The sequence below is a fragment of the Schistocerca piceifrons genome, chromosome X, assembly GCF_021461385.2.
Source record: "Schistocerca piceifrons isolate TAMUIC-IGC-003096 chromosome X, iqSchPice1.1, whole genome shotgun sequence".
NCBI lineage: Eukaryota > Metazoa > Arthropoda > Insecta > Orthoptera > Acrididae > Schistocerca > Schistocerca piceifrons.
Genome location: NC_060149.1, coordinates 503,999,344 through 504,287,701, shown reverse-complemented (window position 1 = coordinate 504,287,701; position 288,358 = coordinate 503,999,344). Strand labels below are relative to the sequence as shown.

The 288,358-nt window shown below is 39.7% G+C and overlaps 1 protein-coding gene across 4 annotated transcripts; it reads right to left on the bottom strand.

The window, feature by feature from the left end:
• Positions 1–82,996: 82,996 nt before the first annotated feature.
• LOC124721140 (transcriptional adapter 1-like) lies at positions 82,997–263,321 on the bottom strand. 4 transcript variants are annotated; one of them, XM_047245957.1, is made up of 8 exons: positions 263,085–263,321; positions 230,617–230,824; positions 200,585–200,621; positions 199,267–199,467; positions 189,651–189,851; positions 132,569–132,720; positions 122,132–122,294; positions 82,997–84,037 (listed from the first exon to the last, which is right to left on the bottom strand). In XM_047245957.1, the coding sequence occupies exons 3-8, from the start codon at positions 200,588–200,590 to the stop codon at positions 83,861–83,863; spliced, it is 900 nt and encodes a 299-aa protein (XP_047101913.1). In that variant the 5' UTR covers positions 200,591–200,621; positions 230,617–230,824; positions 263,085–263,321; the 3' UTR covers positions 82,997–83,860. The 4 variants fall into 4 exon arrangements, with proteins under 4 accessions (XP_047101913.1, XP_047101914.1, XP_047101912.1 ...); XM_047245958.1 differs by having other exon boundaries at positions 230,617–230,716; XM_047245956.1 differs by lacking the exon at positions 230,617–230,824.
• Positions 263,322–288,358: the final 25,037 nt, after the last annotated feature.

Genomic DNA, 288,358 nt, shown 5'->3' with positions numbered 1-288,358 from the left:
AGGCTTCTTATATATATTCCAAAATCGAAGATGGTAACACTTTCTGTGGCAGATGGTTGATACTTGACACAGAACTTAACAATTCAACTGCTGCAATATCGGAGTGAGACCTACTAATTCATAAAAATTCAACTGTTGTCGCTATGTTAGAGAAAGCTAGGTGCTCAAGAATTTTCAGCTCTTTTTGGACTTAGCAGTTCATTATTAGAAGAGACAAAATGTGTGTGAAATGTGGTCGTTCAAAAATTAAAGTGTGTACAGGTGAACCATGGATTATATCTGTGGAAGGAGACAGGTAGCACTCATGTGAGTCTCACACTAATGGACGTGATGATACTGCAGCATACACAGATAGATTAGTATAATGTGTAGCTGTACATGCACAGAATGTCCATACAAACCTACAGCATAGTATGATGCAGTACTTGGTACACTGCCCATATTATGCAATGTGCTGTTCTCTGAATATAGTACAATACCATGCAGATGCGCTATGGTCAGTCATCTTGTATGCAGTAGTGGGGCAAGTCGTTATAGTTTTTTTGTGGTAATGTGTTACACTGGAGAAGGGAGGATTTGTCACAGTTTTGGAGGGCACTTTGTTGCAACTTTTACTGAAACATTGGATGAATGGGGTGAAGCGTTAAGTAGTGTCCAGTGTGCAGGTACAAATTACTCATATTTCCACTTCATATGGAATATTCGAAGTCCAAACTTCATATGAAAAATTTATCAGTAGCCTTCACAAAATAAAACTCCTCACAACCTTGAATAACTCTAAGTTATATGATAATTGGAACTATTTCACTACAGTCAAACATATTTCAATGTCCTATAACTTAGTAGCCTTGTAGAATTCTCCAAGACTACACACATGTTCGTTTCACATCACCTCTTCTGCAAACTTCTGTCATGATCTGCAGAAGAACCTGTTGCGGTAGGGCCCTTATTGGATGAATGAAACAAGCATTCATAGGAAAATGATTCAGAAATCATGAGGAAGTGTGCAAGCTTCCTAATAGAAATCCCATTATACTGCCAATGTTTCATGTTTCACATATTGCTCACATATTCACATTCCTCAACTGTCAACATTAACAAATAGGCTGGATATGTTAGATGTCTTGTGTATAACGTAAAAACGCTTACAATTTATGTGAAGGATCACCTAAACATCATTTAAAATACAATGATAGCCTGGATATTACATCGCTTTCTGCTTATAGGAAGGATGATTGGAGCTTAACGTTTCACGTAAATCAGTGTTAATTAACCCTACAATGAATATACAGTGCTTTGGAGGCCCTTGGAAGCCTTACTTTTTGAATTTTCTTGTAATTTTGATATCAAACTCTTTTCCAGTTAACCGTTGGCATCCTCCTTCTCAAGTCAGAGACCAATTGTTTTTCACGTTTTTGTGCATAATTCAAAATATTTGCAGAAACACCATTAATGCATATACAGGACCTCAGAAGCCCCCTTACCCCCTTATTCATGTTCTTTATTCCAGATTGACTTTTGTATTTGTTAACTACAGATATTGTTGGATTAATAACTGCTCCTAGAGGCAATTGTGGTATCTCGCACCAACACGAGTAGTAGCAGCAATAGTAACAGAATTTACGTTTATTTATTAGGGATATCTGTATACCTTGGAGCTTTTACCAATCACGTGACTTATTGTTGCACACTATTGTTGTTCTGTGCTGTCATTGTCACCATCATAGTTAGGTTACTTTATTTGTTGCCCCAATGATGGTATTGTTATCATTATGACTTTTTTAGTTTTGCATCAGAAGTTATTCGAGTGACATGTATTTTGTTATGGTTTCACCAAGGAAAACAAGAAAGTCACAAGTGGCTGAACACTTCCTGTTCCCTTAAATAACGCAACTATCTGACGAACGGTCCGGACACTTGGATGATGCCGTCCAGGATACCGAGAAGCATACGTAGCACACGCCCATTGGGCATTTTGATCACAATAACCATACATCAAGACGATATCGACCTTTTCCACAATTGGTACACGGTCCATTTTTAACTAGGGTAATGTATCACGAAGTAAATACTGTCTGCACTGGCGAAATGTTACGTGATACCATTTACTTATACGTTTGTGACTATTACTGCGCCATCTATCACAAAGCGAAAAAAGTGGTCCAACTAAAACATTAATATTTCTTTATGTACTACACGAATATGTAATAAGAAGGGGGGTTCCTATTTTAAAAAACGGAGTTGATATCCGTTTGACCTATGGCAGCGCCATCTAGCGGGCCAACCATAGTGCCATCTGGTTTCACCCTTCAAGCTAGACAAGTTTCGTTCTGTGTAGTTTTTTCGTTTGATGCTTATTTCATGAGATGTTTGGCCCAGTCACGATCAATGAACCACCCTGTATAAGGATAATTGATCATTTTATATCACATGATTTGGCTATCAAATGTACAATTCGGCTTTAGAAGTCGTTTAACAACTGAAAACGCCATATTCTCTTTTCTCTGTGAGGTACTGGATGGGTTAAACAAAAGGATCTGACCGCTAGGCATAGTTTGTGATTTAGCTGAGACATTTACTTGTGTTGATCACAAAATATTGCTTCAAAAGTTGGACCATACAGAATAGGGGGAGTAGCTCACAATTGGTTCACCTCTTACTTTAGCAACAGACAGCATAGGGTCATTATTCACAGTGTTGAGAATGGCTGTGATTTGCAGTCTGAGTTGGGTGCAGTCAAGTTTGTGCCCCAGGGATCAATGTTGGGGCTACTCCTCTTCCTTATTTATATAAATAATATGCCCATTAGTATTACGGGTAACTCTAAACTATTTCTATTTGCTGATGGCACTAGTTTGGTAGTAAAGGATGTTGTGTACAACATTGTCAGATAGTGCAGTTCATGACCTAAGTTCATAGCTTGTAGAAAATATCTAATGCTAAATCACAGTAAGACTACGTTTTTGCACTTTCTTACACATAATTCTACAAAAGCTGACATTATAATTTCACAGACTAGGCATGTTATTAGTGAAACTGAACAGTACAAATTTCTAGGTGTTCAGATAGATAATTAATTGTTATGGAAAGCCCATGTTCAGGATCTTGTTCAGAGACTTCATGCTGCCATTTTTACTATTTGAACAGTATCTGAAGTGAGTGATCGTTCAACACAAAAATTAGTCTGCTTTGCTTATTGTCATTCACTTATGTCATATAATATTATATTTTGTGGTAACTCTTCATTTTCACAAAGGATATTTTTGTCTCAGAAATGGGTGGTTTGGGCAATAAGCAGGGTAAGTTCACAAACTTCTTGTCGACACCTGTTCACACATCTAGGTACTTTGACACTGGTCTCTCAATATAAATTTATTCCTTAGTGTAATTTCTTGTTAACAATATTAGCTTATTCCCAAGAATAAGCAGCTTTCACTCAGTTAATACTCGGCAGAAATCAAACCTGCATTTGGATCGCACTTACTTAACTCTTGTGCAGAAAGGTGTGCAGTACACTGCTGCATCCATTTTCAATAATGTACCACTAGAATTCAAAACTCTTAGCTGTAATCCAAGCACTTTCAAATCAAAACTGAAGTGTTTCCTCGTGGGCTGTAGCTAAATCAGTTCATGAAAAACAAAAAAAAGATGTAGAGTTAGGAGAATAAAAAAGAAATAATTTAGCATTAGAAAAAAAATCATGTCTACAAAACATCTAAAAAAATTAAGAAATTTATATCATTATCAAATTCTGATGTAGACAAACTTGTTGGACAAATGAAAATTAAACATTTTTGTGACTTTTATGATTGCATATTATGTAATAAACAGGACGTTTTTATCTGGAATAGTTAATTTAGATACTTCAAATCATACTGGTACTCACTGGATATTTTATTATGAATCGAATAACAAAAAAATGTTTTTGATTCATTTGGTGGGAATATTACAAAACAACTAGTTAAAGATTTAGCTAAAAAAGAATTGTATTATGATATTGAAAGAACACAAGATTATGGTGAATTAATGTACGGTCTTCTATGTATATTTATGTTAAAACTATTGTCAGATGGTAGTAAATTTTACCATATTTTAAAAATGTTAAATAGACCTTTTTGGGAACAAAATAAATGTGCAAAGTAGTGCAAAACTAAAATTAAGAGAACTAAAAAAACAAAAATCATGTTAAAAAGGACTAGATCCAAAAATTAAAAATATCGCTTAAGAAACTTTGTAGTGAATTGAATAATATTTTTCAAGTAAATAAAAGTAACATACATTTTAATAATAGAAGATTAGTAGATGTAACTGATCAAACTGATAAAGAAGATAAAGTTGACAAAAGATAATTGGAAAATGAATTCAATAATCATATCACAAAAGCTGAGTGCACAAGCACTTTAACACAATATAATAACTATTTCACTGAAATGCACCTTCATGAAAAAATTTAATCAGGTTTATAATGATAATTATGTCACTATTATAAATGTTATGCAGAAAATAAACAGAGAATGAGGATCTTATGCAAACGATTTTATTGATGTATGAGGGGAAAAAATATATCATAAATCACTGAATTTTCATTTGTGATAGGAAATGAGGAATAAATGTATACTTTCGAGTATGATTTTAAAATGAAAAAACTCGTTATCACTGGTAACAATATCCAGAAAGATTTAACAGTTAATGACTTTGCTATTACATTAAGTTTTATCGATAAGCTAGATGAAATAAATAATGAAAATATTTAGCTTATGGTACAAGAAACAAATTTTTAACTGTAAGTTTAAAAGATACATTTAAAACTGTTCCAATACATGTACAGGGGATAGGCAAAATAATGTGAACAATGCCAGTAATGGGATAGTTGTGCTTGACAGTCAACAATGGAGGAAATGCATGTCTCACGTGCATGTTCAGTACAGACTATGCATCAATGCAGGTTGTTTACGAGTGGTGGACCCTTCGTATTTGCATTTAGTGGCCAAGGTCGATGTACAATGAAAGACCTAACAGAGATTCAAAGAGGGCAGGTTGTGGGGGACCAATTAGCTGCAGCATCAATAACCAAGACAGCCAACTTATAGAATGTTTCAAGAGCAACTCTTTCAACAGTCATGACAGCCTTCACAAAATATGGAAAGACACCATGTTTCAAATGTTGTTCCCCAACAGTGATGCCATATTTCAGGATGACAATGCACCCATTCACACAGCCAGGACAGTGCAATCATGGTATGAGGAGCGTGCAACGGAACTGCAGCGTCTTCCCTGGCCAGCACACTCCCCCAGCTTGAAGATTATCGAACCCTTATTGGCAGTATTGGAGTGCAGACTCCAGAACAGATTTCCACCTCCCTCATCACGAAAGGAATTAGAAGAGGTGCCGGCCGAAGTGGCCGCGCGGTTCTGGCGCTGCAGTCTGGAACCGTAAGACCGCTACGGTAGCAGGTTCGAATCCTGCCTCGGGCATGGATGTGTGTGAAGTCCTTAGGTTAGTTAGGTTTAACTAGTTCTAAGTTCTAGGGGAGTAATGACGTCAGCAGTTGAGTCCCATAGTGCTCAGAGCCATTTGAACCATTTTTAGATGAGGTTCTGAGGCAAGAGTGGCATAACATTCCACTGGAGACTGTACAATCATTAATGCCAGTATTCTAAGGAGAACAGCAACTTTATTATGGTCAAATGGGGGTCCAACCACTTATTAATAAACCATTCCAAAGTAAGTACAGGTTTTCACATAATTTTGTTTATCTCTGTGCAAATAAGTTTATTTGGTATAATTTAATCTATATAAATGAACGATTGTGCTCCAGACACAGCTTTTCACTGTGTATATATTAGGTGTTTTAGAGAAAAGAAATTTCGTGAAATACATTATCCTCAAGGAATAATAACGAAAAATGGATGAAAGGGAGTAGAAGGAATTTGTGTTGTTTGTAAAATTTAAAAAATGTAGATTCGTTTAAAAAATTTATAAACATTTATAAATAAATTATTAATGAATTACATAAACCAATGAGAAATGTTTTTAAAAGATGAAATGTTGTTTCTTTTGATACAGATTATTTATGGCAAGCAAATTTAGTAGAACTGGATGTAGGAAATTCAAAAGGAATTTCAAAAATAAATAAAAGATATAAATAACTCCACCATAGCCGGTCCCAAGCCCGGTTGAGAAAGGAGGAGGGGGAGGAGTAACACCTCATTAAAAAAACCTTGGTTCCCCTGGCCCAGGTGATAGTACCTCGTGAGGGCCCCTTGCCAGGGATACAGTGAAGATCTCAACGGCAGCAATGGCAGAAAAGATGGACTTCAGTACGGCGGAGCTGGTGGAAGAGGCAGCCTCTTCTCCAAGGCCAAAATGGACAGAGGGCACAACGGTTCCACATGTTAGCGGTGGCACCCTGACAGCGTCTGTTCCCCATGTTATTGGTGGCTAACAACCTGACAACCTGGTCTTACTTTGACAATTCAGGGATGACCTTGGATTCCATACTCTTTACAATTTACAGCAAATAATGGCTCTGAGCACTATGCGACTTAACTTCTGAGGTCATCAGTTGCGTAGAACGTAGAACTAATTAAACTTAACTAAACTGAGGACATCACACACATCCATGCCCGAGGCAGGATTCGAACCTGTGACGTAGCGGTCGCCCGGTTCCGGACTGAAGCGCCTAGAACCGTTCGGCCACACCGGCCAGTACAATTTACAGCTTCAAGTCGCAATATGGAAAGTTCACACAATGTATGCTCTAACCCAGGTGGTAACTCTGATGAGGAATCCACCATTACATCATGTAATGCAATGGGACCTAGGATTCTGGGGAGTCCCAACATTTGTGGTGAAGAAAAGATGAAATATGTAGAAAAGCCTTCCAAGTTTCAGTTCAAGAAGAAGTACTACTATGGAACCTTAAATGCAAATTCTCTTCTGAAAACTGGGAAACAAAAGAAATTAGAATTATTTCTGCAGAAGAACGATATACATATTGCAGCAGTTCAGGAAACACGATTCTTAGATGAGGATGTAGTTGATACACAACATTATAGAATTTATAAAGGGGAACCAGCAGTGAGAATAACGGAAAACATTCCGATGTTTGGAGCAGCATTTTATGTAAACAAAAAAATCGTAGATAGTGTAACAGAATTTAGATCGAATTCAGAAAGGATATCCATGTTAGCAATGAAGTGAAAGAATAAAAGTTAGATCCTCATAAACTGTCATGCACCTATAAATGGTGACAACAGAAGAAATCTGGAGAAAGTAAATAAATTCTGGGATCTTTTAGAATCTGAAATTTCTATCATACCTAAAAAGAACATTAAAATACTTCTTGGTGACTTCAATGCGCAAATTGGGAGGGAAAGGAAATTTAGAACTGTTGTATGTGAATATCCAGCACACTCAAGAACAAACAGAAATGGTGAAAGACCGAACAACATGTGTAAAATGTTCCAGTTAAAACTCACGTCCACACATTTCCGCAAACTGCCAAGAAAAGCCAAAACCTGGAGACATCCAAATCCAAACATACGCGAATTTCAACTGGATCACATAGCCATATCTAAAAGGTACATCACGGAAATTATGAATGTTAAAATAGTCAGAAATGGGGAATTCGATTCAGATCATTATCTCTCTAAGATTAAAAAAAAATTCTACCATCTAAACCAAAAAAGGCGACCAAGAAAGTGATCAGATACAACACCACTACAGCTAATATTACAAAAGAAAATATAGAAAAATTTAGAGAAGAAACTGAGACAAGTAAAGAATTTGATTGGCGTGAACTCCAGATGAAAATAACTCAAGCAGCAGAGAAAACTCTTGGATTAGCCAAGAATAAAAAGAAGACATGGTGGAATGAGGAGTGTGAAGAAGCACTAATACAAAGAGCTCAAAAATGGAGAAAATGGATATGTTCGAAAAAAGAGGAAGACCTTGAACAATTCAGACAAGAAAGAAAAGAAACATCAAAAATAATCTGGAAAATCAAAAGGAACTTTGAAAATTGTCAGCTTATTGAAATAGAAGAAAATTTCACCAAAAGTGATTCTAGAAATTTTTAGCAAATATTTAAACACATACATAAAGGATATCAGGCACCAAGTATTTGTTTCAAGATGAAAATGGCAAAATAGGACTAAATAATAAAGAAAATTGCTAAATTTTAGCAAATTTTTTTGAAAAGTTGTAAAACTATCCAGTTCCAACAGATAAATTAGAATTTCCAGTGACACTTCAAAATCTAGAGGAAGATTTCCCGCCAACAGAGCTAGAAATTCATGAAGCCCTCAAAACACTCAAAAACAATAAAGCATGTGGTGAAGACTCCATTACAGCAGAATTATTGAAGTGGTCAGTACCAAAAATCATAAAGGATCTACAGCTGCTTTTTGAGAACATTTGGAAAACTGATAAGATTCCAGTTGAATGGAAAACAGCATTAATCCACCTGCTACATAAAAAGGGAGGCAAACAAAATGTCAGTAATTACGGAGGAGTGTCACTTCAGCCAGTGGCATGGAAAATATTATCAAAAATCCTCCTCAACAGAGTGGTAGATACTTTAGACAAATAACTAGGAGAATATCAGGGTGGTTTTCGAAAGGGAAGTTCCTGTGCAGAACAAGTTTTTAACTTAAAGTCAATAATTCGCCATAGAATGTAAACCAGCAAACCAATACTAGTGTCATCTATGGATTTCAAGAAAGCATTTGATTGTATGGACAGAGAATCGATAGATAAGGTCATTAGAGAATTTGGTGTTAAATCAAAACTAGCAAACATAATTCGTGAAACACTAACAGGTACAGTATCTAAAGTCAAATTTATGGGAGAAGTATCTCAGTCATTTGAAATAAAAACTGGTGTTAGACAAGGTGATGGTTTATCACCTTTACTGTTTAACTGTGTTCTAGAAAAAATTGTAAGGATCTGGAATTCGGAGCTAAAAAATCACAAAATTGAACCAGTAACTCTGGGAAGGAAAACAAATGGAATTAAGGTGAACTGCTTGGCTTTTGCAGATGATTTCGCAATACTTTCAGAAAACCTGACAGAAGCAGTTACTCAAATAAACATTCTGGAAAAATTAGCAAACAGAACTGGTCTCAAAATTTCAGCTGAAAAAACAAAATTCATGACAAATATAAAAATTGTACCAAAATACATAGAAACACAAATAGGTAAAATAGAGTGAGTAAATAAATTTGAATATCTTGGAGAAACTATACAACAGAATGGACTAGAAAAACCTGCAATAGATGTAAGAATTGACAAATTGGAAAGAGCATATGGTTTGACCAAAAATATTTACAACAAGAAATGTATATCTAGAAAAACAAAACAAAAACACTAATCTACAGTGGTAAGACCAGAATGTTTATATGGATCTGAATGCCTAACAATGAACTATAATATGGACAAACTAGAGGTACTGGAAAGAAGGATTATTAGAAAAATAGTGGGTGCAATGAAAATGGTAGGAAAATCAGAAGTAATGAGGAGATCTACAAGAATATAGAGAAAATATCTGAAGTAATGGCCAAACGAAGATTAACATTTTTTGGACATCTCTACCAAATGGATGGAAATAAACTAACAAAACAAATACTCCTATATTTCTGGAAGAAGAAATTGACAATAGCATGGACTGCAGAAGAAAGGAAAAGTCTTGAAAGAAACAACATCAAAGAATCAGAAATAGCAGAAAGAAACTGTTTGAAAAACAAAATACTAAATTTGAAAGGCTTTCAAAACAGAAGAAATAAAAAATCGGGAACAACATGGACAGAAGGAAGGAAGAGACTTCAAGGGGAGAAAATGAGGGAAGACTGGAAAAATAGTAAACAACAACAAAGGAAGAAGAGGAACTGAAGTTGTTAATATGATCCTAGTTGGTCAATACGATTGTAAAAAAAAAAAAGATATAAATATCTACTAACTGCAATCTATGTTTTTCCAAAATTTGCTTGGGGTATTCCAGTTAAAAATGAAACGAGTAAAAAAGATTCAGAAAATTTCGAAAACATCTTAGAGCAAAGATATCCCAAAAAATTACCAAAAAATGGACTGTAATATTCAGATAATCAACTAATGTAGCCTCAGTTCTTATACAGTATTCTTCAGTTCTATCAGCAACTCAGTTTCTTAAACTCATTACTGGTTTTTCAAAATTTATAACCTATAGTAAAATCCAACATTTCAATTAATTTATTAATTGTTATTTGTTTGTCTTAATATTATATACAATCATCTTCTGAAGCTAAGGAATCATTGTATCTTCTTTCAGTATAATGTAGAATGTAATTTTTAAACACTTAATGACATTTTTTGAAAATTTTAAAATCTACAGAGGTTATACTCTGAACTTCTGCAAATCTATATTAAATAAAATGTAAAATATAATCCCTAAGCAACACTTCTTTCCTTTCAAACAATATAAACCTAATATTTTTAAACCACATTCCTAAGTTTAACTGATAACTGTTTTGGTTGATAACACCAAATTTATTTAACATTCCTTTTGATTTATGTGTATTATATATTTTATATATATATGTTATATATATTGTATATTTATGTGAATTATATATTATTGCATATACTACACATATTAGGAAATATTTTAGTTACAAAATTTTTCTTTATGTTATTTTGTTTGCCACTTCTAAATAAATCTTGCATTAATTGTAATAATTCACACAAATTTTTTCTTGTTTTAAAACGTAAACGAAAAAACTTTAACATTGAACTACTGTCTAATCTTTTATCTTATAATATATTTTTCCATCAACTGAAAGTGATGACACCATCTTCAGACTACATCAAAACTAAAAAGTGCAAAATGAGTTAAATTGATAAATCAATAAATAATTATAATTTACAAAAATACAGAAATGTTGGCTATAGGACAATGTTTTAATGGGTATCATCAAAAAACTGTATAATACTACATGAAATCTGAGTGTACATTGAAAATATATTTCTGTTTGTTAATTCAAGGGACATTTCAAAATGTTTGTAATCATGATCATTCACAGATGTTATTATCAATGGGAAATGGTAATGAACAACAAACTGGCTGTAAAAATAGATTAAATGTCAAGAAATCACAGTTTTTTGTTTTCATTCAAATCCATTTTCTAAAGACAAACATACAAACACATGTATTAATGATATTTGTGAATATAATTTGTAATATTATGTAATATTATATGTAATATTATTAGAATTAATATCAAATACATCAGAGTTACTGAAATAAAGTATTAACTGTCAAGAAATTAAAAAATTTTATTGTTTTTTCTTCATCATGTAGAGACAAACACTCAAGTAAATGTAAAAACTGTGTTCTAGAATATGTTTGAAAATATGAAATCTGAGCACAGCTCTAAACAGCTTGAATTAATTAAATATATTTTTAATAGTTCCTAATAATGTCTTAAGTCTAACTTTTTATTTTTGTAATGAAATATTTTCTCATATAAATAATAATGAAGACAGGTGATAAAAAATTGGATTGAAACCAATTAAAAATAATTTAAAATTACTGACTCTACCTTTATCTTTGTCTAGAACTCAATTTAATCTACCAGTATCTTATATTTAATTAATTTATAATAATTTTTTATTCTTTTCAAATTGTGTTGCTTATATTTTATTGATTTTTAATAATTTTTTAATTCTGTCATTTATTCTAATACACATTTTTCGCTTTGAAATTGTGATAAAAACAAGACACACCTCAGCTGCTCAGTTCATGATTATTGTAAAGGAAATAATGTAACTGGATGTAGTAGTCTGAAAAAGATGACTTAATTACTTTCACAATTAAACATTATAATATTGTCACAGAAGAAGCTAAGTAGCATAGTCCCCATGGAGTAATGGTTATGGTATTAGACTGTCATGAGTTCAAATCTCACATGAACTGTAAGATTTTAATTTCTGCATTCGGTTCGAGTACATTCTAGAAGTATCCACAAATGTCAAGACTCATTGTACTGGAATGTTCTGTAACTGTATATATACTGTATGTGTTCTGGATGGAGGCATTTCACTCCATGCTCTTGTATGTGCAAGTGCTGAATAAACCTTCATTAAATAAAGTTTGGGTTCGTCATTCATCTAATTACTCCTTCTACTTGACATTATTCTGGTGGAGACGCTGGGTATTGGAAATTGTGATAGCGCACATTATCGACGACATAGTGGCTCCCATCAGGCCACGACAGAGCCGCCGTTTACGTGGCGAGGAACCCGAATTCGAGCTATATTCAACAGATCGCAATCTATCGGAGACAGAAGATGAAGGGGACGTTACGATGACAACAAGTGTGTGCCACCACATGAGACATCCTTCCGGGTTCTCTGGTGACAATGGCCAAGATCCCAACAAGTGGCTGAAGGTACATGAGCATAAAGCCAAATTTAACAAATGGGATGACACCGTGTGTTTGGCTAACGTATTTTTCTACTTGGAGGGCACTGCCAAGCAATGGTATGAGAACAACGAGGAGAAGTTCACAAATTGGGAAGTATTCCAGACGGAACTGCACAAGTATTTCGACGACACATAACGACAGAAGTGCAAGGCTGAAGATAAATTAAAGTGCAGAGCACAGCGTCCAGGAGAAAGTACAGCATCCTACATTCGAGACGTCTTGGAGCTGTGTAAAATAGTGAATCCTAGAATGAAGGAGGAAAATAAGGTTGCACATCCCACGAAGGGTGTTGCTGAGGACATGTATCAAGCTCTATTCCTGAAGGAGGTATCGACAGCAGACGACTTCATGAAATGGTGGCACTGTATAGTGACAATGCATCAAAAGAGAATTACACCCAAGAAGTTTTAGCGACTTCCAAACGTCGTATCGATGCCTGTGATCGAGGAAGGAACTGATTTCACAAGTGTTCTTCGTCAGACAGTGAGAGAGGAAGTTCAGAAGGCACTTAGATTGGACGGAAAGCAAAAAACCGAGATGCTTCAAGAGGTCATAATGGAGGATGTGGAACAGACATTGAATCCAATCTCTCGTCTTTCATTTCCCTTTAAAACGGTTAAAAAGTCGAGACCAAGGCGAAGATACGTCCTTACAATGGCGCGTGAGGAACCTGTTTGGACACCAAAGAAGACTGACGTCTGGATGACCCAGTATAATCAACCAGTACGTTTACACTGCGGACGACTGGGACATGTGGTGCGCTATTGTCAAGAAATGCGGCAGATATTTGATGACACCCCGCCAGAAAACAGCAGACCGATTTTAGCCGACGCCATCTCCGGGACGATGAAGATGACCAAGAAGATGTGGGTATAGGAAGACGTAGGTCACCATCGCCGCTTACTAGCCGCTGGAGAGGACGCTCCCCAACAAGCCGATCAAGGTCTTCATCGCCATTTGGAAGCTCCAGCCGGTCACCTAGCCGCCGTAACGTGGAAAATTAAAGGGGGCAACCTTCCTTGGAGGTGAGGCCAACGAAGAGAAAAATCTTCCGCCGTCGATCGCTACAAAAATGATAGGAAACTACGTCAATATCCTCATGGATGGCCGACCTGCCCAAGCTCTTGTGGACTCTGGAGGATCATATTCAGTCATTTCGGAGAAGAACCGTGGCCAGTTGCAGAAAACCGTATTCGTCGACAGCAAAACATCTGTGCTGAAGGTGGCTAATGGGAAATATGTATAACCTACAGGAAGATGTGTCATTCATGTGGGTATAAGTGGCCATACACAGCCCTTAGAATTCACCGTCTTACAAGAGTGTAGTCACGACGTCATTCTCGGATGGGACTTTTCGAAAGCTTCTCAGGCAATTACAGATTGTGGTCGCTCGAAGATTATGCTAGACGAGATAAGATACTGTGGACAGGGAGATGCGCATCCGTGTGTGTGGAGACTATGTGCGCTGGATGAAGTGATCATTCTTGCAGTGAACACTAGAAAGGTAACTGTCATGTGTCATGCCATGCATCAACCCATGGATCTTGTTGTGGAATGTAAGGGAAGAATACCAGTGAAGAATAAGTTGGTGAGCCCAGTCTCTGTCGTCTTGGTTAAGAACGGATTCGGTGAATTGTGGATAGTTAACTGTCGCCGAGAACCGCAGATCCTTCCAAGACGCATGTGCATAGTAAACGCTGAGCCGAACAGCTGAGCGTCATAGAAACTTCCCATATGCCGAATCTGTGGGTGAAATTGGCGCTACCACTACGAGACAGGATCTTCTACCTCGATTATCACCAGGTCTCACTAAGGAACAACAGAAAAAGCAACTTGCCACTCTTGAAGAGTTCTCTGAATGCTTCAGTCGATAGGTGAAGAGCAAATTAGACAAATTGACGGTGAAGCACCAGATTAGCACTGGAGACCATAAAACAAAAAGCCAGAGAGCATACCGTGTGTCAGCAATGGAACGTCGAATAATTCGCGACAAGGTAGAGAAAATGATGAAGAATGACATCATTCAGCCTTTGCAGAGCGCATGGTCGTCACCAGTGGTTCTCGTCAGGGAGAAGGATGGCAGTTGGCGCTTTTGTGTTAATTACAGGAAACTTAATAGGGTAGCCGAAAAGGACGTTTATCCTCTTCTACGAATTGATGATACACTAGATTGTCCGAAGGAGGCTAAGTTTTTCTCAACCATGGACATGTACTCGGGATACTGGCAAATCGAAGTAGATGGGGCTCATCGTGAGAAAACAGCATTCATCACCCCTGAGGGCCTATATGAGTTTCAAGTAATGCTGTTTGGTTTGTGTAATGTATCTGCAACTTTTGAATGAATGATGATAATCTTCTAAGACACCTGAAGTGGACGATGTCTCTTTGTTATTTAGATGACATTATAGAGTTCTCAGAGACATTTGATGAACAAGTAAAAAGACTGAGGGCCTTTCTTAAGTGTCTCCAACAAGACGGACTGAAACTTAATCCAAGAAAGTGTCTCTTTGGAGCAAAAGAAATCAAAATACTTGGACACCTTGTGTCAAACGAAGGTGTGCAGCCAGACCCAGAAAAGGTGAGATCTATAACGGAATTTCCTATTCCTAAAAGTATTAGAGATGAGAGAAGCTTCCTCGGGTTATGTTCTTATTATCTTCGTTTTATCAAAGACTTCTGTATGAAAGCCAGGCCACTCCAAGAGTTTTTAAAAGCCAATGCTAACTTTATCTGGGGTGGTGCCCAACAAGATTCTTTCGATGTGCTGCAAAAAGCTGTGATGACTGACCCTGTACTTGGTCTGTATGATGAGAGAGCACCTACAGAACTACACACAGATGCCAGTGGGTATGGGATCAGTGCTGTTCTCGTGCAAATTTCTGATGGAAAAGAGAGGGCTATAGCCTACGCTTCTAGGACATTTACAAAATCCAAGATAAATTACTCAGCTACAGAAAGCTAATGTCTTGTTGTGGTCTGACCCATGTGCAGATTTCGACAGTATCTCTATGGAAGGCCTTCACAGTTGTTACAGACCATCATTCACTTTGTTGGTTGAGAATTCATCAGGACGACTCGCCAGGTAGGCACTACGTCTTCAAGAGTATGACATTACCATAGTGTACAAAAGTGAAAGAAAACACCAAGATGCCGACTGTCTCTCAAGAAACCCTGTGCAAGACCATCAAGACTTTGATGAAGATAGCGACTGTCTCGCTGCACTCCAGGATCTCTGTACTGAGCAGAAGAAGGACGCCAAGATATCTCAAATTATACTGGCTTAAATCGGTCAGAGTATGTGAAAGGACTATTTAAGGTAGTTAATGGATTACTTTGCAAGAAAAAGTTTGATCCGTTTGGAAAGAGGTGGCTACCAGTGATTCCTAAACATGCTTAGATGTTCTATGAAATTCCCTGACACGCCTGAGGCCGGACATGGAGGATTTATTAAGACATACGATAGGTTCAGCAAGAGATTTTAAGAGATTTTTCTGGCCAGGTTTATTTAGGAGTGTCCATCACCATGTGTCACACTGTCGCGAATGCCAGAGGAGAAAGATGGTTCCTCAGAAACTACCTGGCCGACTCATACCAATTCCACCAGCCGAAACGCCTTTCCAGTGTGTTGGGATCGACGTCCTCGGATGATTTCCAACGTCTACGAGATTTTCTAACTCTGATTTTCTCACAGTTTCATCCAGTAGATGGCTATGCCGAGCATATCCCCATCAGCTGTCACATGTCCCATATCTCATGGGGTTATCCCCTGATGCCACAGTGGAAGTAGAGCACTTTTGTTTAGTATAGTATCCAAGATGGACATTTGTAAAAATCGTACAGGCACTAAGTATAATATTCAAGATAGAAACCCCAGATAGCAAACCTTAGAACAGCCCTCTGATTTCACAATCCAAAATATTGAACCAAAATGATGGACCTTAACACAGTGCCCTGATGTCATAGAACACTTTTCACTTTTGATAAGGTTAGAACTCAAGATGGCTTGCCAGATGGAAGATGGTGAGCCTGAAGATAGTGGTGCAGCCTACATATTTGTCAAATTCCTGATAATGTCGAAATCCAAGATGACAAATCTGGGAAAACAGGTGCAGTTTACATTGCTGCCATTCCAAAATAGTTGTTTCAATTTCCATGGTGCAACAATCACCAATCCCACCACCACTCATCTACGTCATCAGGCAACTGGCCATCAGCTGGAAATGGCATTCATACTCTGTACCTGTAGTGAAAGGTTGATCTTCATGAAGTAACCTCAGATTTCTGCCAGCTCAAGACAGAAAAAACTGACTCTCAAAGTAAGTCGATTGTAAGTATTAACTCATTACTCTTCCTCACTGTCTTTTATTTGTCATTGTGTGCACATGTATATATTTTCATGGTTTTCATTTCTTTATCCCTCAGTACAAGAGCTCCTTAAGAAAGATCATACCAGGCCTGATTCATTTGAGTAGCATAAAAAACAAAATCAGCTGTAGAGAAAGTCTATCCAGTTACAAAGGTACAGTTCAGTGATGTAGGGTGGGACTAGCTTTGTGGCAAGCTGAAGTATATCGAGGTTTACATGTCAGCCAACTATAGTCCATTCCCTCAAGACATCAGTCTCTTTGACAGCAACAATGCATCCTTCAACAACTTGTTTCTGGGTGACACATTGAATTTACGATCTCAAAATCCCACACAGTGTGTTTATTTAAAACACACAAGTGTCATGAACCTGCATGGCTATACACTGCAATACATGTCACTATGCACAGACTAAATCTATGGTGAACACATTTTAAACTGCTGTTTGATGATGTTGTTGAGTATATGTTGGAACAATGAGGTTCATGAGGAGGAAGAGCTAGATAAGTGTTTACATGTGTGAATGTATGTTATACCTAAGTCTGCTAGTATTACTAGTACAAACAGAAATTGCATACACAGATAGTTTACATATGGCATATGAAGGTTGTGTGTGTGTGTGATGATGAAGTCCCATACTCTGTGACAGAGCGTAGGGGATGATGCGGGAAAGCTGCACCGCCATACTAGGCAAGGTCCTAGTGGAGGTGGGTTGCCATTGCCTTCCTCCGACCATAATGGGGAAGAATGATGATGAAGACGACACAACAACACCCAGTCATCTCGAGGCAGGTGAAAATCCCTGACCCTGCTGGGAATCAAACCCGGGAATCTGTGCTCGGGAAGTGAGAACGCTACCAGAAAGCAAACTGTTGAAGTCATCGGTCCCTAAGCCTACTCACTACTTAATCTAACTTAAACTAAATTACGCTATGGACGACACAAACACCCACGCCCGAGGGAGGACTCGAACCTCCGACGGGGGGCGCCGCACAGACCGTGCGGCTACCCCGCACAGCCTATTATGACTGCATATTTTGCTTTGTCTAATAATGAAGTACAGTTTTCAGAAAAAATGTGAGTCAGTTCAAAAAAAATTGCACAGGATTTTTCATATTGTGTTGTACATACTGGACCATGAGAACAGGCTGCATGTGATTGTAGTCATTCCCATAGATGTGTCGAATGCCTGTGGAAAATTTTATCACCCTTACTGGATGAATGCCATAGAGGTCATATGTGGACGAAATTACATGAAAAAATGAAAATGAGGTAGTTCAGGAAAGATTATCTGTCTATACTGAGTCACATGTTACCCTTCAAGGTGTTTTTATGTGATTCTTGTAGCCTGTGAAGAATAGAACTACATCTGTATCCATCACTTGAACCAATGACGCTATGTAGTTTAACACATGATTTGTGAGACATGACCACCTGCATGGGTTACCTCATTGTAAATATAGAAAGTAAGTATCGACACTAGCGTCATTCTCCGACTGGTCGTCAGCTGTTAAGGTGTATGCAGAAAAACTTAATGAATCTAGATTCATTTATACCAGTAACAAAGCTCAAATCATTTGAATCCACTGTGATGGAGGCTAAAAGACTGGGAATAAATGCACTATTGCCAGGCTGAATATTCCCTGTGGTTTTCCAGCATTTGCTTTTGGTTTCTTTGAAGGGTAAAGATTTTGTAAATATTATCTGTCAGAGCAATGACATATTAATTATAGCAAAGGATGCAGCTAATCTTATACTTACTCCAAATCTGCAGGAAGTTGTAACGGTTGTTAGTTCTAAAGCATCAAGTATATCATCATCTGAACACCATGTAACTATGAGGATTATCTGCAATGTTAACCTGCATAAAACTGACATTCTCCACAAGATGAGAGTACTATTCTTTCCATGCTTTAAATGTACATGTCCCTTTCCCTCATGTGTTCTATGTTGAAATCCAAGCTACAGTAAGAGCGTGTCATCGTAATAAATTCAGTATCAATTAATAGTTTTAGCATATAAAATGCTCAAACGCATTATTTTCATTCCCCATTTTCTCTCTTCTGTTAATGAACTGCTAAGTCCAACAGCAACAAAAAATGTGTTAACTGCTATGCCTCTCTAACATATCAGTAACAACTGAAAATATTATGAACTATTAAGTCTCACTCCCTTACTCTCTCTCTCTCTCTCTCTCTCTCTCTCTCTCTCTCTCTCTCTGCCTCTGACATTGCAGTAGTTGAACTGTTGACTTTTATCTCATGTAAAAATGTGGCTAGTCTCATCCACGTAGGAACAGCTGAACTGTAATGTCTCTCTCATATTGCGAATGTATAAATTACTAAGACTCTCTCTCCAACAGCTGAACTATTAAGTCTTATGGGAAATATGCATCATGGAATAAGATACATTGCACTTTGTAAGTATATTATTTTTATTATATATATTTTGTACAATTTTTGTACATTATTTATGTAGATTACTGTATTTTTTAACTGTGAAAAATAAATCACTCTCATTAAAACATTGTCATTCATTTTTTTCTCCACCAACCATAGACATCACTGCAATATTTTCCGAATAACTGTTTTATATGTTTTAAATTCAGCAAGTGTGCACCAATTGGCCAGCACATTATGACCACCAACCTATTATCGATCTAAACCCATCCAAGCGATAGCAGTATCACCCGGCGAGGAATGACTGTTAGTCAGACACACATGCAGTGCATTTAATATCAGCGAGTGTGCTGCCTGTGTGTAGAACGGGAAAGACGCGTGGCCTATCTGAGTTTGGCATAGGACAGATAGTGATGGCCCAGAGGCTTGGCATGAGCGCTTTGGAAGCTGCGCAACTTGTCAGGTGCTTGATTAGTACTTCGATGAGTGTCTTCAACATGTGACGAAACAAAGGTGAAACCACTTCCAACCATCGTGAGGTTGGGTGGCCACCCTTCATTACAGATTTCTTATGTCATAGGCTGGCTGGGCAAACTGGTAAAACAGGACAGACAGCGAACTGTGGCGGAACTAACAATGGACTTTAATGTTGGTAGAGTACAAGTGTGTCTGAAGACACAGTCCACTGCAAATTCCTAATGATGGGCCTTCACAGCCGACGATCTATGCACGAGCCAATGTTAATACCATGACATCAGCAACTATGACTTAAATGAGGACGTGACGATCGGCACTGGACGTTGGCGCAGTGGCAGAGCGTTGCATGGTCTGATCAGTCCCAATACCTTCTTTATAATACCGATGGGAGGGCGCAAATCTGTGTTCTTGCAGGGGAACAGCTCCTTGACACCTGTCCAGTGGGACGGAGACAAGCTAGTGGTGGCTCCATTATGCTCTGGGGAACATTCACGTGGGCATCCATGGATCCATTGGAAATCATGCCAGGCACCATGATGGCCAAGGAGTATCGTACACTGGTTTCAGGCCACGTACACCCCTTCATGACGATCATGTTTCCCGACAGCAGTGGCACTTTTCGTCAATATAATGTGCCGTGTCACAAGGCCAAGCGTGTAATGGAGTGGTTCAAGGAACACAGTGGCGAGTTCCAATTTATGTGCTGGACCCACAACTCGCCAGATCTGAACCCAGTCAAACACATCTGGGATGTGACTGAACATGGTGTGAGAGCTCATCGTCCCCATCCCAGGAATTTACGGAAATTAGGTGACTTTTGTGCGAGTATTCGTCAGTAACGGTTTAGAAATCCCTTGAAAACATGTAAGCTCACCAAAAATTAACCTTGCTAGTAAATAGAGCCCCTACTTCACTAGCCCTTCGCAGTTACAGGCATAGACTTCATAGGTCCATTATTCACCGAGAATGTGCACAATGTCAGCAAATGCTACATTGCCTCGTTAGCTTGCACTTCTAACTGAACTATCCACCTCAAATATAACTACTGACGGATTTCTTTAGTACCAAAACCCGAGCAGCACATCCGGACGTCTTAAGAGGTCTCAACGACTGCTTAATAATGCCGCAATCTCACATAGGTGCGTGGCCCTCTCCAACATGGAGGCACAGCATTCACGACCGGTGTAGTGGTGACCAGCTGCTTAGCACCCAGCTCTTTTAGAGAGGGACTCGTTTGGGCTACTACACCAGACTCCTCCCACACTCTGATAGCGGCACAATTTATCTCCTCAAATTGCTCTGCAATTCTAAGAACTGCTGTTAAATCACTAGGATTTACAATGCCCCCTCTTCCTGAGATTTCCGCACAAGAAAACGCCTAAGGCTCTGTTTCCTGCTTCCTGCAGTGACATCTTACTGCCTCACATACGTCTGACCATTAACTTTGCGAACCCTGACCGAAAATAATTCCATTGATTCATAACGTTCCAGAGACAAGTTACTGAGCTACTCGCGAAAAAACCTCGGTGCTATTCTGTTTTTGGTAGCCTTGCGTAGTCGAGCGACCAGCTGCTGAAACGACTGTGCTTTACTGAGAGTCTCATGACACAACACACGTCTTGGCTTCCCCCATTAAATACAAGTTAGCCACACGAAAGCTTATTCCGTTTGCCCATCGGCTCGTTGAAGCAATAACTGTAACATCATTCATGAATATTGACACATTTTTCGTAGATTTACCCTAAAACGGGTTGAAAACAGATGAAAAGAAGAAGAAGCCATCCAGCTGTGCCTTATTTTCCCCTAGCTCAGAATGTGATTGAACCTGAATGGCTTCTGAAGCCTCAAATCTATGTAGGAGTTCCCCGTGCTCATGCTTCTGACGAGATGTTTCTTTTTTTTTCAACATACTAACGAGCTCTGTTAGAGTAGCGATAGACTCTACAGTAGTAGCAGCATGTGCTTCTACCATTATGCGTACTTCACCCCTTACAGCAGTCAATACCAGATACACAAATAACTAACTAATGCACTCAATACTCTGAAAACCTTACAAATTTCTCTTTCAGGCGTATCATCGCCTATTTACACTCTGAACTATAGTGAATGAAATGACCAACCCGCCTACAAGTAAAACATGTGGTTGTCACAGCCTTAGTGCATGGCAATTCATGCCCTGCAAGACTGCAAAATTGACACCTTACTGGTACTAGATTATCAGTTTTACCATTACCCTCAAACAATGATAAATCTACAGGTTCACGTGGCTTTGCATGGACAAACTTATACATGATATATCCAGCAGTCACAAATTAAATCTAATAACTGAGAACAGATACTGACCCAAACATAAATAAAGCGACACTCATTGCATCCTATTGTGCTGAGCCAACACTGCTGAAGTGGATATATGCCATGTAACTACCAAAATACTCATTCCTACTACTCAACACCAAATCACCGCATCTGGGTGTCTAGTGTTACACATCAATCACTTCTCTCACCAAACTGTAGCGTTTGCTCGTTGTACGAACACTTCTCGACACGACACGTTGAGATGGGAACTATAACGACCACTTACTGACACCTACAGTAATAACCTGGCCTATTCCAGCCTGCTATGCATCTGGATGGCGGAGACGAATGGTGTACAGTTAAACAGTGGTAGTATTGAAAAGTGTTTATTCAAGCAGCCTTATGCAGCACTTTAGCCGGTGTCAGAGTCGCACTGTGTGCGTGCAAACACAGCTGATTGCAGAATGCATTGATGCCTGGACTACGCCTACACCGGTGACGTCCGTTGTCCTGGGTTGCGGAAAACTGTAGCTGCAGAGCGATGTAGGTCGCGAGGGCGCGCCTCCCCCAGCCCGATCGTATACTGGTTGCAATTCTTCAGCCGAAGACAACGGTGCCTGGTTGGGCACCAGCTCTCTGCATCAGCGAAGTTTCCCCAAGTCTCACAACTACCGCACCACGCCTCATGCCGGAACTTTAGTGAGTTACACAGCAGACAGGTAGCTAGCCGATCTTCATCACCATAGTTTCCCTGAAATCAAAAGCCCGTCGTTCTCTCTAGTTCAAGACGAAGACAGAATGGCGGCATGACTGAACACTGAGAGTCCCTAAGCTCGATTATTTGAAGACAGAATGGCGGCATGACTGAACACTGTGAGTCCCTAAGCCCGATTATTTATACCCTTAACGCTACGTTTCTGACTTAGTCCTACTGGTGGCTGGGAGGGGGGGAGCTAGTAGATTCACTATATGGTTGTCCTGGCAACTTTTCCTAGCTCGCTCTGCAGTGAGCACACATTGCTAGGCCAAGTTACATTTGCAACGTGTGAACTCCCGATAACACGCAAGTGCTCTGAGTCACAAACTGTTACTTCATTGCTGTCACACTACGACGCGGCGTTCACGGTTCTACGTGCCTCGGTAGTGACTGGTGTTTCAAACCCTGTCTGTCTGGGGTGTTTTGACGTAATGTCAACAATACTGCCCAGTGACTAACTTTGATTAGCACATCAGCCGGACTGGCGTCTACTGTCTGGCTGCTGCTGGGAAAACTTTAAAAAATTCACATTTGGAGATCCAAACTTCCTCCTTTCTTTCAAAATATTCACTCAAAACTTCCAAGGTTAGTCTTCCCTTAAAATTGCTCTCATCCAACAGAACCCTGTACCATGCTGACAACAACAATCAATTTTAATCATGATGGGCTTTTCTCTTATCCACTACTACATGAGCTTACTTTTAAAGTGTAACTTCCAGAACCTTATTACAATACAATCCTTAATCTAATGTTTATACTATTTAAATACAGTGATTTTACTTCCATCAACTGTTCTCTCGGTCCATGCAGGCTAACGAGTCGATTGGCAACTGATGTGTTGGTTGATCTGTACACTGTACACGTATGTGTTTATAACAGAAAAAAATATGAAAATGCCCAGTAGAAACACGCCACAATTGGTAGCTGAAATTCCTATTGGTATAAACTTGTGCTGACGATTTTCATCAAAATTTTGAACATGTTGTAACATCTGCTCCATTGAAATTTTCCCTGCTGCGACTGGATAAATTTGTCTAAACAATGCTCATGTTCATGGTCGAGGGTCCCCATTAATAGGGACGTAGGAGAAAATGGACATGTTTACGTAATCTAACACAGTTTTTGGTGTTTGAAAGATAATAGAACCAAATTTTGCACGTGAGGTAATTATGTTATGGGCTACATTCTGGAAGTTTTTCAATTTTTTTCTCAAAAAACTTGAGCATGGTATTGCTGGAAATTTTCGCAGCACATACTATCACACAAAGAACATTTTTACAAAAAGTACTTTACTTACATCTTTCGTATTGTGGTACGTAATTCTTAGTAATCAGATAAGCAAACGTGTGGAACAGTTCTTTAATATCAAATTTAGAGCTCTTACAATTTATTTTAAAAATTATGTGTAGGAAGCAATGTAATTTCAGTTTCACAGAAAAGTAAACAATTTTGACACAAACACACTTAGAAAAAATTTGTACCACAGGAAGTTGTGTTATACTACGAACAAAGTCTGCAGAAAATTTCACTTTTCTATCTCCAGTGGCTCAGGGGAAAATGTTCCTTATACACCGAAAAATTAAAGTTCCAGGAAAAGCACATAAAAGATTTTATAAGGATTTACATCACAAACTATTACCTTAATGTTGACCATAACCATACATTTGGTCTTCTTGCTCTTCGTATGCCTGTTTCCTTTTTATCTGATGTTTCTGGCATGCCCTTTTGGTTATATCCTTCACAGACAGTTAAGAACGTGCAACACACGCCGTATCTAACTTCTTCAATAGCTTCTCGGCGAAGCAACCTGCAACAAATCCCAGTCCAGTAAGGGTCCTTATTATTCCAATGCTGACATCATTAAACACCAGACATGCATCATATGTAGCTATTTTGACAACAGTAGATGAGCTAAATGTTGCTTTTGGACATCTCTTCCAAATGAGACTGTTGAAGCTCTCATTAGGGCTTTGAGTTTCACCATGGATACCAACTAACCCAGGAGGAACTTTCGGGAAAGAGGATGGTGGGTATAAAACGACAGCACATGAAACGCTGGAACTACTCCTCAAGACTCATTTTCCTCAATGTACTCTGACAGACAACATAGACCAGGACGAGATCCCTGTGAGATATCGGTTTTCAGGTATTCGAAGGGAGAACTGGGAATCCGCCAGAGAATGTATTGACCATAATAAAATCCCTTGGGTGGTGGGAACATTCCAACCATTCAAGTCACCTAGCCCAGATGGAATTTTTCCAGCGCAGGAGTGAACTTAATAATATTCATATGCACGTTATTTAGGGTTAGCCTCGCAGCAGGAATCATTCCTAATATCTGGAGGGCAGAGAAGGTTGTCTTCATTCCAAAGCCAGGGAGAATTGATCATACCAAGGCCAAATATATGAGACCAATCAGTCTGTCCTCCTTTCTTAGAAAAACTGGTCAACGTGCATGTTAGGGAGATGAGGTTAACTAGGGTCCCTCTATACATAAATCAACATGCATACCAACCAGGAAAATCGTGTGAAACTGCACTCCACCAACTTGTTGAAAAGGTGGAGAAAGCACTACACTTTCAGGAAATAGCCCTCTGCATCTCCTTGGAAATCGAAGAGGCTTTTAGCAACACGACCTTCGAATCCATAGTTAAAGCAGCAGAGGTGCATGGCTTGGAGACTACCATTTGCAGGTGGATTAGAGCCATGCTTAGTGGTAGAACGGCAGAAGCCACCATGATGCAAGGAAAAATGGTAATCAACACCACCAGAGATTGTCGACAAGGAGGGGTTCTATCCCCTCTACTGTGGCACCTTGTGGTGAATAAATGCATTGTAGAATTAATCTCTAGACAGTACTTTTGCCAGGGATACGCAGACGATCTTGTCATAGTAATAATTGGGCAAATTTTCAAGCACAGTCATAGCTATGGCACAAGGAGCTTTGAACATTGTGCAAAATTCGTGCAGGAAACAGGATTTAAGGGTCAGTTCTAAAATGACTGTTATTGTACCATTTACGAGGAAGCAGAACCAACACATATATTGGAATCTCAAACTTCTCAATGAAACTCTACCAGTGAAGGGGATAGTGAAACATCTAGGGGTAAGCCTGGATGAGAAACTATCGTGGATCCCTCATGTAAGGAGCACCTGTTCCAAGGCAAAAGGTACTCTAATGAGTACCAGGAGAGCTTGTGGTAAAAACTGGGGCTTAAGCCCCAAGAGTATGTACTGGATATTCTAACAACCCTACCACAACAACGGTCAGAATTTAATAAAGATTGTGGTGTTGCTCACGCTGCTAAATATTGTATTTTCGGGCAACAACAGTCATATTATGTGGCAGGTGTCATTAGAGCACAGTTAATAAAGTCATTTCATGTAATAATCAAAAAACTAGGCACTCATCTTTTTGTGTTTCCCACGCTGGTCTCGTCGTAAAATCATGGCTCAATCGTTGAAAATCTATGTGATTATGATTCCAAGCTCGGATGCAAAGAGGCCTAGGTTTTATCCTGCTATATTCAAAAGTTTTGTAGATGCGCTTCACAAACCATTCTTGGAGATTACACTTTTGCTGGACAATGGTGATGTAAAAGAATAATCAGCACTCCGAAATTAAGTTACACTTCCTTTTAATTGCAATATCACGTGACACACAAAACATCACTTCACAATACAAAACATACTTGAAAACATCTTCCTCACATTCACTGTTAAAGTTCACATTTTATAAGCTGACGACAATATTCGTCTTTCCAACATGACGTCCACGACTTGACTTTCTCAAGGTCCGACTCTCTAACAAGTTAACAACTAGCTAATAATCGCTTACGCGCCTAAAAATCAGAGTTACAAGTACTTCAAAGATCATAGTGACAAAAGAAAGAATACACATAAGAATAATACCATTGCAATATAAACATATCGATGTATCACAAATGAAATCAAATCTGAATGTTGTCTCAGAAATATGTCAACTACTTTGCAGAAACACAGTAGAATATAGCTGGTATCGAGAGGTTCAGGTGAGGTGCCGTAATGGTTGCGTAATTCAAGTACCATTACAATATACACCATAGTAGTAAGACCTATGATCACATATGAGGCTACAGTGTGGTGGGAGAAGGTAGAACAATAGGTAGCTGCTAAAGAACTCGCTAAGGTGCAGAGATTGGCCTGCTTAGCCATTACAGGCGGTATTAGCAGCACACCCACTGCTGGGATGGAAACCAGGCTGGACATGCCCCCATTACACTTGTGGATAAAAATGGAGGCAGCAGCTTGAGCACACAGGTTAAAGACTGGCAAAAACTGGAACTCACTTGGGTATCCAGGATCTCACACTAAAATACTGAGTGAGGTGGACATAGGTATGGTTGGGGAAATGTCGGCCGACTGTATAATAACTCCCAGCTGCTTCAACAAGTCTTTCAATGTAGTAATTGGAAGTAGAGAGCTTTGAGAGAACAATTTTCGACACTGTACTGGGGACATAATCTGGTCCACTGATGGTTCGAAAACAAACCAAGGTGTCAGGGCCGGGGTACATGGGGTGCAACAAAGGCTTGAGAGTGCAGTCTCTCTAGGGAAGATGGCCACAGTGTTTCAAGCAGAAATATCTGCTGTCAGGGTATGTGTGGAAGAGAATTAGCGAAATTGCTACCGAGGTCGTAGCATTTTCATTTATTCAGACAGACAAGCAGCCCTGAAAGCACTGGCAGCCTCTGCCTCTCAATGATCGTGGCAGAATGCCACAAAGTCCTTGTGGAGCTAGGGGAAAGCAATAGGGGAAACCCATTGTGGGTCACTAGTCACTCAGGGATTAATGGTAATGAGAAAGCCCATAGGTTGGCCTGGATAGGGGCGATGGCACCATTTATAGGACTGGAACCTGTCCCGACAGTCACCAAGGCGATGATCAAAATAAAACTACGAGACTGGACAAGGAGACAGCATGTAGAATATTGGGCTAAGGTCCAAGAGCAAAAACATGGCAAGGTATTGCTGTTGCAAGTTCCATGCGGCTTTTCGCGGATGATGCTGTAGTATACAGAGAAGTTGCAGCATTAGAAAATTGTAGCGAAATGCAGGAATATCTGCAGCGAATAGGCAATTGGTGCAGGGAGTGGCAACCGACCCTTAACATAGACAAATGTAATGTAATGCGAATACATAGAAAGAAGGATCCTTTATTGTATGATTATATGATAGCGGAACAAACACTGGTAGCAGTTACATCTGTAAAATATCTAGGAGTATGCATGCGGAACGATTTGAAGTGGAACGATCATATAAAATTAATTGTTGGTAAGGCGGGTGCCAGGTTGAGATTCATTGGGAGAGTGCTTAGAAAATGTAGTCCATCAACAAAGGAGGTGGCTTACAAAACACTCGTTCGACCTATACTTGAGTATTGCTCATCAGTGTGGGATCCGTACCAGATCGAGTTGACGAAGGAGATAGAGAAGATCCAAAGAAGAGCGGCGCGTTTCGTCACAGGGTTATTTGGTAACCGTGATGGCGTTACAGAGATGTTTAGCAAACTCAAGTGGCAGACTCTGCAAGAGAGGCGCTCTGCATCGCGGTTAGCTTGCTCGCCAGGTTTCGAGAGGGTGCGTTTCTGGATGAGGTATAAAATATATTGCTTCCCCCTACTTATACCTCCCGAGGAGATCACGAATGTAAAATTAGAGACATTCGAGCGCGCACGGAGGCTTTCAGACAGTCGTTCTTCCCGCGAACCATACGCGACTGGAACAGAAAAGGGAGGTAATGACAGTGGCACGTAAAGAGCCCTCCGCCACACACCGTTGGGTGGCTTGCGGAGTATAAATGTAGATGTAGATATAGATGTAGAAGCCATGTTCTAAGAAAAGTCTCTCAATCGTGAGCTTGAACAGAAGACAAATGAAACTCATGGTTGGACTGTTGACAGGCCATGGGAATTTCAAAAGACACCTACATACAGCGGGGATAATAGAAGAACACCCAAATGTAGGCTGTGTGGTGTGGTTTAGGAAACCGCATCACATTTGATCTTCGAATGTGAGGCATTGGAGATGACGCAGAATGTTCGGATCAACCAGACCTGAAGAAATTGTGTCTAGCAAAGCACTGGTAAAAGATCTCCTTGCACTGCCCGAGGGCATTGATTGGTTTTACAAGAGAGACAGGGAACAAAACCGCTCAATAAACTCTGTTTTGGTGTGAGCAGCAAAGGCTTGACCTGCGTTTTTTTTTTTTTTTTTTTTTTTTTTTTTTTTTTTTTTTTTTTTTTTTTTTTTTTTTTTTTGCTTCCCTGATCAAATCAAAATCAGACTTTAATGCTGCGCAGAGTACATGTGTCTCTGATCACACAGTGCACTGAACACTTATAATGACGGGCTTCCACAGCCGATGACTCCTACATGTACCAATGTTAACACCATGACATCGTCAGCTACGACTGAAATCGGAACGTGACCATTGGTACTGGACACTGGCGCAGTGGCAGAGCGTTGCATGGTCTGATGTATCCTGGTATCTTCTTTATCATGCTGATGGGAGGGCGCGAATCCGCTGTCTTTCAGGGGAACATCTCCTTGACACTTGTCTAGTGGGACGGAGACAAGCTGGCGGCAGCTCCATTACGCTATGGGGAACATTTACATGGACATCTATGGATCCAGTGGAGCTAGTGCAAGGCACCATGATGGCCAAGGAGTATCGTACCACTTACATCACTTCATGACGATCATGTTTCCCAATGGCGGCAGCACTTTTCAGCAAGATAATGTACTAGGTCACAAGGCCAGGAGTGTGTTGGAGTGGTTCAAGGAACACAGTGGCGAGTTCCAATTGATGTGTGGTCCCACAAATCGCCAGATCTGAGCCCAGTCAAACACATCTGGGATGTGACTGAACATGGCGTCAGAGCTCATCGCCTCCCTCCCTTGAATTTACAGGAGTTACGAGCCTTGTGTGTGTGCAGACGTGGTGCCAGCTCCCTCCAGTGACCTACCAGGACCTCACTGCTTCCATGCCATGAAGTGTCGCCACTGTTATCCGTGCCAAAGGTGGATACACCGACTGTTAGGTAGGTAGTCATAATGTTCTGGCTGATCAGTGTAATTAACAAATTAGAAATACATGGCTGTTGAAGATGAGTTTTACGTTAATTACTGTTCTACAGTCTTCAAAATGCGATATAAAATCTATTGTTGTTTTGGAACGTCCCCTTTGAACGATTATACATGGCTGTGCCTAAACTGACACACAATATTTTTTTCTTTTAGCGCAACGCAATCTGACTTTCAATAATCCTTACAAAAGAATGGCCCTGACTAACATTAACCTATAACTTTCACAAATCACTTACCTCACAAAAATCTTCGTTACTCGAACTACTGCAATACAGCGAGCGCCACTACTGCCAGTTAAATAAAAGATTCAAACTACGGAAGGCACTAACTACTGATAGGCATAGATAGCAAATGAAAGATTTTAATAGAGAACAAACAATGTATTTACCTTAATAGTCATAATATATATAGCAGTTCATGACATCCAGTCTTACAAATTTCAAAACTCCGCCATCTCTCTCCCCACATCCACCACTGCTGGCGGCTCACCTCCAACTGCGCAACGCTACGCTCTGTTAACATCCAGCTGCCCAACACTACAATGGCAGATATTCCAACAACAATGCAAACCAGCCACAGACTGCACATAGCACTTACAAAGCGCTACGTGGCGTTACCAATATAAAAACTTAAACAGCCTACTTACAGTTTATGATGCTGTTGCTAGTAAATGCCAACACATGGTAGCACTCGTAAATGTTCAGTGTTTGATTATTGTATCACTCTTGTTGTAAGACACAACACTTCCTCAAAATCAATATTTTCCCGTTAAGAACTGTTTCATGATGCTTATCAGATGTCACAATGTTCTTTTCACATCTTAAGTGTCTGCAAAAAATATGTCAGTAATACAAAGAATGAATTGTTTACATCAACTGTCATATGTCATGCTCCAAAGACACATACACACACAGAACACACACACACACACACACACACACACACACACACACACTTCATCAAATGCAATGTTTACATCAAGTGCCACATTGTTGTTTCCCAAATATACAAACAAAAACATATCCGTCAGAATTGCTGCCTAAAATGAAAATGTGAACCCTTAGATTAAGTGACCCAGAGCTGTTTTCATGCCTAAATAGTTACAAATAACTTGCTAAACAAAGAACTGAAATTTCATGTTAGACTTAAATAAGACAGTATAGCAAATCTCACATGACCATGCCTAAAACTGCAGAAAACACATGTGGGCTAAAATTCTACGCTAGGCAGACAAGTACACAAGCGAATAGGCAGTCTGAATTAATGCCACATACTGGAAGAATGTAATTAATTCAATTTTTTAGGCCTACACTTGGAGTAAGGCACAACGGGGACTCAAAGTAAATATTTTCACGTCTAAATTTTTCTATGATGCTTGTCAAGTGTTACAATGTTATCTCCATGCCTAAAATACGTGGTGTTCGCATTTCAATCTGATGATATGTTTTTAATGGTTCATATAACAAGCTGTCATCACTTGACTTTTTGCAAGTTTTTCAGCCATGTTTCACCTCTGTAAGCATTATTTTAATGGGAAGAAAATAATGCATAATGTTCTATTCCAGAAAATATAGTCAATGATACTGACAGGCAGTTATTGCTATAATTACAAACGATTCAGGCCTACAACAGCTTTCATACAATAACAATTTTCGAGAAAAGCTGCAATATTTATAAGTCAGAACCAGTGGCAGCACGTGAGCAAACATTCTGGGTGTTCACAAATTTTTAGATTCAGATAAAACTGAGCGTGTGAAATTAACAGCATCTGCTTTATAACAGTTATTCTTATCGGCAATTTTATGCAACTACACTGCCAGTAATAATAATAATAAGATTCATAACTTATCTGACAAAAGAAAGAATTGTTTTTGTGGAATTTTGTTGTTATGTACATAATTAAGCGTAGGTTGGAGCAATAACGAAATAATGTGTAAGCTTTCGCAACTTTCCATTTCGCATTTTTGTGTAAGTGGGAGTTTTCGTGCTTTTCAATTGTTTCGGACAAATGTAGAAGATCCCTGACAGACGTATTAGTTCACAAATTTACTTCCGGGCTGAAAATCAGATATTCTTACGCTGCATCCACACATCATCTTGTGCTAACTGTACATAGTTAAATGTTTGCTTGTAGAAACGCTTATTTCATTTCGTGACTCTCAATTAAAGGATCTATTCTCGGGGTCCTAGTTCCTTTGCCGCCGCTAACTTTCCCTGGTAATTTACTTTTATGTTCCTAGAATGAGATTTTCACTCTGCAGCGAAGTTTGTGTTCATTTGAAATTTCCTGGCAGATTAAAGCTGCGTGCCGGACTGAGACTCGAACTCAGGACCTTTGCCTTTCGTGAACAAGTGCTCTGCCCGACAGAGTTACCCAAGCACGACTCAGAACCCTTCCTCACAGCTTCACTTTTCTGCTATCATTTGAAATAGATTCGACATGGTTCATATTTACACTGCACACAAAAGCCGATTCTCGCACATTAAACAACCAACTCCAAACACAAAGTGTCGTTTGTGGAAATGATTAAACTCAAGTAGTAATGTCTACCAACATGGTCACTGGACTAGAATACAAATGAGGTGCTGAGGGCCATCAGAGCCTAAAGCGCACCGCCGTCGATCCCACATGTCAGTCAGTGCCAGAGAAACCAGCGATACAGTTCTTAGTGAATTTTCATATGAACAATGTGGGCCTACAGCACAGTAAATTCTGACTCGCTGTAAGATCAACAGATTTGACAAGCATGAATAAATGCTACAGTCCCACAATCGAGAGTGATGTGCTTTAGGTCCTTATGATTCTCACAAGGGAAACTCCCCATCGCTCCCCCCTCAGACTTAATGATAGGATGTCCCATTAGATTCCCCGTCGAAAACTGAACACAGATCAGGCACGAGAACAGGAAGAAGATGTACTTCACTGTGAAAAAGAAAAGGAAAACAGGAATAGTGAACGGTTCAAGCTGAGCAAGTGCAATATTGAGCGAACATTAACAGCAGTGGCTTGTGGTTAGGCAGTCATGGTGTTGAACAGTGAAGCGGATGAGCCATACTAAAAACTCACTCGTGCCATTAATTTTTGTTTTGTTTTGTTTTTCACAACATTATGAACTTTCCGCTCAGTCACTGAAATGTTTGTTCTCCTTCTGTAGTTTTCCATACATTTGTTATAGAATAAGAGTCTTGTGGTAAGAATACGTTACCGTCGCAAGTAACGTGATAAATAGTGGCAGCAGGCGAGATACAACATAGACGCCTCACATAAATGAAAACAACAAATAAACGGGTTTAAATTATGTTACAACAAAGAAATTCAAGGGTCAAAACTTCCAAAATGGAACGGAACTTCAAAAATGTTAAAAACACGTGTTTTGACAGAGCACAGAAACTATGTGCTTGTGAAACTGCTGCGTTCATTTGTTGCAGCTGATGTGACAAACTATTATGTTTTCATCATTTCCTTGGAATTCATCGCATTCACATTTACATGAACACCTAAATCGGGTAAGGAAGCATATCTCACTCACTTACCAGGCGTACAAATTAGGTGTGATGGTAAGAGATTCCTATCATATGACACCCGTACAGTCACCAATGCTGTGTATGACAGACCAGACGTGTTTTACAGTGGAGGATTCGACTGACTTGTCGCCTTATTATCAAAGGTTTGTGGTTCCATTCGAAAGACTCTTCCTTTCAGCTGCTAGATTAGAGATTAGATTAGATTAATACTAGTTCCATGGATCATGAATACGATATTTCGTAATGATGTGGAACGAGTCGAATTTTCTAATACATGACATAATTAGGTTAATTTAACAACATACTTAAGTTAATATAACAACTTTATTTTTTTGTGTTTTTTTATTTTTTTTATTTTTTAATATTTTTTTTCTTAATTTATATCTAAAAATTCCTCTATGGAGTAGAAGGAGTTGTCATTCAGAAATTATTTTAATTTCTTCTTAAATACTTGTTGGTTATCTGTCAGACTTTTTATACTATTTGGTAAGTGACCAAAGACTTTAGTGCCAGTATAATTCACCCCTTTCTGTGCCAAAGTTAGATTTAATCTTGAATAGTGAAGATCGTCCTTTCTCCTAGTATTGTAGTTATGCACACTGCTATTACTTTTGAATTGGGTTTGGTTGTTAATAACAAATTTCATAAGAGAGTATATATACTGAGAAGCTACTGTGAATATCCCTAGATCCTTAAATAAATGTCTGCAGGATGATCTTGGGTGGACTCCAGCTATTATTCTGATTACACGCTTCTGTGCAATAAATACTTTATTCCTCAGTGATGAATTACCCCAAAATATGATACCATATGAAAGCAATGAGTGAAAATAGGCGTAGTAAGCTAATTTACTAAGATGTTTATCACCAAAATTTGCAATGACCCTTATTGCATAAGTAGCTGAACTCAAACGTTTCAGCAGATCATCAATGTGTTTCTTCCAATTTAATCTCTCATCAATGGACACACCTAAAAATTTGGAATATTCTACCTTAGCTATATGCTTCTGATTAAGGTCTATATTTATTAATGGTGTCATACCATTCACTGTACAGAACTGTATGTACTGTGTCTTATCAAAATTCAGTGAGAGTCCGTTTACAAGGAACCACTTAGTAATTTTCTGAAAGAAAGTATTGACAATTTCATCAGTTAATTCTTGTTTCTCAGGTGTGATTAATATACTTGTATCATCAGCAAAGAGAACTAACTTTGCCTTTTCATGAATATAGAATGGCAAGTCATTAATATATAATAAGAACAACAAAGGACCCAAGACTGACCCTTGTGGAACCCCATTCTTGATAGTTCCCCAGTTTGAGGAATGTGCTGATCTTTGCATGTTACGAGAACTACTTATTTCAACTTTCTGCACTCTTCCAGTTAGGTACGAATTAAACGATTTGTGCACTGTCCCACTCATGCCACAATACTTGAGCTTGTCTAGCAGAATTTCATGATTTACACAATCAAAAGCCTTTGAGAGATCACAAAAAATCCCAATGGGAGGTGTTCGGTTATTCAGATCATTCAAAATTTGACTGGTGAAAGCATATATGGCATTTTCTGTTGAAAAACCTTTCTCGAAACCAAACTGACATTTTGTTAGTACTTCATTTTTACAGATATGTGAAGCTACTCTTGAATACATTACTTTCTCAAAAATTTTGGATAAAGCTGTTAGAAGGGAGATTGGACGGTAATTGTTGACATCAGGTCTATCCCCCTTTTTATGCAAAGGTATAACAATAGCATATTTCAGTCTATCAGGGAAAATGCCCTGTTCCAGAGAGCTATTACACAGGTGGCTGAGAATCTTACTTATCTGTTGAGAACAAGCTTTTAGTATTTTGCTGGAAATGCCATCAATTCCATGTGAGTTTTGGCTTTTAAGCAAGTTTATTATTTTCCTAATTTCAGAGGGAGAAGTGGGTGAGATTTCAATTGTATCAAATTGCATAGGTATGGCCTTTTCCATTAACAGCCTAGCATCTTCTAATGAACACCTGGATCCTACTACACTCCTGGAAATTGAAATAAGAACACCGTGAATTCATTGTCCCAGGAAGGGGAAACTTTATTGACACATTCCTGGGGTCAGATACATCACATGATCACACTGACAGAGCCACAGGCACATAGACACAGGCAACAGAGCATGCACAATGTCGGCACTAGTACAGTGTATATCCACCTTTCGCAGCAATGCAGGCTGCTATTCTCCCATGGAGACGATCGTAGAGATGCTGGATGTAGTCCTGTGGAACGGCTTGCCATGCCATTTTCACCTGGCGCCTCAGTTGGACCAGCGTTCGTGCTAGACGTGCAGACTGCGTGAGACGACACTTCATCCAGTCCCAAACATGCTCAATTGGGGGACAGATCCGGAGATCTTGCTGGCCAGGGTAGTTGACTTACACCTTCTAGAGCACGTTGGGTGGCACGGGATACATGCGGACATGCATTGTCCTGTTGGAACAGCAAGTTCCCTTGCCGGTCTAGGAATGGTAGAACGATGGGTTCGATGACGCTTTGGATGTACCGTGCACTATTCAGTGTCCCCTCGACGATCACCAGTGGTGTACGGCCAGTGTAGGAGATCGCTCCCCACACCATGATGCCGGGTGTTGGCCCTGTGTGCCTCGGTTCTTATGCAGTCCTGATTGTGGCGCTCACCTGCACGGCGACAAACACGCATACGACCATCATTGGCACCAAGGCAGAAGCGACTCTCATCGCTGAAGACGACACGTCTCCATTCGTCCCTCCATTCACACCTGTCGCGACACCACTGGAGGCGGGCTGCACGATGTTGGGGCGTGAGCGGAAGACGGCCTAACGGTGTGCGGGACCGTAGCCCAGCTTCATGGAGACGGTTGCGAATGGTCCTCGCCGATACCCCAGGAGCAATAGTATCCCTAATTTGCTGGGAAGTGGCGATGCGGTCCCCTACAGCACTGCGTAGGATCCTACGGTCTTGGCGTGCATCCGTGCGTCGCTGCGGTCCAGTCCCAGGTCGACGGGCACGTGCACCTTCCGCCGACCACTGGCGACAACATCGATGTACTGTGGAGACCTCACGCCCCACATGTTGAGCAATTCGGCGGTACGTCCACCCGGCCTCCCGCACGCCCACTATACGCCCTCGCTCAAAGTCCGTCAACTGCACATACGGTTCACGTCCACACTGTCGCGGCATGCTACCAGTGTTAAAGACTGCGATGGAGCTCCGTATGCCACGGCAAACTGGCTGACACTGACGGCGGCGGTGCACAAATGCTGCGCAGCTAGCGCCATTCGACGGCCAACACCGCGGTTCCTGGTGTGTCCGCTGTGCCGTGCGTGTGATCATTGCTTGTACAACCCTCTCGCAGTGTCTGGAGCAAGTATGGTGGGTCTGACACACCGGTGTCAATGTGTTCTTTTTTCCATTTCCAGGAGTGTATATCCACAACATTTAGAAAATGATTATTAAAAATATTTTCAACTTCTGACTTTTTGTTCGTAAAGTTTTCATTCAATTTGATGGTAATACCGTCTTCCTCTGCTCTTGGTTGACCTGTTTCTCTTTTAATAATATTCCAAATTGTTTTAATTTTATTATCAGAGTTGCTGATTTCAGACATGATACACATACTCCTGGATTTTTTAATAACTTTTCTTAATATAACACAGTAGTTTTTATAATTTTTGATAGTTTCTGGGTCACTACTCTTTCTTGCTGTCAGATACATTTCCCTTTTCCGGTTACAAGATATTTTTATACCCTTAGTAAGCCATGGTTTGTTACAAGGTTTCTTACGAGTATATTTAACTATTTTCTTGGGGAAGCAGTTTTCAAATGCATTTACAAAAATGTCATGAAGTAAATTATATTTTAATTTGGCATCAGGTTCACGGTACACCTCATCCCAGTCTAACTGCTGTAGGCTTTCCCTGAAATTTGCAATTGTTAAATCGTTGACTGAACGTACTACTTTGGAGGACTGTTTAGTATTGCTGAATGGAGCTATGTCATATATTGTAACTAGCTGTGCACCATGATCAGAAAGACCATTCTCAACAGGCTGAGCATTTATCTGGTTAAACTTATCTTGGTCTATAAAGAAGTTATCTATCAGTGAGCTGCTATCCTTTACCACCCGAGTAGGAAAATCAATAACGGGTGTCAAATTGAAAGAACCGAGTAATACTTCAAGGTCATTTTTCCTATTACCCTCTTTCAGAGAATCTACATTGAAGTCCCCACAAATAATAATTTGCTTCCCCCTGTCTGACAGATAGCACAACAAGGAGTCCAAATTTTTCAGAAATAGATGAAAATTTCCTGATGGGGACCTATATACAGTTACAATTATAAATGTGCCTTTATTTAATTTAAGCTCACAGGCACATGCTTCTATATGTTTCTCTACACAAAACTTTTTTGTTTCTATACTTTTTGCACAATGATAACTTTTGACATATATGGCAACTCCTCATTTCTCCATATTTTCTCTCATTACATGTGCAGAGAGCTTATAACCACTTACATTTACCTTATCCATATCAGTAACAATGTGATGCTCAGACAGGCATAGTATATCTATTTCATTCTCAGCTTCTAAATCTTCTAAACAAACCAGAAGCTCATCTACTTTATTCTTTAAACTCCCAATATTTTAATGAAATATACTTACATTATTTTTAATTATACTTTTATGAGAACCTTTCCTTATTCTAACATTTGCAGGATTCTCCTGTCTGAGTTTCTCATTGTGCTTAGGCCTAGTTCCTATACCAGTGGTCACATGGTGTTCAGAGAGGCAGATTATGTCAACTGGGTTGAGTGACTTTAATTCATCAATGGAATTACCTAGGACTGAGATACAACTTGGTGGAGATAAAATTTCTGGTGATTGGTGAAAATTTATAATTGATAGCTGTGATTGGTGATCCAATGTGCTAGAATTGTGCTGTTTAATTTCTTTCCTAAACTGAAGATTTGTTTCAATCCTGACCTCTCGTAGAACTTGACATCTTTCTGTCTTACCCATCCTAAAAAAGGTGCTGCTCCAACACCTGTAACCACTGGTACTTTACCATTCATGGCAGTGCCTCCCCCCCTTAAATTTCCTGCTATTACCCCAGCCAGTTTCCCCTTCCCTTTCCTGTTGAGATGTAGGCCGTGCCTGGTATAGTCCCACCTACTGAGATAATCAACAGGAACCACACCAACATGAACCCCCGCACCCGATCCAAGCAGCCGTTCCAACTCCAAATTAACTCTCCCAACAGACGAGTTCAAATGAGGCCGGTCATGGCGTCTCAGGACAGATATAAATTCAACATTGGTGTGTCTCGATGCTGACGCAATCTTTACCAGGTCACACTCTATTCTGTACCCAGGATCTCTGTCGATGCTGTTCCCTGGCCCTCCCACAATAACCACGGTGTCTTCCCTGGTAAATCCTTTACAGAGTGAACCTAAATCCTCTGTCACCTGATCCAGACTAGCACTTGGTTTGAAAAAAATTGTGACCTGGTATTCTGGTCCTAATTCCTCCTGCAGAAGTTGGCCTACACCTCTGGCATGAGAACTGCCTAACAACAAAACTTTCTTCCTTTTCGATGACTTTCCTACATTCTTTTTCAATTTCCTATTGAAAGTTTGTTGTGTCCTGTCTACACCTACCTCTGCTTGAAGCTTATCAGTTTCTAACTGAAGCAACAGGTCAAACTTATTTTTGACATTCACCACAAAACTGTCAGACTTAGTTCTAGGCCTATTCCTTCTGCTACCTGTTGCCACTTCCCACCTCTCTTTGCCCTTCTCCCTCCTTAACCTGTCCAGATCTTCCCTAGCCTGATCTAGCTCAGCCTGAAGGGCAGCAATTTTCCCCTCCTGTTCCACTATCTTCCTATCTCTGCTGCAAATCCTACATAACCACTGATGAGCCTGATCCACTTTCCCAACACCCACGCCACTGCAGTCCCCCCAGTGTAAAAAACTACTGCATCCATCACACCAAACCCCGGAACTAACAATTCTACGGCAAGTCAGGCACTTCTCACTCATGGCAAAAATAATACTTTAGCTAGAATAAATCAATTAAATTACCGAAAATCAAAAAAGACGTTACAAGAATTAAGCCTATTCACAAATGTATATAAGCAAGTTTCTGATTTAAAATTCCGCTGTTTTTCTGAGATCTGTATTAAAACAACGAAGGTATACGCTATTTATTATATATTTCACTCGATGGAATGAAAAAAAGGACAATTAAACGAGATACTTTAACTTTGATTCTCCAAAAACGTTACGAGAATTAGGCCTATAAACAAATGTATGTAGGCAAGTTTCTGATATAAAGTTAGGCTGTTTTTCTGAAATCTGTATTAAAACAATGAAGTTATACGCTATTTACGGTAGTTAACTTATTTGTTACCGAGAAACTAGTTAAATTACCGTGAAACAAGAAACAAACACGTTTACAAAATTTAAGCTTAAGCGCGACTTCGCGAAGTTACGATCTTTTCGTGTTTTCTGAAAAAATACGCAAAGAAAAGTCAAACCTTTAACGGCAAGACTATACGATACACTAATGCACGTATTTAATTTGTTGTCGGCGTTAAACTAAATTATATTCCTGTCTAAATCACTTAACTTTCTGGAAATGGTTTCCGGCGTCACTTACTCGGCGGCCACCTTGGAACAGAGTAGTTGTGCCGAATCAACTGTCATTACAGGTCCATTCGTTACACCTCGCTGTTACAAACGGACGTTACACTACGACACAGACACAATACAGCGAACAGCGAAAAATAAAAGAATTTCGCTGACTACTTAACCATGATGGATCACTCACTGTTCTTCTTTTGCTTTTTTTTCACACTTCAGTACACCTTCTTCCTGTTTTCGTGCTTGATCTGTGTTCAGATTCTGACGGACTGTCCACTGGGCCCTCTTACCACAAAATCTGATAGGGGTGCGATGGGGAGTTTTCCTTGTCACTGCCTCAAATGGATTTCTGTATGATAAATTCATAACTTAATGTACTATAACTCATTCAGAAACCCACAAAATAGGTTTACTGTCAGAACAAATTTAGGCCTAACATATGTTGACGTCCAATACAATTTTATTACAGTATATGGTGAGTGAATTAGCATATCTGACAATGAGGAGTGTGCTGTCATACAGGATTTATGCCGAGCGAATTGGGATAAAAGTCTACTGCATTGTGCTACCATCTGGTGGCCCTTATGTAAACTTCTGAGTAGCTAGGGCAAGATGTGCACATCGTAAACCGTGCATGTTGTTGATCAAATCCGAGTCCATTTGGCCCATAGGGCAATTACGTTACGTGAGTTGCGCATGCGCAAAAGTTCCTTAAAACGTGCTCGTGACGCTGATGCCAAGTTTTGCGTACTCTAAAGAGCATAAGTGCGGTAGATTTAAGTGCTGCATCTTTCAAGCTGCAGCATCTTTGTTATGTTAAACAGCATTCAAAGAAAAATAACCAATAAATCCGTGAGGTATCGAAAGTTAGGATATTCATGTGCTCTTGTACTCTTACACAGCAGCCGCCATTGGTCAGAACTATGATGCCAAGGCTCTCTAAAACGTTTACAGACTCTATTTTGCAGAATCAGGTACTAAATAATACAAAAATCTACTCAAAATATCTTATGCAAAACAAACAATATAACCAAAAGACAGAAGAACTGACTAAACACCATTTTAGGAAGGAAGGAAAATTGTTATTGCTATGCAGCATTTAAATTGCATATTTTCGTAACACACAAGGAGAACTACATAATGAGAAATGTCTACATTCTATACTACATGGTGAAAGACAACAGTGGAACAAGATGGAGGTGAAATATCTCCAAAGATAATGATGGATTAAGACAGAGATTAAACCATGGAGGTAAGAATAAGGGGAGATGGCGCTACGTATCCCAGCCGTACTACGTTTTGAAGCCACGGGGGCGTGGCTCGCTGCCATGACACTCTGACCAAAACATTGCCAGTGTGCTATAGCGCTGCGTGTATTACAGTCGCTAATTGCACCATATACGCATGTAACGTCATCAGATTGGTTGTTTCAAAGTTTTTGTTTAAAATAAAATCTCGTAAAGGCGAAATTCCGCGTTTCTTCTGATTAAAAATAGTTTTTAATGTAATATTACGAATAGCTAGCCTTCAATGTAAACGATACAATTTTGTTAATTCAGTAATAAACGTGTATCACAAAGTAAATAATAGAGACTGAAAACTAAGTTAGCTATACCCTCCCTCCAAAGCCCCATAAATACATCTTGTTTGTAATACGTACTGGGACATTTCAGTTACGTTACACTACTGGAAAACACTGTTCATTACCACCAATATTCACTGAAATACGGTACACAGAATGGCAAATCTACACAGTGTCCTGTTTAGGCCTATACTTTACGTCAGTTAATGTAGTGTTAGCTTTTAATTTGGTACATGATGAAGACAAAGTGAGTTACTCAACACTTCGATTATCGACGATACGTACGTATTATACTGAAACGTGAACTTGAAAACTACGAATTTAATTCTTTGAATTAACATACCTTTTGCAAATGTTTTGGGTGTGTAGGGAAAACTGATGGTACAGCATTTTCTCGGAGCCTTACTGTTGAAAGGGAAGTTCGGTCCTCTTCTCGGAAATGCGGAGAACATATAGTGCTCCATTTAGACGCACGCCAATTCTTCCTCCTCACGGCATTATCCCACACAGCTTTCCGACTTTCATTTTTAGGAAATCTAAAATCATACAGGAGAAAAAGACGCTATAGTACAAGTACCGATGTAGCACACGTTCATTCACAATGAAGTTGTAAAATCACACTTAACGAGACAACTTACACATGAAATGTTATTCCCTTCGATTTCGCATCACAATCAGAATGATTCGTACATCCGAACATCACACAAGTCACCATAATAGCGCAAAATCCTTCCAAAAGCGAGCGACAAGCCTATGCACACAAGCTTACAGCAGCAATGTTTTGGTCGGATTGAGATGGCTACCCTCGGCTTCACATAGCTTCACAACTGTGACGTCACGGCGTCTCCCTCTATTCTTACCTCCATGGATTAAACGTATTTTTCTCGAAAATACAATCTTGGCCACCAAAATAAAATTAGTCATCATAATAAGTAACGATCTGGAGTATAAAAAAACATACACATCCAATCTCTTTACTGTAATACACAAGTATAATTACAGGGCTCTGATTGCGGATGCAAATTCGACCTTTGCGCCAAAATAAAATTTATTATTTTTCAAAATACGCAAGATTTTGATTGCGAAACACACATGATATTACTGTCATAACTACTTCGTTATATAAATTAAAAAAATACTCCTGACTTGTATATTGGCATTACTGATGAGCCTTAAAGATTAAGCAGCACTTGTTGACCACCAAAGTTCGATTGTCACACCACACGTTACAAGCACAATGAGCTGTTCAATTAAATATATCTACATGCAAACTGTGTGTAACAATTACTACAATAAACATGACTTGCTTATTGAGGCTACATAAATACTCTGACGCGCCAAAGAAACTGGTATACGCATGCGTATTCAAATACGGAGATATGTAAACAGACAGAATAGGCGCTGCCTATGTAAGACAAATGTCTGGCGTAGTTGTTAGATCGTTTACTTCTGTTTCAATGGCAGGTTATCAAGTGTTAAGTGAGTTTGAGCGTGGTGTTATAGTTGGCCCGCCAGCAATGGGAAACAGCATTTCCAAAGTAGCGATGCAATGGAGATTTTCCCATACGATCATTTCGTGAATGTACCGTGAATATCAGGACACCAGTAAAACATCAAATCTCTGATATCACTGCGGCCACAAAAAGATCCTGCAAGAACGGGACCTACGACGAGTGAAGAGAGTCGTTCAACGTGACAGAAGTGCAACCATTCCACAAATTGCTCCAGATTTCAATGCTGGGCTATCATCAAATGTCAGCGTGCTAACCATTCAACGTACCATCATCGATATGGGCTTTTGGTGCCTAAGTTCCACTCGTATACCCTTGATGACTGTATAACACAAAGCTTTACGCCTCGCCTTGGCCCATCAACACTGACTTTCGACTGTTGACGACTGGAATCTTGTTGCCTGGTTAGACGAGTGTCGTCTCAAATTTTATCGAGCAGATGTATGTGTACGGGTCTGGAGACAATCTCATGAATCCATGGATCCTGCACATCAGCAGGGAACTGTTCAAGCTCGTGGAGGCTCTGTAATAGTGTGGGACGTGTGCAGTTGGAGTGATATGGGACCCCTGATACGTCTAGATACGACGGTGACAGGTGAAATGTACATAAGCATCCTGTCTGATCACCTGCATTCATTCATATCCATTGTGCATTCCGACGGGATTTGGTAATTCCAGCAGGACAATGCGACACCCCACACGTCCAGAATTGCAACAGAGTGACTCCAGGAACACTCTTCTGAGTTTAAACACTTCCACTGGCCACGAAACTCCCCAGACATGAACATTATTGAGCAAATGTGGGATGTCTTGCAACGTGCTCTTCAGGAGAGATCCCCACCCCTCGTTTTCTTACGGATTTATGGACAGTCCTGTACGACTGCTGGTGTCATTTCCCTGCAGCACTACTTCAGACGTTAGTCGAGTCCATGCCACGTCGTGTTGTGGCACTTCTTTGGCTGTTCAGAGTAAATTACAGGTTAATAGATGAACATCTTGTACCATGCGTTAATAGCATATATTAAATTAATCAAAATACATTAAAAAAATTTCAATACGATTGTAAAACATACTTGAGTGCTATGATACTACTGATGTAATTAACACCACAAGGTGCTCCTGTTAAGAAGAATTACTGATGTAAATAATGTTTTTCCGTGTTTAATTCGTCAAAAACTCGTCTATAAAACCAATATGAGAGCCACCAAACATTATAGTGACCCCATACTAAGATAATAACATCGTCTAGTACTTCAAAACGTTATCATCTTATGTTGTCATGGCGTTGACGAAATGGTATTCTGAACAGTAGTAATACACATTCATACAGTTAAGAAACAGGGGTTCCTATTCTTTCAAAGTCATGCAAATCTTATAGCGACTCCATGCTAGGGTTTTAACTTTATCTTCCACTACAAAACGTTTATCATCTTCTATTTGATAATGCTAACATGTACTTTCACATGGCGGAGACTACATGACACTTCGATGATATAGCACACTGAACAATAGTGATAAACATTCATATTGGTAAGACACCATGGTTGCTATGATTCCAAAGTCATCCAAACATTATAGCGACCCCAGGTACAAAATGTGCAGTGAATGTCAGCAACAGAAGTCTCAGCCACTGGGTTTGCCCTCCTTCTTGCAGAAGATCTATAACTTCTTGGCCTATGTTACACCAATTTCCAGCGTAACTGATTTACAAAGTGACCATTTTAGACACTGTTGAACTGCGTAATGATAATCAGTTGACACGGCAACTTTCATGCCCCACATATGCATTTTTTTTTACTCAGTGAAATGTAACATGCATGGAGATTGTATTGATGTGCATGTGCAGCCATCAGAAAGCCTAATCATGATGGTGGCGAAGCTAGCTGACAGTTGTTCCAGGCTAATATATGTAACAGCTAGTTACAATATATGACATAGCTCCATTCAGCAATACTAAACAGTCCTCCAAAGTAGTACGTTCAGTCAACGATTTAACAATTGCAAATTTCAGGGAAAGCCTACAGCAGTTAGACTGGGATGAGGTGTACCGTGAACCTGATGCCAACTTAAAATATAATTTATTTCATGACATTTTTGTAAATGCATTTGAAAACTGCTTCCCCAAGAAAATAGTTAAATATACTCGTAAGAAACCTTGTAACAAACCATGGCTTACTAAGGGTATAAAAATATCTTGTAACTGGAAAAGGGAAATGTATCTGACAGCAAGAAAGAGTAGTGACCCAGAAACTATTAAAAATTATAAAAACTACTGTGTTATATTAAGAAAAGTTATTAAAAAATCCAGGAGTATGTGTATCATGTCTGAAACCAGCAACTCTGATAATAAAATTAAAACAATTTGGAATATTATTAAAAGAGAAACAGGTCAACCAAGAGCAGAGGAAGACAGTATTACCATCAAATTGAATGAAAACTTTATGAACAAAAAGTGAGAAGTTGAAAATATTTTTAATAATCATTTTCTAAATGTTGTGGATATAGTAGGATCCAGGTGTTCATTAGAAGATGCTAGGCTGTTAATGGAAGAGGCCATACCTATGAAATTTGATACAATTGAAATCTCACCCACTTCTCCCTCTGAAATTAGGAAAATAATAAACTTGCTTAAAAGCAAAAACTCACATGGAATTGATGGCATTTCCAGCAAAATACTAAAAGCTTGTTCTCAACAGATAAGTAAGATTCTCAGCCACCTGTGTAATAGCTCTCTGGAACAGGGCATTTTCCCTGATAGACTGAAATATGCTATTGTTATACCTTTGCATAAAAAGGGGGATAGGTCTGATGTCAACAATTACCGTCCAATCTCCCTTCTAACAGCTTTATCCAAAATTTTTGAGAAAGTAATGTATTCAAGAGTAGCTTCACATATCTATAAAAATGAAGTACTAACAAAATGTCAGTTTGGTTTCGAGAAAGGTTTTTCAACAGAAAATGCCATATATGCTTTCATCAGTCAAATTTTGAATGATTTGAATAACCGAACACCACCCATTGGGATTTTTTGTGATCTCTCAAAGGCTTTTGATTGTGTAAATCATGAAATTCTGCTAGACAAGCTCAAGTATTGTGGCATGAGTGGGACAGTGCACAAATCGTTTAATTCGTACCTAACTGGAAGAGTGCAGAAAGTTGAAATAAGTAGTTCTCGTAACATGCAAAGATCAGCACATTCCTCAAACTGGGGAACTATCAAGAATGGGGTTCCACAAGGGTCAGTCTTGGGTCCTTTGTTGTTCTTATTATATATTAATGACTTGCCATTCTATATTCATGAAGAGGCAAAGTTAGTTCTCTTTGCTGATGATACAAGTATAGTAATCACACCTGAGAAACAAGAATTAACTGATGAAATTGTCAATACTGTCTTTCAGAAAATTACTAAGTGGTTCCTTGTAAACAGACTCTCACTGAATTTTGATAAGACACAGTACATACAGTTCTGTACAGTGAATGGTATGACACCATTAATAAATATAGACCTTAATCAGAAGCATATAGCTAAGGTAGAATATTCCAAATTTTTAGGTGTGTCCATTGATGAGAGATTAAATTGGAAGAAACACATTGATGATCTGCTGAAACGTTTGAGTTCAGCTACTTATGCAATAAGGGTCATTGCAAATTCTGGTGATAAACATCTTAGTAAAGTAGCTTACTACGCCTATTTTCACTCATTGCTTTCATATGGTATCATATTTTGGGGGAATTCATCACTGAGGAATAAAGTATTTATTGCACAAAAGCGTGTAATCAGAATAATAGCTGGAGTCCACCCAAGATCATCCTGCAGACATTTATTTAAGGATCTAGGGATATTCACAGTAGCTTCTCAGTATATATACTCTCTTATGAAATTTGTTATTAACAACCAAACCCAATTCAAAAGTAATAGCAGTGTGCATAACTACAATACTAGGAGAAAGGACGATCTTCACTATTCAAGATTAAATCTAACTTTGGCACAGAAAGGGGTGAATTATATTGGCACTAAAGTCTTTGGTCACTTCCCAAATAGTATCAAAAGACTGACAGATAACCAACAAGTATTTAAGAAGAAATTAAAATAATTTCTGAATGACAACTCCTTCTACTCCATAGAGGAATTTTTGGATATAAATTAAGAAAAAAAAGAAAAAAAATATTTAAAAAATAAAAAAAATAAAAATAAAAAATAAATAAAAACAAAAAACACAAAAAAATAAAGTTGTTATATTAACTAAAGTATGTTGTTAAATTAACCTAATTATGTCATGTATTAGAAAATTCGACTCGTTCCACATCATTACGAATTATCGTATTCATGATCCATGGAACTAGTGTTAATCTAATCTAATCTAATCTAACAGGTTGCCCCTATGTTACAGCTGCATAGTGGATTCTGCTGCGTATAATGAGGGTTAGTTGACATGGTGATGGGTTTTATTGTGATCATGGTGACTACCATTACTATGAATGCATGGTGTCAGTGCGATAACCTAACAGCGAGTGTTAGCTACTGGATCTAAAATCGTATTCTAATACCAGATACTGAGAATGTATCTGCCATAAACTGACTGCAAGTTATTAACAGTTCTAAGTAGTTATGACAAATCATATCATCATGTTACAGAAAGTGCCACAACTTGACAGTATATGTGCCATAACTTGAGAGTGGGTGTCAGCTACTGGAGCTTAAAACTAATTGTAACACCAGCAGCTGACAGTGTGTATGTGCAGTTGGTATCAAGGAACAAAGGGTGTCAGCTACTGGAGTGTCAGTTACACAATGAAACTTTAACAACTTGCTCTGAAACTATAACAACTTGGTCTGAAACTATAACAACTTGCCCCTAAACTGTAACAACTTGCCCATAAAACTGCAATTAGTTTCACTGTCGCCCCACAGTTCGTCAGATTCCACCTCAGAATCTAAACACTGTGGTTTCCACCAACTCTGAGGCATCAACTATACTAAAACATGGACTGTGTCCAGTATCGTCCCAGGCAACAACAAAGCAGTAGACTGAAATTTTTTATTGTTCTTCAGGTGACTCTGGGCATCCCACAGTGTCTGGTATGTTCATGTACTAAAGGCAGTTGTGGGTAGGAGTACAACCAAAGTTGTCACTCCCCCTGTCTGGAGCAAGTCATATGAGGAAGTAGGTATTGAAGGAATATTAATTGCCTGCCAGATGTTAAATTTATCTATGCCTTGCAGAAAATACACACTGAAATAATTTCTTGTGTCTTATAAGTTTGAACATAAATTCTTTGTCTGTAACCTTGTTTTGGCAACGGCCTTGCCATAGTGGATACACTGGTTCCCGTGAGATCACCGAAGTTAAGCGCTGTCAGGCGGGGTCGGCACTTGGATGGGTGACCATCCAGGCCGCCATGCGCTGTTGTCTTTTTCGGGGTGCACTCAGCCTCGTGATGCCATTTGAGGAGTTACTCGACCGAATAGTAGCGGCTTCGGTCAAGAATACCACCATAACGGCCGGGAGAGCGGTGTGCTGACCCCACACCCCTCCTATCCGCATCCTCCATTGAGGATGACACGGCGGTCGGATGGTCCCGGTAGGCCACTCGTGGCCTGACGGCAGAGTAACCTTGTTTTATTTATGCCATACTACACTCCTGGAAATGGAAAAAAGAACACATTGACACCGGTGTGTCAGACCCACCATACTTGCTCCGGACACTGCGAGAGGGCTGTACAAGCAATGATCACACGCACGGCACAGCGGACACACCACGAACCGCGGTGTTGGCCGTCGAATGGCGCTAGCTGCGCAGCATTTGTGCACCGCAGCCGTCAGTGTCAGCCAGTTTGCCGTGGCATACGGAGATCCATCGCAGTCTTTAACACTGGTAGCATGCCGCGACAGCGTGGACGTGAACCGTATGTGCAGTTGACGGACTTTGAGCGAGGGCGTATAGTGGGCATGCGGGAGGCCGGGTGGACGTACCTCCGAATTGCTCAACACGTGGGGCGTGAGGTCTCCACAGTACATCGATGTTGTCGCCAGTGGTCGGCGGAAGGTGCACGTGCCCGTCGACCTGGGACCGGACCGCAGCGACACACGGATGCACGCCAAGACCGTAGGATCCTACGCAGTGCCGTAGGGGACCGCACCGCCACTTCCCAGCAAATTAGGGACACTGTTGCTCCTGGGGTATCGGCGAGGACCATTCGCAACCGTCTCCATGAAGCTGGGCTACGGTCCCGCACACCGTTAGGCCGTCTTCCGCCCACGCCCCAACATCGTGCAGCCCGCCTCCAGTGGTGTCGCGACAGGTGTGAATGGAGGGACGAATGGAGACGTGTCGTCTTCAGCGATGAGAGTCGCTTCTGCCTTGGTGCCAATGATGGTCGTATGCGTGTTTGGCGCCGTGCAGGTGAGCGCCACAATCAGGACTGCATACGACCGAGGCACACAGGGCCAACACCTGGCATCATGGTGTGGGGAGCGATCTCCTACACTGGCCGTACACCACTGGTGATCGTCGAGGGGACACTGAATAGTGCACGGTACATCCAAACCGTCATCGAACCCATCGTTCTACCATTCCTAGACCGGCAAGGGAACTTGCTGTTCCAACAGGACAATGCACGTCCGCATGTATCCCGTGCCACCCAACGTGCTCTAGAAGGTGTAAGTCAACTACCCTGGCCAGCAAGATATCCGGATCTGTCCCCCATTGAGCATGTTTGGGACTGGATGAAGCGTCGTCTCACGCGGTCTGCACGTCCAGCACGAACGCTGGTCCAACTGAGGCGCCAGGTGGAAATGGCATGGCAAGCCGTTCCACAGGACTACATCCAGCATCTCTACGATCGTCTCCATGGGAGAATAGCAGCCTGCATTGCTGCGAAAGGTGGATATACACTGTACTAGTGCCGACATTGTGCATGCTCTGTTGCCTGTGTCTATGTGCCTGTGGTTCTGTCAGTGTGATCATGTGATGTATCTGACCCCAGGAATGTGTCAATAAAGTTTCCCCTTCCTGGGACAATGAATTCACGGTGTTCTTATTTCAATTTCCTGGAGTGTATTTCTTCTATACATCGGTAATGTTTTCTCACATTTGACAGACAGCATTTCGATTTTTTTCAAATTATGTGAACCACTGTGTTTCTTTTTGATCTACCTAAATATCCGAGTGTGTCAAAACACCAATTCTGGGATATCAAGAGGCGACTTTCCTCAGATCTAATCTGCCCCACAGGGCTGGTGAGCTGAGCAGCCTGGATGTGGTTTTTAGATGGTTTCCCACTTCCAACTAGGTAAACACCAGTCTCGTACACACATCCCACCTCATACCTCTTTCGGCCCTGACCTGCAATTTTGTGACTCACACCAACTCACGTCAGTCTTGGTGGTCTATCCCTGTTGTTACTAATGCATTTCCGGTTCCCATTGCTGGTGACACACTGCTCTACACAGGAAATTCAGTAGGTAGCTGAGTGTTGTCGCAACAACAAGGTAAAATATTTCGTCATTCTTCTTTATATTGTTTAAATGAACGACAATATTAACGTTTTCTTATAAAAAGAAGCGTATAACCACAACTGTACTCCATTATTTGAACTTTTTTTCAAACTACGCTTTCTGTTATGGGATAATAACAACAATCACTACCATGTGGGTTAGTATTTTGTTTAGATTTTTTGATTCACCTGCACGTTCATGTGGATATTATTTCTGTATTAATAAATGTTAATTAATGTTGATTTTCATGTTAAAAGTATTTAGTCCGAGTTGGATATTACTACTCTCACTTCGCAGATTTCAACTGGTATACGTATTTTGTCCGAAAGTGAAATACTTACTATCTTGAACGAAACACCAGACATAAGTGATTTGTCTGAAAATGAAAACGCTAATGTTGATTGCTCGTCACAACTGCCGATGAGTAACATAAAAGAAACATCTTTAAAGGAAAGCAATGATGAAGAAAGTATTCTTCGAGCATGTTCACAACAATGTATGACAGCAAATGAGTCCCATTAAGTGAATCCTCATCCTTCTAATTCGAGGATGACACAGTAGACGTGGATATGGAAAGAGATAGATTTTGTTGAGAAGAGTTTTCTTTCTGCAGATACTTCCAATACATAGGTGAAGACATTAGTTTATTCAACATATTTTTTTAATATTTTAGTGTACATCACGTACTTGAAATATATATTTCTTTCAGGATCCAATGATATTGAAAAGACTTTTGCAGTAATGGTCTCAGGTTTTCTCGCAAAACTTCTTTATTTCTGCGTCAGAACTCATAAATACATATTCAATAGAAAAAAGGGGTAAAATATTACTTACAAACCATGTTGAGCTTCAGCATTGCTTTGGTTTAAATTTAATAATGGGTGTGATCGGATACCTTAGAATTTTAATGTATTGCCAAAAAAAATTTAATTTCCTGGTAATAACCAGCATTAAGCCTGATGACAGTTTTCTTTCCTTGAGAAATAATTTTCATCTCATAGATAGTAACATAGTAAATTACGAAGTAGAAAGAAATAAACCCTGGAAAGTTCAACCAACTATTGACACTTTTGGGAACGTTTGTACCAGTTTTCGTAGAAATTAGAGCTCCTATTCCACTGATACCTTTTCCAGGAGAGTGTCACTTTAAAATAATTTATAAAGAACAAGCCAAGGCCTGTAAGTTTGAAAAATTTTGTGGTTTCATCGACTTCTGGTCTTGCATGGACTCTGAAATACACCAAGATGCTTTAACAAATCTGAATGATACATATCTAGGACTTGGACCTTTCATAGTTCTTCAGCTGTCAAAGACTATTCCTCCTGGATGCTGCTTGTATTTTGACATTCTTCAATTCCCCTGTGGTAGAAATTAGAAATTAGCTGATGTGGTATATCTTGACACATGAACAATTATGACAAACAGGGTAAGGGGAGTAAACTTCTGTGATACATCAAAATTAAAAAGAGGAGACTCAGTAAAGATCGTTCATAGTGATGACAAGATAGTTTTAGTACAATGGAAAGATTGCAGTTGGGTAGTGATGGCATCTACATGTTCTAGAAGTCACCCAGAACACAAGGTTGAGCGTTGTTCCAAAATGGAAAAAAGATGAGCGACCATGTCCCTTTGTTGTACACAGATAAAACAGTCAATGTATGAAGTGGACATCTGTGATCAACAAATGGAGTTGTTGGAACTCTGACAAACACTTGATTTAGGATAAAGAAATGGACTTTGAAGATCATTTTCCATTTCCTCATCTTAGATACAGTGAATAGCTACATGGAATACAGAATAACTGCAAAACGAAATAAAATTCCCCAGAAAAATGTTAAAGACTTTTTGAAATTTCGATTGGAAATTATTGAAGCTTTACTGGCAACCCCTATGAAGAGAAGACCTGTGGTGGAGGAACTCGGGGCTGAGGCAAATAAAAGATCCAAATATTGCAGTCTTCCTGTGCCTGTTCCTTGCGATTATAAAATATTAGAAGATTATGATCATTTCAGAGTCATTGATGATATAACTTCTCAATGAATGTGCACAGTAACTTCATGTAATAGCAGAATCGAAACCAGTTGCGAAAAATACGATATATGTTTTTTGAAGCACAAAAATGATTTCAAGCAGTTTCACACATTGAAGTAAAGTGCTCTTAATCTGTTAGATTATTGTAGTGGTTTTCTCAATGATTGTTTGCCAGTGGCTTTAATCAGTTATTTGAATTTATATTCCAGTGTACACTTGACTGAATAGAAATGTTTCCAGGAGTTTCACATAAAGAAGTAATATTATCGTAGTGTGCAATATTTGTGAGAATTCCTCCCATAAGAGATGCAAAATGGATCAGAGACTACAGCCACGCCGGCCGCGGTGGTCTCGTGGTTCTAGGCGCGCAGTCCGGAACCGTGCGACTGCTACGGTCGCAGGTTCGAATCCTGCCTCGGGCATGGATGTGTGTGATGTCCTTAGGTTAGTTAGGTTTAAGTAGTTCTAAGTTCTAGGGGACTGATGACCACAGCAATTGAGTCCCATAGTGCTCAGAGCCATTTGAACCATTTGACTACAGCCACGGCCGCCTGTATTAGGCGGCCGTGCTACAGCCACAGTCTAACATAGACTGTGCTACAGCTCTCGAGTTAATAACAACGTTGTTCTTTGGTGAAGTATATTCTCTTTGTTGTTTGTTCTACTGTGTACGGGCTTCCATGTTCTTATACGCATGTAATTACAGTGTCCTTGTGCTATTAATAAATCAAGTGTATCAATGAGTGGTGAATCTCAGCGTTATTCACCACATTTCCCGCACAGAGTTCCGGCAATGGTGAGCCAAGAAAGTGCAGCGAATTTTGGCTCCACCTTCAAAGTGTCCCCTACGACACAGCGCCATTACCAACATGGCAGGATCCACGAGAATGTCAGTCTTTTGAACAACTCTTTCAAAAGAGGGACTTCCGTAGTGAACCCCTACACATTTTTACGTCTCCTGATCAGCATACGACGGACGTGAAACATGACAGCATCATTCCAAATCTTAATGTGGCCAACACTGCTAATGGTGGACACGGATCCGAACAATATTCACGCCAACAGGACATACTAGGCGATCTGACATTCAACGAACAGATACTGAAAGGGAAAAAAAAAAAAAAAAATCACAACACCAAGAAGGAGTTGGGCGACATAAACGAAAGCTGGTAGGTGTGTTTCTACATTTGAAAGATGATGTCTATTTAAGTTTCGAGCTAGACATATGAGTGGCGCTAGTAGCGGTACTATGACATGCAAATCAGGTTTGCTTTAATACACGCTGTAACTGTCTTGAGCGTCAGTTTTCTTCGAAATTGAACGTGGTGAGTTGATGTCAGTCAAGAATGCCTTTAATATGTCAAAGACGCCATTTTCAACATATCACTATGTTTGAACGAGGTCGTGTAATAGGGATACGAGAGGCTGGATGTACCTTCTGCAATACTGCAAAAAGAACTGGCAGGAATGTAGCCACTGTACATGACTGTTGGTGGCAGTGGACACGAGAACGTATGGTCGCTAGACGATCGATCTCTGGATGGCCATGTGGCATTACTGACAGGAAAGACAATTGTGTCCAGCCTATGGTTCTGGCGCTTCATACTGCATCTGCAGCAGCAATTTGAGCAGCAGTTGCAACCACAGTAACAAAACAGTTACAGATTGGTTGCTTCAGTGACAGCTCCGACACAGATGCCTTGTAACGTCGGCATTTACGATTGCAGTGGTGTCAGGTGAGAGCTCATGGGAAGCCACAATGGGGGTCTCTTGTGTTTTCTGATGAAAGCTGGTCCTACCTCAGTGCCAGTGATGGCTGTGTGTTGGTTAGAAGGAGGCCAGTTGAGGGCCTGCAACCAACCTGTTTGCCAGCATCAATGGACCTCCACCTGGAGTTATGGCGTAGGGTGTGATTTCGCATGACAATAGGAGCACTCTCGTCTCTGTCCCACGCACTCTGTCTGCAAATTTGTAGGTCAATCTGGCGATTCGACCTGTTGTGCTGCCTTCCATGAACAGAATTTCAGGGGGTGTTTTCCAACAGGATAACGCTTGCCCATATACCGCTGTTGCAACCCAACATGCTCTACAGAGTGTCGACATCTTGCCTTTTCCTGCTCAATCACCAGATCTGCCTTCAATCGAGCACATATGGGATATTATCAGCCAATAACTCCAGCGTCATTCACAACCAGCATTAACCATCCCTGCATTGACCGACCAAGTGCAACAGACATGAAACTCCATCTCACAAACTGTCATCCAGCACCTGAACAACAGAATGCATGCATGTTTGCACGCTTGCATTCAACAATCTGAGGGTTAACCGGTTATTAATGTACCAGCGTTTCACATTTGCATTGGCTTATCTTGCATTGTTAATCACTTAAATATGTTACCTGGACAAATGCATTCCCGAAATTTCATTACTCTATATTAATTATTTCTTGCCTTTGTGACTTTTCCCGTCAGTGTAGTACTACTTATTATCATAATTCCGTTCACATGACAAGTACGGGGCAGTGCAATGACCAGTCATGTATGTTCCACAGTTTCTGCACTGGTTACACGCCAGTCGAATCCGTTCACTGCACAATATGTGATCCAGCTGGCTAGGCTTCATGAGCCGTGTTCTGAGTTTTGCTCCCATGCTGCGAACGAGCCACAAGCTTGGACTGAATATGCCATCAAATCACAGTCAGGACTTCATTGGAGTTCTGTTACGACCTGAAGCAATACCTAAATTACTGGTATTTCAACCGGAATACGCAGCAACATTGTTTCAAATTACTTAATTTATTTTACAAAGTCACCTCATCGTGGGGGTGACACTTAAATTTGTGTCTTTGTTAAGTAATATTGCTAACTAAGAAATGTCTTCAAGGAAGACATACCTAAATTTGTGACTTTACTAAGTAATATTGCAAACTATGCTCATGTGATAAGTGACATCATACATGCACCAGCGACCACAGGAAAATTCGACACTGCAAGGACAGCACCCCTACAGTGCCTTGTCTTCACATGAACAACGTCTCCTCGGGTATTTACAAAATATGTGTTGATAGTGTAACATCTTCACAACTATGACAGCATCTACATGAAGCTGTTCCTCCAACCATTACGCCAAACAGCATTCTTTGGCCCATCTGGCTGATCAGATTACCGCCACTAATGCAGAGCACTTTGATTTTGAAGGAACATGATGTGACAGAGATAAAATTATATTTGGATGCATAATCATGACACAATAATGTACCACATTCAAATTTCACCGCCATACGTGGGCCACACTGGACATACAGGGACACGGGCACTAATCTCTCATGAATACTACCAACAGTGCCCCACTGGAGTGTGCCGACCTGCAGTCAGCGGGGGAAATCATGCCCATAGTACACAACACCACACATGCCGGAGAGACAGCATGACCCTAGTCATGCTAGTTTCACTGAGAAAACAAGCAGCTCCTCACAAGAATGCAATTACCGAACCTCCACGAGCAGTCCACAGTAGGTGCTCTGGGTCGCAACAATCAAGGCAGTTGCCCAAAGAACAGGACAAGTGGCCAAACCAGTTTAACTGCAGAAGTGGATACTAGGCTGTAAGTATTAGACTATGCCTCTGAGCGACTCTTGCTGACATCAGTCCACACTAAGCACAACAGTCATTTAAAGCAATGGGTAAGGTGTTCAACAGACAAACTATGCACTTCCAATGACATCCCCCATGAGGCAATTCAGGACATTTGAACATGCTGTAGACCTTGGGGTACATGTGAAAAGTATTTGGCACTTTGTCTTAGCTGACATGAGTGACCCAATGCTGGGGGTGGACTCCCTACGAAAGTTTCACCTCTTGCCCAACCTAGCAGCAGGGTTACTTCATCAGATTAATAGTGGGGGTCAGAGCCTGGGAACATCAGCAATCCACTGACATGTAAAACTGATACAACTCTTTGGGATAGACAATGAGCCCTGGAACACAACCTTCAGGCTATTACTAAGAAATATGAAAAGACTAAAAGGAGAAAGTATTTCACTGCTCAAGGAAACTCTGACTTGAAAAGCAAATTTACATTTGTTAGGGACAGATCTGGACCACAATCACAGGATGTACATGCTACCACCATGGATGACTTCCACACCCCACCCCCCCCCCCTCACACACAGTGCATGTTAATTAAGCTGCAAATGGTAAATCACAACATGGTACACCAGATAAATACCACACCAGGACCACTAGTCCATTTCAAAGTGCGGTGCTTGGCACATGACAGATTATGTGCTGCCAAAAATGTCACAGATGAACTGCTATGAGCTGAGATTGTTAGACTACCAGTGAGTTTGTGGGTTTCACCCATGCATTTGGTACAAAAGAGAGACAGATCATATAGACTTTGTGGTGACTATCATTCACTGATCACATGTATGATACCCAATTGATACCCTAATCCAAATATACAGGACTTAACATATGCCTTGGTTGGCACTTCTACCTTCATTGCCATAGACCACACAAAAGTGTACCTCCAGATCCCCAGGGCGAGTGAAGATATACCAACAACTACACTGTTCTCATTGTATGAGTTTCTATTCATGCCACATGGGTTAAAAAATGCCACCCAAATGCTGCAACATTGTTTTGGCAAAATACTGTTACAGTTCAATTTCTGTTTCTCATATCTAGATGACATTTTAGTTTTTGTAACCATCACCACAAGAACATGAGAAACATCTCAGCAATGTTTTTGAAATACTCGAACAGCATGGTGTAGTAATAAATGACAACAAATGCCAGCTCAGAAAAAAAAGTTATATTTCTTGGTCACTCTATCAATCATTTTGGAATTCATCCTACAGCAGAATGGATCTAATTATTACGATCGCTTACTCACCCAAACAACTATTACAAATTAAGGAGATTTCTCAGAACTACTACTAATTTTTATAGAATATATTTGCCTCAAGCTGCAGTGATACAGTTTCCATTTACAGCTACACTCATGGGAAATAACAAACATGGCAAGCATTCTCTGACATGGATGACAGAAATGCAACAGGAATTCGACAACATCAAACTGTGCCTGCAAGTGAGCATCATCCAGGCTCACACTGTTGACAACGCCCCCTCGTCCATCGCAGCTGATGCCAGCAAAATGGCAATGGGGGCAGTTCTCCAGCAATATGAAATCAGACAACAGCAGCCACTATGATTTTTTTCACAGAAAATGATCGGCATTCAAGTGAGGCTGTGCAGCACTTCAAGTGGATGTAGAAAGCTGGTCATTTACAATTTAAACTGATCATCAACCACTCACAGGAGCTATACAAAACTGAGTAAAGACTACCCCTCCAGATATTTCAGCCACCTCGATTATGTCAACCAATTCACCACTGATATCTAAGACATCAAGGCTGCAGGAAAGTAAGTGGCAGAGTACCTGTCACACATCAACACATTGTCTATGAACATGGACTATGATGACCTCACATCAGTACAAGAACATGATTAACAAATCTGCCAGCTACCGCAGGATGAACTGACTGGCCCAAAATTTGAATGTCATATTTTTTATGGTTCTGACAAACAAATCTGATGTGACTTCCCACAGGGGAGAGCCTTCCCACTAGTTCCATCTCCAGTGGGGAAACACATCTTCAGCAGCCTCTAGTATGTGCCACACCTTGGAATTCGATCTTCTACCAAGCTTGTCACTGAGTGCTTTGTCTCGTCGAATGGGAATGGCAGTGCTGCCACGCCAACCCTACACTTGGGAAATGTGACATTCCTGCAGGGAGACTGAAACATGTACACTTAGACCTAGTCAGCCTGTTCCAGGAGTCTGGTGGCAACAGGTATGTACTTTCTGCAATTGACCATGTTATGTGATGGGTAAAAGCACTGCCCCTACCATGTATTACAGCAGAGACGAGGGCTATTGTACAACTATAGATCTCATGCCTCGGATGTCTGACCACCAGCACCACAGACCAGAGCCACCAGTTTGAGTCAGCCCTGTGCTAAGAACTGTGGAAACTTTGCAGGGTGAAACGTTACGATGCCACCATCTACCACCCACAGACTAATGGACTGGTGGAGCAGTGTCACTGCACCTTAATGGCAGAACCAGTGTATCATGGGGGTGGTTGGCTGCAATCCATACCCTGGCTACTACAGAGCATACATTTGGCTTTTAAGGAGGACCTGCAGACATTGTTGGCCAAGATTTTGTACAAAGAGCCACTGAGCCCCCCCCCCCCCCCCCCCCCCCAATGTTGAGTTCTTTGAACCCACAGAACTGCCAAAGCCCAATCTGCTGCCAGACCTAGTCACAAAGTGAAACAGCACATTATGCAGATTAGGATGCTACTACCACAACCCCGCAGATCTCCCAATATTTTCATACACAAAGCCATTGCAAACTACAAGTTCATAATGTTGTGTGATGACTCAATACAGGTGGCCATCCAGCTACCTTACTCCAGTACCCACAAGGTCCTGTGTAGAGGAGACAACACCTTCATTGTACTCCTCCACGACATACCTACAACAGTCTTGATGCATAGACTCAAACCTGCTTGTATTCCACATGACACGGTGATGTCCAAGACACACACACTGCACAGTCAACTGCTGATGCACAGTGACAAATCAACACACACCACACTGGAGTGACTGCCACCTGAGTCCACTTCGCCTCCACTCTTCCCCCCCCCCCCCCCCCCCCCCCAATACAGCTTCACCCACTAACTGCCACCTTGCCTCAGTGACTACATCCTCAACTAGGTTCAGATGCTATGCATCCTCCCTGATGCTCTGCCCTACGTGGAGTGCGGGCTGTGTGGGAACTCCTCCCAGCACAGATGCAAAATATGTCAAAGACTACAGTTCTTGAGCTAATAATACATTTGTTCTTGGGCAAAGTGTGTTCTCTTTGTCTTTTGTTCCATTATGTAACTATTTCCATGTACCTATACACACATAGTCACAATTTTGTGCTATTAATTAAGCAAATGTGACTGGAATATCTGAGCATTACTCAGCACTCTTCCCACGCAGAGTTCCTACACATTAATACTAATGATTTGTTCACCTACAACTTAAATTATTTATTTCAGTTTATATTCCAGTATAAATGTGTAATAAAGTATATGATTATGTTTGGATGAGATAAATATGCAGTCCATCCCTGAACCACAGTCCTATGTAATTCTGAAGCATACTGTGAAACTTTCATAAACAAAACCTAAGCTGCACGATCATGTGGATCCTTTTTTTGTAAATTCAGTGGAAAAGGTATTTTTCCTGACCTAACTGTAGACTATAAATCAAACTAAAATTAGAATTTCGTGAAATTGAAATGAAAAAACTTGCAAGGCTGAAAGGTATATACATGCTAAGCAAACATTTAGAAAACACTCTTACACTGGAGAATAGATTTACTCTAGACACAGACAGATTCCATCCTGGGAGGGTGTGGTGACGTCAGGAAGTCTATCCTGCCACAAATGACCACAAACATTGCCTCAGTCCATATAACTTTGCTGATTCCCCAGAAGAAACAGGAAAAGGGAAAGGAAGAGGAAGAGGAAGAGGAAGAGGAAGAGGAGGAGGAGGAGGAGGAGAACAAGACTGTGTTTCTTTTTAAAGATTACACATGACAAATAGACCATTGGAGGTATGTCAGTTTGAGTAAGATATTAAACATCATTTAGAAGGCTGATGAATGATGTGGGATTAATTTGTGCAAATACATGTAGGATGAGAAATACCCTGTCTGATCAAAAGTATACAGACATCTATTAGTGGACATTAATTTGGGGTGTGTCCACCCTTCTCCTTTATGATGGCTTGAAATCTACTGAGGACACTTTCAGTGAGGTGTCTGAATGTTGGTGGAGAAATGGCAGCCCATTCTTCATCAAGAGCTGAAACCAAAGAAGGTAGTTATGCTGGCTGCTGTGGTCTGGAGCAAAGTTGACATTCAAACTCATCCCATAGGTGTCCACTGAGTTCGAGTTTGACTGGGCAGGTCAGTCCATTTCAAGAATTTTTTGTCTGAAAACTATTGCCTCACAGATGCTGCTTTATGACAGGGTGCATTGCCATGCTGATACAGTTATCATCTCTGAACCGTGGCTCTACTGCACACAGTACTCAATGCTGTAAAATGCATTCATACCATTACAAATTTAGAATTTTCAAAAGTGCAATAGGGGAACCATGCCATAACCATGGAAAACACCCCCCTACTCTAACACTACCTCCGTGCTTCACTGTTGGCACCACACATGATGGCAGGTAATGTTCTCGACACTTTCACCACACTCAAACCTTCCATTGGATTCCCAATGGGTATTATGTGATTCATTACTCCAAATAACTCATTTTAAGTCATCCACTGTCCAGTACTATCACTCTTTAGCATTGACTACAGAAATTTGAGGCTTATGAGAAGCTGCTCGAACATTGTACCTCATTCTTTTTAACTCCCTACACAGAGTCATGGTACTAGCAGTCTCCAACTCACAAGTGATTCCTTCAGCTGGTTTCATGAATTTTTTTGTGGTTACAATTTACAATGCTTGAAGATCCCTGTCAGTCAGTGCATGAGGTCCATGTGATCATGATTTAGCTGTGATCGTTCATCCACATTTTCACTTAATAATCACATCACCAAGCCAATTTGGATCACTTTAGAAAGGTTGAAATGTGTTTGATAGATTTATTACTCAGGTGAGATCTAATGACAAGTCTGTGTTTGAAGCCACTGAGCTCCCGTTCTGCTGTTATTGCTTCTCTACTAAACACACAATACCTGTTGCCTCCTATTAAATTGGTGGGTATGTCTCTCATGACATCTATTGGTCGATTCCATAATGCGTATTGGTGTCTGGATACACTTGATCAGACAGTGCATAATTTATCTGTGACAGAGTAGCAGTGACATATGACTTCAGACAATATATGTCTGTATATTAGATAGTATGTGTGTCATGATGTGGAACTGTAAACAAAATTTCAATAGTTTGTGTATTATTTCTATCTCATGCTCAAATTAAGTGCGAAAATATTGCTTAACCATCATATATGGCTTGCTGGCAACAAAGTACATAATAAACAATGAATTGAAAGGTCAAGGATTCAATCCTACTGCATTCTTATATGGTTATCTGTCACTGATCATTTCCTCCATCTCTGGCAATGCTTGTATTTATAAAAAATGACAACTGGCACCATTTTTCAAAGTACATATTCCTGTAATACCATCAGACAAATCACTGAATCAATAGATATAACTACATGCATGACCAATGAGGTCGCTAACTGCAGTGTGGAAGGATACATCTACCACCTCCAGGTCACATAGAAAAACAACATTGGCAGATTTAAGGGCTGTTAAGGGCTGTCAATGGCCACCATGATCTCACTTGTCACAATCAACTGACGTTTACAAGAACACTGCACCTACTGATGATGACCCTGTACTATGTAGTTCTCCCGGACTATTATTCTGACTTTGTTGTTATCTACTGTTGTCGTTTGGCTAACCATAGACTTCCCTGCCTGCCTGCCTAATCTTCACTGCAGTTGAGTTTCCAGTTAGCAAACCACTGGCTTAACCCTTTAACTGCACTGGACATGTTAACATTCATGCCTTTGTACCTGCCCCTGTGTGCTCTGAATGTATTTATGGGTGCCACCAGTTCTTCTACCACGCAGAAGGACTGGTGGCACCCGTAAACACTTTCAGGGCACACGGGGACAGGTAAAAAGGCGCTCACGTTAACACATCCAGAGCAGTTAAAGGGTTAAGGATGTACCGGGAGCATGATTTATATTCGAGTGTCAAAATTACTGTGTTCTCATACACTAGCATGTGAATTATTCAACAAACTTTTAGAGTACCATTTTGACAAAAGCTGTACCAAGATAATCCCTACACCCCTGGTAGAACTGCCCATGCTGCATTCCAACTCCCCACCTACCTCAGTATAACTACCTTCTACAATTTCTTCTAAGCAGATTTAGCAAATTGTAGAATTTTGCTAGTAAGTTCAATGAAAATGAAGCATTCTTTCTAAATATTATGTAAATCAACTATAGAGATGAAAAATATTGTGTACACAAATTAAATATGTCAGTGTAGTAAATAAATTACAAATTGTATAACTTTCCTAAAAAAACTGAAAGTAAAACAAGAGCCCTACACTGATGAGTGAAAACATTAGGACCACTGCCCACTGTGAGGTTGAATGCCTTCTAGTTGTGTTGCACACATGACACAGTAAGGAAAGAATGTAAGTGGAAGAGAGACAAATGGGTAGCCATTACAGCAAAGATACAGCCCAAAAATGCAGAAATCCATTGATATAAATGGTTCTGACAAAGAGCACATTGTTATGCAGCTGCGGCTTAAAATCAGAATCTCTGAAACGGCAAATCTCACAAGAGATTGGGTCAGTTTTTGTGCCCCCTTTGTGACTGCACCCTTGGTGCGGACTCTATCTAGCCATGGCCACAGTATGGCCATGGTGATAGCCAGCAGGTATCCACTTCCAGAAGTTTTTTGTTTGTGTGTTTCCAGACGAGTATGGATCGATTACTTTCTGTGATTTATTTGTGCATAATATGTATTTAGTAAAATCTGTGTTGCTGAAGAAGCAGACTTCCAACATTAGTGATGAGGATTTTGTGGAATTGCAAGTGATCTTTATTGGAAAGGAACTTGTCAGGCTGTTTTGCTGAGTGTTTCAATTGTGATAAATAAGCAGTTTTTTGAGGTCTGGAAACAACGACTAGAGCAGCAGCACAAGCTCACGTAGAAGCTGGCAGATCCAAGATGTCTACAATCGTTTCTGGCAGTCCCAGCTTTCTTGCGATTCTATGAAGCTCAAGAGGGCTGGAAAGTGTATCAAAAGCTTTCAGCACTTCATTTCCAGGCAAGTGACAGTAAGTGCCCAGAGTGACAGCAGGGCTTTCTGTCATCTGCTAATTCACAGCTATATTATTTTGTGCAAAAGTTGGCCCTTTTGTTGGAACCATCACTGTTGCCCAGCACCACTATTCACTGCCCCTTTAACACGATAAGTCAGCAGCAGTTGTGCATCATGGATGGCAGATCTATAAGGTCTGAGTGGAAAATGCAAGTTTATTGTTCTTGTGTACTGTCCAGGCCCTGAAAGCCCAAGAGATGTCGATCAGCTACTACTGTGTCATTCTCTGCCATCCCACATCATGTGGATATGGTATGGCAGGCCATGTGGTCAACACTTCTCTCTTCTCATCGTTTTGCCTAATTACCAGACCTTGGAGCCACTACTGCTCATTCAGGTAGCTCGTGAATTGGCATTATGAGGGCTGATTACACCCTGTACCAACTTCCCACTAATGAAAAATACTTGGTAGTACCAGGAATTGAACATAGGTCCTCCACATGCTAGCCATCTATGCTGATCATTCAGCTATGGAGACTAACTGGACTGCTATACGCAGAGGAATCAATAATACCTGACATGGTTATTAAATTACCACCAGAAAGTGAAACACATGCTCAAGTGTTACAGCAGTCGGATCGTTCTCTAGATGTCACTTAGCGTATTGTTTGGGCTTTTGAGATTTCTCAGGCTTCCATTTCCAGGTCTGAGACACACCAGAACTGTCACCTTTATGAGCAAATGTGTCACAATCTAGTGTGTCTGATGGTGAAAATGTAAAAATGTCGTGCTGTCCAGATGCATTGGAGCAGCTCCCAATCAACTGTACAGCAATCAAGCCTAGTGCCATATGTTTTTCCTCCTGGCCATGGCAAAATTTTCGCAGACTGTTCTGATTGTTTTTCCATACATGACAGACATAGTTGCCTACATTATAATGCTGTTTGTGAACAATGTTTTCACCAGCATCATATAGCAAATGTTTGTTAGAGACAACCATGCTGTCAGCAGTCGACTGCACCGATGCCAGGAGACATCATGGAGTCTAAGACAGCACAACGTCATCTTATGCTATCAACAGCGGTGTATAGTTTTCTCGTTTTACTCCTTTTTGATACAGTGGCCTGAGTCTCAATTATTAGTCAGCTTGCAAATCTTTGATTGCATCACCACCCTTAAAATCAGCAGCAGCTAAGCTATCACCTGATGCTCATCAAGAAATTCTGATAGCAAGTCATCTAATTCCTGAATTAACATATAAGCAAGTAACCACAACCCTTCATTTCTTTGCAGTAGCAGAACGCTCAACGGAAAAGAATTCTGTGAGTTCTACATCAGTCCCACTGGGGTACTTCCAGAATGAAGTATCTGGGCCAGCGGCATGTAGTGGCCATGGGTCGATGTGGATATTGCATATGTGGCCAATCAGCACTGCCCTATGGCTACCCAACTGTGGGATCGGGTGCATGTGGGTATTGTAGGTCCATTTCATGAGGGCCATGTGGTTGATTTGAATAAATGTGTGCTTTCATTTCCCATACAAAATCAAAATGCATTTTCTATTGAAGGATCCCAAGAGCTGTTATTATTGATAATGGGCTGCAGTTTGCATGCACTCATTTTCAACAGGTTTGCACTTGGAATGGAATCAATCATATTACTGCACCTCCATTTCAAGCTGCCTCTAATGGCATGACTGAATGTTTCATGTGAGCATTTAAAATGCATATGGAAAAAAACCACTGACATCCACACCTATCGATAATACATGCTTTTTGTTTTATCCTCGTACTGGAAAACACTGATCTATGATCCAATCCAGCTGAACTCTTGTGTGGATGGTTGCATGACCCCTTAATAGATCTGTTGCAGCTTACACCAGTACAAGAAGAAGAAGCAGTCACATATTTTAACTTTTAATGTGGGTGTTGCTGTTGGGTGCGCAGGTCATACATTTGGCTGGATACATGCCTCCATCACCACCCAGCAAGGTCACCAGCTGGTCCCAGTAGCAACACTTCGATACATCCTCCACTGGTGCGCGAACCAGCTCTACTTGCATCATGCAAGGCAAACTTTGTCTCAGGATTGGCCACACTGGTGGTGGTAGCCCATCTCACCTACCCCAAGAACCACCAGAATACACGGGTCCAGTTCCAGATGACATCCCAAGTGATGAGCACCTGGAATTCTCAGTTCTCCAGCCATCATCAATCACTCTTATGGATCTGGGCAATAAGTAGCGCCCCCCCCCCCCCCCCCCCCACCCTTCCAAGCCTGTGCTGGGTCTGATGTGTCTCCCACAGCATTCTCCTAAACCAGCAGCAAGCCACAAGTCTGCACAGTCACCTACCCCTCTGGCACCAAATGCAAGAGCAGCTCTTCTACCACCATCAGCATCCAAACCTGCATCGTCCAGGACAGTTTCGGCCCTATCGGCCAATTCAAGAACTCAAAGAGGGAAGATCCTGTAATCTCACCACATGCATCAATGGTTCAATCAGTATGATTATGGATAAGTCCAGTGATGTCACTAGATGTGACCCGGAATAATACATCTGCCAATGCCAGCTCACATAGCAAAACACAGGCAGTGGACTTAAGGGCTGCTGTGGATTGGCATGGTCTCACTTGTTGCAGCCAGCTGTTTATAGCAAGATCTCCAGTGTACCTATTGTCTCTGCACTATGTGACTTTCTCCTGGACTATGATTTGAACTTTGTTGTTACTTGCAATTGATGTTTCCTGCCGAAAGTATTACTATCCTTTTCATATACAACTGACAGTTGTGTTTCCAGTGAACAAATCATTGGTATATGTGCACACCAATGGTGTGTTTCATATTAGAATGCTTTCCTCCTGCACTAACATGTGAGTTATTGAAACTTCGAGAATACTGTGTTGACCACGAGGTATCCACTTCCTGAAGTTTTTAATTTTCTGTGATACATTTATAAATAATTTTTGCTTAATAAAATCTGTGTTGTTGAAGAAGCATATTTACAACCCATTTGAAACTGAGTGTCTCACCTACACCCTTATCCTTCTCCCAATAACTGGCTGAGGAAGTATTCCATCTCAAACAGGGCCATTCACATTAAAATACTGCAGTGTTCAGACCATCCTTCAGTTCAATAACAACCTTACCTATTAAAGTAAGGTCTGTGATGATATAGTTCGTCAAAAATAAAGTGTCATGGTACAGTTACTTGGCACAGACACCTGACTTCAATTCTATGGAATGTATATTGTAATGCTGACTTTACTTGAACTGCTAATGATCCATGTCATAAAGTAATATAGTCTCAGTTCTTCAGGAAGAATGGGTGGTCAGTCCCTAAGGATGTCCAACACCGTGGTGGGAAGTCTCTCCAGCAGAGCAAGTCGTATAAAACAGGTAAAGTGTGTACCTATCACACATTTATTTGAACTCTCAAAAAAGACATCACAGTGATTTTTTTTGACTGGACTGTCATGTGGGTAGTGAGAACCTTTTCATCAGTGCAGGTATGGAAGATTGCACAAAGTATTTGAATTTTTAGTGTTTGTTATCATCTGGATTATGTGATTGTAAAAATAAGTAACAGATGACAATTTTCAGTCTGGCTCTTACAGAGAACATGTATTTTATAGTCAGGTATATTTCAGATTTCATTAAGCATTTATAAGGACAGTCAGCATTTATTATAACACAGGGCTATGAAGTCATTTGCTTGGTCTTAGGTGCTGCTCACCATCATCATAGTACAAAAGCAACCTGTCAAATGTTTTGTAACAAATATGCATTCTGCTTGCCTTTCCTTCATCCTCCCCTCTACATACACCTAGAATGTATAATTTCAAGGTGCACCCATTTGCTAGGGTTGAAACATCACAATCCCATATCAACAGGTGAAGAAGATGAAAAGCCTTCTGATAAATTGCTATTTCTAGTGAAATTAGGTCCATTAAATGTGCTTGATTTGTGACAGTATGCACCAATGCCCCATACTGGTACCTCTGACAGAAAAAAAACTTTTTTTGAGACATCGTACGACTTAAATTATTTTTTACCAGCACAAATGTTGTATTCACACTTTTAAAATTTACAGGAAAGTGTTCAAATAACGTTTTAAAAAGTTTAAAAAATTATTCATGTGAAAGTTAACATTTTATTTCCTGTGATATGCTTATGACATAAGTTATTTCACACATCTTTCACAACCAGTCACCAAATACCTGTGCACTTTCTTCACATTTGCATCCATGATTGAAGTTAAGTAATGTCTTTCATGTGGATCAGATTCAAGAGACGTCTAGCAATGTTTGATACCTAGTTCTCAATTATTGACACTGAAGGAGCAGAGCCCTGATAAACCTTCAAATTTCATTAAACCTCCACTGGTGATAGCAGTTCAAAACAAAGAATTTTGTAATGGAACAGCAGTCCATTTAAATGATACACAAACATGTATACTGAGGAAGTTTATACAAACAAAGCTATTCCACCAATCAAGCTGGCAGCTAACTAACAGTCTGGCAAAACAAGAACCAAAAGAACAGAAAAAAAATTTCATTGATACCAACATCTTATTACTGTGAGTCTGAGGACTTTTCACCTTGACTCAGATATCACACATGTACATATATTGCCACATATTGGTGCTTCTGCCATTTTTCAAATTATGACTATGTATCCATTTTAAGATCAGCCACACACCTGTGTAAAATGAATTTTCATAGTGTCATAATGGAACAAATGAAACTGGGTCTTCAAAATCCTTCCTGATGTTTCTGCTGTTTTCACATGTGCACATCAACACATACTACCTGTTGTTGTAACTGAATGGACACAATTGCACAAAATCTATTTAAAAAGACTGGTGTTGTTGATGTTCTCCACTGCCGTGATCGGAGCAATGAACTAGTATCAGTCTGATAACTCAGGAGCACAATTTATATGGTACCATATGCAGCACAACAAATTATCAGAAGTGAAGTTATGGGTTGGTAGAAATCCAGGAAGAGAGTTTGCTCAACATATCCCTGACAATCACTTCACATCATGAAACTATTGAAGCAACTGCCAGACAACAGCAGTAGTTGTCTGACTGGCTTTGGACCTAATAAACTGACATGATGATTACCTGCACACTGGTGACAGGTTTTTGGTGTGAAGATACGTTAGTTTCTGGAATTGAAGAACTGTAACATGAAAACAATTTCATCAAAAATACTGCCTAATACTAATGTATGAAGTAAGAAAGGGTAACCAGGTGGAAATCAATATTTCTTGGTTTTTCCCTTGTATTGGGCTACAAGCAACAGTTATTACACTATACACTATCATGTATTAAGACAATAATTAACGTCTATGACAGAGCTCCCAGTGCTGCTTGATAATGGACCCCTTTCACACTTTGATGAACCCCATTAAAGTAATCCAACAGCCATCTTTCTTCCCCAAGCAAACAGATGTATCTCTGCTTTAAACAAATGAGCAGTATCATACTTACATCTACATCCATACTCTACGAAGCATTGAGAAGAGCACATCACATGGTACTTCCCATAGTAACACATTTTAGGTTTTTCCTGTTCCCTTTTGCATGGCCATTACTTCAATTTTGTCTATGTGCTCTGTATGATAGCAGCACACAAGAGGCTGTAGTATATTTCTCACTTACAATTGATTTTTTGATACTTGCAGGCTTTTGCACAATAGTTGGCATCTTTCATTTCACGTTTATCATTTCACTTATAAGCTCATCTGAAATGATACTCAGAACCAAAGTCAATACACCATTTTAAATGCATCTGTGCACATACTTTTCCATACCCCACAGAGAGAATTTTACATTTTCCACAGACCAGTTTTAAATATCAACTTAACTCACTACTTCAAAGAAGATAATATTCAGTCATGAATTGCTACTTACAAGAAATCAAAAGGAACATCAGCATCTCTTTTAAATCAAAAATATGTTATTCAGTCTAACAGGATTCTCATATTGGACGCGGGGCATTCATAATTGTTACAATCAATCTGATTAATTAAAGGGTGGACAAAATAAAAGTAGTCCGGAAAATATTTTTCACACTAATGTGGAACTGACCCTTGCTAATGAGCAGGAAAATGCTGGAAACCATGCACCAATAAGCTGCCGTCATGTTATAAGTTCCCCACTACATGTTTCTGTATGAAATTTAGCCCAGATTTTACCTCCCACTGTATAAAAAATCTATGTATTATCAAAACTATGAACCCACAAGCTGTTACCCAGCTTAAACTCGTATGTTAACCTTTGACTTAACAGAATATAATTTGAATTAAAATGGAACTAGTCTGAACACAACTTGTCTTTATATTAAATTCGCAACTGAAGTAAAACAATTATTGGGCCCTAATCAAAACTTCCACTTACCTTGTACCCTGACAACATTTTTGCAGATTTCTCGCAAGCACAACAGCAAACAGCAGCTAAGCTAGATTTTAGATAAAATTTCCAAACAATATTCAAACTGTTGCATACCACATGGTGCAATGCTATAATGCATAATGATTAAGCTTCTTTATATAGTGGAATGGGAAGATTAACTTTTCCAATGAAATACTACTCCAAGACAACGATTCTAGAATGAAGTATGTATTAAAATGACAAGAGTAAAACTTCATGTGATCTTCACACATAACTTTGCTCTGAACAATACTATGCTTAACAACATGAACAATGATATAAAAAGGGTACAGTGTTAACAGAGAATTTCTATAACAACCAAACAGGTTAATCAGTTGATATGTTAATGCATGACTCAGGGAAGTAGGGTGGTCTTTCTCTAAGCTCTGAGCACGTTTGAAGAAAGTTAACAAGCTTACAATAATCATTCCAACAAACTAACTGTACAGTGCTGTAGTCTTAGCTCAAATTTTCTCTCTCTCTCTCTTTTTTTTTTTTAATTATTCAAAATTTATACTATTTTCATCTTTCAATATATACATCATATTTATCCTTGCTGTCTGTTACAAGAAATCTTTCTTCATCTAATGGATACGATCACAAGGCCACACAGCATGACTCAGTACGTCCATCACCTACAACATTTCAACTAACAATGTATCAGACTGTGCAGAGACAAAGACTGTGCCACAATAGGACCAAAGATTATTTTACAGTAACATGACTTGCTCTCTCTATGACGTGCACATTGATAACTTACAAAAACCAGAATGACATGCCTGCTTTACAATGCCGCATCTCCCGCGTGCCCTATCCTGAGAACTTAGCTATGCCATTACGTTTGAGTGAGTGAGAGGAATAGGCGCCTTCAGTGATCAGTTGAATGCAACACAAAATGGTGTTCACAATAAAACAGCATACATTCATTGTAGAGTGTTACAGGAAGCACAACTCATAGAAAACGTGCAGAACTGTTTGTACAATAGTTTAATACTGGAGTTGTTACGCAAAAACTCCATCAAAGTCTGCAATGCAAAACTTAGTAGTCAAATAGTGTAAAACGGTCTCTGTAGCAAACAAAAACCATGATGTTCATTAACAAGGACCAAGCCGGCATCAGTCTTGTTTTAAATATTTTCTGGGACAGTTTTACTTTGGCCAACCTACTGATGTTCTCGTTGCATAAAAAATATTTACTGTCACAACTTTTTTCAGCCCAAAAGCCATTTCAAGTGGTCAGTAATTATGCACAACAGGAGCTATATTGTGATACATAACCGACTGCTTGATAATGGGCACTGCACCAAAACTGTTTCTGAAAAATAAAACTTCTTTTATGCAACCTGCTATATAATCAGATCAATAATTTGCAGGTGTGTTTTTCCAGCAGATGAGATTATACCCCCATCCATTGGTGCCTGTGCTTTTCTAGTGAGTCAATGCATATATTGGCAAGCCACTGCAGCAACACATCAGTAAGCACCTGAAGATGACAAGATGACGAGCACCTATGTCACTGAAATATTGTTCAGCATTCACAGCATTATCTTACTTGAAGCACTGAAGTAAATCAATAATACCCTATGGAGACAAAAGTCATGGGATAGCAATATGCATGTATGGTTCAAATGGCTCTGAGCACTATGAGACTTAACTGCTCTGGTCATCAGTCCCCTAGAACTTAGAACTACTTAAACCTAACTAACCTAAGGACATCACACACATCCATGCCCGAGGCAGGATTCGAACCTGCGACTGTAGCGGTCGCGCGGTTCCAGATTGTAGTGCCTAGAACCGCTCGACCACTCCGGCTGGCAATATGCATGTATACAGATGGCAGTAGTATCACACACACAAGGTATAAAAGGGCACTGCATTGAAGGAGCTGCCATTTGTACTCAGGTGATTCATGTGAAAAGGTTTTTGATGTGGTTATGGCCTCATGATAGGAATTAACATACTTTGAATGTGGAATGACAGTTGGAGCTAGATGCATGGGACATTCCGTTTTGAAAATCATTTGGGAGTTCAATATTCTGAGATACACAGTGTCAAGAGTATGCCAAGAATACAAAATTTCAGGCATTATCTCTCACCATGAACAATGCAGTGGCTGATGGCCACCACAACCCAACTGAGAGCAGCAGCATTTGCGTTGTCAATACTAACAGAAAAGCAATACTGTGTGAAATAACCATAGAAATCAATGTGGAATGTACAACAAACTTATCCATTAGGACAGCGCAAGGAAATTTGGCAGTAATGGGCTATGTCAGCATATGACCAATGCAAGAGGTTTTGCTAACAGCACAATATTACCTGCAGTGCCTTTCCTGGGCTTGTGACAATATCAGTTAGACCCTAGACAACTGGAAAAATATGGCCTGGTCACATAATGTTCCCAAACAATGATGGAATTTTTGCACATGACAAAGCGCAATGTCGCTGGGCCACAGTTATTAAAAATTGGTTTGAAGAACATTCAGTACAATTTGAGCAAATGATTTGGCCACCCAGGTCACCTGACGTGAATCCCATCAACCATTTATGGGACATAATAGAGAGGTTAGTTCATGCACAAAACCCTACACCAGCAACCCTTTCACAATTATGGAGGGCTATAGAGAAAGCATGGCTCAATATTCCTGCAAGTAACTTCCAACAACTTGCTGAGTCCATGCCATGTCGACACGGTTCACAGGGGGAAATGGCAGGTCGTATTCTCAGTAGTGGTATTTGAATACTCAACATTAGTTCTCTAGAACAACAAAAATATGGAATTCAGTTATTCTTGACTCTCAAAATACTCACCACTAATATGCACTCTCATCTACCTTATGAAGAAGAAAGATTGGGTTTAATGTCTCGTTGACATTGTGGTCATTAGAGATGGAGCACAAGCTCAGATTGAGTCAAGGGTGGGGAAGGAAATCAGCCATGCCCTTTCAAAGGAACCATCCCGGCATTTGCCTTAAGCGATTTAGGGAAGTCACGGAGAACCTAAAACTGGACGGCCAGACATGGCTTTGAACCATCATTTCCCAAATGCAAGTTACGAGAAACTGATGATGGAATATAATTAACCACAGAGGCCAATTTAATAAGAAAATCACTGTTGCAAAACAGACTGCCATCATTAAGTGTTTTTGTTGTCTTTTCATCATAACTGGGCCAATTTTTTTCAGCTCAGTTTGAATAAACTTGGAGAAGAAAGAGGGTGGGTTTTTTCATTTACTGATCAAATACTCCAAGCTCACAACTATTTTCAGGCATGCTATACAAAACCTCAAACATCTCAGCTGTGCAATCAATAAAGGTAATGAATACAGTGACGAAAATGCAGACATACTATATAGTGCAAGTATGGACAACCTTTGATGTCCCATAGGCCTGATTAACATACCTTGTTCAAGCTCACAGGACACCTCACCATGTGACATGATAGCAGTGTTCCTAGTCAAAACTATAGTGTCCACGATGCTAATGTTTATGGGATAATGGGCCAATATGAATGGCATCAAAAAATGGTTCGAATGGTTGTAAGCACTATGGTACTTAATATATGAGGCCATCAATCCCCTAGACTTAGAACTGCTTAAACCTAACTAACCTAAGGACACCACACATATCCATGCCTGAGACAGGATTTGAACCTGCAACCGTAGCAGCAGTGCGGTTCTGGAGTGAAGCGTCTAGAGCTGCTCGGCCACAGCGGCCGGCTGAATGGCATCCCCTTCCTGACATGTCATGCCGACAAATTACTGGTATACTTCAAAACTGGATTTTTGGCGGTATGTTCATTTTATGTCCATTCCATCTCCATATATTATCTTAAAAACTTCCACTGCAAAATTCTGCAATACAGTTAATAAAGACACAGAGTTCACATTATGCACATAGAAGTAAATATATGAATACTGTACGCTAGGCACCTTGAAACACTGTCATGGTAAAATAAACACCTGCAACTGCTTGCAGCTAATTCATTAAGTTATCTTCAGTGTCAACAGTAGCAGTGTTTTAATATGTCCACAATGGACAAGTATTATTTATAGTATCCATATGAGAAAGAACAGAAAAACAAAGTACGATAATGAGATAGGCAATCCCAGTCAATAAGCAATTAGGAGGAACTTTGTGATTTTTGGCTCCAGATAGGTAGGCTAATTCAATTGTTTGAAATTTAGTGTGTGAATATTCACAAACACTATAAGCAAACATTTTATAAAATTTGTCTAAAAATATTACTGATCGCATAGGGATGGGTTGCTTCCGTACGCTGTAAATAATGTGTGTGTTGTCAGAGTTGATCCAAGGTGAAAATACGAGTACAGGGGCATAGCTTTGGGCTAAGAATGGAAACATGTTTCTCTTTGTTATTCAAATCTAGCAGTGGCAAAATGGCTTAGAACATGCACAGAATAAGCAAAACTTTCACTGGCCAGCACCATAAGCTGCAAACCTGAAACAAACTGGGCATTGGTCGAAAATCCAAAAATGTGTCCTGGGCAGCGAATAGTGCAAATACCTAACTCTCTCTTCCACAGATTTCTTTCAGGGGCCAGACTGAAACCAACTGCAGGCCGGATCTAGCCCACAGGTCACCCATTTACAAACCATGATACAGTGTCTTGTACAACACTCTCCTGTCCACACCTACAGCAGGCTTTGAGAGATAAGTACTAATTTTATAGCTTGTTTAAGGTAATAAGTTTGAATTAATTCCTTCTTATTTTCTTTTCACACACACAGACTCAGGGGTTAAACAATGGTAAGTCCACGATGGAATAACAACCATACGAAAAGGGTAGATTGCTTTTCACCATATAGAAGAGATGTTGAGTTGCAGACAGGCATTATGAAAAGACTGTTAAAAATTTAAGATTTAAGCCTACATGTTTAGTAGTCTTTTCACTGTTCCTGTCTGCAACTCAACACCTGCTCTATGTGGTGAGTCACAATCTATCCTTTTCATGTTGTTTTTATAGATTAATATGTAACATTATGTTGAAGAACTGAATGATTCAGAAATTATTAAGTGAAATGACAAATTCCCTATTATAAAATGTGCAACAAATAATAACACCACAGCAATTGTAGTTCTGAGTGTGCAGATTACAGTAATTTTTCAATTATGGCACTTCTTTGTGAGTGCACAGATAAGTGTCAGATGACTAGTACAATATCAATGGTTTTACCTATGCTGTTTTTTCCAGTATCAATGGTTTTACGTATGTCCCCGCCCCCTTCCCACCACTGGAAGTTAATGTGACATTCAGCTCCAGAAATGTATGTCTCTGAAGGGAAAAAATTAGAAATTATAAAAAGGATAGATTGCTACTTACCATGAAGATGACATGTTGAGCTGCAGGCAAGCACAACAAAAAGACATTACACAGCCGAGACAAAAAGTCTCTTACACACTGAGCTTTCAGCCAAAGCCTTATTCCCTGCAGTCTGCACAGAGTCGCCAGAGATAGCAGTCATGTAAGCATGAGGTGTGTGTGTGTGTGTGTGTGTGTGTGTGTGTGTGTGTGTGTGTGTGTGTGTGTGCATTTTACTTTGTTTTCTGAAGAAGACTTTGGCTAAAAGCTCATTACGTAATAATCTTTTCATTGTGCCCTTCTGCAACTTGGCGTGTCTTTTTTACGTTGCGTAGCAATCTATCCTTTTCACAATTGCTGACATTTCAACCTGGACTTTCTGTTGCTTGTGGAAATAATAATAATAATAATAATAATAATAAATCAGGCTTCGCAATGATTCAGATTCGACGTTAAAGTGTAGCTCTCCCCATAAATGATTGGGCAACTGCTTTCTTGATGGGGAAAGGATAAGACGCTATACATTGGATAAATGAATAAGGACCACTGATTAAGAACAAAACAAAAGGCACTGAAGGTAAGTTCCAACTAATTTTTCCCTTACATCCTCTTTTCCCCATCCTGTACATTTTATATAACTTTTTCCTTTTTACTATCTGGTTACTGGATGTGATAAAGGAACCTAAGATTTGAAAAGCACTAGATTTATGTTTGTCCTGCCCCAACAGCCGATGATTTAATAAGTGAAATACAGGGTGACAATTATTGAACTACACAAAATAAAATCATCATAACTTCTGAACAGTTTGTGCTAGGACATTCAAAGTTCACCGCTGGCCACGGGGCATGATGGGAATTAGAATGCGCATGTGCATACACATGTTCACTTTCATTTGGATAGGTTCGTCAAAAAGCAAAATTGGCACATTTGAGGGACTGAGAATGCTCATTTCGTGATCGATAAGTCTCTTCACCCTCAACGGGCAACTGTGTGATGTGCAGTGACCAGTCACGGAATAATCGGTGCGATATTCGTTGATGGTACGGCGACTACCAAAACAGTACGTGAAGGCTTTGGAAGATGATTTCATCCCCATTATCCAAAGTGATCCTGAATTTGACAAGATGTGGTTCATGGAAGACGGAGCCCAACCTCATCAAAGCAGGAGAGTGTTTGATGTTCTGGAGGAGCACTCTGGGGACTGCATTCTGTCTCCAGGGTACCCAGAGGCCACTGGCACAGGCCTTGATTGGCCACCATAGTTTATGACTCTGAACACATGCGACGCCTTTTTGTGGAGCTATATTTGAAGACAAGATGTACAGCAATAACTCCAAAACCATTGCTGAGCTGAAAAGAGCAATTCATGAGGTCATCAACAGTATAATGTTAGGATACTTCACTGGATCATGCAGAATTTCTCTATTCGCCTGCACCACATCATTGCCAATGTATGTAATTTACGTTTGTTTTAATTTTTTTAAATACATAGTTCAATAATTGTTACCCTATATGTGTGTGTGTGTGTGTGCCTGCATATGGTTTGTCAGGTAAGTAATGATGTCACCTTCATATGACTTTTGGGTTTTGTAACTAATTCTATCTAACTGCAAAGGGAACTGCAATGTCAAAAAGGAGAGAGATCATCCACATGAGTATGAAAAGAAATTCATTAAAATGTCAGTTACATGATAAATCATACAAATTCAATGGCTGTCAATTCAACTAAATACCTAGGGATTATAATTACAAACAATTTAACCGGACTGATCACACAGATAATGTTACATGGAAAGCAAACAAAGGACTATGTTTTATTGGCACAACACTTAGAATATGCAACAGGTCCACTGAGGAGACTGTCAACATTATGCTTGTCTGTTCTCTGTTAAGAGTATTCCTGTGTGGTTCAGGATTGATGGTGGACATCGAAAAAGTCCAAAGAGCAGCTTATTTTGTATTATCGTGAAGTAGGGGAGAGAGTGTCATGGATATGACGAGAGAGTTGACTTTCTCCTCTGAATGTGAAAATATTTTATTGTTGCCAACCTACATAGGGAGAAATGAACATCACAATAAAAACAAGAGAAATCAGAGCTTGTACAAAAAGATTTAAGTGTTCATTTTTCCTGCTCGCTCTTAGAGTTTGGAACGATAGAAAAATAATGTGAAGGAGGTTCAAAGAACCCTCTGAAAGGCACTTAAGTGTGAGCTGTAAAGTAATCATGTAGATACAGATCTAGGAATAATTTAATAACTGTTCTTCTGTTATCAATACAGCAATAGAGGAAAACAAGGTCCATTAAATTCCTGAGACCTGAATGTGTGTACATTTGGAATTCACCAACAGAAATTAATTTTAACAACTTTTGCTGTCAGCATTTCCTATATATGAAGGTAATGTTCTAATATCAGTGTTCAAGTGGATAAAATTATCTGCGTAATGGTTTTTTTTACACAATGAAAATTTTGTACTCATATTTGGTGCAGAGATCATGTAAAAAGCACTGACACTACACACTCTAGTATATTGGATAGTTCATAATCCTGTGTGCTTTCCTACACAAAATTAGTGTGTAATTCAATTTAATGACTATTTTCAGCCCGAATCATTAAATTGCTGTTCATACAATAACTTTCTTTGGGTGTGTGTGTGGGGGGGGGGGGGGGGGTGTTCCAAAGAACTGAATTAAATGAAGAGAAGAAAATAGTAACCAGCACATTACCAATTCTGAAGAAGAAGAAATTGGTTATCACTTACCTTGAAAGGACCAATGGACTGCTTTGTTTTCAAACATAATGTATAAACATTTAGAGGTTTTCAGAGGAAACTGAATAATACAAATGTTACACAACCTTTTAATTCATGTCTCTTCTGTATATTTTGAATAACTAACTCTACAATGTTTTAAGTTTAACAAATGCACACAAATATACTTAAGTCCACTGACTGTCTTATTAATAATTTCTTCCAATAAGGACTTACAGAATATAAAAATTTCTTTATTTCAAAGGTTTGACTTCATTTAAGAAATTTTGCTGAAGTTACTCCATTTCCTTATGTCATTTTTGAAGCACCCAGTATCGGAAAAAAAGTACAAGACCTCAAGAGATCTGAGTCATACATTCGGCATTCTGTGAATATTTCAGCAAATTCTTCTTAGTCAGAAATCAGAAAAGAGAGACATTTTTTCCATCCAAGTATACAAGGCAACATTACATTTTAATACATGATAATTTCTATGAGCACATACCATACAATAAAGAGTTACTAATAGCATCTGAAGGCTACTTGCAGAGTGGGAGCAAGAAAGAAATCAACCCCTTCCTGGTCTACACTTGTATAAACATTCTCAAATCACAAAAACAAAGCAGTAAAATTAAATACTCCCAATTAAAAGTGTATGATATTAACAACAGATATGGTTAAAAATTTATACAAAACCAAAAGTTATTAATTTTATTCTCTTCCTGCAGTGCTTAACTGCCTCTACAATTCAACAAAATGTGGTAAGCCTTCTGACCACACCCTAGAAAATATGGAATCAACCAAATTACAAAGTGCAATACTTCAGAGAATCATGAGGACATTTTAATAATAAGGACACAAAGTGCTGTGATTTATGGTAAGATGGAACATAAAGACAATGCCATTTACATTGTTTACATTTAAAGTGGATGAAAGAATATGCATCAAGTGTACAAACAGGATCACAACCATATAAGCAAATGAAATTTATGAACCATTAAATAAGGGGCAGCTTATTTCAATAATGTTTCATTACATTTAAAGACAAAATCAAACAAGAGTATCTATTATGAATAGAATGTGCACATCTTACGTTTTATGGAACTATGTCTACATTTTAGGCAACAAACAAAAGTTTTAAAAGAATAATTCCTGTGTATTTGACAAAATAGTACTTAATATAAACATAACCATAACATAGTTTTATGGAACTATGTCTACATTTTAGGCAATAAACAAAAGTTTTAAAAGAATAATTCCTGTGTATCTGACAAAATAGTACTTAATATAAACATAACCAACTGTCATTACAGAATCAATAAAAACATGTAATGGCAGTCATAAAAAGCATAACATAGGGCTTAAAGCTGCATACACAGTTCAACACATGTTCTACAAAAAATGCATTACAATTCCACAGCTAACATGATCCAGCAGTATTTAAAGTGGGCACCTTTCTTCAGAAAATACGAACAGATAAACAATGTAAATAAGTTGCTCTAGTTTTCCACTGACGATATTATCACAGTCATTACAATCTTTGTTACAATGACTGAATAAAATTCAACACTATGTCATTGATCATTTGTATTATATGGACATCAGACCATGATTGAAGACATGTTCCTGCATGTAACATTCATGTACTAATGCTGCAGACTTCATCAGACAGTCAACAATTTTTTTTTTTTTTCAAGCAAGCCCACTCTGAGAACACTAACATGGTCTAACATAGCTGTATACACTGTTATATCCTAGCCAGTAATGCCACCCGAGCCCGCTGCCAAGAGGTTGGCAGCATCAAAGTTCGGACGCCGTCCGCATAAGCAGCGCCAGCGAGACAGGAAATCGCCGCAAGTCTGCGCGCGCCACCGCTGGCTTCTGGCTTCTTAAGCGCTGGAGTCGCGAGCGCTAGGACAGTTCTGTATTCGCCGCTCAGTTGTATACTCGCCACCGAATTGTGTACTTGCTAGTCAGTTGTGTGTTCATCGCAGCAGAGTTGTTGTTTGTCGTCAGCCGACGCTGACCTAGCCGCTCCGACTCGAACTAGACAGATTTCTGTAGACACGGAGTTCACTACTGTATTTCTGTATCTTCGTAATAAAGATAAGTACCGACTTTTATTTAATCAGAGTGTTTGGGTTTTCATCTTTCTGTTCCCTGTTCCAGCGGACCGGTCGGCCCGCTATTAAAAGTGTGGCGGTGACTTCGTAAGCCGTTTCTACAGCAAATTGTTTGTCGCTACGAACACCGCCACAAAATACACAATTCTACAGATTTTCTACAAAAGTGGATCAAAATTCCACAGTTAAATTGTCAGAGCAGTATTCAAGGTGGGCATCTCTCTTTAGTAAATTAAGAACAGATAAATGATGTACAAAGTGGCACTTGTTTTCCACTGAAGATAATATTGCAGCCATTACAGTTTTCCTAGCTTTTGATGAAGTCTCCAGTATATGCAGATACAACATCAGGCACAGAAACATATCTTAAGAGCCTGGCCTAATGCTCATTAAAAATCCACCAAGGATGTAAATACTGTCTGTGAAAGCCTGCACTGCATGATTCAACACTATCTCATGGAATGAAATATTATTTCTGATGGATACACCAGAGAGAATTAAAACATTGGTGATTAGCTTATTTCACTTTCTATATAGTAATGTGGTGATTAGCTTATTTTACTCTCTATATAGCAATGTGGTGGTAAAAACAATAACAAATAATAAAACGAGTACCGAAGTTGTGTATTACATGACAGATGGTACAATAATGGAATGGTAACAAAGAGTTAGAGATTCAGCCACCACTCAGCTTCAAAAGAAAGTGATGAGCAGCAGGCAGGTACATAAAACAGAAATGATTAATGGTGACTCATTACATATGATTTCCTTGCAGCAGAGCTCTTTTGAGGCTTGCAAGATGGCTAAGAACCATGAAATAAAACTGAAAATACAGATACTATGGACAGAGAAAATTTATGTGCCAAGCAACAGCAGATGGAAAAATGCAGAAGGGCTTGAAATGGTTCAAATGGCTCTGAGCACTATGGGACTTAACTTCTAAGGTCATCAGTCCCCTAGAACTTAGAACTACTTAAACCTAACTAACCTAAGGACATCACACACATCCATGCCCGAGGCAGGATTCGAACCTGCGACCGTAGCGGTCTCGCGGTTCCAGACTGTAGCGCCTTTAACCGCTTGGCCACCCCGGCCGGCAGAAGGGCTTGAAATTGCTATGTTCCCCTCTTACACTTCTCTAGTAAGTCTATACCCATATAGTGTTTTCGCCAACTTCTCCTACGTTGTAAACCTTAAAAGACTCTTTTCCTCCAAACTTTATTCAGGGGTTCCTGGTTTACCTGGGTTTCCATCTTGCTGCCACTTGATGATGACCTTGCTGTTTGGTTCCCTCTCGTGAATAAATCAAGCAACCAAAAATACTCTGGGCCCTATCATTTCTGTGCAATAAAACTGCTCTCATTCACCTTCTTATATGAAGTGAGGGAAAAAAATACTCAATATCTATATTTGTAGGGAAAAAACCAGTAATATCTTACATTTGCATACTGAGTTTCATGATTAATAATAACAATTATTAATTTCAATTATATAGCATAATTTTGTATATTTAATCTATAATTAGTTTAACAGTCTATAATTGTTTTCACATGACCTACCCCATTCATATCACTTCAGATATTACAAAGAACAATGGTCATGTACTCATATACACATTCACGTAGCTACATAACAAATTTATTGCTTTGTTTTAATTCTTAAGTATTTCACTACTGAAATAGTAAACATTGCAACTACCACCACCTTAACCAACATAAAGCAGCTGCGACACCATAGTCGTCTCCTTGGTTCCCATTTCCAACCTGTGGCATAGTGCACTTCATTGAATGCCATCATCTTATCGTATTACAGTCTCTTACAACATACAGTCCTTTCTAAATTATGCTTACTTAATAAATTTCCTTATTGTTCTCTCATAACATTTTTTTGCATTTGTACTTCATTTTTTATTTGTGCCATTTCCACAATTCTGAGCATAATCTGAAACCTTACATGGAATGCTATCAAGATATACCTCACAATGATACATTTTATTCATTTAAATATACTGATACTGCATTACATAATAAACTGTATATTCATGGTGTAATTATTTATGCAACACACTGATCTGTGAACATTGTTTTTACTAAGATCCGGGTATTTGGAAGATTTATCACCTACTCTATACATGCTGCACAAATCATACTACAAGTTTAATGGCAAACTACAGTGACTTGGTGCAGAAACTTATCTGCCTGCAGCATCATCAATCAGACTAAAACTTATCTGTCTGTGAAATAGGAGCCCTCTATAGTGTTCTAAGTGCTGCTCTGGAGATTTTAATCTACATTCTACTGTATATACAACCAGAGTTCTGAGTTTATAGCTCTTCAATAGAACTGAAAAATTTATTATTGTTCTTACACCTAATGCATGCTTAGTATTCCTTCAAATAAGGTTTTTCTTAAGTGTTTATTATATGAGTTAATCTCTCTAGCCAGGAAACTGAGTTAATCACTGGTGCTCTCTGAGCTTCTGCACTTGTGGTAATAAGACCACATTCTCACCAGTTGCAGTTTCTCATGTTAAACTGCATTCTTCTGCCATCTGTAGACAATGGGCATCACTACTTCATTAGTTAAGTGTAGGTATGTTTGTGCTGATGCACCATTAAGACCTTCATCGGGAAGTGAGGAAGTAGGAAGAAATCAGGAATCACAAACTTTCTTCGTGAAAAGAAAGAAATATATATATATATATATATATATATATATGCAAAGTGGTAATGAAAATATTGAGAAGGCCATTAATGTTGAAGTGTACAGTGCATTTATTGTTTATCAGAGCACTGAAAAGGCAAAGGAAGATGCAAAGAAAAATTTGAGGCTATGTCTCATAATAGAACTACTGGAAAGTAATGGGCACATACTGCAGATAGTGGGCTTTATTTTGAAGATTACTTCAAAGACTATCAAACAAAGTTTATTTCAAGTAATCATGTGTGTCTTGAATGTAGTAAGGGTCTACTGTTAAGAATTCCTGGATATTTCATCACTGTTCAACACACGATTCCTACACTGAAGAAATAATTTAAATAAAATGCTGCACTCCTGTGCCACCTGATCATGTAGACTATCACCAATAGGCTAGGTGCAAGCATGGGAACTACCAACTTAGAGGGTATACCAGGTACAAAAATGATCTCTGCAGTTCACGTTTCTGTGTCTTTCTTTTCACCAACTTCAAGAGTAAATGTCTTAATTACAATCCTATAAACATCCCTCTCCAGTTCCCATTTTTTGAAAAATTAACTGGAACAGGCTGTCACATGTTTGTCACTTCTTCCTTCTCTTCCTTCACTCTTCACACCAAATCATATTCCCTTCTTTCAAAATCTTCATTCGCTTATCTCCACGATTTCAATATGTGAAAATAGCTATTATTTCACAACAGGAGCAGTCAGATAATTGTAATTTACAAAACTGAATATTCACACTTTACTTATAGCAATATGCTGCAAATGTTCTTAAATATGATTGGTTTTCTTGAATTTTTACAAGCAATGTAACATTCCGTTATTATGTTTTCTGCAGAAATGTGGATATGAACACCTGTGAAATTGATTTAATTTGTACTATTGAACCTTTTCACTCACATTTCATTGTTTGATTTAAATGTGGAATTATGGTGATCAGTTGAAAGAAACATTGAGTTATCAAGAACACGCTTAGCCCTCATCTCCTCATGAGTCCGGTGAATTAGGCGATCAAAAATTCTCTCCTCCAGAAGAGACATTACACTTGCAGATGGAATCACATTTCGATGCACCTGTAAAGTAAAACTAATCTATCAAATTGAAACAAAAACAACTACGGTAATCGAAACATCTATAAACGTATAGTACTTGTTTATGTCTACAACACACAACCTAATACAGAGAGAATATACAAATGCAATTAGAAAGACTAAAGTAAACTGTTATTGTACCCTGCACATTGCTGTATGGTTGATACAAAATTACTAATTTTAATATATAGTTCATAGAATCTGAAAACTTGTGATGCACACTGAGACTACACTCTGGTCTTTTAGTGGTGACATTTGGTACAGCTTTTACAAATTTTAAGTATTCCGTTAATAAGTAAACCACTTCTACAGTTTCAATGATATCAAAAATGTTATAACTCAGTGGTAAGAGTTTCATGTTTGGATAAAAATTCAGAAAACTATTTTTCTTTTCCTAATGCCACTTTACTTGTTTTGTCGAAAACAGCACAAATCACCAAGCAAAATAATCCTATCTGAATATTATAATATTGCATTGTGGCTACAGCACTGTGGCTGAACATCAAATAGTCACATATATGGAAAAGATAAATGTAGGTGTATATAAAATTTCAGCACATGTAAGTAGAGACACTATGGAGACAGGAGGACTTGTCATATATGTTAAAATTTGTCACAGTGTGGGAAATTTAGAAACTAAAAAATTTTGTGTTTAGGAACATACAGAAGCATACGCGTGTGAGCTTAAAACTAAGTAATGGTACTTTTATAACTGTAGCTTTGTATAGGTCCCCATTGGGAAATTTGCAGCTATTTTTGAAACTTGGATTCTTTGTTGTGCTATCTGTCAGACAGAGGGAAGCAAATTATTGTTTTTGACAATTTCAATGTAAATTTGATGAAAGAGACTGATAGAAAGCTTGACCTTGAAGTATTATTTGATTCTTTCAATTTGATGTCAGTTATTGATTTTTCTATTCAGATACTACAGGAAAGCAGCACACTAACAGATAATGTTTTTATGGACCAAGGCAAATTTAATCAAATAAATACTTTTCCTGTTAAGTACGCTATCTAATCATTATGCACAGCTAGTTACAGTATATGACATATCTCCATACAGTAATGCTAAACAGTCCTCCAAAATAGTGCATTCAATTACCAATTTAACAACTGCAAATTTTAGGGAAAGCTTGCAGCAATTTTACTGGGATGAGGCGTACAGGGAACCTGATGCTAACCAAAAATTTAACCTATTTCATGATACCTTTGTGGGTATATTTGAAAACTGTTTCTCTAACAAAACAGTGAAACATAATTGTAAGACACCATCTAAAAAGCCATGGCTTACTAAAGGGATAAAAGTATCTTGTAAACAGAAAAGGAAAATGTATCTTATAGTTAGGACGAGTAATGGTCCAGAAACAGCAAAACACTATAAAAACTACTGCACCATATTATAAAAAGTTATTAAAAACTCCAGAAGTACATGCATTTGAGATTAGCATCGCTGATAATAAAACTAAAACAATTTGGAATATTGTTAGAAGGGGAAACAGGGCAACTGAGAGCACAGGAAGACTGTATTTCTATCAAACTCAATGAAAAGTTTGTTAACAAACTGTCAGAAGCAGAAAACATTTTTAATAATCATTTTTTAAGTGTTGCAGAGAAAATAGGACCCAGCTAAAGTGTCACAGAGAAAGTAGGATCCAGATATTCATTATAAAATGCAATGCAGCATATGGAAGAGGCAGTACAAATGGAGTCTGACTCAACTAACCTCTCCTACTGTAATTACAAAAATAATAAATTCACTCAAAAGTAAAAGCTAGCACGGAATTGATGGCATTTCCAACAGAGTACTAAAAGGTTGTTCCCAACAGATAAGCATGTTTCTCAGCCACATATGTAGTAGCTCACTGAAACATGTAATTTTTTCCAGATAGACTGAAATATGCTATTGTTCAACCACTGCATAATAGGTCTGATGCCCAATATTACTTCTGACAGCTTTATCCAAAATTCTTGCAAAAGTAATGTGTTCAAGAGAAGCATCACATATTTGTCAAAATAAAGTACTAACAAAATATCAATTTGGGTTTCAGAAAGGCTTATCAACAGAAAATGATAAGTATGCTTTCACTGATCAAATGTTAAATGCTCTGAATAACCAAACATCCCCCCAATCAGATATTTTGTGATCTCTCAAAGCCTTTTGACTGAGTGAATCGTGAAATTATTCTAGATAAGCTGAAGTATTGTGGTATGAGTGGGACATTACACAAATGGTTTAATTCATTTAACTGGGAGAATGCAGAAGGCTGAATTTAATAGTACATATAGTCTGCAAAAATCAGCAAAGTCCTCTAACTGGGGATGTATCTAGAATGGTGTCCCACAGGGTTCAGTCTTGGGTCCCTTATTGTTCTTAATATATATTGCCTGCCACTCTATGTTCATGAAGTTGCAAAGCTAGTTCTTTTTGCTGATGATACAACTATAAGGCAAATCTACATTTCTAGCATTTGTAGACTTAGAGAAAGCTTTTGACAATGTTGACTGAAATACTCTTTTTCAAATTCTAAAGGTGGCAGGGGTAAAATACAGGAAGCGAAAGGCTATTTACAGTTTGTACAGAAACCAGATGGCAGTTATAAGAGTCGAGGGACATGAAAGGGAAGCAGTGGTTGGGAAGGGAGTAAGACAGGGTTGTAGCCTCTCCCCGATGTTATTCAATCTGTATATTGAGCAAACAGTAAAGGAAACAAAAGAAAAATTTGGAGCAGGTATTAAAATCAATGGAGAAGAAATAAAAACCTTGATGTTCACCGATGGCATTGTAATTCTGTCAGAGACAGCAAAGGACTTGGAAGAGCAGTTGAATGGAATGGACAGTGTCTTCAAAGGAGGACATAAGATGAACATCAACAAAAGCAAAACAAGGATAATGGAATGTAGTCGAATTAAGTTAGGTGATGCTGAGGGAATTAGATTAGGAAATGAGACACTTAAAGTAGTAAAGGAGTTTTGCTATTTGGGGAGCAAAATAACTGATGACGGTCGAAGTAGAGAGAATATAAAATGTAGACTGGCAATGGCAAGGAAAGCGTTTCTGAAGGAGAGAAATCTGTTAACATCGAGTATAGATTTAAATGTCAGGAAGTCATTTCTGAAAGTATTTGTATGGAGTGTAGCCATGTATGGAAGTGAAACATGGATGATAAATAGTTTGGACAAGAAGAGAAAGAAGCTTTTGAAAGGTGGTGCTACAGAAGAATGTTGAAGATTAGATGGGTAGATCACATAACTAATGAGGAAGTATTGAATAGGATTGGGGAGAAGAGAAGTTTGTGGCACAACTTGACCAGAAGAAGGGATCGGTTGGTAGGACATGTTCTGAGGCGTCAAGGGGTGACCAATTAAGTATTGGAGGGCAGCGTGGAGGGTAAAAATCGTAGAGGGAGACCAAGAGATGAATACACTAAGCAGATTCAGAAGAATGTAGGTTGCAGTAGGTACTGGGAGATGAAGAAGCTTGCACAGGATAGAGTAGCATGGAGAGCTGCATCAAACCAATCTCAGGACTGAAGACCACCACCACAACAACAACAACAACAACAACAACACAACTATAATAATCACACCCAAAACACAAAAATCATCTGAGGAAATGGTAAATAATGTCTTTCAGGAAATTAAATTTTTAAGTGGTTCTCTGCAAATGGACTCTCACCAAATTTTGAGAAAACACAGTACATACAATTCTGTACAGTAAATGACACAACACCATTGATAAATATAGACTTTGAACAGAAGTCTGTCACTAAAGCAGAATATTTAAAATTTCTGGGTGTGCACACTGATGAGAAATTGAATTGAAAGCAACATATTGATAATCTGCTGAAATGATTAGGATCAGCTACTTATGCTATAGGGTTACTGCAAATTTTGGTGATAAACATAACAGTAAACTAGCCTACTATGCCTATTTTCATTCACTGTTTTCATATTACATCATATTTTGGGGAAATCCATCATTACGAAAAAAAGTATTCATTGCACAAAAATGTGTAATCAGAATAATAGCTTGAGCCCACCCAAGATCATCTTGCAGATATTTATTTAAGGAGCTCAGGATATTCAAAGTACCCATGCAATACATATATTCACTTACAAAATTTGTTATTAATAAGCCACCCAGTTCAAAAACAATAGTGAAGTGCATAGCTATAACTCTAGAAGAGAGGATGATCTTCACTATTCTGGGTTAAATCTGACTTTAGCACAGAAAGCGGGGAATTAGGCTGCCACAAAAATCTTTGGTCATCTGCCAAATAGCATTAAAAGCCTGACAGATTGCCAACCAATACTTTTACAAAAATTAAAAGAATTTCTGAATGTTGACTCCTACTCAACAGATATAAAGTAGTAACTCTAAAGAAATTTTGTAAAGAAAACTTACATTAAACTAACATGCTCCACATCATTATAAAATGTATTCATGATCTATGGAACAAGTATTAATGTAATGTAGCATGCATTGCATCAAGTGAAACCTGTATGCTGATTATGCATAAAAAAATTAGCATCACATTCTCAGGGTTGGCACACTTTGTTAGTTGTTTTGTGTTCTCTTTCGGCCCCTGCAGGGTAAATGCTTGTACAATGTGAATGCTGGGAAATTGTCCCATCTGCCACAATGAATTAAAACCTTCTAGAAAACTTTCCTCTGATACTGTTTAAAAGTGTTGCAGCAATCTGTATTATATTCAGTCATGACTGGGTATAATATTGTGTGCCTCAGACAGTGCTGAATCCAACTCCCATACAGAGAAGCGAGCAGTTATACAACTCAGACTTGTTGGACCTGAAGTCAAACCTATCACTTTCCATGGTCACATTGTCATAGTGAATGCTAGATCCTGGCTGTTAGTGGCAGTAACATAACAAAATGATCTGTCATAGTCTGGGCAATATTTCCATGTGGCTTTTGGAGATACTCCTGCTTCAGTTTCGCTTCTATATGTGACCGATTACAGTTAGTGGACGGCACACTTTTTTTAGTTGTTTGTTTGTCCATGACAATGTGACCATGGAGAGTGATGGGTTTGACTTCAGGTCCAACAAGTCTGAGTAGTATAACTGCTCGCTTCTCTGTGTGGGAGTTGGAGTCAGCACTGTCTGAGGCACACAATATTATACCCAGTCATGACTGAATATAATACAGATTGCTGCAACACTTGTAAACAGTATCAGAGGAAAGTTTTCTAGAAGGTTTTAATTCATTGTGGCAGATGGGAAAAACTCTCTATAATTTGATCCCTGGGGCAGACAGAGGATGAGCCGCATAACACATTATACACACTGAAGTGTCCCAGTGGGAGAAATAGCAAGGGGTATGTCTATAAGATCTTTAAGACTCCCATAAACAAGTTGTTCTTGTGGTGGACATATAGACAGCATACAGTGATCCTTTGACTGATATGAATTTAAACTGCTACTGCTTGCACGTCAGTAACCTGAGATACGGCATCCCATACTCTTGTATAAGAGGAGCAGTTGACAGAATCCAGGAATACTTGTTGTGAGATATTTTTCCTGCCTTTGATTATTCATCAAGCATTGTTCCTCACTACTCGATAGATTGCAAGGGTTTCTGATGTTTGTTGATACTTATAGTATAGCTGCAGTCTCAACCAAATGACTGGGCACCACTCATCACTCCAACAAGGTACAGGCTGCCTTTCTAGATGACATAAGCACTTCAGGGTGAACAACCTGTGGCAAGGTGGATAACATTTGTGATGTGGTCCACCCATTTCTGACACTTTATCAGTGTTCAAAAACAGCTGCAGATTGTCCAGTGTTCAGTTTTCTCTGCAGTTTATCCATCTTGGCAGCTTGTTTTCAAGGACTGCTCCATCTGGCAGATGGATCCCAGGTGGAAAGTGGTCACTGGTCATCAGTAAGTTCCCACCAAAGAGAATATGTGAGGGTTGGAAAACAAAAAGAGAGGTGACTGAGGAAGACCCAATAACAGTGCTGAGATGTGCAGGATTGCCCACATTGATGATACACAGCTAACTGAGACATCACAGGACTCTCTATAATTTGATCCCTGGGGCAGACAGAGGATGAGCCGCATAACACATTATACACACTGAAGTGTCCCAGTAGGAGAAATAGCAAGGGGTATGTATATAAGATCTTTAAGACTCCCATAAACAAGTTGTTCTTGTGGTGGACATATAGACAGCATACAGTGATCCTTTGACTGATATGAATTTAAACTGCTACTGCTTGCACGTCAGTAACCTGAGATACAGCAGAGGAATGGTATGTGCTGTTTACAAACACAGCTATCTTTTCTTTGGCCCCTTCCCCATTCAGGCCAACCTTTTGGTGGAGGGTCCAGCCCCTTAGCACAAGGTTGTAAGATAGTTTGATGCATACACAAACACAGGAAAAAAGATAAAACAGGGATCTTCCCTGTACTAGAAATTTTAGTTCCTCCACATGTTTCAAATCTATTCATGTTCCACTGTAGTATGGAAGTCACCTTGGCAGTGAGGTTTTCGTCTGTCTTTCCTGCTGTCATTCCTCCATGGTGGGGAGTCTGCAGCAGAGGGGGGTGGGTGGGGAGAAGAGTTACTTTAGGGCTTGCCAGTTCGCTCAGACAGACATTGACATCCATACCATCAATAATATGGTCATTATCTGATCCGTCAGACAGGACCAAGGTCGCATGTTCTGACAGTTTTGGACCTGATCTTTTTTGTTTCCAGCTCAGATTTTGGGGACAGTGTTAAGACTGTTTTAACAGAAACAATATTATGAAAAGGAAAGTTGCTACTCACCATATAGTGGAGATGCTGAGTCACAGATAGGCACAACAAAAAGACTGTAACAAATAAGTTTCCGGCCAACACGGCCTTTGTCAAAAATAGACGACAGAGACAAACACACACGACTGGGTGTGGCTTCAGCTGCCAGAGACCACAGTTGTGTGTGTGAGTTGCATCTGCATGAGAGAGAGTGTGTGTGTGTGTGTGTGTGTGTGTGTCTGCCATCTATTGTTGACAAAGACCTTGTTGGCCGAAAGCTTATTTGTTACCGGCATTTTGTTGTGTCTATCTGCCACTCAGCATCTCTGCTACATGCTGAGTAGCAACTTTCCTTCTCATAATATTGTTACATTCCATCCTGGATTTTCTGTTGGTTGTTTTAATAAAAATATTTTTATGGGCTTTTGCTTGTCATGAGGGTGTGTCATTCTTCCTGTCACTATGGTCTGGTTCCACCATTTTTTCAGTTGTAGGAAAACTTGTTCGTTTAACAAGTGGTGCAGGTTGCTACATTTACAGTTCCAGGCTGTTGTGCTCTGTTCAGCCCTCAATTTCTGTGTGCTGAAACTTGTCTCCGGTACAGGTTACTTCAGTGCTGTAGCAAATGGTTTCATAAAAGTAGGTGGTTGTGTGTTCTTAAATACCCTTTTCACCTCAGGATATAAAATGCATAGGGTAACCTTTATTTCCTAGATTTTCTTCTCCAAATCTGATAGTCTTGTTGGCGCAGTGCTTCATGGGCAGATGAACCATGTCATCCACATGCAGCCTGACCCTTGCTAACCACAGTGGTGTGACTGAAGTGTTGACACTCCAAGCAGTGCATAGGGGTGGGTATGTAGAGCCTAGCTTTAAGATCAATAAAGCACAATGTACTCACAGGCAGTTTTGGTAACTGAACATGAGAATAAAAGATGGTAGCTTCTTGAGCTCAACATTTACTGTTTTCATAAAATTCCTGACCTGACACCTTCACGTTCCCATTCCTGTTGCAGTTCTTTGGCATTAATTTCTATGATATGCTGACAGGTTATGACTCACAGCAATTTAACACAGTATTCAACTTAGTTTGATGGCATACTCTCCATATGGTTTGGGATTTAATACATTGCTTTTGTCACCTTAACCAGGAGTGTACCATTACACAGCCTCTTGATAGATTTAAGTTGCCCCGAAAGTCACTATATAATTTCATTTATGTAGCAATGCATCAAATTTTCCCACATTTACTTACAATAAAAACATTATCTATCACAGGGTGTGACATGTTACTATTAGCACTTCCTATGATATTGACAGATATCTCAGGTAGCCTTGCGACACAAGGTCCAATGTACCACCCGAACCACTGAAGGTGTTTGAATTGTACACAGGCTTCATGGACGTTCCATGAGCAGCTGGGCAACAAGGGTCCCACTTCAAAAAAAAAAAAAAAAAAAAACACCTATATGATCCTCCTGTTCCCATGACACAACCCAAAGTTCCACTGTCCACCACAGCGCATGGTGTCACTGAAGCATACGCAGAGCTTATGGTTACAGGGGATTGGAGGCACTCTCCAGTCCATAGCTAAGGAAACACAGGTTTGCTATACCCATACCCAGCCAATGATGGCTGAGTCCCCTGAGGTGCTCTGCTTTTAGAAAGATCCAGAGGCCCATGTGGCTTTGCTTGAGTATACCATAGACATGGAAAGAATTACATCTACATCCAAACAGATACTACGCAAGCCACCCTACGGTGCATGGAGGAGGGTAAACTATACCACTATTTGCCATTTCTCCTCCTGTTCCACTCGCAAATAGAGTGAGGGAAAAACAGCTATCTGTACGCCTCCGCCTCCGTATGAGCCTTAATTTCTCGTATCTTATCTTCATGGTCCTTAGGTGTGATGTTTGTTGGTGGCAGTTGAATCTATCAGCAGTCAGCTTCAGATGTCGTTCTCTAAATTACCTCCTTTCTGTTTATGGAATTCCAATTGGATTTAAAGAGGAGATTTTTGTTCCCCAGAAATTTCATAATGTGTGAGCATAGAACATGTTTCACAGTTCCAAGAGATTGACATCATTTATATAGGCCTATAAGTTTGTGCCTCTGACTGATGACCCTTCTTGAAATTGGGAAAGAGCTGTGCTTTTTTCCAAGCACTAGGTACCATTTGTTTCAGCAACTTATGATAAAACTACAGCTCAATGGGAAGCAGGTTCTCTCCTATTATCATAATAAAACCTCTCATCTGGTCCAGCTGTCTTCTCACTGTTGTTAAGTTTTAGCCTGCTACCTATTGTGTTGCACAGGATAGAGTAGCATGGAGAGCTGCATCAAACCAGTCTGAAGACCACCACAACAACAACAACATCTATTCCATGCTTACGTATTTCAATATGTGCCATTTTGGTAACCATAGGATGATTGAAAGTAGGAGGAACCACATCATGATGATCTGAGGTGCAACAATTTCGGAAGAACAAATTGGGTATTTTTGCCTTCTCTCTGTCATCATCTATTTTGGTGCCAGTATGGTCACTGAGCAACTGAACGCATGATTTTGACCTGATTACAGACTTTGCATAAACCCAAAACTTCTTAGGACTTTTAGACAGATCACTGAAAGCTTCTCACACTGTTTTCCACGTACAATCATTTTGCCTTTATTCAGCTTTCTTTCCTCTACTATACTTTGATATTACTTAGATCCGTGATGAAGCTCTCTATCTGCTTTTGAAGCAACTTTCTCACATGACTATTAAACCATGGGTCTTTTCTGTCCCACCCAGCCCTGTCTGGCACATGCTTATTTGAGGCAAGTAGTGAAATACTTTTGAGTTTTATCCATTTGCACTCCACATTTTTCTCCTCAGACCTGAGTATTTGATGTTGGCTACTTAGATATTCTGCACTTTGTCTCCTACCACTCTTGCTATCCAAAGATATTTTCCTACCTTTTTTTAAAAAATATTCCTTGTAACACTCATAGTCACTGATACTATTACAGCCTCCTAGAAATTAACCAATTTGAAAAGTCTGTGCCTGCTAAATACTATGTTTAATGTGTCAGGTCCTTAATTATCTGCACAAAGTAATTGTTGGACAATCTCACACCACTCCCTTCCCCAGGCACTAGTTTTAATTACATGACTCTCCCATTCTACAGCTTGCAAGTTGATATCCCCTATATTACCAGGTGGTTATAATTAAACTGACGGTGTTCTGAGTGCTGCAATGTGGGCTGTACACATCACTGAACAATGAATCATTGTAGGTGTGTTCATTAATCAATGCACCTGTGGAGTATGCCGAAAAAAATAACAGTTCCACTTTCTGCCAGCAGGTGATGATATGGAACTGTAAGCAGTCAGAATGTGAAGTGGGTGCAAGAAAAGTGGAGGAACAATCAAGCACAGTAACGGTGGTTCTGGCATGTTTATTAGGACATGATCATAAGTTACAACATGTGTTCAATATGGTCTTCTGAACCAGCAACACATTGCATCTGTTACATGGACAGTCAACAGTTGCTAGCACCATATCTGGTGCAATCGGAGAGATGTGTCATGGTATGGTAGCCTTCAGACCAGGAAGAGTCCAATAGACACAGTCTTTCAGATATTCCCACAACCATAAGTCACATGGATTTGGGTTAGAGGATTTGGAAATACACATATCTTGAAATTGCCTAGAAATAATGTGGTCATTACAGAAGGTTCCTCAAAGCAAATCTTTTATCTAGGAAGTGACATGTGGTGGTCACTTCATCTTGTCTGCAAATGGTGGTGTAGACACTGCCTGTGTTTTTAAAAAGCTGGAATCACATACTGCACAAGGAGGTCCTTATAACATGCAGATGTCACAGTACACCTAAAAGGCTCGAGAGGTGTCATCTCCTCAAAGAAAAGCGGACCGAGAATGGAGGAGCTTGTGAAACCACACTACAGTCACACAAGCTGACTGTATTGAATGTTCCAGCACAGCATGTAGTGGAGTAGAGCCCCTTAGGTGACAGTTCTGTGTGTTCACTGCATCGTGTAGAGTAAAATGTGCCTCATCCATCCAAAGAATATTCCCTGGTCACGTCTCATCCATTTCCATGCATGTCAAAAAACAAAGGGCATTGTTGCCTATCTTAGGGCTTTAGTTGGGCCACATTCTGAATCTTGTAGGGATACCAGAATAAAATGGGCTGTTCACTAGGGGAGAGACAATTCCCACAACACAGCCTGAAGACTGGCTGCAGAGTCTCAAGCATGTACTGTACGGTCGGCTATAGCTGCAGCCACTTAATCAACAACTGCCATGGGAATGGGCTGCCTCCCTCTCCCTGCTGCAATACCTAATCACTTCTTTCTTCAAATTTCTTTATTATATTCTTTAGCCCATTTATTGACACGGGGCCTCTTCGCAGCTGTTTCTGTCGGTGATGCTCCTACAGTGCTGCTACTGCTATCGTTCTAATAAAACAACTTTAACTGCAGTGCATGATCTTTCTTCTCAATACACATAGTGTTTTATATGGAATATTTCAACCTTCTTGACCCTTTACACTAACAGTCAGTTCACAAAAGAAATCAACATGCATTGGAAAGTGATAAACAGCATATTGACATCAAAACATGAAACATTCCACATTCTGATTGCTTATAGTGCCATATTTTCATCTGGTGGCAGAAAGTGGAGCTATTATTTTTTTCAGCATGCTTTGTGAGCGCACTGATCGATGAACATACCTACTATATTTCAGTATCCTGCAATGTATATAGCCCGCACTGCAGCACTCAGAACACTGTCAGTTTAACCCTCGAGTGGGTGTGCCATTTTTAGTAACACAAGTGGGTACATGGCATACTTTGTGCACATGTCAGGAATAGCTGTCCTTATGTCACCACCATAAACATGTATGAGCAATATCACAGTTTAATCTTAGTTTAATTACACATTACTTTGTTGTCATGAACAAGTGTTACCCCAGAGTAATGACCCACTCGGGGCATTAAAGAGCGCAACTGAATCAGATCCCAGCTAACTGCTTATTTGGTTGCTACTTATCTCTTAGACAATTGCCTCAATGTGGGATTATGCTGACAGCTCATAGTATGGGTCATTTTCTTGCACGAATCATAAATTTTTTCTCACCTAGCTCACTGTTTATTTTATATTACTACCACTCTCTGACAACACATTTTATCACAGTGTTAACTGAAGCAATATTGAAGGTATAGATATGGGCTTGCAACTGAAAAACAAACATGGAATGGTACGATATATTGTCATTTGTGGTTGGTGCACTTTATACATAGGTGCACCTGCTTGACAGTTAATTATAACCACTTGGTACACTTGCATGATCCTGAAACTTACTCACGATATTCTCCAAGTTGTCTCTGAAGTGCTCCTGATGTAGGTAGTCTGTAAAAGCATCTGATAACCATGTTTGGTCACTTTTGACGCTTAACTTCAGCCTAACTACTTCATATTCAGGATCTGTAATAACTTCACTAGTTACAATAAGAATTATTTACAGCAGTAAATAAGCCACCACCACTGGCACCTAGCCTGCCCTCGTGATGCATATTTCATTCTGAGTTTAGGATTTTGCTGCTGTTCACTTTCAGTTTTAGCCAGTTTCCTGTGCCTAATATTAGGTGAATGCGATGGCGACTATTGCTGAAACAAATGGCTTTTGGTTCTATCAGTTTTTGCAATGCCAGTTTAATTGGACTACTACAACTGCTAAAAATAACCGCTTTCTGAGAGAATGATTTTCATTTTTTAATTCCTATTATTTCCTGTATTAAATGTAGAAATACAATATTAAATGTAGAAATACAATATTAAATGTAGAAATACAACAAACATTGAAAAATTTTGACTCCCTTAGTTTTAAGATACACAGAATCACAACATTAAATTAACAGGCAAATAAAATAAAACTTAGTACACTGCTTATCTTGAAAGGTGATAAGTGGTTGACTACAAAAAAAAAAAAAAAAAAAAAAAAAAAAAAAAAAAAAAAAAAAAAAAAAACCACCAGTATTCTCCTATTGATTCTAATGTTTTGAAACTCTGCCCCAAAATCATGTTGTAATTGGGGATCATACTACTACTTGGACATTACCAATAGTCAGTGCTAAACAGTGATAATAGAAGTTGAAGAACTGTATTTTTCAAGTTAATTTGTCTGTCCTCAAGGGTTACAAGGAGATAATGGCATGTTATGCAGACACAGGCAGCTGATCACCTGCTTTTTATTTATACTGTAAACTATGAATGAACTGTTAAATATTAAGTTTTATTGTTACATTATGTCACAAATTTGTGGTGGTTCCTCCCATTTTTAATCTTTTAAACCAAATGAAGCACAGTATTTCATTGATACTTCACTTTGTTAAAACTTCCAGTCCAGGGATGGTGCTATTACGTAATACAACTGATGTCCAAAGACAACAGTGAGAAACTATCATATAGACCAGGTGCGGCCAATCTTGTACACATGTACCATCCAACAGGCCACACCATATGGTAATAGGTATGTTATTGTCTCAGCAATGCTATGCCAATTCTTATAGCATGTGTTTGTTGCTCGTCTCTGTTGGCATTAAAATAGCACTGATCACTTTTCCCATTTTCTATAACACTGCAATAATTCAAAGCAATGCAGGGTTTACAAATAAAAATTATTCATTCTTAAAATAAGGTTTATTTGAAAACAAAAAATTTAGCACTGCTGCAATAGCTAACTTACATTTCAGTTTTTTACCCACTTATTAGTAAAAAATAAAAACATCTGTTACAAGCAAGAGCAGGCAAATACTGAAAAATACTGGTTACTCACAACTAAAATACTGGTATTGGTTTTATCTGGCCAGTTCTACATCTACATCTACATTGATACTCCGCAAGCCACCCAGCGGTGTGTGGCGGAGGGCACTTTACGTGCCACTGTCATTACCTCCCTTTCCTGTTCCAGTCGCGTATGGTTCGCGGGAAGAACGACTGTCTGAAAGCCTCCGTGCGCGCTCTAATCTCTCTAATTTTACATTCGTGATCTCCTCGGGAGGTATAAGTAGGGGGAAGCAATATATTCGACACCTCATCCAGAAACGCACCCTCTCGAAACCTGGCGAGCAAGCTACACCGCGATGCAGAGCGCCTCTCTTGCAGAGTCTGCCACTTGAGTTTATTAAACATCTCCGTAACGCTATCACGGTTACCAAATAACCCTGTGACGAAACGCGCCGCTCTTCTTTGGATCTTCTCTATCTCCTCCGTCAGACCGATCTGGTACGGATCCCACACTGATGAGCAATACTCAAGTATAGGTCGAACGAGTGTTTTGTAAGCCGCCTCCTTTGTTGATGGACTACATTTTCTAAGCACTCTCCCAATGAATCTCAACCTGGTACCCGCCTTACCAACAATTAATTTTATATGATCATTCCACTTCAAATCGTTCCGCACGCATACTCCGAGATATTTTACAGAAGTAACTGCTACCAGTGTTTGTTCCGCTATCATATAATCATACAATAAAGGATCCTTCTTTCTATGTATTCGCAATACATTACATTTGTCTATGTTAAGGGTCAGTTGCCACTCCCTGCACCAAGTGCCTATCCGCTGCAGATCTTCCTGCATTTCGCTACAATTTTCTAATGCTGCAACTTCTCTGTATACTACAGCATCATCCGTGAAAAGCCGCATGGAACTTCCGACACTATCTACTAAGTCATTTATATATATTGTGAAAAGCAATGGTCCCATAACACTCCCCTGTGGCACGCCAGAGGTTACTTTAATGTCTGTAGACATCTCTCCATTGATAACAACATGCTGTGTTCTGTTTGCTAAAAACTCTTCAATCCAGCCACACAGCTGGTCTGATATTCCGTAGGCTCTTACTTTGTTTATCAGGCGACAGTGCGGAACTGTATCGAACGCCTTCCGGAAGTCAAGAAAAATAGCATCTACCTGGGAGCCTGTATCTAATATTTTCTGGGTCTCATGAACAAATAAGGCGAGTTGGGTCTCACACGATCGCTGTTTCCGGAATCCATGTTGATTCCTACATAGTAGATTCTGGGTTTCCAGAAATGACATGATACGCGAGCAAAAAACATGTTCTAAAATTCTACAAGAGATCGACGTAAGAGATATAGGTCTATAGTTTTGCGCATCTGCTCGACGACCCTTCTTGAAGACTGGGACTATCTGTGGTCTTTTCCAATCATTTGGAACCCTCCGTTCCTATCCATTCTATATGGGCATTATGACCTTCAATAAGTGAGATTAGCTCTATGACCCTATCATCGATGCTCCTGCAGTTTACTAACAACACATTACAATATTCTCTTTCTAATCATCAAGGCTGAAAGCTTTTGTTTAAGATTAATGTGGCTGATTTGTCTTCTATTTTGACAGTCATTTCATCAGTGCCCCTAAGGAGGCATTACTCAAACCTAATGCCACACATGCTGATTTACCAGAGTAGCTGCGTCTTTTGTGTAGTGAAGTCCAGACCTTTTAAGGGGGACCCCGCAATTTTCCATCAGATAGTAGAGGTTGAGAAATTCACATCGGAGATCATTGCAGAAGTGCCCGAGCCTCTGGTTTAAACCTTCCACTCAGCTCCAAACCAGAGGACTGTGATATCATGCTTCCACTCTACAAGAGATGCTAACTGCCTTCAACAATCCAGCCAACTGTGTAAAGAAAACAAGAATGGCCTCAGAATACAGGCAACAAGCATCATTCATGCTGACATAAGTCACTATTGCAGGCAGTTGCATCCAGTGTGTGAAACAGCTGCTGGTAGAGTCTCCTCCATGTCTTGGACGAGACCTCTTTGCAAGCATACTGAGTGCACAATGACCTTTTTGCTCATTCTGCTGTTTCCCTAAAAGGCCCTATCATTGGATCTCACAATGAGCAACAAACTCAAGCTCTGTTGTTGTCTGGACTTGGCAGGAAAATCAGTTTCCAGCCCAACAGACAAGACATCACGTGCTGGTTCAGAATTGTTACCAACACTAGGCAGCTCCTCATATCTGTTGCCAAGGTGTGACGAGGTTTCACCTTCCACCCAGAGATAAAAAAAACCTTCACTGTATGCCATCATCCTCAAGTGAGGAGAAACTGTTCAGATAAGGTATACTGGAAGACAGAGTGACATTGAGGTTGTGAGGAGATTCCAGATGCACCAGAGGTGTTGGAGCTTTTTCCAGTGATCCCTCAACATTGCCACAGCTTACGGCGGCAGCCTAATGCCTGTTGACTGGCCAATGCCGTTTCTAACTATTTCTGAACAGTGAACAATTCACCTTAGTTCCCACACAACAAGCACAGCCCCCACCCATCTTCTACTATGAAAAAGCTATGTAAAATCAGGAAAAAATTGCTAACCAACCAGTCAGGGACTAACTGTGTAAGAACAAGCAGACCACAACAACTGAGTAATTTCTGTGAATAAAGTGACAGCAGCACTACAGTGATGGGAAACTACACTAAAAACTTAACTCACTCTATACTAATGGTCAAAAATTATGCAAACTCTTACAACAAAATAAAAAGGACTCCTAAAAACAAATAAATTTTTACTTTTCACTTCTACTAAGAAGCACACAAGAATACTACTCAACATGATCTGTGTACAAACTGTGAGCTGCTGCTGATGAACTCTGTACCACTCTATGACTGGAGATCTACTGCCTTCAATGCCTCAAATGCTAAATGCCTCACTAAGTAACTCTGCCAAGGCTATGACTTTCCCAACTCAACCCTCAAAACGAGATCATCTCTCTGTGAAATCCTTCTCACACCATCTAATGTCACCTTCTATCACTCTTCTAACCTCTGTAATATTCTTGTGAAACCATTACTACATTCCCAGGAAATGATTCTTATTGTTATTGTAAATAAAGTTCCAGAAATTTCCAAAATAACCTTAAAAATCATTAACGTGTTTTGAAAATTCTTCAAGACCGTATCATCTCTATCACAAGGTTCCTACCCCTGCAATCATTCCCATTGTACAACATGCCCTATGTATCCATCACTTGCAAATTCTACATTAAAACTGGAATATATGAAATCAGCTGTGTTGAATAAACTGTTCTTGGGTTTCCAACCGAGTCAATTGCATAAAACTACACGAGCTTCCGGCCAAGCACTCCTTGGCCTCTGTCAAGTGATATGACTGCCAGTGGGCTGTTGGTGCGCCCTTATATACAGTAGCTGCCAGCAGTGACGTTACTGGTGCCTGTGGCATTGCCATATTTGGGCATGTTTTGAGTCGGCGTTCGATGTACCCTCTTCAACCGCGCGATTGCTGGATTCCACGTAGCGCTGAGCTGCAAGCCACCGTCTCCATACAGGGTGTTTGCGGTAATTTTTATTTCAATAGCTTCCTTTATTAAACTGTCCCAGAAGACATTAGTGCGAGCCACGACTGAGGTATCGTCAAATTTTATGTGGTGACCGTTTTCTAACGCATGCTCAGCTAACACAGATTTCTCTGGATAGCTTAGGCGATAATACCTATCATGTTCTTTCCTGCGTTGTTCCACAGTGCACACTGTTTGTCCGATGTACTTCTGGCCACACTCACAAGGCATTTCGTAGACTCCAGGTGTTCTGAGACCTACTGCATCTTTAACTGGTCCCAGTAATTGACAGATTTTCATTGGAGGCCTGAAGATTGATTTGATCTTGTGTCTTTTCAACAGATGGCTTATCTTGCCTGACATAGAGCCACAGAATGGCAGCAAAGCAAGTTTCTTTTCCTGCTCTTCGTCGGTGGTCTTATTCTGATATTTCCCAGAAGGAGCAGGAGCGTAAGGTCTGTGCCCTTCAGGTGCAGTTACAATGTGCAAAGGAGGAACTAGATAGGTTGAGGAGGGTGAAGGGTGGTGGGGAATGGGAACTGGCAGTTGGCAAGAAGGTAGCTAGGAAGAGGAGGTATTCAGACAGTTTTACTTTGCATACATGCAATAGATATGACCAACTGTCAGAGTTGAGTGGAGAGGAGCCTCGTGTAGCCGTAGATGTAGGTAACTTGCAGCAGTCCTCAGAAATTAGGAGGCCTAGGTTAGTTGCAAAGTCTAGCAGAAAGAAGGTTCTGCTGCTAGGCAGTTCCCACGGTAGAGGTGTGGGCCAGCAGTTGCAGGAAGTGTTGGGGAGTGAGTACCAGGTCACCAGCATTGTGAAGCCTAGTGCAGGGTTGGCTCAGGTGACTGAAAACATAGGGGAGTTATGTAAGAATTTTATGAAAGAGGATCAGGTAGTGATAGTAGGTGGAGCTGGGAATAGTCTTGATAGGGACAGTTGAATTTAGTGAAACTAAACTTCTAATTGCTGTTGTTTATAGTTCCCCTAACTCCGACTTCAGAGCATTTTTGCTTAAGCTAGAGAGGGTTCTTGATTCACTTTGTAGGAAGTACCAGAAAGTAGTTATATGTGGTGACTTCAATATTAATTTTGCACATGGTTGTGCAAGAAAAAGGATGTTGGTAGATCTCCTAAATTCATACGATCTGATGCAAACTGTGTTTTTTTCCAACTAGGGTGCAGGGGAACAGTAGCACAGTCATAGACAATATTTTTATTCATTCTTCATTACTAGACGGGCATTCTGTTAGTAAAAGGGTGAATGGTCTTTCAGACCATGATGCACAAATTTTAACACTAAAAGGTTTTTGTACTCAAACCAATGTCATATTTAATTACAAACTACGTAGGAAAGTTAATCCAACAGCAATAGAGAGTTTTTCAAAACTTGTCAAGGAACAAGAGTGGCAAGATGTTTATAGTGCCAATAATATAGATGATAAATACAATGCTTTCCATAACACATTTCTCATGCTCTTTCAGAGTTGCTTTCCATTAGAACATTCTAAACGGGGCACTAGCAGTAATGGACAGCCTGGTTGGCTGACTAGTGGGATAAGGATATCATGTAGAACAATGCGGGAATTATATCAAAATGTTAGAAGTAGTCACAATCAAGCTACAGTAGCCCATTACAAACAGTATTGTAAGGTGCTTAAAAATGTTATTAGCAAGGCAAAAAGTATGTGGTATGCAAATAGAATAGCTAATTCACAGGATAAAATTAAAGCCATATGGTCAGTTGTGAAGGAAGTGTCTGGTCAGCAGCATGAGGTTCATGATATAAAGTCAGTTAGCAGTAATAATATTTCTGTTACTGATAAATCAGATATATGTACAGTATTTAACAACCATTATCTGAGCATTGCTGGTGAATTAAATAAAAATTTAGTTTCTACAGGAAATCATATAAATTTCTTAGCAAATGCCTTTCCGAGATTGACGTCTGAAATACTCCTCTGTGATACAGACAAGAGGGAGATTGAGTCAATAATTAAATCACTGAAGACTAAGGACTCTCATGGTTATGATGGAGTGTCTAGTAGAATATTAAAGTACTGTGCTGCACATGTTAGCCCTGTATTTAGCCATATTTGTAATTTTTCCTTAAGGAATGGTCAGTTTCCTGAGCGATTAAAGTGCTCAGTAGTAAAGCCGCTTTATAAAAAGGGACAATGTAGATAATTTTAGACCTATTTCTATGCCATCAGAGTTTGCAAAAGTTATCGAAAAGGCTGTGTATGTAAGGTTAATTGATAATTTTATATCACACGATTTGCTATCAAATGTACAGTTCGGCTTTAGAAGTCGTTTGACAACTGAAAATGCTGTATTCTCTTTTCTCTGTGAGGTACTGGATGGGCTAAACAAAAAGTTTCGAATGCTAGGTATATTTTTTGATTTAACAAAGGCATTTGACTGTGTTGATCTCACAATATTGCTCCAGAAGTTGGACCATTACGGAATAAGGGGAGTAGCTCACAATTCGTTCACCTCTTACTTTAGCAACAGGCAGCAAAAGGTCATTATTCACAATGTTGATTACGGCCGTGATGTGGGATCTGAGTGGGGTACTGTCAAGTGGGGGATGCCCCAGGGGTCAGTGTTGGGGCCGCTCCTGTTCCTTATTTATATAAATGATATGCCCTCTAGTATTATGGGTAACTCTAAAATATTTCTGTTTGCTGATGACACTAGCTTGGTAGTAAAGGATGTTGTGTGCAACATTGACTCGGTTTCAAGTAGTGCAGTACATGACCTCAGTTCATGGCTTGTAGAAAATAAACTAATGATAAATCACAGTAAGATTCAGTTTTTACAGTTTCTAACACACAATTCAACAAAACCTGACGTTTTAATCTCACAGAACGGCCATATGATTAGTGAAACTGAACAGTTCAAATTCCTAGGTGTTCAGATAGATAGTAAGCTGTCATGGAAAGCCAACGTTCAGGATCTTGTCCAAAGACTTAATACTGTCATTTTCACTATTCGAACGGTATCGAAAGTGAGTGATACTTCGACACGTAAATTAGTCTACTTTGCTTATTTTCATTCACTTATGTCGTATGGTATTATGTTTTGGGGTAACTCTTCCCATTCTAGAAGGATATTTTTGGCTCAGAAACAGACGGTTCAGGCAATAAGTGGTGTGAGTTCACGAACCTCTTGTCGACCTCTGTTCACGAGTCTGGGTATTTTGACATTGGCCTCTCAATATGTATATTCCTTATTGTCGTTTCTTGTTACCAATATTAGTTTATTTCCAACAATAAGCAGCTTTCACTTGGTTAATACTCGGCAGAAATCAAACCTCCATTTGGATCGGACTTCCTTAACTCTTGTGCAAAAAGGTGTGCAGTATACTGCTGCATCCATTTTCAATAAGCTGCCACTCGAATTAAAAAATCGTAGCAGTAATCCATGCGCTTTCAAATCAAAACTGAAGAGTTTCCTCATGGGTCACTCCTTCTATTCTGTCGAGGAGTTCCTTGAAAAATTAAGCTGATTCTCATTGTATTGCTGATAGCGTTTGCTTAAACTTATGGACTGATTTTCTTTCAGGTTCATGAACATTTATTTTTATCTGTTATTACTTTTATGTTGTAAGTTCATGTACTGACACGTTCCATGACCTTGGAGATTTGCTCCTCAATTTGGTCCTATGGAACTTGACATGTAAATAAATAAATAAATCACTTCTTTCACTTATGGGCGCTGTAGCCGTTAGTCCTGAAAACCTTGCGTAGGTGGTTCAGTTCATGGGGCAGGTTATCGTCGTCTGATATTACTTTTGCAAGATGTCCCAATGTTTGTAATACTGTGTGCTTCTGTGCTGGATGATGATGGCTGGTGGCGTGCGGGTACAGGTCTGCGTGGGTGGGTTTTCTGTAGATGCTGTGGCCAAGGCACCCATTTCGTTTACGGTGGACAAGGCCATCGAGGAAGTGCAATGCATTAGCTTTTTCCACCTCCATGGTGAACTGGATATTACTGTTGATGCCATTGAGGTGTTCCAAAAACTTGTCTAGTTTCTCGCGTCCATGTGGCCAAATGATGAACATGTCTGTCAACGTATCAAAAGAAACACTTCGGCTTCAATGGTGCAGCATCTATGGTAATATCCTCAAAATTCTCCATGAAGAAGTTTGCAACAGCTGGAGCCAACGGGCTACCCATTGCTACGCGGTCTGTCTGATCGTAATACTGGCCGTTGTACACAAAATAGGAGGACGTAAGAGTGTGCCTAAATAGCTTGACCACATCACTTACAAAGTAATGGGAAATTAGGTTCAAAGTGTCATCGATACGCACATTCGTAAACAGAGCCACTACATCAAAACTGACCATAATATCATCCTCACTAAGGCGTAGATGGTTGATTCTGCTGATAAATTCTGCTGGGTTTTTTATATGATGTTCGGAGTGTCCCACTTGTGGAGCGAGGAGCTTGGCCAGGTACTTCGTCAGCTTGTATGTTGGAGAACCTATTGTGGACACAATAACGGGCAATGGCGCCCCATCCTTGTGTATCTTTGGTAAACCATAAGCAGTAGGTGGTCTAGGCGCCTGTGGGAGAAGATTCTTAACCACACTGTCTTCCACTAAAGATCGCTTAAGAAGTTCTGATGTTTTTCTTACTATTCTTGATGTCAGGTCGTGTGGGGGCTTCCAATAAGTATCTTCATTCAGTAGCGCACAGATCTTCATATCATAGTCCTCAGACTCCATAATTATGCCAAATTCCAACCATAGCTCAAATAGAATTCTCTGACCTACTTTATTAGAATTTTTAAATGGATGGATTTCTTTACTCTACCATCTCAGGAATTTTTGTGTGTTTCATTGTACAAAATAATGTTCAGATTCCAGGTTCCTGGGTGTCACTCAATTCATTAAAACCGTACTAGTTTTTGGATATTCCAGTGCTGGAATGCACAAGGAGGATGAAGGGTTTGGGGGGGGGGGGGGGGGATATTTTACAGAACACTGTGGTCAGAGCTGAAAACATATGTGCATATAAAGGCAGTATGACTGGCACTGGGAAGGAACTCAGTTATAAATGGTAATGTACTGGTCTGAATATGACTCAAACTCTATTATTTAATCTGCAGGTTGGTTTAAACATCAGAGTGCTTTATTAGGCATGGCTCTACTAGGGATAGTTATGCCCTTGCCTTCCACTGACCTACTGAACTGACTCTCTCAGTTATAAGGGAGCATACTGTTTAAAAGGGATTATGAATCCTGGTGTAACTTTGCATTTGCACATATTCAAATTATTGCCTCAGGTGAAAGAAGCAACAAGTGACAGAAAAAAATCCTAACACCAACTGAAAATTGAGCACTGGTACTTTGTGCTAGGAGCCTGGCAATTACTAAGCCATCAGACCTATTGTTCAGAGTTCATGTTAAATTACAGGTCCATCTATAACTGGCTGGGTAAGCCTGTTCAATGGTCAGAGGTAAGCAAGGACACAGCACATTGAACAGGACCATGTTCAGTGAAGCACTGTTGTGTTCAACCAAAGTTTTGGTTGAGGATTTTCACTGTATCTGCATACAATTCATTCATGAATCTGCACCTCTTACTTTGGCTAAGAACTCCACTTTTTTTAAAAAAAATTACTTCTACACTGCTGGAAAACAGATTTTAAAAAATGAAGGGTTTATAGCAATATACAGTATCATACAAACATCCTTAATATGACACTGAAATTTCCTGAATGAGGTACAAATAAGGAAGGAGTAAAAGTACTCACTAACTGTATAACTAAAATGTTGTGTCATTGACAACTACTTAAACAAGATTAAAGTTATTACTAAGCTTTCAGACAATGTCCTTTCTTTGAGCTGAGAGACAAACAAAGAACCCCCCCCCCCCCCCCCCCCCACACACACGGTTACACTGATACTGCATCCCAACCGTAATGAGGGGTTACTTACATGCCTGTTGACTTCTCAATGCCTCATCTACGCAATGAGATGTTACATTTACTACTCCCATTATCCTCCCTACTTACTAACAGGTTCATTTCATGGAGATAATATCACAGAGTCACAACACAACTACATGGAAAAACATGTTTCAGTTATGAAAAGCTGTATGTGAAATCAAGGGAGAACTTTACCGCATTCTAATTTTAAAAGATGGAACAGAAAGTAATTAGATATTATTATCAGGCCTCAATCATACTTTAATCACTTCCACCCCACAGGCATTACACATGCACCTTCCTAGAGCTCTCCAAACAAATTGGAACACCACACATTTGACACACACATCTTGTTTCCCTCTTCACCCAAGGAGAGCAAAAGGCATGTTTCTTAATTTTTCAAACGATTCTTTCTGTGTTTGAGGCTCATCTTGTGGTCTATTGCTAGTCTCTTCATGAAGATTAATTTCATCATTACTTCTATCTTTGGATAAGTTTGATGTAACACATGGAATTCACACTACCTGTGACGTAAACTAAAATGTACCAGATGCTATCTTCTTTTTCTGTTGAACACATTTCAGTTATGAAAAGTTATATGTGAAATCACGGGAAAACTTTACCACATTCTAATTTCAAAAGATGGAGTAGGAAGCAATTAGATATTACTATCAGGCCTCAATCATACGTTAATCACTTTCAGCCTACTTTATGAATTAGTTGCATATCTTTGGTTGAAACAGTACACACCACCTTTTGTCTTGTTATACAATATGGTGATCTCTGGTTTTCCTGAGCCAGGATCACAGTTTACTGGATGGTGCAGAGAAGAGACTAGTATTGCTGCTTTGAACTTTTCTGGCACAAAGGAAACCAGTGTCATGTATTCAGTAAAATCATAAACAGTTGTCTTCATCTCTCAATATTTTTTTCAGACTAATGATGTATGTGAGAACTTTTTTTGAAAGTTCATTGATTAGTTCTACTGATGAGTACAAGCTGTCAGCTGTAGCATTTCCCTGTGTGTTATCAGTGTTTCATCAACAGAAGAACAGCCTTTGTGGGAACAATGCGACCTTTCTCATGGTCTGAAAGAGTGCAATCATTGGTGCCTTTTGTGGAATAACTGTATGCATTATACACATAATTTGTATGTGCATCAAACAAGCACCGAATTTTCAAGCCATATTCTGTTGGCTTGTCTGGCATATACGAGGGTTGGAACTTAAAAAGTGGCAACAATTTATTCACAACCGATAAAAAAGAGTTACATGTTTGCACCTGTTACTGTCCTTCAAAATGTCACCAGCGTTGTGTAGACCCCATTGCCAGCGATGCGGAAGGCATTGTATACCGTTAGCAGAGCCTGTTCTGTTGATGGTGTGAATGGAGCGGTCTACTGCCTGTCGAATCTCTGGAAAAGTTCTGAAGTGAATGCCACGAAGTGGTTCCTTCATCTTTGGAATCAAATCACAGTCACAAGAGTGTAAGTCCAGGGAGCATGGTGGATGGTACAGTACTTCCCAGTCCCATCGACCAAAGTGAGCACCCACAGCTTACACTGGATGCGCCTGCGCATTGTCGATAAAATGATGGGTGGGTTGCGCAGAAAGTGTCGCCGCTTCTTTCGCAAAGCCTTGGTGACAATGTTGTACTGTACGACCTCGGGCACATTCAATCTTGATCCAACTCCGTTATTCCTGTTTCGAAAACATAGTGACACCGTTACGTTAGACTGCTCGCTCACAAGTGACTGTGTTTCCCTCGATTGAGCGCACACTGATGACATGGGACAGGTGAGTCCATTTGCTCACAGGTAAGGTAGGTATGTCAACAATATGTGCTACCAGCAGCAATAGTAGATTCCATTGCATAGTGCCTCCACAGCAGTGTTGCCACTATTTAAGTTCCAACCTTCATACATTCTAAACTCACACCTTCCATGGAAATGTAGACGCATTTCATCGATACACACTGTTGCACCTATTTTCAATGAAATACAGAAAAAAATTTGAATTGCAGCTGCTTGTCTCCTTTCTTTCCTATTGATCATCTGGATTGTCAATCTGTAATGCAGATAATAAAAACAAAAATCTTTCTTTACTAACAGTGCATCTGAAAACGTCTCTGCTGCTCCATCAGTTGCAAACAAACTATAAGCCAATCCATTCCCTGATTTGAAAATGGCTGAGTACATGAATAGTTCAATTAATGTCATCAGTTCAATAATATCAACATCTTGTAGATACGATAAGCAATTATCAGTTTATTGTGCTCTAAGCTTACATATTTCCAGATCTATTGCTGGAATGTTTATCTAGAGTATCTTGGGTACAGAGCAGATCCCGTATCTCCAAAACAGCAGGGTTTTCTTGGAGACTTTTCGTCATCTGTCAAGTAGCTGCAAGACAGAAGCTGCAGTTTTCTCTGTCAAAAACATCTGTTCTTATCACAGAAGAAACCTCCTCTATTGTTAGGTAGTTAGTTGCATGTTCCATAGATCATTTGAACAGTTCTTTTATCAAAATGATGTGAATGAAGTCAGCTTACAGGTTATGTGTTAACATTATCATCATCAGCCAATTTAATCATTAAATGATGTGGCCTCTTGAAGTCATGGATTCAGGTAGGCTTTCAGCAGCCCTCTTCAACTGGAACAGTCTTGGGCAGTTCTCTGCCAGGTGCTACCAGCGATCTTCTTGATATCTTTGTCCCATCGGTTAGGTGGTCTTCTTCTAGGCATCCGATGCTCTCTTGGACTCCACTCCAGTACTAGCTTCGTCCATCTGCCATCTTTTCTTCTCATGATGTGGCCAGCTCTTAAAGGAGCCTACTGTCTCTCAGATGTCCTTAACCTTCGTCACAGACCAGATGTCATCTGCCGTTTTCCTATCCTTTCTTGTATAGCCCAGCATTGATCTTCCCCTTGCTCTCTGTGCTGTCGTAAGTTTCCCTTTTGTAAATGAGTTCAGTGTCCATGTCTCACAACTATACATCAGCACAGGAAGAATGCATTGATCAAATACTGATTTCTTCATATATACTGGCATTTTTGATCTGAATACTGTTCCTCCTAAATGCTTGCCAGCCAAGCTTGATGCGCCGATAGATTTCTGGCCTTACATCTCCTTTCACATTTATAATCTGGCCAAGGTAGATATATTCACTGGCCTCTTCTAATGGACTGTCCTTGAATTTCAGATCTTCAGCTGGGACCCATTTGTTGGACATTACTTTTGTTTTGGAAAGGTTCATGTTCAAGCCAACAAACTGACATTTCGATGCAAGATCTGTAACTAAGTTTTAGAATTCTGCGAATTCATTGACCAGTAAGGCAAAATCATCAGCAAATCTCAAGTTGGTAAGCCTTCTTCTATTAATTCTAATTCCCTTACCTTCCCAGCTCAGCTTTGACATAGCCATTTCCAGTACAGCCTAGAACAGTTTTGGGGAGATGGGGTTGCCTTGCTTGACACCCCTCTTGATGTGGAACTCTTGAGTTGATTCGCCAATATTAACATAAGTTGAAGAAGTTTTGTAGATATTGCTGAGCACTTCAATGTACGCTGCTCCCACTCCTCGCTTACTCAAAGCTTGGAGGAAAGCTATATGGCTAACAGTGTCAAAAACCTTTTCAAAATCAACAAAGGCAATGCAGAGAGGCAGTTGGTATTCATTTGCTCTGCTTATCACTTCAATAACAATCAGAGTGTGGTCAATAGTGCTAAAATTGCTTCGGAATCCTGCTTATTCTATAGGTTGGGCAGAGTCTAGGGTGGAACTAATTCGATTTAACAGGATCTTTGTGAAAATTTTGTGCAAAATTGAGAGCAAGCTGATAGGACGATAGTTTTTGATATTGTGAATACTTCCTTTCTTGTGTATCAATATAATCTTTGCCTTGTTCCATGATAGTGGAACTGAAGCACAGTGCAGGTAGGAAGTAAATACTTTCGCCAAGTGATTTAGACTGTTCCCTTCTTCATGCCATCTAGAGCACACTTGACTTCCAATAGCAGTATATCTGGAACCCTAGATAAATCATTTAATTTAGATACACTCAAATTTTCCCTTGGTTTGCTATATAAATTGCTATAAAAGTCTCTGATGAACTTCAAAACCTCCTCCTTTTCTGTGATTCGACTGTCATTTCCATCAAGTGCGATAATCTGCTTTTTAATGAACAAATTATTTTTTACTCCCACTCATACTACTGCATTTAAAAACTAAAAAGTAGGGTTCGGCCACAGAATACAGGGATTTGTACAGAAGAAATGATTTTAGGAATGCTTTAAAACCCACTTTGGTATCTGTCAAACGTTTTATGTTATTGGGCAAATGATCAAAAATTTTTACTGCTGCATATTAAAACTTTTTTCTGAACAATTGACAGCTTAATAATGGGTAATAAAGGTCATTTTTTCAATTAATGTTTTACGTGTGGACATCACTATCATTCTCAAAATGTGATGGATTATTTGTGATGGATTTCATTAGCAAATATGTTTATTATGATGGCTAAGTTAAAATACCTAACTCCCTGAAAAAGTACCTTCATGACAATCATGGGTGAACATGACATATTACTCTTACTGCTTCCTTTTGAGCAATCAATACTTTCTTTCTGGTGATGAGTTACCCCAGAAAATTATCAAATAAGACATCAGTGGTCACATCTTCAACACTTTCTGTTTCTTACTCCAAATTAGTGTCACGATCGCTAAATATCTCAAAATCAGGTTCTTATCGCTGTCGCAAATTCTTCATCTGAGAATTCCCTGTCATTTTTGAACAGCCACATCTGCCTTGTGTAAAATATGTTGTGTAGAAGGCTCAGCTTTCCCCACCATGGAAAAATGGTAAAACTGAACCAAAATGAAACATGCAAAGACTATGGTATACCTGTGACCTGTGAGACCTCTCCAGGGAGCGCAGGGGGAGGGGGGGGGGGGGGGACTATAGGAAGGTACACAGAAGAGTTCGCTTTGCTTTGTATGGGTATATGAAATATTACAAGATTAAAAAAAAAAAAAAAAAAATCAAGTGTTCTGAGAGACAGTTCATCTTCAGACTTTTTCATTCTTTCTAAACATTTTGACCCCATAAGAAGTTACCCATTTGATTATTATCAGCAAACATGCTGCAAATTAGTTACATATGCAGTAATCCAATCTTTTAATTGGCGTATTTGAGATAGCTCTTTGAAATTCAAAAGAAAGTTGGACTGGGGCTTAACACAAACTGGGATTGAAGGAGGATAGTGAAGGAAATAGGTCATTCCTTTTCAAAGGAACCATCCCAGCATTCACATGAAGCAATTTAGGGAAATCACAGAAAACCTAAATCTGAATAGCTGGATGGAGGTTAAAAACATTGTCCTCCCAAATACTAGTCCAGTGTCGTACAACTGTGCCAAGTCGCTGAATTTCTGGTATTGAATATGAAACTGTTTGGCTCACTATTTGTTTCACATGTTCTTTCCCTTTTTAGCTCTGGCTGATTGCTTCAACAAATTTGACTAACATTAAGTTACTTGCCACTAATGTAACAGTCAAAGAGCACCATGTGATTTCATTATCTTTTCATGCTGCTAGTAGAAAACTAGGAGACAAATACTGTCCAGAGTTACACTCGTGTTTTGTTTTCTACCACTGCAGTTTCTAGTCCCATGAGTTATTTATTTACACAGTATACTTCATGTGTAGTCTGTTAAGATTTATTGCATGCTGACATGCACTCATTCTTACTTTGGTAACACTGGTTGCAGTTTCCAGGATGTACACTGGACTATTATCTTTCTTGAATAAGATCAGTGAATGGGGTAGAGCCATTCCTGTTCTGATAACCGTCCTGCTGTCGTTAGATACCGTATTTACTCGAATCTAAGCCACACTTTTTTTCCGGTTTTTGTAATCCAAAAAACCACTTGCGGCTTAGAATCGAGTGCAAAGTAAGCGGAAGTTCTGAAAAATGTTGGTAGGTGCTGCCACAACTAAATTCTGCCGTCGAATATATGTAGTGCTACACAGGCATGCTTTGCAGTCACAAAGATAAATACTGGCGCCAAAACCTCTGCGTCAGTAAAAAAAAAAAAAGTGGAAGACGAGCTTTTTTCTCTGCCCCGAGTTTCGACCACTGTATTTTCATACATTATCCAACGAAGTAAATACAAATTCTGTATTGTTCATCTTCGAATGTAGCAGCATTTTGATGTACTACGAAAATGCGACTGGGAAGACTCTTTGGGATGTTTGTCAATATGGCCAACTCTACGTTCTGAATTTTTTCCTACCTGTGAGAAGACGTGGTTGTTAATAGGAACTTTTATGAATTGTGAATTACATGCAGTATTCTCTTCACCATACGAATAATACGAATATAAACATTTTGCCATGTATTCTTTCATGTTTGCTGCTATCTCATTTAAATCCTGTCTGCCTAATAAACTACGAAACTAGAGTGAGACAACAGTAAACGTGAAACAATATACATATCATGTCATGTTTATATTCGTATTATCCTTATGCCTAATAGCGATACAGTCAGAAATGAAGCACGGCAATTGACTAGATTTTTAAATCTAATATGACTAATTTCTGTGCAGAACGTAATGTACTAAAGAGGCATCTGCAAAGATTTTCAAACGGAGAAAAATTTTTGCCATACTCACGTTCAGAACATCTTCTATCATACGCAGTCTATTATTTGGTTCTTGTTGATCATTACCAAAGAAAGCAGCAGTGTAAGTAACAACAAATAGCAGTCTCTTGCCATTGTTTCGCTAATGAGACGATTCCTCTTGCGTGGTAGCATGCACAAAAGCAAGCCATGCCGCGAGCGGCGACAAGCCGTAAACACTCATTATCAGAATGCGACAAACAATGCATGACACAGTACAGTAATGCATTTTCAGCTTAGAGTGACATAAACACCTAAAACAAAGAGAACGGCACTTATCAGATCAAAGAAAAAAAGGAATCAATTCAAACCAGATGAGGCACGTGAAAAAGGAAAGGTACCTGTATAAATACGGACGGAGCGCCTGACACATAGCAATGGCTACCTGGTAAAGCTTAACTGCTAAGCTTACGACTCGAACCAAACCACTATAGCTGTATCGTCATTCATTCGACCTAAATTGTGTCTCTTATTAGAATGGACAAACTTTGTTTTGATTTCGAGGTGCGGCCTAAAACTTTTCTCTCTCCTTGAATTTCGAGTCTCAAATTTCAGGTGCGGCTTAGATTTGAGTGCAGCTTAGATTCGAGTAAATACAGTAACCTGGCGATGTATGAATCACCTGCATGTGACATTTGTTTGCTAATTTTAACAACTGGCAATAGTCCCTATTGATGATGACTGGGAAAATTTCTAAGGGACAGTCAAATAAGATGAGACACCTGGAAAACAAGTAAGTAAATTGTTTATTATTTCAAAATTATTCACATTAACTGTTGACACATTTATCCCACTGTGAGATAAGATGGTAAATGCCTTCACTGAAAAATATTTTCAGTAGCCAATGGAACCATAATAGACCCAGGAGTGCACCTCTTCACCTGAAGCAAATCGACAGCCACAAATGTCTTTCTTGAGAAAGCCAAAAATATGAAAATTGCACAGGGACAGATTAGGGCTGTACGAAGCTGTGTAAGAGCTTCCCAGCAAAACTTCAGCAGCAATGTTGAAACAGCCTTGGCAGCAAAATAATTACCCACATGTTGCCAAGTTTGTTTCGATTGTGCTGCAGAAGTTTTGCTGGGAAGCCTTTCACATCCTCCATATAGTCCCTATCTCTCCCCATGCAATTTCCATATTTTTAGAGAGAGATTCATCACCATCAATTTACATGCCTTGGTACAATCATTGGTCTGTAGACAACCCCAAAATGCACTGATCCTCTTGACTCACAGAGGAATAAATGCATTAACAGTTATGGTGATTACTTTTGAAATAATAAATAGTTTACTTACTTTTTTCATCTGTCTCATTTGAATATGACTCTCCCTTATGTGAATGTGTAATGAAAATTATAATACTTAGCATGCACAAACTTGTTCTGTCAGCATATATATTTCAGCTCATACAGATAACCTGTGACACTAATTACTGTTTTATTTTTATTAATACGGAAAAAATTCCAGTTATGAGTATGCAACCACTTTGCACTTCAAATACTTTGGTCTAGATCACTTATGAAAGTTTACTTCCACATGACACGTTTCAACTACTCCCATCACGGGAGAAGTAATGTGCACAGAATACCAACTGAGATAAGATGTAGTTTCCCAGCCACTAGAACATAAAACTATTAAAAACAATGCTGTGTCAATGAATGTCTAATGGATTATAACAAAGACCTATCTAACTGCACAACTTTGTAGCTTCTACAAGGTAAACAACGAAATCTGTGAGAGGATGCTCATGAGAGCATTTTTGGAATGCGCATAAGTGTATCATGATCCAGCAACACTGCAGTAGCAATGAATAATTTCTTTAAGAACTTGCATCTGACGTTGTCCAACTGCATAAGAAAAGGCACTATTGTTGATGGATTTTCACTAATGTGCTACTAATCTGAACAATAAAGGGAAGAGTAATAAACACAGTACAGGAGACTGAACTGAGGCTGATGCTGAGTTACGAGTGTTCATGATGGCATAAATACCAAGAGCTGCTCCCCAGGTTATGCATCTGCATAGCAGCAACCATTAGTTGCAAACCTGGCTTTGGAATAATTGTCTAGCAGTGGCAAGGGATTATGGCATAAGTAATGCTTCCTAAATACAGAAACTTGAGACCTTTACACAATATGCCACATTCTGCCAATGCATGAGGCTACTCAGTTGTGGAGAGACGGTGTGTGTGAGAAGAAATGTTACTGGAAGTATTTCAGGTATTTCATTTGAAAAACTTTGTCTAGAATGCCTACTGTAAGTAGTATCTAACCAGTCAATGAACAAAGCACTTTGCAACTCCTGTAAACCCACAAAATAAGATTTTGTAACATGTATAAAATAACACGACTGACAAATTCTAGCTTGTGATTGAAGGAAGTTCCTATCCAACAGCCATCCCTTAACTACATTCTGATTGATAGAATGTGGCAACATCGGCTTAGTGTGTAGAATCAGAAAACAATGCTTTATCATGCTCGCACTTAGTTATTCTGACTGCACCAACTGTACATACCACACTATTATAAATACAGGCATACAGATAATTCAATAACTGGAGCTAGCCATACAATTGTACAAAAAACGTTGTATATCTCAAATAGGAACATTAACTGGATCCACATACGATGCCTGACATAACACAGACTATGAAATTGCATCACGAGAGAGTGGTTTTAGCAGAATTAGGAATTCTGAAGCATCTGGTAACTCTTGAAAATCTGCTGTGCAAACAATGAGTTGGTATTTTCAAAGTTAAATGAAACAGTTACGTTAGGTCCAAATATACTCCTCTTGCAAACAGGAGTCTCCATCCCATTCTTCATATTACCCACTGATGTCTGCCAATGTTTATGTGGTGACAGCAAATGATGAAAATATTTTAAAAAAGAATGAAAATTTTGCTAGCTTTTGGATGAATCATTTAACAAGCTAGGGCACACAAACATATGCCTGTCAAGGAAAGAATCTTCTAGTATTTGGTTAATGGTCTCCATTACTCTTAAATTATTTACATTCTGCCAGAACTTTCCTTATCCTGTTTATACTTGCTAGTGGCTCTCTTCTGTCCTAAACCTTGTGTCATCTGACCTTTGTTACCATCTCATAACTTATATCTGCTGTATGTCTCTTGAATTGTCCGTCCATATCTCTCCCTATGTTTTCCTTCTCATTTTTGCTACATACATGCATTGCAAGCCCCTACCTGTGTGTTCACGTGGGACATTTGTTCCACCCATAGCACCGATCATGGACACTTTGACTATAGTGCACACCATCCTATGAACAACCCAATAGCTGGATCACAGTTTAACATTATCAAAGCAACAAATTACTCTCACACACTGCTCTTATCATAATCTTAGGTCTATTCTTTTTTTTTTTTGCCCCATGCACAATGTTAGCTAATGTATTATCGAATACCCTCACATCACAGAACTATCCTCCAGCCCTCAGCACAATTTCTTCTTGCCTTATCATACTCCAAACCTGTGCCTTGTTATACGTCGTTCCCTTCATAACAATCCAAAATATTAATTTGTCCATGTTTGTGTCTCCGTGTCCGTGTCCGTGTCCGTGTGTGTGTGTGTGTGTGTGTGTGTGTGTGTGTGTGTGTGTGTGTGTGTGTGTGTGTGTGTGTGTTGTGTGTTGTGTGTTTTCCCCCTGGCCATCCCAAATGAAATCTTGCTCCATCTACCTGCATCAGTTCAGATAGTATCACTATTCTTAGGTAAAACCCAGGCCCGCATCACATTCATTAAATGCTGCATAGGCCATGGTACCCCCCCCCCCCCCACTCCGTCTCCCAATGGTCTAACAATAAAAATTACTACTCTGAATCCCACCCATCCTTTCAAAATGATCTTCAAATTTTCAGATTCTGCCAGTCCCTAACCCTCACACACTACAGAAATAAATCTCCATAGTGCTGGAATTCCAGAGCCAACTCTGCTCCTTTCACAAGATACTGTTACTGTGCAATTCCAACTACCTGCACCACATCTCCTTAATTGAAACCCCGACCCTTCAACACCTGGAATAGCACTCCAGACATCACCTCCAAAACTTACCAAATTTATCAACATCCTATTTTTGCTTCAGAGCACCACTAGCCATTAACACCTCTCCTATCCCCAGCACCTCCCCCCCCCCCCCCTTCACCTCCCTGCCAATCAACACCTCATAGCACACAGACCATGACTTGCTGGCATTTTCCATTTGTTGCATCCTCCAACACTCCCTCCCAACATTCTATAAACACAGAACCTAAACAAAAGCAAAACACAGTTGCCAGCTTATCCACCAAAAACCTCAATCCTAAAAAAGCTTCAGTCATATACAATGGCCTCATCTTCAGCCCACACTCAAGTTCAGTCACAATGGACTTGGCTAAGATCTAGTCTCCTCCTCCTGATCCTTACAATGGAAACACTTCTTTGCTACGAATCCCTCGAGCCAAAGTCAACCTTATCCTAACAATGAACCTTGCCTCTCCCCGTTCATACCAGCATCCAACCATGACTTTCCCACTCCCCCACCCCCTCACTTAACCAGCCCCTGGTCACCATTCAGAAATAGTTTAAATCCAACTTGACCTCATCATCCTTCCCCAGGTCTCTTCCCACAAACATAAAACTCTCAACAGAAGAAAGAACAGCCACCACTCAATACCTCTAGACAGACCATGATTTAATTATCCTCCCTGCAGACAAAAGCTCCACCATTGTTGTGATGAATTACAGTGACTACCTGTCAGAAGGCTTCTGCTTATAGTGATCCCATCCCAGAAGTCAAACAAACATAACTTTCAATCCCATTCCATGATCTTTCACCGGAATTCATCTCCCTTCTCACCCCAATGGCACCCCCCTCCCCCAACACACACACACACACACACACACACACACACACACACACACCTTCTACAGTCTTCCTAAAATCCATAAACCCAACAACTCTCTCAACCACCACTACCCCCCCTCCCCCCTATTACCAGCTAGATCCCAAATCATCACTGTTAGTGCCAACTACCTATACAATAACACCCCTTATACACATGGCCTTGTTGCTATCAAACACTAACTCTCTCAACATTCTTCCAACTCCAAATTAACAACCTCGTTCCTCATTCATCTAGCCAATTACACCCTCAACACAACTACTTCTCCTTTGAGGGGAAGATACATACACAAATCCGCTGCAAGGCTATGGGCATCCACATGGCACCCTCCTATGCCAATATGTTTACAAGTCATGTACAGGAAATCTTCCTAACCTCCCAAAACCCAAACCAATTGTCTGGCTCAGGTTCACTGATGATATCTTCATGATTTGGACACAGGGTCATGACAATATATACTCATTTCTCCACAGCCTCAATATATTTTCTCCCATCTGCTCACCTCCACCCCTCTGATGGTTCCATCCAAACCTCTGTCCATTTCAAGTCCACTAACTACCACCAGGACCTGCATTCTGACAACTGTCGCCCCTGGCCACTCATGGATGGTGTATCTGCAGTGACGAAAACTCCCTTGCTCAGTATGCTAAAGGTCTCACAAGGGCCTTAAAAGACAGGCACAGCCCCCCCCCCCCCCTCCAAACCTAGTGAATAAGAAGATTTTCCGTGCCATATCCTCACTCACCCCTCATCCTCCCACTACCCCCAAGAACCATCTGCAAAGGAATGCCCCCATCATCATCCAAATCAACCCACACTGAAGTAACCGGAACATGTCCTTCGCCAGAGCTCTGACTATCTATCATCAAGTCCAGAAATAAGGGACATCCTACTCACGATCCTTTGAACTCCCCCTCAAATGGTATTCTGCTGCCCATCCAACCTATGCAACATCCTGGTCCACCCCTGCGCCACTCCCACTCCCAACCCCCACCCACCCAGCACAAACTACTCTAGTCCCATTACCGGCTTATGCCATTCCATACCATCAGAGGCAGGGCCACCAGTGAAGGCAGCCATGTTGTATACCAGGTTTTTTGCAATTTCTGCACAGCATTTTATGTGGGCTGCATCATAGCCTTTGCTATTCAGATCCCAGGTTTTTTAACTACACAGCTGAGAGTTATCCTTGCAATAGTTTCTTTGCTCCCGTAATCCTCCTGGCCTCAATCTCCACTAACCCACTGCACTCACAACTTGACCCCATTCTCTCTCTCTCTCTCTCTCTCTCTCTCTCTCTGTGTGTGTGTGTGTGTGTGTGTGTGTGTGTGTGTGTGTGTGTGTGTGTGTGTCACATTATAAAGGGAACTGATTATACACTAACAGCCCTGGAAATGAGCATTTGCAACATCCTATCAGTAAGAGTATTGCCCATGCAAGGTGAGGTTCCAAGTTTGAGTCCCATTCCAACACATAGTTTCAATCTGCAACAAAGTTTCAAAACAGGTCACACCACCCACTGCTGCTGAGTGAAAGAGTCCAATTTGAAAGAATAAGATACGTCGTTCAATATACAGAAGCTTGTGAACATTTTAGCATGAAGGGACAACATGTTCATCTGTACATTACTAAACAAATAACAGAATATCATTGCCAGCATACAAGTTTATCTGAACAGACTGAGCAAGTTGGTACAGTGGTTAATACACTCAACTCATAGTCAGGAGGTGTGGGGTCCAAATTACCATCCAGTCATCCATATTTAGTTTTTATGTGATTTCTCAAAATGTATTCATGTAAATGCCCAGATGGTTCCATTGAAACATACTCATCTAATTACCTTCCCTATCCTTATCAGTTAAAAGTTGGTAATCTGCCTCAATAACCTCTGATCAACTGGGTGACGAATTCTAAATCATCCTTTTTTTCTTATGTGAATGGCCTCTAAAATACCCTGCAACATGGACAGGATATTTGCAATAGGGTAGCATATAAGTTGGCAGTTTCTTATGATCTAAATTTTTGTAACTCAAAGTCTTTTCACCACATTACACTACACTATCTGATCAAAAGCACCCAGACACCTATTAATGGACATTAATATTGGGTGTGTCCACCCTTCACCTTTATGATGTCTTGAACTCTGCTTGGGACACTTTCAGTGAGGTATCTGAATGTCTGTATAGCAATGACAGCTCATTTCTTATCAAGAACTGAAACCAGAGAAAATGATGTTGGGATGCTCGGGTCTGGAGTTAAATCGACATTCATATTCATCCCAAAAGTGTTTCACAGGGTTCAGATCAGGACTCTGGGCAGGCCAGTCCACTTCAAGAATGTAGCCTCACAGGTGCAGCATTATGAACGGAAGTATTGTCACACTGACACAGTCAATCATTGTCTCTGAACCATTCCTCAACTTTGCTTAGTACACAATGCTGTAAAATGTGTTCATATCCTTCCGTATTTAGTGTTTTTTTATTTGCGATAATGGGATCACTCCACAACCACGAGAAACACTCCATACCGTAACATCACCTCCTCTATACTTCACTGCTGGCACTACATACGATGGCAGATAATGTTCTCCAGATATTCATCAAATCATAACCCCTCCATCAGATTGTTACAGTTTGTAGCATGATTCACATTCCAAATCACTCACCTCCTGTCATCTATGTCCAGTAATGCCACTCTCTATACTACCTCAAACTTTGTTTAGCACTGATACAGAAATGTATGGCTGATCAGCTGCTGCTTGACCATTGCACCCCATTCTTTTTGGCTCCTTACGCTGAATGTGCTAGTTGCACTGATGGCAGTACTTTGGACTCATGAGTAATTCCCTCTGCTGTTTTTATGTAAGTTATTACAACTATCCTCCACAATGCTTGATGGTCCCTGTCAATCAGCATAAGAGATATGGCTGGTCTACGTTTAGCTGTGGTTGTTCCTCCACATTTACACTTCACAGTCACACACCAACAATCAAATTGGGCAGCTTTAGAAGCTTGAAATGTAGATTTGTTAATCAGCTGACATCAATGAATAGTCCATGTTCAAAGTCACTGAGCTCTCCTGACCCAACCATTCTGCTGTTACTCTTTCTCTACTAACAATAAAATACTCCCCACATCCTTTTATACTGGCGTATCTGCCTCTCATGACATCTAATGGCCAATTCTACATTACACACATGTATCCAGATACTTCATATCACATAGTGTACATCATTCTCAGGAAGTCAAGTCACAAGTCACACTGAACTTGTTTTTGACAGCACTCTTTAGCACATTTGTTACTTGGCAGCAGCTTCTTCCTCCCTAAATGCAAATGAATGCTAATGCACAGCTTTCAATATAGTAGAATTATAAAGATGAAAACTTTTTACTAACCTGCACTGTTTCAAGTAGGTCATATAAGCTTATTGGCCTGTTGGGTGGAGGCTGCCGAGATGAACATGCGAGTTCAAATATATAACGTTGCTCCATTTCTTCGTATGTTGGTCCAAGAAATCTAAGTCGGCTGCATGATGCTCCCTTTTCATCAGGCTTTCCCCTAAAATATGATATTTTAGTCTTTCAAATGTGTCCAAATCACATAAATAAGGCACCTCTAACTGTGCAAAACACTAACTCCGTCTGATTCAACACTTCCAGTAAAATACAAAATATGAACAGTAAGAATGAGAATTACTTTACACCTGGAGAAAAAAAAAGTACTTGAAGCACAGGCATATAATTACGTTGTGTTGATTACTGGTTTTATAACTATGTAAAATTTCATTCTGAGCAAACTAGTTCTGCTGATTTAAAACCAATAACAGCAATAACATGCAGAAATGGGCACAGAGACAGACAGATTAAAAGTTGGCATAAATCCAAATGTTACAAAAATCTGCAGACTATAATTAAATTTACATTGAAAGTGAGATATGTCAACTCCTTGGGAAAAAAAACTATGACTTCCATTATGACTATCTTTCTGCAGGTCCTGTTGCTACTGATATTATAACTGCTCAATTTAGTAATCTATTTTTCTACATTAGTACTGGACCAGCACAAGTGAGAGGAGTATGATACACTTACACAAAATTCCAGGTTGCTGGTGTAGAAAGAAGCAGAGGTCACACAAACAACACAAGCTGACAGATACCACAACATGTGAGTGGAAGAATCATTTGTTCACTATGGACACTCAACAGTACTCCCCGCAATAAATGAAATTGTAACTAGTGACCTCCCAATTTATTCTTTAGCACAAAATATGTATGTAATGCAGTCCCATGAAAATATTAGTATGAAACAATTAGGACATGCTCATAAGTCTCCCATATGGTGCATAAAGGACATATGGCAAGAATAAATTATTGGAAAATGGAGACCTCTAAATACATATATAAATTAAGCATAACCCCCATTAATGTTCCTGGAATTAATGTTTTCCCACTGTTTATGGCATGTTCTATCAGTTCCTTCAAATTCTCTATGTTCAGAATGTTAATTCCCACCAAATTTTGTGTTATAATTGTAAGTATCTGCTTTTTATACCTAATGAAACAATGTTAATATACAGAAACAAAAACATATAACTGGGACATAATGATGCTGAAAAGGATTTGGCTTTTATGTGGTACCTAGAAACATTTCACAATGAACTCTGTTAAGCTCTGGCCTCTCACCTTCTGAATCAGTAGTAGAAGTCTTTAAAAGATAGAACAATTTCTGTCACTAGTGCTTTGTTTTCAACACTGTGAATCTAATAACAACTATACTGTCTGCAGTGTTGCTCATAGTTGCGTTATCGAACTAAGTTTTGGGTTGGGATAAAACATCAGAATTAGTCCAAACAGAAAAAAAGCTGGCAACAATAAACATGAGCTATGGTAGCACCTCTTGCAGATACAATATGAACTATTATATAAACTATCTTTGAACGATCACAGATGTGGTATCTCTTGCACACAGGGCAGAGAGGAGGAGGGAGGGGTGGAGACAACACTTTGTACTACCACTATGTATGACATGGGAATTGTTGGCATATTATTTCATTAAAAAAATGCATCAACTGTGATTTGCAGCAAGGGCCCCCGACCACCGGCTTTGGCTGTACTGAGCTACAGTGGTCTTGGACGAAGCAAGCCCGTGATGTTACAGCACAGGCTGAGCAGGACTGCATGCAAACACCATACACTACAGGCTGGTGGTAGTACTGACTGCCATTGTGAGCTAAGGTCTATGAACAGCAAGTAGGGCGGTGCTTAGAGTGACACGTGTGTATGCTAATTTATGTTATCACTAAATTTTCCATTTTATTTTCTTCTTTTTTTCGATGGAAAACATGGTTTGCAAAGGAAGAAGAGCAAATCAATAAAAAATGAAGTAAAAGCCCGAAATGAACCTTAAAAGTTCAATTTGGGCAGTATTTAAGCCTGTAAAGGATAGCAATAAGGACAATGTTAGTTCTGTTTGCTGTTCACTGTGGAGAGAAATTTACACTCATGGAAAAGGGTAAAGTGGCACTTTGCACATTTCTTGCTGCCCATATGTGCCTAATAAGCAAGTGTCTTGTGCTGACAAGAAACAACTTCCTAAACCCGCCCAGGGGATGATTATTGGTAAATGTGTGGCTATGTGCTGTATGGAACTGTAGGGGATGGATGTTTTTTGGATCTTGAGACACAAGTTAACACTGGAGTGACTTACAGAAAAGTATCCCCACATGGTACATGGCACAAAGTGTTAAAAAAATGGCTCTGAACACTATGGGACTTAACATCTATGGTCATAAGTCCCCTAGAACTTAGAACTACTTAAACCTAAGGACATCACACAACACCCAGCCATCACGAGGCAGAGAAAATCTCTGACCCCGCCGGGAATCAAACCCGGTAACCCGGGCGTGGGAAGCGAGAACGCTACTGCACGACCACGAGATGCGGGCAAAGTGTTAAAAGCTCGACGTTATCTGCACTGCGTGATTATTCATGATTGAACTGTTCCTGTGCTATGTAAAATACAATTCTACAAAATGCTTTTAATAAGGACAAGACAGGCATCAACTGTCCACAATTTATAACATTTCAACTTGTAATTTACACAAAGAAAGGCCTCCCTGCTCTTACAATAACAGTGGAAAAGTCCAGCGATACTCACTGGAATACAGGGTCGACTGTTAGAATCAGAAGACAGTCAATATTCTGACTTGTGTCATTAAAGCTCTCTGAAGAAGAAGGAAGATTAGGGTTTAACATTCCACCAACAATGACGTAATTCGAGATGGAGCACAAGTTTGGATTTTTTTGATTTGACCTCTGAGAAGGGAGAAATAGGCCGAACTGAAGAAATTAATAGCATACTGATGAATGAACTAATTTCTCTTCTCATGGTATGTATGCTATCACATTATCGTAATTCTTATATGTTAACATTTACTTTATAGCAAACCTTTTGAAACGTGAGGCCTTCCATGGATGCAAGGAATCAGAAATCACCTACACTGTTGCCATGGAATATGACATTATTGCAGCATTTGACTTAGGCACCTCAAGACAGAGAAGCCTCTAAATAGGACTTCTATGTAAATGCCTTAGTGGAAAATTTAATTGTTCAGAGGTACAATGATCCAGCAACTATTCTCTGGCCACCATATCAACATCTAAAAATGACATCTGAAGAGAAGAGGTGAGAAGTCATGAGGTGAGAAGTCATGGCACAGTTAAAAAGGTGAGAAGTCATGGCACAGTTAAGACGTACAATATATTTATTGCTATGTTTATTGACCCCAGTGGCCATTTCCAAATGGAACTGTCAACTGTCAATCAAAACCAAGATTGGCCACAGAAGAAAGTACAGACCTCATAGGGTCTGATTTGGTGTTTCCTCACCTAAAGAACAATCAAATATATGGGAATACTTTATCAGATCATTTAACATAATCTGTGGGTGACTTTGGGGAAGTCCTGAAATTCAATGAAACAGTTCAAATTCCTTCAACAATAGAATAATGTTGTATTTTTGATAGTATTTTTCACTTTAGGGCTCACATTGTGGTTGTATTAAAAAGCTTTTCTATTTTTCCAGTTAGATAAAAATCATTAGAGTGAGTCACGTAGATGCCACCAACAAGCAATTCTTTCACAAAATTACACAAAAAGTACACTACCATGGAAAGTGAAGAAGTTTGCTTTGTGGGCAGATGTAAATGACAGTCTTACGCTAACAGGTGACTTAGAGACACACATAATTCCAAACTACAAAATGGAAGAAAATATGGTTTCTTGCTGCAGAATGACTGCACAAAATTTTTCAGTTCTTCAGAAGAGTGCCAGAAAATACTGTGTATGAAATCACCCAGCTTGTCTTATGAAAGAAATTTTATTTCTGCCAGTTTCATTCTCAACACCAAGACAACCACTTTTACATCAGGACAATGTTGATGCACTTCTTTTTATTCACAGTAATTGTAACAGAGACAAGTGAGTGAAAAAATATCCTGAAACCCTTTTTGCACACAAAGTTTCATTTTACATTGTTTGTAGCTGTAAATTTTTTTTGTTTATTGCACATTTTGTTGTGTACATTTGACTTACCTACACTTCCATTACGTACAAATTATTACTGAGCAGCACGGATGATACTGGCAGTTTTATTTCAATGTCAGACAATCCTGTTTAGTATTTATAAAATGACTTGTTTTATTCACAAGTGCCTTGATCACTTGTGATAATGAATTTTGAGTGTAATGACTTATCATTAGAACTAAAAGTCCAATATCTTGTTATGTCAGTAACAAGTAAAGTCTTCATCACACACTCACTGTGGTCACTTAATATTTATGTAACAAATTCAGTCAAGATATTCAGTCAAGATATTCAGGAATAAAAAAGTATGTCAAATGAACCTATGGCTGGCTGTGGCCACAGCTTCTACAATCAGAGCTGTAACTGGTGGCATGTCTGGCAGCGAATTGGCTGCATTTCAGTCATCACATGTTGGGGGTTATGGTGACAGCTGTGGAATTGTGAGCCGAAATGAAAGGAGAAACCATAATGGGTACATCCTTATGTTGCAATCCCCTCTACAAAGGGAATGGTTGTTGCTTTTTTTTGTGAAACAAACGGTGCTGAACTATCATCATTCTTGAACAAGATGTTTAGCTGAGTGTCTGTGGCAGATGGTGGCATGTAAGTGGAGGATATTTCACAAGCCCCTGAATGTAGACAATATCACTGTAGAGACTGTTATGGCATGTTGTATTCTACAAAACTATGTATGAACCAGAGATGGTGTACCACTTACTGATACCCTATACCAGTATCTTTCAATTCATGAGAGGGTATTCCACAATGAATATAGTCATAGACCCAGTTCACACTACAGAAACGTATTTACCAGTTACTTTGTAGATAAAGGTGCTCTGCCACGTCAGTTGGATAACATTTTCTGAATTAAATGTAGATGTTGTGTTAATAAAATATAAAAAAAGGTGTGTTTTGTTCCTGTGGATTTGTACATCCACTTCCACCAAACATCAGTCATTTTCTATCACGTTTTCTTTTGCTGGTTCTTGTCTACTACATGTCCTTTGGATGACAAACTCCCTGGAGCAAACATCTTCCTAAATTTTATAATATTTTTTGTGTATCAAAGTCCATGATGACAGAAAGATCCTTCTACAGCAACACATCAACAAAAAATCAAATGTAAAAAATCCACACCACTGGAATCGCATTGATGGCTGGCCACACACTGGCAGTATAGCATACACACTGTTCCTTGCAACTGCATACAACTTTGGTCGCAGTGGGGTCAATGGCTGATCGCTGTTTGCATGACAAAATACTGGCCAGACAAGACAGATGGCTAAAGTTGGCTGTGTGCGCAATGCACATCCACCTTGAATGTAAATTTGGCCACATCCAACCAGCTGCAAGTCTGACCACAGCTGTACTAATGCACCACCTTCCTGAGTGCAGTATGCATATTTGCCAGTGTGTACAATGCAGCCCATCCACTGCTGTTGGGTGGGGCCAAAGCATTTAATAGTCAAAGTGGTATTGGCCGAGGCAGAGCCAGCACAGAGCTATTTAATATGGAATAAGGTGTGTCAGACCAGCAAAGCCAATGGGTTTGGACTGCTGCATGGTGGGCCACTCTGCAATCTGATTTGCAGGGAGATGTTATCATGTGGTGTACGGCATGCTGCTGTTTTTGGAATATGTAGCAATTTCTGAAGTGGTGGTCAGGTTCGGAACTAATAGCAAAGCACAAACATTTAATACTATCATAACTGTCAGACATTTTTGGTACTTCATTCGGCATGTCCCGATTTCCAAGGTGTTTGTTAGCATGGGACCTTACAGCATAATTAACATTTAACTGCACATTCCATTCTATATTATGAAGTACAGAATTATATTTTACTATGTTGTCTTGTATCTACATACATTTAACCTCATGATGAAATTTGTAGAATGTAATTCTGGGTGTGTCATATTACATAAACAGTCAAAATGATCTGTTGCCAACTACTATCCCATGTTTTGCATATTTTTCTTAAAATGTCATATTTAGCATACAATGTAGCAAATTTTATAAACTAATTATAGATATACTTCTTGTCTACAGTTTGATGCCATATGTATATATGTAACATATGTCCCGGTCTTGTAATTGCTTTTGGACCAATGCTAAAATTTTTATGTAGGCACCAAAATTTTTGAGTTTATTTATGAAACAGAAAGCCAGATAGAAAGAATTCACCATGTGAAATTGTTACGAACAAGAATTCTGGATTTTTTTTTCTTCATAAAATAGTATGAGCTACTAATGTGATTGTAAAATGTAAAAACTTTTGTATGTACTTCAAAAGTAACTTCCCACCATCTACATTTCCCACAATTGACACCATTTTTTAAAAGTCAGTTGAAAAGTGTAAAAGAGGAGTTTTACTGTACCATATTTGCATGGGACACTGATAGTGGGCACTAAAGTTAATGTTTCAAAGCATTATGTTGAGGAGAGAGTAGGACTCACCTAATGTCTAAGAAATTGCTGAGCCAAAAACAGCTGCACTGGACTTTCTGAAAGACTAATCTGTTTTTATGACAATAACACTGGGTTAGAAAACATTGCAGACATACCAAGGCACTGCTGAGAGGCACAATTTGTGCTGTTCCTGTTAACTGAAATTCAATGGCGTCATATTGTAGGCCTTCCAAATAATTGTTTAATACATTCTATATGATGTGTCAGCTGTATGTTGGGAATGGTGTCAACAGTACAAGGAAAGAGCACGTGTTTCTCACACTGGTTGCAGATGGCAGAAGCAGACAGAGTCATGCCTGGACTGTTTACCAAATACGAGCAGCCACTGCTGATCACACGGAAACCACTGCAGAAATTAGGACTAATTTGCAAAATTAGTGTCAACTAGGACCATCTGAAACCATTTTCTGGAAGCTGGGCTATAAACATAGGTGCCACTTGTCATGTTTCCTCTCACATCTCAAATGGTGCAGAAAAATATGCAACAGGAATGATAAATCGCCAAAAATTTGTTATAGGTAATGTGTGCATGGACAGGCAGGAAAACAGAGTAACACACCAACTGTGGAGAAAAGCTTCAAAGTTTCCATTTTGGAGGCACAGATCTACTGACAGGAATACAACATTTCAATTTTGTGACTCATTATATGCACTGTCCATAGCAATATCTGACAAAAGCAAACAGGGATGGAGAATTGGCATTAAGACTGGTGAGGCCTTTAAAACTAAATTGGTTTTGCGGTATTATGCAGCTTCAGCATATTGTTACTGTTAAAAACCAATTTGTCACAATTTCAGAAGAACGTAGATGAGATGTGTGGAAATAACTAAGAACAGTTATGTGTTTTTTCACCAACATAGCCACCTATGCTTCCTTATGCTATTGGCAAAGTGAACTGTGATAAGTAAAGTCACCAGAAGATATCCTTATAAATTAAAATTGGGAGCAATCTGGGAGTCATCTAACTGTGAAACCTGCCTCTTTCTTTTCCTTCTGTTATGAACAAGAGTTTTGGACATAAGGGTGGAGAGAGGAATGGGAAAGTGGGCACTTGATTCAACCTAAAAGTTTAGACGGGAGTTTAGAAAACACAAAACATTTTGAATTTTGTGTCATTTTCATCTAAAACCGGCCAGGTTCCCATTTCAGATAAGAGGTCCCTATAATAAGGACTCAAAATGTAACATGCAGTGATATGTACAGCACAAGCCCAGAAAACTGACGATTCTTCTTATTAGTGTGTAAAACGACATGCAAGCAGTGCCCTGTGTGGAGCAGCTGGAGACCATAAAGGTACAAGAAGGCTAGACACTTTGTTTTACTGATTGCAGCCAAGAGTCCCTCTTTTCCAGCCACTTCCCCTCCTGCTCACACAAGTTTCCAATTCATTAAAGATATGACAGCCAAAAATGGAGCGCCACTGTGTTCCCTGCAGATTTCTTTTGACTGCTACATTTACTTGTTTGTTACCCTGGATTACAACACATACCACTATACCACTGCAATTGTGTGTAAAAAAAAAAGAGTACTGGATGTTTGACATCTTCTCTCTTCTACAAAAATCTTTTGCAATAGTTGCTTGGTACTAACGGGATAGGACCATATGATAAATCTTTTCCCTCAGTGGCACATCACATCATCTGTTCCAGTGTCTCCAGAATTGTACACAGCTCAGCTTATTTTTGTGATAAGTCATCAACTATAGACGTTCCACTAGGTGCAGACAAGTACTGGAGCCTCTTTTCACTGTTAGTCTTTCCTGAGACTTTTCCTTATATAGGAGAAGCTGTGTTGGAGAAGATGGGAGTACACTGACACCTCCATTCAGGTTCTGGGGTTCTGCAGTCAGTAGAGTAGTATTTCTCGTCATTTTAAGTATTTCAAGGGTATCACCTTTCTACACCTGACCTTTTAGGCTTAAACTTGTAACCACAGCTGTTTGTCACAGTATGTTAAATTACTCTGTGTTCAGAAATCAGATTTTGAAAGTAGTAAAGAATATTGGAATATGCCAAGGTATCCACTCTCCTCTGTGAATTATTAACAGTTCCCTGAAAATGGGATCACAATATCAGTCAATTTACTTCCACAATATCTATCAATTTACTTCAAAGTCCTTATGTCTGTCTGTTCTGGTCTGATGGAGCAACTTTTCTTCCCTGTCTGTTTTCTAATCTATTTGTCTGTCAGCACTGCTCCAATAGTTCCCATTTCAGTAATTAGTAAGTTGACTCCTCTTCTGCACCACAGAGCACCGAGCATAATAGCTTACTCTATATAGATTATTCTTTTCTCTGATGCAAATTCCATTATAGTTACTAAATACTGGTAACCCCTCCAATTGTATACTAATATTTTCTTCTTCCATTTCTGAATAGCATTTGAAACTGAAAGAGATGACTTCTGTAATTACCAAGCAATCAGAATATTATTTGCCATATATATTTATGAATAAAACATCTGCCTTTAGATTGAGTGATTGATATCCATGATATCTAAAATTGAATTTCTGCACATACAGCAACTGAAGGTCACTAGGAAAGTTTTGAGAAACCTTTTGTCACACTTCACTATTTCACTTTCTAGAAGCACAGCTGACCACAGTTTTTTGCACAAATAGCCTTTAAAGTTTCATCTAACCTGGTTTATTATTGTCACTGAAAGAGCTGTGACTGTTCCTGCCTCTATGGAACTGATGACATCCAAATGAAGGTGGGAAGTGAACACTTCTCTGTGGTGCATTTTTACAATTTCAACTCAGGTGAAGCATATTTGACAGCCAACACTTAGAATGCACTTTTAGAAAATTTTCCACTACATACACACACACACACACACACACACACACACACACACACACACACACACACTCGTCTTCATTGAAGGAGTGGATATATGATGACAGTAATGATGGAAAAAAACATCACCACTGTAGGGAAAATGATTAAAATGAACTACAGAGAGATATTTAAGGACATCTAAGTAACACCAAAAACTGGCTCACTAGCTATGACTGAAATCCAGCGCGATTTTCTTCAAATCAAGAAATTGTCATTCCAGTAGGTATCTCGCTCTTTGATACATAAGCAGGAGGACATGTATGTCAAACTGTGAAGAAATGTAGGGCAGATTCCATGAAAGTAACTCTACAACTATTCCTGACATTGTCACTAAAGGTGAAATGTGATTTTATCGGTCTGAACAAGATACTTGTGTCCGTCAAAGGTGAGGACGAAAGGCTGCCAATGTGAATAGATACACAGTGGTTTACCACCAAAAATTTTTCTAGTAGTTTGGGGAAAAGCAGCCACGCACAAGACTGCAAGGGATGATACTGCATTGTGAGAATGTAACACACTCAGTGTTATCATATAGCTCCACTGAAGTCAAACTTGTAGTTCATCTACCTTAGAGTTGTGGCCTAGCCCCATAAGATAATTTCAATTTCAGACAGTGATAATAAGCACCTGCATGAAAGTTGATTCACCAGTCCTGAAGAAGCTAATAAGCCTCACAAAAGTTTTTAGCTCACAACACTGAAAGAAGATGAGTGGAAAATTGTTTCCAAAATTAGTTTACAAGAATGCAAAAGTTGTTTGTGGTGAGTACTTCAGAGAAAATAAACTAATCAAAATTGTGCGGTGTCCTTTCTATTCACCTACTGGCATTGCAAAAGTTTCATAGTGACCCTCTTCCTGGAAGATTTAACTATTCTAAGCATTTGCATTCTTGTTATTATTATTAATGTATTTACCATAAAACACTACAATCAATGTATTTACCTTAAAACACTACACCTAAGAGGTTTATCCAGCTTCCTCCTGAGCCATTTGTTAATATATGGTTTATTAACACCATATGGAGAACGACTGTCAAGAACATGAAAGGATTTTCTGCGACAAATCGTTGCAAATATAATGTTGCGCAGCAATGCCTGAAATTTAGATGAAATGGATCAGTTTGCGAACTTATCTAATTTATGTATGACAAAAGGTAGGTGTAAAAGAAAGAAGCATGCATGTTACAAACACATTCACATGCATACATATATTGACAAAATCATCACCTATTCTAAATATACATACTGAACAAAATTTCTGCGAACTTTTTCTAAAGGGATACTACTTTTTCAGTTAGTATCAGAGAACCAACATTTTATCATCTTATTGTTATCTATCTTATAATCAAATTAATATGTCAATACCAAATTAGTATATTAATATCTAGTGCACTGTAATTCATTAATAAGCACTCACATACAGAGATTTAACAGGTATTCAAAGAGAAAAAAATTGTTCCAAAACATTTAATTACAGTGTCTGTGAGAAACTTACTTATTTAAAGGTTTTACTGACCATGAAAAGATAGCACGAAAAGATTGGTTTACATTTCATGGTATACACTGTATAAAACTGAAAGTGAATGCCAAATGATGAATTATTTTTGCTAGTATTCCAAACAGAAATTGGTGATACCTGGAGAGCACCTAAAGTAACAAATGTCTCCCCATATCTGGGCCTCATACAAACAATGAAGCTAGCTAATAGTTTGTGTATCAGTATAATATGTTCTATTGTGCCCAAAAAATTTCACCACAGAGTGAGTTTCTGACATTGACAACATGTAAATATCTCATGTAACAAATTTGTTGATCGCTAATAATGGTGTGGGCTTTAAAGGTGATAATATGCCACCATATATGCCTGTTTACTGCTCACTCAAGATCAGAGGAACTGGGAATGAACTTGGACACCTCATCTAATTAACTCAGTGTCCAGAATTAACCAATGCTTAATCACAGAGTCAACAATAAAATTAGCATCCCCAGTATCATTTTTCGAAGATCTTCTTGATACATTTAAAGATGAGAGTGACAATACACAACTGTGATGAGTTTCAATTTATATATTATAATTCTGGTATGAATCTAACTCTAAAAATGGCAAAGGGTGATTTATCACTTTATTAATAATGACTTCATGTCATCATTTGCTTCCCTTATTCTGAATACACCATGCTAATAACTAAATATATTTGCAAATGTCATATTTTCCTTTCACAGACAGTGAATTTAACCACAGGTGACATAGCTGAGTTTTGGCACACCGATTTTAGTTTGTCACTACATTTTATATAAATAAATTACAACCAAGATTCATGACAATGCCTAAATATTGTGAACTGCAAATGAAATTCAGATTCCCAAAAAATGCCTTACGCATCTTGGTAAATTTGTCATCATAGGAATGAAACAAAGAAGTTTGTTGCATGTATTATGTTCGCATATCCTGAATAATGATCTACTGAACAACTGGATGCACAATACTGAAGGTGTACACCGAAATTGTAATGTTGCAGAAAGCTCCTTGTGTTTTACATAGAACTATATCAATGGACAAAATATATTTTGGAGCTGCTTTTTTGGATGCAAACGAGTTAAATCATTTAATAGAAACTCTGTAAAAGCAAGTTAATATAATAATTTAAGTGGATCGAGCATGCAGACTACTACAGACATTTGCACGAAGTTCTTTTACACTGTGACTTCACAATTTGGTAGTTATTTGCTGACAACGTGTTTTATTTCCCAACAATTGTGGAAGTTCACTACTCTTAATTTTTCTATGGAGTTTTTATACATCACTCACTTTTTGTTTATATACCAAGAAATCTAGCACATCTTGCTTCAGAAATGAAGATGGTTACTAATGCATGGACCATTAACATTTATCTATTCTAAGGTGTTTCCAAGTAGTTAGACTTAAATTAATCCAAGAAAACTTGCTTTTAATAATAAACCTACATATGTACTAAATACAGTCATTTTCGTTTAACAAAGGAGTTCATTTCAAACCAAATAAGCAGTGATCCATTATTAATTTACCTAGTCAAAAAGGAAAAACAATGTTCTTTTGGCCTTAGTCATACGTATTATAGCTTCTGTATCAAAACACAGGAACTGACTCAAGCTATTGTTACATTTATCTTGGGGAGCGTAATAGTGGATCTTTCAATATTTTGCAGAATATATATACTATGTGCACTACAAAATTTGTACTTAGATCATAAGTCAAAACTGTAGTTAAATAGCTGTACAATGAACGCAATCTGGCAACTATCCTTATAAGTATGCGGAAGCAGTAAAAAGTAATAGCATATGTCTCCATAACTAACAGTAAAAGTGAAAGAAAGTATTTTGCAACAGAGAGAACATGAGAAAATTTTTCTTTTTTCTTTTTGGACTGACAAAAAAATACTCTCTCCACCTCTTTGAAAGGCTATTTATTAACTGTTATCACAGGTCACAACTTACTTTATTGGATGATTGGTTCCTCAGGATTTGTATCAACAATATACAAATCCTTACATTTTCAAATGTATGAAATAACTATGATTTACAGTAAAAAATTACCTGCACTCTTGTTTTTCCAATTAGTTGACCCAAATGTTGGTAAACAACAAATATACACTCTTGCAACAAAATCTACTCTTTTGCATTTATCTCCGTTCAGTGGCTTATAAGATTTCAAACTCCTTACAAGGAGAACATTTTTGATAGCTTGTAAAGGAATTTACATTCTATATCCCACTCTCTAATTTCTGTAGAAAATGAAAGATGACATTAAGCACCTATCAGTGGTCCACAGAATGTGAAATGTGGATGAGATCTGAGTTGGATGTATGGTGTTTGTGACATTTCTCTTACTTTGGACAACATTTTATTTGCAAACTAGCTGAGTACCCAGTGTTGCCCGGCTATGTATTTATTCCACTGTTCTATTACACCATCTCCTCCTTCCCCCTCTCCATCTCCTCCTCCACATCCTCTCTGTCCATCTCCTCCTCCACCCTCTTTAGACCATCTGGCTCCTCCTCGCTCCGTCCATCTCCTTCTTCCTCTCTCCTCCTCTCTCCCTGTTCATCTCCTCCCCTTTCCTTTGTATGTCCATGCCCTCCTCTCCCTTCCCTTTGTTCATCTCCTCCTCTTTCCTTTCTCTGACAATTTCCTCCTCCCCCATCTGTTTATCTCTTCCTCCTTCCCCCCTTCTCTGGCTCTGTCCATCTCCTCCTCTCCTCTCTCATTGTCCATTTCCACTCCCTCCCCCCCCCCTCTCTCTCCACCCATTTCCTCCTTCCCTATCTCTGTCCAGCTCCTCCTCCTCCTATCTGTGCCTATCTCCCCCTTCCCCCTCACTGACAGTCCACCTCCTCCCCCCACTCCTTTCTCTTTCCACATTATCACACTCACCCCAATATAAGTCTGCTGGTTCTTACCTCTAGAGTATTTCTTTCCAGATTGTATCTAATACATGGACCAAATTTGATTAAAATTTGATTTAAATCATTCCAGGGGTATAGGATGAGCTTTCTCCCGTGGCTTTACCCGCACACACACATATCACATACATTTCACATATAAGTTACATATTTCATATGTACATATTTCATCAGTACGTCCAGCAAATTTTGCACTATGGTTTCATCTTCATGCAGCTCAAGGTTTATGACATGCTACACAATGATATAATTTAGCAGGTATATCCTGTGTTATTGCACAATGATATGATTTAGCAGGTACATCCTGTGTCATATGTGGCTACTGTCTGTGATATGTGTTGTGAATTAAGTTAGTAGTAAAAAAGTAATACATTAAAATGTCATGCATGATGTGGCAGTTTTTCATGCATTTCAGTGTTTCTGATTTCATCTCTCCTGAACTATCTGTCACACAATGATGTCTTTTTCTAGATAAATTCAGCGGCATATGTTCATAGTAAGATACATTCAGCGGCATATGTTCAAAGTAATGAATTTAAACATCCTGCGTGTTGCAGCACTTTTTCATGCCTCTCAGTATTTAATGTCACATCTTCTGAATTATGTATCATACAATGATACATTTTTGTACATACATTCAGCAACAGATGTGCATACTGTATGCAAAAAGTGTTGCAAATAGAGTTAATAGCAATGAAGAAATAAATTTAAATGTCTTGCATGATGCACCAGGTTTTCACACATCTAAGTGCTTATGACATCATATCTACTGAACTAAGTGTCGTACAATAATGTAATTTTTCTGGTAGAATCAGTGGTGTATGTGAATATTGTCTGCAAAATGTGTCAAGAATACAGTTAGCAGTAAAAGGGTAATAAATTAAAATGTCATGCTCATGCGGCAGTTTTACTGCATGAACTTTGAAAACGTGATATGCGATAAACTTTTCTTCCAGTCATCATTTTCCGGGGTTGTCAGTGAGAAAGAGTGTCATAAATGTTTGAAATTGTACTGTCATTCTCAAATGTTGGATGACTAAAGTATTGGCATTCGCATGCCGTGGGCTTCACTGCTTTTTCACCCCACCTCTACCCCCTAGATAGGTGGGTGGTTCCTACCCCCACAGTGATTCTTCCAAGACAGTAAGAGACAGGTGTACCAAGTTCGGTTGAAAAAGGTCCACTGGTTTAGGAGGATATGTTGAACATACATCCATATACATAACTTACATGGATTTAAACACTGTTCTGGAATGTGATTCTTGAGTTTCTCCCGGTGTATTTGATAATCAAAATATCCATGGGTATGCTGCCGGTCTATAGTGTCCAACGGGCACAATATTTCGGCGATCATACATGTCGCCATCATCAGGTGAACTGACGGACTGAGCTCCTGTGAACGTGCCGGCACGGAGATCCGTACGCTATGGCTGCTCAGAGGGAACTGGGTTCGGTCGCGGCGGCGGCCGATTCAAATACCCTCCGCCCGCGGCGCGCTCCCTCTGCTGTCCGCACCACACGCCACTGTCGTGCGGTGGAACAGATTGCGACGGCGTCTGAGATGACGTCGGTGTGATGGCTCTGTCCGCCGTGGTCATCACAACTATACATTTGCTCGATTTACTCTTGATTAACCTGATCGCTGGTTCCCAAGCCTTGCTAAGATTATAGCCGCAGTCACGGTTTATGAGGTCGTCATTGGTGGGAATTTCGATGGCCTCTCTAACAACGCTGTCCCAGTATCTCGACGTCTGTACCAGAATCCTCATGCAGTCATACTCCATGGCGTGATTTTCCGACAAACAATGTTCAGCGACCGCCGACTTGCTCGGATACATCAGTCGAGTGTGCCTCTGGTGTTCACGGCATCGATCCTCGACGGTACGCATCGTCTGACCAATATACGACTTGCCACATTGACACGGAATCTGGTACACGCCGGCCTTCCTCAAACCGAGGTCATCTTTGGCGCTCCCCACCAGTGCACGAGTTTTATTTGGAGGACAAAACACAGTTCCGACCCGGTGTTTCTTCAGAATGCGGGCGATTTTCCCCGAGAGTGCACCTGTGTATGGAATAAATGCAGTGCCTACCTCCTCCCTCGTGACTTCATCCATCCCAACAGGTTGTGTGCAGACAGAGAGTCTACCCCAGGAATTGGAACATCTGAGAACTGTATTTCAAGAAAAAATGGGTACTCAGAGTGGCAGATTCAATGTGCTCTCCGCCCAACCACTGCAGCACAAGAGTAAATCAAGCAAACGTATAGTTGTGACGACCACGGCGGACAGAGCCATCATACCGACGTCATCTCAGACGCCGTCGCAATCTGTTCCACCGCGCGACCGTGGCGCGGGGCGCGGACGGCGGAGGGAGCGCGTCGTTGTGCCCGTTGGACACTATAGACCGGCAGCATACCCGTGGATATTTTGATTAACTGTTTTGGAATGCTACAATTAACAGGAATAATTCACTTTCAGCAATGTCAAGTATTATAATGATGAGTAAGAACTGTTCCCACATTTGGAACAAAGATAACGGGACTAAAACATTTGGGACATGCCATACCAAGTGGTCCAGTAAAAAAGTAATCGATTGCTTGACCATCTCAGAAAAAATTGATATTCGCTGTGTGAATTCCCTAATGTTTAGTGGGCTTAAAAACATTTTAAAAAAATTTTTTATTGTTTATCAGTTAGAAACAGGGGTTATTTTTGTTTCAGTCCGCAAGCATTCTTTTACATTTACCAGCAACTGCAGTGTTTTAAACCGTTCAGTAACACACATTTCAAATAAGAAGCACTTGGTTCAGCATACACTGGACAATAAATGCTCATCTAGCTGAACAAATTCCTTAATATGTTTTTAATGCTCAATGTCATTGGTTGCAAATTCAAAAAAACTCATTCTCCAAAGAAGGAGTAACTTTTCAGCCGTAATATTTTATGTGCTGTTAGACAACACAGTATAGTTACATTTTGAAGAGTATCAATGGTGAGAACCTTAGAGTTAAAAAGATAATACACTGTCTTTATCTTTGGAATGGAATATCTCTGTTACGAGACCAGACAAAAATCTGAAAATTACACACTTGATAGAGCTTTATGATATCAACTTCAGTATAAATTTCAACTTTGAGATTCAGTGGGAAGTTACAGAAAAAATTATGAGTCAAAAATACATTTCTTCATATCTGCAATATCTAGACTAATGGATTAAAGTAGTATAACAATTATATAATTTAACACACAAAAAAACACATGAAATTGAAATAACGGCTGATTATTTGTTGTAACAATCTTCTGCAAGAAGTTTCAGCAGGGTAGCAGACAGCATCTGCAAATCTCTACAGGCTCACAGACATGCCGGTACAGTTGTCTTCCTCCTTCCATCAACATCTGTTCACTCACACTCAATTAACAATGAGCTCTTGAAGTGTACAGTTTAAAAATGGAGTCTCAGTGTTCTTATTAAAGAAGTTTGCCACAAAAATGTGTATGGAGTGTTTTCTAAAGACATTATTTTAATTGAAGATTACAGCAAGGAAGAAAAGGTGTTGTTTTACTTACGAGTTGGCTCAGAGGTTAGCTCAATTGCAAGTACCATGAAATTAAATACTTAAAGAAATTCCATCATCTTTTTGGCCAGTCTTGCTCACACTCTTTTAAGAAACATAAGAAGCATATAACAAAAGGTCTGAGAAATAATGCCTGATCATTATTCTACAAATAAAAGCCCTTTTATCAATATAATACCATGAAAGTCATTGTGTCCAACATGTTATTTTAAGATATTTGTCATTGATGAAGAAAGGGGTAGCAATAGTTCAGATAAAGAATTTTGTGACTCATCATAAAGTAAAAAAAGTGGGTTTAAAAACTTCTTTTGTAAATAAAACTGCCTTTCCTGATGCCTCTTAATTTATTTATCCCATACGCATCTTGCCTTTTCTTGTTCTAAGACATCATCAGTGGGATCTATAACAATACAGTTTTGTTAGTTTTAGATAAATATTGCAACTCTATAGTGTTTGCTCCTCTTTGGCATGTTTACCTACTTGTTGCCAACCTAACAACGTATATGTTCAAGACTAATTTCTATTCATGATGTTTAAACCATGTGTGCGTATGAGAGAGAGAGAGAGAGAGAGAGAGAGAGAGAGAGAGAGCTCTGAAGACCTTCTTTTTTTTTGGGGGGGGGGGGTGGTTTGAATTGTATGGTGTTGTATTAGTTGTTAGCGAGTCGTTGAATGCTTAGGTTACAGCTGATTTGACTTTCCGTATCAGTATTTGGTGGAAGGGTTCGTGGATAAGCAAGTGTAAAGATGCTGCATGGTATTATTATTATATTGGGTAGTATTATAATATAACTCATCTTTGGGAATGTTATTCTGTTATTTTATCTATTAGTGTAAATAATGAATTGCTTGGCATGTGTACTTGATCATTAAACAAGGTTTTCGTTTCTGCTTTAGTTTTCTGTAGATGGTAATTTTCTTGCAGGGTTAGGAGGTGTTTTTTACTGTTGATTCTAATTATTTTCATGTCATCTTCTCTAGTGGTTGGTTTGTGGTCATGTTCTCTTAGGTATTCTGCAAATGTGGAGTGGTTTGTCCCATATTTCCAAGCTCTCATGTGTTCTTTGCACTGACATCAAATGTAATACCTGTTTGTTCTATGTATCTGCCTTCACAAGTGTTACATTGTAGTTGGTATATACCTGCTTTCTGGTATGTGTTTCTGTATTCTGTCAGTTTTGGGGTGTATTTTTGTATAGAATTGTCTGTTGTGTATGCTATGTTTATTCCCTGTCTTTTGAAAATGTTGGTGATTTTATGGGTTCATTTGTGTTTGTGTGTCACTGTGTGCCACCTTGTGTTTTCTTTCATCATTTACTGATTATCCTGTGTAGTTGTTATGGGACTGCGTGTTTTTGTTTGGTTCTGTCATGCTGTTGTCTGTGGTCTGGTGCTTTCTGCTTTTATTTTACTTTTAATTTTGTTCTTTAGCTTTGTAACTGTGTTATTATTGTAACCATTATTTTGTGCTATCTGCATTATTGTGCCCAGTTCTTTTTGGTAGCTTTCTTTGGTGAGTGACACTGTAGAGTCTATGGAGCATGAGTTGAAGTGCTGCTTGCTTTTGTGAGTGTGGGTGGTTCGAGGATTGGGGAATGATAATGTCCGTTGCCATGAGTTTAGGGTAAATTTCAAACATGTGCTTATTGTTTTGTTTTTTGATTGTTATATCCAGAAAGTTAATTTGGTCGTTCTGTTCTCTTTCAACTGTGAATTTTATATTTTTATGTATCTTGTTGATGTCTCCCATCTGGTCAACAAGGTCGAAAAGCACACAAAAACTGCTGTACAAAGAATGGAAACAGTTCATAGAAGAAAGACCAACCAACTCAAAAAACTCCAGTCACAACACAATACTGTTACACACACAAATTCTACCCAAGATTAGTGAACCTTACTGACACACAGTTAAACAGTAAAGAAAGACAGCTGTTGGAGAAAGGATTAAAATACCATGTAAATTCAGAAATAGATGAAGATTAATTAGAAAATCTAATTATAGAAGCAGAATGTGTTTTGACAAGGGAAGATAGGAATTAAAATGGCAGTGTCAACATTGGAATAACTAGAGAACTAGTAAAAAAGAAATCCAGAATATAATAACCAGTATAGAAACACAACAACACAAAAACAACAAAAACACAGAATCGCCAACACTCGACAACTTTGGAGAAAACTTCAAAATGAAAATGTTATCATTTCAAAACAGACAAGGAGAATGCAGTAGTACTGATAGACAAAGAACAATATATGGAAAAAACACAAGAATTCATTACACAAAATAACATTACAAAATTAAAGTCAGACCCAACAAACAGATTCCAGACAAAAGTAAAAAACACTGAAAAATATTGACATCATACTGGATAAAACAGAGAAAACAAAGTTGACACAGATCAATCCCACTACACCTGTCCTCCGAAGCCAACCAAACATCCACAAACTGAATCTTCCTGTAAGGCCAATACCAGATTTCAGAAAATACGCCATTTACAAGCTTGCAGAATACATGTTAAAATTAGTCTGATAATTTCAAAGTACAAGAAGACAGAACCATTAAACCCCTACACTGCTAATACAACAAATAAAAGGTATAAAAATCCCAGACATAGCAACACTCCTCTCATTTGATATAGAAAGCATGTATTCCAACATACCAGTACTAGAAACAATAGAAATCTTAGATAAGAACCTGACAACTTATAATCAACTTCCCGATAAACTGATTACGGAAATATGCACATTAATAAAGCTCATAACAGAACAAAAGTACTTCCAATTCAATAACGAATTTTATTTACAAGAAGATGGATTACCAATGGGGTCCCCAGTTTCAGGAGCCTTAGCAAATATTTTTGTAAACCAATTTGAACAGATCATTTTCACAAAAATAGTAGCTTAATAGATGAACCACAAACAAAAATTGAAAAACTACATACTGACATCAACAAGATATATAACAATATAAAATTCACAATTAAAAGAGAACAGAACGACCAAATTAACTTTCTGGATATAACAATCAAAAAACAAAACAATAAGCATATGTTTGAAATTTACCCTAAACTCATGGCAACGGACATTATCAGTCCCCAATCCTCGAACCACCCATACTCACAAAAGCAAGCAGCACTTCGACACATGCTCCATAGACTCAACACAGTGCCACTCACCAAAGAAAGCTACCAAAAAGAACTGGGCATAATAATGCAGATAGCACAAAACAATGGTTACAATAATAACACAGTCACAAAGCTAAAGAACAAAATTAAAAGTAAAGTAAAAGCAGAAAGCACCAGACCACAGACAACAGCATGACAGAACCAAACACATACACGCAGCCCCATAACAACTACACATGATAATCAGTAAACGATGAAAGAAAACACAAGGTGGCACACAATGACATACAAACACAAATGAACCCATAAAATCACCAACATTTTCAAAAGACAGGGAATAAACATAGCATACACAACAGACAATTCTATACAAAAATACACCCCAAAACTGACAGAATACAGAGACACATACCAGAAAGCACGTATATATAAACTACAGTGTAACACTTGTGAAGGCAGATACATAGAACAAACAGATAGAACATTTGATGTCAGATACAAAAAACACAAGAGAGCTTGGAAATATGGGACAAACCACTCCACATTTGCAGAACACCTAAGAGAACATGACCACAAACCAACCACTAGAGAAGATGACATGAAAATTATTAGAATTAACAATAAAAAACACCTACTAACCATGCAAAAAAATTACCATCTACAGAAAACTAAAGCAGAAAGGAAAACCCTGTTGAATGATCAAGTACACATGCCATGCAATTCATTATTTACACTAACAGATAAAATAATAGAATAACAGTCCCAAATATGAGTAATATAATAATACTATCCAATATAATAGTAATACCACTCAACACCCAACTATCCATGAACCCCTCCAAAAAGTCAAATAAGCTAAGCTTTCAACCACTTGCTAACAGCTAGTACGACACCATACAATTCAAAAACAAACTTGTTAAAGTGGGTTTAGCTTGTAAAATCCTAAGCGTATCACCTGCTAGTAAAATTAAGAAAACTAAGTGGAAAAAAAGACCTTTAGCATTGAACGCAAAAACTGAGAAAGTGGCAACTACTGTCCAAAAGAATTGGGAAGTTTCAATTCAAAAGAGCATTGCACTAAACCTGATCAAAGTTCTAAAAATTCTCTGAACAAATATGACGATTTGATAGGAAAGATAAAAAATAAATGTTGTATTTCAAACGAAGAGAATAAAGTTAAGATTATCATTTTACTACCAAATTCTTAGAGTCGAGCAAAAGTTAGTGATGAATTTAATGTGTCAGACGTTTAGTTAAATTAAAAAGGCATCAGTAGGAGAGCAGGGAATTTTACCTGCATTACAAAAGAACAATACATCTAATTTCATAGTTGAAAATACAATCGAAAAGGTTATAAGGTTTTATGAAGATGACAATAATAGCTGTTCAATGCCTGGCAAAAAAATTGTGTTTCTTTGAAAGAAAACGGTACTAAGGTTCAGAGACAAAAAGATTAATATTGTGTAATTTAAATGAACTATTTACTGACTCCAAAAAGAGAACTATTTACTGAATCCAAAAAAGATAATCCTAGCATTAAAATTGGAAGGTCGAAATTTTGGGAGTTGAGACCGAATTGGTGTATTGTTGCAGATACATCTGGCACCCATAATGTTTGCATTTGATTGTATCACCAGAACGTAAAGTTGATTATATATGGAGGCCAATCTTTGAGTTGACTATAAAGACCTTTTGGAAGTTCTGATTTGCAATACTGACAGTTAGAATGGGAAAACATCAACACTGTCTAGGCAAACAGGCTTTACTTGACATATTTGAAGAATTGGAAGAAGATGATATGATGCCTGACAAAATAGAATACAAACAATGGGTGACACAAGACAGAATGGAAATGGTGACAATTACAAAACCACAAGAAGTGTTTTTGAAGTGTTGGCAGCTATCTCTGAAAACCTAAAAATGCATCATTTTATTGCCAAGCTCAGGGTAAATTTCTGAAAGACAAAACGCAAACCTTGATAGTTGATGAAAGTTTAACTCTCGCCAATTTTTCAGAAACCATTCCTTTGTTGTTCAAGATGAAATACAAGAGCTCCACTGGGTATACAAACAGGCCACAGTTTATCCATTTGCGTTCTATTATAAAGATCAAGATAAACTAAAGGGTCACAATTTTTGTGTCATAAGTGACTACCTTGAACACAACGCTGCAGAAGTGCATGCTTCTCAACTGCACTTAAGAAACTACATAAAACAGCATAACCCTTTGATAAACAAACTGATCTACTTCTATTAACACCTCCTTTCACAAAGAAGATCATGGACTTGATCCAGAATGGCACTTTTTTGCATCATGCCATGGGAAGAATGCGTGTGATGGTGTCGGGGGTACAACAAAGTGAGCTTTCATAACAGCTAGTCTGCAACGGACCGGCAAGAACAGACCTAGACACCTCAAGAAATGTTTAAATTCTGTTAAGAACAGGTAAAAGGGATTACCCATGTTTTTGTAAAATATGAGGAAACACAAGAACTCTATGCCAGTGTCTCGAAGGAGAAAGACAACAGTTGTCAGAAGATTAAAGGGACCCAATCTTTTCATTGTTTTATACTTCAGTCACATAACTTACTCACTGTAAGTTCACATCGACATCTCCTGGTAGTAAACTTAATCAATGTAGAAAACTTGTACCACTGACAGTTCAAAATAAGGACACAGTGGCTTGTGTTTATGGCAAACAGTGGCCAATTCCTCAAAAGCAAGATGTTCACGTTACATTTTACCACCCAACAGGACCAAGGACCCCATTTAAAAGAAGTTGAAAATGATCCAGACTGGATGCCTGTTAAAAATATACTGAAGAAGCTGCCTACCATGGAATTTACAAATCAAACTGGGTGAACTTTTCACCTAATGCCCAAACTGAGTGAAGAAATTTGTCTGTTGTTCAACGATGAGTTCAAATTATGTAACTGACACACTTTGTCCATTAGTTCAGATATCGCAGATATTAAGACATGTATTTTTGACTCTTCTTCTTCTTCGTTTCACCCAACTTTGGGGTACGTTGAATCAATCACTTCTGTGTGTTCTGTGCCTTTCTTTTCGCCCAGTACTGCTTCATTCTTTCTGATCTTGCTTTTCTTTCCTCATCAGAGATGACAATCGTTCTTTTTTTTCTATTTTGGAGCTGGAATCCCTCTTTTCTGTCTTTGCTTATCATTTTTGCGGTCCTGTCTGTGAGCATTTTTTCTGTGATGTGTAGTTCTCTTAAGTCTTTCTCTGTTTGGATAAACCAATTTGGTTTGGATTTTTTATTCCTGAAGTAGTCAAACATTCTTTTTGTAAGTCTATTTGGGTTCATTCTGAGAATGTGCCCATAAAACTCAATTCTTCTTTTCCTCATTGTATCCGAAAGTTTTTCTGTGGTTTTGTAGAGTGTTTCATTTTTGGTATGAATTAGTTTGTCCTTATGAAATTTGGGGCCTAAAATTTTTCTCAATATTTTTCTTTCTTTGATCTCTAGCCTTTCAATTGGGCCATGGTTAGTGATAGATAATGTCTCAGCTGCATATAGTGCTTCTGGTTTAATGACAGTGTTGTAATGTTTTATTTTTGAATTCCATGAGAGGGACTTTTTATTATAAGTATTTTTAGTAAGCTGAAAGGCTAGTTCAACTTTGTTTCTTCTTAATTCTATTGCTTTTTTCTCAAGGGCGTTCCAGCTAATCCATTCACCAAGATATTTGAATTCTTTAACAATTTCGATCTTTTGGTCTCTTACTTTAAGATATTTCATTGGCTTTTTTATATTTGTGATTATTTTGGTTTTTTCAAAAGAAATTTTAAGGCCTATTTTCTCTGCTTGTTTCTGTAATTCGAGGATCTGTTCTTTGGCTTCTTCCCATGTTTCAGCTAGTAGGGCCATATCATCTGCAAATGCTAGGCAATTAACCTTGATGCCTTTGTTTTTTGTTCCTAGTCGGATTCCACTATTGATTTTCTTGTTCCATTCTCTTACTATTTTTTCTAGGGCACAGTTAAATAACAATGGAGAGAGTCCATCACCTTGTCGTACTCCAGTTTTTATCTCAAATAGGTCTGAGAGTTCTCCCATAAATTTAATTTTGGAGTATGTGTTGGTGATGGTTTCTCTAATTAGGTTTGTAGTTTTATTGTCTAGGTTCAATTCTTTTAATATGGAGATTAGAGATTCCCTGTCTATGGAGTCGTACGCCTTTTGAAAGTCAATGAATGTGATGACATACGCTTTTGCTCTCGATTTTTGGTAGGCCATAAGATTTTTGAGGTTTAGAATTTGTTCTGGGCAGGATCTTCCCTTTCTGAAGCCTGCCTGGTATTCTTCAAGTTGACAATCTAGCTGGGGTTCTGCTCTGTTCAAAAGGACTTTAGACAGTATTTTGTATGTTACATCAAGGTGCGAAATCCCTCTGTAATTGTTGGGGTCTGTTCTGGATCCCCTCTTATGAATTGGGTGAATGAGGGCCATCTTCCATTCATCCGGAATTCTTTCTGTTTTCCATATTTCTTCAAATATGTTTTGGAGAGATTCTATGGCATTTCTATTGACATTTTTCCACAGTTCAGCTGTAATTTGGTTCTCTCCCGAAGCCTTATAGTTTTTGAGATTCAAAATGATTGATTGTAGTTCCTCGACGGTGGGTGGTTCTGAGTTAGGACTTGTTGAAGTTGAGTTGCTGAAATCCATTTTTTCAATTGGTTCTTTACAGTTGAGAAGGTTTCTGAAATATTCCCTCAAAATTTTGCAATTATCCCTGTTGTTGTGTGCAATATTACCATTTTTATCTTGTAATTGGAGTGTCGGTGGGCTGTACTTGGTAATTTTTTGTTTAAAAGTTCTGTAAAAGCTCCTAGTCTTGTTTTTGTTGAAGTCTTCGTTGATCTGCAAAAGGAGTTGATATTCTTGTTCTTTTTTAATTCTTTTGAGGTTTTTACTCACTAGTTTTCTTACACTCAGGAAATTTTGCCTATTATATTCATTTTTCTGAGATTGCATCTGTTGCCATGCTTTCTTTCTTTGCTCAATAAGTTTGTCACATTCCTCTGTCCACCATGCGTGTTTTTTGATTTTGGTTATAGGTGCTATTTGTTCAGCTTTGGTTAGTAGGCTTTACTTCATTTGATCCCAATTTTGGTTCCTTATATTTTTGACTCGTATTGGTATTATTTTTTTTTTTCATAGCTTCCCATTGAATCTCAAAGTTGAAATTTTTACTGAAGTTTGAGATCTTAAAGGTCTGTTAAGTGCATAATTTTCAGATTTTTATCTGAGCCCCTAACAGCAATATTGCAGGCCAAACAATGAAACAATTTAAAAAAATCAATTTTTTAAAATAGTGTATTTTTTTAAGTCTAAGCTTCTCATCATCGATACTCTAGTTACACTGTGTAGTGTGAAAGCACAAAAAAATTTAAGGCTGAGAAATTACTCCTTCTTTGGAAAAATAGTGTTCAAAAATTGAGTTATTTTAATTTGTGATCAGTAACTTTGAGCATAAAAATATATTAAGGAATACATTTAGCTATGTGATCATGGTTTTAATTTATTTATGCTTCTTATTTGAAAGGCATGGGGCAATGCATTACTGAACAAATGAAAACACCGCAGATACTTGTAAATGTGGAAGAATGCTTGCAGCCCAAAACAACAATGGCCACTCTTTCTAAATGTACACAATAAAATTTTTTAAAGATATTTTGGAGTCCAACAAACAGGAATATAATTTTTTCTGAGATGATTAAGCAACCAGTGTTGGATGACTTGGTATGGACTGATCCATTTTCTTTATGAATTATTAATTGTTAAAGAGTCTACTTTTGTCCTATTAAATGCTAAGGGGAGCCTAAGTGTCATTAAAGCTTTGCTACTATAGTGCAGTACACTGTTTACATCAGGAAGCAAATGAAAATTGTTATTCAGCCAACACAAGAATAATTCAACGCTATATGAAGTATACTAAAGATTTCTGTTGTGGGCCAAGCTCGTTAAGACAGCATTAGGATGCAATCCAGACCTGATTTCTGTGTCGGCCATGCTGTCCATTGTACATAAATTTGAAGTTATTTGTCTGATTGTGTGATTGTTAATGTTTTATGGTGTTTGTCAATAAAGGCATGGGAATGGCATCCAGAACTTATTTAAAGTAGATTACGTACTTGTGTTTCCACTTACAGCCACATAGGTTGACTGACTGGATGTCTGAAAAAATTCAGTAGTTCTCCAAGATCTGCTTCAAGGAACTACACCAGTAAGAGGATGGCACAGAACAAGCATGGAGGAGTTCTAAGCTTTGATTCACTGAACTGGTCAAGGAAAGTGTTAACTGTTCCAGTCTTGAGTGAGAAAGAATGACCAGTGGTACTGTATGTCACCTCTATCACTTCGTATGAACTCGTTGCTAGACTGAAAAACATTTAAGGAGGTTTAGTACAATAGGGAGATCTTGCAATATGGTATCCCTTGTGGGGATAATTTGATGAAAAACCTGTGTTGAGGATAGAAGCTGCTATTTGGCATCCAGTGCACCAGAAAAGATAAAATTTTGGAATACCAGTGCTACAGATAATGAACAATACCATATGGCATCTCTTTATGGGATAATTTGTTGAAAAATTTGTATTGAGTGTAGAAGGTGCAATTTGGTATCCAGGAATTCTAAGAGATAAAATTTTGAAATACCAATGCTGCAGGCAACAAATACGAACTGGGCCACAATTTGTTAGAAAGTTAAAATGGTGTGGGAAGTGAACTCAGAATTGAAAGTGACTGTAATATGTGGCTTGTGGGTGCAGTGTAAAGTCAAAACTGTGCGTGTCGCAGAGTGTGAAAATTGTGTTTCGCAAAAAACAATAAGTTTATCTCACAGAAAAACTGAATACGCCTCCAATGATTACAGACGTTTCGCAAGTGAAAAATTATGTGAAAGAAGACGGAAGACAGCAGCAGCAGAAGTGAGGAGGCCAGTCATGATCTCTGAGAAAGAATTGCTGTGTGCAGTGAGGGCACGAGAAGCAATCTGAGTCACAGTAAGAGCAGTATGGGCACTGAGGGTGGATGCACAAAAATCTGGAGTTTGATGTGTGGGCGCGACTCCAACACATTCTTCAAACAGCTGCATCGTTTTCAGAGTGTGAGCACTTAAAGAAAGTAAGTTGAGGTATACATTAGCAACAAGTGTGTTTGAATAGTAGTAGTTACGTACTGTGGTGTGTATTCACTCTGAGGACAGTTAAAATAGTGGGAGGTGAAATGAGTACATTAGAAACACGTGAGGAGCCAGAAAGAACTCAAAGAACTTCAGATTTAAAAAAAAAATGATGATGAGGATACCCAGGTTATGAGAGACTGGACTGGAATTAAAGGGGACGAAAATGTAAAAATTACTCATGATGAAGTATGTTAGGCTTTGGAAAGACTGGAGGAGACTATGTCTGCAAATTTTAATAAAATGGCGGAAAAATTAACAACAAATATTGCTGAAAAAAAAAAAACACAAGCCGTATTAGGGATATTAACAATACTATAGAAGCCAATATCATTGAAAAATTAGAATTATCTGCGAGAGAATAGCCTGCTAAGGATACTAATATTAAAACTGGCAAAGAGTTTGAGAATATAATTGAAAACATAGAGGTATCTGTTAGGAATACTAACATTAAAAGTAATGAAATAGTAACAGACATCACTGATGATAGCAAAGAAACTAAAGACTTACACGAACAGTTTGTCAATTACAGACAACAATATAATTTAATAAAAGGTGATTTATCTTCTTGTTTTTCTAGTGCCTTTGTCCTGCATTGGCACAGGGTCAGAATGGTTACAGACAGATTTGGAACGCTTAATTTAAGAGGTGGCTGGATGCCCTTCCTGTTGCCAACCTGTTATCCCCGTGATGACATTGTGTACCCAAACTGTCAGGGTAGTGCTACTCATGTGAAAGTGAGTGAATGTTTCTGAAATGATTGTGATTTCTGGAAATGAGATGGGATTTAGGTATCAGCCCAGTAATCACCTACAGGACTGCGAGAAATCACCTAAAAGCCACATCCAGCTTGGCCAGCACACCAACCTTCATAGTTAATCCACCAGTCAGATTTGATCTAGGGCTGATGCACCTCCCTGACCTGGTAGTTGCGCTTTAACGTGATTGACTATCTGGGTGGGTAACAGGTGATTTATCTCACAGAGTGAATACAAATGAGGCCCTTCAGGTCAAACAATGTAAAGAAATCAAGAACACTAACTGTAAAATGAGTGAGTCAGCTAAGACTGGAGAGGAGGGAACTGATTGAGACATTATGTATATGTTACAAGCTATTAGTAGTAAAATTGATGAAATAGAAGATTATGTCAGGGTATCTAACAGTAAAATGGAGGACTATATCAAGGAGACAAACACCAAAAAACAGAAAAATGTAATTGGAATATTAACAAAATATGGGATCTTATCAATGAAAATATAGTAACCCTCAACGCAAAAATATGGAAATCTGATAGGAAGACTAACAAAATGTGGGACGATTTTTGTAAAAATCTAGAGGTTCTCAATGAATAAACTAAAGAACCCACTGGGAATACTAACACATTGTTGATATGCATAAATTAAAAAATACAAGCATGTCTTAGGGATACTCACAGTAAAATGGATAATACTAAACAAGAATGTAAAAATATAAGTGAAGGTATCAGTAAGAATGAGAATGTTATTAACTCATTGAAAACCACTATTAGTGAGGAGATTGAAGACTGTGAGAGGACAGTATCTAGTGTAAACAATAAGTTAGTCCCAGATGAACAGGTTCAGTCCACAGTAGCTGTTGAAGCAGATTCTGTTAGAAAATGTGATATAAGTAATTCAAAAGAGGTGTCTGAGCAGGTACAAAGCGAGCAGCATGAAATCAGTGATTTTATTAACATAGGCACTGAACTGTTTCCTGAAAATGTAAATAAAAAATTAGGGGCACAGCAAATAACAGTGGATATATTATTGACGATATTTTCAGCCATTTCAGTACTAAAAGAAAAGTACCCCACATCGATGTCATAGGAGGAAAACTGGGGATATTTTGAAAGCCATGTGTGTCGTCCTAACCGCTGTCTGCTTCACGTCTGCTGTGCAGTGAGCTACCTTAATTTAAGTATTAACTGTATTTTTCTTACTTGTCATGTCTTCTTCCATGTGTTTTTGCTTTTAGGAAGCTTTAATTGTCGAGTGCTATTTATGGTTCCATAGAGTTCATGTTTGTTTTGAATACAGTCAGAGAGAGTCCCTTTAGTCAACCATAGTGCCAGTAGTGCTAGTGTTTGTTCTCAATACAGCCCAGAGACAGGTAGTGCTATTTTCATTGTTTTATACAAGAAGTGGCTAGCAACCACAGTTTAGTCAATAAACAGCCGCCTTTAGTGAATTAGCAGTCTAGTTAAAAGTTGATTAACTCTCTTCAGTAAACTGATTCCTTAGGATGGATAGGATGTGTGACTGCTGTGTACGGACTCAGGAGGAGCCGGCCACTGTTCGCGAACAGCTGAGCGTGTGTTGATGGCCGCGATCAGCCGTCTTCAGGCTGCTGCCTCGGGGTGTAGCAGCAGTGGGGAGTCTGGTGCGTCGCAAGGTACACCCCCAGGTGTTACATGCTTCACCCACTGTCCCTGCTGTTGAGACATCTTCGCGGGTGCCGGGCGCGGTTGGGCCACCCTCTCCCCAAGGGGAGTGGCGGGTTCAGCGGCGTTCATGGCACACGAGGCGGAGGGTCAATGTGGAGGCTGGCCGTGTGGCATCGCCCGCTCTGCCTGTGAGTGGACATGTGGCTGCTCCTTCAGCAAGGTCCGAGCAGGCACACGGGGGAGGGGTTTATTAGTTATTGGGAGCTCCAACGTTAGGCGGGTGATGGAGCCCCTTAGGGAAATAGCAGAAAGGTCGGGGAAGAAGGCCAGTGTTCACTCTCTCTGCTTGCCGGGGGGTCTCATCCGAGATGTGGAGGAGGCCCTACCGGCAGCAATAGAGAGCACTGGGTTCACCCGACCACAAATTGTTGCTCATGTCGGCACCAATGACTCCTGCCGTCTGGGTTCAGAGGTTATCCTCAGTTCGTACAGGCGGTTGGCGGAATTGGTGAAGGCGGAAAGCCTCACTCGCGGGGTGGAATCAGAGCCAATTATTTGTAGTATCGTTCCCAGAACCGATCGCGGTCCTCTGCTTTGGAGCCGAGTGGAAGGCTTAAACCAGAGGCTCAGACGATTCTGTGGAGATCTGGGGTGCAAATTTCTCGACCTCCGCTATCGGGTGGAGAAATGTAGGGTCCCCCTAAACAGATCAGGCGTGCACTACATGCTGGAAGCGGCTACAAGGGTAGCGGAGTACGTGTGGAGTGCACATGGGGATATTTTACGTTAGAGAATTCCCTCCCTAGGCCCGACAAGACGCCTCCTGAGACGCCGCAAGGTAGGAGTAGGCAAAATGCAACAGGGAATAACAATATTAATGCGCTAATAGTAAACTGCAGGACGTCTATAGAAAGGTCCCAGAACTGCTCTCATTAATAAACGGTCACAATGCCCATATAGTACTAGGGACAGAAAGTTGGCTGAAACCAGACGTAAACAGTAATGAAATCCTAAACTCAGATTGGAATGTATACCGCAGAGACAGGCTGGACAGTGAAAGGGGAGGCGTGTTTATAGCGATAAGAAGTGCAATAGTATCGAAGGAAATTGACGGAGATCCGAAATGTGAAATGATTTGGGTGAAGGTCATGGTTAAAGCAGGCTTAGACATGGTAATTGGATGTCTCTATAGGCCCCCTGGCTCAGCAGCTGTTGTGGCTGAGCACCTGAAGGATAATTTGGAAAATATTTCGAGTAGATTTCCCCACCATGTTATAGTTCTGGGTAGAGATTTTAATTTGCCGGATATAGAATGGGAGACTCAAACGTTCATAACGGGTGGCAGGGACAAAGAATCCAGTGAAATTTTTTTAAGTGCTTTATCTGAAAATTACCTTGAGCAGTTAAACAGAGAACCAACTCGTGGTGATAACATATTAGACCTTCTGGTGACAAACAGACCCGAACTATTTGAAACAGTTAACGCAGAACAGGGAATCAGCGATCATAAAGCGGTTACGGCATCGATGATTTCAGCCGTAAATAGAAATATTAAAAAGGGTAGGAAGATTTTTCTGTTTAGAAAAAGTGACAAAAAGCAGATTTCAGAGTACCTGATGGCTCAACACAAAAGTTTTGTCTCAAGTACAGATAGTGTTGAGGATCAGTGGACAAAGTTCAAAACCATCTTACATTATGCGTTAGATGAGTATGTGCCAAGCAAGATCGTAAGAGATGGAAAAGAGCCACCATGGTACAACAACCGAGTTAGAAAACTGCTGCGGAAGCAAAGGGAACTTCACAGCAAACATAAACATAGCCAAAGCCTTGCAGACAAACAAAAATTACGCGAAGCGAAATGTAGTGTGGGGAGGGCTATGCGAGAGGCGTTCAATGAATTCGAAAGTAAAGTTCTGTGTAGTGACTTGGCAGAAAATCCTAAGAAATTTTGGTCTTATGTCAAAGCGGTAGGTGGATCAAAACAAAATGTCCAGACACTCTGTGACCAAAATGGTACTGAAACAGAGGATGACAGACTAAAGGCCGAAATACTAAATGTCTTTTTCCAAAGCTGTTTCACAGAGGAAGACTGCAATGAAGTTCCTTCTCTAGATTGTCGCACAGACGACAAAATGGTAGATACCGAAATAGACAACAGAGGGATAGAGAAACAATTAAAATCGCTCAGAAGAGGAAAGGCCTCTGGACCTGATGGGATACCAGTTCGATTTTACACAGAGTACGCGAAGGAACTTGCCCCCCTTCTTACAGCGGTGTACCGTAGGTCTCTAGAAGAGCGTAGCGTTCCAAAGGATTGGAATAGGGCACAGGTCATCCCCGTTTTCAAGAAGGGACGTCGAACAGATGTGCAGAACTATAGACCTATATCCCTAACGTCGATCAGTTGTAGAATTTTGGAACACGTATTGTGTTCGAGTATAATGACTTTTCTGGAGACTAGAAATCTACTCTGTAGGAATCAGCATGTGTTTCGAAAAAGACGGTCATGTGAAACCCAGCTCGCGCTATTCGTCCACGAGACTCAGAGGGCCATAGACACGGGTTCACAGGTAGATGCCGTGTTTCTTGACTTCCGCAAGGCGTTCGATATAGTTGCTCACAGTCGTTTAATGGACAAAGTAAGAGCATATGGACTATCAGACCAATTGTGTGATTGGATTGAAGAGTTCCTAGATAACAGAACGCAGCATGTCATTCTCAATGGAGAGAAGTCTTCCGAAGTAAGAGTGATTTCAGGTGTGCCGCAGGGGAGTGTCATAGGACCATTGCTATTCACAATATACATAAATGACCTGGTGGATGACATCAGAAGTTCACTGAGGCTTTTTGCAGATGATGCTGTGGTGTATCGAGAGGTTGTAACAATGGAAAATTGTACTGAAATGCAGGAGGATCTGCAGCAAATTGATGCATGGTGCAGGGAATGGCAACTGAATCTCAATGTAGACAAGTGTAATGTGCTGCGAATACACAGAAAGATAGATCCTTCATCATTTAGCTACAAAATAGCAGGTCAGCAACTGGAAGCAGTTAATTGGAATGATCATACAAAGTTGATCGTCGGTAAAGCAGATGCCAGACTGAGATTCATTGGAAGAATCCTAAGGAAATGCAATCCGAAAACAAAGGAAGTAGGTTACAGTACGCTTGTTCGCCCACTGCTTGAATACTGCTCAGCAGTGTGGGATCCGTACCAGATAGGGTTGATAGAAGAGATAGAGAAGATCCAACGGAGAGCAGCGCGCTTCGTTACAGGATCATTTAGTAATCGCGAAAGCGTTACGGAGATGATAGATAAACTCCAGTGGAAGACTCTGCAGGAGAGACATTCAGTAGCTCGGTACAGGCTTTTGTTAAAGTTTCGAGAACATACCTTCACCAAAGAGTCAAGCAGTATATTGCTCCCTCCTACGTATATCTTGCGAAGAGACCATGAGGGTAAAATCAGAGAGATTAGAGCCCACACAGAGGCATACCGACAATACTTCTTTCCACGAACAATATGAGACTGGAATAGAAGGGAGAACCGATGGAGGTACTCAAGGTACCCTCCGCCACACACCGTCAGGTGGCTTGCGGAGTATGGATGTAGATGTAGATATAGATGTAAGGTGGTTGCATTGTTAGAAAAGCAACAAAGGGTAACAGTTGAAAGGCTTAATACGGGAACCAAAGGATAATGGGAACGGAAACCATATCCATGTCAACATTTTGCAAAATGATAAAGGAAGATACAATAATGGTTTTCCAGAAAAGGAATACGTAAGAAATGATGTTTCATGTTTTCATGAGAGTAGGCAAAATAATGATAATAACAGAGTGAGAATGGGTTGAAATAACATTTGCTTGATGACAATGTAATGACTGTTGCAGAGAAAAACTTGATTGGAGTTCAAAATTTCACGATAATAGGTGATATAATAAGCACAAAAAAAAACATTGATAGGAGAAAGACACAAGAATGAGGGTAAAGGGATGTATGAAATTATTGTGAGTATTCAAGTTGATGGTACTGAGAGTGTAGCGATCATTGATGCTTGTAGCAAGTTATGCACCAATGCAAGAGGACTTGGTTGTTGTTGTGGTCTTCAGTCCAGAGACTGGTTTGATGCACCTCTCCATGCTACTCTATCCTGGTTCTTCATCTCCCAGGACCTACTGCAACCTACATCCTTCTGAATCTGTTTAGTGTTCATCTCTTGGTCTCCCTCTAAGATTTTTACCCTCCACGCTGCCCTCCAATACTAAATTGGTGATCCATTGATGCCTCAGAATATGACCTACCAACCAATCCCTTCTTCTAGTCAAGTTGTGCCACAAATTTCTCTTCTCTCCAATTATATTCAATACCTCCTCATTATTTATGTGATCTACCCATATAATCTTCAGCATTCTTCTGTAGCACCACATTTCGAAAGCTTCTATTCTCTTCTTGTCTAAACTATTTATTGTCCACATTTCACTTCCATACATGGCTACACTTTAACAAACGACTTCTTGACACTTAAATCTATACTCACTGTTAACAAATTTCTCCTCTTCAGAAACGCTTTCCTTGCCATTGCCAGTCTACATTTTATATCTTCTCTACTTCGACCATCATCAGTTATTTTGCTCCCCAAATAGCAAAACTCATTTACTACTTTAAGTGTCTTATTTCCTAATCTAATTTCTGCAGAATCACCTGATTTAATTCGACTACATTCAATTATCCTCGTTTTGCTTTTGTTGATGTTCATCTTATATCTTCCTTTCAAGACACTGTCCATTCCATTCAGCTGCTCTTCCAGGTCCTTTGCTGTCTCCTCCAGAATTAAAATGTCATCGGCGAACCTCAAAGTTTTTATTTCTTCTCCATGGATTTTAATTCCAACTCCAAATTTTTCTTTTGTTTCCTTTAGTGCTTGCTCAATATACAGATTTTATGAGCAATTAGTAAACGTTTCACCACTACAAAATCTTCATCCACATCTGCATGAATGTTCTGCAATGTACACTTAAGCGCCTGGCACTTAACAGTTCCACTCTCTAAGAGCATGCGGAGGAAAGGGAACACTGAAATCTTTGCATGGGATCTCTGATTTCTCTTATTTTATTACTATGTTCTTTCTCCCTATGTAGGTGGGTGTGAACAAAATATTTGTGCATTTAGAGCAGAACGGGGAGGTGTAAATTTCATGAAAAGATCTTCCCCCAATGAGAAACACCTTTGTTTTAATTTTGCCATCCCAACTCGCATATCATATCTGTGACTCTTTCTTCCTGATTTTGGGACAGTACAAAATGAGCTGCTCTTCTTTCAAATTTTTGAGGTCTTCTGTTAATAATATCTGGTAAGGATCCCAAACTGCACATCAGTACTTTTGCGGAAGTCTGACAAAAATAGTGTAGGCAGTCTCTTTAGTACAACTGTTGCATCTTCTAAGTGTTCTGCCACTAGAACACAGTCTTTGGTTTGACTTCCCCACAACTTTATCTACGTCATCATTCCAATTAAGTTGTTCATAATTGTAGTTTCTGGATATTTAGTTGACTTGACAGGCTATAGATCTGTGTGATTTATCATATAACTGAAACCTTGACACATTTCTTTTAGTACTCATGTGGATGACTTAACACTTTTCATTATTTAGAGTCACAATCGCCACTTTTCACACGAAACAGATATCTTGTCTAAACCATTTTGCAATTTGTTTTGATCATCTGATGACTTTACTATATGGTAGACAATATCATCATCTGCAAACAATCTACAAGGGCTGCTGAGACTGTCTCCTAAATTGTTTGTATAGATTAAGAACAGAAGAGGGCCTCTAACACTTCTCTAAAAATGCAAGATATCACTTCTGTTTTACTCAATGACTTTCCACCAGTTACTTCGAACTACGACCTTTCTGACTGGAAATCAAGAATCCAGTTGCACAACTGAGATGATACTTCATAGGCATGCAATTTGATTAGAAGTCACTTGTGAGGAATGGTATCAAAAGCCATTTGGAAATCTAGAAATATGGAGTCAATCTGAGATCCCCTGTCAACAATTACTTTGTGAGAATACCTAGTTTCACAAGAATTATATTTTCTGAATCCATGCTGACACTGTGTCAACAGATGGTTTTCCTTTTTACAATGTTTGAACATAGTATAGGTTCCAAAATCTTATCGCGAATCGATGTCAGTGATATGGGTCTCTAATTTGTTGGATTACTCCTACTTCCTTTTTCGAGCATTGGTGTGACTTCTGTACCTTTCCAGTCTTCAGGTATGCATTTTTCGTCAAGCGAGTGGATGTACATGATTGTTAAGTATGGAGCTATTACATGGGCATACGCTGAAAGGAATCTAACTGGTATTCAATCTGGACCAGAGGACTTGCCTACATTAAGTGATTTAAGCCACTGTGCTATATTGAGGATATCTACTTCTAAGTCACTCATGTTGGCAGATGTTCTTGACATGAATTCTAGAATAATTACTCTGTCTTCTTTCTTAAAGGAATTTTGGAACTCTGTGTTCAGTAACTCCACTTCAGTGGCACAGTCATCGGTAACGGTGTACTCCACGCATGATCACAATCTCTTTGGGATTTTTTGCCAGATTTCAGGGCAAGTGTCTTACACTAAAGTTTGTGATAAATTTTGAGCTTTTATAACACTTCCCCAATCTTAGCGATTTTGCGTTAGGCATGGTTTCTTCGTTGCTTCTGCAACAACGTTCTCACCTGTTTTGTGTATCATGGCGGGTCAGTTACATCTCTTATTAATTTATCTGGTTTAAATTTCCCACCACTGTCAATACTATTTGTTTCAATCCAAGCTACACCTTCAATGATCAGAAAGAGTGGAGGCTGTATCTTATGATGGCATCATGCAAAATTTTATTTCCTTTCCCAAATAGATTTTTTTTTTTGCGTTTATTTTTGGTGGGTTTGGATGTTATGGTATTTAGTCTCACTACAATTACCTTGTCATCATTAACCCCTGTGACGATCATAATGCTCCCTATTTACTTAGGATTATTTGTTGCTAAGAGGCCAAGTACGTTTCCACAAACTATGAATGGGTTCCTTAATTAAACATTCAAAATAATTTTTGGAGAAAGCAAGTAGTATGATTTCAGTGATGTTTTATGCTTACCACCGACTTTAAACATGTATTTTCACCACTGTATTCAGAGTAGATTCTTCAATACACCAAGTATAAGTGTATAAGTGTGGTACCTATTTGAAATGATACGTAAGTCTTCTTTGAGGTTTAAAGTCATAGATGATGTTGGAGGTAACACTGAAGCAATAAAGGAATAGTTATTATTAAAAATGAGGAATCAAGACACAGTGTTGAGAGTTACTGTCATGGTGGTACCAGATCTATGTATCAGTTTTATTATAAGAAAGGATCTATTGGTAGACCATGTTGAAGCAGTGGGTTTTGAGAGTGGCAGTATGACCACGAAGATAAATGGTATAAAGAATATTAATAGTGCTTGTAATAAAGCACAGAACTGATGCCATGTGAAAATGGCAAGTGAATGATTTCAATGCAAATCCAGTGAAGACAAAATTATTTCATAGAAGGGAAAGAATAGTCAAATCAGTATGAAAACAGAAGTGTCCAACAATGAATTAAGAGTTAAAGTAAAGGAACATAAAGTAATTAAGAAAGCTATAAAAGGAGAGTTACAGAATTTGCTTTTGAAAGATAAGAATGTGTTTTCAAAGAAGAGAGGTTTAACGCACAATGATGAAAAAGCACCCAATACTAATGATGAGATAGAGGATTATTTAGAAATTTTTGGAAGTCCACATGTAGTGAGCAGAGTACCTCATGTGAGTGCAATGAAGGTGTCATATCATACACCCTAGTTGGTAAAGGGAGGATTAGCACTGTAGATATAAAAATATAACATAGTAATTAGTAGAAAGACACCTGGCTATAACATGAATACCATATACTAGAAGCAACACCTCTTCTTTGGACAAAAAGAATTGCTAAAAGACAGAATACTAAATATATTTGAGTGTGTATTGTTAAGTAGTGGAACTCAAATCAACAAAAGTAAGGTAACATGTTATTAACCTAGTTTTTGTAAATAATGTTTGTTTTGCTAAATGTTTCTCAATATACAAGACACTAGCAGTACTCAATGGCACCTCAGGAAGAAGGGATGAGGTGTAGTATTGCTATGAGTGAGCAGTGTAAAGGGCAATGGACTGAAGTGAGGCTCGATGTTAATGACCTTCATGGAATGTGCCAACCATCTATCAGTGCTACAGCAGGCTATGAGGCTGCAGTGACGTAACTATGGGCACGTCACAATTGGTGATTGTAAACACTGGTGTAAACATTGACATTATCATGGGATGGGTTGATATACCTGTAAGATAACTTGACTAAAGAATATTCTTTATATCTAAAGAATGTAAATTCTGACTAAATATTTGGGAACTTTAATACTGTTTATGTACCTCTTGGGCAAAAAAAGTTAAAATAATTTCCTACTCTAATATAATCAATGATGCCTGGAGTCACAGGAAAGGTTGAAGCCAGATAATTGACGCTAAAGGTCAAGACAAAAGTACCAGAAAGAAAAAGACGAGGCTGGAGGCTGAGTGGTGGTGAAAGCCAACAATGGGTCATGATGGAACTGCAGTAACAAGAATAAGAATCACCATATTCAATGAATGATTGAAATGTGGTTTAAAAGAAAAATTTTCAGTGGGAAGTGTTCTAAAATCATGAACATACAAGTCATAAGTACTTCATGAAGCAGTTGTGATGTATGATAATGAGTCATAACAAAGTGGAAAGAAAGTAAATATCCAATGTATAGTGTACGTACATTGATGAACAGTGATGAGCTGCATTTAAAGGCCTCATAAATCATATTTAATGGCCTCATAAATCATATTTAATATATGTGTATTGATAAGATACTAAAAAGTGCTCATGTGGATTACTATCAGACAGCACCCAGGCCACAGAATATGTCAGTGTAATATTTTTATTTGTCTATACAGAGTAGTGTAAAAACTAAGATTTGCTTAATAATTGCTTCCAAAAGTTTATTTAGAGAGAATAATTAAAATTTTATGTAGTGTTCAATTTGAAAAGACACTGATTACAAATAATTATATAATTTTGTTCTGCATGTAAAAAGCAGCTTATTTTGGTAGTAGGTTTTATTTCTCAAAAATTAATTCGAAATACTGCAAATTATATGTTAACCCCACTGTATTTGTAGTTCATTGAACTAAAATTGAGAATTAGTACTGTGAGAGAATGGCAAATAGAATGCATGCATTTGATGTGTTTGTGTAAAATTTGTTTATTTTGTAGTAAGTCTCCAAAGAAATCAGTTAATGAAGAATTTGTATTTAGGTATGTTTGTAATGAAAATCTATGTCTTAATTACTAAAGTTAAATAAGCAATCAAAATGTTTTATTGCAATTCTGTTCTGATGCTTAGAAAATGTATAAATATACAGCACAGAGGAAACAAGAGGAAACTTAAAGGCTACTGATACGTGCTATAATACTATGACCCTACTTATTTTTGACATACGGATTTTATTTCAAAAACCTCAATTTTGCAATGCAAACACCAAGGGGTATATTGAAAGTCCTCTTATTTTGGACAACATTTTATATGCTAAGCAAACACTGTATTGGGACACTGCAGTTAAAAGAAATAATTTTCTTTATTGAGCAGCAATGTCGAGTGTTGTGGCAATGTCAAGTGTTATAGCGACAAATCAGAAGCTGTTCCCACGTTCAGAACACCAGCAGTGAGACTGGCTGTGCCGTACAGCTCTGAAGCATGCCAGTGGTGTGGAGAACAGTGAATAAGCCATGAGAGTTGAATTCTGTTGAGCAATTTTAAATTGTGGGAACCTGCCAACATTCAGGGCAAAACTTCTTTATCAAATTTACATTGAGTCCATTTTGGCATAAGGCTTTGCCACAAGAGCTGTGTAGTAAACTATTTATATCAGGAAATAAATAAAAATCATTATTCGGGCAACAACATATGAATAGTTCTCAAGGTACATGAAATGTACTAAAGATGTCTGTTGTGTGCCAAGCTCATCAGTCAACATTAGGATGTCATCCAGGCCTAATTGCTGTGCAGATCATGCTCTCTATTTTACATACTCTTGACGTTCTTTATGTCTGAGACTGTGATTGCTAACTGTTTTATAGTGTTTGTCAATAAATCCAGGAAAAAGACGTCCTGGAATTTACCACACATCATAGCCTTTCTCAACACTGTGGATAATGACCTTATGCTGTCTGTTGTTAAAGTAAGGGATGAACCAACTGTGAGCTACTCCCCATATTCCACAATGGTCCAACTTCTGGAGCAATATTTTGTTATCAACACAATCAAACACCTTATTTAAATCAAGAAAGATGCCTAGCATTTGAAACCTTTTGTTTAATCCATACAGTACTTCACAGAGAAAACAGAATATAGCATTTTCAGTTGTTAAATCACTTCTAAAAACAAACTGTACATTCGATAGCAAATTATGTGAAATAAAATGATCAATTATTCTTACATAAACAGCTTTTTCAATAACTTTAGCAAACACTGACGGCATAGAAATAGGTCTAAAATTGTCTACATTATTCCTTTCTCCCTTTTTATAGAGCGGCTTTACTACTAAGTACTTTAATCATACAGGAAACTGACCATTCTTAAAGGAAAAATTACAAATACGGCTAAGTACATGGCTAACATACGCAGCACAGTGCTTTAATATTCAGCTAGGCACTCCAGCATATTCATGAGAGTCCTTACTCTTCAGTGATTTAATTATTGACTCAATCTCCCCCTTGTCTGTATCACGGAGGAGCATTTCAGACACCAATCTCGGAAAGGCATTTCCCAAGACAGTTATGTGATTACCTGTATAAACTAAGTTTTTATTCAATTCACCAGCAATGCACAGAAAGTGATTGTTAAATACTGCACATATATCTGACTTATCAGTAACAGAAATTTCTTTAGTATGAACTGACTCTATATTGTGTAATGACACATTCCTATGCAGAGACATACAATATCTTAAAAGCTGCGCCAAAGATAAATTGAGAGGCATGTATATTATAATCTTTGTAAAGTTCACATTGGATTCTCTTTTGTTTGATACTCCCAGGAGCTAAGGGACACTTTCGATTGTTGCCTTGTGGAGGATGGACGTGATTTTTGGACGGTGCGGAAAGGCAGCCATATGGTTGGTAATTATGGTTTGTGCGACGAGCACAGCAAGTCTTATTGTGTTGTGAATAAAAATAGTGAAAAGTATCGAAGTGTTACGAAAATTATTTATAGCGACGTAGCATAGTATTCCTTGGTTTCCACCGTCTTCGTGAAGTGAACCGATGCCGACTCATGATGGTACACACGGTCAACAAAGAGAAGAACATCGATGGCGACTAATGAAGTAATATTGTGGCAGAAGGACTAATTCTACGTCTAAGGTGAGAACTCTGATTAAATCAACAATGACGTGGAATTTAAAATATAAAATGTTTTTTATTTATTTCGCCACACTGGCGACCGTGACAGGACAGTGCTGGTGGAACAAAGAGTAAGTACTTCATTGTTGTGCTACAAATGTACTTGTACTAATTACTGTTTCTCTGTTACATGACGCACATGGAAAATGACGAATAAAGTGAAACAGTATTAACTGTATAAACGGATGGCACAATAACCAGAAGGAACAAGGACAAGGATTTACAAAAATAACGTAATCGTGAGTGATGCAGTTCAGTCGGAATTAAGGTAGGAAAGCGCAAACGCATGCAGTGGCTGCACCTTGGCTTAGCTCCACTTAAAGCAGAACCTTTTCCGTCCATATTAAAATCCTGGTAGTGTTTGTGGCAACACACAATTACACTTTGATAATTACTTTTTATGTTCAACAATCGCAGAATTAGAAGATGTAGTGCGCCATCTTGTAAATTTCCGACGCGCAACAAATAACAATCGCGAGATATTTTTATTAATTCAACTGCGAGAGAATTTAAAGATTTAGATTAACAGTAAAGTACAGATAAAAATAATATCTTCACAATGGAATCGGAGAACTTTAATTTAACAAATGTTCATGGACACGTCACCGATTCTGACAATAGTGACGTAAATGATGACGCAATTAGTTTTTCAGCACAACATAATGTAGAAGTAAATACGATTCAATTGCACTCCACAGGGATTAACAATAATGAACCACTTGCAAATGAAACCTTGTGCACAGTCGATGAAGCATCGATTACCAGATCAGATGAAAATATTTCGCGTGAAATCAGTGAACCTAGCCCGGTTTCGATTCAATCAGACCGTGGCAGAGAAACAATGGCAACAAATAATGGCATAAATACAAACACACAAGCTTCGTCAGTTACGCTTGAGGCATTATATAGTCTGATGTCAAACGTGAGCGAGCAATTATCTGATTTAAAGATGAGTCACAACACAACGAACACAAAACTGGCGAATCTAGAAGTCAGCCACAACACAACGAACACAAAACTGGCGAACATGCACAGACATTTCGATCAACGCTTAAATAAACTCACCAATGAAATCGATCAAAAGATCGAAGACAAAGTCATCAAAACCGTCAATAGTGTATACAATGTATTGGCAAATGATTTAGAAAAGAAATTGTCAGATCTTACAAACAAACAGGAACAGGAACTGTCAGAAATAGTAGAAACACACAATCAAACACAAACCGTACAAAAAGAAATACATGAAAACGTACAGGCTATTCAATTAAATTTAACAAGAGTACAGTCCGCATGTGAAGAAATACCTGACCAAGTTAATAAAGTTAACGAAGAAGTCGGTTTTCTGAAACAGGAGACTCGACGTATCAACGCCGACATTGTCAAAATAAATGAAACTTTAGAAAACGGTAATGTAAATGAATCAATAACTGACCGGGAAACAAAACTTTTTGAAAAATTAGGTAATGAAATCAAAGTAGCCGAGGACAGAATACGTAAGGAAATTGCTGGTAGACTAAACGTTTCAAATGACTTGCCTACGTCAAGCAACAAGCAGCGCGACACTTATTCGCCCGTGCCAGATTACGATGTCAATAACGCAGAACATCACGCGCCCTGTCCGGCGTATGTGCACGCACCGGCACAGGCAAACAATGGCTATTCGCCAAACGCGGTGCTGCAACAGGCAGTAGGCGTGTCGCCTTGCATCTCGACGATTCTAGTCGATGAGAGCCTGTTGAAACATAGACAGTTTCCAGTTTTCTCCACAGAATCCAGAAAAACTCATCCAGTCGTATTTGTAAGAGCATTTAAAAATGTCTTACCAAGAAACTGGACTGAGGCACAGAAGATTAGATATGTAGTAGGCTTCACACAAGGCGACGCACTTTTGTGGGCCACAGACATGGCTGAACAGTGCGTCACCTACGAACAATTTGAGCGGGCTTTCTTGGAGAAATATTGGTCTGCTGGTGTCCAAGAAAGACTGCGCCGTGAAGTATTCAACCCACAACCGTTCAACCTCAAAAACGGCGGGTTGAGAAAGTATTTCGAAAAGTACTTGAATAAGACGCGCTATTGGAACAATCCAATACCGCATGTAGATGTTCTCAAAATTCTGAAAAACAGACTACCCACGAATTTACGCGAAAAATTGGTAACCATACCGGAAAACGACCTTGAATACTTTCTTTCCGTGCTTGACTCAATTGATCTAATATACGAAGAGCCGAGCACAAGTAATCGGAATGAATATTCCGGAACAAATCAAAACAACGGTAACGGGAATCATTTTAATGGCAATGGACAAAACCAACACAGTTGGCATCCGTATGCGACAAGGCCAAATAATGGAACCTGGAATTACGGGAATCGGAGGAATTCGGCGCCACAGAGACGTGAAGACCGAAGGTATAGTACAGATTACGGTCCACGGCGGTATGGAAATGATAGAAATCACGTGAATGATTGGTCAGGCCCGCGTGATGAAAGGCGGCACACAAATGAAAATTACAATAGTTACAGTAATAGGAATGACAGACCAAGGAGGAATAGCGACGGCCGGTCGCAAGAAAATGTTAATTGGCGACAGAATAACCACTCAGTACACTTTGTAGAGGTAACGGACAGTACTGACGCAACGCCTTTGTCTCCCCCGGTAAACAACAATCGGTCGTAATGAGCCCCCACCGGCCGACCGATTTGACAACAGGGGGCACAAACAAGCGCACATTACATCTTAAACAATTATTTTTAAGATATGATCAGGATGCGACCGTAGAAGATGATCTATGTGAAGAAGAGACGAAAGCACCGGACAAGGTAAGTGACCTCGTGCAGGCTGTAATAACAACAAAAAGATAAGAAAGGTTACAGAATTTAACATTGGACAGGAAGTACTATTACGTACCCACCCAAAATCCTCTAAAATTAAGGCATTAAACAAAAAGTGGCAGTTGTTGTATGATGGCCCTTTCATTATAATAGACAAACCTCACCCAGGATGTTATCTGTTAGGTAACACACGAACGGGCAAGGTGAAAGGGTTATACCCCCACAAGGACATCAAGGAATTTTTTCATTAAAGGTTATACGTTATTTTAGCAAAATTGAAATTGTACAACCTTGGATCACATAGTAAAATTGCTGTCATTAACCTAAGAAACTTGCGAACAACTGGGGGCATATGCCAGCTTAAAAACGCATAGTTAACCACACCTAATGAAACATGTGTTACTGTGAGTCTTAACACTATAAAATAAACCATACGGTACTTTTGTAGTCTAACTCAGTTATTTAAGAGAGGGGAACAAAGACAAATTAGCGCGAAGGTCAGAGTTTGTTCGCTTGAGACGAGCAACAAACCACACGTCGAAGTTGCAATCCAACGCTCAGCTCATGAGCACGCGATAGCTGCATGTCAAGACGAGGTCATTGGCCGCGCTGTAGGCAGCGAGCCGGGGAGAAATCTTCCCCCCTTCCATGTCCGATCAGCTGAGCGTATACAAAGCGCAAAGGCGCATGCGCGGTCGAGTCCAGGTGTCACGTGACTATTACACGATGGTGGCTATCACGAATAATGTTCACCAACAATGCAGAGTTTTCCCCGCACCTACAGTCCAGTCGTGGTACGTAAGCGCGCATGCGCGGAAGTTTAAAAGTTTTGAGACCACTCTTACTATGAGACACAGAGACGAAAGTCATTCAAAAACAAGAAAGGAAAGGGTACACAAGTCTTGTAAATAGTAACTTAGAAAATTTAATTATAAGCTGGTATTACGTAATAAAAGTGAACATACAAGTACATACTGGTCATGGACGATATTGTAATATTATATTATACTGAGTAAAATCTTAGCTTGTACGGAAGGAGAAAGAAAATAGAAAAATAAATAAATAAATAAATAAATAATGCAGATATATAACCGGAAGAAAGGCTATGTGCACGAGAACAGCACACAATTACATATAGGGAAAAAGCAGCAAAGGGGAAATCAAAGAGAAAACGCATACATTTACATTACACAGTAGCTAGCGATTTTCAGAATGAACAACAAGGTAAACGCGGGAATTTTTGTGACTAAGGAAAAGAGTGACACAAGCTTTAAAATAGGGTAATAATAAACAGACCTATGCAGCGTGAGTAATGAACTGAATCGCTCTCAAAACAAATACCTAGGGTTTATAGAGAGAGAGACACACATTAACGTTAGGAAACACCTGAAGCACTCAGCAAACAACTTTGTAGAATATATAAGCTATACACGAGGGTACATGTACGAAAGCTAAAGTGTAAAGGAGGAAAATAGGGAATGTTGCACATTAATGGACTGTAAGGCAGTTATGTATGTAAGAAGAAATATTTAGTTGTAAGTATTATTAGTATAAGGGACGATGCTCAGCACACCCTGAATTATTTTGGAATATTGAAGGAATGGTGCAGGGTACCGAAAAAGGGCCCCACCAGCAATTGTATATTATAGTGGTTGATATTTTTTTGTGTATAAACGTATGTATGAATGTGTGAAAGGCGAAAGAAGCCCTGTACATGTACTGAACTTAAACAACGTAGAAGTGTATAAGGAAAATTAAACTGTAAGACAATCTCGTATAAACAGGTATACCTAACGTCAAGAAACAACTTAATTAAAACCGTAAGACTCTACGAGTTTAAGAGAAAATGCGAAAAACCTGATACAAAGTTCAACATTAGCGATGCTTCACTCATGTATGCAAAAGGACGGTATGAATTACTTTACCCACTTGAAACATGAAAGGAAAAATTATGTTAAAATTATATCTTTCACACATATAACAATTTACAGTCACAAGGAATGAAAATGATATCGCCGCTATACGAGAAACAGGTAAGTAGTGTGATCGACGACTTGTAAGCAAAGGAATCGCCTATAAAATGAATTATGAACAAAACGTCATAAAGAATTTCATGCTGCACTGAAGCTATGAAAGTCTGATTGTTCGTGTACATAGATTTTTATGACAACCGATGCATTAAAATGTCTGTGTTTTTTCTCCCAAGATAACACAAGACGCCTATAAGCGCACTTTAATTGAAAATGATAAACGCACACAAGGGCGTGCCGCTATTGTGAAACACTGTACATATTAATAGTAGCTACACCCTGAACTTCAAAATTTTATGTTTATATGTCCATGTTAATATAGGAAATTTTATTAGAGGTAATGATTTACAAGCACACCAGAATGTGCTTACGCCCAAAAACACTGTATATATTAGGGTTATGCTGCATATAAATGATTATTTCGTGCATTTTCAGATTTTATACACAAAAAACCGTAGCATACACGTAGTCGTTGCCACTACCCTAAGTAGAAGGTAGAAAATTCCCTTCCCAAGCTTCAGTGGAGCGGCTACAGCTGTATTCTCTGCATGCTGATGCATGTCGTTGCGTATGAAGAATACGTAATGGAGGTAAACCTTAACTTATACTCGAGTTCAAGAAGGAAAACAAAGGACTTGTTCCTTCTAACAGATTAATGGAAAAAGGCGAGTGAGTGTGTCAGTAAAATCCAAGACGAAGAAGCCACTATGAGTGGTCAAAAATTTTTTCAATTTTAGTCGATAGTTTTTTCCTGCAGTTAATGTAAACAATGCATTGTATGTATTATATGTTATTCCATTGTATGTGATGTATTTTGTATTTCATGCCAAGTCCCGTGACTTACAAATTATGTGCATTGACCAGAAGTATTGAGGGGAATGAATCTCAGTACAATAGGTAAAAGGGGTTAATGCGAAGAAAAAAAAAGTGTAGTGAAAAGGAAGTTTCGATCGCAATACTCGCGGTTAAAGTGGTGTGTGTAGAAATTAAAATTGTGCAAAGTAGTGCTACGTTGCAAGTGTCAGTGAGCCTAAACAAGTGACATCGAAAATTGAAGCTTGTATCGTCAAACGACCCATGGCGTCACAGTAGGAAAGGACAATGCCAAACAAGTTTGACATGGTACGCTTCTTACCAGGAGCTGCATCGACGGGATCGTCCTCCGCCTCGCACATAGTGTGGTGTGTTCTTCGGGGCACATATTCCAGTGTACCTCGTCGTATCCAGTCTAAGTACTGGAAGGAACTACAAAAAGCACACGCATACTGAGGTTCGGAAGTCTCGACGGTACCCGCACGTCGGTGTATATTCAGTGCACTGGCGCGCGTATTCAACCAACGTCGCCCGCTAACGGACGACCAAACAATCAGGCGCGCGTATCACCCGCCCATATTCAACACGGGCTAGCGAACAAAGCTCGTCGCCCCAGAATAAATACAGAAAGCAATACAAGGACTTAATTTTCACCTCTGATGAGGAAGGAAACATTTGTATGTAACGTTGTATTCAGTGTATATTTTATTGTACAAACTTTACTACATGATGTCATTTTCTCAGTATTAACCAGAACTTTGTATATTAGGATTAAGGTTTGTAAATATTAGCATAAGTATACCAAAAAACTGACACACACTCAGAAATACCAAAGAATTCACAGTGCCATGAAAATGAGACAATAAAAATGAAGTGTGTAAATAAAAGACCGACAAACCTATCAATTGCAAGGTCGACTACTGTATCCTGTCAATCAAATAAAATTTTCTAGTGACAGTATACAGTAGGGGGGCAGTTGTAATGACACATTCCTATGCAGAGACATACAATATCTTAAAAGCTGCGCCAAAGATAAATTGAGAGGCATGTATATTATAATCTTTGTAAAGTTCACATTGGATTCTCTTTTGTTTGATACTCCAAGGAGCTAAGGGACACTTTCGATTGTTGCCTTGTGGAGGATGGACGTGATTTTTGGACGGTGCGGAAAGGCAGCCATATGGTTGGTAATTATGGTTTGTGCGACGAGCACAGCAAGTCTTATTGTGTTGTGAATAAAAATAGTGAAAAGTATCGAAGTGTTACGAAAATTATTTATAGCGACGTAGCATAGTATTCCTTGGTTTCCACCGTCTTCGTGAAGTGAACCGATGCCGACTCATGATGGTACACACGGTCAACAAAGAGAAGAACATCGATGGCGACTAATGAAGTAATATTGTGGCAGAAGGACTAATTCTACGTCTAAGGTGAGAACTCTGATTAAATCAACAATGACGTGGAATTTAAAATATAAAATGTTTTTTATTTATTTCGCCACAATTGTCAACCTTGTGCTGCTGACCAGACACTTGCATCACAACTAACAATATGGTTTTAATTTTATCCTGTGAATTAGCTATTCTATTTGCATGCCACATACTCTTTGCCTTCTTAATAACATTTTTCAGCACCTTACAATAATATTTGTAATGGGCTACTGTAGCGTGATTATGACTACTCCTAACATTTTGATATAATTCCCACTTTATTCTACATGATATACTTATACCACTAGTCAGCCACCCAGGCTGCCTTGTACTGCTAGTACCCTGTTTAGAAAGCTCTAATGGAAAGCAACTCTCAAAGAGCATGAGAAATGTGTTAAGGAAAGCATTATATTTGTCACCTATGTTACTGGCAGCATAAACATCCTGACATTCTCGTTCCTTAACAAAGTTTAAGAAACCCTCTATTGCCATTGAATTAGCTTTCCTACATAGTTGGCATTACATGAGACATTTGTTTGAGTACAAAAACCTTTTAGTGTTAAAATTCTTGCATCATGGTCTGAAATGCCATTCACCCTTTTACTAACCGAATGCCCATCTAGTAATGGAGAATGAATAAAAATACTGTCTATGGCTGTGCTACTGTTCCCCTGCACCCTGGTTGGAAAAACACACCAGTCTACATCGGATCATATGAATTTAGGAAATCTTCCAACATACTTTTTCTTTCATAATCACATATAAAGTTAATATAGAAGTCACCACATATAACTAATTTTTGGTACTTCTTATAAAGTAAACCAAGAACCCTCTCCAGCTTGAGCAGAAATGCTCTGAAGTTAGGAGATCCATAAACAACAATTAGAAGTTTAGTTTCACTAAATTCAACTGCCCCTATACACCATTCAAATAGCTGTTCATTGCAGTGCAGTGATATGGACTGAAATGGAATACTGTTTTTTACATACATGGCCACTCCCCCACTCTGCAAGGAATTCCTTAAAAAACAGCCAGTTGATCTGTACCCTGGTAAAGGACGCTTCTGAATTGTCAAGTTATTTAAGTGATGCTCCAATACACCAATAATGTCAGAGTAAACATCTATAAGCAGTTCACTAACTTTATCTCTAATACCTCTTATATTTTGATGGGATATGCTAATTCCTTCACTACTTGGATACCTGACCTCCTCTGAAGGTGATTCTTCTGTTACAGGGACTTCCTTTCAGCAGGGATACCTATCAGCTGACCTCAGTCTAAAAAAGGTGCAGATCTAAAACAAACAAGTACAGGAGTTTTCCCCTGAGTGATACTTGCTAGGTGGTAGCCTTTAAATCGGCCGTGGTCCGTTAGTATATGGCGGACCCGCGTGTCGCCACTGTCAGTGATAGCAGACCGAGCGCCACCACACGACAGGTCTAGAGAGACATACTAGCACTCGCCCCAGTTGTACAGCCGACGTTCATAGCAATGGTTCACTGACAAATACGCTCTCATTTGCCGAGACGATAGTTAGCATAGCCTTCAGCTACATTTGCTACGACCTAGCAAGGCGCCGTATTCAATTGATATTTATTATATGAAGCATGTATCATCAAGAGCGATGTTCTACAATTGTGGATTAAAGTTAAGTATTATATCAACTACTTACTTTATTTGCAATTTTCAAGATATTGTCCTGTTCCAGACCTCACGCCAGTCAGCGTGTAATTAAACACGTGCATTTCGGCCTCCACTAGAAACACAGTGTTGGCTCTTCTGCCAACACTACAAATTGGCGACGAAGATTTAACGGTTGTATTGCTCTCATTTACTTGTCATGGCTTCGCCACAATCTCCAGATGTACTGTCCGAATTTTATCGCTTGCAGAATCAGCAGACGCAGGCGTTATTGGATGCCCTTGGACAGCTCATTCAGGGTCAACGTGCAATGCAAAACAATGCGGCGGCCGCCGCTCCACCGCTACCGCAGCCACAACACGCAGATGCACCACCTTTTAGTCCATTTGATGCGGCGATGGAAAGCTGGACGGAGTGGTCACGCCAATTTGGATTCCATCTCGCCGCCTACAGAATTCAAGGTAACGAGTGGCAGCCTCACTTATTGGCGTGTGTAGGGGTGCAGACGTGCCATGTGATATTGAAATTATTTCCCCGCCGCGACGTAGCAACTCTGTCCTACGAAGAAATTTTGTCTGCATTAGATGCGTATTTCAAGGAAACAGTCAATGTAGTTGCCAAACGGTATACGTTCTTTCGTACCAAACGTACGGCCGGTCAAACTAATCGGGAGTGGGTTGCAACTTTGCAAGGCCTTACTAGGGATTGTGCTTTTGAGTGTGAATGTGGACTCCTTTATTCAGATACTATGGTGCGTGATGCAATTGCACAGAACGTTTCTGATGTTCGTATACGGGAGTAAATTTTGAAACTAGTCAATCCCTCCCTTCAACAAGTGATAGACATATTGGATAGGCTAGACACACTTGACTTTGCTCAGGAATCATTTGAAACTTCGCCAGCCATGTGTCACGTTAACCGGCCCGCCGGGCGAGCTGCACGGAACAGTCAACAGCCCTCGCGCCCATCCGCGCAGCCACGTGTGCCGCGTAAGCAGGCAAATGCAGTGCTAAAATCATGCCCGCGGTGTGCTACTAGACATTCGCGTGAGAATTGCCCGTCACGCCAAGCTATTTGCTTTTTCTGTAATAAAAAAGGACATGTTCAGAGTGTTTGCCAGAAAAAGCTCAGAACGGACACTCCCAACCATTCCAGACCCTTTGCTTCGCACCGGAATCGGAATCGAACCAAGAATACTCAAGCTCGTGAACCGTCGCCCATGGAAATTCATGCAGTTCATTCCACTCCGCCCAGTGCCACTCTCTCTAACAGTGACTGTGTTCGTCCCACAAATAGTGTGCGTCGACGTCACCGGAAATCCCGTCAAGTCGCAAGTGATTCTGTACCAGTGTCTGTTCACGTTGCACGAGACAGTCGCTCTTGTCGTCAGCAGGACAATAAACTTTTTGTAGACTTGGATATTCATGGCAACGTGATCCCATTCCAGCTCGATACCGGAAAACTGAGACTTTGTGTGGACTTCAAAGCTACAGTGAATCCACAACTAGTGATTGCGACTTTTCCTTTACCCCGCCCGGACGATCTTTTTGACAAACTGTGCCCGGGTACATATTTTTCGAAATTGGACCTAGCAGATGTGTACTTGCAACTACCAGTGGACGACGAATCCCAGCGCGTCTTGGTGGTTAACACGCATCTTGGTTTGTACCGATTCAAAAGACTGCCATTCGGGCGTGCATCCGCCCCTGCATTGTTTCAGCTATATCTGCAAACTGTTTGTGCCTCGGTCCCTACTGCAGCAAACTATCTGGACGATATTGTGATCTCCGGAAAGACGGAAGAGGAACATTTAGCCAACCTCCGAACATTATTTCAGGTCTTGCGACGAAATGGTCTTTGCTTGCGGAAGGACAAATGTGTGTTTTTTGCTCGTGACTTACCATATTTGGGACATGTAATCAATGCCCAAGGCATACATCCCAGTCCCGAGCACCTCCGTGCCATACAAGACTTGCCTTCGCCACAGAATTTGAAGCAGCTACAGAGTGTGCTGGGTAAAATTAATTATTACAACCGATATATTCCCCATGCCTCTTCCATTTCAGCTCCGCTTCATCGCTTACGCCGTAAAGGTGTTCCGTTCATCTGGACGACGGAATGCGAACACGCCTTTCGCCAGTTGCAATTGGCGTTGCTTTCAAATACTTGCCGTACGCCATTCGATCCCCAGAAACCCCTTTTGTTGATGGTAGATGCATCGGATTTCGGGATCGGTGCTGTGCTTGCGCACGAAGATGGCTCGCATGATCACCCTATTGCCTTTGCGTCCAAATTGCTCTCGTCTGCGCAAAGAAATTATTCACAGATAGAGAAAGAAGCCTTGGCTCTCATATTTGGTGTTACTAAGTTTCACGATTTCTTGTTTGGTCATCACTTTACCATCATCACAGACCACAAACCTTTGACATCGCTTTTTCATCCGAATAAGCCTGTACCTCCACGTACAGCGCAGAAATTCATTCGCTGGTCTATTTTCCTCTCGCAGTACCGCTACGATATCTTGTATCAGTCCACTGCTAAGCACGGAAACGCCGATGCGTTGTCCCGTTTGCCTGTTGCTGAGGAGAGCATTCGGTTCTTCCGAACTTGCTTGCATGTTCATTGATTCGGAAACCGATGACGTGGTTGATTCGTTTCCGATTGATTTTCGTCGTATAGCTACAGCCACAGCTGCTGACCCTGTCCTTGCTACCGTTTTGCGTTTTGTTGCTACGCAATGGCCCTTGTCGCAATCACGGATCGAGGATCCGTTGGTTTGCCGATTTTTTGCTCACAAGGAGAGACTTTTTGTTCGACGTGGTGTTTTGCTGTTACGTTCTGATAATGATCAGTCCAGGGTCGTGGTCCCACGTTCGTTACAGTCCTCTGTCTTATGGCTTCTCCACCAAGGACATTGGGGTATAGTGCGCACGAAACAACTTGCTCGTCAGCACTGTACTTGGTTCGGAATCGATGCTGCGATTACGAAAATGCGCTCTTCTTGCATGGCGTGTGCCGAACAACAATCCGCACCACCGCGGAAATTCTTTGCATGGCCGAAAGCCAGTTCTCCTTGGCAACGCTTGCACATAGATTTTGCTGGTCCATTTTGGAATGCTCGATGGTTGGTTGTGGTCGATTCTTTCAGTAATTTTCCTTTTGTTGTCCGGATGTCTGCCACGACGTCATCTGCCACGACGTCATCTGCCACCATCCAAGCGTTATCCGCTACCTTTTGTATTGTCTTCCACAGACTATTGTTTCCGACAATGGCCCACAATTCATGTCCGCAGAATTTCAGTCATTCTGCAAGGCCAATGGTATTCAACATCTGACATCCGCGCCATTTTCGCCTCAATCAAACGGTGCCGCTGAACGATTGGTCCGGACTTTCAAGTCACAGATGTTGAAGTTGAAAGAGTCACATTCTCGGGAGGACGCGTTATTGCTCTTCTTGTCCTCGTATCGCTCTCAGCCCCGAGATGGTCGCTCGCCGGCTGAGTTGCTCCACGGTCGTCCTCATCGAACCTTGATGTCTTTGCTTCATCCGCCGCATCAGGTTCCTGTGCAGCGGCAGACACCTGCTTTTGCTCCAGGCGACGTTGTATATTATCGCAACTATCGAGGTTCACGGCGTTGGCTCGCAGGGCGCATTCTTCGTTGCCTCAGTCGCGCTATGTATTTGGTTTTGGAGGCCTCTGGTCAGGTGCGTCAGCATCTCAATCAGCTGCGCCTCTGTCGTCGCCTGGGTTCTGCCGCTCCCTATCTGCTTTCAGTGACGGTGCCGTCCGGTCAGCACCCTGGGGACCCATCTACTGGCTCGCCTCATCCCCAGGTGTTACCGACGCTGCCTTCCATCTTGCCCCATGGCGACGCGCCGCCGCCGCCGCCTGTTCTCCCGCCGGCAACGCCCGCAGTGGACGCTTCGCTGCAACCGCCAGGCGCCTCCCTGGGTCACGCGCTGCCGATCGCTTCCCGTGACCAGCTGTCCTCCGACATGGAACTCTTGCCCGCTCCGGACCACATGTCGTCTACGCCCGTCGGGTATCCCGACGCGATGGAGGTCGACCCTTCGGCCCCTCCTGTCTCTCTACGGGCGCATACACCGCATGTTGATGTGCACCCTGAACTAGGTTTTCAGGCGTTTCCTAGCTCCCCTCGGACCGAATGGCCGGGTGGGGGTGGCACAGCCTCGCCTGTTGTTAGGCTCCCCACCTCGTCGCATACATCAACATGGGGTCCTCCCCACGGCGGGCGGAAGCCTTATAACACAACCGTTCGCCGATTTGCGGGGGAGGAATGTGGTGTCACCGCCAGACACCACACTTGCTAGGTGGTAGCCTTTAAATCGGCCGCGGTCTGTTAGTATACGGCGGACCCGCGTGTCGCCACTGTCAGTGATAGCAGACCGAGCGCCACCACACGGCAGGTCTAGAGAGACTTACTAGCACTCGCCCCAGTTGTACAGCCGACGTTCATAGCAATGGTTCACTGACAAATACGCTCTCATTTGCCGAGACGATAGTTAGCATAGCCTTCAGCTACATTTGCTACGACCTAGCAAGGCGCCGTATTCAATTGATATTTATTATATGAAGCATGTATCATCAAGAGCGATGTTCTACAATTGTGGATTAAAGTTAAGTATTATATCAACTACTTACTTTATTTGCAATTCTCAAGATATTGTCCTGTTCCAGACCTCACGCCAGTCAGCGTGTAATTAAACGTGTGCATTTCGGCCTCCTCTAGAAACACAGTGTTGGCTCTTCTGCCAACACTACAGATACTACCACCGCCCACTTCACTGTCACCTATAAACTTAGCTAGCCTCCCCTTCCTATACCCACTGAGGTGCAGGCCATGCCTAGTGAAACCCAATCTATTGAAAGACTCAACTGGCACCACTGCAAAGTGAGCCATGCCCTCCACCATCAGTGCCTTCTCCAGCCCCACGTTAACAGGCCTAACAGCAACATTAAGATGAGGTCGATCATGAAACTGAAACAGCTGCAGAAAGTGCATGTGAGTGCCACCAGTTTGAGTAGCTATATTTACCAGGTCACCACGTACATCAAACTCTATGTCCCTATCAAGACTATTCCCAGCCCCACCCACAATCACTACCTGATCCTCGTTCGTAAAATTGATACATAATTGCCATATGTTAACAGTCACCTGAGTCAACCCCGCACTAGGCTTCACAATGCTGGTGACCTGGTACTCACTCCCCAACACTTCCTGCAACTGATGGCTCACACTACTGGCATGTGTACTACCTAACAGCAGAACCTTCTTCTTCCTATTAGAATTTGCAGCAGACTTGGGCTCCCTAACCGATGAAGACTGCAGCATGTTTCCTACATCTACAGCTACAAGAGGCTAATCTCCACTCAACTCTAACAGTTGGTCAAATCTACTGGTTATACGCAGGTAAGCTTCTTGCATCACTCATTTGTTACAATTTTCCTACATATGTGATACTGTATCAGTTACTCCATGCAACTGTGCTGTCTGGGCATTTTTGTTACAGAAAGTACAAGTTCTTCTCAGAAGTCTTGTGTTAATCATCCTGACCATTTCTGTTACATATGTGGTATATATTGTCAAGAAAAGCTAAACAATGGATTATAAATGATTTGTAAAACAAAGCTATCGGGCATATGTTGGAAAACAACTTGGAGAACAAGATAAATGCTGGGCCCCGCACAACGTTTGTAAAACTTGCATGGAGTCATTTCGATACTGGAGTCACAGAGGATGAAAAGGGGCTTCCATTTGGAATACTGACGGCATAGACAGAGCTAAGAAACTACTCTGATGAATGCTACTTTTGTGCTGTGACTGTAAAAAGTATGAATTGATACAAAAAGTGATCTTGGGTTTCCCCAAACGTAAAATCACTAAGCCGCCAATCTTGCATAGTGAAGATTTGCCATTACTGGTATTTATGTCCTCATCAGTCAATTACTGTGACTATGTCAAAATGTTAGACAGTCAGAGTAAAAGTGAATTCGAAGAATGCAGTCGTACACTGCAAGGTTTTTCTCAGAGCAAGCTAAATGACTTGATTTGAGGTTTAAATTTATCTAAGAAATCAGCTGAGCTTCTTGCATTAAGACTAAAAGAAAAACATTGCCTCCAGCCTGGCATATCAGTAACATCCTGTCGAACTAGAGAGTGTGACATTCTTTCATATTTTAATGAGATAAGTAATATTGTATATTTCTGGGCTTTTAAATTTAGTGGGTCTTCCATTATCCCAACCAAAAGACTGGGGACTTTTCCTAGATATCTCAAAAGGAAGTTTTAAATGTGTGTTACTGCATAAGGGAAATAAATTAGCTTCGATCCCAATAGCTCAATCAACTACTTTTAAGGAAAAATATAAAAATGTTAAACTTGTTTTAGAGACAGTTTCATTTCATCAACATCAGTGTGTGTAGATTTAAAAATGGTGAATTTTTTATTGGGTCAGCAATTAATATCTCTGTTTTCTTTGTCTGTGGGACAGTCATGCGAAAAATAAACATTGGAGCAGGTACGACTGGCTGCCAAGAATGGAACTGACTATAGGAGAAGATAACATTATTCACAAAAAGTTGGTCAATCGGGAAAAAATCATTCTTCCACCACTACATATTAAACTTGGGCTTATAAAACAGTTTGTTAAAGCTTTAGATAGCATTGGTAATTGCTTCAAATATATTTGTCAGTCATTTCCTGGTCTTAGTACAGAAAAGTTAATAGCAGGAATTTTTGATCAGCCACAAAACCGTACTCTTACAAACAAAAATGATACAAACCACATGACTCGAGTTGAATTGGAAACATGGACAAGCTTTGTATCAGTTGTCAAAAACCTTTTGGAGACTCACAAAGCTGAAGAATATTCCACAATAGTAGACAAAATGCTCCAGAATTTCCAGGTAAGAGCTAATATGAGTGTCAAATTGTATTTTCTGCACGGTCATTTAGATAAAATTTCCTGACAACTTGGGCGATTACAGCAAAGAACAAGGGTAATGTTTCCACCAGGACATCAAGATTATGGAGGAAAGATATCAAGGGCGATGGGATCGCCATATGATGGCAGACTGCTGCTGGAACTTGCAGAGAGAATGTTCAGACCAAAAACACCAAAGAAAATCCCAGACAAAACTTTTTCTTAATTCTTATTGATATGTTTTTGCTGTTATGATTAATTTTACTATTCTTTGCATCATTTATAGCACTTTGTTTGTTTGAAATCATCTGATAATTTTAAAATAAATGTTAAAAAAATTTTATCTTCTTTTTAATAACTTAATTTTCAGTATAAACAGATTGCCTTTCTCTCAAAAAGTAGAATCAATTCAACAAAAATATTATTATTTTCATATTCAGCAGACATAAATTACCTGAAATAGATTAATAAATCTCATCCCAATGAATCAGTGTTACCCATCATAATTTATGTCTTGTCATTTTGCACTGTATGAGACTAAAGAAACACATTACAAATCTGGTAAAAGTTAACACACAAAATTCTAAATTAAACTGTCATGCAGCTTTATGAAGGCAGAAGAAATTATCCACATATAAGACAGCTTATTCATATCCGTAACATTTCAGAGAAAGTAAACTCTTCAGAGGAGTGACCAGAACAAATGTTTATCAGTGTCATTACAAAGGGGGCTACAATTTTGTGACTGCTACAAGCTGAGGATTTGGGGCATAAAATAGATTGTTTTATCACGTATGTTTCAATGAGTTCATATCTAGTAGCTTCAGTGGTTAAATTATTTCCCGACACTGTTCAAAATGCTCTTCAAAAACCAGTTGTTAACTATCTTCCTGGAAAACGATTTTGTTGGTAGTGTACACTACATGTTCAAAGGTGTGGCTGTGGCTACATGGTGACTGGAAACAAATTACTGCATTTACACTGAATTACTGTTTCAATTTCATAAAATTATGCAAACCATACCACAAAAATATGCCTCAAATCATAATGGTGGCTTCACCATGTTGCACAGTGCCTAGGTGAGAACTATGGTCGGACCATATCATTAGCCCACATAAACTACAATTTTTAATCAGCAACTCAAGCTACATTTTACAGTCACATGAGGTCAAATAATGTGTTTCAACAACTAACACAGCTGCTAGTTCCAACAGCATGCTATTATTGAAGGTATATGGCACTGACAAAAAATACCACTGCAGGTATCTCATCAACATGGTTCTTGTAATTCCATCATTAAATAATTATGTTGTCTGGCACGGTTTCACTTGTCTGTTTCTATTTTGATGGTCACTGTCAATATGCAGCAATGGTCAACAGTTGTGCCACACCCTGGAGAAAGAAGCCCTTCAAAAATATCATCTCAGTACACTCCTGATACTGTGGACCATAACTATGATCATTCTAACTTTCTAATATCATCTTTCTTTACAGTGTATGGGTTCAAATGAAATAATTTCTACCCTTTCGTACAAGACTGGTGCCACTTCATTATTAGAATAATGCTATCTCATGAATTTTTACACTAGTGTGCAATTAATTGGGATAGAAGTAGTTACTGTCTATTCTCAAGGACATGTATATAAAAGTGTTATTGTGTGCTGATGATACACAGCTGGTTACTTAGGTTTTCTAAATTCACAACATTTCACTGACCAGAATCATTTGAGAACATTCAGTACTAAGTGACACTCGAAGTCCATATCTCAGTACAAATGTGAAACCATTGTCACCATTGTAAGCAGCTTTTGACACTTCTCCAACTGATATCACCTTCTGCTGCATTATGTATTCAATACATGGTTACATAACTACTTGCATAAACAATTTCACTTAAGACAATAATATAAAAAAATTTAACAACATAGAAACTTTGGAGATTCCCGAACTTATTGTGAAACACGTTTTGCTGCAATATGGTAGGTCAAAGTCCACAATAATAGAATGTTGAAGAGTTTCTTAGTTCAAATGACATCTCATGCCCTGCGAGACATCCTATATGATGAATGCTTATCATTATCAAGCATTTAATTGAACATTAATGGGCATGTTATCCACGCATACTGTGCATGTAAACATCACACAGAATAAGGAGGATTTGGTGCTATTATTCATCAATCTCATTACAAAACTGACAAATGAGACATTGCTATATTAACTGACATTTTTGTCTGTGGGTTTACTGTGATTGCAATTCTTAGGTTACAGTATTTAACAATAATAAACTGTCTCCATTCACTACATGTTTCCTGTTTTTATTACACTGAAGTGCCAAAAAAACTGGTATACACATGTATATTCGAATACAGGATCCCAAAATTTAGCGAGTTTTCTTTCTCCTTTGTGTGTGTCTGTCAGCAACTCAATGTTCCTGCTATCCAGTGAGTGGTCTCCATTACCCCTAAATCATATACAGTATGACAGGAACAGGCAGAACATGGTACTGTGGTTGACAATGCCTATATAAGACAACAAGTGTCTGGCACAGTTGTTAAATAGGTTACTGCTGCTGCAATGGCAGGTTATCAAGACTTGAGTGAGTTTCAACGTGGTGTTATAGTCGGCACACTAGTGATGGGACACAGCATTTCTGAGGTGGTGATAAAGTGGGGGTTTTCTCATAAGACCACTTCATGAATGTACCGTGAATATCAGGAATCTGGTAAAACATCAAATCTCCGACATCGCTGCGGCCAGAAAAAGATCCTGCAGGAACGGGACCAACGACAACTGAAGAGAATCTTTCAACAAGACAGGAGAGTAGCCCTTACGCAAATAGCTGCACATTTCAATGCTGGGCCATCAACAAGTGTCAGCATGCCAACCATTCAACAAAACATCATCAATATGGGCTTTTGGAGCCGAAGGCCCACTCGAGTACCCTTGATGACTCCACAACACAAAGCATTATGCCTCGCCTGGGCCCATCTACACCAACAATGGACTGTCGATGACTGGAAACATGTTGCCTGGTCAGATGAGTCTCGTTTCAAATTGTATCGAGCAGATGGACGTGTGGGGATATGGAGACAACCTCATGAATCCATGGACCCTGCATGTCAGCAGGAGACTGTTCAAGCTGGGGGAGGCTCTGTAATGGTGTGGGGTGTGTGCAGTTGGAGTGATATGGGACCCCTGATATGTCTAGATATGACTCTGACAGGTGACACGTACGGAAGCATCTTGCCTGATCACCTGCATCCATTCACATCCATTGTGATTCGAACAGACTAGGGTAATTCCAGCAGGACAATACGACCACTCTACACATCCAGAATTGCTACAGAGTGACTCCAGGATCACTCTTCTGCCTTTAAACACTTCTGCTGGCTACCAGTCATGAACATTACTGAGCATATCTGGTTGGTTGGTTGGTTTGTCGGATTGAAGGGACCAGACTACTAGGGCCATTGGTCCCTTTGTCCATTAACTTGAAACCCCCACAAGGAATAAAAACAAACAATGGAGATGACAAGAAAGACACAGACAGAGACCAGACAAAAGGAATTAAAATCACACCAAGTGCGACAATGGTTGGCCAACCATTAAAAAAAAAGTGACATATGTCCTGCTACAGAGTTGCACCTGCTCAGGTGTACGTGTGTGTTTATTTTGCATTAGTTAGTTCTAAAGAAGGACATCATATAAAAGCTTAGCAATGTTTTTAGTCTTGTTGCTGTGACTATAAAAGCCTCAATGTATCAATTAACCAATGAGTTATCTTTACTCCTGTCATTATTTATATTCCACCCAGAAGTTCCCATTATTCAATTAGATATAATGTGCATATTCAGTATTATTCTCATTACTCCAAATATTCTGTCAAATAAACGTAAATCCCAATTCAGGCATGAAAAAGAATACTGAATCAACAGGATAAGAAATTTGACCTCAAGAAGTTAACTGTATTGTTATACATGTATGGTATGCACCAAAAATTGTAAGTCCATAAATTGTAACTGTCTAGAAGGTCTTATACCTCAATTATGTCTTGCTTAGGAAGAAATGAAGGAAAGTAGGTTACAGCTGAAGGTCATAATGATGGCATGATCATTTGAGAAAGAACAGTAGCTTAAATGGACACATCTGGAGAGGAAACCAGCCATGTTCTAATCAAAAAAATCATTCTTGCATGTGAAGTGGTTTAGGAACGCCATGAAAATCCAAAAGTCTGAACCTCACTACTAAGAAACATCACTCTAGTATCATATTATATTTAGGGTACAACAACTTCTAATACAAACAGGATATTTTAAAAGCTGTCTGAAAGAGGTGTAAATTTCCTGCAGTTGTTCCAACAAATAACATGTGTCACAATGTGTGTCTGAGAAAAAGGTCACTGGTTTATAAAGCAATGTACTTTCCTTCCACTTTCCTTAGGGAGTTTGGTGCTTGTAGGCATTGTGTGGAAAGCTGAGTGTGAATACATGGTTTAAATTCATTTCTGCGGTATAAAAAATAAATGACCAAATCCAACATTAAAGTAAAAATATGTGTGTGCATGCGTACGTGTGCACACTCTAGCTCCAGAAAGTATTGATTCCAAAACCTATGACATTTTCTTTCTCTCGAGCCTGTCTCTCGATGACTCAACGCTTCTACTATTTGATGAGTGGTCTTCATTACTTCTAAATTATTTATATTCTACCATAACTTTCATACTACAAGAATAATATATAGCTATCATAAAACAGGACAAATAATAAAAGCAGATCCCAACCTGCGAGAAATTATAGTGGTTGGGTAAAAATGAAACTAAACATGACAAAGTATATGAAATCTACAATACTTGAAAAATGAAGACACAATTCATTTACCCCAAATATCATTTTAACCTCATTTCCACGTAACTTAACCTCTTACTTTAACAAAGACTTCTTTGTTTTCCATGGGACAGAGTGTGGTCTAGAATCAATTACAAATTCCTAATACCATTTACATGTTCCTCATACAGTCTATTTGAGTGTATATCAAAATTTCAGTAAGGCTTTCCAAGAATGTTTCTTAATATATCAGGTTAAATGCTTTGCAAAAACTTCCTCTGGAAATCTATCTTTGGGTGTTGACCAGTAAAACTGTTTTGTAGTTTATATACATTTGAGAATATACGATTATTCTATCCTAAATCAACCATTGTTTCATCGGTGTTCTGATCTGACTTTAAAATCAGCCTCTTTTATATAAACAGCCACGCTTATTTGAAGTGTTGTTATTATGAAAACCACACACAAACTAAATGAGAAGATTCTTTGTAGTCCACAAACTGTCCAGCCTACGCTGTTGGTAGCTTTGTAATCTTTCATCATGTAAACTAAATGATAAGCCCGCAAAACGAATAATATTCAAGAAATGGATTTGGCCCATTCCCCAAATTTGGAATGACTATGGTGTGATTTGTTTTATACTATAAAACACCTTCAATTATGTGAAGCTATGCTATGTTGATGAACTCTCTGCCAGGCACTTAAGTGTGATTGGCAGGGTATCCATGTAGACGCAAATGTAGATCCACACGTCTGTATGTAACTGAGAGCTTGTTTTGGATTTAGCATAGAAAATATTTGATCATCCAAGTATTCACAAAACTCAGAGCTAGTCACAGCATGGATTCATTCTGATGGTGTCTAATCCCCCTTTCTTCCTTGGTTTCAACATCAACACTTTCTGATTTATCCTCGCATTTAATCTCAATCACTACAACTTCATTTATAGATTCTGGATACTCCTCTTTCAAAACAATCTTTACATCATCTTTTTCATATTTATTACAGGCATCACAAGGTTCCGTAACAAACTTAATATCTACCTGATTCTCTGAACTGGCTTTTGGTTCTGGTTTGACTTACACTGCCTCTCGATCTAGATGGCTCCTGGTAATTTTCATTGCATTTATATATTTCTCTTCTATTTATGTCTCTTGATTTCTGAACAATCTTCTTTTATTTCCAAGCATGTCATACCACAAGAATTTTCTGTTGTACAGTGCATCTACAAAGTCTCTCCACAGCAGTGAGATCCGCATGTCTCACCTTGTGGGGCATGGAAGATTGGCAGCACATTCACGTCACTGTGTAAACTGGGGGCTGGGATTCCCTGATAGTGGCTGCAGTTATGTTGAGAGAAGAGACTCAATATTATTACAATTTGCCAATATCACAGTAGGTGAAGGAAGAGCATACCCTGACACTGTTAACTTGCAATCTTCATAGTACAGATTATTTCCTTCTCTGTATTGTTGTTGCTATCTCATGAATAGTGATAGTTGAAGACTGTCGAGGTATTATGTCTTGTCACTATGTTGTGAATGAAGTAATGTACTCCTATAAAATTTGCCCCCATACTGGAAAAATGCATCAAACCCTCTCAATCATTGCAAAATGCACAGGATAGGAAATAACATTCCAGTCAAAAGTGTTTGCTTGGAACAAAATAAATAAATAAAAATACCAGATAACCACTTGAAAATGAGAGGAGAGGAATAACCCTCAACAAGTAGCACAGACATAAATATACACACCATATGTAGTTCAATGTGCGGCTGTGGTGTGTACAATTTTTATATATATATAATTTCTTGTGTATTGAGAAACATAGTGAGACTTGCCTTTTCTCTAAATTTTGTCAGCCATAGAATTTTAGTCAAGTATCACTTTGCCACGAAGAAAAATGATCCTAATCCTACTCCTAATGATCCGACTCCTCAAGACACCATCCAAATTGAACCCTGCCTGGAACAGTTCCGTCCTCCGTCACAGCGGGACCCACCTCCTCTTCCTCAAAATCACCCTCTCCAAACCTTCCAGGAATTTCTGACTTCCAGCCTTGCATCTCAATCCTTCTTAAAAAACCTTAATCCTACACCCAACATCACCACTGCTGAAGCCCAGGCTATCCGTGATCTGAAGGCTGACCGATCCATCGTCATTCTTCCGGCGGACAAGGGTTCCACGACCGTGGTACTTGATCGTCGGGAGTATGTGGCTGAGGGACTGCGTCAGCTTTCAGACAACACCACATACAAAGTTTGCCAAGGTAACCCCATTCCCGATGTCCAGGCGGAGCTTCAAGGAATCCTCAGAAACTTAGGCCCCCTGCAAAACCTTTCACCTGACTCCATCAACCTCCTGACCCCACTGACACCCCGCACCCCTACCTTCTACCTTCTTCCTAAAATCCACAAACCCAATCATCCCGGCCGCCCCATTGTAGCTGGTTACCAAGCCCCCACAGAGCGTATCTCTGCCTACGTAGATCAACACCTTCAACCCATTACATGCAGTCTCCCATCCTTCATCAAGGACACCAACCACTTCCTTGAACGCCTGGAATCCTTACCCAATCTGTTACCCCCGGAAACCATCCTTGTAACCATTGATGCCACGTCCTTATACACAAATATTCCGCACGTCCAGGGCCTCGCTGCGATGGAGCATTTCCTTTCACGCCGATCACCTGCCACCCTACCTAAAACCTCTTTCCTCATCACCTTAGCCAGCTTCATCCTGACCCACAACTTCTTCACTTTTGAGGGCCAGACATACCAACAATTAAAGGGAACAGCCATGGGCACCAGGATGGCCCCCTCGTACGCCAACCTATTCATGGGTCGCTTAGAGGAAGCCTTCTTGGTTACCCAAGTCTGCCAACCCAAAGTTTGGTACAGATTTATTGATGACATCTTCATGATCTGGACTCACAGTGAAGAAGAACTCCAGAATTTCCTCTCCAACCTCAACTCCTTTGGTTCCATCAGTTTCACCTGGTCCTACTCCAAATCCCATGCTACTTTCCTTGACGTTGACCTCCACCTGTCCAATGGCCAACTTCACACGTCCGTCCACATCAAATCCACCAACAAGCAACAGTACCTCCATTATGACAGCTGCCACCCATTCCACATCAAACGGTCCCTTCCCTACAGCCTAGGTCTTCGTGGCAAACGAATCTGCTCCAGTCCGGAATCCCTGAATCATTACACCAACAACCTGAAAACAGCTTTCGCATCCCGCAACTACCCTCCCGACCTGGTACAAAAGCAAATAACCAGAGCCACTTCCTCGTCCCCTCAAACCCAGAATCCCCCACAGAAGAACCACAAAAGTGCCCCACTTGTGACAGGATACTTTCCAGGACTGGACCAGACTCTGAATGTGGCTCTCCAGCAGGGATACGACTTCCTCAAATCCTGCCCTGAAATGAGATCCATCCTTCATGAAATCCTCCCCACTCCGCCAAGAGTGTCTTTCCGCCGTCCACCTAACCTTCGTAACCTGTTAGTTCATCCCTACGAAATCCCCAAACCACCTTCCCTACCCTCTGGCTCCTATCCTTGTAACCGCCCCCGATGCAAAACCTGTCCCATGCACCCTCCCACCACCACCTACTCCAGTCCTGTAACCCGGAAGGTGTACACGATCAGAGGCAGAGCCACGTGTGAAAGCACCCACGTGATTTACCAACTGACCTGCCTACACTGTGATGCATTCTATGTGGGAATGACCAGCAACAAACTGTCCATTCGCATGAATGGACACAGGCAGACAGTGTTTGTTGGTAATGAGGATCACCCTGTGGCTAAACATGCCTTGGTGCACAGCCAGCACATCTTGGCACAGTGTTACACCGTCCAGGTTATCTGGATACTTCCCACCAACACCAACCTATCCGAACTCCGGAGATGGGAACTTGCCCTTCAGTATATCCTCTCTTCTCGTCATCCGCCAGGCCTCAATCTCCGCTAATTTCAAGTTGCCGCCACTCATACCTCACCTGTCTTTCAACAACTTCTTTGCCTCTACACTTCTACCTCGACTGACATCTCTGCCCAAACTCTTTGTCTTTAAATATGTCTGCTTGTGTCTGTATGTGTGGATGGATATGTGCGTGTGTGCGAGTATATACCTGTCCCTTTTTTCCCCCTAAGGTAAGTCTTTCCGCTCCCGGGATTGGAATGACTCCTTACCCTCTCCCTTAAAACCCACTTCCTTTCGTCTTCCCCTCTCCTTCCCTCTTTCCTGATGAGGCAACAGTTTGTTGCGAAAGCTTGAATTTTGTGTGTATGTTTGTGTTTGTTTGTGTGTCTATCGACCTGCCAGCGCTTTTGTGTGTGTGTGTGTGTATATATATATATATAGTGGGGGTGCGATCACATTCTCTTGACTAAAATTCTATGGCTGACAAAATTTAGAGAAAAGGCAAGTCTCACTATGTTTCTCAATACACAAGAAATAATTCTTGTATTGCTGTTCCAGACTTCAATGAACTTTCCTAAAGAGATAGCATGAATTGAAAATTAAATTGCATTCAATGCATGCAGCTTAAATTGTACCACTCTGGCATTTAGTTTTCACTGTATGACAATGTGTGCTCATAACAGAAATAACTGCATATCTCAATTTCTGCTGAAAACAGAACGGCAAATGTTTTGCATTCACCTATTCACAAAAGAAGAGGACGTTCCATATTTCAAAGATCACAATAAGCATAAAAAGGCCAAGATTTGTAATGATCCAAGAAATTTGACATACTGTGAGAATATGGCAGATTTCAGTTTGGAATGACAATTTTTTGGAAGTCTTCTAATCACTGTACAACCACTCTGTTACATATGTGGCAAAGGAAGGATGTGCATTGCTTTCAGTTAGTTTGCATTTTATTAGAGCAGAACAACAAAGAAAGTTAGTTGGCACGATCCTAAGCAAACATTCATTGTAGAAGCTTACAATTTCCTGTATTTCTGGCAACAAAACAGTTGGCATATGCCTCCGGCACACAAAAAGATAACATGCTAGCTTGCAAATGTTCTTTACTGCAAAATCTTTACAAAGAAAGACTCCGCAACAGGAGGGTAACCAAGATCCTCCACACAATAGTTCCTTCCTTCAGTAGCATTTATCAGTCTCTTCATAATTTTTTTCACTGAATTAAAGTAGTCTGCATTTTAAACTTAATTGTCATATGACACAATGCTGAAGTTCTTACCAACACTGCTGACATAATAAGCTTTACAGCACCATCCTCTGCCCCTTCAAGACCATGCTCCCATGCACCAAGCATAGTCCGACTATACATAAATGGAAAATCTGGCAGAAACCTTTCCTGGGCCAGAAGTCGAACAGCATCCTGTTGCGCATGTGACGGTATTTGTTGCATAGGAAGCATGTAGTCAAAAACGTCCACAGGCTGAAAGAGTTCACTTTATTTAACATCATATATGAACCAACTTTAAATTTAGAAATTGCATATATCTATACATGAACTCAAAACTTTGACTTAGTTGTCCTACCTGAAAACATACCTAAACAAATATTTACAGTTACACCAATAGTCAATGTGAACTAATCACCAGCCACCAGCAGTCACTCAGAGCAGCACTACGACATGCACAATTTTTGGTAAACTTCCAAATACTTTATTGATTTTTCATGTGAAAAATTAGTAGCACAAATGTACATAGGAGTGAAGATTGTGTCACAATAACCAAAATAAAGCAAGATTCTATAATATCATAAAAAACAACAGTTTTGTATATGTAATGATTACTGAAAAAATACAAAATGGAGAGGTGGTAAGAAAATAGTGGTTGAAGACAAACTTGCAGTCCAATCAAGGGAAAATGGAGAGTAAATCCAAAATGGCATACACACAAAAACAGGGCTAGGCATTTACATTACCACAAGCTTGAACTGACAAACATGTGTCTACCTTCAACACAATCAGGTAAGTGAAAACAACTAAGTCTGATGCACATACATAAATAATGAATATATGCTTTGGTTCATTTAGCCAAAAATGGACAGGAGTGGGTGGAGAGAGGGGAAAAATTATAATGTAATATTGAATTCAACAGTACAAGTTAAACAAAGCATGAGGGGGAAATATTGTAAACATGGAATAAGATAAAAGATTGGTGCATTTCTGCCATATGCCTGACACTACATACTGGTGTAATTGTACTGCACTCTCATTCAGTTACAGCCTTGAGCAAGTTTTCCAATGATTTTCTAATAGTGCTAAGTGATTACTGAAGAAAGTAACTACAGAAACAGTACTTCCTTCATCCTAGATGTTTATCAAGTTAAACTGAAAACTGCTCTCTGTATTCAGCTTTACAAGATAGCTTAGAGCATTTCTGACAACAATTACAGTCATAAATACATTGGAAGGAGAGGAAAAGTATGTTCCAGCCAGTTGATCCCCTACAATTTTAGCTGCTCTTAAAAATGATGAAAATTAAAGACTTGAGTTTGTATATATTTACATTCTGTACCATTCTGCAAACTGAGAGTGCCACACAGACCAGGAGAGCTTGCTCACACTAGAGCTAAGGAGCTTCATAGCAATGAAAATTTGGAAAATCTTTAAAAATATTCACTATAAAAAATCATAGATAATTTTGCTTGTTTCATTGTGCAGTTATCCTACATGGTCCCACGGAACCTTATTAGCATGATCAGCAAACTTTAAGCCATACATAAACTGACAAATGAAGTAGCCAAAAACTATCAGATTATACAGGGGAAGCTAAAGAACTGATAAAGCCAGAAGTAAAAATGCAAATTAAGGTGCAAAGCAAAATGTTGTTGGTAATGGTACACACTAAAATGTGGAACAATTATAGTGAAAGTTTTATAAGCTTATCAAACAAAGGGATTCTCTAGCTATTAGTTATCATCTGGAATTCTCACAATGAGAGTTTTTAGATTTGTATGATATAATTCTGGAGGTCTCACCTCAGATTTAACAGCATTGTTTAGTTGCTACTGGCTACTGCATAACATTACTTCTTTAACTAATGAATACACTGTCCTTCACAATTGCTGTAGAACAGAAGTATTCTTTTTGAAGCAGTTATAACTGCTCCACCTCCCTGCAAAACAGTGACCTGCAGTTCATTTGTGACTCTGGATACAATCAGTGATTCTTCGTATGGCAGCACTGGTGGATCTGCAGATTCTGGTTGTATTGTCCTGATGATCACTGTGAAATTCAAACGGAGTTACTTCTGTCAAAACATTGGGAGCCTCAGACAGATTTTAATGTACCTCATAACAGAAGTTCCTATGGTCAATCTGCACCTCAAGAATAGAATAGGGTTCCATTCAAAGGATATAACAACTACTCTGCACATTTGCCTCCTCAATGTAGAATCATCATCCTCGACTTTGTGACATCTGACAAACAATGTAGGATTTGCTATGAGCCAAAGTATGCTTTTATAATTGTTCTTATGGCCTGATCTCCTGCACTGCTGGATTGTAGCTTTTAAGTTAGTGGTTGGCCTTATGCATCCCAGCTGTGTTGCTTTTTTAGTGAGTTGTTTGACAAAACCATTCTCAGGATCATCAGGTTGAAACAGACACAAAGTATCCATTATAGTTCCAGTCCACTAACCATGGATCAAGAAAACAGTGTGAAACCTATAGTTTCTTGCTCCGCTGCACTGCATGTGAATGTCACAATAGGCAGTTTTGTATCACAGTCTCTCTGTTTGACATCAACAGACATCAGAAACATGTCTGCCAACATCTTACTAAAACATTATGTGAAGCCATTTGTCCAGTACCTGGTTATCAACCTGTAGATGTTGTTGCATTGTGAAATTACTATTGACACCGGGCTTGACTGAAATAGTCAAAATATCCACGGGTGTGCTGCCGGTCTATAGTGTCCAACGGGCACAATATTTCGGCGATCATACATGTCGCCATCATCAGGTGAACTGACGGACTGAGCTCCTGTGAACGTGCCGGCACGGAGATCCGTACGCTATGATTGCGACATGTATGATCGCCGAAATATTGTGCCTGTTGGACACTATAGACCGGCAGCACACCCGTGGATATTTTGACTATCAAATACGCCGGGAGAAACTCAAGAATTGACTGAAATAATTTTCTGTGATTAGAGGTCATTACATGTAGAGCTCCATGCTACAAAAAATATAGCAATTTCCAGAGCATCAGCAGTCAGTACAACTTTGGTGACAGCATAACAGGTGATGCAGTCAGCTTGCTACTAGATAGTCCTTCAACTCTGTCAACTTAAGAAACTTCCCCAAGAGGTCCATGTCAATCAGGTGAGATGCAGCAGCTGCAGGATGAACCAGTACTAGTTGTCCTGCAGGAATCTGAGGCAGGTGCTTCTATCACTGGCTTTACAAACAATGGCTTACATAATGTCTAACAGGTAAGTGAGGCCTGGCAAACAATAACTGTTTCTAATTCTACCAAGAGCCTTCATAAATCCTCAATGGTCAGCCTTCAGAGCAATTGGACTAATTCGGTATGATAGGCCATGAATGACTAGGGATGGTGAAAAACCATTCCCATCCCACTGGGTCATAATTCCTTTTATACAATGTGCTATCTATTAATTTGAATTCTCCTTTCACAGCCTTCTCTAAGACCTCTAGGTCAATTGTAATACTTAATTTTTCCATTTGCTGGGCTGCAGTGTTTATTACTGCATCAGTGACTGTGATATTTCCAAAAATGTAACGTTTCTCCCACAGATCCATGAAAGGCAATTAATGTCCCTGTGCTTGCGTCCATTTCTTTATACTACCGTGACATCGTACACTCAAGCTTCGGTGTCCATTTTTAAGATTGACCTGATGGACGCTTCAGGTTGGCCAGCCAGCATAAAGAACGGTGATCAGTTGCAATAGTAAATAATGGTCTGCCATATAAATAGCTTCAGAACTCACTGATTGCCTGAACAACTGCAGCGGACTCTCTCAATCACGGAGTACTTCTTCTCAGAATTGGAGAGTACTCTCAAGATCTAAGGTATCATTCTTCCAGCATCATCCTGGATTTTGATTAGAAATGCACCTATCCCTTAAGCACTATCATCAGCAGTAGTTATGTTTTAGAATCCTTGTCAAAAATTAACTTCAGCCGGTGAAGGTGTCACCATCACTTTATAGATACAGAAAGACCTAGACCTTTCTGGCTCCTCATTTAAAGAATATTTGGTGTCTCTCTGGAGTAGTTTTTGTAGTGGCTCTGCCTTGCAGCTAAAATCCTTCATGAAGCATGTGTAGCAGGAGCACTTGCCAAAGAAGCCTCTTATGGCCATTACTTCTCCTGCATTGGGATGTCTCGTTTCCATTTACTTTCTGGGCAACAAAGAAACACTTTCTCAGATTCAGACCAGTGCCATGTAGTTTAAATGGTCTTTAAATGATTATGAGGAAACATCAATGGCACCCAGGCAACAAAGATGGTACAGTAGGTTGTCCACCATGCATTCAAAGGTTGCTGCAAACAGTATAACTTCGAACTTAAGGAGGTTATCAGATACTATGAAGGTAATGAGATGTTATGGAAGCAGTCTTTTCCCATCAATTTTGTCAACTTCAACATATCAATAACCAGTCTGCATATCCATAGTGCAGAAATGCTTCATTCCCTTGAGGCAATCAAAGGCATCATCAATTCATGGCAGTGAATATATACTCTCTTTGGTGATTGTATTCATTTGCCAGTAATCACTGAAGAAACACCTTGGGCCATCTTCCTGATCTACGAGGACCACTGAGGAGGATCAAGGACTCCCTGATAGCTGAATGGTGGTGAATCACAGCAGCTTTTCCACATGCTTCTTAATTATTCATCATTCAGCTGGAAACACACTTTAAATATGTTGACTGACAAACTGATGAGAGGATGATCTCTTGTGTTGATATGGTGTTTCACATTGAGTTATCTGGTCTGCAGTGTCTCCTCTATGGACTTGAATGCCTCTGAAAACTGAAGCAGAATGACAAAAACTCACTGATATTGTTCCCCTGTCACTTTTGCATAATCTGACACATTGTAATTTAAACAAAACTTTCATGAGTCTAGTTATGGGAGGTGTTGCCCTAACTGCATTCTGTTAGCCACGCAAATCTCCAAACTGTTGAATATAAGTGAAGCCTGGAAAGCACAATGGTCATGATATATGAGTGATGGCCTCACCTTGCAGCAGCTCGCAACAGATTCAGTTCTACACTAACAAACACTGTAGTCCATATAAACAAAAAGCTCATTAGCAGTACCAGAATACGGGATGTTCTCCCTGTACCTTTGAGTCACCAAAAAGTAATTTCATATGATGTGCACATGCATATGGCCACAATGTCTTCCACAACCACATTACTGAGATGTTTCGTACACAAATATGGATTCATTACACATTATCACTCTCTTCAGATGTGAAAGCAAATGACGTCAAGGCACTGCATTAAAGTACTTCTCAACACAGGATGAAATGCACTTCTATTCAGCATGGTTCCATTAATGATTTTCCCTCTTCCAATGCCTTCAGATACTCATGTAACTTCTTGGCAATGAAAGATACCCCCTGAGCACACAAGGAAAAAGCTCACATTCATGAAGACGACTGCAGAAAATTTTGGTTGATGTTCACCAACCTGTAGCTGCTTGGACAGGGCACTGCAGTCAATCAACATTATGGCACTCATTCTGACAGACTGTGGGCAAACAAGTAACGATTCTATCTAAACGGAGAGGTCCCCAGTGATGGAATCGACTTTTTGAAACTACCTATACAGTGATGTATATTAAGATCCCAAGTATCACAGCCAGCAGCCACACTCCTTGGTGGGCCCTCATTTGTGAGTAATTGACAGAAAAAATTGTGGAATTTTGCATGATGCTCGTTAGCTTTGAAAAAGCACTGATGTCTATGAGACTGGTCATAGGCTGGCTGTGTAGCTTAATGGATAAGGTAAGTGCCTCACATGCAGAAGATTGTGAGTTTAAATATCAAGTGCTACATTTTTTTTTTAATTTGTATAATAAGGACTTTGATCATTATTTTTATTCAATTAATTGGTTTAAATATACACAGTTATTGTTTCTACTCCTTTGCCACATTTTAATCATCATATTAACTTTTTCATTTGCTCTCAGTTTTCTTATCATTCTTTTTCCACTAGGAAACTTTCTTCACATGACTGTAATTAATTTTATGTATTAATTTTGATTTAATTTCCTTCAGTTTATCATCCTACCTTTTCATCTATGTTATTGCATATATTATATCTCTTCCTCATTTTGCTTGACTTTTATTTTACTTATAATCCTTTCTTTTTTTAAATCTTCATCTGCTATACTGTGTCCATAGTGAAATAGGAATTCATGCTTTAAAATGTTTTTACGGCAATTAACACCTTTTCACAAAAAGTACATTTTTGACACTACTGCACAGTCAATAGAAATCCATTATTTTGTCTTTTGTTTCTCAACAGACAGATCAGCATTTCAAATGTTTAAATATTATAAAAGATAAATGAATATAATGAAATTCATATTCACAAAAATTCTGAGTGGAAAAAAACAATATAAAGAAAAAATGAGAACAAATAAAAAAGTTAATATGGTGATTAAAATGTGACAAAGGAACAGAAATAAAAAATTACATTTAAACCAATTAAGTACATGAAAATAATGATCAAAATCATTTTAATAAAGATTTAAAAATAAGAAAATGTTGAGCACTTAATGAGATTCGTAACCACATTCTGCATGCAAGGCCCTTACATTACAAAATCAATCCATACATCTGTATTCTTTTAAAGCTAATGAGCATCAAGCAAAATTCTTAAATTTTTGTTTTGTTTTTTGTTTTTTCATCGATTACTCACAAACGAAGGCCCACCAGGGTGAATGGCAACAAGGTGTGATACCTGGGATAGTTGGTTTCAAAAAGTCGATTACATTACTGGGGACCTCTCCTTTTATGTGTAGCTGCTTACAGCTAACTTTGCTTTGACCTCTGAATAGTTCACACTGTTTGAAAGTGAGTCTACAATAATTAAAATACACTTTAGGACATCCCAGAAGAATCTGATTCTTCATGCTGTAACTAACCAACTTCCATTCTACCAATAGCTGCTGTGAAACAGATTCCAGCAAATGCAATGCTGAGACACTGGACTATCATTACTGCTACTTGCATCCAAGGGGAGTTTGGTACCAAACACTTATGACACCTGGAGTTTCAATACTTGAGCAATGCTCCACTGTTCAATCAGAATATTGTAGCATGATCAAACTGTAGTTCTGAAGCAGCAGCATTCCTCATGTGGTATCTGCTGTAAACTCAAGTATGTAATTTTGATACTTTTCTACATAATTGCCTCCATAGCTAAGACCTTCATTGTAGCAGCTTCTTTATGCCTCATCATAAACTGTTGCTACCTGTGATGATAAATCAGTGGGTCACTATCAATTTCACATTATATGAGGAACATTACCAGTAAGGAATTATTCTGGATACAGAGTGAAGTCAAAGCCAGGCCAGATCAGGGTTGAGAAGAATGAGGGAACCGTCCCCATCCAATGATTATTGTGTTATGGCTGAATATTATCAAGAATTTTAGAACATCTTTCACTTGTTTGCCCGGTCACTGAAAATATCCACATGAACCTTGCCAATTAGATCGCAGATGCTCTCATACTTCCACCTTCAAACTGAATCACTGCCCAAGCCTCACATGAAGCAGACACTGTCAGTCTGTTCATCTTTATGAACACTTACTAACATTAATCCACAGTTCACAATTAAATGCAAAATCCATATTTCATAGCACAGCACATTCACAGAATAGGGACCCCATCAAAGTGTTTCTTGGGTTCATCAATGGACCTTACCCTTCATGTGATCAATTATGTCAGAAGCAGACTTGAAATTATTCTTCTGCTCTGTTCTGTGATAAAGGTCTACAACCACCAGAATACTCTGCTTTTTCATTAAATCCCATTGCACCTTGCAACAAAACAGTGTATTAGTGTGACAAATAATTGATCTGCAAATAAATGATTTGTATTAAGTGGCAGAAAGAAAAATCATGAAAAAAAAACCACGGATAGCATGTATAAAAATAATTATTAGTACTCATTTTAGTAGACATATTATCATGGTACTTGTGCCTCCTTGGCTTTTTGTGAAACACAGTAGCTATTGATCTTGGAATTTTTTCAAACAATTTACAAAAGCGCAAACAACAGCTGTATGGCATATTAAGTTTGCTCTACTGTGAGACTAAATTGTGAACAAGTTCTTTTATAGAATTTATTGCAAGTGCTTTTACATCTACTATGGAGAGATTGGAAAAAATCATTTTATTTTAAGGCCAATTTCAGTGGCTTTTTGTCAAATTTGGTTATTTTCTGGTAATTTTGTGTTATTTTTCCAATGTTTTAATTTTTGGTGGTTTATTTTTGAAGTACATTATATTACTTATTTTTGTCTTACTTCGTTCTGTTTCACAGTTATGTTGAAAACAAATATCTACCAATTTATACATCTACTAACATCACAGACCACATTTATATACATCACTGAAAAAATTACTTATGTTAAACTCACTAAAGCTAGTCAATTAAAGAAGAAAAGTAACTCTGCAACCATACTCTGTCGAAAGTTTTTCAAAATATAGCCATGTCATAACTTAAAAGCTCTCTTCTGAGAAATTATGCCACCAATCCATCAGCACTTCACTACAGTGCGATAACAGTTCCCTGGAGTCTACATATAAACACAAAACATTCAGTACAACATAAGACTTTTGACAATGTCCACATTTCCTCCTGGCATGGAAAGTTGCTTTTCCACTAACTTATGAAGAGATTTGTATCCTTCGGAACATCTACGTAGGTGAGACATGACACTCCGGGTACACATATCAGACTCACTATCATGTTAGCATTAACACAGTTCATCATTAACATCCTATGACTGAAACAAAACCCTAGGGCTGTGAACTCAGACTTGCATGGATATGTGGTCACCGGAGTTGTCAGCCTAGTTTGAAGGTGCAACCCAGTGCATTTTCGTGTTTTTTCACCTCTGCCAAAAGTGTCTGTCCCTTCATAATTTTCAATAGTTTATTGGCTTCCCCACCAAAAATTCCTTTCCCCACAATAATGAAGCAATCTTCAAACTATTTTTATCCTTTAACAGAAATAATAGTTATACCACCAATTTATTGTTACTGATTGCATTATTGTTATGCAACATTTTCCTGTCCCTACTGGTATATAAGTACTTAGCGAAGAATACAATTAAGTAACACTACAACATTTTTGGATGTACTGTAGTGCTGCCAAATATGTTAAACTACTGGCTTTCACTTTCTACGAATAAAACATTTGAGTACAAAAAAATCCAGATATATTAACTGAAAATATTTGTTTAGGCGTATTTCTATTGACTGTACCTGAAAATTTTATCAGAATTATTAATATTAGACAGCAAACTGCAACTGATGTCTTCACAGAAAAACTTAAAATTAATTTCATGATACCGGATTCAAACTACCTTAAAGAAAATGGAGCTAAAATGTAGATACACAGATGTCACCAGTGCCCCACAAAAATCAAAATTATGGCCTTATAAACATGATATGCAAGGAAACAGAAAATTAAGAGAAGAATAACATAAACAGAGTTACAATAACAGCACAAGAGGACGCCAAGGCATGCAAGCAAACCCAAAAAACCATGATATTTGTATCAAAGCATTAGTTGCACGCAGTGCTGCTCTGTACAAATTAAATAGTGAGTTTATGAACATAACTTACTTCAAAACCACCACGTTCAGCACGGTTGCGACGGCGGCCCTTTCCTCCACGGCCACGGCCTGAATTTTCATAGATAGAAGGTGGATGCGGAGAAAGGCGGTGACATTTTGTGATCAAGGTAATAATAAATGCATTGTGTAGGTGCACTTGATCTGACGTTAAGAGCTTCCTAGCCGACTGATCAAATTCTTCCTTGCTTTTCTGCATTCATAAACAGAAACTTCTATACAAACATGGAAATGTTGACTAACAAAGAGTAACCTAAGAGAACGATTACCTACCAAATTGCCTCCAGACAGAATAAAATTTGAAACATTTAGTTAGAATGTCTACAGATTTTTGAAAGCACAACTGAATTTTTTATTTTTTTCTCATATGATGGTATATATCCATAGGTAATGAATAATGATTATATCTTTAACAGAATGAAGTTATTAGAGTACATGCACAAAAATGAAGACAACTACCAGAGTACAAAGACAAGCTATTCAATGAGGCACAACAAAATATTTCTGCACTAGTGAGGCAACACAAGTGCAAATTTAAACTAGATAAGAAGTAGTCCAACAGTAACACACTTATCTTCTCCTCTGCTGCATTCTTCGACCGTACAATAACTCACGACCCACCAAATTACAATTTATGTACTTTTTTTAACGGCATGATTTAGAGTAAATGTGTATACAAACACAGGAGAAGATCACAAAAAAGCAAAGTCAGATGGAGATACAGCAACATTAGTAGGCTACAGTGTGCTGAAGAGACAGGATAGAGAGTAGACAGCAAATGGTGAACAGGAAGAAACAAATGCTATTATACTACACTATAAAAAGCTGTTCCAACTAAAAAGCTGAAATTAAAACAGATGGTGTGCCAAACATGAACTGAAAATAGTATATAGCAGGGCAGTTAACAGGACATGTGAACAGCACTAATGATGATTAAACCACTATTTAGGTGGTCTGTGGCAGTCTTAATGTTTAGCAATCTGTCAGTGCTACAATCTCCACAGGTTCCACATCTGTGCTCATTCTGATAACCAGAAACATGATTATATGTGGTTTAGGTTAGAGCACAATGAATGTTTCAGGTAAAGCCTACAATGCATGTACCAATGGTATCATGTCATAAGTCAGTTCACATTTTTCTTAATAAATTACAATGTGTTAGTGCTGCGCTACTGTGACAAGTCAGTCTAAACAAATGTGAGCAACATAGCCCCTCCCAGAGCTGTTTCCCTCATCTTATGGATTTATTACTGTAAAGCAATTCCAACTACACAGGAAAAGAAAAGGTAGGCCCTGTAGTAATTTCATACCTTCATTTGAAACCATAATCGCAAAAGCACCAGATACCTACAAAAGAAATTACCAAATAATCAACACACAGCACTATGTGAAACAAATTATTAAGTTTTGTTCTTGAAATAAATGAAAGCCATGCTATAAAATTTACATGAATATATTCTTGTATTTAATTTACTGTCAATAAATCTTACACAACAAAACATGCCTAATCATCAGTATAGGGAAACTTTGTTATAATTAGTTTTTGTTTTTATTCCTTATTAGAAGCAGCCTGTGCTCCACCATCAAGTAGTAATTTTGTCACAAGCTCACAGGGCTGCCTTTCATTGATAGGCCTTTAAAACAAGCAGATTTTGCTCATGTTATTCTGAGAACTGAATTATTTAGTAAATGCAAGTGTGTTTATAAACACATTTGATGTGACCCTTGGGGCGTGTAGAACTTGTTTTAGAGCATGAACTTTACAATGTTGGTGTTATTAGCACATAACTGGACTGAAAAATATATATTAGTTTGTAATGACGAAACTTACGTTTAGCAGTGTGTCTGTTTATCATCTTTCCAGATTATATTAATCATCTTGTAATACTTTAACATACAGTGGAGACTCGGTTACCCAGACCTCAGTTATATGGACTCATGATTATCTGGATTGTCAACTGCGAGGAAATATCTTTGTAGTCTAGTTGGTGTGTACACGGACATGTCGTGCTGGCACCACCCGGCCGCACCCCATGTGACCTCTGTCCTGTGCATTTCATTACTGTTTCAGTTAGACAGTTGCCAGTCACTGCGCTGTGTCGTTTCTGTGCTTATAATGTCACAGCACAAGAGACTGGTGTTATTGCTCAAGAAAAAACAAACATTATTGATTCATTAAAAAAGGAGAATGTGGTTGTAAGTTAGCTGGTAAGTATGGTGTAGATATTTCTGTAAGTGATATTAAGATGAATATCGATTCAGTTATCTAGATTTTTGATCATCTGAATGACAGACAACAACAATTAATGTGATTAATCAAGTTTCCACTTTAGGTCAATAGACATTCAATGACTTCTGAATGTTAGGAAGGTAAGAGATGAAGTACTGGCAGAAGTAAAGCTGTGAGGACAGGTTGCGAGTCATGCTTGGGTAGCTCAGTCGACGGAACATTTGCCTGTGAAAGGTTAAGGTCCCGAATCCAAGTCTCTTTTCAGCACACAGCTTTAATTTTACAGGAATTTTCATTCAGTGACATACTGTTCTTTGATATAAACACACAGTTTGGTTACTAGTAATAAAACTATGAAATTCAACAGCACAAGATTGTTCTACACTGCTCCTCCAAGGGCCGGAGAAAATCTTTTTACAAACCTACTTGTGTTTAGTACATAATTAGTTCTCAGAACAATAATTTTGATATAAAAGTTGGAAAGTTTAGAGACCTATAAACAAAATGCACTGCAGTCTCCTGCACTTAAATAAAAATCACAAGTTGTTGCCTGATAGTGAAACATGACCTTTCAAAATTTTATCATGTCATAAAACTCAAAAGTAACTGGTAACACAGTTTTATCTTTCAAAATTTATTTTCCACATTTACAGAGATGACGAAAATAAAATATGTCTATATTTAAAATTAGTTATATTCTTCATTTTACTTTAGCCACTGAAACCCCTCTGGTAATACAGAACAGTAAGCGCAGAATGTGTAAAAGGAACTACACGTCAAAATGAAAATTTTGCTTCTCCCTGCACTGTCTGTTTCCCTTGTATATATTAAGAATACTGTAGGGGACTGATCAATCAAGATACAAATAATAAATCCAGTCCGACATCACCCACCCAGTACCTAAAAACATCTTGTTACTGAGCAGCCCTAACACATCAAACTAGCAGCAAGCCTTTCATTCATCTAATAGCTGACATGTAAATTACTGTGCAAACAATTTTGATATTTGGATCTACTGTTACAGTTATTTGTGTACATGCAGAAACAGTATGAATCATTAATTTAGACAATCTCTGACAACCCACTGAATAAACTATCTGTTGTGATATCGTATGCCTGGAATGACTGTAATGTTCACATGTACGCTATCATTCAGGAAACACAGAGGAAATATATAGAGAACAAACATTTAAATGCAGAAAAATAGGATAAACAAACAAACAGCAAACTAAGAAAAGCTGCTATATTATTAAATAATAAGCATGCAAAACTCACCATTTCATTTTCCCATTAAACGATGTTATCAAACTCCATACTTATATTAAAGTTTCAAGTTAGCAGGTTAAATATAGATGAGTGGTACTTCACTTAATGCATAGCAAATATGTGCAATTTTTGTAAGTTATTTTTGAACATAATATGACAAAATGACAGTTGGACTTCAATAGTATTTTAACAGATACCATTATCTTTTCTTTTTCCTGTGCTGATATTACAAGCATAAGATAGAGTGTCACAATGTGGAAACCCATTTCATGAGCCAATAAAGCCACATGATGACAGTGGCCATAATATAAGCCACATGATGACAGTAACCATAATACACTGATGGAATTTTTTATATCTAATTAAATAACACAAAGCAAAAAGTATACTGAATAAATTTAGAATGATTTACAATAACCACAATGGGTGTATGGTGTCCTTTGACTGTCAGTTTGTATTTAGGTTGCAGTGAACACTAATTTTATTTTACTGGCAGAAGTTTTCATTTAAAATATAACATTATAACATGTACTTTTTTAAATTCTTCTAAATGCAAAGCTGTCTTTATGTGAGTAGTATCATATATTTGCTTACTGTCCAGCTATGTAAAAAAGAAAAAAGAAAAAGAACAAGGAGTAGGGTTTAACATCCTATTGGCAACAAGGCCACTGGAGACAGAGCTTTAACTGATTCAGGAAAAATATGTTAAACCTAAATCAGGATGGTCAGATTGAGGTTTGAACCCTGCTCCTCCCAAATGCAAATCCATTGTACCAAGCACTGTGCCAGTATAATCAGTACATACTTTTGTCCTCTCTGTTAAAAGAAAATGGTGTCATGGACTATCTGCACTAATTATCTGACGCATAAATATGTCAAAATGGTTATAATTCCACAATATAATCAAGTGAAGGCATGCACCTTGAAACCAAACAAGAAACTAACAAACTGTTTGCAGATAGCTGTGGTATATCCACTCCGCAAACAGATCAGTGGGCTGTTTCAGTGGTCAAAGCTTTACATTTGTATTCGGAATTAGGAAGGATTTTGAGTAGTTTTACACTAACATGATTACAGACAAGTTGTAACAGGTTCAAGTATCCTTAATTTATTCTCAGTCTCATTGTAGTTTCTTAAGGAAAAGAATGACAATGAAAAATATGATTTATTTCTATATGGGGTAGTACAGAATTCTTTGATTTTGTGGACCACATTACATACTTGCTCAAATTAGGTCATAATGAAATTAAGGGGTGGGGGGGGGGGGGGGGGAGGTTAACTGATGATCCTCTCATACATAGAAAACTGGGCAGAGACTGTTGTTGCCCAGTGAGAAAAAACAGAGATCAACTTTGAATTGGGTTTCCTCAAAAATGTTTGAATACATAAGTAGTAATGCAATCAACTTGTAACTGTCTATATTAGCCCTGACTCCCATTTTATAAATGAATATTTTAATCTGTTTTGAAACAGACCACACCTACTAAATTAATCACGCACATGAGATAGGACTGCACAACACAATGAACTTTATAAGCCTACTTGATATTTTATCATACTCACTGGAATCTTTAATCTTCAATTATTTAACAATCAGTTCAATCTCTTTCTTAAAGCTGCATGCAACATACAGTTTATGCTCCTAAAACTTCTGCATGTTTGCCTCTGCCAATGAAATTTTGGTGTTATTTGCCAGTTATAAACACAAATATTTAATATTTTACAAAAATGAGGGTAAAGAAACCATTTGGTTTGAAGATAGAAAACCTTTCCAATTAGGTGGCTAAATCTACACATAGGCAACTGCTAACCAAAATTGCCATATGACTATATTTTACTGTAGAGGTACAATATCTTGAGTACTCTCTGTATAATACCCTCAGTATTCTCTTTCTGCCATGATACTACTTTCAAAACAGACCATACAGTTCTGATTTTGATATGAATGCTCCTAGTTGCTTTCAATGTATGAATTTTGCATCTCCAACAATACACTTCTACACTATGCAGAATTGTCTGTAGCAAAATTTTGCAAATGAGCTGTGCTTATCCATACCTTTGCAGATGAGCTGTGCTTGTTCATATCACGGTACAGTTTCCCCTCATTTCTTCATGATAGCCTGATGTAAATCTTTACCTGAGACATTATTTATTAATACTTCATTTCTGCTTGTAATACTGTTATGTTGTAATCACAGCTGAGTCCAAATCGCAAAGGAGGATTGACAATGAAGTACAACACTTAGCACTGCAAGCATGTTAATTACAGACACCAACACACAGAGAGAACATAACTAAATCTTGGACAGAGAGTGCTACTATTTGTACAAACATAAAAAATTCCAGACTATGTGAACATTAAGACATTAGACATTTAAAAAATGTTCTATAACAATAAATACTAAATAATAGATATTTGCTAGTGATTAAATTTGAACTGGTGACCCGCAGCATGCCAGTCAGTGACACAAACTGCCACTACATATTCCATGCAGCACAGCTCGTGGCACAGCTCCTGCCCCTAGAGACACAGCAATTCCCTGCTTCAGAAGTTCTCACTGGAGCTGGCTACAGTATCCTACATCTAGATCTTATCAAAGGTCCTCCATATGACTGCACAGGAGGATCCTCATGTTCGGGTCAAGCTGGTAGTCTCCTCACCATGATGAGCATTGAAGGCAGTCCCTCCCATCAACGCTTTGTGATCATTGAGTGGACCTTCAATTGAATGAGAAGCCCACATCATCAATCTGTGACCCATGACTGTAGTAGGGTTTCATATGGAGGACATGGATGTCTCCACTTTTTTTTTTTTTTTTTTTTTTTTTGTCTTGATTAAGGATCATAACGTAATCCTTGACTGCATATGTGATGTTCAACAGGAGAGAAAGGATATGGTACAGCCCAAATTAGTGTCTTAGTAACTTTTTTGATAGCATCACTTTCCTCACATGTGTAAAAATCCATATTACGTCTCCCAGGCTGTATCTCACATGCTGGTGTTTGACGCATAGTGATCTCAGTCTTTCCTCTGGCCTTACTGGGTCTGTATGTGAGCCAGTAATCTTGCTTCTTAGGTCTTGATGATGAGGTGTTTCACAGTCATCCTGAGTGACATCTGACTGAAACTGGAACAGTATATACATTGTTATTTTGGCCTCATACCTGTGGAGCAGATAGAACGGTGTGATGCCTATAGTGTCCTTCTGCATTGTGTTGTATGTAAATGTCACGGCAGTATTGTACCATTCCATGTGACTTTTGGCTCAGGAGATAACTAAAAGAATGTATTTACCATGTACACATTCGGTCTCTACCTCATCTGAAGGGCAGTAAACAGGGCCATGGCACTCAGATTCCACCACAACTGCTGCAAGCAACTGTTGATCACATCATTTTGCAGTTGCAGCATCTTGTCAACGGCTCCAGAGCTCATATTGAACAAATTGTGTTAGCAGTTAATAATAAAATCAACATTATCCCCTCTCAGTTGTTTGGTGTTTTCTGTCCTAATCTGTTACATATGGAAACATTTCTATATGTCTTTCTTGAATTCAAGTGCTAGATTTGCAGCTGGTGGCCAAAATTGGATGTAAGTTTTTTCCAGTATAAATCAGATCCACATTAACACATTAGAATATCTACAGAGTTTCACTGCCATACAATAACTACAGCCCACACTGTACTTCTGCAAGTAGCTGCACTTTAATCATAACCACCTACTACACTGACAGCACATCTGCAACATCTTAATAAAATGTTCTGTGATGCAATTAGTCTGTGGGATGTAGGCACTTGTCATTCTGGGGATGATGTCACAACGTGAAATTACCTCTGATACTACTCTCACTTAGAACACTTTTCCGTTAGCAGAAATCATCACATGGGATGATCTGTGCTTCATGGTGTCTTCTACAAGAAACCTTGCAATTTCTGGAGCTTCAGTAGTTGGCACAACTTTAGTGAGAGTATGGTACGTGAGGTAGCCAGTGGAGACTATTATCCACCGATTCCCATTTATCGACTTTGGGAACCTACCCAAGAGACCAATTCCAATCTGGAGCAATGGCACTGCCGCATGACAATTGGTGTTGGTATCAGATGCTCCAGAGGTTGCCCATCACATCCTTGAAGGTGGCTGGAGTATTAAATAGTCCTAACAGCATAACTTTGACCTAATGGAGGCCATCAGGTGTTATGAAGGCAGTATTTTTTCAGAAAGGCTAGTCAACCTCCATTTGCCAGTAGTCTGTCTGCGTGTCATTAGTTGAGAAATACATTGCCCTTTCAAATAGTTAATGGTGTCACCAATATCATCAACATGTGGCAACATGAAACCTATATTTTTTGTGATTCTGTTCAGTCGTCACCAGCCAATACAGAAATGCAGTGTGCCACCTTTCTTCTTCACATGAACCACGAAATTAAGAGTTGTTCAGCCAGCAACACCCTGTAACAGTGCTGGTTAGTTGGTGGATACTCCTCAGTGTTGGTGTGGCGTTTTATCGTGGGCCATTTGGTCTGTCTTTTCTCCACTCCACATTTGAAATCATCCAAAAGGTGGTGCACAATGGCTAACACGCACCGACATCATCCCCCAGTCAGGCAATTCTACAGGCAGTTCTAGTAGGAGCTTCCTCCAGATTGATAACTGGAACTTGTCTTGATGATGATAATGGGATAGCAACATCTTCAATGACAAACAACTGCCCTAAGCAATCTTTGTTATTGCTGTATCCTGCTACTAATGTGTGTGAGTGTGAGTGTAGTGCCGCCGCACATGTGTTCTTAAGTGAACTGTATCAGCCCGGGCTGGCCACTAGCAGCCATCTGTGAGAATCAAGCACACAGTGCGGTCTCTGCCATGCTGTCTACTGGTAACTCACACTTATATAAATGCATGGAGCAACGCTGTCTCACTCTCACTATGTTCTTTCAGTTTGTATCACTCACATCAGCTGTTCTGTGTATCACTTATGTTGCACCTTTTGATGATTGTTTTGCCTCGTTACGTGGTGAGTCGAGAGAGGTTTATTTCCGTTATTGTTAAGAGGTTTATGAAGAAAGTCATACTTATGTTACTTGGATCAGTTTTGCATATTGCTTAATTACTACACGACTAACAGTGAGGATGAAAGTCTGTAAGTGCGGTTTCATCAGGTTTAGTCATTATGGATGCTGTGCTATCGGCCCTGATTAAACAGCTTACTTCTGCAGTGACCACTTTGTCGGCTTCCGTTAACAGACAGGCTACAGTTCTGCCGGTCTATCCACCCAGTTGTCTTCTGTCTGATGATTTAGCCGAGGATTGGGAGCTTACAAAAAAAGACTCAGACAACATTTTTTGGTTTTCGATGTGACAGGTTCGAACTTGCGCAAAGCCTCTTGTGGATTCCACATAATGTGTATCAATTACTGTGTAAACTTGCTCCTTTACAAGAACCGGCAGCTCTTACTTTTGATCACATGAGCAATTTATTGTCCAACTACCTTATCAAATGAATGCACGTCACAGCAGCACGAGTTGAATTCTACCAATGTCAAAAAAAATCAAACCAGTCACATGGGGCCTGGGCAGCCAAATTTCACCGCCTTAGCCGTAAGTATCAGTTCATTACTGACGACCATAATGACACTTGTGCAGACCGTATGGTGTGCAACACAATTATCTGCTTAGCTCTGGACAAGAAAGTGTGACAGAAGGCTTTATTATGTGGAAGTTTTGCAAACAGTACAATCTTTTGAAGTTTCCCAGGCAGTGGGTGACCAAAATGAAGCGTGAGACAATGTGGCAGTAGTGTCACAAGATGTGCCCGCTAGGACAACAGACAGCTCGCACAAGGAAGTGACAGTGGTGGTGGTAAACATGCTAGCCCTGCGCCGAGCAGACCAAGGCCGGCCCAAGCAGCTGTGATCGCCACAGTGCCCGCATAAGCGTTCTCCATTTCCATCTTGTCCTTTCTTTTTTGTCCAGCACAAATGTGCAGTGTGCCCTAAGTGCTGGGCTACTTGTAATGCTTGCCAGAAGAACGGCCACAGCGTCTCTGTGTATCGTTTGGCGAAGGTTGCTCAGGATATGGACTTGGATGTACACTGTGTGACTATAATGCTTGTGTCTTATGCCAAGTTGTTTATCAAGTTAAGTGTTTTTGCCAAGTGCTTCAGCTACAGGTCGACAAAGGAGCTGTAGTGACTTAATTGAATTTTCAAACCTACACGAGTTTAGGCACACTACTATCAGTTATAACAAACAGAACATTGCGCTGTTGGGACAATTTACAACATCTCCCTCTTACAAGTCAGGGGTTCATTCCATTACATTTTTGGTGGTTGCTGGTGTCGGTGCTGAGAACTTGTTTTGGATGGATGCATTTCAGGAATTTGGATTTTCTATCACCAATGCAGTTCATCTTGTGTCCAGTCGGGTACCATACTCTCAACTGGAAACACTGGGTGAGGAGTTTTCAGACTTGTTTTCGGAAGGTATAGAACGTGCTTTGAATTTTTCTGCTCATATTTCTTTGAAATAAATGGCTTGGCCTCATTTTTGTCATGTGTGTCCTATTCCTGTCACCCTGAAAGATCAACTGAAAGCAGAATTGGACAGACTTCAATCTCTATGGGTGGTGAAACCTGTTGCGGCTAGTGAATGGCCTTCGCTGGTTGTAAATAAGAAGCCGTTGGGTAAACTTGACCTCTTTGGTGATTTCAGTACTACAGTCAGGTGATTTCAGTACTACAGTCAATGTGCAGTCGTATCCTCTCACATGCCAGGAGGAACTGTTGGTGAAAATATCGAGTGATCAGTACTTTTATAAAATTGATTTGTCTGAAGCATATCTGTAGGTCCTTGTGGAAAAATAGTCTCGGTGAGTTCTGGTTTTGAATACTCTTTTTGGTTGCTATAAATATTGGCGCCTTCCTTTTGGTGTGGCTAGTGCCCCTGCTATTTTCCAATGATTTTTAGAACAACTGACTACACCTGTGTCGCATTGCATTAATTATCTGGATGATATTGTTGTTATGGACTTCTCCATGGCCAATCACTTGAGAAATTCATGCACTCTGTTTTCTGTCTTACAGTCCACAGTCTAGGTGTAACCTCACAAAATCTCAGTTTTTTCAATCTTCTATTGTTTATTCGGAGTTTGAGGTCTCGCTGGATGGGGTTCATCCTCTGCCAGACCACACCTCCACTGTTAAGTCTATGTCTCGCCCCTCATCAACGAAGGAGCTTCAAGCCTTCCCAGGGTGGACAGCCTACTATCATAAAATCCTGCCAGGGGTAGCCACATTGGCCCACCAGTTGCATGCCTTGTTATGCAAGAGTGTAACTTTTGCTGGAGCCCAGACTACGAATGTGTTTTTCAAATGTTGAAATCAAAACTATTCTCAGGGTCCTTGTTTATCTGCATTCCCTATGGACCTGCACTTAGTTTTAGTGACTGACACCTCACAATATGACACTGGCACAGTCCTAGTTCACTGATATGCTGATGGCTCTGAATGACCTGTTGCTTTTGCTTCTAAATCTCTCACGAGAAGATGGCACCCAGTGAAAAGTGCAGTGACACAGTGCTCTCGGATAAAAACAAATTAAACAGTTTGTCATGCAAGAAATGTCAAAAACGTGTAGTGAAAGGAATACTATGTGTTAAGTGCAATTTTTGGATGCGTGAGAAATGTGCAAAAACGTGGCTTAAATTCATGAGTGAAAACTTTAAATGGTCTTGTTTTGATTGCATACATGAAGAAAATGTACGTCTAGCATCGGCTGTTAAAGACGAAAGACAAAATCATAAAAGCGATGCAAACAGAAATTGACACTCTAAAATGTGAAATATTGTCACTTAAGCAAGGAAGTAAGCAACAAAAGAAGGCATGTGAGCTTGCAGGTTATAACTGCAACAAGAGGGATACAGTGAGTGTAAACAACCTAAATGTCGAAAACTAAAGTGCCACTGTTTCACCAAAAACATCGACAGCAGACTCTGAAAAACCACTAGAAAATGCAAATTCAAGAAACAAATACCATTGGAATAGTGTTACTTACAAGAAAAACAAGGAAAGTTGTCATGTTGGCGAAGTCAAAAATGAAAATAATGAATTTCTTATTATTGGCGATTCTATGCTGAAAAACATCAATGTGCCGAATGCAAAGATCGGTGTACGTCCAGGAATCAGAACACGGCAACTAAACAAACATTTAAGTAACATTCAAAACCCAAAAGAAGAATCTCCACAAATTTCTCCAAAAAACTACAAGGGCGTGTTCATTCGCGTAGGAATGAATTCTCTTCACAGCTCCAGTGAAGAAGACCTTATCAATGAAACACAAAACTTAATTTGAACGGCAAGAAGCTTATATAGGATTTCTAAAATTGTTATCAGAGGTATAATATGCAGCATGTCAGTAAGTTATAAATATGTAAACAAGATAAAAAGTATTATCAGGGAGCATTGTAATGACCTTGGAGCAATATTTATAGACCCAAACAAGTTCTTGTGTGACAAATGCCAGGGGATAGATGGCCTTCGTCTAAACAGGCTAGGCTCCAAATTGCTTAGTAAAACATTTACTGATGTATGTCACATCTTAAAAAGTACTAAAAAGGGAAACGAATAAGCAGAGAGAGGGATGCAAAATTACATGTGGGGGAGGGGGGGGGGAACAACCCAAATAATATCAAAACGCTCACCAAACGAAAATCTACCCACAGTAATAAATAAATCTGGAACCATGCATATTATGCATTACAATATAAATGGTCTAAACTCTAACTCCTTGAATAGCACATGTAAAATAGATGAATTGCAATTATTTCTGTCTGAATGCAAATTTGTAACGAACATTGGTTGACGAAAGACACTCCAAAATTTCTAAATAAAATCTAAAACTTCACCATAGCTGCTAGCTACTGCAGACAAAATAAATCACATGGAGGCTCATGTATACTTGTTCATTCTAACATAACTTTTAAAAGAAGGAATGAGTAAAAAATGTATGTCCATATGGGCTCGATCGAAAAAATATATCTCCCATGAAATTTAGAAATATTACAATGAAAGAAATAGAAGACATTAAATTATCACTAAAAAATAAAAATTTAGCGGGTTGGGACGGGATATCTGCGAAAGTAATTAAATCAGTGTACAAAATAGTAAGTCCTCCACTAGCTGAATTAATCAACAAATCATTTGAAGGAGGTTGTTTTCCAGACTCATTAAAATATGCGGAAATAAAACCACTTTTTAGGAAAGGGTCAAGAGAAGATATGGGGAATTATCGTCCTATCTCCCTCCTTCCAGTGCTGTCAAAAATTTTCGAGAAAGTAGCTGCTATCCAAACCCAAAACTTTATTGTATCACAGGGGATCATTTTATGAAATCAGTTTGGCTTCCAGCAAGGGAAAAATACAACAGACGTCATAATTTCATAGAAAAAATTAGCACAGCTCTAGACAAAAACAGTAAAGTAGCCGGAACTTTCTGCAACCTGACAAAGGCTTTTGATTCGGTAAATCATTCCTTGCTAATCCACAAAGTAGAAAAATATGGGATTAAGGGTGCAGTACTTCAATGGATTACTTGTTACTTATCTAATAGAAAACAAAGAACAATCATCTCTTCAAACGGTGTGACTGGAAAACAATAACACAGGGTGTCCCACAAGGTTCGACCTCGGTCCAATTCTCTTTCTATTGTATGTCAACGACTTACCATTAAACATAAATTCACCACCCGTTCTGTTTGCTGATGATACACCTGTCTTGATAGAAAGCGAAGAAACAGAAATGATTCCTGATAGAATCACTGGTACATTAGACAGGCTAGAGTCATGGTTCCAGTTAAATGGTCTGAAGCTTAACATACCAAAAACAAACTTGATTCAATTCAGAACCAAACAGCCAAAAGACCAGGAAATTAGTATAAATCATAAAAGTGAAGAATTAACAGAAGTGCATTCTGCCAAATTTCTAGGTCCACACCTCAATAAGAATTTAAACTGGAACACACATATTGCATACCTGTGCAGCAAACTGGGTAGCTTCGCAATGCCATGCATACATTATCAAGTGCTACTAACATGTCCACTCGCAAAGTAGCATATCTAAGTTACTTTGAATCAGTGATAAGATATGGAATTATTTTTTCGGGGAGCTCCAATAATATATCTCGTGTACTGAAGCTCCAGAAGAAAATTATCAGAAATATGTGCACTACACAGCAAAGAGAATCATGTCGTCCATTATTACAGAAACTAAAAATTTTGACTATCCCCTCCCTATACATATACGAGCTAATGATATTTTTACACAACAAACCAGAATTGTTCATCAAAAACCCATGTGATCATCCATACAGTACAAGGAATAAAGATAATTTTATGCTTCCTGCCCATAGATTGAAATTATATGCTCAGACCCCACAATATATGGGCATGAAAATCTACAACAAGCTTAAAGGCAAAAACATTCTAAACATGGAACTAGGGATACTAAAAAAGAAGTTACATGAAATTCTTATACACAAATGTTATTACTCGTTAGAAGAGTTCATGGAGGATGAACTGATAATTTGAGCAGAATCCAACTGCAAATTAGCATTATATTGTGAAAAAAAATTGTCCATTATCAAGAAAGATATTTACCTATGCTGGAAAACAAGAAAATATAGATACTGCTACACAGACTAAATATAGTTTTAAAAATTAATATTAGATTTTAGTTTGTAATTTTTTACGTGTCTCCTGTACCATAATCACATGATTTGTAAGTGTATGTTATGAGACTAATAAATCACAATTCACTCCAGCCCAGCAGCATTGCTCTCAGGTGGAAAAAGAGGCTCTTGCCATAGTGTACGCTATCCAGAAACATCATGTTTTTTGTATGTCTCCAAGTTTCACCTTATTACTGATCATAAACCCTTGGTTTCCTTGTTTAATCCTCACACTTCCTTGCCTGAACGGCAGCACACTGTCTACAATTATGGGCACTCTTCTTGTCTAATTACAATTACGAAATCCATTTTCTATCTACATCTAAATATGCCAATGTGAATGCCTCGTCCCACGTTCCTGTGGATCCTGATCCCAACTTCGATCATAAAGAATTGCTTTGCTTTCATGTTGACATTGAAATGCAGATCACAGCCGAAGGTTTCCCAATTATGAGCTGACGCTTAGCAGCTGCTGTTGTCATTGAGCTGGTTTACCACCAGGTGGTTAAGTCTTTTCAACAGGACTGGTCAGATAAACTGCTGGGTCTGGCTTCAGATCCCCTGTGCACCTATTTTTCCGTATGGTATCACCTCTCTGTTTTAGACAATGTTTTGCTGTTGTCCACAGAAGACCTCTCTCCCAGAGTACTCATTCTTGCCGCATTATGGCAAAACTGTTCACTAGGAGACATATTTTTTGGGCAGAGGCTGATGGTGAAATTTTCTGTTTTGTTGTGGATTGTGATCACTGTGCCCAACAACAGGCAGGTTCCAGGGCATCTCTGTTCATGCTGGCCTGCTCCATGCCAGCCATGGGAATGCATTTATATAGACTTTGTGGGTCCCTTCTTCAGTTCCTACTGGCTCTTGGTTGTGGATGAATTTTCCATGTTTCCTTACATCCTTCAGCATGTGTCAATGCCGGCTGAGGTCACAATTCATACACTTTTGAGGAAACATCATGATCTCAAGTTGATTCCGTATTTCTAGATTTCTGGAAAGCTTTTGACACCATTCCTCACAAGACACTTCAAATCAAGCTGCGGGCCTATGGGGTATCGTCTCAGTTGTGCGACTGGATTCGTGATTTCCTGTCAGAAAGGTTGCAGTTCGTAGTAATAGATTGCAAATCATCGAGTAAAACTGAAGTGATATCGGGTGTTCCCCAGGGAAGCGTCCTGGGACCTCTGCTGTTCCTGATCTATATAAATGACCTGGGTGACAATCTGAGCAGTTCTCTTAGGTTGTTCGCAGATGATGCTGTAATTTACCGTCTAGTAAGGTCATCTGAAGACCAGTATCAGTTGCAAAGCGATTTAGAAAAGATTGCTGAATGGTGTGGCAGGTGGCAGTTGACGCTAAATAACGAAAAGTGTGAGGTGATCCACATGAGTTCCAAAAGAAATCCATTGGAATTTGATTACTCAATAAATAGTACAATTCTCAAGGCTGTCAATTCAACTAAGTACCTGGGTGTTAAAATTACGAACAACTTCAGTTGGAAAGACCACATAGATAATATTGTGGGGAAGGCGAGCCAAAGGTTGCGTTTCATTGGCAGGACACTTAGAAGATGCAACAAGTCCACTAAAGAGACAGCTTACACTACACTCGTTCGTCCTCTGTTAGAATATTGCTGCGCGGTGTGGGATCCTTTCCAGGTGGGATTGACGGAGGACATCAAAAGGGTGCAAAAAAGGGCAGCTCGTTTTGTATTATCATGTAATAGGGGAGAGAGTGTGGCAGATATGATACGCGAGTTGGGATGGAAGTCATTAAAGCAAAGACGTTTTTCGTCGCGGCGAGATCTATTTACGAAATTTCAGTCACCAACTTTCTCTTCCGAATGCGAAAATATTTTGTTGAGCCCAACCTACATAGGTAGGAATGATCATCAAAATAAAATAAGAGAAATCAGAGCTCAAACAGAAAGGTTTAGGTGTTCGTTTCTCCCACGCGCTGTTCGGGAGTGGAATGGTAGAGAGATAGTATGATTGTGGTTCGACGAACCCTCTGCCAAGCACTTAAATGAGAATTGCAGAGTAATCATGTAGATGTAGATGAGAGGCTGCCTTGTATGTTGGTTTCCAATAATGGGGACCACTTCACTTCATTTCTCTCAACTTTCAATTGTCCTGTTCCCTTCATAGCATTCTCTAGTGGCTAGTGTTGCTGCCTCTGGATCATAGGGTCCGGTTTCGATTCCCGCCCAGGTTGCGGATTTTCTCTGCCCGGGGACTGGGTGTTTGTGTTGTCTTCATCATTTCATCATCATCATAATCATCATTATTCATGACAGTGGCTAAATTGGACTGAGTAAAGAAATTGGACTGTTTGAAAAATTGGGACTTTGTATGGGCACTGATGACCGTGCAGTTGAGCGCTCAAAAAAACCAAACATCAACATCGTCACAGCATTTATCACGTTCCAGCCCCACTATTCCACCCTCATTTAAAACCATGACAGAATTATTAGTGTGTACATTCAAGTCCCAAATGAAAAAGTTTGTTGTGAGTTCTTCGCCAGATAATGCCCTTCTCTGTTTTTTGAGCACCTATCACTTCATGCCTGTGGGGAGTGGAGCCTGGCTGTGATGCTACACGGCCAGCAGCCATGCATGCTCCTCCATCTTCTGTAGTCTGCATTGCATCTGCCACGGTCTGGTTTGCCGACCACTTCACGCCAGCATCGACGTGTGGGTGCAAGGGTTTGGTCGCCGGCCCAAGTGGATACTGATTATTGTTGTTCGCTGCCAGAGACACCATCTTTATGACTTCTGTATGGCTGATGGCCTGGTGGCGGGCCACTTTGATCAGCTGCAACACCACTCACTACCGGAAGCTATTGCTACACGGGTGCAGACCCGTCGCTGAGCCTGTTGTTGCCTTCTGTGGAGGCACCCTTGCCCCATCGACTGCTTTCTCCATGTGTGGCACCCTGGAGTTCCAGCTACCCAGCACTGGACGCCGGTCTGTCTCTGGCCTCAGGTCCATTGGTCTAGCCTGCTGTTCTGGTTGGGGCACCTCCATTGTCCCTTGCAATCATCGCCTCAGTCGTCATCGCTGGTTAATCCAGCCCCGTTTCCTCTATACTCGGACTGCCTGCTGATGATGACACAGAGATGGTGCTGGCACCCTTCTCCCTCGTGCTGTCATCAGGTGCTACATGAGCCCACTGTGCTTGAGTGTGCCCACCTGGCACACCGTCCTGCCCCAGCCACTGGCACCGGCTGCCGCCTCTCTGGATCTGACTGATGTGTCTCTCATTGGGTTGCCAGCATCTCCACCATTGCCTGGGCACCCTCTTTGCATGAGGGAGAGGTGTGGTGCATCCTGCTACTACTGCTTATGAGTGAGAATGAACTGAGTGTAGAGTTGCTGCACGTATTTACTGAAATAAACTGCCAACTGAATCAGCATGGGCAGGAAACTAGAGGCCGCCTGCAGGAAGTGTGCACAAGACACACCGTCTACCAGCAACTTGTGCCTATATACATGCTGAGCATTGCTGACAGAGAGAGAGAGAGAGAGAGAGAGAGAGAGAGAGAGAGAGAGAGTGAGTCAATCTGGAGCTCTGATCTTCCACAGTGAAACATATTCGCTTTTGGTTGACAACAATAAGCAATGGATTATACAGGAAAAAAAGCTCCAGAATCGACTAGTGCCCAAACAGGTTGGACATCAATGAAATTTCCCAACCTCTTGGTAACTATTGTCCATGGAGGAGTTTAGTTTGTAGAGGTCTCACCTCCATAGATCATCACCTCACATGCACTACTGGCCATTAAAATTGCTACACCACGAAGATGACGTGCTACAGCCATTAAATTTAACTGACAGGAAGAAGATGTTGTAATATGCAAATGATTAGCTTTTCAGAGCATTCACACAAGGTTGGTGCTGGTGGCGACACCTACAACATGCTGATATGAGAAAAGTTTCCAAGCGATTTCTCATACACAAACAGCAGTTGACCGGCGTTGCCTGGTGAAATGTTGTGATGCCTCGTGTAAGGAGGAGAAATGCATACCATCACGTTTCCAGCTTTGATAAAGGTCGGATTGTAGCCTATTGCGATTGCGGTTTATCATATCGCGACATTGCTGCTCGCGTTGGTCGAGATCAAATGACTGTTAGCAGAATATGGAATCGGTCGGTTCAGGAGGGTAATAGGGAATGCCGTGCTGGATCCCAACAGCCTCGTATCGCTAGCAGTTGAGATGACAGGCATCTTACCTGCATGGCTGTAACGCATCGTGCAGCCACATCTCGATCCCTGAGTCGACAGATGGGGACGTTTGCAAGACAACAACCACCTGCACGAATAGTTCGACGACGTTTGCAGCAGCATGGACTATCAGCTCGGAAACCATGGCTGCGGTTACCCTTGACGCTGCATCACAGACAGAAGCGCCTGCGATGGTGTACTCAACGACGAAACTGGGTGCACGAATGGCAAAATGTCATTTTTTCGGATGAATTCAGGTTCTGTTTACAGCATCATGATGGTCGCATCCGTGTTTGGCAACATCGCGGTGAATTCATACTGGAAGCGTGTATTCGTCATCACCATACAGGCGTATCACCCGGCGTGATGGTATGCGATGCCATTGGTTACAAATCTCGGTCACCTCTTGTTTGCATTGACGGCACTTTGAACAGTGGACGTTACATTTCAGGTGTGTTACGGCCCGTGGCTCTACCCTTCATTCGATCCCTGCGAAACCCTACATTTCAGCAGGATAATGCACGACCGCATGTTACAGGTCCTGTACAGGCCTTTCTGGGTACAGAAAATGTTCGACTGCTGCCCTGGCCAGCACATTCTCCAGATCTCTCACCAATTGAAAACATCTGGTCAATGGTGGCCGAGCAACTGGCTCGTCACAATAAGTCAGTCACTACTCTTGATGAACTGTGGTATGGTGTTGAAGCTGCATGGGCAGCTATACCTGTACACGCCATCCAAGCTCTGTTTGACCCAATGCCCAGGCGTATCAAGGCTGTTATAACGGCCAGAGGTGGTAGTTCTGGGTACTGATTTCTCAGGATCTATGCACCCAAATTGCGCGAAAATGTAATCACATGTCAGTTCTAGTATAATATATTTGTCCAATGAATAGCCGTTTATCATCTGCATTTCTTCTTGGTGTAGCAATTTTAATGGTCAGTAGTGTAGTTTCTCTAAATTTGGTGCCTATGCTAGAAGCTAGTACCTCTGTACAGTGACACGGAATGGCTACAGTATATTGGGGAGTGATCTTGTCCAGGCTACAGTAATAGGCTTTATTCCACATGTCAACTACAATCTTCTGCACCTGCCTGTTGTGATGGTTAACGTCTTGCAGCTTAACAATTGCTGAACACTCATCTTCTCTTTCTGAACACCATATATGTCCAGGGCATCCCAGCTGAAACATACTGGAGTGCTGCCCTCCATCGTCCAAATGTTTGTTCTTCCGCGGAACATTATACTTTGCAGAGGAGTTGGATGCACCTGCGTTGATCAGATGTTAGATTGTTGTTTGACAGCTGTGGCATAAGCTCCAATTGGTTAAGTCAGTTCTTCATGACGCATTCGAATGGTGGCAGCGATTAGTGCAAAGATCAATATACATCTTCTTAAACTTTTTCTGTTACCTCCTAAAGAATAGGGTCAAAATTTAAGTCTGCTACATCTTAGAGACGCAAGGTCATGGTGGTCTTCCACAACTGCCATAGGCACAACATTTAGAAGACAGTCATATCTCTTTCAATCGACTCTATTCTGTTGCATTTTCTTAATCTGCTCTCACCACTTGGTGAATTCCTCTGTTGCTCTGATATCCTTTACTAGAAGAGGTTGGTATAAGTCTTTTGGAATTCATTTAATCTGTCATATTCAGATTCACAATGTGGCATAGGGTAAAAATATTCACAGTGTGGCATAGTGTCAAAATATTTGGTATGAAAGACTGTGTCATTTCCAAATGACACTGGGCCCTGTTCTCCAATTGTTCTTCTGTTAAGCCAACTTACTGCTGGTTGGCACCAAATATTTTCTCCAGTTTGGCCTGGAATTTGTTCCAAGTACTGAGCTTCTCTTTGTTGTTGTTGAACCACTGCTGGGCTGTGCTGTCCAAGTAGAAGCGTATGTTTGCCAGACACATTACAGAACTGTATTTGGCAACTTGGTCAAATCCTTTCAGCCATATTGTAGGATGCGGACCAGAGTCTCTGGAAAACTCTGATAGATGTCTGATGTGCAGCTTACTTACTGCTGTTTTGGAATATATTGGTCTCCCGAATATGGAGATCTTGGGAATGATGTACCACTTGTATTCTGGTTTCTGCCCATGTAGGTGACGGCTTTTACGTTGCCTAATTGGAGCCACAGTGTCGTAGATGTTCTGAAGCAACAAGTGCTTCCATAAAACAATGACACAGCATAACCACAATGAAGTCAAAATCCAAAAGCAGAGTCATAAGTGAAATACAACACTTAACACTGAAAGCACATTTATTACAGACACCAGCATACAGTTAGAACAGAACTGTCTCCTGGATGGAGAATGTTATTATTTACACAACCTTCAAGTAATCCAGAAAATGAATACATTACAAACATAAGATATTTTGAGAACATTCTAGGAAAAAAAATACTAAATAACAAATATTTTCTGATGATTGGACTTGAACTGATGACATTAACAGCTACTCCATATTGCATCCAGCAAAACCCCCAGCAATATTTAAACAGAAAATGCTATCAAAGAAAGTGATGATTGATTGAGGAGAAGTATTATATTTCACATTTCAGTTCTCTGAAATGTATATTTGTTGCCAACTGAATGTTTAATTGCAGCTCAACCTGTAAAAAAAAAAAAAATGTTTTGCAGCAATGTTTGCAGCTACAATGAAACAGAAAAACAGCAATCGATGGCTTGTCAGTTATACACCATGATCTAACAGAGGGTTAGTAATGTTTCCGATAATGAGTCCCGTCAAAAGAAAATGTATGGAATATTATCTGTGATTTCGCAAATGTCTGTCTGTATTCTTGTTGGGATTACACAGTTTGTATCAGATTGTAAAACCTGAATAGATCCAGTAACATTCTTTTCCTGGGGAATCTGTTAAAAAGTTGATGTAAGTCTTTAGAAAAAGTAAACTTGAGGAATTTCTTAAGAGCAGAGCTTATAACACTTTAAAATTTAATGGGTCTATGAGATTATAATTACAAATCTTCCCCAATAGTTAAAACAGTCCTTGACAGCCCTCACATAGTTTATTCAGTGTAGAGTTTTCATAGTTCAACAATCTTGAATGAAAGTGCAATCTCTGATTTCCAAAGACATTCTTTAATACAAATCTGTTATAAAAAATGGCTGCTATACTTATTTACAATATAACTGATGATGTGAGACAAACAATATCAAATACTATTTACAATACATCTTTTTTATGTGTCATAGTTTGTTGATACAAGCTCACACCACCATCTCACCCTGCATTCTCGAGATACTAAACTAAGTCCTGCCATTAAGGCAACATTTCTTCATCAGTGATACCTCATATCTTGTTGTATATTTAAAAAAAGATCTAGCCCTCATGTAAATCACCACAACAATCTGACTTTATGTGGATGAACATTTAAAGGTTTAACCAAGCACCAGATCCCAATTCTATGTATGTGCAGATCATGCCTAGAATGACTTTATTGATACTCTCATCCAGGACCATCAAAATGTGTGCTCTCTAAGCTGTCATTGGTGTACTCATACGTCCTTTATCAACTCACACTAATATGAAAATGACACCGACTATCCACTAGCCTCTTGTCAGTTACTTTTAACATTCATTACAAAACTGTTTTGTTGTCTTCTCTTCTTAATGGCTTTAGTACTAACTGGCAGCCCCCACTTCTCCACGCATTCCCTCTGCACTGTGTCAAGATCCTATCTAACTACCTCTAACTGTGCCTCAACAGGCAAAAGTGAGCACTCACAAAGAAATTTAATATGAGAAAAAACAAAATGAAAATGGTCTTCTTCTGTATTTTAACAATAATAATGATCAAAACCTATTAGAAGAAATGTACGAAAAGTATCAAAATTAATTAAAACAGTTACCAGCTACCAGTGACATTATAAAAAAAAAAAAAGAGGTTATAGCTTTGGATCATGTAACTTTATGAGGGTGAAAAATTCAGAATTTAATTTGGGATTAGTTTTGATGAAATTAAGTCACCTTTTCAGTTCTCTGCAGACCTGGAAAAGGTTTTCCAATCATGAAATATGGATAGAGAAGGTAACAAATTAATGTGTGTTATTCAAAAATATTCCGTTTCTCAGTTACATTATGTTATTTGCTTCTACTTCAGTTCTATTCCAATGGAGACGGGGGGGGGGGGGGGGGGGGGGGGGGGGGGGGGGGAACAAAGGAGAACTTGATAGAACAAGAATGAGAATAGGGCTGAAGATGAAGAAAAGCAAGAGTAAAACATTTTATTAGCAGACAGAAATGATAGCACTGTAGATTAACAATTATATCATTGAACCATCTGATGAATTCATATCTAAAGACACTGAAAATGTATAACGAATGGACAATAAAAGAATAATAGAAGAGCTTAATGGCTTGGAGCTCATTTAGAAATGTGAGTTGCCACGTCCAATTAGAATCTGCAATGCACTTGGAATGGAAAATCTTTAACAAGAATGTGATGTTAGATCTTCTCTGCAGCAGTGAAACATCAGCTTCAAATATGCACAAGGAGCTGAAAATTGAGTGTTTCCCAATAGAAAGAAGCATACTGAGAATAATGAAAAGGGAGTGGATGTTGGACTACATTTGTATGTAAATTAAAAGTTGAGGATGTCATAGTGATTGCTATTAAATTTAAATGGACAGAGCAGTAAGCCACACTGATCAAAAATGAACTAAGAAATCCTCTTTTTAATTTCTCATGATAAGAAATGACTAAGACATTTACTTAATTAACATAATCGGAAATGGGGTGAGCATACTTGAATGCAAAGCAGTTGAAAACTGTAATACACACAAAAACCAGAAAAAGTCATTAATACATCAGTGCATGAAAAATTTTGAATGTTGTTGGGCACAAAACAGAAGACAAACACTCTAAATTACTGTAGCAAATAAAGACTGAAAGTAGTTTGCCACTAGGGAAACTTTACCAATGTGCACTTTAAAAATTTACATTTTTCATTTCTGTTGGTCAACTGAAAATGTAACCACCAGAATAGTGACTATACTGCAGTCATAAAGAAATAGTCAAGTTCACAATCTGCCTCATCTTCAGCAAATAAATGTTGTAATTCCTTTTTAATGAGTCCAAATTATTAACTACAAAGGCTATGAGCTAACATATTTAATTTATGTTATGTTTGTGAACTGACCACAAATTGTTCTTATTGATGCTCTTACGGCTACAAATGTCCTCTGGAAATGCGAAGATTCACCCTGCAATATGGTGCCACTGGGCATAATAAAATCAAAATACACTGAGCAAGCTAACTTTTATGTTCAAATGTCAGAAAAACCACAAAATGTTCTGATGACAAAAACAGCAACTCTCAATAACTCTATAAAACATTAAATTTACAATTTAAAAACTTTTTCTGTCGATCTTATAAAAAATATCTGCCTTTCTGAATTACTTCACCATATTTTAATAATGAAATATACCTTTTACATGACCTTCTGCGTATAAAACAGTATAACTATATTTTTAAATAGTTATGTGAAAATCTGACGAAACTTTCAATGGAACACTGCAGAAAAACAAGCTGAATTTCCAAAAGTTCATCAATTTTCTGCTTATTTATCTACTCATTTATTTTTGTTTCATTTTCATTCTCTCTCTCTCTCTCTCTCTCTCTCTCTCTCTCTCTCTCTCTCTCTCTCTCTCTCCCCCCCCCCCCCCCCCCCCCTTCCTAGTCTTTATGGGCATTATTATTTCCACTTCTCATTTTCTCTTCATTTTGTAATGCGTATTTCTTTTGAACTCTTTCATTTCTGTTATCTCTGAAGTGAAGCTAGCACAGTAATTATCCTTGTATTACCTTTGACCTCCCTACTCTCTCCAAAATCTTTTGTTTCATCTTTGCCTACCCATCATTGTCAAAGATGGTTGGTCCACCTACACCTAGGACTCGACTGAGCCCTCTCCTGCATTTCCAAGGTTTCCAAACCTTTCCCTTCAGAAGGTATGTATAGTTATGAAAACTATTTATTTTTATTTATTTCTTTTTCGTCCAGGAATTATCTCACAATAATGTAGGAGTTTTCATCATAATATAATGAAAATAAATACCTCAAAATATACAAACCCACAGAATACATAAGTATGTTTATAGTGACTAGGATAGGGGTCAGCTGTGCCCTTGTTGAAGTAAACATCATAGCATTAGCCTGAAATTATTTAGGAAACCCACAGAAAAAGCATATCATGATGGCCTGATGCAGAAAACCCTATCCTCTTGAATATGAAGTCAGTGTCCTAACAACTGTAGTGCTTCATTTGGTTGGTCACTAATGTAAAATGTTAGTTTGATCTTATACAGTTTACACCATGTAAGTTATTTTATAAGACACCAATTATCACTTCACATACTGTGGACAGCCACTGGTGACTCCTGGACAACAAAGATGTAGCTATGCCACTTGCACTCCCTACAAATGTTTCTATCAGCAGTACTATGAATTTCATCTCTTGCAAGTCAGTTTTTCTGTCTCTCTGTAATTTTTACAGTTTTTGTTTATGAAATATTCCCTAGAAAAATCTCCCTCTAAGGTGTGAGATTTAGTAAAACAATTCAAATGACATCTCAGCAATGAAATAATGAAACAATCTACACAACATGTTATGAATATTGTCTTACTAAATGAGGCCAAAAGAGTTATATACCAGCTGAAGTTGCATTCATCATAAGTAACACAAATTACATAGTGAGGTTAAAACTAATTCTTAGATTTATTATATTATAATAATAATAATTGTCATCATCGACATCATCATCATCATCATCATCACCATCACCACCACCACCACCACCACCACCACCACCACCACCAATTATTGGTCTGCCTAAGAATCACACAATGTGAAACCCCACAAGAACAGTGAAATAATATCATAAGCATTGTGGGTAAAACTCCTATTTTAAATTACGAGGTCTGTTCAAAAAATTCTGGAACATTCACAATTTTGCACCAATGAGGTGCTGGAGCAACATGCAGTTGGCATCCCTGCGCATCCCTGTGTTGAACGCGTTAACTACCGGAAGTTTCATTGTTGTATGTCTGTTAGTTATTGTTCAGTTCTGTATTGAGTAGAACATTGTGCCACACAGTTTGCGAATTTCAAGTGGCAGAGTTAGAGGAGCAATGCGTCTGCATTAAATTCTATGTGAAACTCAAGAAAACATTTACAGACACAGACTAAATGATGCGGGATGCCTATGGTGATGAGTGTTTAAACTGTAATTGGTGTTACGGATGATTCACATTGTTTAAAAATGGCTGGATGGAAGTTAAAGATGACCCTCATTCAGGACGTCCTTCAACATCTACCAATGACGCTCATGTCAATATCGTCAACAAAACTGTGTGTGTCTATTGAAGACAGACTGTCTGAGAGATTGCAGAACAATGTAACATTTCAGTTGGAGCATGTCATGAAATCCAGACACAGCATCTTGGAATGCATTGTGTTGCCACCAAGTTCATCCCATGGCTCATGAGTCAAGACCAGAAAGACCTTCGCCTTGGAATCTCTGATGAGCTTTTGGATTGCACAAATGAAAATGAGATGTTTCTTAAGGGGTTCATAACTGATGATGAGACATGGGTCTAGGGTTATGATGCTGAGACCAAGGTTCAAGTAACACAATTGGTCGGGAAACATTCTCAAAGTTCAAAGAAAGCTCATCAGGTCAGGTTAAACGGCAAAGCCATGTTGGGATAGTGCTCTTTGACTTTGAAGGATTATTCATCATGAATTCATGCCACAGCGACAAACTGTTAATTGATGGTACTATTGGGACACGTTGAGATGTCTGCAAGAAAATGTGAGAAGGAAACAGCCTGAAAGCTGGCAAGACAATTCATGGCTCCTGCATCACTATAACGCATCCACACACTCATTCCTGTTGGTGTGTGACTGTTGTACAAAAACCGAAATCATTGTGTTGCCTCATCCTCCATACTCTCCAGACCTGGCCCCACAGATTGTTTTTTACTTCCAAAGTTGAAAACCCTGTTAAAAGGACAAAGATTTGCAATTACAGATGAGACAAAAGAAAATTTGCAGATGGTTCTGCACACAATCCAGCAAGAGGTGTACCAAGACCGCTTCTAGAAGTGGAATTGGTGTATCAATTGTGGAGGAGAGTATTTCAAAGGAGACCATGCACAATGAGTAAAAGGTAAGAGTAAAAAAAAAATTGTGGACCAAGTTTTGGAATTTTCTCAACAGACCTCATACATACACAATTGTAAAGAATTTTGGCATTACAAATATGTAACCAGGGGATTTGAAAATATTCACAAAAAATGAATAGGACAGAGGTAAAAAAGACAACATTTTAAAAAGTTATACACCACAAGCCATCATCTCATGTATTATCCATTTCAAGTTATATTCCACCTTGCTGAACAAGTAAAATGATTTTGAGTACACTTCTGTCCACAATCCAGTATCTTCTACTCCATCACACCCATATATACCAGACAAATGATTCACAATCAGATCTTTTCTTACTTCCACTTTTCCAATAATACCACCATCACAAGGACCTCGCCCATAATAAGGCAGTCATTACTTTTTCTTCTAATTTTTTCACCACAGGTTCTCTGAAGAAAAGCTCTCACTTCATTTCTTTTCATCATTTCCTTCAATTTTAACCTCAATATTTGATTCAACAGCCTCCAACAGCTCATTATTATGAGTATTCAGGAATACAGGATGTATCATAATTAATGGCATAAACACATAACAGTTGAAAGTACACAATACTAGAAGCAAAGAAGTCTCAGTAGACATACGTACACAAGTGAACCATTTGCGAGATAGCTGTGACTTTGTGGTTAGCAGCCACCACTGACTTAGGTCTGTGTAAACATCATCCCATAAGGAAAAGGTAACAATACCGTACAACATTAAGAAATATAAATACAGATACTTCACTAGTAGTGCAGGTGTTTTGAATGAACATGACAATGTACTCATAGTTACAGAAGGTGTTCAGAATGTTGTCCTTGTACACAGATGCAGGCCTGTATCTATCATTGCAATGAGTTTTGAAACTTTTCAAACAGGTCTGGATTATCTTAAAATTGTTGACAAGCATAGAAAAGTCTCTGCTCCAGTTCTTCAACCGCGTTAACCAGAGTGGCATACACTACACCTTTGAGGTGGCCCCAAACACAAGAATCCATGGGGTTCATCAAATCAGGTGATCTTGGAGGCCACAGTACATGTTCTCCATACCCAATCCATCTTTAGCCATACTGGCACATTAGATGTCATCTCACCACAGCAGCAAAATGTGCCAGTGCTCCATCATGCATGTACTCCATCCCCTGGCATTGCTCTAAGGGAACATCACAACCAATCCCACAAAATGATGCTACAGAAACCAAACGTAATTTTGTCCACTGAGATTGTTTGGTAAGATGTACGGCTCAGTAAGATGATCACATAGTGCCACTAACCACACAGTCAATGAGAAACATTGCTGTTAGGGAGACTCATGTATAGCATGTGGGTTGGAGCCTACATCACTCCAAACTTGAGAATTGTGATAATTAAACATACCATCATGAGTGAACTCCGTTTCATCTGTAAATAAAATGTTATTGTCAACTGCAGAGTTCCTTACAGTTTGTTACTGTATCAACTGACAGAATGTTAGTCTAGGACCAAAATCCACCTCACTAGGACACTGAACTCATTGATGGTAAGGGTACATTGCATTGTGATGCGTTATTCTCCAAACACTGCTGTGGTTCATTCCAGGAATTAGTGCTGCAAGTCCCCTTGTCAAGATTCCTGGGGAGTGTTCAATTGTTTCCAGCACCACATCTTCAAACACAGGTATAATTCACACAGGCCTACTCACTCTCGCAGCATGTGCAAAGCTCCCAGTTTCTTGGAGGTATTGAGGCAGCATTGTAAATTTTTGGCTTTCAGGGTGCCTTCGGGCAGGGTATGCTTCTTGGTAGAAGTGTGCAGATCTTATGTCCCCCCCCCCCCCCCCATGTATTGTTGTTACCCCTACCATATATAAAATGATATCTGCATATGCCTCATTACTGTAATGTTCAATGTTACCACCAATACTCATACAACACAACTGATGCTCCATGAACAATTGTGAACAATTGATGTGAATGGTACTCTGATTGTACTGTATTGTCTTATCCATGCTGTTTATATCTCCACATCTCGAAAATGTAAATACAGACCGCAATACGGCCCAGCATGTGGCATTTACACAGAATCATGTCAGTAGTGGCTGGTGACCACATAGTCACGGTTTATTTGCAGACCTATGTTTACTGAGACTTCTTTGCTTCTTGTATCATGTACTTGCTACTGTATGCATTTATGCCATTAATTATGATACAACCTGAATGAATATGACATATTAGACTGTGGTTTTTAAATTTCTCCTCTTGTATGTCTCACATGGACCAGGTTGTGGAAAAACTTGTTTTCTTTATGTATTTTTTCTGTTTCTTTATCATGATGAAGAAGTGTTAGCATATTACGAGTCTCAAGATGCAACTGTATTTTTTAATTGTTTGTCAGCATTGCTTTGATGAGGCTTGTATCAAGAGCTGGTACATAATGCTCTGTTGCAATAATGTTTGTGGAAATTGATACCCAGAGAAGAATATATGCAACAAAATTAATTTTGTATCACAGATTAAGTACATGACAATACATAACTGAGTAACATCATAGATTTGTATATGAACTCTGACAGAGAGAATTTAGTACGATCTGAAGAAAGCTTGCATGTACCTCACCACATGTCGCCAAGCACTGACCTGCTGAAACATTGCATCAATACATAGGGGTTTGATGCAATCTGTATTGTGCCTACTACAGTATTCCAAACTATTACATACAGCAATTCTCAATTATGTTGATCAATAATGCACATAGCCAGAGTGTGGCCACCACACAGTACCATCCAATGTATATTTGGTCATCAATGTATGACAGGTTGAATCAAGAATTAATCTCAAAATACTATATTTTGCCACTCTGCACACTGAAAATGCCACTCCTTTTTTGAGGACTGTGTTGTTCCTTGCTGCTACACAGTGTAAGTCAGCACAACGGCATGTGTGTTACCAGCCCAGCTGCCAGCAAACTACATCAAAGCACTAACAATGAGCAGCACACATCTCAATTTGTTCTTCTGGTTCAATCCAACACTGTGGACAAAATCTTAGAGCCTGGTACATCTGTGCCGGCATTCCCCGCTGTGGTCATATCACATGTGACTGACCCTCTTTTAGCCACTAGTCATACACTTGTATCACTCTCAGAGAGAAGCATAACCTGTACATAATGAGCACACCAGACATAAAATTAGTCACTCCCAGAAGACATCAAACTAACACTGTGTAATACCACTCTAGCCTAGATAATGGCCTTGATTCAATGGGGAACGGAGTACAAAAAAATTGTTAGGTATTTCATATGCCACTCAGTGATGATTGGATCTCTTAGAGCTACCATATCATGAGGATGTTGACTGCCAGATTTGACCTGCTGTTTCAAATAATCCCAGACATTTTCTATGGGTTAGAATTTGGTGGGCCAGTTGAGTACACATGAAGTCCTGTGGACAAGGCTATTGTTCATCTGGAAGAGAGGAGTGTTCACATCATACTCACGATGAAGATGCAGAGGAAAGGGCAAAACTTCTCTGGTGTTGCAATTATGTTCAATATGTATTATACCAGGACGAGAGGTAATAGAACATTACTGAAAGTAATGTTTTGAAAAACCTTTTTTTTTTTTTTTTTTTTTTTTTTTCTTCAGTATTGCGAGGTGACTTATGATCAGTAGTATTGTCGTAACTTCATTTCCAAGTATGATTCAGCAGGCCCGTTTGATTTAATTCGGCAGGCATGTGAGGAGAACTATACTATACTTCCCTCACTGCAGCAGCAATCATCCTTAGATTATCATCTTGACTCCACAACAGAAAAATGCATGGATAAAAATCCAAAAGAAGTCAAGATTGCAACTAACCCTTTACTGATAAAGGAATTTTCACAATTTGGACTCAGGATTTTTATCCACACATTTTAAAATAACTGATCACCATACTCCCTATTTGACAATGTCACATAACAACGCCACAACAGACACTTTAAAAAACATGGATTAGTTTGACAAAAGGTGTCAAGGAAATGAACTACAAATAACAACAAATTTCTTGTTTACCTTTTTTATTTATAATGACTTGGAACTGTCTTTTCTATACATACAAATATACTGTGCTCAAGTCCAGAGTCAACAGTCCAGTTCTTTCTTCATACAATAAGAGTAATCACAGGAGCAGCCAGAATTTGTACCACTCTCTTTTTCATCCCAAGCAAGAAGAGGAATAACAAAAGATACAATAACTGATAAAATAAGTGCAGGGACATGGACTCACATCTGCAATATAATGTCTTGATTCACATGAGCAGAAATATATATAGAGTTATGAAAATTGATTTGTACAAAAATAATAATTTATCAATAAAAATTCCTTTAGTTTAAGTAAAACTGAAAGGGATACTGCACTTGGTCACTGAAAATGTTGAAATAAACATCCTGGTTTTTATTCATGGTAACCGGAAATAGTGGGCCCGAGCAATGGAGTGAAGCAGACACCCCCCCCCCCCCCCCAAAAAAAAAAATCACAGAACAAGAACACTGCATAGAGACAAAATCAGACGACACTCCATGCTTCCAGTCACCTATTGTCTAGTTTCTATGTTGTTTGATTCATTGTAGATGTGTAACTTTAACTACGCATACATGCAAAGTATCCCATACATCAGGTTATTTAATAACTTCGTAGACTTGGGACTGGAGTCATGACTCACCAGTTTCAGCTCCACCAACAGTCGGGGCCTTAATGTCAGCTGTCTCCATCATATGCAGTAGTAGCAGTAGCAGCAGCAGCAGCAGCAGTGGCGACAGCTGCTGCAGAAGCATTTTGGAAATACTAGAATTATCAGCCGCCATTTCCCTACAGCCTGGCCATCCAGATCACTTGATATTAATCCATATGACGTCTGGCTGTGGGGTTATCTGAAAGACTTTGGTTTCAGTGCTCCAATTACAAACACAGCTGAATTTAAGACACACACTGTGCAACACATTCTGAACATAACCCCTGAGACACTCTGATTTGTTGTGGAACATGCTGTTTCTCGATTTCAACTTGTAGCAGAAAATGGTGGACAGCATACTGAACCTGTCTTGCGCCAGTCTCATGAAAATTAGAAATCGATGTCATTTTGCTTTTTATGTGATTTTTGGCCCCAGGTCAATTAAAAAATAATGCCACTTTACTTCATATGTGGTTTTTGGCATCAGGACAATTAAAAAGCAATTTTTCCCATCTGATGTGGTATCACCTTGGTGTGGTAGATGGGCTTACCTAACTAACAGTGGCACAATTGTTGACTGCTGAACTTGTGCAGTCATGCACGTTGAACAGTATGGTTGGTGTCATGTGCAACTCAAACCACAGCTGCCATATTGCGATTCATTTTTCATTTGCAGCCAACCCCATTTACGATAAGATGCTTACAGAACCATCTATCTATCAGTAAAATTCTTTTCTGTGATGTTTTCTCCTGCATCAATAATATACCATTCAAATTTGATGTCATTCTGGTGGTTCTCTTTCTATAGTGCTTTGAAACTGGAACTTTAATTATACCATGTGTAATAATATGCTTTAGATATACTTAGCATAGTTGTGAAAGATGGAGGAAACCAACCGTGGTCCAGTATCCATCTTAGATAGCTGCTACAAAAGCAAAGAATGCTTAATCAAAAATTTAAGATAACAAAAGTATCTCTGAAAATCAAAAAGTTGAACAAAGCCAAAACCTTAAAAATTTAATGATCTCGATCACAATAACACACAATTACAACTTGTTGACTACTGGTTTTTAGGTATTCTTGACATAGTTACTGCAAACTTTATAATTATATTGTGATTAGCATTTCTTTGTAAGTTTTTGTACTAGTCTCAATTAGTTTAAAATTACTTTTAATAATTATTTATATTTCTTTCACTTTTTAATATTGACATGTTACACTTAGTAACCATGGCATTGTGGGCAACATTGTACTTCGGTACCAATTCTTTAGTAAGCATGGTACTTTTCTGCTATTTTTTATGTTTTAATACCTTTATAAACAATGAATGTTTTTTAAAGATTGTTAAGCGTTCATATCAATTAAAACACAATTCTCTGTTTATTTCCACAAATCTGAGGATGGTTGCTAGTCAACTGAAAATGGTAATCAGGAAGATCAAGACATTAAAATTTTTAACAAATAATACAGATTTCTGTGTCTGCTTCAGTTGACGATGTCAAGTCTTACAAAGTCAAAATGAATTCAAAATTTACATTTTTGGGACTAATTTGATTTAAAAGAAGTTTTGCTCTTTTGTAAAGTCAGTAAATGGACAATATCTATTCAGTCACTCAGTGACCTTACTGGCAACGAAACCAATGATCAAAACACTGAATTTCCCAACATTGTCTTCCTGCAGATCACAACATGATCTCTCCATTCAATCATAGTAAGACTACAATGGTAGTCAATTAGATATGGGATTGCAGAATAGAAAATCAACTATCATTGATCAACAAAGGAAAGGAATTTGCACCTCATGAGATATTGGTATGATCTTATATGAACCATGCTGATAAAACTGCTACTCTTCTAGCAGCAGTTTGTTATAGGTTGCTGTTGCAACAACAGGTGCCATGCAATTTGAAACATGCAGAATATTTCTGTTGGCCAGATGTACATAATTATAAAGCTTATGACAATCTGTTGCAAAATTATATAACTAATTCTATGCTCACATATTGTGACCCTCTCCTCCATGGGGTCAATGGTTTCAACATGGGCCCCACAAGCAGATTTATTCTGAAACCCACTTTGTTCTATTTGTACACAAGATTCTGAGTGCCATACACACTGGTGCACAAGCTGATGCTGTATTCCTAAGCTTCAGGTAGGTATTCCATGTGGGTTGCTAAGTGAACAAGATTATGAGTACTGTACCAGATTTATGACTTCCTTACGAAAAGAACTCAGCAAATCATTCTTAAAAAAAGCAAAACTATTACATGTAAAAGTAACTTTCAGAGTACATTAAGGGAGGTGTGTTGTGGAAGAATCCTAATGAAATGTAGTTCATCCCTGAGAAGATGATTAAAAAACTCGTTTCATTTATTCTTCAGAACTGCTCACCGTCTGGGACCTTTACTGAACTGGATAAATACCGAAGATCCAAAGATGAGTGACACACTTTTTTATGGGTTCATTTAGTAAAAGTGAGAGTGTTACAGACATGTACAGCAAACTCCAATGGAAGATGCCACAACAGAGGCATTCTGTATCATGGAGAAATTCACTATTAAAATTTACGAAGTATATGTTCGAAGAAGAGTCTAGCAACATATCACTTCTTCTCAAATATGTCTATCAAACTGATCACAATCGGAAAAATCAGAGAAATTCAAACTCATATGTAGGCTTACCAACAGTCATTTCTCCCCTGCATCATTCACATATGGAACAGGAAAGTGGAAAAGTGGCTAGTAGGATATAGATACAGATGAAGATTAGAAATTGATTATTAATTCACCCAGAGAGAGATGGCAAAGGAAATTGTCAGAGCCTTGTTGGAGGAACCATCCTGGTGGCACTTACCCAAAATAATTTGGGGAAATTATGGAGATATAACCCAGCTTGTTCTAAATGGTGTTCAAGACCTTTCTCTCCCAAGTCAGTCAGCCATCTGGTTAGAAAATGGTTCAAATGGCTCTGAGCACTATGGGACTTAACATCTGAGGTCATCAGTCCCCTAGAACTTAGAACTACTTTAACTAACTACCCTAAGGACATCACACACATCCATGCCCGAGGCAGGATTTGAACCTGTGACTGAAGTGCCTAGAACCACTCGGCCACTGCGGCCAGCTTCTGGTTTAAAAAAAAAAGTAGCATGCACTAATAGTGAAATGGAAAGAGAATGGAGACATCATTGTGAAGAGCCATGAACCGTTTTTGAGCTGCTGCGGTGGTGGAGAAACTGTCAAGTTGCATGGGACACCACAGGGGCCTGCTTGTTTTGCCCACAGGCTCTGGTGACAAGGTGCATTCCAATGTGCCCCAGTGCGGCTGATCTGCCGTCAGCGCAGGTTGAGTGACAGGTGGCGATGTGTTCACGTCACTCAAGGCGTATGTGGAGTCTGGCCATCTGTTCTTGCCCATTCACCCGGTGAGAGGACAGGTGACTGCTCCTTCAGCTGTGTCTGAGCAGGCACACAGAAGGAAGGGTTTGCTAGTTGTTCGGAGCTGCAATATTATGCATTATGGAGCCTCTTACAGGCAGAACGGGCATGTTTGGCAGGGAGGGGAGGAGGGCCTCATCCAAGATGTGGAGGCCTTGTCTGTGGCTATCCTACATGCAGGGTACAGTCATCTGCAAGTTGTGGTTCACATCAGCACCAGTGATGCCGGGGTTCTGAGGTCATCGTCAGTGCATACGGGTGGCTGGCGGAAGTAGTGCAGGCTGCTGGGTTTGCATGCAGCATGCAAGCAGAGCTTGCAATTTTCAGCATTGCTCCCAGAGCTGAATGGGATCCTCTGGCTTGAAGCCAAGTGGCGGGTCTCGACCAATGGCTTCATTGGCTCTGTGATGGTCATGGTTGCAGATTTCTGGACCTGCATTATAGGGTGGAAAAGTATAGGACTCCCCTTGATAAGTCAGGTGTGCACTAAAAAAAAGGAAGAAGCTACTCAGGTAGCAGAGTACTTGTGAAGTGCACAAGTGGGTTGTTTAAGCTAAATGATAGTTTGAGTTACTATTAACACTCACCAGTCGACACACAGATAGCAAAATCTGACCTTGCTCAGAGTAAAGACACTTGGGAGGGTGCATGTTCATTGCAGTTGACAAAAATATAGTCTCTACTCAGGTCAAATTTTAGTGTGACAGTGAAGTTACCTGGATGCATATAAGAGGTCTAGATGAAATCAAGTTAATTGTTGGATGTTTTTACCAGTAACCTGATTCCGATGTGACAGTTTTGGTCATTCAAAGTAAAAGTCTACAGTCTGTAGTGTAGAAATAACCACATCATGCGATATTAGTTGGAGGCAACTTTATAGAATGGGGCATCTATGGATTCATTACTGGGCAGTATGGATAGACAGTCTTGCAAAGCACTTTTGACCACATTTTCTGAAAACTGTCTTGAGCAGCTAGTTTGGCAGCCCATGTGCAATGGAAATATTTTAAACCTTGTTGCTACAGCCCATGTGCAATGGAAATATTTTAAACCTTGTTACTACAAATAGTTCTGACCGTATTGGCAGTGTCAGTATGGACACAGGGATTAGTGATCAAAATATCATTATAGCAACGATGGTTACTAAAGTTAATAAAGCAATCAAGAAGTATAGGAGAGTACTTTTGCTGCAGAGAGCAAATAAGCAGTTGTTAGCATCCTACTTACACAATGAATGGACATAATTTTAAGCCTGAACGGTTTGTAAATCACATTCTGGAGAAGTATGTGCTGAGTAATTGGACTAGGGATGGAAAAGACCTACCATGGTTTAACAACAACATCACAAAAATGCTGAGGAAGCAAAGACTGGTGCACTCTCAGTTCAAAAGATAACATGCAAATGATGACAGGCAAAAGTTAGTAGAGATTCGTGTATGTATAAAAAGCACACAACAATTACCGTTGTCATGCCTTAGCAAAAGATTTTGTAGGGAACCTGAGAAAATGCTAGTCCTATGTGAAATTGCTAAGTGGAGGGAAGGCTTCAAACCAATTATTCAATGACCAGACTGGCGCAGCAGTAGACATTTTAAATTTTGTGTTTAAGAAATTGTTCATGCAGGAGGACTGTACAAACCGCCCTTTGACCACTGCATAGATTCCTCTACGGAAGGTATAGTAATAGGCATCCCTCATGTAGAGAAACAGGAGAGAGTTGAAAATAAATAAGTTGTCATATCCAGATGGAATCCCAATTTGGTTTTAGAAAGGGTACTCTGTGGAATTGGACCCTCACTTAGCTTGCATTTATTGTGAATTGCTCACACAGCAGAAAGTTCCAAGTGACTGGAAAAAGGCGCAGGTGAATTCTGTACTCGCATATAAGAAAGGTAAAGGAATGGGCCCACAAAATTGCAGACCAATATCTGTAACATTGGTCTGCTGCAGAATTCTTGAATATATTCTCAGTTTAAATATAATAAATTTCCTTGAGATGGAAAAACTCTGTCCACAAATCAGCAAGGTTTTAAAACGCATTGCAGGTGCAAATCTCTGCTTGCCATTTTCTCACATGATATCCTGTGAACTATGGATGAAGGGCAACAAGCAATTCCATAGTCCTAGATTTCTGGCAAGCATCTTAACACAGTGACACAGACACAGTGCAGACTGTTAATAAAGGTATGATCATACAGAATACATTCACCAATATGTAGATATGTGAGTGGCTCGAAGACTTCTTAAGTAACAGAACCCAGTACGTTGCCCTTGGTGGTGAGTGTTCCATCAGTGACCAGGGTATCCTACGGAGTAACCCAAGGAAGTAGGACAGGACCAGTTTATTCTGTATATACATAAATGAGCTGATGGGTCCCCACCACGTTGGTTTAAAGGAAGAGATAGAAGAAATTCAGCCATGAGCTGGTAGATTTGTTGCTAGTAGGTTTGAACAACATGATAGTTTTAAAGAGATGCTTTGGGAATTCAAATTGGAATCCCTGGCGGGAAGGAGACATTCTTTTTGATGAACACTATTGAAAAAATTTAAAGAACCAGCATTTGGAGCTGACTGCAAAATAATTTTACTACCGCCAACATACATGTCACATAAGGACCATGAACATAAGACAAATTAGGGCTCATATGGAGGCTTATAGACAGTCATTTTTCCCTCGGCCTATTTGAAAATGGAACAGGAAAGAAAATGACTATAGAGGTACAAGGTACCCTCTGTCATGCAGCATACAGTGGCTTGCAGAGTATATATGTATATGTAGGTGCAGAAGAGAGAAAGTGAGGGAATGTTATGTTTTAAAATACTACCTAAGTCATTAGAGATGGAGCACAAGCTGAGTTCTGACAAGAATTGGAATGGAAATCACTCATGGTTTTGCTGTAGCAAGTACCCCAGCATTCAGCTGAAACGATTTAAGGATCCACAGAAAACCTAACCCTGAATGGGCAGATGAGGACTTGGACCTCATCCCTGATGAATAAGAGTCACAGGTTGTAACTACCAGACCATTTCAATGAGTGTGAGGAGAGTTTTTAAATTAACAAGTGGTGGTTAGAATCATTCAGATGGTAAAGGATCTCAATAGATTTTTGAAGCATTGGCATTGTGAGGGAGAGTCCATATGACCCAAATCATTGAATGAGTGCACAAGTCATGAGTCTGGATTCTTACTATTATTTCAATTTATTTATTTTTTGGTTGTTGCATTCCAAAATTTAACATCATGTTATTGGAACAAAATTATTTGAAATTACAAAATTTGAATTTATGGGATCTATTATTTGGAGCTTTCCTTTGACCCAGGTTACACTATTAGGTTCTACAAATACTGGGAGTATTATGACCTTTCTATAAAGCTCAGCAAGGTTTATCTTGCATACAACCATATGTTATATGGGTACTTGTAACTTATCCACTCTTTATTGATTGGCAACTCCATAGTGTCCTGTGCACTACGACCAGATAATGGGTATACTTGGAAGGAGAGACAGCATTGGTCGTATATTTTTGTTTATTATCGCAAAATCGATTTTCGGTCACTTAGTGACCATCTTCAGTGCTGTAATATATAACTTAAATTAGTAAGCACTGGTGTCAATAAGCTTACGGCGATCACATAGACTCCACTCTTTGTTTGCATTCACTTCTGCTTCACATCACAATTTCAATTTTGTTCAACTCATAGCTGAAAATCGACCCATAGTTACACAATATTGTTTCTTTGACATCAGTATACTCCATGGACTTTCATGTGATTATTTAAGAATGTTTGCTCACTCCACTACTATCTATGCAATATAGCTTGGCTATCGATGTGGAGGTATTGGGATACAATGTTAAGTGATCCCTGCCTGCAACATATACTACTCTTGCTGGGCAGGCAGCAAATAAAATATGCATCCAACTATTGTTCTACAAAAGTACGGTGACACATGGAAGTAATTATAGCTTGAATAATTTTAGACTGTTGAAACTGAAATCTTATTGCTTCAAATTAAAATATACTAATATACAGTGTTACTGAAAACAGCAATCCAGAGAGAGTGATTCTCCAAACAGTACAGGGCAATGGATGGTGACTTTATTATACTTGTTCCCATAAATGTGACACTAGTTGGTTGCTTACAAAGTTACACTGGCCTGGTTTCATCCTAATTTCCCCTGTACATCAGCAAAGGGAAATTAACTTTTACACAATTTTTTCTCAGTATTAACCATGGAAAGCTATAAGTTTCACACCAACTTTCAGGGGATCCCATATAACTACTTACCAGACCAAGGAGAGGTGAACACAGTTTACAACACAGAAATATCAGTTACTGTATTAAATTTGTACATATTGAAATAAAAGTTGACAGACATTGGAGAGAGTTGCTTTCACAAATGTACTGATCTAGCTTTTACAACAGAGATACTGACAAAGATATGAAGAAGTTAGCACAGGAAATAAAGTACAATATATTGACAATGTAAACTGACATGAACATTACTGATAGCCAACTAAAACTGGGTAGCAGTCACATAGTTGGGCAGACAACTTACTGTTACACTAGTGGCTAGATTACACTCCTACACTGGTGATACTATGGGTGGATAATCTGACACAGATCAGAGAGATTGGACAAAATGTTGAACACACAAGTGAATGATTGAGGTGACAAAGGAGGAGGAATTTGGTGGCTTCTTGCCACATGGTGATGTCGATGACAGTTCGCGGATCTGGTACACTGACTCTCCACTCCTACACACATAGGTGTCCTCACCATGTCAGAAAGATGACACTTAATCGTGGGTGACAATACAAGCTTCTGTCCAAGGCAGTGGACGGTAAAACTACCATGGGCCCAGGCTGCAAGTGGCAAGAGCTGACAACAATCTCCATCGGCATCATTCAAGTGCACCATCTAACTGCAACTGCTGAAGTCAGGGGAAACGGGGCTGAGGCGGCCGTGGGCTCAGAGTGACATCTCTTCAGTAAGATTCAGACCTCAAACATTAGATCTCGTATCAACTGCATGCCGAGTTCCACCTGCTGGGACACAAAATACAGACAATGTCTTCGATCCACAGAAATTTTTCATGCTGCCTTGTCACCAACTGATACAAGTGCTGTCGTTTTTCTTATCACTGGATTTCTTTGGAGATTAAGAGTAAATATGTAAATTCTTTCATAATGATTGCATCACAAGTCAGATTCTGAAATATTGAACTCCAGGATCTGAATAATACTGTCTCCTTTCTCTCTGATATTTTTTTTTAGGGAGTAATTTTCTTATACAATTTTACTTCTTCAATAGCAAAAATAGATTTTAAAAGTCATACAAAATGGGTTCAGATTCTGTAAGAATACTGGGGAGTCAGGGTTGTGAATGGAGAAGATGGAGGCCCAGTGGAAACATAGTTGATGGTAAAGAATGACTCCAATACATGATGTGTCACTGCTCAGCAAGGCAAACGTGCCACTTTCTGTTGTCCCCAGCAGGAGCTGATGTACAGGCAGTGGCTTCTCACGGCAGGCCCATGGTAGGTTGGCACCCTTTAGAGGCCATGGTCACTGACATCAGCCGTTCGCTACTTCCCTTGGTGGCATGAAGCCCTGGCAGCCCCTTATTTTGCACAAGTCACCATGACAGATGTCCATGAAGGGGTACACCTCACTGCCCTCTGGCAGGAGTCAGAAGGCAGCTGGCGTTATGTTGTCATGTCCCACTAGGAACTCAGCATTGCTGGTAGCAAGCACAAATGGCTGGTCGATGGGGCTGTGACACCAAGTCCCATGAAGGACTTAGTGCTGGTGGCAGGCACAGCCCGAAGGTCCCCAGTAGTTTCACTGCTTGCCGCAGCTCTGGCACTGTAATGGTGCTACTAGGCTCTAACAACAAGATATCATCCCTGTGTCAAAATTCTGAGTTATTTATATGCTTCGATGTGCATTTATTTCACTAAAACTTGGCACCTAGTCATGTCACACATAACAAGACTCTTGCCCAGGTGTGGCAACATCGCCCTATTCACTGTGCAGCTACCTCTGTGAAGTCCAGTTTATTGACACACTCGGCTATTCTCACCTCGCAATCCACTTGCGCATCTGGTATTGTGACACATATGTCATAGGAGCTACAGGCTTACAGGTACTAACACAATGCTCCATGGCAGCTTTCTCACTTCTTCTTATTACTTTTGCTAAAGACATATAACTTTTACTCAAAGACACTACACTACACTGCCCACCTCCCATGGAAAAGAACCAGTCCCCCAGGTCTTGCTCCAGCCCAGTTCTCTTCTGTAATTACCTTTACGCTTAATCTGTAATACACACTCACTATATTAACTTGTGAATTTGTAAATCTTTCATCCTTCACTCAGGGGGATCCAGTTTACGGGAACTTGAATTACCCTTGGGTCGAGTTTTCATATGGCTCGTCATTCCATATACATCAGGGCTATGCAGATCAAAATTACAACTACCATAGTGCTAAGAATTGTGACACTCTAGGACACAATTACCTGACATCCATCATCCCAATACTGTTTCACATGCTGCAAGAGCAGCTCTGCAGTGATCCACCCCTTCTGTGCTGCTATCATCTGACTTAATGAATGGTCCAGGCTCAGTTTCAAGTGTTGTTAAAAAAGGAAAGTTTTTGTTTTGATAACATCTCTACAGGTCCATCAGCTAACAAAGCTGCAGCTGTGTCACATTCAACATTGTAACTCCCATCATAGTAGCTGATAAATGAAACATGGATCCATAATATCACACATAATCCTATTGATTAACAGTCCACTACCTTGCAATTCTAAATGTCTTGTTCCCACGAGTTCCTCTTTGCCACAGAAACTAGCAAGTACTAATATGTATATCCAATTTAAACCCATTTTTTGAAAATTTCACAAGTCAGATATATGGTGACTACCCCACTCTGACAGTGTTGAAGTTCACCCTCAGTCATCACCATGTGTCAATCCCCATCTTCCACCAATAGTAGTGCCTCTTCCTCTCCATCTTACACACATTTTCCAACTGTTGCTAACTTGACCAGATAAGTGTGCACCATGTAACACCTCAGCACTGCATGCTTGCTAGCTACCAGTATCCACAACTTCATTGGTAAGCTGTTGAAGCATGCGTGTGCTGTTTAACATGCTGCTCTCCAAGATCACCCTCTGCGTAGAATGCCACTCCAAAGCTACTTTTTTCACCTCCACTAAACCCATGCAGTCTCTGCTGTTTTGTTCAATTTGCTTATGTCATTTTCTTCTGCTGTCCCGAAGATTGCCTTTAGTATTATACCCCCAGCGTCTATCCATACACTCTTCACTCTCCTGGACTTGTATGTACCAATTTGATCACTCCCTGCATTCACTCCTTTAATCATGCATATGCTCTGAGCAACTTCCTGTGCTCCTTTGGGACCTCTCTCAGCCTCCCATTACTATCTGCTAACTGTTGTACCCCTGAGAATATCACATTCATGCACTCACTCCCATCTCACTCTCACAATCACTCTATCACACGCAGTTTATGACAACGGAAAAAGGGTGAAAGTAGGTTACCTGGGAGGAAAACGGAAGTAAAACCACAGAAGAGCTAAAAGAAAGGCACAGGGAAATGTGACTGGCTGGCAACATACAAAAAATATGGGTGAGCCAGTCACACTGCTGACATGTTAAAACAACTCCCTAAAATTTTCAGAAACAGGTTGGACAAATCACAAAACCTTAAAACTCTGACCACATTCATTTGAGCATTACTTAAAATATATGGCAGATATGTCAGGAAACCTGCCACTACCCACTGGTCGGAAAATAAAACACAATTTAATAAAATGTGGCGCAGAGCGATCTGTACATCACAAGCACCACAGACTGGAGGGTCCTCTCGCCAGAGCAAGAAGCTATGCATCATGGGGCTGTGGGCTATGCAAAGACAAGTAAGGAGGGCCTCATCCCATCAACACGACTAGAAGGAGGTACACCGTGGCTGCATTGTGACTTTGCTGGATGAAGCTTATTGTCTGTCACTTCCAGGCACTCAACTTCCCATCGACACATGAGCCTATACTTCAACAGTGAGATTAGAGCACACAGGGGATGGCACACTGAACTAACTGAGGATCAAGTCCTGCCCCCTTGGTTGCTGCATCTGCCGTTTCATCCCCCACAGTACATATGTGCCCTGGCACACATCAAGAGGACCTCCTTTCCCAGCCATTGTAGCTGAAGGAGGGCATCCTGGACATACCGAACTTCTTTGCTAGATGGATACAAGTATTGAAGAGACTGAAGGGCACTAAGGGAGTCGGAATTTAGTAGGCATGGCACATTTCATCTATTCCAGTGCCCTCAAGACATCAAACACTGTGAATTCTGGAGGCAACCGAATCTTGAGGTCATGGTCTGGGAAAACAACTGAGCAACCAATGGAGTTTCCATGGTTGGACCCATCCATGAAGACAGCTACATGGTTGTGGTGCTCCCTTAAAGTGTCAGAAAACATCGCATTAAAAACAGAAATAGGAGTGTGATCTCTCCTGTACTGCACTAAATCTAAAATGACTCTGGATCTCTGCAGTAACCAAGGCAGCAGTCGATTAAAAACCTGGATTTCAGCCTGTACATATCCCACGCCAAGGGTCTCCAGCACACATTTCACACAAATCCCAAATGGCTTCATTGCCCGTGGATGATTCATGAAGAGCAACTTCATAGTTGGACAAGCAATGGTATGGTATGGTATACTGGGGTAGTGGAAGTAGCTGACATCTGATGCACCATGAGAAGCTGCCGCCAGATGGTAATGACAGTTCACCAGCCTCAGCACAAACAATGGGTATGGGGCTGGTCAAGTAAGTGCTCATGGATAACTTGATGCCCTTATGGTGTACAATGTCAATAATTTTCAGGTATGAAGGTCTGGTTGAGCCAAATACTGTGCACCCACAGTCCAGGCTTGATCGAACGAATGCTGTATAAAACTGGAGAAGAAGCACCGTGTCTGCTTTGCAAACCCTGTGGCTAAGATACTTCAAAATGTTCAGTGCCTTCTGGGCCCTTGCCTTCACGTTCATCATGTGTGGTAACCATATAAGCTTGGAGTAAAAAATGAGGCCCAAAAAAACACACAGAATCTTTAAAAGGGAGAACAGTGTTCCACATATGAAATCCACGTAAATTAAACACTATGATGAGCATGATTAAAATAACACACACACACACACACACACACACACACACACACACACACACGCGCACGCACACGCACACACACACACGTCTTCACAGAAAATGTAAAACCAGTCTTTGCAGCCCACTCCTACAGCCTCTTCCATGTAAGTTGAAACTGACGAAAACTGCAAAATCGTTCAAAAATAAGGAGCATTGTCTGAGAACGACTCCTCCAACCTCATAATTTTGTTACATAATTCTCAGACATTAAACACTGAACTTAATGACGATCTGTGATTGGATAACACCATCCTTTGTTGCCTGGAAAACAGAATTCCACCATCCAGATGATGATCTTGCAATGCCACTTCTCCAACCCCAGCAAATAGGTACAACACTGCCAAAACTAACATTAATCTTTTCTCACATACAGCAACCTGAAGACAAGGATAAATATCACCCTCCTGCCCTCAGACCCCTGCTATTTCTGAACATGTCTGAACATAGTAATGCTAATTCTAACACTGACACAAAAATATAACCTTATCTAAACTATACACAAAAGAACAATATCCATTAATTACAGTACCTATCAATTGTTTCCTGGGTCTCAATGTATCTGGACCTCCCTCTCCTGTTGCTCATCTTTTCACTTCTTCTTCACTGTCTCTTTCCTTGCTCTCACTAATACCTCTAGTGCACCCTTGAATGGTCACAGATGCCCAACAAACACAATTGTTGACCTTGTTGGCAACAGCAGCTTTACATTTACTGATTACGTGGTTTCAATTACTTGGTATGGGCCCTGGTACCATGTTAAAAATTTCGTTTTTCCCTTAGGAGTATATGGGTTAGATATCATCATTCAATGGCCTACTTTATACTGTAGTAATGTCCCCAATAGCAAGACTGCCTCTTCCTGCTTCCCCAATGCCTTAGTATTTGCCCACTGCACCTTTCTCCACACTTCACTTGTTGAATGGTAATGGCATCTTCTTCCCATACACCACCTCGAATGTTGATAACCCTGTACTACTGTACTAGTGTGGGCTTTGAAGTTGTACACATTAACTATGAAGGATAGATACGTGTCACAGTTCGAATGGTGTGCATTCACGTAATAACTAATCATCTTTCCAATTGTCTGATGAACTCAACCCATCCTTTTCTTAGCTTGCAGATGAAGTGGACTATATCCCAACATTCTCACTTTTAACAACTGACATGATTCTTTTATCAGGTCTGACATGAACTTCGTCTCTTGGTCCCTAATTATTGTCTCCAGTACCCCAAACTTCAATATTCACCTATTAACCAACACCTGCATGACTGTAACTGCTTGTTGGTCCAGCATCAGCAACAACTCAATGCAACGAGGAAAATGGTCTATTATGGTCAGCACAAAATGATTACCTGCTGGTGTTCAGTTTAATGTGCCTAATACGCCCACCCCAATGAAACTAAATAGCTCCATTGTTACTGACAGTCTCTGTAATAGTACTTGGCTTCAGATATAAATCCAGCCACTGTGCACAATTGACACATTCCTGACATACTGATTGACATAATTCTTCCGTCTCTTCCACCAGTACTTTCCTGTTGCTCTCCAATTCATTGACCTGCATCTCCCATGGCCTGATAAGACGTGATCACGCATTTCACGTAGTATTCTTGCTTCAACTTGGCTGGCACCAACAACCGTGTTCCTAATTACGTTTCTCTACACAATAATCCATCACACATGCTAAGCCACTGTTGCTTGCCATACTGTTTACACTCTTCGTCAGCTCACCGTGCTGCTTTCGATTCCCCAAGGTCCTGACCTAGTGCTTGTACTACTGCTATATTCCTGCTTAACCCACCTGCATTTCCATTCTCCTTCCCTGGTTTGTGGATTACTTCACACTCAAATTCACCGAGTTTTAATGTTCATCATGTCAATCTTCTTGATGGGTACTTCAAACCTAGGAATCATATCAAAGCAGCACAACCCATCACTACCTTGAACATCCTTCCATACAGGTAACACTGGAAGCTTCTTTAGTTAAATAATTCCTCTCTGTTGCATTCTACAATCTTGATGCAAAGGCAATAGACCACTGACCTCTTGGCTCAAAACACTTCCAAGAGCATGGTTCGACACATCACATGACAATATGAACTCCTTCTGAAAGTATGGAAACATCAACATTGGACTCGACATTAACACTTTTTTTACTTCCGCAAATGCCCCCTGACATTCTTCTGACCACACAAACTTATCACCCTTCTTCAACAACTGTGTAAGTGATCTTGCAATATCTGTAAATCCCTTCATGAACTTCCTACAATAATTTGCGAGACACAGGAAAGACCTCGGTTGTTCCTGGTACTGGAAGATCTTGCACTAATCTAGGATCAGTTCTTACATCAACCTTTAATCACATGTACTAAATAGTTGACTTCTTCTAATGCAAAGAGACATTTCTCAGTACTCAATGTCAAATGAGCTACTCCATGAAACGAGAATTATGCCATCAACATATGCCAGACACTGACGCGGTTTTAATTCTTTCAGCACTCCATCCAGTAAATGCTGGAATGTTACCAGTCAATTTTTTAACCCAAAAAATATCCTTCTATACTGATTGTGTCCCCATAGTGCTGAAAATTTGTGATATCCTCTGGAGCAACTTTTAAGTGATGGTATCTACTCCTCAAATCCATTATCAAGAAATACTGGCTTTGCCATAAATTATCTATTGTCTCTGTGATTTTCGGAACTGGGTAGGTATATGCTGTAGACTTACTATTTAAGTGGAGATAATCACAACAAAAGTGATAATTCTTTGGGCCATCCATACACTTTTTGGGGAAGATTATGAATCCCCCTTCCCCTAGTGGCTATTACTATGTTCTATTATCCCATCAGCCAATTGTTGATTTGTAAATGCCTCCAAAACTGGTGGCAGTGTTCAGTGAGCAAGGTATTCTGTACGGCCTTCAGTACATCGGTGCTTTGTTCCCTGTTGGAATCCTGTGTTGTGTTACCGGTGTTGCAGGTCATTGCACCTTGAAACTCCAGTAACAGGTCCTCCATCGCTATTCCTTCCAAATGCTTTAATTTTTCATGAAATCAATCCTAGCAGTATCCTGCAATCCCCTACAGCCTACACTTTCTGTGTGGCAATCTTCCTCAACTGGAATCTCCAATCTGGTCAACAATGTCCCTTTCAATAACTTAACCTCCTCAGCCACATAATTATCTATGTTGATGATACTACTTTGCATCCGTCCCTCTCTTGTAAGCGCACAATATTATGTTTCACCAAATAACACACTGCATCCAATACCTCTCTACCCTCCAGTGTTTCCACTATACACAACATATCACTTGGTAAGTCAGGCTTCTCATTCACTCACAGTGGCTTTCCAGTGCCACGTGATACACAATCATGCGAATTAAGCCTTAATGTTATTGTTTGAGGTCTAACTGGATCGTTCGGTACACTAGGGGCTCCTCACACAGATCAACATTGACAATAGCTTCCCCAAGCTAGAATGTCTTCCCATTAAGTTCCACTTTATGTTGTTGAAGGCCAGTTATAGCACAATGATGATGATGATGATGATGATGATGCAGAAAGTCTAACTCCAGGATCATGCTGCAGCCTTCACAACTTTTCCACACATGGTTGTCTCTGAAAAATTCATCACTACTGACCCCAGTGGTCGAATACCACTATCCCTTACTACACACAACTTGTAACATGGTGGGTTCCAACACATCCTACCTGCTAATTCCCTTGAAGCCACTGACACATGTACCCCCGTGCCTAATAAAACTCTGTATTCCCTACCATCTATCACACCTGCTATGGCACACTCTGCCTCTGTATTTGTTTTTACTGCTTTTATCTTTACTGAGAACACCTTCAAGTGGCTCTGGGATTCCTTCTTAAGCTTAATGGCTACTTTTTATCACCCAGACGACCTCTCCCATTGCCCTTGTCCCTGCCATTGACCATATCAATATCACCACTACGGCTGTTTCCATTAAATCATCTGGAGTCCATACTGTCCCTATCATTCCTCTATAGCTGGTAGCACTGTCTCTGCACATGCCCTGCACAACCACAATTAAAACATTTTGTATTTGACGCAAATATGTTTCTTCAATCCCTTATACCTGTGGACACACAAATTTCCTCATACACCAATGCTAATCTAACCACTGAATGGAAATCTTTCAACACCCCAGCATGCACTCTCCTTGATATCTCTTCTGCCAAACCTCTCCGAAAAGCATCAATCCCACATTTCTTGGCTTCCTGTAACAATACTTTGTTCACCTCCTCACTCTGTGTTAACTCAAAAGTATGTACATTTGGCTTCTTAATCCTAACTACGAAATCCTCAGCCATTTCGTTATGCTTTCTGGAGGCCATACTCAACTGCTCATGGAAAAACCAAGCATTGCCCTGTTTCCTGTATCTTTGTTCTAATTCTTGCCTCAGTTGGTCACAAGTCTCTGCATTGCACAATGCCTCCATGCACTGCAAAAGCAACTTTGTTTCTGCTATTAAAAATAACCTTGCTCTCTGAAATAACAGACCAATCTTTTATGCTAGCTGATGACCTGAGATCCTCCACAAATGCAAACACATCCTCAGGTAACCTACTAGAAAAAGGAGAAGTCAGGCCGGTGATTGCTGATCCACTCCTAGAGTCTGTGACTGTAACACCTCTCTCTCTTCATTTTTCTCCACTAGTTTATGTCTGAAACCACTTTACCTGCCCTTAATTGAGCTACCTGGTTCACCAATGACTGTATAGCCTCCACACTGGTGACACCTTGTGTCTCCGACTTTGCTACTGCCTCATGCATCACTCATCATCACGTGTCAGAATTAATACCTTAAAACAACACAAAAATAATAATCCAATAATAACCCAGACACTCCATGACTTGCCTATACTACCAACCTACTTCTCTCTAATCATGAGCCAACTGCACTTATTTCTCAGTGTGGCCATGTGCCCAGAAAGATTAAACATAAAGCAAACAACTGCTACAGACTTGGCACTAGGGGCAGAATTCCCAAGCAAACTGCACTGTGTACAGCACACAGATACTAACGACTCCTGTCTAGAATTACCCTTAAACTGTGATAAGTCAGCTGCTTCCTCTGGTATAACAAAAGTGACTCCACTATTACCACACCCCTTAATCCTTGACCCCCAATCCTTTTGTCACCACAAAAGAACAAAATAGTCTCTCATAGCAAATGATGATACCACAGGCTCCGGTTTGTATGTCGTGCTACAGGGTTGGAACATCCTCTGCTGCTGATTGCGTCATCGTCAGCACCTCTAACACCACTCTGAACAGTTCCCAGAGGTGACGACTACTCTGACACCACCTGATGAGTTAGAGTGGTAAGTGGAGACGAGGGGGTGGGGGGTGGGGGGGGGGAGGCGTAGGTTACAGTGTAGACATTGTTGGCAGTAAAAAATGATTTTATTCAACTCCAATATATGACAAGTCACAGCTCTGAGATGCAAATAAGCCTCTCTCTTTTGTTCCTGGCTGGCGCTGGCATTAAGGTAGCAGCTACCACCCTGGATGCTCAGATGGCATCCTGAAATGCTGACGGCAGGCCCATAGTAGGCCAGCAGCTCTCAGACGCTACAGCCATTGACACCAGTGGCATGCTACTTCCCTTGGCAGCATGAAGCCCTGGCATCCCTTATTCCACACACGTCACCATGGTTGCATGTGAAGACAGCACTGCACACAGTACAACTCACTGCCCTCTTGATGGATTTGGATGGCAGCTGCCGCTGCAGCACCTAGTCCCACTCGGAAGTCAGCATCAGCCGCAGCAAGCACGTCTAGCAAGTTGACAGGGCTGTGGCACCCAGTCCCGAGATGAATTTAGAGCTGGTGGCAAGTGTAAACTGGTCTCAAAACCACGGCTGCTGCTGGCAGTGCCCAGTCATCTCGCGGTCCGGTGTAACTCTGTCGTCCTGGTGGTGGTGTTGGTCTTCAGTGACAAGAAGTCACTCCTATCTCAATACTCAGATTTATTTATATGCCTTTGGCTCGCCTTTGTTTCACTGAAACCTGGCACCTCGTCATGTCACCCATAACAAGAGACTTGCCCTCGTTGTGGTGGCATCGCGCCACTTGCTGTATGGTTACCGCTGTACGGTGCAGTTTATTGCTGCACTCAGCTCCCCTCCCTCACGATCCACTTGCGTGTCTGTTATTGCAGCCCTCATGCTGCCACACTGGTGCCTACCGGCTCACAGCTGCTAATGTAATGCTCCACAGCGGCTTTCTCACTACTTCTTATTATTTTTGCTAAAAACTTAAAACTTTTGCTCAAAAACTAGTTAGAGGCACTATCTTAAGTACAGATTTGTTAAGGGCCTTGTGCAAATGCAAATGTAGGAGTCTCAATATGAAGCGAGACTGGCTGGGGTTGTGTCACATTTTGCTTGCTAACTAAAGCTGTCACTGAAAGAAACAAATCAGTAACTGTTGACTTCTAGAGATTTCTCTGCTCCAAGCCACCCCGCGAGAATTCCAAAGTTATATTGCGAGTAGAATAGCATCATCATAGTAGCACTTATTATTACTTCACATTATTTTAGATCTGATTTAAACAGCACCTGTAACCCATAATACCTCATAGTGTTTCTGACCTTCTTGGTGGTGAGTGAGTCCCTAAGGCTGGCTGTCATTTGCCACTAAGAGAAATAACAGAGGGGCCATTAAGACAGTACAATGGCCAGCCAACATGAATCAAGAGAACAGTTACAAACTCTAACCATTTTGGTTGATATTAATTGGCAGCCAACAGAAACAGTTTTACCGTATCTGTCCTATCACACACTGTAGTAAGCACCATGCTAGATGTATTGGGAACAACTGGCAGATTCCAGGACACAGTGGGAGATGCATTTCACATTATACCACAGCAGCACCTTCCACAGCAGCTTGTCAGTGACAACCAGAAAATATTAAGGTCAAATACTTCTAGCAATATGTATTTGATATCCATCTAAATCAACCCATTATTCTGTTACCACAGGACACATCAAGAATCTCTTGCCTCATGACAATTGGAGAGGCATGCACCCATTGCCACATAGTACAATATTATAAAGGGTATAACAAAGTAAGGCTAACAGTCTTCAAGGTGTTGTAGAGGCTATTTTCTGAAAAAAATTGAGAACAGGAAACAATGTCCAGGAATGTCATCAAACACCACTACAGAGCACCAAGTCAAAGGGCTGAAGGCCTGACTGTTGGCCACCCCTTCAACCGCAAATGTGAAATTCTAGGCTGATGCTGCACTTAGTGGTCTCTACAGAACTGTTTTGATATGCAGACACAAAATCAGTGCCATGAAATGTCATGAATGCCATCAAGCCCAATGCAAGACCTTCTGCTTGTAGTCAATTTATGTTTTCTGCAGCCGGCCGTTGTGGCCGAGCAGTTCTAGGCGCGTCAGTCCAGAATTGCACGACCGCTACAGTCGCAGGTTCGAATCTTGCCTCGGGCATGGATGTGTGTGATGTCCTTAAGTTAGTCAGGTTTAAGTAGTTCTAAGTTCTAGGGGACTGATGACCTATGATTTTAAATCCCATAGTTCTCAGAGCCATATGATCCATTTGATTTTGTTTTCTGCAGAACAGGTGCTCTCACAATAAGTGTTGACCCACAGCCACTTACATGAAGACAGCCATGTTTGGGCTCTGTAAATTCAATGCACTGCAGCATTGGTGGATGGAATTTCTGGGTATGGATCTCTATCCTTGATTCATTCTCAAGACACCTGCTCTCTTGAAGTCTGTTTGTACTGTTTTGTTAAACCCTGTATAGATGCAACACATCAAAAGTAGCCTACTTCTCATTATCAAGGCTATAATAGTAGCAGAAATGGTGAAAGTTGTATATATAAAATGACATAATCACACACCCAAAATAATTTTATTGAAATGGTAGCATTCAGATCTTTAAGTACAAACACTTTTTGAGCAATATTCATCTGAAGAAGTTTTTGGCTGAGGGTTCAAACATGTGGCTCAAATCAAGTTGAGAGCTTTGTTAAATCCAGTAAGTAACATCAAGATCTTTCCAATGTCATCAGGCTCACATCTTTTCAATCACCGAAGACAGGTCAAACAATATTGTACATTTATGCCACAGTTACCAGCCATATGGGTTTTTGAATGTCCTGAAAGTTTACAGCCTTACATTGACGCAAGGTAACATTTATATTTGATAAAAGAGGAATAACTCAAAATTAATGTTTTTATCATGTGTTTTCAATGGTTAAGAATTATTCTTACCTGCCAAAACAAGTGGAAACACTCCTTTAATGTAAAGTCTTTTGCATTTTTGGGTGTCAAATCTCTCAAAACAAAGTACTTTATCACAGCTCATTAGTCAATTTTATCGATTTTAACAGATGCCATTGTTTACATCACCACCACTAACAAATGATTACCATAATTTTATATCTCTGAAACCTTTTAGTGTTAACACCTAAAGAGCTGCAGACGTCCATGACTACAGAATTTTTGCCCCATTCACACCATCTCTGTGCTAGGTCATGATCTTTTAGAATTTCACACGTCCAAAAGGAAATGATTGGCCAATTAAACAATATAACAATTTTTCTTGTAAATACTGATGTGTTCATTACAGAACAAAATCACAAGAAAAATACAGGGTGATTCAAAAAGAATACCACAACTTTAGGAATTTAAAACTCTGCAACGACAAAAGGCAGAGCTAAGCACTATCTGTCGGCGAATTAAGGGAGCTATAAAGTTTCATTTAGTTGTACATTTGTTCGCTTGAGGCGTGTGATTTTATCCTTGCTCAAATGGAAACAGATGAATCTTTCGTTTCAAAGATTGTGTTTAGTGATGAAGCAAGTTTCCACACTAACGGGAAAGTCAACCGTCACAATGTCTGTATATGGGGCACTGAGAATCCGCGGGAAACAACTCAGTATGAACGTGACTCGCCTAAGGTGAACGTTTTCTGTGCCATTTCAGCCAATAAAGTTTTTGGTCCCTTTTTCTTCGAAGGTGCTACTGTAACTGGACTACAGTATCTGGAGATGTTAGAGAATTGGCTGTTCCCTCAGCTCGAACAAGAAGCACAACAATTCATATTTCAGCAGGATGGGGCACCACCACATTGGCACTTATCTGTCCGTAACTACCTGAACGTCAACTACTCGAGGCGATGGATCGGCCGCCAGGCAGCCCGTGACAGAGCACTTCATCACTGGCCTCCAAGAAGCCCTGATCTTACCCCCTGCGATTTTTTCTTATGGGGGTATGTTAAGGATATGGTGTTTCGGCCACCTCTCCCAGCCACCATTGATGATTTGAAACGAGAAATAACAGCAGCTATCCAAACTGTTATGCCTGATATGCTACAGAGAGTGTGGAACGAGTTTGAGTATCGGGTTGATATTGCTCGAGTGTCTGGGGGGGGGGGGGGGGGGCATATTGAACATCTCTGAACTTGTTTTTGAGTGAAAAAAAAACCTTTTTAAATACTCTTTGTAATGATGTATAACAGAAGGTTATATTATGTTCCTTTCATTAAATACACATTTTTAAAGTTGTGGTATTCCTTTTGAATCACCCTGTATATGCTCACGTACATATACGAATTCCATGAGTTCCAATCTTTCTCACTTCATTTTGCTACATGTAGTATTAATTTAATGTTACTAGCTTACATTTGTTAGTTAGACATAACTGATAAAATTTACATTACTGGTATTCATTGTTTGGCAGGTCTATGGTGCCTGGGTGACACTATTACATGATATTGTAAGCAAGCAGAGCACTCGTTATTTAACTATTATGAAAATAGTGAAGAAATCAAACATTCCTTAATCTGCCCCCATTTGATGAATACCTCAATCACTTCTTTCAATCAATTCTTTAATTGTTGCACCTCACTTATCTGTTGTTCTCTTGGAAGAAATTGCAGTGGCTTTGAAAACTGAATACTCTACTGGGAATAAGTGTCAGTGTTATTTAATTTTCTGTAGTAGTAGCTATTTAGTATATTATAATCCAGGTTGGTATTATGTGACAAGGGGACAACTTGTTTGCAAGTAAATTTAAAGGGTAGTTTCAGAACTTAAAGAGACTAACATGATTGCTCATACTATTTGAGGGAATCTGTGACAGAACATATGAGTGAGATTGTTAAGATAAAGATGTTGCTTCTGCTTGGTGGACTTGATAATCCAGTGGCCATCAGATAGTGAAACGTTGACAACATGAAGAGTACTGTTACATTTGGAGTAATCAAAAGTGAATTTGCTATATACAAATAACTAAGACGATCTACAACATTAAAAATTAAAGGTTCACTCAGTCAAAACAACACAGATGTCTCCTAGGTCTCAGACATCAATACAATTTGGTATAAGTGACTAAAGAAGATGGCTACTCAGGCAAGTAGTGATGTGCTCAGTTTGGTTCTTGAAGGATATAAGAACTGAATTATTTTGTTCCAGCAAGTTACAAGGTTTTCAGTGTAACATACCTACAATCCAAAGAACACACAAGTCATACATCCCACCTTCACTGTAAATGGATTCGGCTCAATGGAAGCGCCTGATTCCATTCGTCTGCTTTGACCCACGACGTAAGGGTGTTGTGGTGTGTGACGTCATTACAACGCGAGTTTTAGTTGGTTGTGTTTGATGGCGTCCTGTGTGTGTGTGTGTGTGTGTGTGTGTGTGTGTGTGATGGCTGGCCGAAATTTCTTGGTGGTAAGTAATTGCATTTTCTGGGTCTATTTTTCTTGAGTTGTAATGTTTTCTGTATTTATTGCGTATTGAATGTGTTTTAATTTACGTAGGGATGTTTGAGTTTTTAATTTTTGAGGTGTTTTGGTTTTGTTTTTCATAGTTGTAGGTGTTGGTTTTTTTCGTATCAGTAGTTATAGTGGACCTATATAGGTCAAGGGAAGTGTCTGATTCCTTTAGATTTTGTACTTTGTAAAATAATTTTTTTTTTTTGGTTCCTCATCTGGTGTGGTTTGTGGTTTTTTTTTTTTTTTTTTTTTTTTTTTACTGTTATATTTTTCTTGTCCCATTCCTAAAACCCCCAATTTCCAGCAGCTGTCCTGTTAGTTTGATTGTATTTTTGGAGGGAGATGTTATTGTCTTATTTATATGTATTTTCATTCAAATGGTTCAAATGGCTCTGAGCATTATGGGACTTAACATCTGAGGTCATCATTCCCTTAAATTTAGAACTACTTAAACCTAACTAACCTAAGGACATCACACACACCCACGCATGAGGCAGGACTTGAACCCGCGACCGGAGCAGTTGCGCAGTTCCACGCTGAAGCGCCTAGAACCATTCGGCCACACCGGCCGGCACGTATTTTCATGTTTGTTGCCATATGTATGTAGTGATATCATAGGCACCATATTGAAGACGCTTAGAATAGCCATTTCTGCCATATTGATGATGTCTAGGTCAAAGCAGAGGGGTGGAATCTGACACTTCCGTATTCCCGAGGATTCACACAACTGGTAAAAGACTTTCCAAATCTACATTCACTGTGCTTCCTTAACAATCAGATTAGTTGAACGCAACAGAATATAACTTCCATGACAATCCTGCATTTGAAATCCATCTCACCATTAAAGTATTATTATTTACTACCCAAATGAAACATCCTGAGGATATGGTACAAGATCTCAAAAGTTATGCTGTCTGATATATTTACAGTGCCAACGTTTAATATTCAGTGACCTCTGTGGGAACTTTTCTATCATCATTCTAATCATCAGATTTGATGACATCATAGTACATAGCATGATTTCTAAAACATTGTGCAATGAAGTTCAATACATAAATGATAAGTATTTGTGATTTCCAGAAGACTGAAGTGCAAGACTAACACAGTTCCTCACATTTTGAAACAAAATTAAAGAAGCCTGAGTGCACCTTCTGTTCTCAACATGTGCACTGTCTCCAAATGGAATATTGCTATCATAGTAAAATATGTAAATAGTTGATGAAAAAATTCATATCTATGATATGAAGTCCATTTAAGAAAATTAAGTGATTTCTACTGATGTAACACAAACACCCCATCAACTTGATGTTAGTAACTGTAAATATTGTGAGTGATGAGCAAAAGTTATGTTTCAGAGAATCAAACCTTTTAGAATCCATGGAGATAACTCGATTTTGGGCAGGTTGTTATGGTTGACTCGGAATATGTTTAACAGCCCTGTTTAAAATGGAAGAGAGCTTTTTGTGAATCAATTTGGCTACCTTTTTCAATGGATGGCAAAAATTTTTTATCATGAGATCTTCAGTCAACTATGATTAAGAGCAAGGTGAGTTTTGTGTTTGTCAGGTATTGAAGAGAAACCAAAACAAAATTTCTCTTCTGTGTTTATCAGGTATTTCAGAAAAACAATCACAAAATTTACCTAAACATGACTAGCACCCAAAATTAATCATATGGGTAGCACAATGTTGTATCCTACAAAAGAAGACGTCACAAAGACAATACAAAAATTATAAAAACTGAAGTCAGCAGATCTAGATGAGTTGTCAATTCCTGATCTGAGGGGACAGATGGACAGGGGTCACCAGAAGGGCCCAGACCCTAAGTCTGTTGTGGTGTGTGACGTCACAGCGGCGCAAAGTTTAGTTTGCGAGTGTCGCGTGTTTGTAGATGTCTTGCTGTGTTGTCGGTGGTGCTCTCTGGTGGCATGTCTGTAGGCTATTGGTAAGGCTTTGTTGTTGGTTTAGTGTGTGCTTGTGATGTGTTTGTAGGTGCCGTGTCATTGTGGTTTGGTGGTGCTCTCTGGTGGGGTTTGTGGGTTGTGTGGTGTGTGCCATATTGGGTTCATTTGAGCTGTTGATGTTGTCAGCTGCTGTTGTGCTTGTAAGTGAAGATTGATGGCATATTGTGCAGTGAGTTGATGGTTTAATTTTTGTTTTGTTTTATGGTAATGTAGTGTTGTATGTGGGTTGTCGTGTTTGAATTTTTGAGATCAATTTTTTTTTGTGTCGTCGTTAGGAATGGATATGACGGATAAACTGAACAGTTTTCAGCTGTGGGGAATGACAGGTGACACAGCTATGTCACTCATTAAGTTTTTGCAGCTCTTCGGACTATTGGCTGAGCTAGTGAACTGCTCTGTGTGCAGAGAATATATGAAGATGACGAAAGTTTCAGCGTCTTGGACCAGAGACAGCTATATGCGGAGGTGCCAGCGTGACAATATTTGGCGCTCCATTCGCCGAGGTACCTGGTTCGAGAAGTCTAGGTTGGGCATGTGTGAAATTGTTTTGTTGAGTTATCATTTTTGTTATCAGTCCTCACACAGTTTTTGTGTGCATGAGGTGGGTGTGAGTGAGCGAACGGTCCTTGATTGGTATTCTTTTTGTCGGGAGGTCTGTTCAGAATATATTAAATACAGGGGTAAGTTGGGTGGGCCTGGAGTAAAGATGGAGACTGATGAGTCACAGTTTGGTAGGAGGAAGTATGGGAGGGGTAAGCCTGTGGTTGGTTTATGGGTGTAGGGGCCTGTGGTATCTAGGTCTGGTTATTCTGAGTGTGTGTTTAGGGTTGTGGAAAATCGTACGAAGAGAGAGTTAGTGGGGTTGATTCAAGATTATGTAGAACAGGGTAGTACGGTAGTATCTGATGGGTTTGCGTCTTATAGTGGGTTGGATCGGGAGGGTTACAATCATCTAGTTGTTAATCATAATGTAGAGTTCAAGAATTATGATAGTGGGGCCTGTACAAATACTTTGGTGAGTTTTGGGGAGCTGTTAAATCTGTAATAGGGAGGGGGAAGAGGCACTCTTCCAACCTTAAAGCTCATTTAGATGAGTACTGTTGGCGGAAGGGTTGTGGATTAGTGAGGTTTTTTTTGGGGGTGGGGGGGGGGGGGGGGTGGCTGCGGCTCGGGAGTGGAGGGTGGTTGGTGAGGTTTGGGGAGAAAGGTGGGTGGGGGATGGTTTTGGTTTTTTTTGTGGAGGATTCATTTTGTTGTAGTTTTTTTAGTTGTAGGCTGTGAATGTTTTTTGTTTTGTGTACTGTTTGTTTCTTTGGTTCTGATTTTTGGGGTTGGGAAGTTTGTTTGGTTGTCTTTTATTCTGTGTGTGTGTGTGTGTGGGGGGGGGGGGGGTGGTGGTTGTGTGTGAGACTGTGGTGCCTGAACTAGTAGGCAGTACTGGAGCTTTCACGTGGTGAGTTTTCGATTTTTTTATTCATGTTTTTATCTGGTTAGATGATTTGTGGATCATGTGTCGGGGGATTGTGTTGTTGGTATTGGTGAGTTGTTTTTCACCCTGTGAGTTTAAGGGAAGTGTTCGATTCCAGATTTGATGTTTTTTTTGTGGTTTTTGAGGTACTGATGATTGAGAATGTTGTTGGAGGTTTTGTGGTTTCTGAATTGGTATCGATATTTTCCATTGACCTATATAGGTCAAGGGAAGTGTTCGATTCCAGATTTGGTGTTTTCTTGTGGTTTCTGAATTGGTATCGATACTTTCCATTGACCTATATAGGTCAAGGGAAGTGTTTGATCCCAGATTTGGTGTTTTCTTGTGGTTTTTGAGGTACTGATGATTAAGAATGTGATTGTAGGTTTTGTGGTTTCTGAATTGGTATCGACACTTTCCTCGCCCCATATAGGTCAAGGGAAGTGTTCGATTCCCAATTTGGTTTTTCCTTGTGGAAGTGGGTGTAGGTTCTGGGGTTTCTGAATTGGTATCAATATTTTTCGTTGACCTATATAGGTCAAGGGAAGAGTTCGATTCCAGATTTGGTGCTTTCTGAATTGGTATCGATACTTTCTATTGACCTATATAGGTCAAGGAAAGTGTTCGATTCCGAATTTGGTGTGGTTTTCGAGGTAGTGACGATTGTGGAAATGGTTGTAGGTTTTTTGGTTTCTGAATTGGTATCGACACTTTCCGTTGACCTACATAGGTCAAGTGAAGTGTTTGATTCCAGATTTGGTGTTTTCTTGTGGTTTTTGAGGTACTGATGATTATGGAAGTGATTGTAGGTCTGGGGTTTCTTAATTGCTATCGATATTTTCCGTTGACCTATATACATCAAGGGAAGTGTTCAATTCCAGATTTTGTTTTCTCTTGCAGTTTCTGGTCTCGATACTTTCCATTGACCTATATAGGTCAAGGGAAGTGTTCGATTCCAGATTTGGTGTTTTCTTGTGGTTTTTGAGGTAGTGATGATTGTGGATGTGGTTGTAGGTTTTGTGATTTCTGAATTAGTATCGATACTTTCCGTTGACCTATATAGGTCATGGGAAGTGTTTGATTTCAGATTGCTGTTTTCTTGTGGTTTTTGAGGTAATGATTGTGGAAGTCGTCGTAGGCTTTATGGTTTCTGAATTGAAACTTTCCGTTGACCTATATAGGTCAAGGGAAATGTTCGATTCCAGATTTGGTGTTTTCTTGTTGTTTTTGAGACACTGATGATTAAGGATGTGGTTCCTGAATTGGTATCATCACATTCTGTTGACCTATATAGTTCAAGGGAAGTGTTCAATTCCCGATTTGGTTTTTCCTTGTGGAAGTGGGTGTAGGTTCTGGGGTTTCTGAATTGGTATCGATATTTTTTGTTGACCTATATAGGTCAAGGGAAGTGTTCGATTCCAGATTTGGTGTTTTCTGAATTGGTATCGATATTTTCTATTGACCTATATAGGTCAAGGGAAGTGTTCGATCCTGAATTTGGTGCTTTTTGAGGTAGTGACGATTGTGGAAATGGTTGTAGGTTTTTTGGTTTCTGAATTGGTATCGACACTTTCCGTTGACCTACATAGGTCAAGGGAAGTGTTTGATTCCAGATTTGGTGTTTTCTTGTGGTTTTCGAGGTAGTGATGATTGTGGAAGTGGTTGTAGGTTTTGTGGTTTCTGAGTTGGTTTCGATACTTTCCGTTGAGCTATATAGGTCAACGGAAGCTTTCGATTCCATTGGATATTGTTTGAAGTTGATTTTGTCAATGTTATGGTCTGTCTATTTTACCAGCTTTGTTGTTTGGTTTAGTGGCGTGTGTTTATTATGAGTTTGTTCCCACTCAAAAACCCCCAATTTCCCCCACTTGTCCCATTAGATTCATTATAATATAGGAGGAATAAGTATTTGATGGTATTTTGATCTATTTTTCTGTTTTTTGTCATGTGTACGTAATGACGTCATACTCACAATATGGTAGTTGTTGTGAATGGTAGTTTCCCCCATATTGGTGACGTCATTGGTCAAGGCTAACGGGTGGGATTGGACATTTCCGTTAACTCGATGGGCAGTATATAAATTCCATTAACACACACAATAAATGAGAACATCTAAAGCCACAGGTAATACAGAAAGTACTGGAAATTACAAGGCCTTTACCTATTCTCATCATCTCAAAAATAATAGAATCTGTCACAAAAGTCAGAATAATGAGTTCCAGAATCAATACAACCTTCTTAAAGAATCACACTTTGGCTTCCGAGATGGCAGAAGTACAATATCAATCACAACAGAGTTAATAAATTGGTAACTGAAGTTTTCGACACAGATGAATTTATCTTTGATAAGGATAGAAGCTTAAGTAATAAATTAAAATTTGTGCCACAGCTAGGACTCGAATCTGGGTCTCCAGATTACTGGACAAATTACTAACCACTAAACCACTGTGGTATTGTGGCTACCACCACTGCACAGACTACCCTAGTCCAATGACCTCCTTAACATAAACCTCATGCATGTCTTCAGCCTATCCTCTCCCCTCATAAATCATGAGTGCTTCTGAGGCTCTCAGCTGTTCCAATATTGGAGAACCTTGGCAATACTGACAATTTAAAAAGGGGAAAATGAGCTGAAGATGAGAAATGCAGTTTGTTTTAGGGAGGGCATTGGATTACGGTAGCCCATTCAGTTGTGGCAGCAACAATACCATGGTGGTGTAGTGGTTAGCACACCTGCATAAAAATCAGGAGACCCAAGTTCAAATCCTGACGATGGCACATATTTTAATTCATTACTTCAGCTTCTACCTTTATTGAAGGCAAAGGTGAGACTCATATATCTCCAAGAAAATGAAACTCCATCAGATCAAGGGATGATTATGCTATATCCATAACTTTAGACCTGTTCTATGCTTTTGACACTGTTGGCCATAATATATAACTAAATGAACTAGAAGCACAAGGTATAAGAGGAACAGTTGATGAGTGGTTACAGTCTTATTTGGAAAATAGAGTACAAAAGACAGAGACAGCCCACTCTTCAGATGATGACAAAGTTTTAGTAAAACACTTATGTGACTATAAGATGATGCCAAATTTTTACTGAAACAATTACATATTGCCATTTGCATTCTTAAGGGAAGTATATTGGGATCATTTCTGTTTTTCATATGTACCAGTTAGTCTCCAGACTATTAAAGACATGAAGAAAAAAAAAATCTTTTCTGATGATAGCAACATTACCAGTCACTGAAGAAAGGCAAATGAATGTCTCATGGATGTGTACCATTGGGCAGTGTGTAATAAATTATAATGAGTATAAAGAAAACAAACTCTGTGAACTTCAGCTTGTAAAAGGAAAACAGCTCTGGCTCTTTAAACATAAATGATGAATTTACTGACTATGTAGTAAGGTCAAAGTTTTTAGTGATATGAATATCAATTGTCAACTGACATGGAATGATCATACAATGATAATGGCAAAGAGGATGTCACTGGCACGTTATAACCTTAGAGTACAGTCATCAGTTAAGTCAGTGCCTTGTGGAACCGTAGTCTTCATAAACTGTCCATTCTTACCTATGGAATTCTGTTCTGGGGCTTATAAGCACAAATATGAACACAATTTTCAAACTGCAGAATGGAACTGTAAGGAATGTATAGTAAGGCTCACTGTAAAGAAATAGTAAAAACAGAAAAATGGTATCCTTACTATGTGAAGTGAGTTTATCTGTCAATATGTTGTGCATATCGCGAAAAACAATAGTAAATGTGTCACAAAAAGTTCTATACATGCCCTTGCAACAAGAGCCAGACTTACATTTACCAGGAATAAAGTAACAAAAATCCTACACAGCATTTTCTATCAAGGAATAAAACTGCGTAATAATTTGCTCAAGAGAATGAAGGAGACAAATAAAACAGATGTTTGAAAGGGTAGTTGGAGTGCATCTCTTAACTATTGCACATTGCACAGTTAAATACTACTTACAGAACTCGAGAGTAGCAGATAATAATTAAAAAGGTGATTGCTAGTGGATAATGATAATGCCTCCCCATTTTTCTGGGTTCAGCATCTCACTCACGATGAGAGGATGCTGCCTGAGTTTACTGATAAGTGAAAGGGACGTGGAGATCTAACACAGGCATGGCAGCATGATTGTGGTCCTAATGTCAACTGAAAGTACACAGGATTGTGTGTAGTGAAAAAACCAAATGAATAGAGCTTAATTAATTTTTTAGTATGTTGTGTAACTTAGACAGCTGTTTATTAGACATGTGCATCACATTTTGGAGGATGGAGGTTCATGCTCTGTCCATCCCTCCTGATTTAGGCATTTCTATATCACTTCAGGTAACTGCTAAGCCAGTTGCTCCAACATATTGTTTCCATCTCCTTATTACACATGTGTATACATTCATACATCTTTATACATGACTTACATTTTCCTTGTTCAAGTGGACAGATCCTATATCATTATAAAATAACCCTTGAAAAAATAAACTCCTCATACAGTAAAGGCCATGATAGGGACTCTATCTGACACTGGAATCTCAACCAAGTGTTACCAGTTCTGGCTGCATTTAAACACCAGTAGCACTGACTGCTACATCATTACTCTCGGCACCTGTTCTGTTTCTTATGTTCCCTTAGACTGTTTACACACTAAGAGAGATCTCAAAGTCTTTATTAACTGTTCTGACAATTATTTATGTTTCTCAGGTCTTGATCAAATACTCACATGAACTTCAGCCACAGTGTCTCAAACGTTCAGAGCCTGCAGTAAATAGCTGTAAATCTTGTTTGAGAATTGAGGTAGCGTCCTACGTTTACATTTGAGCTACAAATGTAACAGAACAGGGGCGATTATGTAGTAACAATTGTTTCTGATCACTTGCCCATCAATCCCCAGTATAGTGAAGACAACTTTAAAGAAAAATTACAAATATATCTTCTGGAAACCGTTGGAAAAGGATGAAATAAAAATGATAAAAGTGCGAGAGATGACTCGAGGAAATGGAATGTGAGGCGAAAAGGGGTGAGAGATGTTTGCTGTAGGACAAGGAAAATCGCATGGCGATGGTTTAAATACATAATCCTCATTCAATTTTCGGACTGACGTTAACAACATGAATCCCAATCAATCTGGGACATATTACTTTACCAAATCAATCTGGGGCATATTACTTTACAAAATAATTGCACACATTCTGCTCTGCATGAAGTTATAAGTGAAACAGATTTAAGATTTCGTTCACAACACTGATTTCTCTAACGGCAAGAATTACTTTTCTGCTTGAAGTTCAATCGTCAAAGGAATCAGTTAAAAGACTCTGAACACTTACATAACAAAGAGCGTTACAAACTGTTTCCTAACACTACAGACTGGACATAACAATCATTTTCAAACTGAAGACTGGTATTACTATATAGCGTCCTTAACAAGTACATAACCTAAATATTTGTAATAATTAAGTACTGATGTCAAATACACATTATACAGAGTTGAGGCAGAATAGGGAAGGAAAACTTAAAGTAATAAATTTTACTTACTTGCTCGCATTGCTACCGAGAGCATCGAAAAGCCTCTTACGAGACCTGCTAACTTCATCATGCTGCGTCATAATACAAAAACGACTTCGATTATACGTTTATCTGGCGTGCCAAGATTGTTTTAAAGGTCTATCCATTTGATCCAGTGAATTCATACAATAACAATACATTACACAAACACAAATGAAACAATAAATGCAAAATACACAATCAAAACACAAACATTATACCCCACTATCGATCCTTTCGGAAATAGTCTCTGCAATCGCAGGTGATATTGCAACAGCACTTTTGTATCAACGACTCCAGATTGGTGGTGTTTTCCGCAATTCTGGAGAAAATATTTTTCTTTTGGGAATGTATGGAGAAAAAAAAAATCTCTGGGAAATTTTTCTGGAAGAATATTTCTGTATCAGGGAGACTGCGAAGTATTTTATCTGCCTAGCCTTACTATTAATGTTATCTCTGATATTTCAAATCAAACAACAAAACAACACATACGAAAAAAAAAATTGTTACGTTGTTATGTGTATCAGAACATTTATTTGTGATGGCTCAAACGTTTGTATGCTAGAAACCAATAAAAAACACATACTCTCTCTCTCTCTCTCTCTCTCTCTCTCTCTCCTTTCGTCATCTCTTTTGTTAACTTCTCATATCGATAGTAGCAAGATAACGAACACATATGTCGCACATACTAGTGCGTACTCACGGCCGCCTGTATTAGATGCCGGAGGACTGAAATGTGGCAACGTTACGTTAAGGCCTACCGCATGGCTGTGGCTATAAGGCAGCGAACGGAAGCAGTTGTTTACGTACTTTCGCGGTGTCTGTTTTATCCGACATTACAGTGTTATTATGCTATACTGGACTCTGCAAAAATTATAGCAGGTAATCGTGACTATAGTAGAATATATAACACAACACTCTCTCTCCTTTCGTCATCTCTTTTGTTAACTTCTCATATCGATAGTAGCAAGATAACGAACACAAATGTCGCACATACTAGTGCGTAGTCACGGCCGCCTGTATTAGATGCCGGAGGACTGAAATGTGGCAACGTTACGTTAAGGCCTACCGCATGGCTGTGGCTATAAGGCAGCGAACGGAAGCAGTTGTTTACGTACTTTCGCGGTGTCTGTTTTATCCGACATTACAGTGCAATTATGCTATATTGGACTCTACAAAAATTATAGCAGGTAGTCGTGACTACAGTAGAAGATATAACATAATGTAAGTATACAATTCTGTGAAGTTTGCAGTGTTTTTACATGTATATGTGCAAGTGTGCTACGTGAACGACTTTCGTCTACACAATTGCAACAAAAGTTCTACTATATTCTAGATACAATTCAAAAATAAAGTTTTGAATTCATAAGGTTAGTATCAGAATCTTCTCCTAAGTGATTTGTGTTAATATTATGAATATTTCTACACATTTGATTCTATTGTATACTTGTGTTTCGTGATGTCCAAGCAGTAGAAAAAACCAGTCCACTTAAATTCTCATTTGCTATTTTTACATAATAGTATTTTGATTTAAGATGTTAGCAATTAATGCACCATTCTATTTGCAGATGCCAGAAAAATGTTGTGTTCCTGGTTGCAACAGCAACTACAAATCCAGCAATGAAGAGGGTTACATCTCAGTGTTCAGATTCCCTACTGAAGAGGAAAACAGAAAACGATGGACAAGAAATATCCCCAGAAAGGACTCGACTCCATCAAATATAAGTGTTGTTTGCATTAAACGTTTTGAAGAAAGTGACGTATCAAGAGTGGAGATGTGCTTATTTCCTCGACCGAAAATACATTCCATTCCAGAAATTTTTGCTCCATATTGCATTCAGGCTTAACCAATGAAGGTTGACATTACCATCAAATCCACACAATGTACATTGTCGCTGGATGAATAAACTACTACTACTACCACTACTACTACTACTACTACTAGTAAATGAAAACTTTCTATTTTCAAATACGAGTACCATATTGTGAACTTGTTACAGTCCAGTTTTGGTTCATGTGATTTTCAGATGTGTAGGGATATGCGATGTTTGTGGGAACAGCTTGGTCCCCAAGCATAACTTGTGGACACACATGGGGTTTTGCAGGGCAACAGCAATAGATGTCCACACGCCCAGCTCATCAACACAAAAAGTAGTTTGATGCCTAAAACAAACCTGTCAGCTAACGACTACGAAAATACTACAATGGTACGGACAAAGACGGGCATATGCCACGGATCTTACCAGAATCTACATTTTAAAGATCGGAAAATAAACAAAAAAAAACTCAATGCTGACGATTTTCTAATATTCCTCGTGTTTGCAGGAGTTTGGACTTGGAGCTGGTTTTGGTTGCAGCCACAGGACACACACAATATAAAATGAAAGGTACAGTGCACATGCAATTTAAATGACAACAAAATCTGAGGTACCATATACCTTGACACACACACTATAAAATAAAAGGGAAAGTACACATACAATTTGCGTGATAACAAAATCTGATATATGATATTCCTTAACCTAAAATTAACCAGTAAAGAATCTACCGAGGGTGCTACAACTGTGGTGGCAAAAAGGTGGACCCATCCTTAATTCATTATCTTATTTGTGCACACACAGGAATTGAATTAAAAACTCCAGTATGATAAAAAATGTCACATTTGTGACAAATTTGTGGGTTATCAAGACACACACACAGGTCTTCAGAAGGATAGATAAGGACGATATTGAATATAATATAATTTAATGTAATGTTGTTTGTGGATGTATGGCAGTAACATATTAGTTTCTTTACGAATATGCTTATCATCCATCCCATTCCTTTAAGATGTTGTGCGCATCATGTGAAGATTAATATGAATAATGTATTAGTTGTTTTGCTTTATGAAAATGGTTACCACACGTCCTGCTTCTTTATTTGGGTGTCATCCACAGTGTGTGAAGCTTATAAATCTTTGAAATGGCAGGGATTAATCAAATTTCCACCTATCAAACTTACGCAGCCCTCAGAGTATGCTACAGATCAGTCTGTCACCTAAGGCAATATTGTATGGAGGGAGGGGGGAGGGCAGTATCACACTCTAGCCGTATTTTATAAACTAAAAGAAAGGCAGGAACAGTACTTGCAGATGCCAGTAGATACCTGGTTTTCCCCTTGCATGTAGCATGTTTCATTGGTGACAATCTTAAGTGTTATAAATTTTTTTCTTCCCCACTTGTGAACTAGTGTGATATTGACACCCTCACTCCCCCTCCTCTGGAATAATGGCTAGGGTACAGAATCAAACACGTTCTCACCATGGTGAAAAGTCTTTTTCCAGTTGTGAGGTGCAATTAGGTTGATTTTAATTCAGAATTAAATGTGTTTTCTTGTGTAAGGCAATTTTACAAAATTGTTAATTCATCATTAATATATCATAATTGATACTTCTATATTTAGAGTTGCAAGCAGAACTCTGGACATTACAAGAGGCAGGACATGTCTCTTATCAGGTGTTTGATACTGTGGATGGCAATGCATGCTCTGTAATGTGCTTCCAGGCTGGCCATAAGTTTGGTAAGTAGTTCTTGTGGTATGGCATTCCCTTCCTCCACCAACACAGTGGACAACTGCAGAATGGTCAATGGTGCATTTGGATGTTCTTCAATATGTCTTCCCCACACATGCTACATGAGAATTAACCCCTGCAGTAAAGGGAGGTAGTTACTTCTGTCCACCTCTAAAAGTATTGAAATCTAGTCAGATACTTTATATTTTAAAATTTGGAAACATATGTATTTTTTAGTGCATTCTCCTACCAGATTACATATATATTTTAAATATTTCAGTTAAACGTAACCCGAAACTTCAAATCTCAGTAGTAGATGTCATTTTCCTAATGAGTATCATATTCAATACTTTTAGGTTCAGGGCCTTCATCACACATCAATACGTCTTTAAAAAGTATGTTGAGAGTAAATCAACAATGAACCAAATCTGCATTTTTAAACTTTTTTATGGTGGTAATGTGTGTTATGGAAAATGCCTTTGTGTTGCTAGGGTTAAGGTAGGGTAATACATTTGCCAAATACCTTCTTGTTCTGAGAGATCTTGCACCTATGCTGGTCGATGAAGTTTACTGTGCATGAAACTAATGTGTGTTGTACAGTCTGTTGCATGTACATCATCACCACCATCGCAAGGTCCTGAAGAGTATGCAGACCCATATTCCTATTGTCACCTCCATGCTGTCAACAGCTTGTTGATGTTACTGACCCAATGCTGTTGTCAACTTTTTGTAATTTATAACATGAAGCTGTCCCCAAGACATAGTATTACATTGTAGCTCAGAATCAAGGGAGATGCTAGAAGTTGTACCATTGTCTGTTTTTTAAGGGCTATTTTCCCAACAATCTGTGGGAAAATGCAAGGGCGAAGCAGTGTAAAGATTTGACCCCTCACAACAGCAAAAGACAACTCAAAAGAATTTCCTTGCATGCTCCAGGTAAACCCTTGTATCAAAATTTGTATTAATTCAAAGCATGCAATACATCTACACTCCTGGAAATTGAAATAAGAACACCGTGAATTCATTGTCCCAGGGAGGGGAAACTTTATTGACACATTCCTGGGGTCAGATACATCACATGATCACACTGACAGAACCACAGGCACATAGACACAGGCAACAGAGCATGCACAATGTCGGCACTAGTACAGTGTATATCCACCTTTCGCAGCAATGCAGGCTGCTATTCTCCCATGGAGACGATCGTAGAGATGCTGGATGTAGTCCTGTGGAGCGGCTTGCCATGCCATTTCCACCTGGCGCCTCAGTTGGACCAGCGTTCGTGCTGGACGTGCAGACCGCGTGAGACGACGCTTCATCCAGTCCCAAACATGCTCAATGGGGGACAGATCCGGAGATCTTGCTGGCCAGGGTAGTTGACTTACACCTTCTAGAGCACGTTGGGTGGCACGGGATACATGCGGACGTGCATTGTCCTGTTGGAACAGCAAGTTCCCTTGCCGGTCTAGGAATGGTAGAACGATGGGTTCGATGACGGTTTGGATGTACCGTGCACTATTCAGTGTCCCCTCGACGATCACCAGTGGTGTACGGCCAGTGTAGGAGATCGCTCCCCACACCATGATGCCGGGTGTTGGCCCTGTGTGCCTCGGTCGTATGCAGTCCTGATTGTGGCGCTCACCTGCACGGCGCCAAACACGCATACGACCATCATTGGCACCAAGGCAGAAGCGACTCTCATCGCTGAAGACGACATGTCTCCATTCGTCCCTCCATTCACGCCTGTCGCGACACCACTGGAGGCGGGCTGCACGATGTTGGGGCGTGAGCGGAAGACGGCCTAACGGTGTGCGAGACCGTAGCCCAGCTTCATGGAGACGGCTGCGAATGGTCCTCGCCGATACCCCAGGAGCAACAGTGTCCCTAATTTGCTGGGAATTGGCGGTGCGGTCCCCTATGGCACTGCGTAGGATCCTACTGTCTTGGCGTGCATCCGTGCGTCGCTGCAATCCGGTCCCAGATCGACGGGCACATGCACCTTCTGCCGACCACTGGCGACAACATCGATGTACTGTGGAGACCTCACGCCCCACGTGTTGAGCAATTCGGCGGTACGTCCACCCGGCCTCCCGCATGCCCACTATACGCCCTCGCTCAAAGTCCGTCAACTGCACATACGGTTCACGTCCACACTGTCGCGGCATGCTACCAGTGTTAAAGACTGCGATGGAGCTCCGTATGCCACGGCAAAGTGGCTGACACTGACGGCGGCGGTGCACAAATGCTGCGCAGCTAGCGCCATTCGACGGCCAACACCGCGGTTCCTGGTGTGTCCGCTGTGCCGTGCGTGTGATCATTGCTTGTACAGCCCTCTCGCAGTGTCCTGATCAAGTATGGTGGGTCTGACACACCGGTGTCAACGTGTTCTTTTTTCCATTTCCAGGAGTGTATATGTGTTGTATGACATAAACCAAAGTTGCTAAGATGCTAAGTGAAAAGTATTTATTGAATAATTACATTAGAGTCACTTATGTTAATTGATACTATGAAGTAATAATATAGTTTTACAAAGATAAATGGAGATCCTTTTATGTTGGAACTGCTACCTAAAGAAAACTATAGGTGATTGGACTTGTCAGAAACATTGTTAATGTTTGTGCCATTGTCTTTCATGTTTTAATAAAGCAGTTGATAGACACAAAGCATTGTCTCATGTAGAAATAAAGTTATAATTGTATTTATGAAATATTGTAATGAAGTAATGTTTATAGTAATGGACAGTCTATATCCCATCAATCTTGTTAAAAGAATATTTTGTAATGTAATTGTTGTATTTGCAATTATTGGTTCAATAAATGTGGTAGGTCTTGTGAAGAGTGTGAAAATCAATTTTTGCTGTTTAATAAAGAAGCTTTCAGGCTGTTTGTCAACTGTTGTATTTGTGCTACATAAATATTATGCACCTCATTACTTCTTTCAGATATAGAGCTAAAACTTAAAATGGCGCCTTGGTGAGAGTTGATTTGGGTGTTGCAGTAAACATGCAGAATAATGTTCCACTGTTAACATGTAACCAACGAAAACTTTTTGCAACAAAGAATGTTGATCCATTTGTAATAGGGAATGGTGCTAGCCAGTCTTCATATGCTTGAGGTATATTGAAATGTAAACCCAACAAAGCATTAGTGGCACCTCATGACTGTTGCTCAAAGTATTATTTGTATTATTAGATTTCACTTTGTTGACACTGCTGAGTTCTCTGAATGTTAGTGTGAAACAGTTACATCAAGAATAATTTTGCACTGAGGCGAACTACAGTTCTATAGATACAAGTTTGAAGGATTCGTTTTAAATGCAAAATCTCTTCTAATATCCATCATTTCAGCCAATACTAAATAGTATTATCATTATGTATGTATTATGTATTTTGGGATGATTTACTCTGAGACAAATACTAAGCTTTTTGTTGTGTTTTCATATTTTTCATATTTGAGAAAGGTAAGTCAGTCCCACAGTCATAAAATGAGTGATGGAGGAATATGCAAATATCTGTATTGCTATCTTGCAAAGGTCCTAGTAGATATGGTTTGTCACTTTTCTTTGACCCATTATTAAGTGTCAAGTATGCATCTGTGTTACAGGGATGACTAGGAGAGCCTACTTGGGCTGCACAGCGCAGTGTTGTGTTTGTGTTGTTATTGACAAAAGGAAGGCACAAAGGTTACACCACTTGAATGGCAACAGGGGCCACCAAGCTTGATGTCCCCATCCAATGGGCAAATCAACATCAACAGTGTCACATGCCCTAACTCCATCAGATACTATAGAGATGACTGTAATGTTATCCAGGATATTGACACAAAGTTTGGTGATCAAGAACTGTACGCCACTAACTCTCCTCCTCCTGTGATGAAAAACCAACAGCATCTGGAATGGCTGCCTCCAAGTCTATTGTCACTGCACAGGCATTACCGAACACAGCTGTTGAGGTGGATGAATTTTCGAATACTGCACAATTATTTATGTGGAGATCAATGACACTAGTGCCCTGTCTTCTTATTTCTACAGCTTGCTTCTGATGAGGAATACATTTAAACTAGAATTAAAATTTCCCTCAAAATATATGATTTATAGAAAACATACACATACATATACATATGCATATATGGATGTTTTTAGTTAAATCTTGCCGGCCGGAGTGGCCGAGCGGTTCTAGGAGCTTCAGTCTGGAACTGCGCGACTGCTACGGTCGCAGGTTCGAATCCTACCTTGGGCATGGATGTGTGTGATGTCCTTAGGTTAGTTAGGTTTAAGTAGTTCTAAGTTCTAGGGGACTGATGACCTCAGATTTTAATCCCCTACTGCTCAGAGCCATTTGAACCATTTTTTAGTTAAATCTTTAGAGTACCTGTTACCTGTACAGGATGTATCATAATTAACAGAGGAAACTGACACAGCTGAAAGCATATGATGGCAGAAGCAAAAACGTTTCAGTAAATATGAGTCGACAAACAAGTCGTTTGTGGGATAACTGTAAATATGTGGTTATGAGCTGCCACTGACTTCAGTATGAAGTTTTGTCCTAGTTAGTATAAATGTATTTGAAATGTAAACTTTTCAATTAAGTCTCCATGTAATTGTTCTCAAATATCACCCATGCCCTGTGGTTGGGGAATGTGCTACATGCATGATGGCCACCAGTACATTTTGCTGCTGATGTAAGACAACCGATGCACCAGTATGGTCTATATGGTGTACATAATACAAATGTTACTAGGGGCATGTAGAAACGATGAAGGACGAGTGAGCCTAAAATATATAAAAGGCTACTTTTTAAAACTCTTGTATCAGTGCCTTTGCCAGCTGCAAAGCAATGATGTTAGAGCTGATAAAAAGTCTTCTATCTGGCCTGAAGAGAAACCAGGAACTGTATTAATTTATTTTAGTATGAGTTTGGAAGATACGATTCGATTCTTTGTACTTTATTAAAACCAGGAACTGTATTAATTTATTTTAGTATGAGTTTGGAAGATACGATTCGATTCTTTGTACTTTATTAACAGTGGAGTTGACAGTACAGATAGCATTCCTAAGAATGTATCATTTAAAAGGACATTTTTAGACATTAAGATGGTATATGATACAATTTGGTAATCCTGTGGGGTTAATTAGTTATAAGAACGAGTTCTCCAAGTCATCATCCCATTTTCTTAACTTTCCTACTTTTGCTGCGGAGTTAGAAATACACTTTGAGACCCTTTACCTCAAGGAAACTGTATCTTACAGAGGAGTTTTTCCATTGTTACTTTGCTTGCTGTAGCCATCAATGCCATAGGGTGGGCCTATTGCAATAAGAAGCTATTTAACTGCTGAAGATTTTTTCTACTTCAGTTTCAGAACATCGTCTTGTTTGGTACAGCTGAATCCTTGAAACCTAAAAATACACATAAAGGCAATGGGTTCTATGGCCTCATCTCATACAATTTTTGGTACAATGTTGATACCTCACAGTGGAACCACAATTATGGACAGTTGTCCCCTGATGTAGCAACAAATGAGAGACATCAGCATAGACACAAGCTCAAGAGTTTCCACAGGCTGCCGCTGCTGAAAGAGTACCTGTGTCAGAGTGCAGTGCTGCTCAACCCAACTCTCTTCAGTCATCACTTAGGCTGGTATTACACTATCAAATTTTTTTGTCAAATATCTTTGTTCAATATCTTTGTCGAAGATATTTGATGGTGTAATAGGGAACCTCGTCAAATGTTGTCCAATATTTGATCAAATCTAGGGCCTCACTGTAGATTTGATCAAAGAAGTCGCATGTCTTCTGTTCACTGCAATGTGACATGTTACCACGTGGAGCACTAGCATCGCTGCATTCTGTCGTCTGTAGTGTTTTTATAAATATTGCCGGTAAATACAATTGGTGTGTGCCAACAACTACAAAATTAATAGAGATGTATGAAGCTGATGAGGCGCTTTACAAAGTGAGGCATGCTGAATACAAAAATAGATTATGAACATTGGAGACGTGACCTGACCTGACCTAACCTAACCTAACCATCTCCTGTAATGTGTTACAGTGAGCCTGTCTTCTGCAGATGTAGCAGTTCTTAAGTGAATATTGTTCTTTGTGATATGAGGATACACTTCACTGAGCACATACAGAAATGTATGCTCATCCATTCTTAAGTAATTAATGTACGACTTGACGTCCGCCACTAGAAGCTCACGTAACAAGTTTTGTTGAATGCTTTTATCGTGTCGTCGTAAAACCCATGGCTTCACCCACTTCTCTTCTGCATGTGCACACAGTGCAATTGGGGTACATGCAACTGCTGCAGTTAATAACAAGTTGTTGTTGTCAGCCATCTTGAACTTTGATGAAAATTATGATGACAGTGTAATGCCCCTTCTAGCGCTATGTCAAAGATCTTTGTCAAATATATTTGACAGAATATTTGATAAAATCTTTGACAAAGAAATTTGATAGTGTAATACCGGCCTTACAGAGAGAGGGTCATCCTAGACGGATCCAGCAGTCCGAGCTGTATTAGAAGTCAGAACTGCATTGAAGTTTATAGTCTATTGTACATTGGGATGAGACTATCATTCTGTATTGTTTCAAGTGATAAGTTATACAGTATAGCGACAGTAACAAATACTCGTACATAAGGTTGAACAAGTAAAGCATACAGCTCTGTCATCTGTATTTGACAGAACCTGTGTGGGATGCAGACAATAGAAGAATATTCAGTCTAATTTCAGTGCACTGTGAAATGTGAACTGAACAACAAATAAATGTAGACAGTTTTTATGCACCAGTGTCCTTAAGTTAAGAGATCTCCAGCATCCACAAAACAATATGAGACATGGACACGATAGGTGCACTGAAAGTTGTCGCTGCAGAATTCTGTTTGTGACATGTATACACAGATGCAAGGCATACCAGAAAACCGGTCACAAGTCGTGGGTATAACCTTTTTTGTGTGGTGTCCCTTCACTGTTCCCATAGAAAACGTCAATATGGATTGATGCCCAGACATGAAAATGCAGGATGGGCAATGGCTGCTATGTATCAGGGCGTACACAGCGAGGATAAGCTGTCCCTGCTCTTACCCAGAAAAAAGCCTCTCATTTCCTTCCCCACCATACACAAAGACGCATCAGCATGAGGAAGGTCACAACCTATAATGCATTTTGACTAGCAGCAAGTGTATCAGAGCCATTTGCATTCAAGTCTCTACAGTATTTCGCTGTTCGTCATACACTGAAGTGACAAAAGTCATGAGATACCTTCTAATATCGTGCTGGGCCTCCTTTTGCGAGGCGTTGTGCAGAAACTTGACGTGGCATGAACTCAACAAGTCGCTGGATGTATGCTGCAGAAATAATGAGCCATGCTGTTTCTATAGTCATCCATAATCCCAAAAGTGTTGCTGGTGCAGGATTTTGTGCATGAACTGACCTCTCGATTGTGTCCCATAATTTTTCAATCGGATTCATGTCGGGCAATCTCGGTGGTCAAAACATTCGCTCGAATTATCCGGAATGTTCTTCAAACCAGTCGTGAACAATTGTGGTTTGGTGACATGCTGCATCATTGTTTGGAAACACAAAGTTCATGAATAGTTGCAAATGGTCTCCAAGTAGCCGAACGCAGCCATTTCCAGTCAATGATCGCCTCAGCTGGACCAGAGGACTCAGTTCATTCCTCGTACTCACAGCTCACACCATTATGGAGCCTCCACCATATTGCAAAGTGCATTGTTGACAACTGGGTTTCATGGGGTCTGCGCCACACTTGAACCCTAACACCAGCTCTTACCAACGGAAATCGGAACTCATGTAACGAAGTTTGCCAGTCGTCTAGGGTCCATTCAATACCGTCACGAGCTCAGGACAGGCGTTGCAGGCGGTGCCGTGCTTTAAGTAAAGGCACCCACGTCGATCGTGCTGCGATAGTCTAATAACACCAGATTTTGTTGCACTGTGCTAACAGATACGTTTGCCGTACATTCCGCAATGAATTCTGTGGTATTTAACGCAGTGTTGCTTGCCTGTTAGCACTGACAACACTACGCAAACGCCATTGCACCCGATAGTTACGTGAAGGCCGTCAGCCACTGTATTGTCTGCAGTGAGAGGTAATGCCTGAAATTTGGTATTCCGAGCACACTCGTGACATCGTGGATCTCAGAATACTGAATTTCCTAATGTTTTCCGAAATGGAATGTCTCATGAGTCTAGTTCCGACTAATCAGCCATAATCACGTCGGAAACCTCTTCAGATTAATCACCGGAAAACAGTCGACAGCTCCACCAACGCACTGCTCTTTTATGCCTTGTGTATGCGATTCTTCTGACGTCTGTGTAGAGGGTGGTCCATTGATCGTGACCGGGCCAAATATCTCACGAAATAAGCGTCAGACGAAAAAACTACAAAGCACGAAACTTGTCTAGCTTGAATTGGGAAACCAGATGGCGCTATGGTTGGCCCGCTAGATGGCGCTGCCATAGGTCAAACGGATATCAACTGCGTTTTTTAAAATAGGAACCCCCATTTCTATTACATATTAGTGTAGTACGTAAAGAAATATGAATGTTTTAGTTGGACCACTTTTTTCGCTTTGTGATAGATGGCGCTGTAATAGTCACAAACATATGGCTCACAATATTAGACGAACAGTTGGTAACAGGTAGGTTTTTTAAATTAAAATACAGAACGTAGGCACGTTTCAACATTTTATTACGGTTGTTCCAATGTGATACATGTACCTTTGTGAACTTATCATTTCTGAGAAAGCATGCTGTTACAGCGTTATTACCTGTAAATACCACATTAATGCAATAAATGTTCAGAATGATGTCCGTCAACCCCAATGCATTTGGCGATACGTGTAACGACATTCCTCTCAACAGCGAATAGTTCGCCTTCTGTAATGTTCGCACATGCATTGACAATGCGCTGACGCATGTTGTCAGGTGTTGTCAGTGGATCACGATAGCAAATATCCTTCAACTTTCCCCACAGAGAGAAATGCGGACCATGGTATGGTGCTTCGACGACCAATCCACCTGTCATGAAATATGCTATTCAATACCGCTTCAACCGCACGCGAGCTATGTGCCGGACATTCATCATGTTGGATGTACATCGCCATTCTCTCATGCAGTGAAACATCTTGTAGCAACATCATCGGTAGAACATTAAGAGGAAATCAGCATACATTGCACCATTTAGATTGCCATCGATAAAATGTGGGCCAATTATCCTTCCTCCCATAATGCCGCACCATACATTAACCCGCCAAGGTCGCTGATGTTTCACCTGTCGCAGCCATCGTGGATTTTCCGTTGCCCAGTAGTGCATATTATGCCGGTTTACGTTACCGCTGTTGGCGAATGACGCTTCGTCGCTAAATAGAACGCGTGCAGAGAATCTGTCATCGTCCCGTTGTTTCTCTTGTGCCCAGTGGCAGAACTGTACACGACGTTCAAAGTCGTCGCCATGCAATTCCTGGTGCATAGAAATATGGTACGACGTTTTTGAGATTCCCGATTCTCGCGCTATTTGTCTGCTACTGATGTGCGGATTAGCCGCCACAGCAGCTAAAACACCTACTTGGGCATCATCATTTGTTGCAGGTCGTGGTTGACGTTTCACTTGTGGATGAACACTTCCTGTTTTCTTAAATAACGTAACTATCCGGCGAATTGTCCGGACACTTGGATGATGTCGTCCAGGATACCGAGCAACATACATAGCACACGCCTGTTGGGCATTTTGATCACAATTGCCTTACATCAACACGGTATCGACCTTTTCCGCAATTGGTAAACGGTCTATTTTAACACAGGTAATGTATCACGAAGCAAATACCGTCCGCACTGGCGGAATGTTACGTGATACCACGTACATATACGTTTGTGACTGTTAAAGCGCCATTTATCACAAAGCGAAGAAAATGGTCCAACTAAAACATACATATTTATTTACGTACTACACGAATATGTAATAAAAATGGGGGTTCCTATTTTTTAAAAAAAAACGCAGTTGATATCAGTTTGACCTATGGCAGCGCCATCTAGCAGGCCAACCATAGCGCCATATGGTTTCCCCCTTCAAGCTAGACGAGTTTCGTTCTTTGTAGTTTTTTCGTTTGATGCTTATTTCGTGAGATATTTGGCCCGGTCACTATCAATGGACCACACTGTATATGCATATCGCTGTGTCATGGCTTTCGTCACCTCAGTGTAATTCTTGCAACTGAAAATTTGGGATGACCGTGGGTTCGATAAGCTTCCAGTAACGTTGTAACTTTAGTTTGGGGCATTTTCTCTCATGTTATCAGCCAATGCAGAATACCACTAAAACGTGGATGTAGACAGTATCGCAACAAAATAATAAACACAAATCTAAAAAATATCATATTCCCTTAGATAAGTACCTTGTAGGTAGGTTTACCAACAGTCTGGATTTTTCCGGACATTTCTGTTTTTTCGATGCTTTTTTAATGTCCAACCGGTTTTTTGCTTGTTACAAAATGTGTAGTTCTTGATAACAAAGTTGTGTTTCATCATCTAACGAATTTCAATGTAGCGCAGTTGGACTGAATTACCAGCTGGACACACTTGGCCACATATTTTTAACGAGGTTTGTAACCAATGATTTAACTGAGTAATATAATTTTGGGTGTAAGGCCATGCTATGGTAAAACAATAAAGCAACTAAACTGCTGACGTTTTTGCAGGTCGGTCGAAATGCCGGCAATTTAGTTGCTTCAGTGTTTTATTAATACAATGATGCCACCTAATACCCAAAATTATTTTATTAAAAATGACACTGGCTATGGAAGCCTACGAACTTTATCAATGATGTAACTGCTTGGCAAAACCTTGCATTCAAAGTAGTCATCTACGACATCTTGATACGAGATATCATAGTTTGTCTACCGTTGTGTCACGATTTAAAACAAAAGTTTGTTTGTTAATCATCTGGAGGTTTCGTATTTTTATGTGCTGATTCACTGAGAATTTTTTTGACGTACTGTCGCTGTATACGATAGTATCCTACAAATTAGAAGTAAGTTCTATTATTTTCTGCTCATGTTGAAGTTAGAGCATGTTTATTACCCCACTATGTAAAATATAAACAATTTATTGATTTCTAAATAAAGTGTCAGGCTTTTTAAGGATACAGGGTACTTGTAAATAGTGGAAAAAATCAAAATTTTTTATGACTTTATTAAATTCTATACTCTTTCCTGATTACATTGATGTATACATTATAGGGTTTCAAATGAAAAATGACCTACGTATATCAAATTTTAAAGCTATGGTCATGTATGCCTCCCCCCCCCCCTCCCTTTATTTCTGTCACAGGAACCAGTATTATTTCGGAAATAACTGTGAACTTTCTGTTTCCAGCGATTTTACGTATGATACATAGTATATGTTGGTAACAGTGCAGGTTTCTAGTGTCTGTAAATGAATAACTTTGCTAGTATTTACATTTGTTTCGCTGAAGCAGTTTGTTCATGTGTTACTGAATGCTTGTTGCTCAAGTGCTATACATATTTGTGGAAGTACATATCCTTTAGTGTGCAATAAATACGAACTATGTAACGCATCAAGAAATTCAATAAAAGGAAATTCCGTGGTAAACAGTATGGAAACTAAGCAAGCCACACAGTTGAAAGTACCCTATATATCAGTTCTTCAGGGAAGAAACTCCTACATGGCACGCCTCCTGGTGATTCAAATTTTTGTGTTAACAATGACGCTGTTTGTGGTGGATTTGTTGTTGTTGATGGGGGCATCTTATCTTCTTTGATAAAGGAAGTGGCGAAATGTAAACAATATGATGGTGTAGGCTGTCTAGAAATAACTGAACAACAAAGTAGCAGGAAGGGTTTAGCGTCAAAATTAGTTGTTCTGTGTAGATCCTGCAATAAATATACCTCGAAAATGACTTCGAACATTGTGCATAATTCGTATGATGTGAATTTGAAGTTAGTGTATGCACTGTGTGGAATAGGAAAAGGAAAAAAGGCTGCTCAAACGTTTTGTGGTTTGATAGACCTTCCTTCTACTCCCAGTAGGTTCAGTAAGTACATAAAAATACTTTTAGGTGCCTTGACGGTTGTGTCTAAAACATCTATGAAACGTGCAGTAGAAGAAACTGTAAATATTAGTGGAACCAGGGACATTGCTGTTGCACTCAATGGGACATGGCAATGGCGAGGACTTCGTTCTTTGAATGGGTTGTAAGCGCTTCTTCTCTGGCGAATGGAAAAGTGATTGATGTTGAGTGCTTATCTAAGTACTGCCACACCTACCATGATAACACTGAAGGACGTATTGAACATCGGTGTTCTAAGAATTATGATGATTACTGTGGAGGTGCGGAGTGTGATGGAGCTCTGAAAATATTTCAGAGGTCGGTGCCCATTTATAACATTAGACAGACGAAGTACCTATTCGATGGGGACTCTAAAGCTTTCAATAAAATTAATGAGTTCAATGTTTATGGTGATACCTTGGTAACAAAACTGGAGTGTTGTGGACATGTGCAAAAGAGAATGGGTGCTAGACTGAGGAAGCTATGAAGAGAAATGAAAGGAAAGTTCCTGTCTGATGGAAAATCACTATCCGGCCGAGGCAGATTGACAGAAACTGAAATAGATCTTCTTCAGAGTTATAATGGGCTGGTCATTAAGCGACTGCACCTCTGAATGATGTTCCAGCAATGAGAAAAGCAATTGTCCACAGATGCCCACCCTGTTCACGGACTTCACCATAAAGGAGCAGATTCTTAGTGTGGTTACAAAAAAAGCAAAAGAAAGTCGTCAAATATACATCACAAGGTTTCTCTTCCTGAGCCTGTTATGAATGAAACGAAACCAATTTTTAGAGATGTGAGTGACCCTGTTTTTCTTAGTAAATGTCTTCATGGGGGGCACTCAGAATACAAATGAAAGTTTCAACCATTGCATATGGGAAAGATTACCCGAGAATGTTTTTGTAGGACTAAATACATTAAAAGTTCGTGTACTCGATTCAGTGATATATTTCAATGATTGCGTGATAGGAAGGTTGGAAATCCTGATAAATTTAAGCATAAAATGTGGCTCTAAATAGGAGATCAATTGCTTGTGTGTGACAGACAACGGGTGCATGAAGCTCAAAGATTCGCTCTTCAAGTTACCAAGAAGCAAGAAGTGCTAAAAGGAATGCCAAGAGGAAGCTTGAAGATGAAGAAATTCTGCAGGATGAAGACTATGTTTCTGAGGCACAGTTGAATTGGACTCATATCTTCATTCCCAATTTCCTGCAAGTTGTATTTTTCAGAATTCAGGTACAAATATTTCCTAAAGTTTCCAAAGCATTGGTCTAATTTCTTTCTGTAACCTACAATAGTCCATACTTATGTAGTAGACCTAAGCTTTGTTGCAGAATCAACTAAATTATAGAAAAAATAACATTTTTTAGGAAAAAAATTAAAATGTAAGATGTGATATTTTTTATCCTTGTAATATACATAATAGGTGGAATCAAATAGGTCCATTATCTCATTCATCATGCCATGCATATCTGGTAAAAAATTGGTCTCCTTCAAATGTCTAACATTGAATTAAATGGTACATCAATTTGAGGAAGCATTTTGGAAAAAAAAAATGCATCAATGTCTTCGTAATTTTTTAATAAACCTAAGCAGGTTTAAAAATAATCAAAATACTCCTAATTTGTTTAGAAAGCGTGCTGCATTACCTGATATATAAACAAAAAATCTATAAAACATGTACCTTATAAACAGTGCCTGAAAGAAATAGGTGTTGATTTTTGCATAACATTGAGCTGGAAAAGTACCCTGTATCCTTAAAAAATGCTCCGTTTTTTAGCACTTCCATGCTTTTGATAATTTTCAGTTGGTAACCATAATTGTAGATAGTAGGTATCTTTTACTTTATAAAGTACTAGCGTGCCTGGTGCTGATAAACGCGGTTTTCAGTAGTTTTGAGTTTTTTTTTGGTAAGAAACTGTGCTTTGTTCCCTCCTCCTAATATGAATTGCACTCTTTACCCCCTTCTCCATCCTCCTGTCCTCTAGCTCAGATCTTGTGTAAACTCTTGATCCCGGCCTCGCTTGATCCTGCATGACTTAACAGGACAAGTGACCTCGTGAAGTTATTGTGGTGCTGTGAGGACTGCAGCACTTTGGTCTAGAGTGTCCGTTGCATGTTTAACAGTAATAAAGTTCATGGAGTTAGCTACTCACTCAAAATGTATGCTGTTTTCATGTTGCAGACATTCGTCCAGCAAGCCAGTCGAGCATTATCACCCATCAAAAGAAACCCAGGTTCCTGTGAATAACGAAACAACTGCAGATGATGTTGTAGGATGTTATCCATGTAGGTTACAAGCGTCTAAGCGCCACTTAAAAATGAAAAAAGAACTATATAAATAAAATTTTGTAGTATTTTTATACGACAAACGTGTCACGCTTGCACTGTTTTTCCACTAGAAGTACATGAAGATTTTGACGCTACTAATGTTCAGAAACAGTGTTCAAACTACCACTGATGAATATTGTTTCAGAGATGCTGCTGAATGATCGAAAACGCGTAGCCTGCCCGTTTCGCGCAGGATGTTCAAAACATTACGATTGAAATTATTTAGTTCCTTGACTGTGGATCATGTGCTGTTCCTGGGTTGTCCTCAGTTTGCTGTTACACGGCTTCCTCAAATTGAGCAGTTAGCACACTGCAATGTCTAACAATTCTTTGTCGGTCTTGTCTACGGGATCCTGTTTCGCGAAGATGGCCATCTAATCTTTGAAATATGACACGATTTGGCAGCCTTCTCCCTGGAAATCTTTCTGCATACAGGCGCTTTGCTGCTCAACTGTTGCATCGTATCTCCGCAGAAATGAGATGCATGTCAGCTAACTCGATTAAAGAGTAATCAGCCATCAAAAACCTCTAAAAATATGTAGAAACTTTCATGTAAATAAAATACAGGAAAACAATAATAACGAAACTGTTTATCCAGAGACATGGACACTGCTAGCAGTAATGAAAACTTACCTCTCCCAGCAGTAAGATGTGATTGTGTTACAAATCGGATTCCAGTGTCTATGTGTTGCATACAGATCAGTCAAAACAACTGTGAACGCTGGTCTAAAGCAGGGACGGCGAAAAATCCGGCTCGCGAGCAGAACACTGGCTCACATGTCATAGCTCTCTCACCAGTCCGCACACTTCCCCACAGCATGAGGAGGGGGAAGAGAGGTAAACTGCAAACGCGCTGCATTTAAATGGTAATGCAGTCGCACAGCGCACAACTTGATTTTACATTTCTCAATATCATAGATCACAAACAAAACAAATTTTCAGTATCATTTAATTATTTTTAGCGCACTGACGACACAATAAAATTTTTATGTGGTACAAACTGTCGACATATGGATGGACGCAGACAATTTCATTTTTGCTGTTCAGTTTGTCACGTATTTCTGACTCATTTAGTTTCATAATCGAAAAAAAAGTCTTTCAGACACACATGCTGATTGAAATACACTCCTGGAAATGGAAAAAAGAACACATTGACACCGGTGTGTCAGACCCACCATACTTGCTCCGGACACTGCGAGAGGGCTGTACAAGCAATGATCACACGCACGGCACAGCGGACACACCAGGAACCGCGGTGTTGGCCGTCGAATGGCGCTAGCTGCGCAGCATTTGTGCACCGCCGCCGTCAGTGTCAGCCAGTTTGCCGTGGCATACGGAGCTCCATCGCAGTCTTTAACACTGGTAGCATGCCGCGACAGCGTGGACGTGAACCGTATGTGCAGTTGACGGACTTTGAGCGAGGGCGTATAGTGGGCATGCGGGAGGCCAGGTGGACGTACCGCCGAATTGCTCAACACGTGGGGCGTGAGGTCTCCACAGTACATCGATGTTGTCGCCAGTGGTCGGCGGAAGGTGCACGTGCCCGTCGACCTGGGACCGGACCGCAGCGACGCACGGATGCACGCCAAGACCGTAGGATCCTACGCAGTGCCGTAGGGGACCGCACCGCCACTTCCCAGCAAATTAGGGACACTGTTGCTCCTGGGGTATCGGCGAGGACCATTCGCAACCGTCTCCATGAAGCTGGGCTACGGTCCCACACACCGTTAGGCCGTCTTCCGCTTACGCCCCAACATCGTGCAGCCCGCCTCCAGTGGTGTCGCGACAGGCGTGAATGGAGGGACGAATGGAGACGTGTCGTCTTCAGCGATGAGAGTCGCTTCTGCCTTGGTGCCAATGATGGTCGTATGCGTGTTTGGCGTTGTGCAGGTGAGCGCCACAATCAGGACTGCATACGACCGAGGCACACAGGGCCAACACCCGGCATCATGGTGTGGGGAGCGATCTCCTACACTGGCCGTACACCACTGGTGATCGTCGAGGGGACACTGAATAGTGCACGGTACATCCAAACCGTCATCGAACCCATCGTTCTACCATTCCTAGACCGGCAAGGGAACTTGCTGTTCCAACAGGACAATGCACGTCCGCATGTATCCCGTGCCACCCAACGTGCTCTAGAAGGTGTAAGTCAACTACCCTGGCCAGCAAGATCTCCGGATCTGTCCCCCATTGAGCATGTTTGGGACTGGATGAAGCGTCGTCTCACGCGGTCTGCACGTCCAGCACGAACGCTGGTCCAACTGAGGCACCAGGTGGAAATGGCATGGCAAGCCGTTCCAAAGGACTACATCCAGCATCTCTACGATCGTCTCCATGGGAGAATAGCAGCCTGCATTGCTACGAAAGGTGGATATACACTGTACTAGTGCCGACATTGTGCATGCTCTGTTGCCTGTGTCTATGTGCCTGTGGTTCTGTCAGTGTGATCATGTGATGTATCTGACCCCAGGAATGTGTCAATAAAGTTTCCCCTTCCTGGGACAATGAATTCACGGTGTTCTTATTTCAATTTCCAGGAGTGTATTTTATCACATTTGCAATCTCATTATGGATACATGGAGAACAACGTAGACCTGCTAGACAGTTTTAACGGAAAAAATTGTGTTTTAAATGGGAATTACACTCCAGATCAATCAGTTCCGTCTGCACACGCAAACGGGCACTTTCAACTGAAACGGCAAACGGTCTCGGAAACAGGTGTAAGATTGGTAGTCCTCAAGACGTTTAGGAAACTATCCTTGTAATTTTTCAAGGCCACAATGAATTCTTCAAACCTCGCGTTTTCCTTAACGCCAGTGGACGGTTTTATTTAACAGACTTTGCCCCTTCTACGATGCGATTTTCTTTTTAAATGCATCCCCATCAGATCATAAATACGTTGTTTCTCAACTTGTCATGTCTCATCGTGCGGAGTATGCAGTCAAATTCAATTAAAATGCGAGGTCTGCAATCCATACAGGATGTTCTAATTTTAGTTCCGACTCTTCTTTCTCCTTCGTTAATTGAACAATGATGATTATGAGGTCCCATAGTCCGAGGAGCGTAGGGAACGATGCGGGAGACCCACACCGCCGTACTAGGCCGGGCCTAGTGGAGGTGGTTTGCCATTGCCTTCCTCCGGCCGTAACGGGGATGAGTGATGATGATGCAGACGACACAACAACACCTAGTCATGTCGAGGTAGGAAAAATCCCTGACCCGGCCGGGAATCGAACCCGGGACCCCGTGCGGGAAGCGAGAACGCTACCGCAAGACCACGAGCTGCGGAACAATAGCGGATTTTAAATCGAAAAATCGTTCCAGGCATGCCCCCTTGACCTAACCGACATTCTTTCCAGTAACTTGTAAAGTGTCCATACACTTCGTTAGCTTCATCGAAAACTGTTGCAACTGACAGTGGAGAAAACGGTGCACCTGTGACATCTGAGTCGCATAACAAAAGTGTTCCTTTTTATCTCCTCAAATAACAAAAAAAAAATATGTATACGCAGCTTTCTTGCCCCCTCTGTATGATGCCTCACCAGATGAGAACACCTGCGCCGGAGTGTCGGCTCTTCGCGTTACATCTGCACCGTTGCGAAGTGTCCCAGGGCAGCCGGCCGTGGTGGCCGAGCGGTTCTAGGCGCTGCAGTCTGGAACCGCGCGATCGCTACGGTCGCAGGTTCGAATCCTGCCTCGGACATGGATGTGTGTGATGTCCTTAGGTTAGTTAGGATTAAGTAGTTCTAAGTTCTAGGGGACTGATGACCTCAGACGTTAAGTCCCATAGTGTTCAGATCCATTTGAACCATTTTGTCCCAGGGCCATGTCATATGAACAAGTGAGTAGAATCACTCTCGAGGCTAAATCGCGACTCGTCCGTGAGCAGGGCCCTACCCTACTGTTCCTATATCTACTCACAATACACAAGATACCACATTCGCTGAACCACGCTGCGCCTTTTTGTGGAGAGAATACATGTGGAGGCTTGTCGCCAACATATAAAACAACCTCTCGAAGTCGACGGCACAGAGTCTGACGAGCTGCTCGAGGTTTTTAGCCACTGCAGGTGCTACGCTGGCATGTGTGTTTGCGCACTTAAGGCAAAATAGAGATCCTGAGTTTGGATTATGGCATGTGTTACACTTTCCCCATACAGACGTTGAATTCTTCCTCCATTGTGGAATCTTATACACAGAAGTGAAATGATATTACATGCAACATGGCACTCCCAGTTGACGATTACTGTGGCCGACCTTTACTCATATAAGTAAACGTCTACACGGAATTTCAGTCAGATGTGTTTGTCGTCCTTCCTGCTCCCTCACGAATCATTTCTATACAGAAAATGTACATAACCACAACATCCATGACCTTTATTCAAATGTACTTTTGCTGCAACACTAATTGGTTTCATACATGCATACCATATACACTGAGGCGACAAAGTCACGGGATAGCGACTTGCACGTGTACTGATGCCGGTAGTATCGCGTACACAAGGTATAAAAGGGAAGTGCACTGGCGGAGCTGTAATATGTACTCAAGTGATTCACTTGATATGGTTTCCGACGTGCCGACGGCTGCATGATGGGAATTAACAGTATTTGAACTCGGAATGGTAGTTGGAGCTAGACGCATGGGACATTCCATTTCGGAAATCGTTAGGAAATTCAATATTCCGAGATCTACAGTGTCAAGAGTGTACCGAGAATACCAAATTTCAGGCGTTACCTTTCACCACCGACAACACAACGGCCGACGGCCTTCACTTACAACCGAGAGCAGCAGCGTTTTCGTAGAGTTGTCAGTGGTAACAGACAAGCATCACTGTGTGAAATAACCACAGAAATCAATGTGGGGCGTACGATGAACGTATCCATTAGGATAGTGCTGCAGAATTTGGCGTTAATGGGCTACCTGAAGGAAACTTTATACCTCATGGTAGATGTGAGGGCCACTGTTTTTTTCAAACTCTGATCAAATCAAATGGCTCTGAGCACTATGGGACTTAACATCTGAGATCATAAGTCCCCTAGAACTTAGAACTACTTAAACCTAAGTGACCTAAGGACATCACACACATCCATGCCGGAGGCAGGATTCGAACCTGCGACCGTAGCAGTCGCGCGGTTCCAGACTGAAGCGCCTAGAACCGCTCGGCCGAATCGGCCGGCCAACTCTGATCGGTCACGAAATTAACACCAGAGTGAAAACCCGGTGAAATTTTGCTCAGATGTGTTGAGCTATGTATCTAGTGCATCACATCGCATTTTTCAGTTTTGAGCGCACAATGAACACGTTAAGATGCTTAAAAAATTGTGCCTCCCGTCGAGTGTGAAGTGCCTGCTGAGAGGTTTCGCCTGATTTCGTGCAGCTCACATAACGTAACTGTTATGCGTTTTCTTCTTCATGACAGTTCTAGGCAGCACACTGCAGGGACAACGAAGACGATCCTGCAGTTTCTTCGATGGGAAGTGTCTGATCACTCACCATATAGCCTGGACTTGTGTCTATGTGATTTTCATCTCTTCGCTCACATGGACCGCTGGCTATGAGCACAGCATTTTGGTACGGGTAACGAGATGGAGACTAGGATATGGAATTTTTGGAAATCACAGCGGGTACCTTCTACGACAAGGGTAATGGAAAGTTGGTACCACCCTACAATTGTCTAAGTCGGAGTGGCGCCAATGTAGAGAAGTAGCTGGAAGGTGTAACTAAATGTTGCCAATAAAACATTTTTTATTTTCACAGCGGATTTAATTTCGCGACCGACCGGAGATTGATAACAATATAGCCTGCACACATAATTACAATGGTGTGCAAAAATTAAGGACGATGGTAACTTTCGCACGATGTGTCGAGCATAGTTCGATGAAACTTGCACCATTCACATTAAGAACTGCTACAGAGTAGTAGAGAGGGTAACTAAAAGAAATAAGAAATGAAACAAACAGAAATGACACTTTTATTCAAAGAGAATATTTACAACGAAGTCACCGCAGTTTATGATGGCCCCCTGGACATTGCAAAAGGTGTTCCATGGTTCTTAAAGGGTGGGTGGTCACCGCGGAAGGCAATGTGTGCTCTCCAACGTGTTCCCATGCTGGCCATAAGGTTGGCAAGGAGTTCTCGAGGTAGGGCGTTCCATTCTTCCAAGAGCGCGGTTAATAACTGCTGAATCGTCACTGGTGCATGTGGAGGTGCTGCAACATATCTCTCCAACGCATCCCACCCGTGCTCGATGGAATTTAATTCGTGGAAATGGGCAGGTTGGTTCATTCGAAGTAAGCCCTCTCGTCCCAAGAGCACTTCCAGCTTCGCAGTTCGATACGGTCGGGCCCCATTTGATTACATATGTGCCCATAACGTAGACAAAACCTCATTGCACTGCACTAACATTCTCCACTTTTGTCAACACGATATAGGTTTCACTGGCCGGACGCAGAAGACATCGCACGCCGCACCGACCTTGCCAAGAAAGCGGCGTGTTGTTACTCCCTGCCCCCATGTTCAGCAATGAGTATGTAGTTTACCTTGACTTCTGAATAAATTGTGTTGGCAGCTGTTAATGAGTTGTATTCTAGGCTTGCATTATTGCTCATTTTTCTCATCATTACCCGAGGTTATGGTCTGTTGAGTGCTTCCCATGTGAGATAATGATCGTTATCGTAGTTCTGTGGAAACCGGAGAGGTGCAGCAACCAAGGCACCTATTAGTTGTCTAACGTCAGAAAAACACTGATTTCCCACCACCGACTCGAGAGATTCGACATATCAAGATTTCCCCAGCCTGTAACGTCAGTAAACACCTAAAAGGTCTACCGAGAGTGACGTGTTGAGAAGACGCTTACGTGTACAAGGTTCTGGCGCAGCCATAGTATAATAAACATTTTGGGATATTGAAAATTATTAGAATGGAAACCGGTTTGACCCAAAAGAAAAAGTTTGTGAGGATCGGATGATATCCTTCATACCCGAATTTAATGAGCTCACGGACAGTCTGCACCAGCAAGATGGTAAATCTGAACAAAGGAACGCAGTTTTGTTTACGTTTTTACGGTAATGCCTCTCTCTCTCTGCCGGTGACTATAGTTTTCAGTCTGTACTGACGGCAGTGTTTTTCGCCTCCCACCTGAAATCTGGCAACACTGCTGTCAGCTGTCAAACTGTTTTCGCCACATCGAGCATAAGCGGCGTATTATGCGGGGTCAGAAACAGTCTGAGAAGCTTGACTGGGTGTTGCAGGGCAGGTTGTGCTGAGAAATAATTGTTACGAAAAATAATCGAT

Excerpts from the sequence above, each read along its gene's own strand:
- LOC124721140 (XM_047245956.1), bottom strand. The coding sequence starts at position 263,155 with ATGACGCAGCATGATGAAGTTAGCAGGTCTCGTAAGAGGCTTTTCGAT. Across the intron at positions 199,468-200,584 it reads GATTATGGTTTCAAATGAAG|AAAAGCAAGGAAGAATTTGA; the intron begins GTATGAAATTAC and ends TTATGAATGCAG. Across the intron at positions 189,852-199,266 it reads CTGAACGTGGTGGTTTTGAA|CCTGTGGACGTTTTTGACTA; the intron begins GTAAGTTATGTT and ends GAACTCTTTCAG.